This window comes from Heterocephalus glaber, unplaced genomic scaffold (assembly GCF_053883595.1).
Source record: "Heterocephalus glaber isolate CG9 unplaced genomic scaffold, H.glaber_assembly_v1.0 deba00001553, whole genome shotgun sequence".
NCBI lineage: Eukaryota > Metazoa > Chordata > Mammalia > Rodentia > Bathyergidae > Heterocephalus > Heterocephalus glaber.
The window spans coordinates 29,701,631-29,969,311 of NW_028258344.1; the positions used below are offsets into that span (position 1 = coordinate 29,701,631).

At 36.4% G+C, this 267,681-nt stretch overlaps 3 protein-coding genes, 1 long non-coding RNA gene and 1 pseudogene across 16 annotated transcripts; 3 read left to right on the forward strand and 2 right to left on the reverse strand.

Annotated features, from left to right (window-relative positions):
* Nucleotides 1-18,211: 18,211 nt before the first annotated feature.
* Nucleotides 18,212-31,126, reverse strand: LOC110348541 (uncharacterized). Its single transcript, XR_002393869.2, has 3 exons — nt 30,919-31,126; nt 24,495-24,635; nt 18,212-18,476 (listed from the first exon to the last, which is right to left on the reverse strand). It is a non-coding gene; the product is annotated as an uncharacterized LOC110348541 (long non-coding RNA).
* Nucleotides 31,127-40,675: 9,549 nt separating this feature from the next.
* Wwp1 (WW domain containing E3 ubiquitin protein ligase 1) lies at nt 40,676-147,218 on the forward strand. 7 transcript variants are annotated; one of them, XM_021255968.2, is made up of 26 exons: nt 40,984-41,121; nt 46,133-46,251; nt 66,185-66,280; nt 79,918-80,008; nt 81,958-82,096; nt 82,851-82,975; nt 89,817-89,954; nt 90,049-90,115; nt 92,332-92,516; nt 103,428-103,758; nt 111,688-111,783; nt 113,380-113,554; nt 114,691-114,745; nt 114,834-114,918; nt 115,037-115,165; nt 117,355-117,430; nt 117,531-117,602; nt 123,222-123,310; nt 126,745-126,904; nt 130,086-130,219; nt 130,328-130,468; nt 134,014-134,134; nt 136,008-136,112; nt 138,781-138,877; nt 139,293-139,365; nt 144,468-147,218. In XM_021255968.2, exons 4-26 carry the CDS (start codon nt 79,939-79,941, stop codon nt 144,565-144,567), a joined length of 2,763 nt encoding a protein of 920 aa, XP_021111627.1. In that variant the 5' UTR covers nt 40,984-41,121; nt 46,133-46,251; nt 66,185-66,280; nt 79,918-79,938; the 3' UTR covers nt 144,568-147,218. The 7 variants fall into 7 exon arrangements, with proteins under 7 accessions (XP_087046679.1, XP_021111627.1, XP_087046680.1 ...); XM_087190553.1 differs by lacking the exons at nt 40,984-41,121; nt 46,133-46,251 and adding an exon at nt 40,676-40,756; XM_087190554.1 differs by lacking the exon at nt 66,185-66,280.
* Nucleotides 147,219-151,492: 4,274 nt separating this feature from the next.
* On the reverse strand, nt 151,493-176,462 carry Rmdn1 (regulator of microtubule dynamics 1). 5 transcript variants are annotated; one of them, XM_004841969.3, is made up of 10 exons: nt 176,196-176,462; nt 172,914-173,031; nt 169,954-170,041; nt 167,643-167,802; nt 160,129-160,218; nt 157,708-157,763; nt 156,295-156,382; nt 155,041-155,071; nt 152,078-152,172; nt 151,493-151,614 (listed from the first exon to the last, which is right to left on the reverse strand). In XM_004841969.3, the coding sequence occupies exons 1-10, from the start codon at nt 176,319-176,321 to the stop codon at nt 151,576-151,578; spliced, it is 891 nt and encodes a 296-aa protein (XP_004842026.1). In that variant the 5' UTR covers nt 176,322-176,462; the 3' UTR covers nt 151,493-151,575. The 5 variants fall into 5 exon arrangements, 4 of the variants coding, with proteins under 4 accessions (XP_004842026.1, XP_004842025.1, XP_012926650.1 ...); XM_004841968.3 differs by having other exon boundaries at nt 152,078-152,211; XR_002393900.2 differs by lacking the exon at nt 155,041-155,071 and having other exon boundaries at nt 152,078-152,211.
* On the forward strand, nt 161,290-161,835 carry LOC147824183 (small ubiquitin-related modifier 2 pseudogene; annotated as a pseudogene).
* Nucleotides 176,463-187,659: 11,197 nt separating the features above from the next.
* Cpne3 (copine 3) lies at nt 187,660-242,306 on the forward strand. Of its 3 annotated transcripts, none has more exons than XM_004841966.4 (16): nt 187,660-188,252; nt 203,332-203,471; nt 203,787-203,966; nt 205,343-205,417; nt 208,023-208,094; nt 212,891-212,974; nt 216,853-216,942; nt 221,481-221,579; nt 223,409-223,495; nt 224,184-224,243; nt 224,773-224,906; nt 227,851-227,905; nt 227,985-228,036; nt 235,003-235,136; nt 236,631-236,867; nt 238,918-242,306. In XM_004841966.4, the coding sequence occupies exons 2-16, from the start codon at nt 203,340-203,342 to the stop codon at nt 239,026-239,028; spliced, it is 1,602 nt and encodes a 533-aa protein (XP_004842023.1). In that variant the 5' UTR covers nt 187,660-188,252; nt 203,332-203,339; the 3' UTR covers nt 239,029-242,306. The 3 variants fall into 3 exon arrangements, with proteins under 3 accessions (XP_004842023.1, XP_021111626.1, XP_087046683.1); XM_021255967.2 differs by having other exon boundaries at nt 241,317-242,306; XM_087190557.1 differs by lacking the exon at nt 187,660-188,252 and adding an exon at nt 192,062-192,610.
* Nucleotides 242,307-267,681: the final 25,375 nt, after the last annotated feature.

The following is a 267,681-nucleotide window of genomic DNA, read 5'->3' on the forward strand; positions in this document are numbered from 1 at the left end:
CATGATTAATAACTCTAGAGCAGACATAGATCAAAAGAAAAAAAATGAGCTGAGGAACATGATGGAATCCCAGCATAGAAAAAAAAAATGAAATCCATAAAACAGATACAAACAGATATCCAGGAGATTAAAAACTCCATTGAAAGTTTGAACATCAGAATGAGCCAATGTGAGGACAGATATCAGATATAGAAGACAGGGTTGTGATTAGTGACCAGGAAAAGAAAGATTTCTTAAAAATAGCAAGGGACCACAAGAAATCAATCCTGCAGCTGCTAGACGAGGCAAAGAAAAATAACATAAGACTGATCTGAGTCAATGAAGAAACAGGAGATAGTGCAAATGACATTAAAAAACTGTTCACAGAAGTAATGACAGAAAACTTCCTAAGCAGGGGAAAAGAATTTGACATGCAGAGAAGTGAGGCATATAGGACTCCAACTAGCCATGATCAAAAAACATCTACACATAGGCATATAGTTAAGATTCGAGAAAACCAACAGAAGAACAAAATTCTACAAGCAGTTAGAGAAAAGAAACAAATCACATACAAAGCAAAGCCCATCAGAATCACAGCAGACTTCTCAACACAAATCCTCAAGGTAAGAAGAGCCTTTAGTGATGTATTTCAAGCTCAAAAGGAAAACAACCTCCAACCTGGACTGATGCACCCTCCAAAACTATCTTTCAAAATCGATGGAGAAATAAGATATTTCACAACAAAAAACACTTAGGAACTTCATGAATACCAAACCAGCACTCCAAAAAATTTTAAACAATATCCTAGGAAAAGACAATGAGAGTCACTACCCCAGGAAGCCCAGCAGAATGAATCCATCAGGCAAGACAAGAAATTAAATGCAAAGCAGGTGAATCCAACAACAGGAAAAGGTCATGACAGGATAAGTTAATACATATCAGTTATAATTATCAATGTTAATGGTCTCAATTCACCAATCAAAAGAAATAGACTGCCGGAATGGGTCAAGAGGCAAGACCCAATGATATGCTGCATAAAAGAAACACTTAATTCAAAAAGAAATTTATAGACTGAAAGTTAAAGAGTGGAAAACAATACTCCATGCAACAGGAACCCAAAAAGAAACAGGAGTAGCTATCCTATTTGCAGATAAAATGGATTTCAAACCAACACTAATTAAGAGAAACAAAGAAGACAACTACATCCTTGGAAAAGGAACAATTGAAGAGGAAGAGATGACAATCATAAATTTATATGTACCAAGTACTAGTGCACCTAACTATATAAAAATATTAACAGACATGAAAAATCAAATAAGCACTAAAACAATAGTAGTGGGGGATCTCAGTACCCAACTGTTACAAATAGATAAATCAATTGGACAAAAAAATCAACAATAATATACTAAAACTCAAATTCTTGAACAAATGGACTTAACAGATGTCTGCAGAGTGTTCCATCCCACAAAATCAGACCACATATTCTTTTCAGCTGCACGTAGTCGTTCTCCAAAATAGACCATGTAAATGCTCATAGAACATCTTTAAGTAAGTGCAAAGGAATTAAAGTTATCCCCTGTATATCATCAGATCATATTGTGATCAAATTGGAGATAAATAGCAAAGGAAACCATAAAATCTTCATAAACACATGGAAATTGAACAAAACACTGAACAACCAATGGGTCACAGAGGAAATTAAAGAAGAAATTAGACAGTTTATACAATTAAATGACAATGACAATACAACATATTGGAATTTAAGGGACACAATGAAAGCAGTCTTGAGAAGGAAATTCATAGCAGTGAATACTCATATTAGGAAAACAGAGTGAGCTCAAATAAATAATGTAATGCTAAACCTGAAGTGTCTAGAAAAAGAAGAGCAAGACAAACCAAAGCTCATACAAGGGAGAAAATTATAAAGATCAGAGCAGAAATCAATGCAATGCAGACTGAGAGAACGATACAAGAAAATCAATGAAGCAAGGAGTTGGTTCTTTGAACGAATAAACAAAATTGACAAACTTTTAGCCAACCTTATCAAAAAAACAAATGAAAAGGCCAAACTCCATGCAATTAGGAATGACAAGTGTGAAATTACAATGGACCCAGCAGAAATCCAGAGGATCATCAATACCTACTTCCAGAACCTATACTCGAATAAGATGAAAAACCCAGAAGAAATGGACAGATTTCTAGATACATATTAATTACCAAAGTTGAATGAAGAAGACCTAAAAATTTGAAACAACCCAATATCAATCAACAAAACTGAAAATGTAATTAAAAACTTACCAATGAAGAAAACCCCAGGTCCTGATGGCTTCACTGCTGAATTCTACAAGACATTTAGAGAAGAACTATAGCTACTACTGTTTAAACTCTTCAGTGAAATTGAAAAGGAACCAATACTCCCAGTTTTATTCCTGGAAACAAGCATCACCTTGATCCCAAAAGCAGAAAAAAGACCCAGCCAAAAAAGAGAACTATAGGCCAATCTCACTAATGAACATAGACATAAAAATCCTCAATAAGATGCTAACAAACCAAATGCAGAAGATCATCAAGAAGATCATACACCCTGACCAAGTGGGAGTCATCCCAGGGATGCAGGTATGGTTCAACATATGCAAATCAATCAATGTAATGTAATATTAACAGCACCAAGGACAAAAACCATATGATCATCTCCATAGATGCAAAAAGGATTTGACAGGTTCCAACACCCATTCATGATAAAAACTCTACAGAAAATTGGAATAGTCAGTCTTTATCTCAAACTCATAAAAGACATCTATGAAAAACCATCAGCCAACATCATATTAAATGGTCAAAAACTGAAATCCTTCATGCTAAAATCAGGAACAAGACAAGGATGTCCATTATCATCACTCCTGTTCAATATAGTTTTGGAAACATTAGCCACAGCAATTAGACAAGAGAAAGAAATAAAAGGAATAAAGATAGGAAATGAAGAAGTTAAATTGTTATTATTTGCAATGACATGATACTCTTTATAGAAGACCCCAAGAACTCCACCAAAAGTCTTCTAGACTTAACCAAATTCAGTAGAGAAGCTGGATACAAGGTCAACACACAAGTATCAATAGTCTTCCTGTCCACAAACAACAGACTCACTGAGAGAGAAACTAGAGAAACAACTTTCACAATAACACCCAAGAAAATGAAATACCGAGGAATCATTCTAATGAAAGAAATCAAAGACCTCTATTCTGAAAACTATAGCACTCTGAAAAAAGAGGATATCAGAAAAATGGAAAGACATCCTTTGCTCCTGGGTGGAAGAACCAATATAGTGAAAATGGCCATACTTCCAAAACTGCTATATAGAGTCAATGTAATCCCAATTGAAATTCCAACAGCATACTTCACAGAACTTCAGAAAACAATCCAAAAATTTATTTGGAACAAGAAGAGACCTAGAATAGCAAAAGCAATTCTAGGCAACAGAGACAAGGTAGGGGGTATCACAATCCCCAACTTGAAACTATACTACAAAGCTACTGTAATAAAAACAGCATGGCACTGGCAAAGAAACAGATCCAAGGACCAGTGGAACAGACTAGAAGATGCACAAACAACTCCAGACACACTCAGCCATCTCATCTTTGACAAAGAAGCCAAACACCCTCACTGGAGGAAAAATAGCCTCCTTAATAAATGGTGCTAGGAAAATTGCATTTCAACTTGCCGAAGATTAAAACTAAACCCATAACTCTCACCATGCACTAAACTGAAATTGAAATAGATCAAAGATCTAAACATTAAAACAGAAACACTAAACAGGCTAAAAGAGAGATTAGGTAGAACACTTGAAGACATTGACGTAGGAACAGATTTCATGAACAAAACCTCAGTTGCATGTGAACCAGCACAAAGAATCAACAACTGGGATCTCATCTTATTAAAAAGCTTCTGCACAGCAAGAGAAAACACCAAGAGTGAAGAGAGGAAAAAAATTTTACCAGCTGTTCCTTGGACAAAGGTCTACTACCTAGAATCTATAAAGAACTTTAAAAAATCAGACCTCCCAAATTTAAAGACCTAATCCAAAAATAGGCATTTGAAATGAACAGTCATTTCTCAGACAAAGAAGTAGAAACAGCAAATAAACATATAAAAAAATGTTCAACATCACTGGTCATTAAAAAGATGAAAATGAGAACAACGCTGAGATTCCACTTCACTCTAGAAAGAATGGTTCCCATCAAGAAATCAACCAATAACAAATGTTGGCAGGGTTGTGGAGGAAAAGGAACCCTTCTCCACTGTTGGTGGGAGTGAAGACTTGTGCAACCACTGTGGAAATCAGTATGGAGATACCTCAAAAAACTAGGATTAGAGGTCCCATTTGACCCAGCTATTCCTCTGCTGGATATCTTCACAAAAGAATTAAAAGAATCATACCACAGAGATATGTGTACACCCATGTTTATAGTGGCACAGTTTGTAATAGCTAAAACTTGGAAACAGCCCAATTCCCCATCAACTGGAGACCAGATAATGAAGATGTGGTTTTTTTATAAAATGGAGTACTACTCAGCCATAAAGATTGAGAAACTGGAGACATTTATAGCTAATTGAATGCACATTGAGCCCATACTCTTTAAGTGAAATAAATAGGACACACATATAAATACCAGTTTCTCTAGTGTGAGAAATTGAAGTGTAAATAAGGATCAAAATATATAATAGATGTAAAATACGAAGAAATATAAAAATATATTTATGTAAAATAGGAAGAAAAGGTCCAAAGGGGAAGGGGAAGTGGGAGAGGTAGGGGGAATGAAAAAAAGGGAAAGAAATAATATGAGAAAAGGAAAACACAGAAACAAGGGTAGAAGTATTTTCAAATGTGAGACCTTTCCAAAAATTGCAATGCAGGCCTGGGACTAACTGAAGTAATAAAACACTTGTAGGGCTGGGGATGTAGCTCAGTGGTGCCATGCCTGTCTAGGAAGGACAAGGTCCTAGTTTGAGCCCCTGGACTGCAAAAAAATAAAAAAATTTTTAAAAATAAAACACTTGTTTGGCATGCATGAGACCCTGATTTTTATCCCCAGCAGGAGAAAGAAAAGAGAAGGCAGAATTTAGCTGGGAATTTAGCTCAGTGGTGCCACCACCTGCCTTGCAAGCGGAAGGTCCTAAGTTCGATCCCTGGAACCAAAAAGAAAGCAAAAAAAGGGCTGGGGATTTAATTCAGTGCCACTGTGCCTGCCTTGCAAGTGCAAGGTCCTGAGTTTGATCCCCAGTGCAGCAAAAAAAGAGAGAGAGAGAGAAGGAAGGAAAGAAAAAAAGAAAGGCAGAAATAGGGAGGGGTAGAGGGGTTGATGGGAGGGCAAGGGAATGGGAAAAAAATCAGAACCAAGATATTTCATGTAAAGGTACAAATTCCCAATGATGAATGTCATCATATTGTATACCTAAAATGTACCAATAAACTTAATGAATAATAAAAAAGTGAGCGAGAACAAGAATATTAAATAATTGTTCTTCATTAAATATTACTAATGGAAACTCATGGAGTTCTTATGGAGTGGAAGTGTCTGTATAGGCTGATAATGTTTTGGAAAAAATGTTTAATGTGAAAAAAACTATGACTGTTTATAAAAATAATACATTTGATTTGCCCAGTGTATATACAAAGAAAGTCATTGCAATGATGCAGGGTACCATAAAACAGTAAATAGAAATGTAGAAGTATTTTCAAGTGTGAAACTTTTCCAGAAGTTGCAATGCAGGCCTGGGTATGTACTTCAGTTATAAAACACTTGCTTGGCATGTATGAGACCCTGATTTTATCCCCAGCACAAGAAAGAAAATAGAAGGAAGGAAAGAAAAAAGAAAGGCAGAAAGGGGGCGGGGGAGAGAAGAAACTTCAGAGTCAGGCTTTTGCTCTTGATACTTGATTTCAGCAGTGTGGAACCTTCCAAGATCTGTACATATTGTTTCCAATGTTTGTTTAGTTCTTATTACTGACTGATAAGAACTCATGGGTGTCCCCTTATCCGGAAAATTGCCTCAGCCATACAGAAACTACACTGGAGGATAGGTGTGAAGTTCATCTACCAGTATGAATAGACATGGAATGTGATGGGTAAGGGTGACTCTGTTACTATGGAGACATTCTCCCACAACACAGAACTTAACAGTCAAGGTCAGGGGCTTGGGTGAAGATTCCAGCATGCTGCTGAGGTAGCTCCTGGAAGCTTGGAAAAGGTGATGTCCACATTAAACAGAATAAAGATGTCAAAATAAAGATGGCAAATGAGTGGAGGAAGGGATCAAAAGGCTCAGAGATGAGGCCATACAAAAATGGGTTTACTGTGTATAACAGGAAAACCTTCAAATGACTGTGTTCAAATCCAGATACTTCCAATCTCCCAAGAAGTAAATTGAGAATTCTCTCTTCTTCTCATTTTTGTCCCCAGGAGTGATATGGAATGAAGCTGGAGACAGAGGACTGGGGATGGGTGTCTCATCCCAGGAGGGCTTCCTCCTCTGAGAAACAGCTCAATTGGCTTAGTCTTCTGGCTTTCATACTATTGTATCTTTTATACAGTTCAGCACAGTTTATAGCTGTTCAACTGAAAAAGGCTACTAAAATATTCCTGTTTTTTAACTATGTATCTGTGTGATACCAAATTTTCTTCATGTATTTCAGCTGAAACAAAATACCACACAAGGGTGAATGTGGAAGTAGATAGAATTCAGCTGTCTACAATCAAATCAAACATCGAAGAGAATTGCAAAACATGTAAAGCAATTCCACTTTTTTTGGTTTGGAAAAATAGTTATTTTTCATAAATACATGCTATCTAAATTAACATATAATGGGTTTATTATTGATATTTTAAGTTAATTAATTTAAAATTAATGCATGTTTTGAAATGTCTCATTTTTAACACAGTTACAATACAGTAAATATATGTAGCTGAAACCCTATATTAACAAAAGCTCTTTGGGATTCTGAATAATCTTTAAGAGTAGAGAGAGTTCTTAAGATAAGAATTTAAGAATCACTAATTGACAGGATATTTATCAGGCTCCTATCCCTCCCATAAACAAGCTTAAAATAACAGAATCTTAGACTATATATATATAATGTATTCTATATATATATACACATAATGTATTCTATAGAGAGAGAGAATATATACACATTATGTATTCTATATATAGAGAATATATACTCTCTATATAATATATATATTATATATATTTGTGTGTGTGTGCTGCAGATTGTACCCAGGGCTTCATGAATGTTAGGCAAGCTCTGTACCACTGAGCCACACCCCAGTCCCACAAACAGAATCTCAGCAGAGGAATATAGATTCTAAGAACATAAGAAATCGCATCCCATTGTATCACCAAGCACCCTGATAGGACAGTTTCTGCCGTTAACCCTTTGCTCAGTGGCAGCTAAGCCTCTACCTACCATTCATGCTCATTCTCGAGCCAGCTCTCCTGAATGTATTTCTAATAAGTTAACTTTGCCTAAGTTAGCAGGAGTTAATTTCTCTGACTAAAATCAAATGATGCTAATGAACACAATGTTTAGTAATGTTCTGTTTTTTTAAGTCTGAGTCTAAAATCTTTCATTTAAATTCAAACTCTTATTATAAAAAATAGAGAATTTAACTGGAAACTCTAGTTTTGCTCTCCCCAGTCTATTTTAAACCAGTAATGAACTGTAAGCTCATAAAACACCACCTCCTTTTTTGATTACATGTTGACAAGCCAGTCATTAAAGGTCTATTTCGCCCTTAGCACAGAGTCAGGGTGTCTGTGGCATTTTGTCTTCAAAGTGTAACACACATACACACACAAAGTCATGGAGAATAATCTACACAACAAGCATGGGTCTTGCTGGAAATATTAGCCCCATTTTAGAAAGCATAGCAATTAAATCTCTTCCCTTAAGTCCTCAAGGGAATGCACATTAAAAGATCCCAAACCACTCAACATGATCATGACTCACAGAGAAAACATAGATGTTCAGTATCTGTACAGAAGGAAATTGAAAATAACAAATTTACTGGACAAATTTTCTGTAAGGTTTTATTTTAAAATACAATAGACAATGTGTATTGCAAGTTTAATCTTTCCTCAAAGATAAATTTTACATGTACTTTTTCTGACACTGTTATCTAGTTTCTTCTAATCTTTTTTCTAGAAGAATATGTTCCCTTGGAAGCCTTATTAATATCATTGGTAAGTGTGATTCTCAAGCTCTAGTTTTAGTAAAAGATTTATGAAATCTGAGAATCAAAACCTTAAAATACATAGAATTAACAAAAATGCAGTTAGCTTTATCCATCCTTTGTAAGACTATACTGTGTGTGAAAGGATTGCTTTTATTCTTGGGCATGACATATTTAGAAAGTGTATAGAGAAAACCAATGAAGTTGGTAGGTGAGATCAAAATCAGATACTTTACAGGGAAATTTGGATGGTTTAACCTAAAGAAATGGGAACTACTATTTATGATGATGATTGTCTTCAAGTATTTAAATGAAAGTGCTGGGCATGGTGGGTGCACACCTGTAATCTCAGCACTCTCAGAAGCTGAGGGAGGAGGTTGGCAATTCGAGCCCAGCCTGGTCAATTTAGTGACTTAGCGAGACCCTGTCTCAAAATGTAAAATTTAAAAAGAGTAGGGGATGTAGCAAAGGCCCTACATTCAATTCCTAGTACAACAACAACAGCAAAGCAAATAGAGTTATTGGACTTCATTAATCTGTCACCAATTTGTGAAAGCTACAGGCATAGTTGTTTTCTGAAAGGTTTAGAGATTTCTCCAGCACAGGGATGGGCACGCCATAGACAAGTAAGCATTCTTCTAATTCACACTGTAAGTCTTCTTGCTTATAATTTAAATAACTTCCATTCTGATTCAAAAAACTTCTGAAACTCTCGTTCTGAGCTGGTGGGAATAACTATAGGACCTGCCTCATACAAAATAATTCTGTACTAGTTAATAGTCTGTAACAGGATAACAGTTTTAAGTATGTATCTTCATTATAATTGTATAAAAATATAATAATGCTTTCCTTGGATGCTTAAGAATACCAGGAAGTTGGGCCAGGGATTTAGCTCAGTGGTTCCGGCGCCTGCCTCACAAGCGCAAGGTCCAGAGTTTGATCCCTGGCACCAAAAAAAAAAAAAAAAAAAAGAATACCAGGAAGTGTACACAGAATGGAGTATTTTAAGTTTTAAATTTAAAATGGTAGTATATGTGCTGCCGAAGCGACCACTAAATTTAAGATGATAGTACTAAAACTTTAAAAAGCCAACAGAAAATTGAGTTATCCTCTTAACTGAAATGAGGACTGAAAAAAAATTTCAAGAAAGAGAAAAAAAATTTACTTTCAATTACATTTTATTAAGAGTGTATTATATATATAGTTAGTAGGGAAGGGAAAGAGAACAGAAGGAATGGAAGGGTAAGAGAGGCAGGTTACAATTTATCAAGATATGAAAATGGAGGGCTCTTACTGTTGTGAAAGATGCCCCTCTGGGCAGATGTAGCTTTCTCTTCTGGGCAGCAAAGCAAACAGGACTGTGGACTACCTTGTGGCCTTCCTGTCCTGCACATCTTGAAAAGAAGCAGCCTGGGGACTAACGACATTTGATTTTCTTAACAAAAGAAAGCGCTTTTTAGGATAAGTTCTGTACAGTTATAAAAATATGCCTGTTACCAAACGTTATACACGATGTATTTAGGAATATGTAGATACGTGATCTCACTCCTTTAAAAAAAAGTGTATAGAAACTTCACACGGATGGTTTTACTGATGATTTATGATTATGTGCCACTTGGAGAATCCATTCCCAGACGCCTCAGTGAGGGAAGATTTCAAGGACGATTTTAAATATTATATGATTATTTTCAGACTAAAGATAGACTAAAATATATCTATGGAGACTTGATAATTAGGAACAAAGCTCAGCAGAAATTAAGGCTTCCTGATTGATAGCATAAAAACATTTTTTAAAGCTGTATGCATATAAATCCAGATAAGTTTTTATTATATATCTTCCTAAGAAGGTATGGAAAGTACCACATAGGTAAATGGGAAAAGAAAACTAATATTAAGCAAGTAGCTAAAACTGATTTTCAAACAGACAGTGCAGGATATTTTTTAAAAGAATATGGTCTAAAAATTACAATTTAAGAATTCAATCGATTAAACAGTGTGCCACTTTTGGAATAATAGTGCTGCTAGCCAAAGTGAAATGAATTGTTATGAAGGTTTCCATGGAGCAACATAAGTATCAACATGTTTCATTTTACAAATCTCAAGGCAAGAAAAGTCAATAATAAAAAAAACAAGTATTATCTTCAAGTCTATTGTTATTCACAATTGGAAAAGATCAACACTAAGTGGGGCAATTTCAGGCCCACGAATGGGTGAAGATTACAAGGGGAATTTGAAAACTTAGCCAGAGCAATTCTCCTTAATGTCTGCCACGAGAAAAATAAATCTCCGTTATTGCCCTCGCCTTGATTTAGCGCTTGAAGGATTCTGCACTGAACTGTGCAGCTTAGGAAAAAATAAAGTAGGCAGACACTTCTGATATATAATTTGAGAGAAGCAAGCCCTCTCCACTACCCCAAAAATATCTCCACAGCCAGTCTTAGATTCTGCACCCCATAATTAGATGTATATTGTCTTCCTTTTTTTTTTTTTTTTTAATTTGGAAATGACACATCATTTATTTCTCTTTCCTATTCTTCGATAATTTTCATCATCCCTGGCTGTCCTCCATGCCCTAAATACAACAAAACATAAATTTAATTACCATTTACAAGTGGTTGTCAACTTCATGTCATGTATGTTCTAGATTGCCCACAAATATTATTGGCCTAAAGGTGGAAACAAATATGATTTTCTGAATTGTTATTCAGAATATTTCAAATTTAATGCTCCAATGTAATAGCATCAGTATTTTGAAAATTTTATTGCTTTTCTCTTTATCATCTTAATTATGTCTTTTCTTTAAAGAGCTCAGCATATCTCCAGCTACATGCTGGGGGAAGGGTAGTAATTAGGACTGAAAGTAGTAGATAACTTCTGTCATGCAAACCAGGACTTTGCATTGAGACACCTGTCAAGGAAAAAGGAGATTTTTTATTGCTCTTGGCTCCAACTTAACATGTTTGGAGCCAGACTTGGCAAACAAATCATTAAGTATTTCCTCTTTTTTCCTATGACTCTATAAAAAATGTCTTTCACTGTGGTAGAAACAGGATGTGATGGAAGAAAAGTAAAAAGAAACTTCTTGTGGTCCAGGGGATGGTAAGAAGTTAAAAAGGAAATGGAGGAAGGGAAATGTGAATGGTAAGAAACTCAGGCTCTTAAGGTGGTCATTTGCTTATTTGGGATTCTGGGAAAGCTATGCTGAGTGTCTTTACCTCAAAAAAGAGATGTCTCAGGATAATTAGGAAAGTAGAGTACTGAGGAGAGAGAGAGAGACAGAGACACAGACAGAGACAGAGACTAATTTACATTCCAAAGCCTGCTTCAGAATCCATGTCACCTAGACACAGAGTTGAGAATCAGGAGCCAGCCATTGCACAAGGAGAGAGATGGTCCCTCAGCAGAAGTATTCAGAATGGATAGTGAGTGAAGGGAGATTCCCTTGGATGGGGCCAGAGGAAGCTAAATGTAGGCCAAGCCACCAAGGAAGGGTGATTAGGCCTTGACTGGACCGGGAAAACACTTTAACAGCCACTGAAATCTGTAGCCAAAACATAAGTCAATTAACCCAAGACACTAACAAATGTGCACTGGTGAACCAGGTCAAGGCCATAAGGACCTCTCTCCTACCGTATACCATAAGAATACAATAACCTGGCAGCTGGGGATGTAGTTCAGTGGTAGAGTACTTGCCTAGCATGGGGAACCCCTATATTTAATTCTCAGTGCTGGGTTGGGGGGTAAGAGAGAGGGTGGTAAGAATATTAAAAACTATACCCACCTCCCCCATTTACTTGCAGGTAAGACAGGGGTGAGGATATTTTCCTTTCTCATATTATCTACCAGGTCACAAGAACAAATCAGCTATAAACAAATTAAATAAATTAAATCTCCTCAATTTCTATATCCTGAATAATTTTGCAACTTGGCCACAAAAATACTCAGATAAATATTTAGTTCACATCATTCTGCATTTAATCTCAAAAAATAAAATAAATTCTTTCACTATAGGCAAAATTTATATATTTTGTGTGTGTGTGTGTGTGTGTGTGTGTGTATTTGTTTTTTTGGTACCTGGGATCGAACTCAGGACCTTGTGCTTTTAAGGCAGGTGTGGATGCCACTGAGCTAAATCCCCAGCCCAACTATAGGCAAAATCTTTTTTTTTGTATTAAATTCTTTTATTGGTACACTGTAGGTATACAACACAATTACATTTCTCATTGGGAATTGTACCTTTACATAATGCATCTTGGTTCTTATTTTTTCCCTGTTCCTAACCTTCCCTTCACCCCCTCCACCATTCCCTATTTACAAAGACTTTATTTCCATTTTTTCCATTTCTCAGCATTTTTCCTTTCCCTTCTTTCCTTTCCCCTGTCCCTCCCACTACCCCTACCCCTTTGGACCTTTTCTTCCTATTTTACATTATCGATTATTCATTCTAATCATTGGTACATTTTAGGTATACAATATAATGGTATTCATTATTGGAAATTTGCACCTTTACATAATCTCTCTTGGTTCTTATTTTTCACCCTTGCTCAGCCCTCCCTTCACCCCCTCCAGTCCTATTTACAAAGATTTTGTTCCTATTTTTCCATTTTCTCATATTAATCCCATTCCCTTCTATCCTTTCCCCTAGCCCTCCCACTTCCTTCCCCTTTACCCCCTTTTCTTCCTATTTCACATTACCTATTATACATTTAGTCCTTATTTACACTTTGTTTCTCACACCAGAGACACTATGCGGTATTTAGACATGTGTGTCCTATTTATTTCACTTAAGAGTATCGCCTCAGTGTGCATCCACTTAGCTATAAATGTCTCTAATTTCTCATTTTTTATGGCTGAGTAGTACTCCATTTTATAAAAAAGCCACATTTTCTTTATCCAGTCTCCAGTTGATGGGTATTTGGACTGTTTCCAAGTTTTAGCTATTACAAACTGCGCTGCTATGAACATGGGTGCACATATATCACTGTGGTATGATTCTTTTAATTCTTTGGGGAAGATCCCCAGCAGTGGAATAGCGGGGTCTGTCTTCCTTTTGAAGGGCTTTTGCATTTGGTTGTCTTCTGCAACTGGAAAATACTCTTGGGGAAAATAAATCTATCAATTAACACTTTAAGGAGAAGCAGTTACTAAATAAGGGAGTTAGAGTAAGGTGGGATAGCAGAAATAAAGGTAGGTAGAAAGGAGACAAGGAAAATCATAATTTTTTAAATTGTACTTTTAAGAAAAATTACATCTTCAGGGCACAGTTATTGACAGTTACAGTGCCTTTTCCCCTTCTAGAAACAAAAAAAGAATTCTAAGGGCCTTAAAGGTATAATAAGCCTATAAAATGAGCCAGTGCTTTTCTTGAGCTTTGCTTTTCCTTCCAGAGCTTTCTATCCTCAAGAAAACAGCACTGCTAAGAGGACCACATATCTAAATTTCAAATACACGCAAATGGTTTGTATTCTAACCTAGCTCACCATACAATGGGTGACAGACATAGAAATATGTATCTTCCTAGATCACTTATCTTGAAGACACCCCCAAAACCCCATAAAAACTCCCAACCTCAGACCATAATGTGCCTCTCTCTTGAGGGCCTATACCCTATTCTCTCTGAGTGTGAACGTCCTTAATGCAAAATCTTTTCATGCCTCTCACTAATGCATCCTGAAATTCAGCAACCCTACTACCTACTATCTACTACCTACTCTGTGGGTAGGATTAGTTGCAGTCCCCATTTCTTCTTTGGGGAACCTCCTCAGATCTCGTCCAATGACACAAAATCTGTAGCAACAGGAAAGAAGAGAGACACTAGGCAAGGTATACCTGAGACAAATTTCAAACAAATCTCAGTTGTCCCTAGGGCTTTATAAATGTATGTGCATAATACTATAATAATAAATAATGCTGAGAACATTTCATGTGGCAGTGTACCAACCTACTCACTTGGGTAACAGATTTGAAATTAACAGTCAAGAGACTCTCAGACACTCTAAAAAGCAAATCTTCCTTCATTTCTCTAGACTTGAACACAAATTAGTTCATGAGAACCCGTGTCTGCTAATTGAGGAAAAACAAATTCATCCATAGTAATTTTAGACCCTTGTGATTTCAAAAGAAATAAATACAGAATTTAATCTCAGTGCAAACTAAATTTGCCTGTGGATCTCATCTTCTTTCTAATAATGGCATGAGAAGAAGATGGGGTCCAACCAGAAGGGATGCTTTAAATAGTCTCCTGGCATGGAAGAGGGGTGTCCCATCCCAAATCCCTTCTCTAGTTGTTCAAAAGCCTCTTCAACCAAGATACAGTTCCTCTATCCTGATCTTTAGAATCTCACATTATTGTCTCAGTTATAGACTTTAATTTTCCATTTGCAAACTTAAAAGCCAGCATCATTCTTTAATTCTAGGCTGAATTCTCCATCAGTGTATTAAATCTAAAGGTAAAAATCCAGGGCAAGCAGGTAACCTGGGAAATACCAGGAGTGAAGAATGTCACTTTGGATACTGCAGAAGAATTCTTCCACTGAACACACATCTTGCTTAAACTTGTGCAGGGCTAAATGGCTGGGGAGTGGAAAAGTCTGAGACTGCTCACTGCAGAGCCTGAACTTACCTACCCCTAGTGCCACTCACAGAAACAACAAAACCATCATCCACTATTAACACCTAAGGTTTTTATCTGATTAAGTTCAATAATTGGTTAATTTCCCTCATCTACAAAGATCTAAGACAGAAAAAAAAAAAGAACGAGACAAAAAAACACCTCTGTCATGTGTTTCTCTTAAGAAAAGACCATAGGGGAATATTAACATGAGGACCAGGAAATGTACCCATCAAAATTCAATGCTGTTTGGTGTTTGTATCCATCTGAAGAGATAATTTTATACAGTTCTTTTGAATTTCTGCATCACGACCAGAACCACTGATGGTTTTTTTGTTCTTGACTATCATTTCACAGATGTTTTTTATACCAAATACCCTTGGAAGATAGAAATAGTACATTCAGCTAGAGAAAAAAGTACGCTTGTTTACTGTCAAATGCTGTAACTATAATGTCTCTCTCCAGGACAAAAGTTGGATAGGTTAGCTCTCAGAGCATTAAAAAATACTCAGGTTTTCTAAGCACAAGTGTCCTTAGCAGGGACACAAACTCACTACATATTCAGCATCTACCTAAGGAATAAGAAAAACAGTCATAAATTTGAAGCTCTTGCTATTTTTTTGTTCTATAATTAATAAAGTCCTTTGTCTCTGGTCCAGAAGTCTCATGTCCTCTGGCATATCCACAACACTAATAGACTAACTTGTGAGCTTGCAAGTAAGTAAAATCTCAGGATCTTCAGTCTTTTATAGCCACAGTTTCTTGTTCTTACGGTAATCCAGTTCTAACCATAATGTAATTCTCTTCTGGCCTATTAATTTGTACATTTATATTTGTGAAGTAAGAATGGTATTTCAGTCAACTTAGGCTAAGTTGTAGTGTGGTAATAACAACTGCAAATATTAGTGACTTTAAATGATAAAGTACTTATAAACATTAAACTGAGCTCTCCAGTAACAGCCCGGATGTGCAGTACTTCCCAATTTCTATAGTGTAAATCCTTCCACCTTGACCAATTTTAAACCATAGAGTTAAAAGGAGATGAGCATAATCAACTCTTAGAAGTCAACTCTAACTCCACTGACTTTATAGGAAAAGTTTAGTTCTTGCCTATACAAAGGTTTATTTCTTGCCAATGGTGCATCCTTTTGTAGTTCAGCTTTGAGTCTATTCCAGGTCTTCCTCATTCCAGGACATCAGATGCAAATGTAGCTCTTATCTGGGACATGCCAATTGTGTAGCAAAGGGAAAACAGTAAGGATGGAGCCACAGGATTGACCCTTTATGGTACTCTTCAGAAGTGGCAGAAGTCATTGTTACCCACATTCTAGTGGCCAAATCAGATCATTTGGCCAAACTCAAGCCCAGTGAGTTGAGAAGTGTACTCCTGGGTAGATAGACCCAGTAGGGAAAGGCTGCAAGATTTTGACTCTAATACAATCTATAACAATGAGTATCTAGTCTTACTTCTCCTTGCATCTATAGCACCCAAGACAATGGTTTGCATTTACTTAGTGTTTAGTTACTGATAAAACTGAAGAGCAAATTGGTAGAGTCCTAATAACATTAGAAAGTACATTAAAATCTTGTCGTAAGACCAGCAAACACTGTCATTTGAACTTTGTTTATTTTTTCTCCTTTATCTTCCCACATTACAAAGCCTTTTCAATGGAATGTGGTATACCTAGTGGTTAAGATCATTAGTGTGTTATTAGTCTACCTTCAGTAAAGATTTCTTGAACCCATACTTGAAGTCAATATAGTTTTAGACTTGGGAATAACTAGTAATGAATAAAGCAAAGTTCTTGCTGCCATTAAACTTAAAGTCTAACAGGAGACATAGGCAAATAAGCAATGTCATTCAATAGTAAGTTCTATGAAGAAAAATAACAAACATTTAACTAATATTTACAAACATACAAATCCACAGCAAGAGTATGAAGAAAGGCTCCTCTGTGTTATCATTGCTTTCACTAATAAATATTTATATAGCAAAAAAAATAAAGTAACACAAATTTCATGACTTATATAAGCTGTGAATTTGAAAAGAACAATTACCTAATTGTTTTTATTATTTTTATCATCAATTAAACTTTCATTAAATAAAGAATCCATAATATGTTTTAACAGGTTTTATTTGTTTACACTTGACTCTCTTTCTAGTTTCAAAAATTAAATAATCTACTTTTTTTAAGATTGCTATTTCTTTCTTTTTTTTTTTTTTTTTGGTGCTGGGGATTGAACACAGGACCTTGCACTTGCGAGGCAGGCAGTGGAACCACTGAGCTAAATCCCCAGCCCTCTATTTCATTTTTTTTATAGATTTATTTTTCTCTTTCATGCTCTGTTTTGTATTTTTAAATTTCCATCATGTTCCCAACTTGGCTTCATCCTCAGTGAACAAAAAATTTATGTGATTGCATTTAATGTGCTTATGATTTGAATATATATTTGATGAAAAAGTAATAAATATAAAAATTAAAATTAATTTTATTCATTTTTTAAAATGTTCTGTTTTAAAATATTCAGAATTATACTGAAGTTAAAGAAGAAAATTTAAACTAACTCTAATAAACACAAAAACTTTAAATCAATATTATTTATTTATTTATTTATTTACTTGGTTGTATTTGAGACATAGCCCACGCTGGCCTCAAACTTTCAATGATCCTCCTGTCTCAGCCTCCCAAGTGTTGGGATTATAAGCATGGTCCACTAGGCCCAGCCATTTATATTTTATTTTTCAAAAATTTAATTAAATATCAAGTTGTTTTCCAAAAAACTATTTGCAATTTTATATTGTATGCCTAATTACCAAAGAATTGGTAACACATTATGTTAAGAATTACTTACACTCAAATTTAAGAATAAATATAAATTGTTAACATTGCAAAATGGTCCTCAAGTCCTAGGTGCAACTACTGTGAACTTCAGGTAATTGTTGTGTACCTCCACAAGCATGAACAGGAACAGAAAAAAAAAGACAAAAAAGTAGATGCAGGGCACTAATGGGAAGCAACATTTCATTATGCAAGAATTTATTGCATTTATGGTGGGGGCAGGTGAGAAGTTAATTAGTCTTTTCTTTTAAGTGCTCCACTGCTCACATTCTTATCAATTTCTGATGTTGACAGTATCACAGTCCACATATATCCAGAGCATTTGTACACAGTTGCTTTTTATTTTGAATACATATGCAAAAAATATGAAAAGACATTTCCCTGAGGCCTGACCAATGATATCTGTCGTGGTTAGGGTGAGGCTACACTGTCCCAATGTTAAGAAACAGCTCTAAGTGACAAAGGCCTGTGTGTCCTTTAATTAAATTACTTTCTGTGTTTTTGTAATATGCTATAGTTAGAATGTTTGTTTCCTCCCTAAACATATGCCTGTCTCAAAACTCATGTTGAAATTGAATTGCCATTGTAACAATATTAAGAGATGAGACTTTTATTTTATTTTTAACTTTTTTATTTTTTGAAAAAATAAAACAAAATTTCACAACAAAATAATAAGAGACTAACAATAGTTAACACAAGAGACAAGACTTTTAAAAGATGATTAGGTCATGAAGATTCCACTTTTATGGCTGGGATTAGTGACAAGAAGGCCCTCGCCAGACGCTGGTATTTTGATATTGGACTGCACAGCCTCCAGAACTGTAAGCCAGTAAATTTCTATTCAGTTCAAGAGATATTTACAAAGTGAATACAGTTTATTAAATCATTTAAACTTAGGAGAGCATCAAAAGAATTGCCATAATAGTTTTTAGTAATACAGTCCTAGCTGGAAAAGAGGGAACTTTAAACTTTGAGAATCACAAAGGCAATTGGTTTGGTTTGTCATCCAATTCAGTCTTGTTAAGGAAAATAAATTAGTCAAAAAAAATACCAAATTCTCAACATTAAAAGGAATCACTCATATTTTTGATGGGACAATTCATTTAGCCCTTAAGACAGACATAGCATCTCAGAGAGAGAGAGAGAAAAAAGATACACTTGAAATAGCACAGCCACTTTGGAAGACATTTTGGTGGTTTCTTACAAAGCTAAAAATATTCTTTTTTTTTTTTCTCTCTTTTTTTTTGGTACCAGGGATCGAACTTGGGTCCTTGCGCTTGTGAGGCAGGCAGCAGAACCACTGAGCTAAATCCCCAGCCCACTTTAAAAATATTCTTACTATGATCCAGCAGTTGCATTTCTTCAACCCAAAGGAATTGAAAAGTTATATACATCCAAAAACTTGCACAAAGATTTTTATAGCAGCTTTATTCATAATTGCGAAAACTTGAAAGCACTCAAGATATCGTTTAGTAGGTAAGTAGATAAACTGTGATACATCCAGATAATGAAATATTTATGATTCAATGCTAGAAACAAATGAACTACCAAAGCTTAAAAAGACATGAAAGATACTTAAACACAAATTACTAAGTGAAAGAAGCCAATTTGAAAAGGCTATGTACTGTATGACTTCACTTCTATGACTGGAAAAGACAAAACTGTAGAGACACTAAAAGTATCATGGGTTAAGAAGAGAGAATGAACAAGTGCAGACAGAGAATTTCTAGGGTAGTGAAATACTCTGATATTATAATAATGGGTACGGATTATTATACATTTGTCCAAACCCACAGAACACATAATACTAATAACCACCAAGAGAAGTCAACTACTTCACATGATGATAATGAGTCACCCTAGGTTCATCATTGTAACAAATACACCTCTTTAGTGGGGCATGTGAGGCCATGCGTAGGTGGGGTCAGGGAGCATATGGGATATCTTTGCTTCTTCCTCTCAATTTTGCTGTGAATTTAAAACTTCTAAAAAAGTATTTTTTAAAAAGATACATTTCAAAAGACACCAATGCTACATACTTGAATCTGTTTTAAAATGATACCAGAAAGTTCTCCTGTGATAATGAAGAAGGTTGAATTCTATGTTCCATTGTGTTCCGTAGCATTACATGTTCTTCCTTTATTAAAGAACTTATACTGTTTCATAAATTACGATTTTTTTCTATTTCTTCCAATAAATTGTGAACCAGTTATTGAAATAAGTAACAGTAAGAACAGTTGTAATAAAGATGTGAACATTTACATTATGAACATAAGTCTCACACATCAAAATGGGAATGCTATAAAATAATCAAGATACATAAATTTGGATATTAGAGGAGATATATGGACTGAAGAACTGAATTCTGAAGAATTCTAGCATTTAGAGGAAAAATAGAGAACAAAGACAGAAGTAGTCAGTGATGTAAAAGGAAAATAGAGATAGTGTAGTATGTTTCTAGAACAGTAAGAAGAGAAAATATATTTCAAAAAGGAAAGAGCAATAGAGATGGTCAAATACTATTAAAGTTTAGGAAAACTGAGTCCACTTTTTTATGTCCAGTAAGATGAAGGCAAACATACCCACTGGATTTGGGAGAATATTTGCCACTGTTTGCCTTGATAAGAGCAGTTTTAGCAGACATGGGTATGAGAAAACGGAGGCAAAATTTACAAATAAATCTTTTGAAAAGTTTTGCTAAGGAGGAAAATAAATACAGCAGAAGTTGAAAAAAGGCATGTGAGGTCAGTATGTGTGTGTAATCTTATTTGTGTGTGTGATCACATTAGTCTTATCACTTTCTCTTCCCTATGACACAATGCCAGATACCCCCAGCTTAAAAGAGGAGAGATTTATTTTGGCTCATTGTTGCAGTCTAGGATTGGCTGACTCAAAGACAGAAATGGACATGGCAGAGGGGCAGAAGCTGCTTATGTCATGATGGCCAGAAAGCAGGGACGGGAGGGAAGAGCCAGGGAGGAATCTATACCCTTCCTGGTCTTGCCCCCAGTGAACCACCTCCTAACAGCACGTTCTGCTATGGAATCATCAGTTAATCCACCGATGAGTATAGCGCCCCCAATAATCCAATTACCTTCCAAACACATAAGGCTCTTGAGGGCCATTTTAGATCCAAACCATAACAGTATCCTAGTGAACATGATACAGTAGACAATGAGAAATTGATAAAGCACAAAAGGGAATAATGGAAGGAACAAAATCCTCAAGTAGATGAGAAGACATGAGACATCATTCACAAGAAGGGACATTGGCCTTTGCGAGGAAAGACACTTTGCTCTGACAAAGAGAAGAAAATGCAAAAGTGTCTGAAGAAATCATAAAAATGAAGATGCTTCGAATTAGTAACTTCTACTTTCTCAGTGAAATGTGAGAATGGCCATTAGTTGAGAATAAAGGGGTTGGCAGAATAGGAGTGAAATAGTCATCCACTGGAAGAGGAAAATAGTGTTATTCAAGAAGTGTTGCGGTATTTTTGGATCTCTCTTGACATGCGTGGTCATGAATTGAGGTGAGGTAAGTCAGTGCAGCTTTGTGATTTTCTTTTGCAATATCCTATTCTTCGGTTACAGGCACAGAAGACAAATAGTTTGGTTCATCTTAGGGTGGGGTTTTTCCAGGCAATTTTTAACAGAGAAAGGCTGAGTATGCTTCTTCTTAGGCGAGTCTTGAAGTGTAACCATGTTCCTGAGTGAATATGGGCAGGAACAGATGGATAGAAACAAATTCTAAGATCTATGGCTTGGAAGCCTCAAAGCATTGGAAAAATTAGGGGCATACTGAAGCAAGTATCCTGGAAGGATGGGAGATGAGGGTTGAAGTCAGATGTTTGAAATCAATATTTTGGAAAGGTGATATTTATGGTACTATCAAATGTTACAGAGACAGAAAGTGTCTGTTACCATATAAGACTATATAACAAACCACCCCAAAACTTAGTGACTTGAAAGAACACTCTTCTGTTTGTTTTTCGTTTTTGTTTCTCACATCTCTGGGTAAGCTTGATAATTTGTTGACCTGGCCTGGTATTGGCTGATCAATTCAAAATTCATGCACACTTTCTGTGGTCATCTTACAGGTCTGCTTTGAGCCAACTAGGTCAAGTTAACCTTATCTAGGAAAATCAGGCTCTGCTATACATGGTCACCTTCAGTAGGCTTGCTGTGGTACTGGCAAAGTCCAGAGAGAAAAAGAGAAGCGAGGGGAGGAGGGATAGGAGGGAGGTAGGGAAGGAGGAAGGGAGGGTCATAGCAGGAGGGAGGGAGGGAGAAAGAGAGAGAGAGACAGAGACAATATGCAAATTCTCTTGAGATCTAGAATCAGAATCTACATATCACTTCTACAATTTTGTACTGGTCAGAGCAAATCATAAATAAACCCAGACTCAAGAAGTAGGAAAAATAATTCCCTTGACTCAGATTTTAAAGGATGTAGTTATAGCAAAGAATAGGAAAACTGGAATGATCTTGTTATCAATCTATGGCAACAAAATCTTGGATAAGATCAGGTTATTCGGGACCAGGGATTTAGCTCAGTGGTTTCGCTGCCTGCTGCGCAAGCACAAGGACCCAAGTTCGATCCCCAGTACCAAAAAGAAAAAAAAAAGATCAGGTTATTGCATGGCCTAGCCATCTTCCTAGTAATATCTCTGAGAATACATTCATAAGTACCTTATGTTTGAGTAGCACTTTTGAATTTGAAAAACGTTTGTAACTATTTGATTGATCTTTACTACAACAAGGACTTAACTCCGCTGCACAGAGAAGGTCATGTAAATATTTTATATTGTGGAGGAAACAAGGTCAGACTTGTGCATAAAAAGGTTAGCCTGGAAGGTGTAGGATACTTGGAGAAGGTAAATAAAATAGGAGACCAGTTGAAAGCTGTTGAGTAGATTTGTGGATAAAAACTATGACTCTAGGTTTAAAAAAAAAACAAAAAAAAACTATGACTCTAAACTTAAGTACTAGATATAAAAAGAAGACAATAGCCAGAAATATTGAGTATGTGTAGGCAAAGTAAGGAATTAACATGGAATTCTAGGTTTCTAACTTGGGTATCTGGGTAAATGCTCAAGGTAGAGAGTTGAAAATGATGAGCAGATTTGAGACAGGAATAGGCTAATGAATCCAGTTTGGACATATGGAGTCTGAGGTTCTCAGAAGACTTAAGCAGATATTAATCATCTGTTGAAAATATGAATGTGAAACTCAGGAGAACTCTGTTTTGAATACAGCTGATAAGCCAAGACTATCTATAACTGAGGTGGTAATAGAAGTAAACATATATGGAATTAATATATCAGGAAAGAAGTATAGGAAGGAAATCAATGAGTTTATAGGGGGAAAGAAACTTAAAACAGAGCCCTGAGAAACATCAACACTGAAGGGTTAGTCTGAAAGAGAAGGGGTAAGATCTCAAAGGAGACTGAAAAGGAGAATGTAGAGGGTAACATGAGAAAAAACAAAATAGATTGATATTACAAAAATCAAAGAAAAAGGAAGATGCCAAGAGAGCTTGTCAAGAATGCAAAATATAGCTCATATATAACTATTAAGTGCCTAAGATTTCATCGCTATGAAATACATCAGCACTATGAAGTGAGTAAGAGTGGTTTCAGCAGTGTTATGAGAAGGAGCTTAGTTGGAGGGGTGGTGATTTTGTAATAACCAAGAAACTGGGTAGACGTAATGCTGCTTGACTTTGAGGGTAGGTGAGAAGAGGTAGTAAGCTTCTGACTATTTGCTGAGATATTCATCTTTGGAGTCCTGAGCCTCCAAGTGTACCTACCCAAGGCCACTATGATGTGAGGAAGCCAAGGCTATATGAAGAAACCATGCATAAGAACTTTGGTCAACAACCCCAGCTAAAATCCCAGCCAAAGCCAGCATCACTTGCCAGAAGTGCAAGCGCATTGGTCTTCCAATAGTTCCTGCCCCAGTCATCAGGTCACCCTTAAGCTTTCAAGTTTTCTTAGCTGAAGTTCTAGACAGCAGGAAACAGAGACAAGCCATTTCCCCTCAGCCTATCCTATTTTTGACCTCAGGATACATAAACACAACAAATGGTGTTTTAAGTGTCTGAATGTTGGTGCAATTTTTTACACATTCATACCAACTAAACTATCATAGAAAGAAATGATATGTCCAGAGAGAAAAGATGTATGTTCAATGATATTATAATTTTGGAGGATCTCAGATTTGCGAAATATCCTTCTCAACTCAAACTCTAATCTTTCCAAGTTTTAGTCCTGGAAAACACTCAAGTTAGATGTATCTTTTCACAAGTTTCTGAGGATTTATAAGAAGCTCTTACTATAATTTCCTGTTACCTTATTTCTGAAACCTATCCTAAATTTCATCTTCTCTCTGAAATCTGCAAAAGTGACTATTTTTGATAAATGTAATCTTTCATTCCTATGCTTTGAACACTTTAAAGAGCTTTGTTTGTTTTGATGAACATATCCCATTGTTCTAATAAATCTGAGACTCAGTCATGTTTCCTTGTATCATCATATTGATTGTCCACCTCAGACCAATGTATCAATAGATGTTCAATAAATATCTGTTGATTGACCTGACTATTAATGCAAATATTACAGCTAGATTTTTTTTTTGTACCAGGGATTGAACTCAGGACCTTGCGCTTGCCAGGCAGGGCATCACTGAGCTACATCTTTGGCCCACAACTAAATTTTTAAAGCTGATTATTTTGTTCTGCAACAATAAAGTTTACTCTAACTTCTTGTTTTCAAAGAAAAGGATTGTATATACAGTTAACATAGAAAGTATATATCCTATTAGTGTCTTCAAAACTTACTTTTGTTCATACAATGCTGGTTTTACTTTGATCATACCATCTAAAGAAATGTTGTTCAAGGATTGCAGGTGTTCAGGTTAATAAATGTGATGACAATGCATGTTGAGAAGTACTGGGCCAAGTTTGTAGTCACACGGTTTTCTAAGGAAAGGAAACAGGGAGAGGAAGTGTGAATGACTCGGTAGGAGGTAGCTCCTTAATTAGTAAACAAGAGCTTTATACATATTGAGCCATGTGGCTGCTTTTAAAAAAAACAAAGTCCGTGAGAAATTTCAGCTGTTTCTTGAAAATACGTTCACTTGCACTTCCCTAATGGAAACATGTCTTATTATCTGTGAGAATGGAGGAGTTTCTTCACGGAGAAGAAAGAGACAAAATGAGAGGGGACTGTAAAGAGCCATCTCACAAGCAGTCTGAAGAGAGGGAAAGCATTGGTGGTTGAGGGCTTGCTCAGTATACACAAATAGTATATGGACAGCCACAGAAATCATTCTTTGTATTTAGAAAATTTGCAAAATTAAAGGACAGAATTTGAGTGTGGGCAGATTGGGAGATCAGGGCCAGTTGTTTTCTGAATGTGTTTAAAATGCAGGCATTCTAATCAGGGGCTGTTAGAATCATCAGACTTGGACTGTTGTCTAGGCCCTTGGCCCATGATCCAAGTCACTGAGGTCATGGACTTTTGTTTATTTATTTGATAAATATTCACTGAAAACATAAGAGTCAGACATTGTTCAAGGTACTAAAAACACTGAAATTGGGTGGGGAGGAAGAGTGGATTAAAGTCTCTGCTCTGAAGGAATTTACATGTTTCTAGTAGGGAGACAGATGTAAGCAAATAAGTAAGATTTTTAGATGACAATAAGTCTCCTAAAGAAATTAAACCTCTGGTATAATAAAGTTTGACCTTGACATTCAGTAAAACAAAAGCCTGTGCAAGGTGGTTCCTGTGAGGTTTAATCCATCAGAGTCCCTGTAGAGATCATGGACAAATCAAAGCCTAAGTCAGAAGACTTAGACAATTCATTCATGCTGGGCAATGGCTCTGAAGACTTGACTGCCCCTGGATCTCCCTCTGGCTATAAGAGGTTCTTTACGATGCAAAAGCAGGAAAGTTGTCCAGTAACTTGGAGCTGTTCTGAAATTATAGGCCTGTTCCAGCAGATGCTTCTTGCCTGAAATAGCTTTTCTCTCCAAACATGCCGATTTATGGCCTGCTTGTTTATTTTTCTTGGTTGCCTTAATGTCATTGATATCAGATTCCATTTATCCTTGAACTTCACCGTTTTTCTCTACCACCATCCCTGGGCTATACTGCTTGCTTTCTGAGACCAGTCAAGCTTGCCTAACTCATGTCCAAGACCTAGCCCTGTCTGACTGTTGTGATTTGGATGAAACATCCTGCTGACTTGCCCCATAATGATGACAACCTGACAGAACTTAGTTTTGCCTTCCTTATGTCAAAACTAGGATTTCTGCCAATATGCCTATTCTTTAAAATGCTCTAGCAATGTCGTGTGTGTGTGTGTGTGTGTGTGTGTGTGTGTGTGTGTGTGTAGTCAATGCTGTAGGTCAAACCCAGGCCCTCAAACATGCTAAGCAAGTGCTCTACTGTGGGGAGCGGTGTCAGCCAAAAAGCTTCATTTTGATTTTACCCTCTGTTATAAATATCCAGGAGACTATGTTATGGGGAACCATGTCTTCGCTAATTCCGATGTTTACCTTTAGAGATTGCCCTGGCAACAAGATGAACCTTCTGTAACTCCATGAAACAAAGTAGCCCCTGAGGGCAAGGAGTGTCTAGAAAACTAGCAAACAAGGAAGCAGGTGTTTTTGGATAAAGGTCATGGTTAATGACCTTACTCACTGAATGTATAAAAGAGAGGTGAAAATAAACTTGCTCGCTCGGTCTTTGTGGGCCCTCCCGTCTCTCTGTTTCTTCTTTCTCAATCCTCATGTCCCCACTCAGGTCTTGTTCGACAGGTTGCGGCCGGACCGTGACACTCTACCACTTAGCTATACATCTAGTCCTCCAATGCCTTCTAAATCTATACTATCTAGAATATTCCAACTGAAGAGGTTATGCTTTGAACACTTTGTGGTAAAGGATCCTAAATAAGACAGCTAAATGCTAGGCCTATTTTATGGTTGATATCTAGATGTCCCACCAAAGCCTCAGGCACTCATAGGTGGGTTTTTTGGGAGTGACTGGATCATGAGTAAGTGATGCTGGCTAGGTCCACTGACTGGTTTAGCATAGTTCTGGATGATTGACTTACTGAAGAGGGAAGACCCACTCTGGCTGTGGGTGGCATCAAACAAAGGGCTTGTAGCCTAGATGGAATAAAAAGGGAAAGAAGAAGAAAGGCTGCTGACTCCTGCCTGTTGTGCCATGGACTGTTTCTCCTCTGCCATGCCCCTCTACCATGCTGCCCTGCCTTGGAGCCAGCTGACTATGAACTGAAACCTTTACAAACTGAATTAAAATAAACCTTTCCTCCTTTAACTTGTAGGTTTTTCTAGTGTTTTGTCTCAGCAATGATAAAGTAACTAAGACAGCTTGCTAGTCAGCAGAGGAAAAAAAAAATCCATCAATTAGTTGAAACGATGTCAAGAATCTGTTAGAAGGACAGGTGTGTAGGACTACCTGGCCAAGACCTATTAGGCCAGGGGTGTGGTCGCTCCCCCAGAATTTGAGGTCCCCTGAAATGCCAGGTAATTTCATGTTCCAAAATCATTTACATGAGGAGCTGGAAAAAGATGTTCCATTACAAAAGGTGAAAAGAGTTTATTTGAAGGACAAGTGGGACTCTCACGTAATCTAACTACAAGTACTATCATTAGGACTTAAAAATGTTGAGAAATCTTCCGGTAGTATCTCTCTCTCTCTCTCTCTCTCTCTCTCTCTCTTCTTTCAAACAGCACAATTTCCTTTCTCAGCATCTGTCTGTCAGTTCCTTCATGCAGCCAGGCATCTTTCACCAGGTTTTTAGATTCTGTGGCTGGGTAACTTCAGCTTAACATAAGCCTTTGCCCAGCTGTGGACATTTGATTCAGACTTGATCAGAAGTTACAGCCCCAGTGCCATAACTGATTACTAAGTCAAATTCCATGTCTCTTAGTTCAAATTCTTGTGACAGATAATTTGATTGGCCCTCTAAGATTTGGGATGCTTTCCCCTGGGTTTTCTGTGGCAAGCCCCTGGGGCTGGAGATTTTACCATCCTGTGTTGCAAACTCAGTAGCCACAGATGCAATCAGAGGGAAGATCTTCTTAGATGGAAAGAAAGGTAAGAAGGGAAGCAGTGGTCACCGTATAGTGAAGCTATAAAGGTCCAGTGGTAGGTGTCTACAACCCAGCTACTCTGGAGCCTGAGGCAGGAGAATTGCAAGTTCAAGACCATCCTGGTAAGAACTTGTCTTTAAAAAAAAGGCCAGTTATAAAGTTTGACTACTTTGCAACCATCCTCAACTACTAGAGTCCACTCTTTTCAGGCCAACATCTTGGTAGGTGGTTGTTGTAAAGATTCCTCCAATTTGTATAAATGTTTGAATTGCCTATTGCTAGGGCAAAATATAGTTCTAAATTTATCCATTCTTCCAAAGGGAAATCAAATTGTAGACATGATAAAGATAGGTATTTTGTAAATTATGATCTAGCAGAACTAGTCCAGCAAAGTAAGAACTTGGGAAGCACCAATGAAGAAGGATGTGATTAAAAATAGTTTATAAGGGGCTAGAAAATGACAGCAGCCTTCCTTGTACATTCATGTGCTGGCTTCTCCCCAGCATACCTTTCACTTCACCCTCTTCTTAACACAGTCTTAGTCATTCTTCAAGATCTAGATTAACCATAACCTCTAAAAAGCCTTTTCTGACAGTCTATTTCCAAAGGCAAAGGTGATCTCTTGCTTCTTTGGTCACAGACAATTTAACAGCATTTCTGTATGGGCAGGGAACTTGTTTTATTCTTTGAATTTCCCATAACACCTAACACAATATGTACATGAGGCTGAAATGATTATCTATTGATTAAAGCCCAAATAACCAAATAGATTTGCTTAATAAACTTCACTTTACACAGACATCAAAGCAATAGTCTATCAAAGCTCTAAAGGAATGCTGTACTGTTAATTTTGTACACTCAACATCACCTACATTATTTCCATGATTATTTCATCTAATTAACATATATCAAGAGAAGAATCCTTATAGCCATCTTACTACAAAGAATTCATAAGCTTTTATGCAGCATCAAAATAACAAATTATAAAAGGCAAATTCAGTAAAGAAATATTCGCTTATTCATTCAATCAAATAATATTGATAGTGTTCTCACTGTGTGATAGACACAATAAATATGTTATAGTAAAGCAGAAAAGGTAGAGAATAAAAATGTGATGTGAATATTTTATATAATGACCATGTAGTAATTCATATTGAATAGGGGCTAAAAGGAGCTGTTAAAACTTTCCCATCAAACAGTTTTGTAACATCAGTGTGCTTATAAATTATTTGTTCAATACTGTCTGTTTTCTACAGGGAATATAAGCTCCATTGGGGCCCAGACTAGTTCTGATTTGTTAGAATTGAAGCCCTGTTATGTAGCACCAATGCTAGAACATAATCACAGATCCAATAAGCATCTGTTGAATGAATAATGAACACATTGGTGTGTAAGGATTAAAGTTACATGTTTTCTAAAATCCCAAATAGGGAAAATTATAAAACAGAAAGTTAAGCTGTCCTTTACTGAAGACAATTTGAGAAAGATAAATCATTCAAGAAAAGGACTCCTTATCAGTAAATGAAAAGAAAAATGAAGATAAATTTAGATTGGATTTTGGCAAAGGCTCACAGGCTCAAGAGTTCAGCAATTTGTTCAACAAATGTGAATCAAATCCATCTGAGTGCCAGGCAGTTTGGTGAGTAGTAGGATTCAATAAAAATAAGGTAAACTTTGCCTCTGTCCACATGGACTTTCCAGAGATCCAGAAGGTACTAGAAGGTTCAAAGATTATTTCCTTTGCATATAAAACAAACCAAAAACTCTCACAAAAACTAACTGCACACATGACAAGCAAATGCCTAGCAGGATTTGATCATACTTGGGCAAATATAACTCTCAGTTCTACATTGTGTTCTATAATTTCTTGTATAATCCATGCTGTTCCACACTCTAGGTCACTGTTCGTGCTGTTAACAGTTGCTAGAACCTTTCCTCACTTAAGTCCTTTTGCTTGTCTAAATGTAGTCATCCTTGAAATTTTGACACAGTCTCCTACCTGCCACTTCACACTTCTCAACCACCATAAACTTTGTATGCATCCCCTACCACTGTGTTTAGCAAATTATACTGAAATCATGATTTGTCTCTTTTCTGAACTCCAAGTTGCTCTAGGGTAGAGGCTAATTTTCACTCATTTTGTATTTATAATGTCTGGTTCATAACAGGTGGCCAATAAATGCTTGAATGGAACTGAAGCTTCTATGTTTGCCGTTTAGAAAATTATCTCCCTAATATAAAAGCGAGGACTATGCTTGACAGCCTGTATTTTCAAAATTTCTTTAATAGGCATTTTACATTCTGAATCATGAGAAAAAGATAGCTGAAAACATTTACAAGCCTGAGTACATTCTCTTTGCTTCTCACCCATAGCTCAACTTCACAAGAGAATTATCTTTACTGTTTCCATTATCTTTACTGTTTCCCTCACAGTAAACCCATTTAATTTCTTAATATGTTTGTCATATTATAATGATTGCATAATAAGTAAATTCAGACCTTTTTTTGGCAAGTACAATACCTAAAATGCTGCTATTGTGTTAGAAGGGAACACTCTCTGGTCTTGCTACTGCTCCTGGGATAGTGAAAAAGGTATTTATGAGACAGAACATAATAAAAGGAAATATAAATATATGAGAATATCTGCCACACACAAACATTATCTCTGACATGGTCCATCACTGTAGACTGAGTGCCCTTGCTGTTTATTATTTGAGTATCTCTATCTATTATTGCAGTAGACAAACAGTTTCATTAAACATTGCCCCAGATTCAGTGCCTTAAAACAATAAATGTTTATCTAGTCTACTGCAGGTTGACAATTTCAAATGGGCAAAGCAGGGAGGGACCCCTCCTCAGCTGGACTTCTGCACATATCTGGGGCCTGATGGCGGTTGACTGATCTAGGAAGGGCCCACTTGGGATGTCTGAGAAAACTGCTCTCTTCCACAGTTTTTCTTAACCTTGTGGATCTTTATTCAGAAAATGATAACCTTTTGTTAGGAAAATTAAAATACCAATAAGTAAATCCCAAGAATACTATATTCTTCAACACAGAAACCATTAGAAATGATGATGAAATTATACTGATAGACACTGCAGGCCAAGGAGTACCTGAATGTAGTTGTGGTCTACATACCTTTCCTTTGTGATGGGTCCCCAGAGGAAACAATGGCACAAAAAGGAAAGGTAACATCTGACATCAATCTCCAAAGGCAACTACTAAAGTAATGACTAAGAGCTGTACTTGAGAAGTCAGTACTGGAGATGAAGCGGGGCACTAAAAAAATACTGGGTGCAAAGTAAGTCTGAAAAAGAAGAACAAAACAAAACAAAAGAACTGAAGAATAAATGGATAAAATAGAAAAGAAAAAGTTAAAAGTACATTTAAACCTAATCTTATTAATAATTACATTAAGTAAAATGATGTAGGTATTTCAATTAAAAGCCATGGATTGCTTAGATTAGATTGAAAAATCAAGACTCAACCACATATTGTCAACAAGATTATTCTTTAAATATAAATAAACAGATACATGAAAGATAGAGGGTGGAAAAAAAATCACACAAACAGAAATCATAAGGAAACTGAAGTGGACATGTTAACACCAGAAGAAACAGACTTTAAAACAAATAATCCTAACAGGTTAAGAGGAAAATTTTGTTAAAATAAGCAAGATATAAAAATCCTAAATGTGTATGCACCTAAAAAAGAGTTTCAAAACACATGACGCAACAATTGATAGAACAGAAAGGAGAAAAAGATGCATCCACCATTACATTAGAAATTTTAACACTCCTCTTAGTAATCTCTAAGACAAGTAGACAAAAATCTGTAAGGCTGTACAAGACCTGGACAGTATGTTTCTTCAACTGAACTTATTAGACATTTATAGAGCAATCTTCATGCTCCCCAAACACAGCAAAATATACATCATCATATATACATGAAAACCCACCAAGAATGCTAAGCGAATAATTTAAAAAGGACAGAAATAATACAGAAAATGTCCTCTGACCAAACTAGAATTAAACTAAAAAACCCTAAAAAGAAAATTCCCAAATACTTGGAAAATATGTAACACATTCCCTAATAACTTATGGCTCATAAAAGAAGTCGTAAGGAATACCAAAATATTTAGAGTTAAATAAAAATGAAAATAAAATATATCAAAATTTGATAACGCTGAACTCAAAAGGAAACTTATGCTTTGTTTTATATGTTAGAAAAGAACAAGGTCCCAAATGCATAATGTACATTTTCACCTTAAGGAGTTAGAAAAAAAAAGAGCAAATAATCCCTGAGAAGTATAAATGTGGCAGTGAATGTTAAAGATGAAAATCAGAATAAATGAAATAAAATGAACAGACAATAAAGTTAATGAAACAAAAGATGTTTTGCAAAGAGATCATACTGAGATATCTTTAATTCCATTGATCAAGTAAAAGAGGGAGAAGATGCAAACAACTTATATTAGAAATAAAAGATAGTACTGTACATCACTGTAACTCTATAAGTAATAAACAATACTATGAAGAACTTTAGAGACAAATTTCTAAAAATAGAAAAATTGGATTGTCTTTTCCACTACAGACATTAAATTCATACTTTTTCTGAAAAAGAAAACTCCTAGTGTAGATAATAAAGCCATTACAAAAAAGTTACATATCAATATCCCTAATTAACTTGGGTTCCTTAAAATCCTTTGGCTATTAGTAAGTAGAACTCAACACCATGACCAAATGTGGCTTATCCCAGGAATGCAAAGTTAGCTGGATGCTTTAAAATCATTTAACCCAACACATCAAGTCTAAAATTTAAAATAAATAAAACAAAAAGAACACATAAGATCATCTCAATAGATGCTTCTCTTCCCAGGAATTGATGCAATTTAATATTCATTCATGATTTTTAAGAAAAGCATGTGCAGAAAACTACAAATGACATTATACATAATGGTAAAATCATGGCTGCTTTCTCTAAACATGAGGGAGAAGGTAAAGACATCCTTTATCACTACTTCTGTTCAACATTACATAGAATGTTCAGTGCAACAAGGCAAGAAAAGCAAATAAAAACATGATATAGGGGGAATCAATGTAACTCCCATCATGCTAGATGTCAGATATGCCAAGTTTGTGTTCCCTGAAGTCGAAGAACAAATTCTAAGGAATAATGGAGGCTAAGAGTAAGAACATTTATTGGGGAATAAGAATAGCTCCAGAGAGACAGGACAGGTTCTGAATGGGTCGCCAACAAGCCCAAGTCATGAGGGGTGGGTACAATGTGGGTTAAAAACTATAATCAACCAATAAAATTACAAGTATAGTCCTTTAGGTAATATTGACCCAATAGAACAAGGGTATATGGATGGCATCATTAACCTTCGTCGATAATCTGTAGTCTTACTGTTAGTAGTCTTAGTCTTAGTGTTCTTAGTTTTAGTGGGAGGAGGAGGATGGCCCACACCCAATGAGATAATGGTCTATCTAAATGTCCAAAAGGGTGGTACTAATAATCTCAAACTGGTACTAATAATCTCAAGCTTCTGTTCATCTCTTAGGGAAATATGCAAATCTGGCCATTGTGACTTTAATCTTCTTCAGATGCACCCCTAGCCACAGCTTTGATGTGTTCTCATCCTCTGCATTGACTTGGAGGGCCCAGCCCTGCCTGACTTCCTACAATATTTCTGTCTGTATCAAACATGCAGAATGGAAACAAGAAATAAAGCTTGTTATTTTCAGAAATATGATTGTTTACATGGAACTCCCAAGAAGTCTATAAAATATTTTAAGAACTAAAGCTGGGGTGTGGCTCAGTGATAGAGTGCTTTTCTAGCATGCAGGAGGAGGCCCTAGGTTCAATCCCCAGCATACCAAAAGAAAAAAAAAATCATTACTAAAAGTAATAGGTTCATTAACAAGGTCTCAATGTAGGAGGCAAAAATTAAAAGTAGTAAGGAACCACTAAAAATGAAATTCAAAAATATTATTTATAATAACAAGTCACATAAAATATTCAAGGATAAATATATGCAATAGCTATACTAAAAACCACATAGAACATTGCTAAGAAAAAGTAGAAAAGACCTAAATAAACTCAGACCTAATACTATATTCATAGACTGAAAGACTGTTTCGCTTTCTTGATACTGGGGATGAAACCCAAGCTTTTACATCTTCAGCCACAAGCCCCCCTATTTTAAAATTTGTTAGTTTTAAGACAAGATCTTGCGAAGTCACTAAATTGCCCAGGTGGGACTCGAACTTGCCTCACCCTCCCGGAGCGCTGGGATTATAGGCATGCAGGACTATGCTTGGCTTAAATATTGTTAAGATGTCAATGCCTCCTAAATTGATCTATGTATTCACAATCACAATCAAGTCCCTCTGGGTGTTTTTAATAAAACAGTCAACTGACTAATTCTAATTTCACATGCAATTGAAAAAAACTTGGAAGAGTAAAAAATCATTTTGAAAAAGAACAAATTTGGAAGATTTAAACTTACTATTTTCAAGACCTGGTAAAGTTATAGTAATTAAGAAATATTTGTATGTCTTAGTCTGCTTTCTGCTGCAATAATAAATAACAACAGGGTGAGCACTTTATAATGAAATTTCATTTGGCTTATGGTTCTAGAGGCCCCAGGGTCCAAGAGCATGGTGCCAGAATCTGGTGAAAGCCTTTCTGCTTAGTATTCATGGCAGAAGGGCAAGAGAGGGTAGAAGCAAGAGAGCATGAGGTGACTGAACTCAATTTTATAATAACACACTCTTGTGATAATTAACCCAACCATGCAACAACTACATTCATGAAGGCAGAGCCCTCTGACCACTTTTTAGACCCCCCCCACAACACTATTGGACTGGTGATTGAGTTTTCAACACAGGGGATATATTCAACCCATCACATTGTATAAGGATATACATATAGTTCAGTGGAAGGAATGATCTATAACTGGACACTGAGTTTTCACCAAAGTGCTAAAATAATTCAGTAGAAGCTTTTCAACACATGGTGGTGGAACAATTGTATATCCATTTAGAAAGAAATGAACATTGACTCTTTCTTCCCACCATATGCAGAAATTAATTTAAAATGGATTATAGATCCAAATGTAAAAGCTAAAATTATAAACTTTAAGAAGAAAGCATGAAAAATCTTCACTGTTTTAAGAGTAGGTAAAATGCCTTTAGTATGTCACTAAAAGCATGAATAACGAAACAAACAGGGGCTGGTGATTTAGCGCAGTGGCACTGCACCTGCCTTGCAAGTGCAAGGTCCTGGGTTCAATCCCCTGTACCAAAAACAAAACAAAACAAACAATTGGTAACTTGAACTTCACCAAAATAAAAATGTCTACTCTTCATAATGCATTTTGAAGAAAATGAAAATGCCAGTGTATTTGTTGCTGTATAAGAAAATTTCTCTGGAACTTAGGAGCTGAAAACAATAATAGGCACCTGATGTTACTCACAGATTTTGTGGATCCAGAACATGTTAATTTCTTGGCTACCCAATGGTAGCAGAGAGCATCATACAAGACTGCAGTCATCTGAAAGCTCGACAAGGGCTGGAAGAGTTACCTCCAAGGTGCCACATGTGGCTGTGGATTATTACTCCTGGCCGTTTATCAACAGACCTCAGTGCCTTCCTATCTGGACCTTGAAAAGGACTGGCCTTCTCTAGAGCAAGCAACTCAAGATGGCAAGGTGGAAACTGACATGTCGTTTTACGATCTAGCTGCGTAGAAGCCACATATTATCACTTCTACAATTTCTTTTTAGTTACACGGGTCAGCTCTATACAGGATGGGACTGTACAAGTGGATATCAGGAGGCTGAGATCAGTGGGTTCTATCTTGGAGGCTGATTGCATAGCAGGCCACATCTGAGGGACAATACTCATAAATATCTGACAAATGACAGGTATAAAAAAATAGAATATTTACACCACAGTAATAACAGGACAAAACCTGAAATAGGCAAAAGATTTTTAACAGATATTTCATAAAAGACAATACACAAATATCTTTTCCATAAGCAATATCTTTTCTTTAATATCTTTTCCATAAGCTAGTCATCAGAGGAATAAAAACAAAACCACCTACTTCCACCAGAATGGCTAAAGTTAGAAAGGATTGACATCACCAGGTGTTGGAGAGGAAATGAAACAACTGAAACTCTCAAACTTTGCTAGCTGAGATTCACGTTGGTAAAATCTTTAACCACAATAACCCCAAACTACAAAGAAACCAAATGTCTATAGACAGGAAAAAAATTGTAGCAAGTTTATATTATGGAATATTATTTGGCAATAAAAAAGAAACAACTGCCACACACATGAATGAATATGAATGAATTTATGAAATATGCTGAGCTGAAACCAGACACAAAAGTGTACATACTGGTTGATTCTAGTTACATCCAATTCTTGAAAAATAAACTTACGTATAGTGACAGAAAGCAAATCAATAATTGCCTAGGATCATGAGTAGGTAGGAACAGGAAAGGTTGGAGGGTGCTTTTTATAGTGCTGGAAATATTCTACGGCATAATGTTGGTGATAATTACCTCGACATATTAATTTGCCAAAATTCAATGAAATATACCCTTTAAACGAGGTTATTGTTATGTATGTAAATAATAATTAGGTCATCAACTTAAAAAAAGTAACATTCTCTTTTGGTTAATTTTTTATGTCAATTTCACTGGGTGAGAGATGCCTACAGAAGTTGCAAATTACTACTACTGAGTGTGCATTTCAGGTGTTTCCAGAGAGACTCCATGTGGGTCAGTGAGTTGAGTGGGAAAGAGCTGGCCTGAATGTGGGAAGTGATCTTCCAATGAACTGTGAGATGATGGGACAGGAAAGCACAAGTGTAAAACTCTCTGTGGTTCTTCCTCCCTGAATGGGGTGTGTTTTCTCCTGCTGCTGCCCTTGAACATCACACTCCAGGTCCTTTGGCCTCTGGGACTTCTTGGCCCTTCTCTGGCTCTCTTGGAAGTTCTTGAGGTTTTGGCCCTTTTCTGAAGGCTGCACTATACGTTTTTCTTGTCCAGAGGCTTCCAGTCTCTTGGGCTGAGTTATCACATTGGCTTCTCTGGTTCTCTGGCTTGGAGAGGTTATCATGGAACTTTCAAACCTTTATGAGTGTGTCAGGCAGTTTCCTAGTAAATCCACTTTTATATGTATGTATTTTATTGATTCTGGTTCTCTGCAGAGCTCCAATACAATTGCCAAAATGAATTTGCTTCATAAGATATAATTGCTTTAAATTATTATACTCAATAACTTTTTGACATACTTGAGGAAGGTAAGCAGAAAAGAGGACCAACAAGAGAGGGCAGGCCTTCCTCATGTTGATTTCACTGCTTCAAAGGAGTCCTGAAGCAAGCAGCAGACTATGCCAAGTGGTAGTGTGGTCTATGAATTTCAGGCTTTGACCAGCAGCAGAGCTTGAGAAGAAAAAGAGGGAAGATCAAGAAGTAGGTGAAGGAAAAACCAAATAAGTAATGGATATGACCACAAATTCCACCTTTTTCACAGGCACATGTGAAAAAGAAAACTCTTAAGCTATAGGGAAAAGTAGAACAGGTTGGTGCAGTTTCTTGAGCACTAATGCCACTGTTGCTTGAGTGGAGATGGAGTCTGTCTTGTGCACTGTATGATTAACACCATCTCTAGCCTCTGCCCTCTAGATGCCACCCCCCCCACCACCACCATAAAAAAATGACTTATGACATTGTCAAATTCCCCTGGGGTGCTACATTGTCTCAGGTTGAGAACTACTGGATATGTGAATATGTTCCTTATTACTGGGTAACAAATCATCCCCAAAATTTAGTGGCATAAAACAACAAACATTTATTAGCTCACAGTTTCTATGGGTGTTCTAGTTCAAGGTCTGTGATGAGGTTGTAGTACGGATGCAGTTGCCTGAACGCTTGACTTGGGCTGAAGGATCTACTTCTGTAATGTGGCATTCATGCAGCGATTAGCAGAAGGCTCAGGTCCTTGCCAATTGTTGATGTGTGTTAGTTCCTTGCTACACAGGCTCCTCATAGGGCTGCTTTATGTGTTCTTGTCACTTGACAGCTGCTGATGATGTGGGAGAGTGGAGGGATACATGATGCCTTTTCATGACCTCGGAAGTATCAGTTCTGCCTTCTTGAGTCCAGTAGAACCACATCACTAACCATAACCCCCACTTACTGGGAAGATAATTAAGGTCCAGTTTGTGAGGGAAGGAGTAGTAACAAATTATGGGCGTATTTTAAGACCACTGTAATTAGACAAAGTTTAAAATGGGCTGAAGAATGCCATTAGTATTTTAAAAAAAATAAAAGATCATCACTCCAAAATAAACCATAAAGGATTAAATTACCTAATGAAAAAAGAATTGTTCAACAAGTAGAAAAAAATAAAAGGCAGATAAATTCTATGATCTTAGATGGAAAGGGATGTGTAGAGTAAAAACAAAAACAAAAACAACAACAAAAAAAGGAAAAGATGGATAGTTTTCCCTAGGATCAATATCTACATTATATAAAGTGCCCATTTGTGACTATTCCAGGAAGAAAATGGACAGTGCTGGACCAACAATAATATACCATATTTACTCATATGAAGATACACCCTGATCTCTTGGGCACAGTGAAGCACATTTACTTTCATACAGTGCTATGGGAAAACTGATAATAACAATTATAGCAACAGTAATCCATTGATTATGTGCCATCTTTATGAATTAGCTAACGTATTTTACTTGTAGCAAGTCATTTACTTTTTACTACAACATCATGTGGTAGCACTATACCAATTTTCCAGCTGAGGAACAATCAAATTAGGTAACTCAGCCAAATCTCATAGCTTGTAGGCAGCAGCAGGGTTGGCTTATCCATTAGGCATATTAGGCACAGTGTCTGAGGCTCACAATAGTTTTAGAGCCCACAAAACCACTTTCCTTCTTTTAAAATCAGAAGGAGGAAATATATGTTTAGGATAAAGAAAAGACGTTAATGTCTAATGTCAATATATTTGTTTCTATACCAATGTAGTTAGAAAATATGGTTTGTTATTGCTTTATGGAGAAAGAGGCTCATACAGGTAAAAATGCCTTAGGGCAACTGAAGGAATGTGGCCTGCAGTGGCAGAGCTGGTTTTTGATCTCAGGCAGAGTATTATCTAAGCCTGAGATTTTCCTGTAAGGCAAATTGCCAATGTGTTTCAAAAGGGCTGAACTTGTTCACAACTTTTGATTACGTTTAAGGATTCCTAACCTGAGACAGTAAGTAAGGAAATGGACAATGATTTATGAAAGCATATTTAAAACTGTTCATCTGAAGCCAAAGAGATGTTTTGTTCAATAATAAAAATAAATATTCAATATGAGGTGTCAGCTTAGGGGATTAGAATACTAGGAGCTTCTTTACAGTGCTGAGGTGGAAAAGGCAGTGGGCGTGAGGCACACTAGAGCAGGAAGCAGAAGGAGGAGTTGCACAAGCTCTGGGGCTGAGGAAAAGTACGAAGTTGAGGGAGGCTCTTTGTACACAGTGTTGAGTTTCTGTAAAAGGATCTGAAAGCAAAAAGGTGGGGGGAAACGTAGAGGAATAATCGTTGCTTAAGCAGAGACATGAGCGAGCACAGTCGAGGAAAGTCGAGGGCTTTTATAACAGGAGAGCCAGAGCATGTGAACATGAAAAGGGCTTCAACTATCACGTTAAATCTGTCACAAATGCTCAAAAGGCCCAGTGGATGACTTGAATCAGTGCAGTGACATTCTCCAATGTGTATTTTAGAATGATCTTTGTAGATCACGTGGGTATGCACCTGTTTCAAGTGTGAAGTCAGAGGGCAGGAACTGATGCTCTGGAGTAGAAGGGGATGTGGATTTGTGCAGTTAAGAGATACCTATTGAATCCCACACGTACTCGCGAAGTGTCGGTGCTGTTCTTGATCCACAATTCTTTCAAAAAGTTTAGAAAAGGAATTAGAAAGGAGCTTTAAGGTCAAGGGAAACTTTAGAACATAAAGTCTTAAAATATGATTATGCTGAGAAGTTATAGCCTCTAGAGGGTGAAGTTAAGGATATGCTAAGAAGGGGATCACAGGAAGGAGCAGACAGTAGAAGGTAAGCTTTGGAGAGGAGTGAAGACATCTAGCCTCTGAAAGGAGAACTAGTAAGCTTGGTGGTGGGGGTGGGTAATTCGTGGAGGTTGGGTGAGATGGTTAGTATAAAATTGTAAAAATCTATGCCTGAAGACCTTTATTATGTCTCTCAAGTCTCAAGTAGAAGATTAGGTCGTCGGGATTGTTGTGTGGTCATTACTGAGCTCTTTTTGCAGGTGTTTTTCTTCCAAAAACCATACAAATTACCGACAGAACTTTGCTAAACCAGCTGACTCCTTTGTATAGTGGAGCTAATAGACGATATCTTATGGGGCTGTTGTGTGGATTAATTGTGCTGACACAAGTACTTGCTCACTAAGCATCAGCTTTAGCATTGGGCTGATGTAGTGGCGGGGGACGAACAATTTGATTACTAATAAAAATGGACTGCAAGTCTGGTGTGACCATCTGCTAAGTGCAATTATTTACTCTTGCAATGGGTTCCAAGTCAAATACTAAACTCGGAAGCTAGGTCAAATATTTATTAACAGCTGACTCTGGCTGTACAGCGCTGGAGAAAAGAACACCAGGGCTCAGAGGCTCGTACCCGAGGTCTCGTACAGGGTTCCCCCGCGGACCGGAAAATCAAGTCAGTAAAGTGCCCAGCCAGAGTTCAGAGCAGCCTCTTCCCAAACCTCGGCGGCGGCCCCACCCCTTCCACACGTTCAGGCCCCGCCCCCCTCTCCTATTGGCTGTCCCTCTACCTCCACTCGACCACTCCGAAGACCCGGAGGAGCGGAGTTTTCCAAAGGCAGCCTCGGTGCGCTCTCGCTGCGCATGCTCGCGGGGAGCCGGATTCCGGGTCCGGAGTTGGAGGCTTTGGGCGGTCGCAGCGCAGCTCGGCGCGCGGTGTCGGGACGGCGGGCGGCCGGGAGGCGCGCGCTCGGAGCGCGGCGCCGGCGTCTTGGGCACGCGGCGCGCTCCCGCGCAGGGGAGGTGTGGGGTCGACTGGGGGTGGCGCGTGGCCGGGGTGGGGGTGGGGGGAGGGTCGGGTGTCGGCGCGCGCGGCGTGCGGGTTGCGAGTGGCTGCGGGCGGCCTTGGCTGCCGGGGCCGACGCCTGCTGCGAGATGGCGATCCTGGGGGCGGAAGGCTGAGGGCGCCCGCCGCGGGACGAGGAGGCGCCGCTGCCCAACCCCGGCGGCCGCGAGCTGGCGGCTTCGCGCCTGGTGAGGACGCGGGCGGGGGCCGGGCGGGACCCTGGCGCGACCCTGGCGCGGCGGCCGGGAACGCGGTCTGGGTCCAGGCGGGAGTTGGCGGGTGGGGTCCCGGGCTCAGGCCTGTGCTGCCGGCACCGGGGCGAAGTGTTTTTGTGCTCCGCCGCCCTCTCCGCCTGCGGTCCAGCCTCCCCAGCACCCCCTTCAGAGCTGCCCGCGCCCTGACTTTCACCTCAATTCCACCGCCCGAACCCAGGACTCCAGCCTCGCCGCGGCTTTTTCCGAGCCGGCTTCAGCACGTCGGGGCTTCCCTGACTCCGCAGCTCCCCCGCCTCCACCTTTCGTGACCTGCTGGGTCCCGGTGACCTTGCAGATTTTATTAGTAGTCTGTTATCTTCTGCTGACTTGGCCCTCTCCTTGAATTTCTTTTAAAAATTTTAATTCTGTAGTTTGCCCCATTGCTTTTAAACCTTCAGATAACCAGTTTTGTGTGCACAAGGATTGTGCAGTCCTTGCTTTACTCCATCGATTGGGAGTTGAGTTTCCCTTGCTTCAGTCATATGAAACCTTCATTAGGAAAGAGGAGTAGCTATTATAATTTAGACATTTTTACTCTTCCAGGATAAAGTATTTTTCCATGAGCTTGATTTGTTTTTCTTTTTCTATTAAGTTTTTTTTTTTTAAATCTTTTTGTGTAGGCAAATATACAAGATTTCTGTTATAAAATGCTATTGGTAATAGTGGAGAGATAACTTCTGGTTATCTCCCCACACCTTCCTTTATTTTTTTATATATGAAATACCTGTTTTATAGTTTTCTGCAGGTTTCTAAAAGAGCTCAGCTTATGTATAAATCCACTTCACCTGTCCAAGTCTTTGTGGATTATGCAAGAAAAATGCACCTTCTAAAAGAGAGACATTCTTTCATTTATGTGAACTTGCTTTCAGCTGTGAAGCAGTAGATAAAGCTGTGATTGAAAATTATAATTTTTCATAAATAGTTAATATTTTAAATATTGAAAGTGTAATGGTCAAGTGTCAACAGCTACTGAAATTGAGACTCAAGTACTGTATGTGGCATAGTTCTTAGGGACATAGCTTATTAAAATTTTCAAATAGTTCTTCCCATAAAATGTAGAACTGTGTATAAGACCTAAGACAGTATGTTTTGAAAAACAGTAATTAAGAGTTATGTTTTTTGGAAACCTGGCATGATACAGTACGTAACAGAGTTTCTTCCTTCCAAGAGATAGTAATCTTTGCTGTTTACTCCAGGATGGCTGACATTTCTTTTACTTCCCTGCACAATTAGTAAGCATCTACAGTACTGCATGACAGTGCCAGGTATTTTGGGAGTATACAAAGATGAGGATGATTAGCATTTTATGCCTTTGGGAGATAGGATTATATACAAATTCTCCATTGTCTTTTGGTATGCTGTTAAGTTTGTCTTTTGATATATTGTTGTTTCACAAACTGTGAAAATCCTCATAGAATTCAAATTCAGAGGGTGTGGAACTCATGTAGCAAGGTGGAGTTTGAGGAGTTGGTTCTTAGTGCTCCTGGCTTTGGAGCTCTTGGAATTGAAGGATGACTGACTTTTGATAGCAAGGAAAGATTAAAGCAGAGAAGAATCTAAGTGGAGTTCATACATTTAGGGATAAATAAGTAATTGGGTGGGACAAAGAAATAGTACTAGGTAAAAGATGATAAAGTAAAAATTTGGACCATTTAATACATCTGTTTTATCGATCCCTGGCACACACACACAAAAAAGTGAATACATCCGTTTTAATTCTAGGCTAATGACTTGGTTTTATGCACAGTGAGGATTCCACAGATGATTTTAGAGTTGGGAGTGAAACAATTTAAAAACTTTGTTCTAGGAGGGTTAATCTGGTAATTAATTCGCATGTAGGGCGAATTGAGTTGGGGGACCCTGGAGGTACATAGACTCCTGATAGTTGTGGTACTAATGCTAGTGGAAAGGAGAAAGGAAGTACAGTAGATGGAATTTAATGAGCACGAAGATGAAGAAAGTAAAAACCCAATTCTGATCAAGGAAGACTAGTAGTATTTTGAGTAAGATCCACGGAAGCTTTACTCCCTTAGCATGTGTGTTATTTTAATACAGCCTTTTAGAGGTTACTATCCCTAGGTGAAATTAAAATATTACTGGCTTGGAAAATTTTCATGTGCACCATGAGTATAAATTTAGGGGAATCTATGGACCACCTGAAGTTACTCCATGAACTGCATGGGCCAGTCTGTTGGGCTGGGGGGTGGCTCTCGGAATTACTGGAAACTTTAAAAAATAGAACCTTCAGATTCTTGAATTACATGGTAAGAACCCTACTGTAGAGACACGCTGTACATCTGAAAAATAATATTACATTTGTGTTGTTACAATTTGCAGAGAATTTTGAGTGATTTATGTTATTTGCTGTTATATTACAGGACACACTATTCCAAGGCTTTATATAACTTGCCCTAGGTATTAGCAAGTGGGTAAAGTTGAAATCAGGAGTTCATTGACAATGATGGGTTCTTTCTTGTATGAAGATAATGCAACTGACTTATTGTGAGTTGAATATAGTTATAACCTTTAAGTGACCTTGTCAGTTGAGGACTAGATGATCCCAGGAGTGTAGCATTCTTCATTTTTAAGTAATGGTTGTGGATACGTTATCGTGTTTCTCATGACAACTGAGAATTAGGTGGGTCTGGAGATAATCATTACTTTTTGATGAATATCATGAGGCTCAATAGATGTTTTAAGAAGCTAAATTTCCAGGGCATAGGACAAGGTTAGAACTAAAATTAGAGCTAAAATCCATGTTTGTGTACCTAGGTCAGTATTCTTTTCCCTCGAAACTTCTGATTCTATACCCACAATGAAACTTTAGTTGTAAACTGTATGTGAAGATTCTGGATGTACCTGTTTGAAGTATGGGTTAACTTTTGTACTGTGTAGATTTGAACTTGTCTGTTTCCATCTTTGTGTTAAGATGGTTGTCTTATTTCAATGGCTATTGGTAGGTAATTTTGAAATTTGTAAGTATTTTATCACAGAATAGTTAAACCTTTTGCCAAGGATAAAACAGAAGTTAGTTGATTTCTTGTTTGGAATAGTACATTGGTAAAATGTAGGTATTGGTTTCTTTTCAAAATATTTTGAATTTTAATCCTGTATTTATAAAGTGAAGTTTGATTCTCATTTGTAAAAGCCTTGTCCATGAATATTTGTATTTTTGGAGCATACACATCAGAATCTTATTTCCAAAGTATTTATCAAGTTATTTGCCATTACAAAGTCTATGTATGTGCTTTACAAAGTATATACAATGATTTTACCAATACACACCAAGCTTCACCATTAAGAAGGACATCATTAAAAATTGCCTAGTATGCACTTAAAGTTCATGTTTAAACAATTTTTTGAATGTATTATATAAAACCATATGTCAGATAGTTGCTGAGCTATAGTGGAGACTAATATTTGTTGATTCAGCCGTGACATTTGTTACACTTAGCATTCATTCATAACACATACTGGTGTGCTTACTATATGCCAGACAGTGTGTTAGGTACTAGAGTACAATTTTGAGACAACAGACACGAGACCTGTGCTCTTAAAACATGTATTTAAAAGAGTACTGACATCAAGAACACAGACTTTATCTTCTGAGGTTGTTGGAATTTGGTGGAGTATGTTTATAACTTTCCCATTCTCTGGGGAAATAAGAGGAACTAGATGAACATTTCAGTTGTCTATTCCTGTGTAACAAACAACCCTAAAGTAAATGAGTTAAAACAACCATTTTCATTCAGTTTTGCTTTTCTGGGTGGAGTTCAGTTGGGTAGTTGTTCTGTCTTTGCTGGTGAGCACTGCAAAGGCTGGTTGTATTAAGATGACAGTTCAGCTGGAGACTCCTGGACACATTCTTGTAGTCTCAGAGTCCTTTCCTTTCCATGTGGGCTTGGCAGCAGGGTTGACAGCCTTACCTGGTAGCTTAGCATTCACAAGAGTGCAAAAGCAGAAGCAACCAGCCTTTCTGAAGGCCTAGGCTTGGGGCTGGCACAGGACCACTTCTGCCTCCTTCAGTTGGGTAAAGCAAATTAGGGGTTTATTTACATATGTTCATGAATCCATTTGAGACCAGGACGTGAACCCAGGGCCTTCACACTGAGTTATATCCCCAGCCGCACCTTTTTAAGATTCTGAGACAGAGTCTCGCTAAGTTTTCCAGGCTGGGCTTGAACTTGGGGTCCTCTTGTCTCAGCTTCCCAGAGTGCTGGTGGTTTGTGCCACCAAGGCTGACTGATTACACAAGTTTTATATAAGTATTATTTATATTTACGTATTATTTATATCAAGTATTATTTATTAAGTATTATTTATTTAAATTCTCAGCTGTATTACTCAGAACCAGGTCTCCTGGAAAACTGCTTTGGAAGCTGATGGTTAGGCTGCTTACTGCTTTCTGCAAATCTAGACTGAAATCTCTGCCTGCCGGAGGGAAAGGAGGGGGGAGGCTGAATCTAAGGTGCAAATGACAGCACATTTGGCTTACTACACCAACGGAAAGAGCTTGAGCTATTTGCTTAGAAGTGAAGAGGGTTTAGAGATGGAGCCAAGAGGTAGAATGCCTGCCTAGCATGCCTGAGAGCCCGGGGCCAATGAGAGTAGGGAAGAGAAAGAAAATACGAAGAGGGAATTGTGGACCTCTGTGGTTTGACCTAGTAGCTGCCATAGTGGGGCACGAGTGGCTTTATTCTGCTTAGGGGTAGTAGGGTCCAACAAAGTGTAGGGCCAAGACTCCAGGCTGCTTAGAAGCAGTGGTAATTTACTCACTTTGGTGAATTGGGTCAGACAGTAGCACATACAGAGTGGGCTCCTGGCTACAGAGAGGGAAATACCCGTACCCTCAGTGTGAGACCTGTGAGCCCAGACTTGGCTGGTCACTCTGACATTGACCATCCCTGACCAACCTGTGCCTCACACATGTACTTTCTGTTTGCAGCATCTTGAAAAAAGTCCGGATAAATCTCTTTTTGTGGGGGAGATACCACTAAAGTGGAAAGAGTACTTTTTCCTTCTGGAATCTGGAGTGGAATGCCTTACAGAAATGTAAGGAATAAGGTAATGTTCCTCCCTTCGTGAAGCAGGTAGATGGCTTGCATGCTAGCTAGGTTTTTCTCACTTTATCACTACCTTTTTCTCACTGTCATTTTGTATTAGTCTTAGTAGTAGTTTTTTTTTTTTAATTCAAGTTAGCAACTAAGTAGTGGCATAGTTGACTCTGAAATGAAAATGAGTAGTTTTTATTACATTATGGCTTCTGAGTGGAATAGTGAATTATTTCATTTAAAGAATTATGCTAAAAAAATGGGCCTCGCTAGCCTACTGCAAATCTGCAAATTTCTGAAAAAAGTACCTTAGCTGTTGTGGGGAGAAGTTTGGTGATGAAATGTACTGAGAAACATGATTTATAGAACTAGGGAAGAGGATGGATAGAATTAAGTTGTGGTGTTTCTTGAAAGTCCTCTTCCTTGCTCTTACTTTATTTAAGTAGGGAAACCAGATTTTTTTCATAGCTGTTCAGTATACCCATAATTATGACTAAATAGTATGGGTAGAAGCAAACTGTTGAGTCCTGACTTGAAGTGGAATACTGTGACTAACATTAGTCCCAACTTGCCAAGGTGTACTCCTCTTTGTATGTGTCGCATTAAAGAGAACTACTTAATTGAAGCTGCTCTGTATAAATTAAGAGATTCTTTACCTAACAAGCAGACAAATTAGATTGCTCTCCCCTTAAAAGTTTTCAAGAATACAGGCACTCTTGTCATACGGGTTAAGAGCCATAGTTTAAAGTCAGGTAGATCTGATCTCTCAGGGCTCTTTAATAGCAGTGTTGCCCTCTGGTTCTTTAGTAAGCTGAAAAGACTAATTACTGGATTTTTATAAGGATTAATTGAAATCCTTAGAAAACAATGCATGGTGGTTGCAACATAAGTCCTTAAATTATTTTTATTTCTCTTAATTCCCAATTATTAAATCGAGAAATCAAACTGGTGGTCACTTCATAGTGAGCCACTCATGTCTCAAGGCCAGTGTAGCTTATTTTTGGTTTGATCATATCAATCCCACCTCTAAATTTAAAAAATCAGTTACTAAAAGATTAAGAATGATCCTAGGAAAGATGCTAACACAGCTGGCAGTATATCAGTGAGTGATGGTTTGGCCATGCAACTTGGGAATGAAAATTGTTAACCTTACCATCATAGATAAAATGTGGAGTAGACCAGTATTTTTCACAATGCAGTTCTCATTTCATGGTCATTTGGGTCAAACATGTCTTCCAGGGTGCATGGTGTGGCCCGTGAGAAGGGTGCTGAGGAGTCTTTGTTTTAGCAAATATTGCAGGTGGTGTTACACATATTAATTTGATAACTGTTGACAGAAACCAAATCTCTAATCTGGGCTCCTAGTGGGCTCTGTCAGAGACCATTTTTCTAACTAAAGTATTCCTTATGTACACGTGTAATGTACATACAAAGAGCTTAACATCTGAACTTTCCAGATGTTTGAAAAGGCTTGAGATAATTGCTGAGGACTTGTTGCAAAACAAACTATGGAAACTTGAAACAGGGAAATTATGGTGAAGAGTAGGCTACAGAAATGACTTTGGCTTCCTTGTTCAAGACTTTTTCCCCATTCTCTAAAAGAAGAAATTCTCTTGATTGATGACATTTCCTTTTTTTAAGAAGGAAAGACATTAAGTTGGACATTATGATTATCAGGTAGTCTACTTAAATAGAGCTTATTTATACAGAAGTGCGTCAAATTTGGAGTTTGGGCTTTTGGGCAAAAAGAAAGTTGACTCTGTTCTTATCATTGGGAAAACTCATTCTTTAGCATAAGGGCATTGACTTTGGGGAAAAAGTCACGAGGAAAGATTTAAATTTTAAATGAAAATGAAAAAACTTCAGGCTGCTGGTAATGATAGCTTGTGTCTATGTCACTTAAACTCAGTCCTGTGATGATCTGGACCCCCAAATCTGATAACATTTGGCACTGGAGGAGCAGATCATTAAAGTGGGGGCAGTTCGTGGAACAACCTAAAAAGTATAGTATGGTTGATGTAAACAACAGTTACTGCATTAGTAAGTACATTTTTTTTTTTAAACCAAACCTGTGATTCTTTATAAATTTGTGCAAAGGATTAGTTGGCATTTGAGGAGTCTGTTTGTGTTTCTTTTTACCGTCTTTGTGGGCCCGTTCTTGGGTGGGGCAGCAGACCATTTCTTTTTGTCTTACAACCTATGGATTACAATAAAGGTTGTTTATGTGTGACTACCTAGAATTGAAAAAATACATTATATTTGGGAATTTCATTTTTTCTAGATTAAAGTTTTTGGTAATTATAACTTGTTTTAAAAATTCCTTACTTTTTTTTCCACAGTATTGTGTATCAAAAGCTTAGGCCTTGAATAAGACAAAGCTAGATTTGAGTTCTGGCACTGGCTTATTGGTTGAGCTATGCTGGTCTAGTTAACCTAACGAAGGCTTGGATTTGTCCTATATAAACTGAGTGTTCGTATGTCAAATAATAATAAATTCATTTATTTAAACCTGACAGTATTCAGTAAAAATTCCCTAGATTAGGGGTTTGTTTTTTTTAGACATGGTCTCACTATGTATCTCGGGCTGGCCTTGAACCCAGTATGTAGCCCAGGCAGTTCTCCTGCCTCAGCCTTCATGTATTTTGGATCTTAATATTTTCATCTTAAAATGAAAATTTAATGAAATCTTGTACTTTGGTTTCACATTTTTAGAGTATTTGTAAATAGTAAATTCACATTGTGTCTATTACTTGCTAGATATCTAGAAATTGTATAACAAAAAATGTTGCAGCACTATGTTCCTCTCAAGTACTTAAATGTAATTTTGATCCAGTCCTTCAGGTGTGTGTTGGGGTTGCTGTGTATCATTCTATAGCATGGCTATGTAGCTGAAAGGCCTTATTCTGTCTATATTACTGTGAGTAGTAGAAAAATATTAGTATTACTGTACTTGAGAATAATTAAGAGTTTGGTTCTAGTGGTGGTGGTGATGGGGTAAGGGTTAGGAAATGAACGCTTACTGTGTATTATCTACATTCCTGATTCTAGAAACAGTTTGTTTCCTAGGGTTAATATTTATAATTCTCCCCCTTTCACACTTGAAAAAACTTCATTAATTTGGTGTTGGTGTCCTAATTTTTGAGGTAAAGAGAAGAGATTCAGATTAAATATACAAAATAGTAGAGTTGAAGTTTGGATGTAGGTCTGTCTGACTTAAAAACTTTTCTGAATTACATTCTCCCAATACACTATTCTTAAACTAGAAATTGTCATTTAGGAATTAAAGAGTTAGGAAATCTCTGTGCTTACTTAAGTGCCAGTAAATTGCAATTGTTAATGTATTCAGAAACAGGAAATTTGGGAGAATGACTGTAACTTTGGGTTGTGATAGTCTCGTGACCTTTGCAGTACAGAAGAGTACTAGTCTCGGCAGTGGGCTGGTACGCGCAGCTTGACATCAAGGAGCTTTGTGTTCTTGAGTCTTAGTCACCTCTGCTTCAGCTGCAAGTGTTCTTGACAGCTTCCTGCTGCTTCCTAAGGTGTAGCAAAGTTAGTCAGCCCTCTTTGTCTGTGGGTTCCTCATTCAAGGATTCAAGCAACCTCAGATTTATTACAAGGGATGTGGCATCTGAATTTGAGTTATCCGTTATGGATACCCAGGGATAGCTGAATATTGCCCAGCTCTTACTACATGTTAGGTTAGTTCTGAGAGTTTGGAATGCACGGTTTAATGTCCATAGTGTTATTTCTGAGGTAACATGTCAAAGGAGTAGGAAACCTATTTTCTATTGATGGTTACCAAGGCAAAGGGAAAAAAATTATCAAATGTGTAATTTTTTTGGCTTTATAATTTTTGTTATTTTCCCACTAAATATAATATTGCATATTTTAAGATATTGAGAAATAGAAAAAAAACTACCTCATCCTCAGTACTGATAACCATTTAGATATAGTTCTTTGTTGATATAACTACAGTGTAGTATCAGTTCTTTTTTTTTTGGTACCGGGGATCGAACTCAGGACCTTGCACTTGACTTGCGAGGCAGGCGCCGGAACCACTGAGCTAAATCCCTGGCCCTAGTATCAGTTCTTTAGAGACAGAAAATAAAAAAGAATCGTCTTAAGCATAGGAGAAATGAAGTTTGTCAGTGTTTAAAACATATTTAAATTATTTTGTAATTTATATTATTGAATTATATAATCAGTATAATTGAAATATTGAGGGAGGGAGTAGAGCAAGGAGAAAAATCATGATAACAGAATTCTTTCAAAGTTTTTATTTTTAAGAATGATGGCTTTTTAGGTTAAAAATTGAAATAGTTACTGCTGTATTTGATAAGTACATTTATTTTCCTGTCTTGCTAATTTTTCCTAATAAAACACAATTTTTAACTTGGTGTGTAGTTAAAATATTTCATTTTGAAGAAGTTGGTATGATATATTTACTTTTACTTTTTAAACAATTCTTTTTGATGGAGCAATACCACCATCTTGTGGCCTTCTAGTATAGTTTCCAAAGTTATTTTTCCACAACAATGAGCATAAATTAAATTGTTCTCTATATTAGACAAGGATTCCATTAATTTAGTAATTGTTAGTTTTTACCATTTATGGGGGTTGGGAGTAGAAAATAAAATGATGTGTCTAGGATTGCAGCTTTGTAAAAACGTGGGTGTTTGAGGCAAATAATGGTATAGAAATAAAAATTGTGAGGTTGGTTACACTTATGGATGATTTGTTTTGTATGAAATATGCAGTGTTTTCAGGGAAGTGATGCTAAGCTTTAAAAAAAGTAATGTTTTGTGCGCTGTTTCTCATTTAATAAGAAAATGAAGGTCCAGGGAAATTTAGATGCCCTGTCTTACTCAACTACTTAATGGGATATTTGTTTGTTTGTTTTGTCTAAAACTTTTCTAAACTGTTGACTCTTGAATGAGTATCTTCTACATGAATTTTTAGAATTTGATGGTAATTTTAAAGGCAAAAAACATTAAATGTATTGTGGTTCATTTTTTAAAATATATAAATAAGACCATTTGGTTTTAGTGTCTGATTACTTAATTGTTATTGAGTTTGGTTGACTTGAATATGTATTAAGTACTCCTTGTGTGCCAGGATTTAACAGAGACGAGGTGGACGCAATGGAGAGGATTTGTCCTGGCCCTCTTGGATTTTAAGCTAGTATTCAGTAAGAAAAATGAAGCTGTTTTAGTGACACCAAAGTCTGAAATCAAGGAGTCTGGATAAAAGTGGCTTGTAATTATTTCCTTTGGGTCAGACACTATAGATGTGCTTAAGGTACTTTTTCAAAGTCTCAGCAGTTTATTTTGGAATTTTGTTTTGATTTTGCAGGAACAGTGTATATGCACAAAAATAAGTATCTCTGAAATCTCTCTGGAGTATTTGTTTCCCTGTAAGGTACAAGTAATTAAGCTCTTAGGGGTCCTGTAGACCCCTGTAGGCTAGGTCTTGGTAACATTGTCACATTGTTTTGTATGTGGGGAAAGTTGATAACTGTGTTCTTAACAATCTTCTCAAATTTTTGAAGTCCAATTGAAGTATCATTTGGGAAGTAGCATAGTACTTTGGAAGTGTTTTCAATGTTTAGTTAGGGCTGGAGCGTATTCAAGTGCAATGAACCTTTGTCTTGTTTATACACTTTTGCCTGTTTTTGTAGTAAGTCAAATGAGCATTTTTTAAAATTGGACCTTTTTGTACTGAGCATTTGTTTTGGACTGTTGGCATGAAATCACATTGGTGAGGTGGCGTTTGACTTGGAGCTAAGAACTAGCAGGACTGAGATGGAGGAAGATATAGGTGGTTTTATAATCTTACCTATATAGAATTTTAAATACTATTTTAATTAAAATCTTTTTCTATGCTACCAGGTTTTTTTTAAACCACACCCTAATGATTTTATAGGCCTAATGTTTTATTAATTATGAGTCTTCATTTATTGCACATTTAATAAGGGCTAACCGCCTGACTAGGGGGCCGAGTTTACAATAACAAGTAGATAGTGTAAAGGGAGAATTAGAGAAATAAACATGGTCACTGTGCTATGAAGACATATAACAACTAGTTCAAAGTGGTAGAGCTGAGTTTGGGGGGTTGGTGATTAAATTAGGTGGACAAGAGTTTGGATAGCATGTAAGAAGTCAGTTCAGGGAGGGCTGGGAATGGGGAAAAAATAAGAACCAAGATGCATTATGTAAAGGTAAAATTCCCAATGAGAAATGTAATTGTGTTGTATACCTACAATGTACCAATAAAAGAATTTAACAAAAAAAAAAGAAGTCAGTTCTGCCCGAATCTGTGTGTGAGAACCACTTTGTACACCACGTAGAATCACTCCAGGTGATTAGGATGTGCAGTCAAGTTTGGAGAAAACCGGCAGTGGAAGAGAAACATATATAAATAGTGAGTTTTGGGAAGATGGTTTTTCTGGAGAATCATCTTGTTTTCTCTAGCTGAATTTTAATAGGGGTGAGAGAGTGTGTGTAAATAATGCATTTAAGTAGCAGGTAGTTTGATCAAGTAGTGGAGAAAGGCTGGAAACTTTTTCTTCCGGAACCTGTGCTTTAAACAGCTCTAATGGTGTTACGGCTTCTAAACACAAACTTAAAGTGTGGAGGAAGAGCATTCACAGGTCTCTGGGCGATTGGCGCTTCAAAGATGAGCCCAGGTTTCTCCCATCTGCGCCAAATTCCTTACCTTAGCCACCTCCCTGTTAAAACAGATAATTTTGTCTATTTTTGGTTTTTTTATGTCTCAAAGAGTGCCTCCTGCTACACTGTGGAGTTGGAGCCATTAGATAAAACCTTCATAACTTCCTTTCAAGACAGTTTTAGAGAGGGGCAGGTTTCCCTCATCACACCCATCTTTTTCTTTTTATTCCAGAATAAGAGCTGATTCATCTAAACTTGTGTTTTAGTCTCAACCAGTCTTTATTCTTGCATAAGTAATCAACCCTTCATCTATGACATGTTTCTTTCTACTTGTAACATGTTCAGATCTCTTCCATGTTCAGAAACAGTCCTCTAAACACCTTCTTTTAAACTTACAGTTTTCTTTTGTAGTCAAATTATCTAAAAAGTGTCTGCCTTTTCATTTACTTCCTAGACTACTGCCTTTTGATCCTACCACTTTATTAAACTTTCTCTTGTTAAGAACCTGCTAACTTCCATACTGTCCAGTAAACAATTCTTTTTTGTTCCCTATAAGAGGTATGATCAAAAAATATGATGACTTTAAATTTTTTAAATTATTGCAGTAAAAGACACGTTGCCATTAATCCCTCTCAAAATATTCTCACACTTGGAACACACTTATCCCATTGTTCTTGGCACTTTCTGAACCTTTTCTGGAAGTCTTTTGTGAGTGTCTTTAGTTGTACTGTCATGGCTATCTTAATGTCCTGAATCAATTCAAAACATTTACCTTTCATGATCATTTTGACTTTGAGGACAACCAGGAGTTGAGTGGTGCCAGATCCAGTATATAAGATGGACAAGGATATACAGTAATGCTTTTATGAGCCTGCCTTTTTGTTGGATGGCACTCAGCACCATTTACTATATTTTTTATCACATTTTATAAAGACAGTCATGAAAGAGGACTTCCAGAGCTGCTTCAGATAGTGGCAAGAACAATGAGATAAGTGAGTTTGAAGTGAGGGGAAATATTTTAAGGAGAATTAAAGGCAATGTGTCTTTTACTGTAATAATTTTTTAAAATTTAATTAAACATTCACCAAATATTTCAGTCACACTGGTACAGCTTTCTTAGTCCGTGGTGTAAATTCTTTCTGCCTTAATGGTTTCATCTCTTAACATTTCTTTCTCCTGAATAGACATACCTGTATATTCCCTGCTTATACTGGTCGTCTCACTTTTGAGCCCAACATGTTTTGAAAGCACTTCTTTCTTTCATGGATGCAGTTCCTGAATAGATTTTCTCCCAGCTTGTCTCAATTGTACTTGTTTCTCTTAGATGACAATTCTTCACCTCATACTGCCAAATCTTAAGATGCTTCTGTAATCAACTTTTTGTATATCTCCCTGTCAAATGAGCTTAAAACTGATGAGTTATAGTACTTGTCTGTTTCCACTACCAAATTATAAATTCACTGAGGGGAAATAACATATCTTACTGAGATTTTTTTGTATTCATAGTGTTTAATATATCTCCTGAAAGAGTTTCATTCAGAAAAATTATTAGAAGAAATGCCTAATATGGTTTGTTTATTGATCAGGGGTTTTTTTACATGATAAATTGATTCCCTTTTACTGTAAATACTAAATGAGAGGCTTAGGTCAATGTTTATTGAGTGACTGAACCGTTGTCCGATGGAGACATCAGAGCAGTAAATGGGTATGCATTGGCCAGTATTGGGTCATGGAAGAAGTGGGTAATTTCAGTACAAGTTAGGGGAGCAACAAATTGCAAGGATAGAAGAGCAGTGGAAAGTAAGCAAATAGGTTGACTATTTTTTTAAGAATTCATTTAGTCAACAGATTTTTTTTCTCTATTTGATTGGGTTTCATGCATCATTTAAAAAAAAAAAAGAGCAATCTGTTTGCTGACCAGAGAGGGGAGGGTATAAATGAGTAGGGACCAGAAGGGAAGAGAGTATCCTATGAGGTGAAAGTGGTGTTAAGTACACACCTTCAGAAAGCAGAAGGGTATCCTTTATTTTCAAAGACTTAATATAGTATTAGGACAGAATCGTGTGTAGGGTATATATTTTTACAAAAAGCTAGATTAGAAATTGTTGAAAAAAATAAAGTAGATGGGGTGAGATAAACCAAAGGGCCAAGGAATTACGTTCTGAAAGGATAACCTCAGTATTCAGAAGGATTAACTAATAAAAATCACAAAAATGTATAGGGCTGTATATATTTATATAAATACTTTGTTTAATTCCATTGTTAAATTTCATTGTTGTCCCTCACCTAATGTTATGCTTTATTTTGTTTTGGAGTCCTGGGAATTGCACCCAGGGCCTTGAAAATGAGTTACAACTCCAGCTTTTATTTCAGGACAGTGTCTTGCTGAATCACAAAATTGCACAGGGTGGACTGGAACTTGGTGATCTTTCTGCCTCAGCTCTTCGGGATGCTGGGATTATAGGCATGCACCGCTACACCTATCTCTCATATTCTTAATAACAGCATCTATATAACATTTTATAATTCAAGAACTCCCTGTCTGTGATTTTAATCTTTCTTTGAAGAGGCCGAAAACCAAAATTACAACAAACTTAATTATACATTTAATTGATGTTCATTTCACAACTCATGAATGGAGCAGCCTTCACTCAACAAAATAGAATGAGCGATCAGACTGAGCAATGCCAGAACAGTTGATTTAGTGAGAACAAGGAACCAGGAAATTTTTTTTTTTAAAAACCAATTAGCTGATGTCAGATTACTTCAGATAATTATTTGTGTAAGAGTTAAAGCTGACTCAGACTGGCATCTTCTGTTTTGAGGAAAAAGTGATCTGTTTTGTGATCCCTCTGCTTATTTTAAAGATTCAGTTTGATTATATGAGACTTAGCATGAGTGACTCCATTTTGGATTGGTCCAGTCTATTGAGGGCTAGTATAGGAAAGAGTTCAGTCCAATTTGTTTAGCAAAGCATTTGCTGCTGATAGAGATTAAATTATTTATCTAAAGCCTTACTGATTTTTATTAAGCATTTATTTTACGCTAAGGCATTTTATTTTTAGTCCTTTGTTAATATTAACTCATTTAATTGTTTAGCTCTGTAGGGTAGTTACTATAGATTATCTCTCTTCCAAAATGCTTAATACCAGAATGCTTTTTGGATTTTGGAGTTTTAAAAATTTTGAAATATTTGCATATATGTAAGGTATTTTGGGTAATGGACTCAAGTCTAAATTCAGAATTCACTTATGTTTCATATCCACCTTATGCATATAGCCCAAAGGTAATTTTATGTACAGTAATGTTACTAGTGTGCTTGTGTAGATTGCAATCTGTCACATGAGGTCAGGTGTGGAATTTTCTATTTGTATCTACATGTCTTGAATTTCAGAGTTTGAACATTTTGGACATTGAATTTTTGGATTGGGATGCTCAACCTGTATTTTAATTCCCATAGATATAAAAACAGAGGCTCTGTAGGTAAAGGAGCTTGACAGAATTCAAACATAATTAAATGGAGCCAGGTTTTGAACCCAGGCAGTCCAGCTGAGGAATTTGCCTGTAATGACTGTTTTGTTGGCTCTCAAGGAAGTTATGAAGTAGTAATTCAAATCCAAATTCAAACTAGACTCTAGTAAATGATAGTTTTCTGTTCTCAGCAGTTTGTCAGTCTCCTCCCTCCTTCCCCAAATTTACTGGGTATAATTGGACTAACCAGATTTAAAGTTTATAATAGAAAGTGATTGTTGACAGATTTAGATTTCTTATAGCTTCTAATATTAGTAGTTGTTTAGAGCTCTACATTAAGTTTGTAGTGAATGCTTTCTGTTTTTACTTGCTAGCCTCCTACTTGAAAAAGAGGAAAACCAACACTTTTTTTTTTTTTTAATTCTTTTATTGGTACATTGTAGGTATACAGCACAATTACATTTCCCATTGGGAATTGAACCTTTACATAATGCATCTTGGTTCTTATTTTTTCCCGTTCCTAACCCTCCCTTCACGCCCTCCACCCTTCCCTATTTACAAAGACTTTATTTCCATTTTTTCCATTTCTCAGCATTTCTCCTTTCCCTCCTTTCCTTTCCCCTGTCCCTCCCACTACCCCTACCCCTTTGGACCTTTTCTTCCTATTTTGCATTTTCGATTATTCATTCTAATCATTGGTACATTTTAGGTATACAATATAATGACATTCATCATTGGAAATTTGCACCTTTACATAGTCTCTCTTGGTTCTTGTTTTTCACCCTTGCCCAGCCCTCCCTTCAACCCCTCCATTCCTCCCTATTTACAAAGATTTTGTTCCTATTTTTCCATTTTCTCATATTAATCCCATTCCCTTCTGTCCTTTCCTCTAGCCCTCCCACTTCCTTCCCCTTTGCCCCTTTTCTTCCTATTTCGCATTACCTGTTATACATTTAGTCCTTATTTACACTTTCAGTTTCTCACACCAGAGAAACTATTTGGAATTTATTCATGTGTGTCCTATTTATTTCACTTAAGAGTATCGCCTCAGTGTGCATCCACTTAGCTGTAAATGTCTCTAATTTCCCATTTTTTATGGCTGAGTAGTACTCCATTTTATAAAAAAACCACATTTTCTTTATCCAGTCTCCAGTTGATGGGAATTTGGGCTGTTTCCAAGTTTTAGCTATTACAAACTGTGCAGCTATGAACATGGGTGCACATATATCACTGTGGTATGATTCTTTGAATTCTTTGGGGAAGATCCCCACCAGGGGAATAGCAGGGTCAAAAGGGACTTCCAGTCCTAGTTCTTTGAGGTATCTCCATACTGATTTCCACAGTGGTTGCACCAGTCTACACTCCCACCAGCAGTGGAGCAGGGTTCCTCTTTCCCCACAGCCCTGCCAGCATTTGTTATTGGTTGATTTCATGATAGCAGCCGTTCTTTCTGGAGTGAACTGGAATCTCAGCGTTGTTTTCATTTGCATCTCTCGAATGACCAGTCATGTTGAACATTTTTTCATGTATTTATTTGCTATTTCTACTTCTTTGTCTGAGAAATGTCTGTTCATTTCAGATGCCCATTTTTGGATTGGGTCTTTAAGTTTGGGAGGTCTGATCTTTTTAAGTTCTTTATAGTTTCAAGATAGTAGACCTTTGTCTGAGGAAGAGCAGGTGAAGATTTTTTCCCACATTGTGGGTTGTCTCTTCCCACTGCTGGTGGTTTCTCTTGCTGTGCAGAAGCCTTTTAATAAGAAGAGATCCCACTTGCTGATTGTTTGTGCTAGTTCATGGGCAACTGAGGTTTTGTTCATAAAATCTTTTCCTACACCGATGTCTTCAAGGGTTCTACCTAACCTCTGTTCCAACTGGTTCAAAGTTTCTATTTTAATATTTAGATCTTTAATCCATTTTGATTTTAGTTTAGTGCATGGTGAGAGATACAGGTCTAGTTTTAATCTTGGGCAAGTTGAAGCCCAATTTTTCCAGCACCATTTATTAAAGAGGCTATCTTTCCTCCAGTGAGGGTGTTTGGCTCCTTTGTTGAAGATGAGATGGCTGAGTGTGTCTGGCGTTGTTTCTGCATCTTCTAATCTGTTCCACTGGTCCTCAAGTCTGTTTCTTTGCCAGTACCATGCTGTTTTTATCACAGTAGCTTTGTAGTAGAGTTCCAGGTTGGGGATTGTGATACCCCCTGCCATGTCTGTGTTACCTAGAATTGCTTTTGCTATTCTGGGTCTCTTCTTGTTCCAAATGAATTTTTGGATTGTTTTCTCGAGGTCTATGAAGTATGCTGCTGGGATCTCAATTGGAATTGCATTAAATCTATATAGCAGTTTTGGAAGTATGGCCATTTTCACTATATTAATCCTTCCTACCCAGGAGCAGGGGATGTCTGTCCATTTTCTGATATCATCTTCAATCTCTCTTTTCAGAGTGCCATAGTTTTCAGAGAAGAGGTCTTTGATTTCTTTTGTTAGGTTGATTCCTAGGTATTTCAGTTTTTTGGATGCTATTGTGAAAGGAATTATTTGCCCTATTTCTCTCTCAGTGAGCCAGTCATTGGTGTAGAGGAAAGCTGTTGATATTTGTGTGTTGACCTTGTAACCAGCTACTTGACTGAATTTGGTTATTAAGTCTAGAAGACTTTTGGTGGAGTTCTTGGGGTCTTCTATATAGAGTATCATGTCATCTGCACATAATGACAGTTTGACGTCTTCATTTCCTATCTTTATTCCTTTTATTTCTTTCTCTTGTCTAATTGCTGTGGCTAATGTTTCCAGAACTATATTGACCAAGAGTGGTGATAGTGGACATCCTTGTCTTGTTCCTGATGTTAGTGTGAAGGATTTCAGTTTGTGACCATTTAGTATGATATTGGCTGTTGGTTTTTCATAGATGGCTTCTATCAGTTTGAGGTAGAGACCATCTATTCCAATTTTTTGTAGGGTTTTTATCATAAATGCATGTTGGTTATTGTCAAATGCTTTTTCTGCATCTATGGAGATAATCCTATGGTTTTTGTCCCTGGCTCTACTGATATAGTGTATTACATTGATTGATTTTTGTATATTGAACCATCCCTGCATCCCTGGGATGAATCCCACTTAATCAGGGTGTATGATCTTCTGCATTCTGTTTGCCATTATCTTATTAAGGATTTTTGCATCTATGTTCATTAGTGAGATTGGCCTATAGTTCTCTTTTTCAGTTGGGTCTTTCTCTGCTTTGGGGATCAAGGTGATGCTTGCTTCCAGGAAGGAATTTGGGAGTATTGCTTCCCTTTCAATTTCATTGAAGAGTTTAAACAGTAGTGGAAGCAGTTCCTCTCTGAATGTCTTGTAGAATTCAGGAGTGAAGCCATTAGGGTCCGGGCTTTTCTTAGTTGATAAGTTTTTAATTCAGTTTTGAATTTCATTGGTTGATATTGGGTTGTTCAGAGTTTTTAGGTCTTCTTCGTTCAACTTTGGTAATTCATATGTATCTAGGAATCTGTCCATTTCTTCTGTGTTTTCCATCTTATTGGCGTATAGGTTCTGGAAGTAGGTATTGATGATCCTCTGTATTTCTGCTGGGTCTGTGTTAGTTTCACCCTTTTCATTCCTAATTGCATGGATTTAGGCCTTTTCTTTCCTTTTTCTGACAAGGTTGGCTAAAGGTTTGTCAATTTTGTTTATTCTTTCGAAGAACCAACTCTTGGCTTCATTGATTTTTTTGTATCATTCTCTTAGTCTCCATTGCGTTGATTTCTGCTCTGATCTTTCTAATTTCCTCCCTTGTATGAGCTTTGGGGTTGTCCTGCTCTTCTTTTTCTAGAAGCTTGAGGTTCAGCATCAGGTTGTTTAATTGGGCTCGTTCCGTTTTCCTAATATGCATATTCACTGCTATGAATTTCCCTCGTAAGACTGCTTTCATTGTGTCCCATAGATTCTGATATGTTGTATTGTCATTGTCATTTAATTGAAGGAACTGTCTGATTTCTTCTTTAATTTCCTCTGTGACCCATTGGTTATTCAGAAGTGTGTTGTTCAATTTCCACATGTTTATGAAATTTTTTGAGTTTCTTTTGCTATGGATCTCCAATTTCATTGCACTATGGTCTGATAATATACAGGGGATAACTTCAGTTCCTTTGCACTTACTTAAACATGTTTTATGTGTGAGTATGTGGTCTATTTTGGAGAATGACCCTTGTGCAGCTGAGAAGAATGTGTATTCTGATTTTGTGGGGTGGAAGATTCTGTAAACATCTGTTAAGTTCGTTTGTTCAAGAGTTTGATTGAGTTCTAGTATTTCATGACTTAGTTTTTGTCTAGTTGATCTATCTATTTGTGACAGTGGGGTATTGAGGTCCCCCACTACAATTGTATTAGTGCATATATGACTTTTCATGTCCGTTATTTGTTTTATGTAGTTGGGTGCACTAGTGTTTGGTGCATAGATATTTATGATTGTCATCTCTTCCTCTTAGATTCTTCCCTTTACAAGGATGTAGTGTCCTTCTTCGTCTCTCTTAATCAGTGTTGAAAACCAACACTTCTGTCAGTTCAGAATAGAAATACCTTTGATACTTGATCTTCTGGACTGGCCTGTGCTTTGGTGTGTCATGGTTATGCCAGCCTAGCTTCTGGTCTGGTGTTAAGTCTATCAATTATTTATTACTTTTTTGGCAAAGAATTTTCATTGTGCATAGAAAAGAAGACCCTGTAAATTTTGCTGGCTCAAAGTTTATATGAAGCACATTTTTTTTGAAAGAGTGATCATTGTAACTATTTGTCATTAATTGAGGCAAGCACCCTGATAAGCAAATTATACCTGATAAGCAAATTATATTACCCAATTATGGTTTGTTTGGTTTTTTTTTTTTTTTTTACTTTTTTTGTGTCTGTGTAGTACTGGAGATTAAGTACAGTGTCTTCACACTAAGCTGTATCTCCACCTCATCCCTCTTGAAATTTTGAGACAGGATCTCACTAAGTTGCCCAGGCAAAACTCTGCCTTGGTATCCTCCTATCTCAACCTCCTCAAGTGCTAGTATCACACAGGTGCATATGATTATGTTTTGTACCCTGTAGGGATCCTTGCTGTGATGCAGGGCTAATCAGAAGGCAAGGAAGTCGGTGGAATTTAAGGAACCCCAGAATCAAGAATTAGGTTAATTAAAATTAATAGAGTGAGGAGAAAATTGAGTTAAATAGTTTGGCTTTCAGACTTGAATATCTGTAAATAAGGTGAATTTCATGTGAAGAGCAATAAGGTAAATTGCAAGAATATAATGGGCAGCAGTTACAAGGGTGTATGCTATGATAATTTGAGGAAGCACATGCATAAGGGTTCAATTCAACAAGGCTTCTGACTTCCACAGTAAGGGATATACAGTAACAATGCAAATGTTGCTTTGAGGAGGAGAATGAAATTTGTATTCATTTTGTAGCTGATAGTTTGAGTAGACTGATCTTGGAGTAGTTTTGAGAGTAGGACATTTGAATAATTGAGAAATGGTTAACATTGGCACTAAATATCTAGAGATGGATCAAGATTGAGTGCTTAGAAAATTAAAATTGTGATGTGTGTGGTGCATTTTAATGTAATAATAGTTTTACTTACATTGTGTTACACATAAATTAGAAACAGATTTTGAAAAAGAAAAATCAAAAAAAAGACCCAGATTTATGTTGCTAAAAAGAATAGGTTAAGATTAGATAGGTGAAAACAGAACCAGAAGGCTTGGAAAACATTAATATACTAACTTCTCTGATTGAAAATCAGAAATTGGGTGGAGAATAATAAAAATAACAGTTCAGTATTAATACTGACTTAAAAATCTTTTTAAAATACCTGTTCCCCATAAATACTTCTTGTGATCCTCTTCCTTAAAATACATATATAGTGCTGAAAATACAGCAAGATATATAGAAAGATGAGGTTATTAGATCTTGTAATTGAATGGACATTTTTTTAGGTTGAAATAAACACTCAAACTATAGTCAGAAGTTACAGGGCGTATTTGGGTCTCCATCTTTATTTGTATTCTGTGAGTATTCTTTACGTCACTAGAATGGTAGAGATTAGAAGTGTTATTCTTTTCATCTACTGGAAAGCTATAAATTATCAGAACAGTGACTTTCCTGTGTTTTGGGTTTAACTGGATAAATCAGTGATATTCTATAGGGAGAGGTCAGTATAGGATCAGAAAACTTAATTTTAAAAAATCTACCTCAATTTGTTCTTTATTTGGTAGGTAGTACAAGTACTCTTCAAGTCACTGGAATGGTACAGCTTAGAAATGTTCATCTTTTTCACCCAGTGGCACACTTATAAATTATCAGGGGAGGGATACATTTTTGAGTTTTGGGCTTAAGTGAATTAATCAGTATTATGTATAGAAAGAGGTCATTGTAGACAGGAAAACTTAATACAAAATCAGCTAGCTTGTATTTCAACTAGTTAAAAGTATACATTGAGAACATAGTACAGTTGGTGTGTTAATGTTTCCCAAGCCTTCTGATTATTCAAAGAAAGTCACAGTGGTTGAGAACCAATCATGGTAATAAAAGCCCTATGAAAGAGAATAGGAATGAAAAATAACATTGCTACTGCATTGGTAAAATTGGAATTGGTTTTACTTCACTTCCCTGATATAATGTATATGAAAGTTTGAAACTATGCTATGTGAAGTAGTGATAGTATTGCCCCTAGACAGAGAATTGGAAGGACTGAAGTCCCTCAGGTAAATGGACAGATTCTAAGGAGAGAGTACAGTGGTAGAGAACACAGTTTGGAGGTTGTAGGCAGAGTAGGATCCATCCAGTCCAGAATGAAGTCATCAGTGATAGTGCATGGAAATTGAGATCTTCTCACAACCAGAGTGATGAGTTGTTAGCATGGATGCAGAGGCTGTGGAGTGAGGATGATGACAGGGTAGAAAAGAACAGTTGCCTGAATGTTAGGAAGCTTATGGAAGAAGTTGGAAATACGGTCAGTCTTCAGAGGTCATCAGTGGTGATGATTTGGAGAGAAGTAACAGAAGGCTAGGAAAGACACTGGGTACTGAGAAAGCCTCTTGCTCCAGCCTCTTCTTCTCTCCCAGTGTGCAGTCCTAGTGGTATTATCTTGAGTCCTTGTGGTGAGTGGTCCCTTTAAAAATATTTTTTTTCTTTCTGAATTTGTAGGTCACACAAATGAAAACTGGCAGAATTATGCTTTATTATGATAGGATTGTACTAGAAAAATTTCTTTGAGGTACATAAAAAAGCTATCTACGCAGGTGGAGCCATTTCACTATTTGCTAAGATTATCCCATATCCTAGTTTTCCTAGAACTGAGGTTTCCCATGATAATAAGACTAAAATGTGGATGGTCCTAGACAAACCAAAATGATTTGATCACTTTCCTGTCCCTTTTAGCAATTCATGGAAATGACCAGCAATACCATTTTATACATGATCTCTTTGTACAAAGAAGTAATATTCCTGTATTGAGTAAAATTAAATTCCATATTCTGTAGTTTACATTTCAATAAAATACTTCTTTTATATTTCACGGTTGCTAACTCTTTGATATGTTCAGAAGAGGTGATTGGTTGATTCAACCATCTTTATCTTTGCTACACTTGAGTTTTAAGTTTTATGCATTTGGTACAAGAACTTTGCCCAGATTCAGGCTTTCTAGCCTTTAAGAATCCATATTCATTGGATTAACCTTCCCTGTTTTGTTACTGAGTCGTTTCCTGTGGTTAATACTATCTTCAAAACTAGACCTACAATTAAAGCAGAAACTTTGTCTTCTGCCATTTTTGTATCTTTGTCATGAAGACTAGGTAACCAGTAAGTATGTTCATTAATTGATAAAGGCATATGGATTTGTGACAGTACTTCTCTGGCTTTTCAAAGTCTTGACACTATATACAGAATGAATCAGATCTATTCTGATCAGATTTTTTTTTTTAATTTTGCTTTTGACTTAAGGTCGAAGTCTTGAGTTGAGCAGGCAATTAACATATATCTTATAAATGAGGATTTGATATGTGTAACTTAAGTGTGCTGTAGATTTTTATCTACATTTAGGACTCTTCTGTTTGCAGTTGAATGATAATGAACTTTTATATAATCTTGTTCCATTTTTAAGGGTTAGACTGGTCATGATTGACATAGATGTAACTGGCCATATCTGTGAATATAAATTATAACTTAAATTCATTTGGATGAATAGCCAGTTTGTTGGAAAGTTTGTTACAATTTAGGCTCTTTTTTTCTTTTGCTGCACCCATCTTCTAAATTCCAGAACCTGAAGTGATCCTATGGTTTTTCTGTGTGCTCATATCCTGCATACCAGAGACAGCTGGAAAATAGTCATATCATCATGTAGTTTGTTGTCCCTGTGGGTTTGTGATAAGCACAGTATTAATATTGCTTAGCAAAAGTTGGTCAGCCCCCTTCTCAGGCCTCTTAGCATTTACCCCAAAATACTACCTTCATAAACAAGCCTGTTATCTTCCATTGATTTAATTCCATTTGCATAACTGTGACTCCAAAGCCGTTCGTCTTCATAAACCTGTTTCCTCAGCCTCACTGTCTGTGATTCCTGGATGTTAGCAGAGTCCCTTTGAACTGCATGTCCAAAGTGAAATTTTCTAACCTCCCACAATTAAAAACAGTAACTAGTCTTTATTAAGTGATTACTTTCTGAAGGGAAAGGAAAAATTATGGGAAATGGAAAAAAAAGAAACAAAGTCTTTATAAATAAGGAAAGGTGGAGGGGGTGAAGGGAGGGCAGGGAATGGGGAAAAAATAAGAACCAAGATGCATCATGTTAAAGGTACAAGTTCCCAATGAGAAATGTAAATGTATTGTATACCTAAAATGTACCAATAAAAGAATTTAAGGGAAAAAAAAGTGATTACTTCCTGTTGAAGTACTAAATATTTTACCTGTTTTATATTATTTAATCCTTATTAAACATGAGATGGATGGCTTTGCTCTTCCTAGCCTACTGATACAAAAGAATAAGCCATAGAAAAGATAACTTCACACAGTTCGTAAGTGGCCGAACTGGAAATGAAATCCAAAATCTTGACTCCAGTTGGATTTTTTTTTTTTTTTTTTTTTTTTTTTTTTGGTACCAGGGCTCCAACTCCAGACCTTGTGCTTGTGAGGCAGGCAGCGGAACCACTGAGCTAAATTCCTGGCCCTAGATCTTGAAAGCTGTACAAGATTGTCTCCTTTTGCTCTTCTTTCCCCCCCTTTCCTGGTTGTGGCTCCATGATCCACCAAGATACTGAAGTGGGAATTTTTAGTTGTTCAGATTCCTTTTTCTGTATAACCCTCTGCAATGCCATAATTATCTGGTCAAAGACTTTACATATATCCTGTTACTTCCTTCATACTACCAGTGCTTTTGTTGAGGTATGTTTACCCTCTCATATCTAACCTCATAGCTGTTGAGGTTATTTTTTCCAAAATGCAGTTCTTATTTTTGAACCATACTATGCATGATTTAGTGTATCATAGAAGCTATTCTATAAGAACCTGTACAATTTAGATGTGTTCATTTTCATCTCTTTACCTTTTTGTTCCATTATCTAGCTCCACTAGTAATTCTCCAAGTGCTTCATGTTTTCTCCTTTATTCTGTTTTGAAGAATTATACTTCAAGATGCAGTTTACTCAGAGGTTGTCTTCTCTGACCCTTTCCTGGCCCCAGTGGATTGGGTTATTTGCTTTCTCTTTTGTGCCCCTGGTATACTACTTACATTTTATATCCACTTTAGTAACTAGCACACTGAAAGCTATTTATTTGTTCACAGGGTTGTCTCTTCACCAGACTATGAACTCCTTGAAAGAAAGAATCGTGTGCTACTCATCTTTATATCCCCAGTGTCTAGCACAGCTCTTGATACATAGTAAGTGATGAACATTTTTAAAATTAATAATGTACTTAACTCAGTGTGTGTTGATAGTTATTTATACCTATGTAGACCTAATAATGTGTCATAAAAAATTTGGCTGTAGAATTAACACTTTCAGGGCTCAGTTTCCTTATTTTTACTTTGCTTTTCAATTTTTTTTTTTTGGTACCAGGCATTGAACTCGAGACCTTGAGCTTTTGAGGCAGGTGGTGGAACCACTGAGCTAAATCCCCAGCTAGTTTCCTTATTTTTAAATGGACATAGTATTTACCTCCTCACTATGTTGTTATAATGCTCAAGTTAAGGAATATCTGTTTAACATGTTTAACAGTATGTTCTACTTTAAGTACCACACAACTTTGTTATTAAATGAAATGTGGGTACTAATGTATGTTGAAATTGATCCTTTTATTTGTTATGTGTCTTTCTTTTAAGGTAAGATGGTGTCATTTTTTAACGATTTTGTCATGTTTTGCAGTTAAAATTTTTAGTTACTTGTTACCAGAAGTATGTGTCCTTAACATGTTCACAACAAGGCCGTATTCTGTATGTCTCGATGCAGGGCGGCTCTGAACCACTGATGGGCCAAGCTGACAGGAACATATTAAGTCTGAGGATTAATTTATATAGCAGGGTTGGGTTCAGTTAGAACAAAGGGAAAAATCTCTTGGAACTGGGAATCAGCATACAGAGGGAGTGTGGTATAATAGAGTGAAGAAGAATCTTTTACCTGGTTGGCAGTGAGTCCTAGTCTGCATAGTTTTGTTTTGTTTTGTTTTGCATTTTTTTTGTAGTACCGGGGATTGAACTCAGGACCTTGCACATGCCAGGCAGGTGTGGCGCCACTGAGCTACATCCCCGGCCCTACATAGTGTTTTTACTTATAAAAATTCTTCTCAGATAAGTAATCTGACAACTTTCTTTTTAGACTCAGAAATTATTCTTCTGTCTTGAGCCCAGTGTGATGGCATATACCTGTAATCCCAGCACTTGGGAGGCTGAGGCAGGAGGATTGCCATGAATTCCAGGCCAGCCAGGGCTGCCTAGTGAGTTTAAGGTCAGCCTGAACTACATAGCAAGACCCTGTCTCAAAAGAACGAACAAATTATCTTTCGTCTAATTCACTAATAAAATTCTTTGATTTTTTTTTTTTTTCCATCTACATTCAAATGAGTGAATGTCTTCACCTATCTTTAGGTCTCTTAGTTTCCAGAGGAAGAAGAGTCTTTTTCTTGGACGACTAATTATTGCCATCTGTGTGGAAAGCTTTCTTTTCCATCATAGAAAAGAAATCACACTTGATGAATTAGTGATTCATACTTTTCTATATATATACTTTCTTGCCTTCCATGCATTTTTTATTAAAAAATGTATAATTTGAACATGCCAGATTATAAGTAACATTGCTGTCAGTAGCAAGCACAAATTTTTAAACCAACCATTCCAAACCACAAACTAGGTCAGTGCCAACATGATTAAAGATACACTTGTAAATGCTTCCCCAGCACTATATTTCTCTCTTTTCCCACCTGCCAAAGTAACTACCATCCTAAGTTTTGTTTTTTTATCTCTTCTTTTTTTAATGCCACAAATACAATTCTTTCGAGTTTCATAATTTTTCTGTCTGTAGAGTTTTTAAAGCTTGCACAAATAGTATTTAATTGTAGAGGAAAATCTAGTTTACAGTTTTTGTATACATTTCAAGGAAAACATTCAAACAGAAAAGAATACATAGAAACATCTTTTTTTTGAGGGGGGCTACCAGGGATCGAACTCAGAACCTTTCACTTTCTAGGTAAGCGTCAGAACCACTGAGCTAAATCCCCGGCCCCAGCAACATCTTAATATGTAAATTCAAATTTATAACTGGAAAATAATTGGAGACTTAATTTTGGACTGTGTAGATATGCTGTCTAGTGTGATGCTCCTTATACAAAGTCCAGAGATGTGGAAGAGTCCGAGGTGTGCAGAAGCATTTCTGCACACTAGTTTCTTTGTCATGTGCAGATATGTTTCCATTAGATTCATGGAATACTCCTAAAAATGACAGCTTTATCACTCAGTAGCTTTTTTGGACCATAGCAGTTCTTCAATGCATTTTATGTAACTGCATGTTTGTCATACCACTTTCTGAGGCTCAGAATCCAGTGTCCCACATTTCTGGATATCTTTTTCAATTGTGGAATCAGCATTTTCAAAGAAAATGCATACGGAAGATGAGGCCGTAGTAGCCACCAAAAGAAGCCACTTCTTTATCCTAAGTATTTAGAAAGCTTTCAGGTGACCTCAGGATAGAATGTTAAACCTTGGAGGTAGGGCTGTTTGAGAGGAAGACGTTAATGCTCAGAAGTCCCATTTGTCTTTGATTTTCCCTTTTGTTATTGTGTTTCTAAGATATATTCCCGTTGTTGCCTGCAGAGATAGTCTGTTCATTCTCACTGCTATATGATGCTGCGTTGTGTGAATTTGCTTTTTTCTAATCAGTTTTCTACCAGTGAATGTTTCAGTAGTTTCTTGTTATTATGAAGAATATTTATGCTAGAACAAAATAATAATTACTCTTTGAAGGGCATGCAAATGTGCAGCTTTACATGATAATGTCAGATTGTTTCCCAACAAGATTTCGCTAATTTAAATACCTACCAGCAGTATATTAGAGCTAGCAGCTTTTCCATATTGCTTTGCTATTATTCAGTACTTGGGTCAGTTTTCTGTCACTTTGATAAGATACCTGAGAAAAGTAATTCAGAGGAGGAAAGATTGATTTTGACTCACTATTGCAGAGGTTCCTGTTCTGGCCTTGGTGCTTTAGGCATGTGGAGAGGTAGATGCATCCTCCCAGAAGGGCCTGAGGAGGAAGAAAGCTGCTCATCTAGTGGCAGCTGTGGAGGGGGGGTGTAGTGGCAGCCTTTGCTCCGTAAGATTCCTCTTTCATCACTTTTGTTCCATCAGCCCCCTTCCCTTCAATTTCCTGTCTGTGGTGGTTAATTGACTAATTGTCAACTTGAGCAGGGAATGACCAGCTTAATTGAGTCAGCCTGGGCATGGAATACCCACTTAAGGAGGCTTGTTGGAATGGTATAAAAGGAGAATGGAAGGGAAGGATTTCAGCTGATTTCCCTTGGAAGAGGTTCGTTCCAGCTGCTTTTCTTCAGAGAGGCTTTGGCTGTTCTCTTTGGCTGAATTCTGGTCTTCACCTTTGGCAAGGTTGGCTGCTGATGTCTTTGGAGGAGCTGTGGTCTTCACCTTTGCCTTTGCCTTTGCCTTGGGTATCATCTCTTGTCTTTTGGCACGGATTCTTCAACTTCTAGCACCGGCCTTTTGGCCTGCCAGCATAGACTCTTTATCCTCCAGCACTGGCCCTTGAGCTTTCTGGTGCAGATCCTTCAGTCGTCCATTGCAGATTCCCTGGCCCACTGATAGGGATTTGCATAGGACATGGCTCCAAGCCTTTGGCTGGATTCTTAAGATCTCTAGTGTGGACAGATCTCTTTCACTTTTCTACATTTGACTCTGTGGATGGATATTGTCAGTTAAACTTGTAGGTTTCTGTGTCCTGCGTTAAATCTGTTTCTCTTGCAAATACAATGGACCCTTGACTTATGAACTCAATTTGTTTCTGAGGGCTGGTTATAACTCAAGTTGGTTAATTGCCTTCAGAGTCTCTCTGGTGCATAATTTTAGGCCACCGTTTCTTCCAGGGGCAGATCTCAGTGTCCTTAGTGAGACATTGGTCCAGGATTTCTCAACCCCACACAGGAAAGGATGTTGCAGTGTTCCTTTCAGACCTCCTTACGGGTTAAATCTGTATCTGAGACCATCTGGAAGCACAAGTGGCCAGCATTCAGGTCGTAACACAAGACATTGGTCATAAGTTAAAACTAAAATTCTGGTTGTAATCCAGGTTGTTTTGTGTGTCAGGTCAGTCATAACTCGAGGATCCACTTTACTGACTACAGCACTGTCCCACATGCCAGTCATCTCTGGAAGCACCCTCAAAGACACACCCGGAAGTGCACTTTACTGATTTTCTAGGTGTTTCTCAATCTTAGTCATCACACATCCTGACAACATTCATAGTTTTTATAGCTTTAATGAATTTGAAAACCACATCTTGTCATCTGAAGTTATATTTTTCTGATGGGCAATGATAGCCTGAATTTTTTCATATATTTATTGGTCTTATAAGTTTCCTTGTCTACAAAATTCCAGTTGTTTTTGCCCAGTTGCCTAATGTATTATCTTATTATTTGTAGGCATCCTTAAATAGTTAAATTCTAATCTTTAATCAGCTTTTTGTTTTGCAAACATCTCTCAGTTGTCTTTTGGTTTCCTTTATTTTGACTTTTATAATAATTTTAAATTTTTATTTAGTTTTTCTTGTTATGACAAACAAGTTCTCCATAAGCATGTAGTCAAAATACTTATTTTTTTCCTCTTAATTAGTGAGCTGTGTCTCTCAAGATAACCTGTCAAGTTTAGTGCTGTAATTTCTTTCATATTTACATTTTTAGTCTGTTCTGAATTGGTTTTATATGTGATGTAGGTTAGGGATCCTGTTTTTTATAATCTCTTATCTAAGAACTAGTTTCTGACTTGTTTTTGGTTATTTTTCTTTCTACTTTATTAGTTTCTCATTATTTTGGGGTTTCTCTTGTTATTCTCTTTATAATTTGCCACATTAACCTATTAAGTCATCAGTTTCCAACCTTTCTTTTCCTACTATAAGTTTTTAAGGCTGAAGATTTGTTTCTAGGTGTAGCATTTTTGGTATTCCACAAATTCCTGTATGTCTTATCATTCAGTTCTTGGCACTTTTAAATTGTCCATTATGATTTCTTCTAACCCTTGAAATAGTTGAAATGTTTTTAAATTCTATTTACATTTAAAAATTTTGTATTTTGTTATTGATTTTTAATTTCATTGTATTATGGTCAGAGACAAGGAATAACCTTATTTGAAATTCAGTAAGACTTTCATTACTACGTAGTATGTGTATTGTTTTTTGTATGTTTCTTTAAGTTTTTAAGAAAAAAGTTTATTTTCTAAATTGTTTATGAGGTTTTGTTCATTTATTAAAACTTGTTTTTGCCCACTTGACTTGTGTTGAAATTAGGATGTGTTGAAATCTCCCATAACAATGATCAGTTTGTTTGTTTTCCTTCTATACTTCCTATAGTCCTTCGAGTTTTCTCACCTCCATTATATGGTGAATTTTGTCTTGACTGGCTAAAGATTTGATTTGCTATGATGTATTTCCAGAGTAGAGAGAGACTAAGAGAAAGCACACGATATGAATGTTTTTTGGTTCATCTTCCTCCACACCATCAATTGAAAAAGCAGCATAGTTCCAATATTGAACTAGAAATTGGATTTTCTTGAGGTTTCTTTGGGTCAGGTACAGATGTGAAGTCTTAAATATTTTTTGCCGTCCCTTATTTGAGTGCCCTATGTGGATTGAACTCAGGGCCTGGCACATGCTAGGCAAACACTCTACACTGAGCTACATCCCCCAGCCTTTCCATTGGTGTTTATATCCTCCACCTCCTGGACCACTTTGAAGTTGCCACTCTCCCCTTTTGGGGCACTCACACCATGTTTATTTCTGTCTTTCTTGGCTGATTCTTCCTAAGATGATCAAACTGGAGCTACTTTTCCCCACCATTTGTGGGGGATTTCAGTGTTGTATCTGAGCGTGGGATCAAGCCAGAAGGTTTAGCACTTCACTTCACCAAAATATTTGTTTTTTTTGATGGAAAGTCCTGTACTTCGTGTCATCAAAGCATTCTCTTTTGGTAGAGAAGCCAGTACCTTTAGCTGCTGATCAAGTTTGGGAGGCTTAGGGGCTTAGCAGTTAAAGAGTGAATTTCCTGCCTTATTATTTGCTTTGTTTTGTTTTCCAGAGACTTCTCACTCACTAGTCTGATTTCTTACAGAAACGATGGAGGTCCCAGTTTGAGCCTGTCCTTGACCATTTTACTTCTGTGTTTCTTCATTTTGCCAGTTTGCTTCTGTCCCAAGGCCGTCTTTCTAGTTTGGGTTTACCTAGTTGATACTTCAGTTTCTCTTGCTCCTTCCGTAGCTGCTCTTCTTGTTCTGCACCTGACTCAGCAAGCTTTGTTCCCCAAGATAGAAGTTGCACAACTGGACTGGGAGGTCAGCAAGTCATCTTCTTTAGTAGTGGTCTGAAACTTCAAACTCAGTTTTGGTCTTTGGGAGGGACCTCTATTATCACACCTATAATCATCTTGAAACTAATTGTCTTTGGAGTTCCAGAACCAATTGTTCCTTCTGTTCTATCTGTCCATCTTAGTGGTCTGCATTTCCTCTGTGGTCATTGTTTCTGTAATACCCCATACCAAATGCTTTTCTTGGAGTCTTAACCCCTCTTGAAACCTGTGCTGCCTCACTCATTATACTAATCTATATATCTGTGGTTGCCATAATGATTATGTTTGTCTTCAAAGTTATCATCAACTCATCTATGAGGATGGATAATTATCAAAGCTGTTTGTGACAGGGTAGTCTTTCAGTCTTTTTATTGGAATCCTGATTATTGTCCCAGTGGCCAAAAGAACAATCAACTTAGCACATTACTTAGAAATTCTTCATTGAGGGCACTGAGCATAGAATCCAACTGCTCAAACTTAGCATTATCAAAGCCTTTCAGCCTCTCAGGGTTGCTGAGTTCATGTGGTACATACACTGATATACAACCCTCTAAAAAATTCCTTCGTGGGTTTTTCTGTTACACTGTAAGTCTGATTCGCTAGAAAAGCAATGTAAGGTGGCAATTTAAGATGATGACTGGTCAATATTGGGTTCCCAAGCAGCCTGTAGAGCAGTAGACAGGGTACAGAGGTCAACTGGGGGTGCCCTGTATATGCTGTTGTCATCATTTTATTAAATGGCTGCAACATCTGCTTCCGGGTCATCTGTTTTATTGCTTCAGCTGACTCGTTGGGACATGCATGCTTCTCCATTAGTGCTACCAGATGCAGGTAGGGGTCTGTTAGGGAGATGGTCTTTTCCTTCTTATCCTTTTTTTGGCTGAGGCTGCTGTTGGGAAAGAGTGAATGTATAAGTTAGGCATTTTTTTTAATGCATGCAAATTTAGAGTTTTATATCTGCTTACTGAATTGAGCCTTGTATTCTTTTCTTTGTTTTTTGTTCTTTTAAATATATTATAACTGATCTCAGCCGCTTTTTTGCTTATGTTTGCCTCTTGTATGTCCTTTCCCTGATTTTTGCTTTCATTCTGTCAGTATCTTCATTTTGTAGGTGTTTCTTATCTTATTTTTGAACTTGTTTGCGTACATGCTTTATGATTATTTTTGTATTTGAATGTCCTTACCTTGTGTTTTTTGATAGTATTGGTTATTTATCCCACCCGCCATCCTTTCTAGCTTTTTTTGGATTGTTTTCTCATTCTAGTCTCTCCTCTATATTTTGGAAATTATACTCTTTCTTTCTACTCCTTTATGATTAACTTTCAAAATCTACTGAACAGTGAAGGCAAACCTTTTAGAGAGGAGTCCCCAAACTGCAACCCAAAACCCACTTATTTATCGCAAAGTGCTAACACTGCAATTAAACCTGAATGCTGAGGTTTTAGTTTAGAAAAAGAAAAAAAAACTCATACATTAACATCTTTTGTCTTAAAAGAAAAACATAGTAACATGCATGCCATAGGTTCACCACCACTGGACTATACTATGCATACTCAGGTTCAGCCAGAGCATGTGTCTGCTGAGCAATGCAGGAATTTACATTAACTCCTATCCCCTTTATCTCTGTGCTGTCCTTCCACATTGAAATACCGTAATAAGATGTTGTTATTGTTACTTTATACAGATAATGTTTAATTTACTTGTACTCTAAGCCGTTTGTTTTTTCTTTCTTGCATCTTGTATCATCCTTCTGTGTTAATTTCATGCAATATACCCTTTAGATGTTCTAGAAGTAAAACTGCTGTTGATAAACACTCTTGGTTTATCTAGGAATGTTATGATACTTTCACATTTTGCAAAGTTCTTTTCTATTAGTACATGTTTGTAGTGCATAATGTTTACATTCCTTGTGGAGAATTGATACACTGACGTAATACATCTTAATTCCTTTTTAAAAATCCCTTTTCCTTCCATCCATCTCTTGGTCCCCTTCCCCTTTGAGAAAGATCTATCTCCCTGTGCCCATCATCTGTCTCTTATTTTGTTCTTTATTTATACTTTGGGTATAAGCTTGTCCATCTGATTTATTTCACTTAACATTATGGCCTCAAGGTGCTTTCATTTTCCTACAAATGAATTGTCTCAGTCCTTTGTAGATATTTGTTCTGTCTTCTATGCTTTTATTGTTGCTGTTGAAAATTATTTTACTCTCTTCTTTCTGGCTACCTTTAACATAATCTTTGTTTTAATGTTCTGCAGTTTCTTTATATTTATCCTGTTGCTTCTTTATAAAGAAGCTGTATTTCTTGCGATTGAGGATAAATATCTTGTAAGTTTTGAAAACTAAGTCATTTTCTCTCCTAGAATGACCTTTCTCTTTTTTAAAGTGTTTTATTTTACTATATTACAAGTGGATATTAATAAAGAAAAAAGCCATTCTATGACAAAATAATTTTTCATAACAAAAATTATTAGAGAATAACCATGGTAAATAAACTGTATAATGATCTTAAAAGAATATATTTTTATTTGCTCATCTATTTCTCAGCTCATTTCCTAGTAATACTATACCTTTTTTTCATAAAACATTTAAGTATTGCCAAAGTATCTCACATTTTGATAATTTTGAACAATTTCACAATATTCATTATTTTTTGGTCCTTACTCTCACTTTCAGTTTCTCACCCCAGAGAGAGAATGTGATATTTACATGTATGTTTGATTTATTTCACTTAAGAGTATGTTTTCAAGGTACATCCATTTACCTAGAAATGTCTCAAGTCTGTCCTTCTTTATGGCTGAATAGTATTCATTATATTAAAAAACTACATTTTTTTAACCATTCATCAGTTGATGGGCATTTGCATTGTTTCCAAGATTGAGCTATTACATACTGCTGCTATAAACATGGGTATGCATATATAACTATGGTATAATGCTTTTAATTCTTTTGGGAAGATACCCAAAAGGGAAATAGCTAGGTCAAAAGGGACCTCTAATCCTAGTTTGTTGAGGAATCTTGACACTGATTTCCACAGCGGTTACACCAGTCTACATTCCCACCAGCAGTAGAGAAGGGTTCCTTTTTCCCCACAGCCCCGGCAGCATTTGTTATTGGTTGATTTCGTGATAGCAGCCATTCTTTCTGGGGTGAGGTGGAATCTCAGCATTGTTTTAATTTGCGTCTCTCCAAAGACCAGTGATGTTAAACAATTTTTAATGTATTTATTTGCTGTTTCTACTTCTTCATCTGAGAAGTATGTATTCATCTCAGATGCCCATTTTTGGATTGGGTCTTTAAATTTGGGTGGGCTGATTTTTTTCAATTCTTTATGTGTTCTAGATATTAGTCCTTTGTCTGAGGAACTCTGGCTAAAATCTTTTCCCACTCTGTGGGTTGTCTTTTCACTCTATTGGTGACTTCTTTTGCTGTGCAAAAGCAAAAATAAGATGGGGTCCCAGTTGTTCATTATTTGTACTGTTTCCCTTGTGGCCTGGGTTTTGTTCATAAAGTCTTGGCCTACTCCTGTGTCCTCAAGCATTCTACCAATTCTCTCTGCCAGCAAATTTAGTGTTTCTGTTTTAATATTTAGATCTTTGATCTATATTGATTTTAGTTTAGTGCATGGTGAGAGACATGGGTCTAGTTTTAGTCTTCAGCATGTGGAAAGCCAGTTTTTCCAGCACCATTTATTAAAGAGCCTATCTTTCTTCCAGTGAACATATTTGGCTCCTTTGTCAAAGATATGGTGGCTGAGTGTGTTTGTGGTTCTTTCTGTGTCTTCTAGGCTGATCCACAGATCTTCAGGTCTTTTTTTTTTTTTTTTTTGCCAGTACCATGCTGTTTTTATGACAGAAGCTCTGCAGTATAATTTCAAGTCAGGAATTGTGATGCCTCCTGCCTTGCCTTTGTTGCCCATAATTGTTTTTGCTATTCTAGGTCTTTTCTGATTCCAAATGAATTTTAGGAATGATTTCTCTAGTTCTGTGAAGTATGCTAATGGTGCTTTGATTAGGATTGCATTAAATCTGTATAACAGTTTTGGAGTGTAGCCATCTTCATTCACTATGTTGGTTCTTCTACACCCGAGCAAGGGATATTTTTCCATTTTCTGATATCCTCTTTGATCTCCTTTTTCAGAGTACTTTAATTTTCAGTGTGCAGATCTTTTACTTCCTTTGTGAGATTGATTCCTAAATATTTCATTTTTTTCAATGCTATTGTGAAAGGTATTGTTTCACTAATTTCTCTGAGTTTGTTAGTTGTGTACAGGAATGCTATTGATTTTTGAGTGATGACTTTGTATCTGTGGTTATTAAATCTAGAAGTCTTTAGGTGGAATTTTTGAGGTCTTCTATGAAAAGTATCATGTCATCTGAAAATAATGATAATTTAACTTCTTCCTTTCCTATCTTTATTGCTTTTATGTCTTTCTCTTGCCTGATTGCTCTGGCTAATGTTTCTAGAACTATATTGAATAGGAATGGTGATAATGGACATCCTCGTAGAATGACCTTATTTATTTTCTGAGGTTATGATAGAAGTATGTCAGATCTCATTTTGTCTTTCAACTTTTTTAGGGGGAGGGTATTTTCTGTTTATATCAATACTATTTTCAAATTATATGTTAGAAAAATTCAGGTTTGCTGATTGTCTCTTGACTTCTGTCTAATTTTACATCTTTCAGTTATCATACTTTTTAATTTAAAAAATTCTATCTGGTAAAGTAGTTTGTGTAGATACTGTGTCCGCAGGGAAGGAGAATACAACTTCCCCCACACCTTTAGTGTAAGCTACTCATAGTGATTTCCTCCCAGGGTGGACAGAGTGGGGAAAAAAGGGAAAGAGTAATTGTATAGTAGTGGAATCTACCTCAGCTAGATGATCAAGAGCATCTTTAATGGTAATAAGTCATGTCAGTAGCATGTGCCCTTGATGTAATATGATGAGAATGGCACTTTATGTCTGTCATCTTTATCCCCAAAACTAGCAACATCAGTTAACAACAAGAAGAACATCAGACAAATCCTAGTTGAGGGACCTTTTACAAAATATCTGAATAGTACTCTTCCAAGCTATCTGACAAAAAGGAAAGCAGGCTGGGGGTGTAGCTTTGAGGTACAGTGGCTACCTACCATGTGTGAGACTCTGGGTTCTATCCCCAACACTGAAAAACTAAAGAGAAAGGGAAATCTCTGCTAAGAGAAACCTAAGGAAATGTTACATGGTGTTCTTGTTGAGATCCTGGAATAGAACAAGCTCATTAGGTAAAAACTGAGAAAATTTGAATGAGCTGTGGCTTTAGTTAATAATATATTGATATTAGTTCATTTATTATGACAAATGTATCATGCTTAGGTAAGATGTTTAAACAGAGGAGCCAGAAGGAGGAAAAGGGTTAACTCAGTTATAACTAAGTTATAATTAGAGGTAAGTTCTGATGTTTTATTCAACAGATGGTGACTACAGATATTGATAATGTGTAGTTTAGGAAAGCTAGAAGAAAAGATTTTGAATATTTTCACTACAAAGAAGTGATAAACGTTGATATAGATATGCTTACCCTGATTTGAATATTACACATTGTGTACATATATTGAAATATTACATGGTAACCCATATATATGCACAATTTTTATGTGTCAGTTGAACACAAAAACAGTAGAAATTGGGGTTGAGTATTTGAGAACTCTGTATTATCTTCCCAACTTGTCTATAAATCTAAAACTATTTCTAAATTTTAAAATATTTTTTAAAAATTATTCTTATCATTTTTTATAATTGTATTCTTGCTTGGCTGTGTTTTATTTCATGTTAAAACTAGTTTTTAAAAGTTTATATTTCACAATTAATATTTAAAGTCCCTGGAGATCAGAAACTATTTTATTTGTTTCTGCTGACTCTTATGGTGACAGTGTTTCCTTATAAATTTGATGTTTTAAGTTATAGGCTCAGATTTGGTTGCTTTTCTTCTTGGGCTGTCTCAATGGCTTAAGTTGGGGAACTTTTATGATAATATATGCAAATATGCTTCTTTTGTGTTGTTAGAGGTCACCATTCACTTGATCTCACACTTAGTGAGGGTGTCAGCTCCCTTAGCCCAGTGCTTTGTGTCCTGATCCCAGTGCTACCAACATGCAACACATATCCAAGGCAACACTCTGATTTATGTATTTACTTATTTTTGTTAACTGCTCGCCAGTTCTCCTTTATTATTTCAATTCTCTTCAAGTCTTTTGTTTGATTGGTTTTCATTTACTGTTTTTTACTTTTGAGACAGTAACAACTTGAAAAATAGTAAATTTGTTTCAATTTATCCAGGAGCTATTTGCATTAAAGGATAGTCTTTTAAAATACCTAGTAGATTAGACTGCTAGAAATTGAAAACCTTAAATTTTCATTGATTTTTTTTTTTCATATGAACATGACAGCTGATTACCTTCAGGTAGATGTAATTCTTTAGCCTGCTTCTCATCTGCAGAATGAGAGCATTGGCTTGAACAAGGTTACAGAACTGTGAATATGTGTTACCTATAGTCAGTTACTCATGTAACTTTTTTTACACAAACACAAATGTATTCAAACATAATATATGCAACTACAAATAAGTGATAAGAGCATGAGTATTGGGTTCCTGAATTTGAGGAAAGATTCTAAATGGAGCACAGAAAAGACTGCAAATAGAGGGGAAACAATAAATGCTTTTATTAATTTTTCTTCATTTTGCCAAGAACATTTTAGTAGGATAAAAACAGGTAGAATTTCAAGCCTTGAGATATTCATAATAAGGAAGAAAGGTGAAGTAGCTCTGCTTTGTGTTTTATTTAAAAAATAAAAATTGGTGCAGGGGAGTATGGAGCAGAACTTGGAAAAAAAAGTACCTGTACAAAGAAACATTCAGGATTTACTAGGGACATAACTAATATAGTAAATCTAGACTAGATAGATATTATTTTGGAAAAATTTTGATAAAGGACACTGTTGAGACAGCTAATGAAATTAGAATATGGATTAGATTATAGTCGTATACTAGTTAAATTCCTAAATCTATCGTTTTACTTTGATTATTTAAGAGAAATTTTTATTCTTAGGAAATACACACTGTAGTTTTAAAGGACAAAAGCAACATACAGTACTCGTGTGGTTCAAATAATGCATGATAAATATATTATTTATGTATTTATTTATGAATCAACATATAATCCTAGATTCCTAGATTCCTAGAACCCTGGAGTCCTGGATTCCATTTATTTGGTTCATACTGACTTAGATGTGATTTATGGCCATAGTCTTCATTAATATTTCTAACACTGAGTTTTCATTTTAAATGGAGCCTGTGAACTTGCCAACATGATGGGTTGACAGTGTGGATTTTAGTTGTTTTGAATGAACAGTTTTAGTCATCTTAAAAATTATAATCTTTTTTCTAACACATGGAAAAATTATCTCTTTTTTTATAGGTTTAAGCTGAATTTTGGAACATGGCCACTGCTTCACCAAGGTCTGATACTAGTAATAACCACAGTGGAAGGTTGCAGTTACAGGTAACTGGTAAGTGATTTTCACAATTTAATATGTTGATTCTTTTGAAACTTTTAAAAATATCTAATTTCCCAAACTTATTCGTGAGTGATGCTCTGGGCAATACTGACCTTGGACATGTTTTAAATGCACCAGATATTAGTCCCCTTCTCTTTTTCTTTACCTTCCTCTCATTTTGTTAATCAGTTTTTAAAATTAAAAAAAATAATGAAATACACAGTCCTACTTATTTTATAATACCTTGTATAGAAAATATTCCTATTCCTATTTGTAAGAGAGGAAACAGAATCAGAGGGAGTAAGTACTGTTAGTAATGGAGGCTGACGGAAATCTTAGGACTTAAAGTTGTTACGTACGCCTTTGATTAGCTAACAGTGACCTGTGTATTGATTTTTCTTTTATTTTTAAGAATGATCAGATAATGTCATCATTAAGCCCTGTTATTGTGGTTAGGCAGATTACTGCCGATAAACTGAAGTACTCTACCCTACACTCAATTATTTTTAAAATCCTAATTTATTTTTATTATTCACATATGCATTCTTATTTTTATTTCTGTTCTTAGCCTGTATCTGACTAGAAGCCAAAAATAAATATCAGAACAAGTAGGCTGCAGGTGTAAACGGTAGAGTGCTTGCCTAGCAAACCTGAGGCCCTGAATTTGGGTCCCTAACACTTAAATAGAACAAAACAAAACAGAAAGGAATAAGAACAGTGATGGTGGAAAGCAGGAAAACTGTAACAGGAAAAAGTCAAACAGAAGTTTACCTACTGTAATGTGGTAATATATTGTAGTATATCATGTACATAGGCTGAATAGCATGCATAATTAGTAGTATCTGTAATATTTTAGATTTCACATTTTTCAACCAGTAAGGGTCAGAAAGTTTGCAAGATATATAAAAAGCTTACTTGAGGTTGAAAACTGATAGTCTGTTCACAGTTACAATTTTTTAGCTGCTGTGTTTTCTACTATCTAAATTTCACTTTGTAAAAGAAAAATTTAAGGGCCAGGGATTTAGCTCAGTGGTTTAGCTGCCTGCTTTGCAAGCGCAAGGACCTGTGTTCAATTCCCGGTACCAAAAAAATAAAAATCTAAGTCGTGTAATATTTTTGTATTAGTGGTGTGAATGATCTATTCCTGTTGATTTGAAATGTCATCATTATGTAATAATATCTTCTTCACCTGTTCTCTTACATCATTGTCAGATTGTCTTATTTTCATTTTAAAGTACTTAAAAATTTGGAGAAATTGCACACTTTCATTTTATGCACATCTATGCTTTCACTATTCACTATTCTCTATTTTTTAAAATTTGAGTCTCCTTTCCTTTTTCTTTGCACCCATCAAATGCTTGCAAAATCAGAAGTTCATGTTTTAAAATTTTTAAAAAATGTATTAAATTGAATATATTAAAAATGTATTAAATTGAAGGTAATTGAAATTTTTTAGTGTTAAAATTTGCAAATCAAGAATCAAGTGATTCTCTTTAAGTCTTTTATATCTATGATTATGGTTGTCTTCATGCAGATTATATACATTTCTAAGTCTACTACTGGATGTTTTTAGAGAGATTATTGAAAATGAAATTTTTTTGTTTATGTTGTTTTTTAACTGGCTATATAGTTCAGGCTGACCTTGAACTCACCATGTAGCCCAGGTTGACCTCAAACTTGCATTGATCCTTCTTCCTCAGTTTCCAAATGCTAGGATTACAGTTGTGCACCACCATGCCTGGTTGCAAGTGAGATTTTAAAATTAATAATCCCTGCTTTTTTATGTTTTTTGATATTTACTTGGATATAACCCTATAATAGTGAACACCAAAGGAAACTCATTGAAGATACATTGATTGTTCCATAAATGTTGAAACATTTGAAAAGAATAATTGCTTTATTAGTAGGCAATACTATTTTTTGGCTACACATACTCACTAGTGATTATTATTTTTTGTTAGTTTCTAGTGCCAAACTAAAAAGAAAAAAGAACTGGTTTGGAACAGCAATATATACAGAAGTAGGTGTAGATGGAGAAATTAAAAAAACAGCAAAATCCAGTAGTTCTTCTAATCCAAAATGGGATGAACAGTTAACTGTGTAAGTATCTTGTATAAAGGATGCAACATATTAAAAAGAATGTGTGCTTCTTACATTTCATATTTTATAGGATGACTCCAAAGTAAGGATATTTTTCCAGATGAATAGGTGATTTAAAGTATGAAACATTTCTAGTCAATTTCATTTTTTAAAAGAAGCTTAATAATTTTAGCTTTTATTTTATAAACTAAATGACATCTATATAGTCATATTTTATCTGAATATCTTGGTATAGAAATAGAATTACTGATTCTTAATTTTGGCATTTCTAAAATACAGTATGAATTTCTGTATAATAAATGTATTATAACCAATGCCATCAGGTTTCTTTCCATTTATTTATTTATTTACTTATTGAGACAAGATCTCACCATGTAGTCCAGGCTTGCGGTGATCCTCCTGCTTCAGCCTCCCAAGTGCTGGGATTACAGGTGTGCACTACCACACCTGACCATCAGTTTTCTTAAATCTTTAGAAAGTTGATCAAATGGAGTATTGTCACATCTCAGTAAGACTCTTCAGTATATTACTGGTATTTTAGCTTGCCATCTACAAACATTCCTATCTACTTATTAAAGCCCTACTATATTTGAAACTAAATACTCTTTTATTCATAATTCAAAAAATTTACTACTTTGTATAATATAAACTCATTTTTGGTGTTAAAACTTGCTGAAATAAGTGGTTTAAAGGAATTATTACTCATAGTACTGATACATGTTTGTGTATTTTTGTCCCGAATTTGCCTTTACAGAAGTGTGACCCCACAGACTACATTGGAATTTAGAGTTTGGAGTCATCATACTTTAAAAGCAGATGCTTTATTAGGAAGAGCAACTATAGATTTGAAACAAGCTCTGTTAATGCACAATAGAAAATGTAAGTTGTTGTTCTTTTCTTTCTTTTAGATACTTTGTATATACCCTGAAATCCAAAAGTAAAATAATAATAATAATTTTGTACTCATAAGGGAGAACATCAGTTGTTGCTTGTAATTGCCTGTGTTTGTGGCATTATATAATACAGGTGAAATTTATTGGACTTACAAAATGATGTTATTTATCCACATGTACCCTGTTATCAGTCATCGTTAGTCATTTATTACTTATTTACCATGTACTTTAAAATTTGAAAAAAGAACGTACTCCATGTCTGCTCTACTTTACTTGACTAATAAACGATTTTAGTTAGATAAAATAAGTTCTAACTTTAAATTTTCTTTTTTTAATATGTAAGCATTCTGTGTAGCAAATAGTGAAAATATGAAAAGTCACAGAATAGTATAGAAATTATCTGTATCTATTCTTTTTTTTTTTGTATTAAATTCTTTTATTGGTACATTGTAGGTGTACAACACAATTACATTTCTCATTGGGAATTGTACCTTTATATAATGCATCTTGGTTCTTATTTTTTCCCCATTCCTAGCCCTCCCTTCACGCCCTCCACCCTTCCCTATTTACAAAGACTTTATTTCCATTTTTTCCATTTCTCAGCATTTTTTCCTTTCCCTTCTTTCCTTTCCCCTGCCCCTCCCACTACCCCTACCCCTTTGGACCTTTTCTTCCTATTTTACATTATCGATTATTCATTCTAATCATTGGTACATTTTAGGTATACAATATCATGACATTCATCATTGGAAATTTGCACCTTTACATAGTCTCTCTTGGTTTTTATTTTTCACCCTTGCCCAGCCCTCCCTTCAACCCCTCCAGTCCTCCCTATTTACAAAGATTTTGTTCCTAATTTTCCATTTTCTCATATTAATTCCATTCCCTTCTATCCTTTCCCCTAGCCCTCCCACTTCCTTCCCCTTTGCCCCTTTTCTTCCTATTTCACATTACCTGTTATACATTTACTCCTTATTTACACTTTCAGTTTCTCACACCAGAGAAACTATTCGGTATTTACACATCTGTGTCCTATTTATTTCACTTAAGAGTATCACCTCAATGTGCATCCACTTAGCTATAAATGTCTCTAATTTCTCATTTTTTATGGCTGAATAGTACTCCATTTTATAAAAAAGCCACATTTTCTTTATCCAGTCTCCAGTTGATGGGGATTTGGGCTGTTTCCAAGTTTTATCTGTCACAAACTGTGCTGCTATGAACATGAGTGCACATATATCACTGTGGTATGATTCTTTGAATTCTTTGGGGAAGATCCCCAGCAGTGGAATAGCGGGGTCAAATGGGACTTCCAGTCCTAGTTCTTTGAGGTATCTCCATACTGATTTCCACAGTGGTTGCACCAGTCTACACTCCTACCAGCAGTGGAGCAGGGTTCCTCTTTCCCCACAGCCCCGCCAGCATTTGTTATTGGTTGATTTCCTGATAGCAGCCATTCTTTCTGGAGTGAGGTGGAATCTCAGCGTTGTTTTCATTTGCATCTCTCAAATGGCCAGTGATGTTGAACATTTTTTCATGCATTTATTTGCTATTTCTACTTCTTTGTCTGAGAAATGTCTGTTCATTTCAGATGCCCATTTTTGGATTGGGTCTTTGAATTTGGGAGGTCTGATCTTTTTAAGTTCTTTATAGATTCGAGATAGTAGACCTTTGTCTGAGGAAGAGCAGGTGAAGATTTTTTCCCACATTGTGGGTTGTCTCTTCACACTGCTGGTGGTTTCTCTTGCTGTGCAGAAGCTTTTTAATAAGAGATCCCATTCGTTGATTGTTTGTGCTAGTTCATGTGCAACTGAGGTTTTGTTCATAAAATCTTTTCCTACACCGATGTCTTCAAGGGTTCTACTTAACCTCTGTTCCAACTGGTTCAGAGTTTCTATTTTAATATTTAGATCTTTAATCCATTTTGATTTTAGTTTAGTGCATGGTGAGAGATACAGGTCTAGTTTTAATCTTTGGGAAGTTGAAGCCCAGTTTGTCCAGCACCATTTATTAAAGAGGCTATCTTTCCTCCAGTGCAGGTGTTTGGCTCCTTTGTCGAAGATGAGATGGCTGAGTGTGTCTGGCGTTGTTTCTGCATCTTCTAATCTGTTCCACTGGTCCTCAAGTCTGTTTCTTTCTATTCTTTTATTCAAGAATAACCACTGTTAATTTGGTCTCTTGTTTGTAGACATACATATTTTCTTTTGTTTTTGCATCTGTTCATTTATCTTCTAAAATGTTAACAGTATTCTATAAATATGTTTCTATGATATTCAATTTTTCTAGCCTGGGAATTCTTAAGGTATTTTAGGCTACAATGTATTTGTGTACCTCCTGTCACTAAATGCAAAAAAATTGGCTATATATACATGAATTTGTAATTTTGAGGACAAGGTTCAGAGCTTTTATCAAATTCTCAAAATATGTGTTTCATTGAAGATTAAAAAATAGTTCTAGTTTGGAAATTTTAAGAACTGCATATTTCTTCACACCATTATTTAATCTCATATTATCTGAGATTGGGCAGTTTCTAACAGTTCATTGAACCTAATGCTGTTGTCCAAATGTAAATCTTTGTGTTCATCTTATTTAGATATTTTCTCACTAGCTCCAAAAAATAGGTTCGCTATGTTAAGTGCTAAAAATACTAGTGCTTAAAATAAGCTGATATTTTTTAAAGCTCTTTTTGAAAATCTACATGTAACCTAAAAGCCTGCTTTTGGTACAAAATTTGGACATAAGTACGTTCATTATTATGGTTTATACCATTAGTAAGCCACTCAGTTTTATGTAAGTTCAGATTTTTAAAAACACGTTCTCTTGAACCATTGTGAGTTTCTTTGCTATGGCATGATTATTTTTTGGGTCATTCATTTTGTCTTAATATAGAAATAGGGCATTTAAAAGGAAACAGTACCTTGCCTGGGTTGTTATTATTTAACCACACCCCTATGTTGGCTGTTTAGATTGTTTCTAATTCTGTTACATTAGACTGCACTGAACTTCTGTGTTAAAATTAATTACCCTCCATATAAAGATTTTGCCATGATGGTCATCTAGGAATGCTGCAAAAGTCAATACACTTTGAGATGAAATCCTCATTAATATGATAAGCTTACAGTTATTAAGATTTAATTGATCAGAATATGCTTGGAAGAAAAATACTTCATAAACATTTATATAGTGAGGAGGGCCTCAGAAATTGCAGTGATAGCATCTTACGAACCATGGGTACTCAGTAATTTTATTTTAATTACTGAAAGATACATTAATTTGCTGGAGCCGCCATAACAAAATACCACAGACTAGATTCCTTAGACAACTGAAGGTTATTTTCTCTTCAGGAAGCTAGAAGTCTGTGATCAGTGTGTGGGTGGGATTAGTTTCTTCTGAGGCGCCTTTTCCATGCCAGCAGCCATCTTTCCCTTTTGCCCTCACATGGTCTCTTGCCTGTGCATTTCTGTGCATGAGTCTATATCTAAATTTCCTCTCTTTGTATGGACTCCAGTCATTTTTATTAGGGCCTACTCTAATGACATTATTTTAACTTAATTACCGCTTTAGAGATCCTGTCTCCAAATAGTTACATTTTGAAGAACTGGGGGTTAAGACTTCAATGTGTGAATTTGGGATGGGGTACAGTTAAACCTTATGATAAAATCATAATGCTTTAAAAGCAAGAAACCTATGTATTAGTCCCAGTCACTTGTTTTATTGATGAAATAACTTCATTTAAGCAACTTGCTGAACAGAAGAACATAAGGAATTGCAAGACCGTGACTAGAATATAACTTTCCCATTCTTAGCTATTGACTTGATTAGAATTAATATAAAATTACTGTGGTTTTTAGATAACTTAGAGGCAGTTTAAAAATACATTTATGGGGCGGGGGATTTAGCTCAGTGGTTCTGCCGCCTACCTTGCAAGTGCAAGGTCCTGAGTTCAATCCCTGGTACCAAAAAAAAAATACATTTATGAATGATGATAAAAATTACTGATGGCCTTTGGTGTAACTTACTGATTTTGTACTTGAACTCTGGGTTTTGGCCTTCAGTTAAATAAGCTTTAAATTTGGAGTGTTTGTTTTCAAAAACTGCTAATACTAAAATAGATAACTGAAGAAAATCATGACAACCTGTGTTAGTAAAGTTACCACAAACATGCCCTATCCTCCTCCTTAAATCAGAAATCACCAGTCTAGAGGAAAAAGAATATTGATGAAAATGGTATTATATTTTTGAGATGTGCTGTATCCAGATGTTTGATAATCAGTACTTTGAATTAATAGAATGGATATATTTACATAGAAGGTTCCAGAGGAGAGATGTTCCATAGTATGTCTGTGTTCCTCACCTATTTGTAGAGACTAACTTTTTAAGAGATGAAGTGAGAAAGGAGTCTCCTGAGAGGAAAGAATGGCTGTGTGGGTTTTGTGACAATAAAAGAAGAGAAAAGTGAAAGCCAATATACTTCTTAAAGTGGAACACTGAATCTAGTATGCCCAAAAAGTTCCTGTATGGTTTTTGACAAGAGATTCAGAGTTTGTAGCATGGATAGACAGGATAAAGTCTTTGAAGGCTGATTACAATATAGATAAGGGGACTGGAACCAGAAGATATTTTTGTAGGGGCCATGATATCCTAGGGTAAGGACATGGTTTGGTCATAGTGGAGAAGGAATTTTAGGAAGTTGAGGTGCTATTTATTTATTTAGTTGGTTGGTTGATTGGTTTTTTTGAGACAGGATCTTGCTATGTAGTTCAGGCTAGCCTTGAACTCATTATGTTGACTGTCCAGTACCAAATCAAGTATGAGCTAAAAAATTCCAAAATGTACACCTAAGTACTATTTGCCATTGAATAAAATTAATACCTGAAAAGCAGAGAGAGAATGGCTGCAAGTTTCTGAACACTAATGAAAAACATGACTTCAGAACCATATTACTCCAAACAAAGTAGCAAAGAAGAAATCATGCCTGGACATATTGTTAGTGAAATGTGTAACACCAAAGACAAACATTCAGCATCAATGGAGAAAAACAAGCATTTGCAAAGACTTATAGATTAAAACTGCAGAATTAGCAGTTATAGGAGAAGATAGTGAAAAATTTCTTCAAAGAGTTGGGAGATCATTATCAATATGAAATTGCATGTTTATCAAACCTTGTTTTTGTAGGTGAGAATGCACACAATTATAGGTAAATGGAAATGAGAATTTACCAAGAGATCCACACTGAGAGACTTTAGAAGGACATTCTTTAGTCTGTTCAAATAGCTAAATGCATATTTTAGGAAAGAAAGCCAAATCTCCAAATCCCAGATACACTAAATGGCAAGAAGGCAAGATTGAAATAAAATGTTGGTTAATATAGTATAATAATCTTCAGATGCAGAATATTAAAGAAAGTTGAAATTCATCCTCTTGTGGTTTGGTTTTGTGTGTGTATGTGCTTTCGTATTTCCCCTAGTTTCTTTATTATTGTTCTTCACATGGGGTAGAAATGAGGTTTATGATGTTATAAATAGTTGGAGTATAGAGTAGGAGTTCTATAAGGTCTTCTTTTATTGTATGATTCTTAAGGATTTTTTTAGACAGTTCCTGTCCATTGATTAGTAGTTCTAGATTTTTGTCTTGTCTTTTTGTGTACTTGGATAATCAGTCAGTGTGTTTATGTTGGACATTTGGGTCAGAAGTGTAAATTGGGAAGAGGAGGTTAAGTTGCTACATACACAGGAAGCATCAAAGTCAGGGGACTTAATGATGTGAAATGTTCCATGATTTCAAAAGCTGAGAACTACTGAATATCAGATTGAATTAATTGGCTCCATTTTGAATAATAAAGTGGTCGCTGATAAGTTTTAAAATTTTGAATTATGTAAAATTGTAAATTGATGGATTATAGTTGTGTATATTTATAAAGTGATATGCTTTATAATAAAGTTAAAATAATTGAATCTGGTGAATTAACATCTGTCACCTCAAAATGATTTTTTCCAGTGAGAAGATTTGAAATTTACACTCAGTGATTTTAAAATTACAGTATATTATTTACTATATCCACCATGCGGTGCAATATATTTTGAAAGGAAAACTTAGTTCTCCTATCTAATTATATGACATCCAAATGTCATCTTCTCATTCTTCTCACTTCATTAATAACCTAATATGTATTCTGTGGGATAGAAGTTGAAGAAAAATGACATTGAATAGAAACTAGATTTTCCAGTAATGGAGAAGTATTTAGCTTTATATAATAACAAGGGGAAAACTCTTGACACAATACATAGTATTTATTGAGCACTATATGTCATATATGGTGCTAGAGTTGTCTGCCTGGTTTTCATTAAATCCTTAGGACTGTCCCTTTAGTTGAAGCCCTTGATCTCCATTGTAATGAAACATATGAGGGTTAAAGAAATTTAGATAAAGTACAGTTGTAAGTAGCACAGCTGGAATTTGTAACCAAACTGCCTGACTTTCATACAGAAATTGTGCTTCAACTACAAGGATTCTCTGTGGGACTTTGGGCTAAAGAGCATGTTAATTGTTGCAGTTATTATTTAGATATATATTCTCTGAAGCTTATACTGTGCAAAAAACAATTAAAGATATTGAAATCATAGGGTGGAGAAAAGGAGTTGCTTAAGTAGGCATGAAAGGGATCAATGTTGTAATATAGAAGGGCCTACCATGTTAAATATTTAAAGAATTTCTTCCAAGTGTAGCTGTCAAGTACTGAATTAGAGTAACTCTTGAAATATAGTTTTGATTTCTAGAGAATATTCTATATGGCAAAAGCTGTTAAATTAGGATATTCTCTTTTCTAGTGGAAAGAGTAAAAGAACAATTAAAACTTTCCTTGGAAAACAAGAACGGCATAGTGCAAACTGGTGAATTGACAGTTGTGCTTGATGGATTGGTGATTGAGCAAGAAAATCTATCAAACTGCACCTCATCTCCAACCAGTAAGCTTAAGTTTATGTGTTTTTAAGATTTTAAGAAAAAATCAACAGAAAGTATATAAAAATATAGTTTCTTTCTCTCTTTCTTATTGTTCAGTAGAAATACAGCAAAATGGTGATGCCTTACATGAAAATGGAGAGCCTTTGGCAAGGACAACTACCAGGTAAAATATTTTATTTTAGTATTTGTGGCAACATGATGTAGCATTTCCCATGTATGAGGCTTCAAAGATTAACTGTAGCTTAGCATTTGCCACAGAATTAAAAATTTTCTGTGTGTTTTTGTTGTTTCTTGAATTCTTATGAAAGTAATCTTAAAATAATGGCGGTTTTTTAGTTATACCGTAAGTTGTTAGTTGTTTAAAGTGTTCATTTTATTAGACTTTAGTGTATTCATATGTTGTCACTACTTTCTGATTTCAGAACATTCTTATTACCGCCCCCCCCCCCCCCCCAAGAAACTGTCTCCAGCAGCAGTCCCTCCTCGTTCCTTTCTTCTCTCAGCTTTGGCATTTCATAATCTACTTTTGATTTCTGTAGATTTGCATTTCCTGGCTATTTCCTGTAAACAGACTCATACAATGTGTGAACTTTGTGATTACCTCTTTCACCTAGCATAATGTTTCAGGGTTTATTGATGGTATCACATGTGTGAATGTTTCTTTATTGAATGTCTTTTTTTTTTTTTTTGGCACTGGAGATTGAACTCAGGACCTTGTACTTGTGAGGCAAGCGGCAGAACCACTGAGCTAAATCCCTGGCCCTGTTGAATGTCTTTTTAAAATTTGTATTTGCATGTCTTATCAGTACATAGTGTCAGATACTATGAAATAATCTTATTGCTGTCTAAAATAGCATTATCTGTAGATCATGAAGAGATAAATGTTCTATATATTGTGGTTTTATTTAAAAAAAAAAAATCTAGGGCCAGGGATTTAGCTCAGTGGTTCCGCCGCCTGCCTCCCAAGTGCAAGGACCCAAGTTTGATCCCCGGTACCAAAAAAAAAAAGGGAAAAAAAAAATTACCATTTTTTTTAACTCCCTGATGCTCACATTTCATGACAATTAATAGAGGCTCTATATTTCAAATATGGTGGAATTAAAACCTGAAAATATAAAAATATATTGCTGTGAAATTGATGTGAGATATTTGAAAAAACAAGATATATGACCTTTATTAATCTACAGTTATTAATAGTGTCACTGTTAAATTGCCATTAAATAATTCTTATCAAAGCATTTGAAAAGGTAAGTATACTTTCAGAATGTATATATGCCTTTAAATATATTTAGTGTCCATATTATAATTTATTTTGAGAAAATTAATGACTGAAAGGACACAACAGTTAACACTGATTAAAATGCATTAGTATGTGAAATGTGTCTTCTTTTTATATCTTTTTTTTGGTACGAGGGATCAAACTTGACCTTGCGCGTATCTGTTTTTATATTGTAAAACAAGGAATTTGAAGAGAAATAATCTCAGAGACATAGGGTGGGGACGGGGTTAATTTTTCCAGAGCTTTCTGGGATGTGGTAAGAAATTTAGAATTTTATTTCCCTCACAAGTATAGTGGATTTTAAGCAGGAAAAGGACATGACATGATTTATGTTTTTTTTAAAAATTAAGTACTTAGAGTTGGGGCCGGGCATTTAGCTCAGAGGTGCTGTTGCCTGCCTTGAAAGCACAAGGTTCTGAGTTCGATCCCCGGTACCAAAAAAAAAAAATACTCAGAGTGCTCTGTAGATACGGGGTGTCCTCTATATTTGGAAAAACTTTCTTGGTCACTTCCATGATACTGTCCAACATTTATTCACTGCCAGCAGGACTTAAAATGTCTGATTTTGTAGTTTGTTTTTATTTACTTGCAGTTAATTTATGGACTATAAATTCTTACAATTTGGGGGTATAACAGCTTTTTCTTATCATGTACTCACAATTTTAGTGACTAATACCTGATTTTAAATCAATATTTGCAGGTGTTTTCACCTTTTTGCAGTATTTGATAAAATTATAAGTTTAGAATTGGTTTTTGTAAGTTTCAAGGAAAATCATGAGCTTTTTGCAGTTGCTTTTGGAGTATTTAAAATGGATTAATAGACTTAAGTAAACTGTACAATTTGAATATTATTTTGAGAGCCTGAATTGATTGGGACTCAATATATTTGAATATCAGTATTTTTTCGTCTGCCATTATGGATACACTTAGAACTAAGAGTAGTTTAAACAGACTTAATAGAAGCAAGCATATCTTTGTTTATATTACTCTTTATACCTAGCTCTTTAATGTAAGAAAATAAAATATTTATAAAAATGTAGATGAAAAGCTGTTTAATTGTTCTTAAGTCACTGAAGTAAGACACTTTTTTCTTTTTAAAGGTTGGCCGTTGAAGGTACTAATGGAGTAGATAATCATGTACCTACAAATACTGTAGTCCAAAACACATGCCATTCGTATATAGTTAATGGAGACAGTGCACCTTCACCTCCATCTCAGGTTGCTGCCAGACCCAAAAATACACCAGCTCCAAAATCACTCTCATCTGAGCCTACCAGTGACACCAGTAAGCACGGCTACTTATGAAACATTGTCTAAATGAAAACCAAATTAAGTTTTGTGTCTGTGCCTGTACTCCTTTATTGTGCAATCTTCTATTCTGTGATAAGAGTTTTAAAGTTTCAATGGCTAAATTTTTTCTAAATTTGAAATTTTCTAGATTATGTACTTAGGAAGACATTCCAAAAATAAGTTAACTGATCACAATGAATTTCACAGTGAATAAGTGAGTGTGTATATGGTCGCTAAATTCTTTGGTTTTGTGCCACAAAATACTATTTAATTCATGAAATGAAATGAGTTTCTCTTTTTGGTATCGGGGATTGAACTCAGGACCTTGCACTTTCGAGGCACGTGGTGGAACCACTGAGATGAATCCCTGGCCCAAATGAAATGAATTTCTGAAAGAACTTTAGTGAATTCCTTGGTTTGTTAGAATTAGTAATGAATGATTCTTTTTGTTTTATTGCCTTGGTATCTGACTTGGGAGAAAAGTGAATGATGATTTGATATAGCTATCAGAAAGTTTTATTTCTGAAAAGTAAAAATTACTCTATAATAGAATGCCTAAGGATTATTGTCTTTATAATCGTGTTAACTGAAGCACAGCAAGGTCACAGCTAGGAAGTAGAAAAGGTATAATTGACATCCAGCTTTGTGACTCCCTGCCGTGTACTGTTTTCTTACTCACTTTTTTCTTTTTTTTTTTGGTACTGGGGATAGAACTCGGGTCCTTGTGCTTGCAAGGCAAGCGATGGAACCACTGAGCTAAATCCCCAGCCCTGTTCACTTTGATGTATGTGGTTTGTATATAATGTTTCAAAGGGGTAATGCTAATTTTATGTACTATTAATTGGCTTCAATGATACTTCCTCTACCTTTTCACTTCTTCTGTCTATTGTTGGAGTCATCTGACAAAACAATCCAATAGTCATCATTCCGATGACTGGTTTACAAAAGCTTCCGGAACCTACTCTGTTAGTAGCAACCACTTAACTGATGTGTTTCTGTATGATTGCCCATTCCTTACTAGGAGGATGAATTCAGGTATCTTTTTAAGGAATGAATAGTCCCTGTCCTTTTAAGATGATGGTACAAAGTGATACTCTTTTTCTTAAAGTAAGGACTTTAAAATCAGTTGTTGTTGGAGCTTTGGGGATGAGACTAGGGCAGTATATAATCTGTGTATAACATATAATTTCTTTAATGTCTGGTCTGCTGCTGTGGTTAAATGTGATTTGTTCCTCAAAGGTTCATATGTTGGAACCCCTGAGTTGCCCCCCAGTTTCCGGTCTTGAAATCTGATCTCAGCTAAGCATGGTGGTATGTGCCTATAATCCCAGTACGCAAGAGGCTAAGGCAGGAGGATCTCTGAAAGTTTGAGGCCAGCCTGGGCAACATAGTGGGCTCAAGGCCAGCCTGAACTACATGGTGAGACCCTGACTCAAAAAACAAAACAAAAAAACAAAAACAAAAGAGAAAATAAATTTAATCTCTTGCTCTTACACATGTTCCATCATTCACCATGAGACAAGGTTTTGCTGTGTAGCCCTGTCTAGCATTGGTATATATCCTAGATTCACCTCAAACTTACAATCCTCCTGCCTCAGCCTCCTGGGTGCTGGGATTACAGGCTCATGCTACCACAGCTGGTTTTTTCTTACCTTTTGTTTCTGAAGAATTATAAATATAAATTGTGCTGCTATAAGCATGAATATATAAGTATCACTGTAATATGATGTCTTTAACTCTTGGAAAGATAACCAGACAAGGAATAGCTGGGTCAAATGGAATTTCTATTTTTAGTAGTAGTAGTAAAAGTATTTTTCTGAGGACTCTCCATATTGATTTCCATAGTGGTTGTACTAGCTTACATTCTCACCAGTAGTGTGGAAGGGTTCTTTTTTCTCTGAAGCCTTGCTGGCATTTTTTTTTTTTTTTTTGGTACCAGGGATCAAACTCAGGACCTCGCGCTTTCGAGGCAGGCGGCAACATTGCTGGGCTAAATCTCCGTTATTTGATAATAGGGCTAAAGCCCTCTTATTTGATTTCTTAATGTTAGCCATTCTTGCTGGTGTAAGGTAGAATCTCAATGTTTTAATTTGCATTTCTGTAATGTCCAGAGATGTTGAACATTTTTCCATGTAGATATGGACCATTTGTACTTCTTCTTCTGAGACATGTCCATTCATTTCAGTTGCCCATTCTTACTCTACTTTATTTGAAAGAACTGTTAGAATGACAACAGCTGCTTGGTGCTGTGAGATGGGCATATCTTAAAGTCCATGAGAAGCTGTGTGTGGTGGCACACACAATCCTAACACCTGAGAGCTGGGAGCGGGAGGATCATGGGTTCAGTTCCAGCCTGGGCTGTGTGGAAAAACCTGTCACCCCACACCCACTGCCCAAAAATATCTATGAGAAATTTCTCAAAATTAAATGTGAGATTAGGGAGATGTGTCTTATAACCCAAAAGTCATAATAGCTGAAAATGAGGTTTGGGATGCATTTTATTAAAGAAGTCAAGCCAGGTCTAGTGGTGTACATATGTAGTCCCAGCTATTCAGGAGACTGAGGCATGAGGTTTGCTTAAGTTTGGGGCCAGCTTGAGCAACATGCCAAGACCCTGTTCCTTTGAAGAGAAAAAGTCAAAGGATATGTGTGGTCTTATGGCTATGGGATATGGTCTTATATTTGTGGAGAAAGAGGTGAGATATTTTGCATAAGCTTCTATCATACCTATCACATAATATTTTATTTACTTACATATGAATCTCCATAATCCTTCATGATCTATGTGCTTATGGCCCTGTTCTTTTTCTTTTCCATTTTCTTTCACTTCCTTCCCTTCTCTTTCCTTTTGAGTGTGTGTGTGTGTGTATGTGTATAAGTTTGTTCAATCATTCTTATATCCATTTGTCAACAGAAACATGTTTTGCATAAATATTGCACACTGGATGCTGCCAGGTGTCTTGGTATATGAATTATTAGTTTCTCAACCTCAGTGTTATTGACATTTTGGGTCGTTCTTTATCTTAGGGGGCTATTCTGTGCTTTGTAGAATGTTTAGGAGTATTTCAGACCAGGAGGTGCCAGGAACATCTCCTTCCACTTAGTCATGAAAAGCAGTTCTCTAGGCATTACTAAATGTCTCTGGAGGGGCAGAGTCTCCCCTACTTGAGAACCACAGATGTGTATGAACAATAAACCCTTTGATTAAAGGTAAGTATGTGGCACCTTGACAGAGTTCTGACAATATTGGATAACAAACGCATTGAATTATTGAAAGAAAGTAATTGGTCTCAGCTAGTTTTTTTATATTTGAAAGATTTTATATTTTAGAACAGTTGTCGATTTCCTGAAAAATTATACAGATAGTACAAGATTCTCATGAGCTTCTCTTAACCCATTCAGAATTTCCCATTGTCAGCATTTTGCATTACTTTGGTACAACTAACGAACCATTATTGATAAATTATTGTCCCTAGTTTTCATTAAGTCCGTCTCTTCATGTTGTACGGGTTCTGAGAAATGCCTGTTATCATGTACATACCATGATAGTATTATACTGGTAGTTTGACTGGTCCAGAATTTCCGTGCTTTATCTATTCATCTCTTCCCCTGAGGCCTTAGAAACCACTGATCTTTTTATTGTCTCCATAGTTTTGCCATTCCCAAAATGTCAGATAGTTGGAATTATAATACAATATATAGTTTTTTCAGATTGATTCTTTTTGCTTAATAGTGTGCATTTAAGATTCCTCCATGTATCTTGCGGGTTGATAACTGCTGTATGATTTTTTTGTTGTTGTTGTTGTTTCTGGGGATCGAACTCGGGTCCTTGCACTTGCGAGGCAGGCGACAGAACCACTGAGCTAAATCCCCAGCCCTAGCCCGATATCTGCTGTATGGATGAACCACACAATTTGTTTATCCATTCATTTGTTGAAACATCATGGTTGCTTCATTTCAGAACATTCCAGAATAAAGCTGCTCTACACATTTGTGTGCAGGCGTTTGTGTGGACGTGAGTTTTCACCTCATTTGGATTGAGGAGTGAATTGGTGGATTATATAAGAGTTTAGTTTTGTAAAAAAAAAACCTGCCAAGCTGTCTTCCAAGGCAACAGTATTGTTTCACATTTCCACCAGTAAGGAATGAAAGTTTCTGTGCTCTGTATTCTTACCAACATTCATGTTCTAAAGAAAGTTAAATTATTTTTTTGATTTATATTTATCTGATGATCAATGACACAAGCATTTTTAATGTATCTGTCGGCCATTTGAATGCATGTTTCAGAAATGTCTATTTAGTTCTATTATGAATATTTTATTTTTTTAATTGGTCTTTATTCAGTTTGCCAATACTCATTTTTAATTTTTTTTTTACATTTTTTTTTTCTTTTCCGGTACCAGAGATCAAACTCAGGAGCTTGCACTTGCTAGGCAAGCACGGAGCCACTGAGCTACATCCCTGGCCCCTAGTTATTTTTGTTTTCTAACAATATCAAATCTTTCACACATTGATGTTTTATATCTTTATTCATTATCTCTTAGAAATGCATTTAGTTTTCTTCAGCTAGATCTTGAATGTAATCTTGATATTGAACTTGTGTCTGGTCATTTTGCTGAAATGCTTAAGTTCCAAGTGATTGGTTCTAATGGTTTTACAATTGTTTCTTCACAGTACTCACCCCTCCCAGTAGAATTCTAAGGTTATTTATTACTATTCTTTATGTCCTTGGTTGCTACTTTGGCATGTCCAGTTGTATTTGCTGTAAGTTTTCATTATCATTAATTCCCCTAAAGTTTGTAATTTCATTTTTATTTCTTCAGCTCAGTAATTTTATTTTATTGTATTTTATTTTGTCCTCTAAGCTGGGAAAATTGCCTTTTTTTTTTTTTTTTTTTTTGATAATACTAGAGATTGAGCCCCAGGGCCTTTGTAATCAATTACATCCTCAGCCCTTTTTTTTTCTTGACTTTTCTCTTTTCTTTTTTTAATTTGAGACAGGGTCTCACTAAGTCACTAAATTTAGACTGGGCTCAAACTTTCAATCCACCTGTCTCAACCTCCCAGAGTGCTAGGGTTACAGGCAAATTATCATTTTAATGAACATATAAGAATCGGTTTTCTGACCTATAAAATGTGAATAATGCTGGTGTCTACATCAGAACATTGTATTGTGAGGAGTAAATAAGATAATCTAAAAAGTATGGAACAGGTTGCCAGACTTTTAACAAATATTTCAATAAGTTACATTTTATTTTGCTTTTAGCTTTATTGAATTATAGTCAGAATATACCCACCTGATTGTACAACGGGAAATCTGAATTCTTTTTTTTTTCCCCCATTAAGTTTATTGGTACATTTTAGGTATAAAATACAGTTACATTCATCATTGGGATCTTGTACCATTACATGAGTATCTTGGTTCTTATTTTTTTCCCCTTCCCCTGCCCTCCCTCCCTCCCCCACCCTTCCCTTTTTGCAAAGACTTTGTTTCCATTTTTTTCCTTTTCTCATATTTTTTCTTTTCCCTTTTTTCCTTTCCCCTACCCTTCCCACTTCCCCTGCTCCTATAGACCTTTTCTTCCTATTACACAATATCAATTATACATTTTTTAAATTACAATATCAAAATCTAGGGGACATTATCACAGATTTTACAGAATTTAAAAGGATATAGAATGTATATAACAAAAATCTTTTTTGAAATAAATTTGACAACTTCTAAGAAGTACCTTGGAAGACAAATTAATGAAACTGACTCTGGAGGAAATATAAAATTTGAATAGCACCTATTAAAGAAAGTATATTCCTAGCTTGAAAACCTACCTATATGACAATAGGCTCATATACATTTTAACGGATACATTATATCAAACATTTAAAGCAGAAAAACGAAGGAACACTTCTCCCCTCATTTTAGAAAATCAACACTGTACTAATCCTAAAACTGGATAAAGATAATAGAAGAAAAAAGTATGAACATAGATAGAAATTTGGTTAACAAAACAAACTATTAGAAGTCAGATCTGGCAGGATGTAGACAGTGGTTTTATTACAGGGATGGCAGTGTTGGTTCAGCATTGGAAGATCCACCTCCAAAAGTCATCATTTTAACAGAGGAAAGGAAAAAGCCATATATGATCCTGTCACTAGTTGGAGAAAAAGTATTGGATTAAATTCTAGAGCTGTTCATGGTAAAAGCTATCAGGAGACTAGAAGTAGAACAGAACCTTCTCAGCAAATTAAAGACATATACTCCATACTTCCAACAAAAACACCTTATATGAATGGAGAAGATACAATGCTTTCTTCTTAAGGTGGGGAACAAGGGAAGATATGCTTACTCTTTATCTGTCCATTAAACTTTGAAACGTAGGCCACACCAAAATAGTCTGGCAATAAAATGACACAATTAGGATAGGATTGGGAAGGTAGAAGCAAAATCTTTATATGTAGATGAAATGATCATCTACAGAGAAAATACTAAGAAATCTCTAGGAGCCCCTAGAACTTGTATTTGAATTTAGCAGGATTAGAAAACAAGGTTTATATAAAAATTCAGGTCTATGCATACTTGCTATAAATGAAGAATTGGATATTGAAATTTAAAAGTTATGTAGTAGTTCAAAGGACCTAGAAAAGTAAAATGAAAAAAAAACACTGTTGGAAGATGTTTAGTACCTAATTTTAAGACTTCTTCTAAAGCTACAGTAATCAAGGCAGTTTTGGTGTAAGAAAAGACATATATATCATTGGAATAAAATAGAAAAACTACAAATAGAACCATATATATATGGTCCACTGAGTTTTGAAAGATTATTTAACATTAACATTTTATAGAATATAAACTCAGTTCAAGAGCTGAGGAAGAGATAGTGTTTTCAGCAAATGGCACTAGAACACCTGGTATCCGTATATAAAAAATTGACCTCAACCCTTTATTTCCATACATAAAAATAACTTGAAAGGATCTATGAACCTTAATATGAAAGACTAAAACTATAAAACTTTAAGAAGAAATTATAAGAGAAAACGTTTATGAATTTACGGTAGGCAAGAACTTCCTAGGATACCAAAAACATGATGTATAAAAGAAAAAAATTGATAAATGAGATTCCATCAAAATTTAGAACTTTAAATGACATCGTTAAGAAAATGAAAAGTAGTCCTTAAACAGACCATATTTACAATGCATATCACCTATGACCAGAATTTATAAAGAAGTCTTACAGCTCATTAATAGACAACCCAATTAAAAAGTAGACACAAGAAGATAGTAAATAGCCAGTATAGCACAAGGAAAGGTGTGCAACACTAGAATCAGAAAAATACTAATCAGTACAATAACAAGATTGAGTTATATACACTCATTAGGGAAGGTGAAGTTAAAAAGTTTTAAAAGCCTTGTCATGACTTTTTGTTGGATTCTCCCCCTTTGTGTTTAATTTGTCATGCCCAATGGATTCATTCTGGTGGGCTTCCTGGGGTTGTGATTCTCATTGTCTTTTCCTAGGATATTGTCTAAAATTTTTTGGAGTGCTGGTTTGGTATTCTTGAAATTCCTAGGTGCTCTTCATCATGAAAGTATCTTACTTCTCCATCAGTTTTGAAAGATAGTTTTGCAGGGTACATCAATCTGGGTTGGAGGCTGTTTTCCTTTAGGGCTTGAAATACATCACTCCAAGCTCTTCTTGCCTTGAGGGTTTGTATTGAGAAGTCTGCTATAATTCTGATGGACTTTCCTTTGCATGTGATTTGTTTCTTTTCTCTCACTGCTTGTAGAATTTTGTTCTTCTGTTGGGTTCCTGGAATCCTAACTATTATATGCCTATGTGTAGATTTTTTTTTTTGATCAAGGCTAGTTGGAATCCTGTATGCCTCCCTTATCTTTATGTCAGGTTCTTTTCCCCTGCTTGGGAAGTTTTCTGCCATCACTTCTGTGAACAGATTTTTTTATGTGTTCTGCACTCTCTCCTGTTTCTTCATTGACTCTGATCAGTCTTATGTTATTCTTCTTTGTATCATCTAGCAGCTGCTGGATTGATTTCTTGGTGTCCCTTACAATTTTAAAGCAATTTTTCTTTTCCTGGTTACTAATTGCAATCTTATCTTCTATATCTGAAATTCTATCCTCACATTGATTCATTCTGCTGTGTAGACTTTCAATGGAGTTTTTAATCTCCTGGAAATCTGTTTGCGTCTGTTGTATGGATTCCATTTGTTTCCTATGTTGGGACTCCATCATGTTCCTCAGCTCCTCTATTTTTTTATCTGTATCCTCTCTAGATTTATTAATCCTGTCTTACACTATGGGCACAATCTCTGCTGTTATGTGAGAAATTATTTCTGATTTCATTTTTTCCAGATTCTCTTTTGTTGCCAGTTCAGGGAGTCTAGGTGGTTGAGTATCAGATTGTTCCATCTCGTTTCTCTTTGGGGTTGCTGTAGGTGATCTAGAAGTCTGTTTTTGAGGCTTGTTTACATGTCTTCTCATTTCCATGGGGTGGGGGGATGCTGCTGGCGCCTGCGCAGCTCACCTCCTCTGCCCTGAGAGTGGTGGAATGCCAGCCAGGCAGCCTCCTCCTGGGCACTGGGATTGGCTCACCTCCTCTGTCCTGGGAACAGTGGAATGGCAGCTGGGCAGCCTCTTCCTGGGCGCTGGGATTGGCTCACCTCCTCTGCCCTGGGAGTGGTGGAATGCCAGCTGGGGAGCCTCCTCCTGGGTGCTGGGGTTGGCTCACCTCCTCTGTCCTAGGAGCGGTGGAATGGCGGCCAGGGAGCCTCCTCCTGTGCACTGGGATTGACTCACCTCCTCTGCCCTGGGAGTAGTGGAATGGCAGCCGGGGAGCCTCCTCCTGGGCCCTGGGATTGGCTTACCTACTTTGCCCTGGTAGCGGTGGAATCTGAACTCTTTTGTTTTTTGTACATGTCAGCTTCTCTAAAAATGTAGTGTTTAAGTATGATTAGGAATACAATAGTGAAAAAGTTTCACCAAGCTTTTACACTCCAGCCTTAATGAAAAATGAACAGAACAAGTAAATTATTTCAGAGCAAGAGAAGAAAAAGAAATGTAATATTGAGTAAGATGTCAGGATATGTGCAGCATTACATAAGACACGCAGGGCTGCCTTTCTGAATACATGATGAGAGTGAACTGGAAATGATGAAAAAGAGCAAGTCATGAAATATTCTGAGACGATAGGAACAGTAAGTGCATATTCCTGAAGTGGGAAGAGTTTTTCTGCTCAAGGAGCAAAAAGACAACCCTCTTGAGAAGTTAGATGTAGCTGTGAACTGGCCTGTATAGAATCTTTGTCAGAGCTGTGTTAAAGACATTAGTAGTTATTCCATTTGCAATAGGACACCATTTGTATGTTGATTAAACATACCCTGATTAAGGGGAGTGAAAAGATCTGTTCAAAGGATTACGTCAGCTGCTGTTGGAATAGGTTATAGTTGAACAGGAAGGGAGGTAGGGAGCCCAATTAGGAAGCTATAGCCATAGTGCAGGCAAGATACAGAGGAGCAGGGTAGAGTGGTAAAGATAGGCAAGAGAATTGCTGAAAGCATTTGCTGTTAATGTTACATAATACATTTGGAAGAGAAATTTTGCCTGGATTGACTAGTAAAATTTTATATTTGATTTTCTTCTTCTAACAGTTTGTGTTTCATGTGCTGTGTTTTAGTATGCCCAAGAGTTTATGACTATTTCTTCTTGGACTGGATTATATCTTTCCTGAATTACGTCTTTCTTTATTTAGTGTGTTTTGTTCTTGTTGTTGTTTTTCCTAGGAACTACTATTGATAGTCCTTTCGTAGGAATTAATTTCACATCATGAAGGAATAAAAATTAAATGAAACAGTATTTGTAAGTGAATATCATGAAGAATTGAGAATTCAGCATAGAATTCTCTGCATAGTCTCTTTGTTTCTCCATGATATGTAACAGTGTTGGGTATGAGGTAGTTCTGTAAATATTTTTTTGTTGGTTTTTTTAAACCACTCCCCCAGCCATTCTCTCCTCCATGTTTGGTACAGTGCTTGATTTATTCTGTAGCTTCTCACACACCATTTGGTCCCTTTGGTAGTATACCTTTCTCACTTTCTATCATTTAAATCTTGTTCTTTCTTTTAAAAAATTACCTGAAGATTCCCTCAGTCTAATTCTGTCTCCCTCTATTGTTTTCATTAGAACTTTGATGTGAAATCTTCTATAGGTTTTGTTCAATAATCTGTTCTTTCCTTGCACTTATAATTTGACTCATTTTTATAGTGATGTATAGTTGAAATGCATCAGTTAACTTAAAATGAAAATTAAGAAAACTGGCACTGGGTTTCAGTGATGGGTTATTTCTTCAGGAACTATAGAACAAGTTCCTGCATGTTTTTGTGGTCCCCTGTGATTAACACCATTGTGTATTTCCTACTAGACAAAAATTTTTTAAAACCTTATTAGCTACCATTTATATATAAAAAGGGACACTGAAAGGGATCATTTTAAAATTTAATATTACTCAAGTGGATTCTCTCAAGAATTGAAGAAAAGCATTTGTTCTCCAAATGGCTGGCTTCTTGTTCCTGAAGTTAAGGTTATTTATATATGTGTGTAAATATAAAAGTATGTATAAATATATAATAAGCATATTATATGTTATGAATATATAATATATAAATAAGTAAATGTTATACAATTATAAATATATAAATAAAATTATATAATTTTGCCATTTATATATTTATCCCTAAAATATGAACTATGAGGAATATAATTTCTGTCCTATTTTATGTTCAGTATTTGTGCACTGTTCAGTCTGAATTAGGCTCTGAAGAAGTGTAGTTCATTGGTTGGGTAATTGGGCACTTTGTTGTTACTTCATGGGTCATCTTATTAATTTTGCCTTTTCAGTTAATGGAGAATCATCCTCATCTGCACCAACTGATAATGCTTCCGCCATGGATATTCCTGTAGCATCTGAAGAAACCACTTTAACTTCAAATTGCCCTAGTGCTACCATAGAAGATCCTCCCATTCAACAGATAGTGGCTTCCTCAGAACACAGTGAAAGTGTTCCTTCCTCCAGTGCAGAACTGGAATCTGAAGCTAGGAGCATATTAGACCCTGACTCCTCTAATTCTGGAAGTAATGCTGCTTTTGACAAAATTAGGCATCCAGATGGGTGTATGGAATCTATACGACAGCAATCTGGAAATACCAACACAGAATCTTTGCCATCAGGGTATGTTAAAAATTCTTTTTGAGCATTTGACTTCTATTTAAGTAGCAATTTTTTGATGATACATGACTATTGAATATGTATATGAAATATTTCTGTTGTTCAGAAATTGGAAACCTAAATTGGAATATGATTCTTACTGTTTATTTGTTCCAACACAAATACTTTTGGAACTAAAAGCAATTGCTCATCTAGTTGATGTACATATAATATAAAGGGAAAAGAAAAAGCTGATCTGTTAATTTATTAAGACTCTTGATTTGATTTTTACTTTTTAGCTAAAGTGACCACGGTATTCTGTGTAATAACCACAATTCTCTAGCTTCCCGTATGATCTGCTTTATAGCCCTGACACTTGAGAACAGCTGACCATTCCTTCCTCAGTTAATATTGAGTGCTGAGAATAGTAACCTAAGCCTACGATTGGCTCTAGTACAAATGTGGGTTTTTATTGCTGCTTAGTTTTTCTTAACCTTCTGTAAGTTTCCCTCTGAAATTATTTAGATCCTTGTGATTTTCTTGATAGAGTATTCTGTATGTGAATCCCTTTTGGTCATCTCTTCCATATTTACTTACCTATTTTTTGGTGCTGGTTGCCACTGATACTACTACTAATAGTTAATCATTCATTGTTTCTGCCTTTAAGAAGCTTATGTATAGGTTTAGACTTGAAAACGTCTATATTCAGTATAGTTTGAAAGTGCTGTCATGAGAGCGTAGACAAAGTACTTTAAATGCATCTTGCAGTAGTCAGAATGTTCACTCGTAGCTGTTGAAACTGCCTAGAGATCTCTAGTCTCTAATGGCCTTCATTTTCTCATCACAATAACTGTTCATACTTCCTTCTTAGTTTTGGAATGGTTTTTCTCAGTGGTCTTTACTGTCTCATCTGATCATACCTATGACCTTGTTGTGGTTTCAGCCTTTGGCTTTCTGCTGTATGTGCTTACCCGGGTAGATCTTGTATTCTGTGTCACTTCAGCAGTTAAATCTGTATATATGTCTAGGTCACACCTTTCTCTAAGCTTATTTTCAGCTCTTTATGGGGATCCTCTCTTCTATTTCCACCAGATACTTCAGACCCTATGTTATCTTCCACTTCCCCCTGAGAAATCTCTTGTCTTGTGTCTCCTATGTTTGACAATTTAGTCATTTATCCCCATTCTTCCTTGTGCTGGTTACTCTGATGCAGATGTGAAAGAACCTTATTGTCTAATGAGGGGTAAACAGTCAGTGACTATACTACAGTTCAGTTAAAGTTGTGCCAGCAGTACGTTTAGAATGCTGTGGGGAAGGAAAAAAGGAACATGCATAGAGTAGAGAAGTGGAATAACTTATGCTGTTGATGTCAAAGAATAACTCCTAAGTGGGTTTCTGAAAGAAGAGTAGAAGTTAGCAAAACAAGTAATGGAGGCTCTTCTGAGAATGAACTGCATATTGATATTTCTAGCATCCTTGAAATGAGTATACTGAACTCAGGAATTAGTATTTTGTTATTCAGCATTTTCAGAAGCAAGGAATATAATGCTGAAGAATGAACAGTCCTCTGAAGAATTTTGTATGTTTGCCAAAGGTTTAGGAGGAGTTTTTCCTGAAAAGTGATGGATAAACACTACAGAATTTTAAAGCCAGCTATGGTGGCACACACCTATAATCACAGCACGCTGGGAAGCTGAGGCTGGAGGATTGCAAGTTCAAGCCCAGCTTGGGCAATTATAATGAGACCCAGTCTCAAAAATAAAAAAGGGTTGAGGATGTGGCTCAGTGTGAAGGCCCTGGGTTTAATCTGCTGTATTGCCACCCACACAAAAAAAGCAATGACATAATCATATTTTTAGTTTATGAAGACCATACCTACAGTGATCATGGACAAATTAGGAATTAAGGAGTTAAGATAGCAGCCAGGTTGTTTTATTATGCAGAAAGCAGGCATTCTGGTTTAAAACAGTAATTACATAAGCTTAATTATGTGGAGCCAAATAAATGCTTCGGCATGCCTGTTGCCACTATTTATGATCTTTTCTGCTGGGAAAACTTACAGTAATTTCGATGAGTGTTTTTTAGATCATAAGTTGCAACCTATTAATAGGTTATGATCAGCATTTGAATATAAAGGATCAGTGAATCAGAGTTGTTTCTTTGAAAAGCTGTACAAGATTGATAAATGCTTAGCCAAGTTTACCAAAAGAAGGAAAGAAAAAACCCATATGGTTACAGTTAGAACTAAAAAAGGTAAAATCAGAAGGTACACCATTGAAATTGAGAGGATTATAAGAAACTATATCAAAAACTTATATTCCAATATCATTCTAAATGGGGAAAAACGGAAAGTATTTCCTCTGAAAACAGGAACAAGACAAGAATATTCAGTCTGACCACTCCTGTTCAATATAATACTTGGAAAGTTTAACTAGAGCAAGAAAAAGAAATAAATGGAATACATATAGGAAAGGAAGAAATCAAACTGTTTTTAGAAATGACGTGATTGTTAAATTCAGCAAAGTAGCAGAATACAAAATTAACAAACAAAAATCAGTAACATTCCTGTACACCAACAAGGAACCCACTGAAGAAATCAGGAAAGCATTCCCATTCACAATAGTTTAAAAAAAAAATTAAGCATATAGGAATTAACCTAACCAAGGAAGTGAAAGACCTCTATAACAAAAACTGCAGTATTCTGAAAAAGATAAAAGAGCACATCGGAAAATGGAAAGCCATCCACTGTTCTGGATAGGCAGAGCCAATTTTGTCACAATGGCCATGTTACCTAAAATGATACATAGATTTAATGGAGTCCAAATCAAAATACAAATAACATTCTTCATAGAACTAAAAAAAAATCCTAAAATTTATATAGAACTAGAAGAGTCCCAGAATAGCAAAAGCAATCCTGGGCAACAAATCAGGAAGCATATAATACTGGATTTCAAGATATATTACAAAGCTATGGTAGTTAAAAACAGCGTGGTACTGGCACAAAAACAGACATGCACAGCAATGAAACAGAATAGAGGATCCAGAAACATTCCTAGGCACCTTCAGCCGTCTGATCTTTGACAAAGGAACCAAAAATAAACATTGAAGAAAAGATTTCCTCTTTAACAAATGATTCTAGGAAAACTGGTTATCTACATGCAGAAGGATGAAATCTGATCCATATCTCTTAACCTAATATTAAAGATTAGATATTAAAATAGAAACAGTCTACTGGAAGATAAAATAGGTAAAACTCTTGAAGACATAGGTGTATGCAAGAACTTTATGAACAGAACCTTATTTGCTCAAGAAATACCACCAGCAATCAACAAATGGTACTATATCAAATTAAAAAGCTTCTGCACAGCAAAGAAATAACAGAGTGAAGAGACAAACACACAATGGGAAAAAAAAATTGTCAGCTACTCCTCAGAGGACTAATCTAAAATATATAAGGAACTCAAAAAATTATCCCCTTAATAGAAAATCTCCCAAAATTAGCCCCCAAATAGAAGACCCAATCAAAAAATGGGCAGTCAAAATGCAGAGATACTTTAAATGAAGAAGTACATATGGCCAGTGGGTATGTAAAAAAGTGTTTATCATCTTTGGCTATTAGAGAAATGCAAATGTAAACAAAACAAATGCTGGTGAGGTTGTAGGAAAAAAGGAATTCTTTATTGTTAGTGGAGATATAAAGTAGTGCAATCACTGTGGAAAATCAGTATGGAGATTCCTTAGAAAATTAAAAATAGAGATTCTAGGGCCGGGGATTTAGCTCAGTGGTTCTGCTGCCTGCCTTGCAACTGCAAGGACCTGAGTTCAATCCTCAGTACCAAAAAAAAAAGATTCTATTTGACCCAGCTAAACCTCTTTCCGTTATCTTCCCAAAAGAGTTAAAGACATCATGTTACAATGATGTGTCATACCAGTGTATATAATTGTACAACACATAATAGCTAAGTCTTAGAAAAAGCCCTACCTGCCCATGAACAGATGAATAGATACAGAAAATGTGGTATATACATACACAATAGAGTATCCTACAAAAAGAAGGATAAATTTAGAGTCATTTTTAGGAAAATGGATGTACTGTGAGGCTACAATGCTAAACAAAATAAACACAGGTTAAATATCACGTAGATTCTCTTATAAGAGAAACCTGAACTATAAATAATTTAAGGAGAAAAATAAAGAGAGATAGGAAACAGGGGAAGTAGACTTTGTGGAAATGGAAAGGGGGTTCTGGTTGTGAGCTATTGTTGAGAGAAGCTGTGTTTTAAAGTGTGCTACAAATCACAGATCATTAACATAAACTTTTGCCAGTTTCACTGGGGTTACACTACTGTGCAGCTTCAGATTCCAGCTTTTTAAGAAATGTCACAGGAGATGAAGCTTGAGTCTGTGGTTATAATCTTGAGGTCATGGTTCAGAGTTCTCAATAGAAATCACCCAGTTCTCCTGCAAAAATAAGCATGTCATCAAGATTCAACACCACAGTGGTATCAGTTGTATTTTTTTACTTTGATGGAATTGTGCTAGCTGTTTGTACCCAGGAACACTGAATATTGAACTCTGAATATTACAAGGGCTTATTATAGCGGCTAAGAAATGATGTGTATAGAAAAAGGCATACTTGAGAAATGGGCAGATGGTTTCATTCTCCAGTGTTCCATTTCTCACATCATTTCTTTTATGGCTGTTTCTGCCAAATAAAATGTCATGATATTTCCTCATATCTTTGTCACTAGGACTCAATACCCCACACCAAGTTGAAGTAGGAGAGGTTTATTTTGGCTCATGTTTCAGAAGCTTCTATCTTTGCATGGTCAGCAGCATGGTGGAAGGGACTGGTGGAGGAAACCTGTTCATGACATGGTTGCCAGAAAGCAAAGAGGAGGGATGAGCCAGGGAGGGAGATACTCCATTCCGGGTCATGCCTCCAGTGACCCGCCTCTTCCAGTTACAGCCCCCATAATCTAATCACCTTCCCAAAGCCCCACTTGTGAGAGCATGAAGCTCTTCGGGGGCATGTAGATAAAAATCATCACACCTCATCTAGCTTATCCACTGGATCTGACACTGTAACTTCTGGCTATTCCCCAAAGTCAAGATGATCATAAAAGGTAAACATTTTGTATTGATTTACGACAGTAAGGCAGCCATAAGAGCTCAAATAAAACTCAAAAGTATATTTCCAAAACTGCCTCACAAAGTGGCAAGAACAATTGGATAAGTGTGTTTGAAGCAGGGGAAAGGGTGGAGTATTTTGAGAGGGCTAATGGTTATGTGTCTTTCACTGTAATAAATCTTAAAAATTAAATATTGGGCCGGGGACTTAGCTCAGTGGTGTTGCTGCCTGCCTTGCAAGCACAGGGTCCCAAGTTCGATCCCCAGTACCAAAAAAAAAATCAAATATTCACCCTATTTTTAAAATCACACCCATATAGATGTTCAAGGAAATTATATGCAATCTAGAATTCTGTATCCAGCTATACTGTTGAGTCTGTACATAAAATAAATACATTATCACACCCTAAGTTTCCAAAAGTTTACTTCCCATGTCTTCTTTTTAGGAAACTAAGACTCAGTGTTTCTTCAAAACTGGGTAATGAGAGTGAAAGATCTGGGATTCAAGAAGTGGGGGGTCTGAAAGGAGAGGAGTGAAAGGAATGCCTGGACCAGTGGTGGGGGAAAGCGCTCACTGGCCTGGCAGTGGGTCTTGCACTCCCTCTATACAAAGCTCATCAGAATGCAGGAGTATCAATAATGAGATTGAACATTCCGGGAGAGTATTTATGCTGCTGGAAAAGTATCAGAAGTTTCCTTCATAAATACATAGAAAACAGCCACATGAGAGATGAGCGAGTTATTCCAGCTAGAAGCACTTTTTTAAAAAAGAAATCATGGCATATTCTGTGGCTCGGAGTCAAGGAGAGTTTACATAGATAATAGTTAAAATGCAAGGTTATATATAACTATTATCTGTATAAACTCATTTGGAACAGTTGGAAGGAGAGTGTTTGTATTGTGTTCAAGGAAGAAACCTACACCTTTATCTTTCATAGTGAGAGGTCAGTACATTATGTTTGAAACTAAGTAAGTAATAGTAAGTTAAGCGCCTTAGTGAGAAAAAGAGGTAGCCAGGCATGGTGGCGCATGCCTATAACCCCAGCACTCAGGTGGCTGAGGCAGGAGGATGGCTGCAGGTTTGAGGCCAGCTTAGGCTACATAGTAAGTTCAAGGCCAGCCAGAGAATAGACTAAAACTTTGGGAAATGTTGCCTTTGCAGAGTGGAAAATGAAAGAAACAGGAGACACTGTTTTTTGCAAACAACACCGTAGACTATGTGAGGATTTAAACTGTGGTGCAGAAAGGTTGAAACTAGGGAATATTGCTATAAAATAGCAGTAAAAATTTAAAGACTGATTATGGAAATTAATTCCAAAAAATAGCAAAAGTACCATTAAGTTCTTGAAACTTGATCAAGTTATTAGGTATTCATTTGATTTTGTTACCTAAGCTTCCATACAGATAAATAGCTCATTGATATAGAGGTATGTTAGAGCTATTTCTGAAATGCCTTTAAAATGAAATTTCATGTTTCAATTCTTCCTGTGAACTTTCTTAAATGAAACAAAGTAATGTGAACCTCGAGGTTATTTCTGGTGAAATATTTTCAAAGGATTGTCTACATTTATTTCAGTGTAGAATAGTATGAATGTTCTTATGGAGTGTTATACCACAGTGATTTTTTTAAATTGATAAATGTGATAATTTCTGTGATTCTGAGTAATTGTGAACTTTAGGGATCTTTATTGCTCTTTTTTTTTTTCTTTTTGGTACTGGGGATCGAACTCGGGTCCTTGTGCTTGTGAGGCAGGCGCCCGAACCACTGAGCTAAATCCCCGGCCCCCTTTATTGTTCTTAGTTACTACTTAAACCTTTTGTGACTTAGGTTTGTTAGATGTAGCTTAAACAAATTACTATTTTGTGCCTATGTATCATTATGTATATAGATGGGTATAACCTAATTTAGGGAATAGCTTTAATATCAGTAGCTTGTATATGACCTTAGTATATGAAGATAATCTGAGGAAAACAATTTAATAAACTAAAGCCTCTGAGAATCAGTTAAATTTAACTGGGCTTCTGTGTTTAAGTGAAAATAAAATATTTTCAACTTGTTTTACTAAAATCAAAAACAAGAAGGTTAAACTAAAAAATACCAGCTTTTTATTTATTTTTATATTTTTTCTTCAGTATATTAAGTTAGTAGAGAAGAAAAGGCAGGGATCCTAGAGAAGAAAATTAGGAGTGCGGAAAATAAAAGATGAGGAGTCTTTGACACAGAACAGGAAAAAGATAAAATTATGATGCCCATAAATTCAGAGGCCTATGAAAACCAAGAGCAGGATGGATGTGCACAATAAGAAACTGTATGCACAAAGATTAAAGAATTGTCATGAAGCAGTTGTCATGTAAAAAAATCTTTCACATGTGTATTTTTTAAAATCTAGGTGAAATGGATCTTACTTAATGACTTTTATGGCTTGGACTTGATTATATTTTTTGTTTTCTAGTAATTTGGAAATTTTTTAACTAGTAACTTAAAAATTTTAGGTATTCATCCCCTCTACTAATGAGTTAATATTTGAGTTCCTAGTACTATTGCAAAGAGGGAATAATTGTGAGATTAAAAACCACAAATATGGGCCGGGGATTTAGCTCAGTGGCTCCACTGCCTGCCTTGCAAGCCAAGGACCCAAGTTCAATCCCCGGTACCAAAAAAAAAAAACTCCACAGATAATTGGTAAAACAAATATCTTTATACCTTTATCGTGTGTGTGTGTGATCTATATATATGTATGTACCTGTGTGAAGTAAGATTTTTAATTTTCCTGATTCAGATTGTCCTAATCTATTGCTATTTATTTTGTACTTTTATTAAAGGTGGGAACAGAGAAAAGATCCTCATGGTAGAACCTATTATGTAGATCATAACACTCGAACTACCACATGGGAGAGACCACAACCTTTACCTCCAGGGTAATGTAGTATTCTTGTGTATCTTCAGTTGTGTTTTTATCACACGTGTGTGTGTCTTTGTGAAATCACACGTGATTAAAAATTTTAAGTTTATTTAATACAGCATAATATAATATAATAGGCTCTTGCGATAAAATTTAAGATAGTCCCCACCAAATTTCTGGACAGTAGTTTTAATGAAATAAACTCCATATAGTGGTTATAAATGTATGGGTTAAATGAATGACCATAACATGGTGATCCTATCTGTAATTAAAATGAACCTTATGGTTTGCTTATTGCAGTATCAGGTCCATGTTTTCTAATAAGTTCTTATTTAATACTGTAGGATCAAGGCCTGAATACTTTCTTCCATAAATGAGACATATCTCACAAAAATCTGGAAGGACAGCTACTCTTGACTTTCAGAAACATTAAAAAATATATTACAGGTATAGACAGTGTGTTTAGGGGAGGAATATTAATGGTATAATTCCATGAGCTGTCAGTTCAATAAGGGATAGTTATGAAAGAATACAAAGGTGTAAAGGAAGATCATTTTGTAAATGACCTTGAAATATAACCTAATACCATGAACTTTATTTATTATGTAGTAAAAATATTTTACCAATTTTAGGCATAAAATAATGTAAGTTAGCTTGTAGCCATCTTTGTAGATAATTTTCATAACATATAAACTATTGTAATGTCTCCAAGTTATTAAATCTTATGAAATAATAGAGGTTAGAATACTGTGGAGAAATATACATAAGTGTTATTTGACCCCATTGTATTTTTAATATGTTACAGACAGAATTTCAAATTAGTTGCTGAAAGGATTCTAAGATAGTTGTTGTAGTATAAGTTAATGCCAAAATTTTATTCAATAGATCTCAGATAATGTGGGAAAAGTGAGAAGTGAACTCAACCCTGGAGCCTGAGCAGCATTGTGGTTGATAGAGAGTTAGGGATGACCTTGTGTTCTGCTGGAGTATTGAAAGAAAGAAGCACAGGACATACTTGAAAACAAGAGGTAGTTGTTTGGCTTTCGTATAGGGCCTTTGATGGATCTCAGGAAGATGACACTGAAAAAGTAGATGTGTTTATTTTCATCCCATGCCAAATTGCTGTAGTGGGTAGAATGACATGATTCCATCTGCACTTCAGGAACATAACTTGGAGTACATACAATATCAGGAAGGTGAGTTACAAAGCAACAGAAAGAGTTGAGGTGATATTTTGAAAATGGGCAGTGGTCAAATGGCAGATTGTTCGGAACATAAGTAAGCTCTCTCAGGAAATCCTTATCAGAAAAAGAGGGAGGAAGGTAGGGTTGAAACTGAAATTGTAGAATCAGTCATCTCTTTGTAAGGCAGTCTTTAGAAGTCGTGTTAGTGATAGAATGGTAATTTAGCTAAAATACATATTTCATTTTATATGAAATATAAAAATAAATTTATAAATTATTAGAATAATAAAAATTTTTTTCAGTTCTTTTATCATGTCTTGGACTGATTTTTAAATTATTTGAGTGAAGAATTAACTGTCTTTAAGTTTCTTATGTTGAAAGAATATTGTTTAATTCATTTTTATTATTGCTTATTTTATTTGTGATAGTTGGGAAAGAAGAGTTGATGATCGTGGAAGGGTTTATTATGTGGATCATAACACCAGAACAACAACATGGCAGCGGCCTACCATGGAATCCGTTCGAAATTTTGAACAGTGGCAATCTCAACGGAACCAGCTACAGGGAGCTATGCAACAGTTCAACCAGCGATACCTCTACTCGGTAATTATAAATACACCTCAGTCCCTCACACATTTGCCATTTTCTAGAATGCATTTCAAGATTTTTTTTTTAGTTAATCTTTAATAAATGTTTCTGATATATATAAGCATTTCCAAAAATTTTCAGGTTTTGGAGAATTTCAGATTAGAAATGAATGGTCAGTGTGTATATAGCATACAAGAAATTATGTACTGTTTAGATTTTGATGCTGTGACTTAGCTGTGGGCAAAAAACCCTTTGGGAAATGAATTAGGAATTAGATATGTTTCTGCAGATAAAAATCTCCTTTAAATAACTGAGTTTTAGCTATCTCAATAGAACAGCAAATCTAGGGTCTAGGACAAATACTGCATTGGCTCAGCAGTGCCATCAAATACCCAGAATCTTTCCGCCTCTTAGCTCATCAATCCTTATCGTGCATCATGCCCATTATTTCGTGCATATAGAGCTGATGCTCTCTGGGCCTCACTTCCAGGGGCTAGAACATAAAAAAAACATAAAGGGCAATTGAGAAGGAAGACAACTTTGGTCTAGCTATCTAATTATAATGTATATGCATACATAAAAATTGTTTTTATATGTGAATATACAAAAGGTACTAAGAAAAAGATAAAAGTTTATTTCTGTAAAGATGATTCTAAAGATACTGGTTTTACTAATAGACGTTTGTTTTAAAGAGCACTATGACAGTTGTTTTATGTCAAGTAAATAAGATTCCCTCATGTAAATACCATAATTTTCTGTGTGCTTTTCATCTGTGTCATTTCACCCTATAGATTATTATGGAAGGACTTCTGGAGATTAAAAATACTGATAAAAATATATTCTTTTCTGATTTTTTTTTGGTACTGGGGATTGAACTTAGGACCTTGCGCTTTTGAGGCGGGTACAGTGCCACTGGGCTAAATCCCCAGTCCCCAAAATATATTCTAAATTATTTTAGAAAAATAATTTGATCAATTAGTTGAATGCTCTTACCTCATGACATTTGTAGAACTTGGTGTCTTAGAATTACTGTTTATATTCCTTTATCATAGATTTTTGAAGTGTGACTCTACCAAGTGCTTATCTTCTTCCTGTTTTTATATTAAAATACTGTTACTTTATTTTTTTACTCCAATGCCTTTACCAATCAGGCTTCAATGTTAGCTGCAGAAAATGACCCATATGGACCTTTGCCGCCAGGCTGGGGTAAGCTGATATTGTGTTGGTAAAAATATCTGTAAAATGTATACTTATATCAAATAGGCATTAAATGTTATACTCATTTTATTTTTAGAAAAAAGAGTGGATTCAACAGACAGGGTGTATTTTGTGAATCATAACACAAAAACAACTCAGTGGGAAGATCCAAGAACTCAAGGGTATGTATGTACACTACAGCCTTAGGTGTAAGTCATCTTCATATATCTGCAGATAGAATCAGTGAACCTTGAGTGCCTAGACAGTACTCACCTGAGATTGTAACTTTTTATGTTTTAGTTTGCAGAATGAAGAACCCTTGCCAGAAGGCTGGGAAATTAGGTATACTCGGGAAGGTGTTAGGTACTTCGTTGATCATAACACAAGAACCACAACATTCAAAGATCCTCGCAATGGGAAGTCATCTGTGTAAGAGAAAACCTAAAGTTCTCTTTAAATGCTGCTTTTTGATTCTGAAAGTAGTATCATAGTACACCTATCTTTGCTTTTATTCCAGAATGGATTTGTGCCATGTAATTCCCTAAATTATTTATATTATATACAACATATAATAACAATGGCAAACATATACATAGTAGTTACTACATGCCAAAGGTTGTTCTGAGCACTTTATATGTATTAGCTCATTTTATCTTTAAAAAATGAGATAGATACTTTATTTTCCTCTTTAGTAAGTAAGGAGACAGGTGTAGTGAATATACCTAAGCGCTGAGTCATAAGGCAAGTAATGGAGCTGGTTCGAGGCCAAGGCAGTCCATCTCTAGAATCTGCTCTTAGCTACCACGTCATACCACTGCAACAACAGGAAATGAGACACTCAGCAAAACTGAATTGCCGGGTGGATTCCTTAGTTAAGAAGTTGACAGATCTCTCTTCATCCCTACTCTTAGTTGTAATGTCTTTGTATCACTAAGAAAAGTGAAGCAGTCTCCACAAGTCTTTTGCAAATTCTCACTATCACATCTGCTACTCCAACTGGTATTTATCCTGTGTTCTTGTGTCAACTTGAGAACATATCCAGAATCCAGCTACATCTCATGACTTCCCCTGTCACCACTCTGGTCCAAGCTGTTACTGTCCTTCACGTGGAGTGGTAACAGAGTCTACTGTCTGTTTGCTTTCTCTTGACACTTTATATAGTGTTATGTGATTCTCTAGATAGCACAGAGACTGGTTTTATAAAAAAAAAAATCTAAATGTCATTCCTTAACATAAACCCCTCAGCGGTTTCCATCTCAAGCATGGTAAAAAGCAGTCTTTACAGTGGGCTCTCCAATCACATATAATCAGACCCTGTAACCTCTTCAGCTTCAGCTCATTTTCTCCTTCTTGTTCACTCTGCACTAACTTCATTGGTCACCTTGAACATTTTAAACTTCCACATCTGAGTATTAGCCCTCATTCCCTCTGCTAGGTATGTTCTTTGTCTGAATATCTGTATGAGTTATGCCCTCTTCGTCTTTATGTCTGTGCTCAAATGTTAAGTCCTCTATGAACCGTAATCTGTTAACCCTTTTCACAGTTGCAGAATTATTCTCCCCGTACCACTTACCATTTGTCCTTTTAATAAGGCCTTTTCTTTTAAAGGGAGTGATTAGACACACACCATATATAGTTACACATTTATGCTTACTGATTGTGTTTCTTGTCTGTCTCTCTCACCAGTGTATAAGTTCCAAAAAATAAGTTCTCTCCCTAGTGTATAAGTTCCATTTTTATCTGTCTCATTAACACGTAATGCTTTCACTGTCTAGAACTCCAGGTACAGGCTGTGTGTTCAGTAAATATTTGTTGGTTGAATGAATTCATTTAAATGTAGCACCACAAGGGAACATTTCTCATCTATTCTAAAATGTTCTCTATGATCGTAGAAGTTCTTTGTGCCCATATGTTAGGCTGTTATGCAGGAGGCAGGACCCTTGCCCTCTCACTTTGAGTTGAACCATATTGTAAGCTCTACATTCCTAACTGGCTCCCATCATGTCTTTTCTCTCTCTAAACATCTAAGTCATGTAACTTGAATATCACCTGTTCCTAGGAATTTGATTTTGCTTTGCTTATTATCTCAAGCAGTATGTATTTTGTTCAGATTAGTTTTAAGGTATGGTGCAATTTCAAAAAATAAATAAATAAAAAGAAGCTGGGGATTTAGCTCAGTGGTGCCGCCTGCCTGCCTGCCTGCCTCACAAGCACAAGGTCCCGAGTTCGATCTCCAATACCAAATAGGTAGATAGGTAGATAGATAGACAGACAGGACACAATTTCTTTCCATGTCTCTTTTATTTAGAGGCTCTGTCCTTGGATTTTAAGGATTATCAAATAGTCTGCAGTTAACATTTCAGTTAACTACATAACAAAGACCTAGGTAGACTAACAAAGACTGCATGCAGTCTCTCCCTCCATGTGTGTTTTGTCACTGTAACGTACTCCTCCTGGCTCAGATTTCTATTGACCCACTAAATGTACCTTTATTCTTCTCCCAGCATGTAATTTAACTTTCCTTGGCCATATATAGGACTCTGGTACACTCTGGTTTCATAGTGAATATTAAAGATTTATTTTATTATAAATTAATGTTTGTTTCTGTTTTTCTTTAGAGCTAAGGGTGGTCCACAGATTGCTTATGAGCGCAGCTTTAGGTGGAAACTTGCTCACTTCCGTTATTTGTGCCAGGTACTATAGTGGTAAATAAATCTTATCTTTATAATAATTTAGTGATATCTTTATACTATGTATATACTATGGCTTATATATGATATATTTTTATTTTTAGTCTAATGCATTACCCAGTCATGTTAAGATCAATGTGTCCCGGCAGACATTATTTGAAGATTCCTTTCAACAGGTAAGGAAGATTTTATCAAAATAAACAATACTATGCACCTCATTTCATTCTATACAGCTAAAGGTAATTAGAGTTTTAGAAATTTAAAAGAATAATAATGACTTCCACATCTTGATGGCCATTTTAATAATAGTTATATTAAACCTCCCCATGTATTGAGTGATTGTCATTTGCAAATAGTTATCTGCTCCTCACATCATCCCTTTGAGATATAGCTTCTGTAATTGTCTCTTTTTAGATAGTGGAACTGAGATGGAGAGAATCATTCACAGATTGAGATGTATCCCTATTAAAATAAAGCTTAGGCTTTTGGAGCAAGTTGATCTCTTTTAGCACTACTTCTAACAAAAAAGTTTGATAAAACTAACAAAATCACATAGTCCGTTTGACTATTCTATTAATAATCCTAATGCTCATTCCCACCTTTGTCTTTTTAAAAGCAACCTTTTCTGAGCAAAATATGTCTGCCCTTCCTTAGTCATCTACAGAAGGTTTAAAAACAATACTGTTCATTTTTTATGGTGAAGTGGAGAATTTTCTAAATATGACTTGTCTCTCCCCTCCCAAGTAGGAAAATAATGAACCAAACATCCTTGTGTACTTAGGTACATAAGGGAGTTTAATTTATTCTTTGTATAGGCCAAAATGGAATAATAACATTGAAATTCTTGTTTAATTTTACTAGCTGTTAAACTTTGGACAAGGTAGTTAATGTAGCTATTAGCAGAACTTTTCTTGGGGTGGGGATGCGTTAGTAAATTCTTAGCAAAATAAATGTTTCAAGCTTCCAAGCAGTTTATTTAACCCGTGTTTCAGGTGACTTTACTAAGTTTACATCCAAATTCATGGCAGCCTTTATTTTGCTTTATACTCTCTTGGGGAGAATCATGATATGGTTTTGAACACGTGCGATTGAACCAATAACTGCCCCTGAAGGAGCCGTATTGTTGAGCTGTGCTCTGACCTAGACCTACCAGTCTTGACTATGTTCTGACATATGTGTGATGGAAGTAATTCATTCTTACTGAAAATAAAGCCTACCCACTAGTAAGATTGATGTAAGCTGTTAAAGATTATGAAACTTTTGGAGCAGGTTTTAAGATATATTATCCTGCATACAAATGTATCATGATATAAATGATTTTAGACAAGTTCTTTCCTACTAAGAAATAGAATGTGTGCTATAAGTTCTTTTGCCTCTTAAGTTTGCTATCCAGAAAAATCTGCAAGTTACCTATTTAAAAAACTACAGTTTTTTTTTTTTATTGGTACATTTTAAGTATACAATGTAATGACATTCATCATTGGAAATTTGCACCTTTACATAATCTGTCTTGGTTCTTATTTTTCCCCATTCCACTGGCCTCCCTTCAACCCCTCCATTCTTCCCTACTTACAAAGACTTTCCATTTCTTCATTTTCTCATACTAATTCCATTCCCTTCTTTCCTTTCCCCTCCCCCTCACATTTCCCCTTCCCCTTTGTGCCTTTTCTTCCTATTTCACATTATCTATTATACCTTTCAGGCCTTATTTACACTTTCAGTTTCTCACTCTAGAGAAACTATTTGGTATTTACACATGTGTGTTCTGTTTATTGAGTTTTGAAAGATTATTTAACATTAGCATTTTATAGAATATAAACTCAATTCAAGAGCCGAGGAAGAGATAGTGTTTTCAGCATACGGCACTAGAACACCTGATATCTGTATATAAAAAATGAACCTCAACCCTTTATTTCCGTACATGAAAATAACTTGCAAGGATCTGTGAACCTGAATATGAAAGCCTAAAAGTATAAAACTTTAAGAAGAAATTGTAAGGGGAAAATATTTACAAATTCAGGGCAGGCAAGAACTACCTAGGATACAAAAGACATGATTTATAAAAGAAAAAAATTGATAAATGAGATTCCATCAAAATTTAGAACTTTAAATGACATCATTAAAATGAAAAGTAGTCCTTAAACAAACCATATTTACAATGCATATAACCTATGACCAGAATACATAAAGAATTCTTAGAGCTCATTAATAGACAACCCAATTAAAAAGTAGACATGAGAAGATGATAAATAGCCAGTACAGCACAAGGAAAACTGTGCAACTCTAGAATCAGAAAAATACTAAGCAGTACAATAACAAGATTGAATTATACACTCATTAGGGAGATGAAGTTAAAAGTTTTAAAAGCCTTGTCATGACCTTTTCTTTTTGTTGGATTCTCCCCCTTTGCATTTAATTTGTCACACCCAGTGGATTCGTTCTGCTGGGTTTCCTGGGGTTGTGATCCTCATTGTCTTTTCCTAGGGTATTGTCTAAAATTTTTTGGAGTGCCGGTTTGGTATTCATGAAGTTCCTGAGGTGCTCTTTATCATGAAAGTATCTTATTTCTCCATCAATTTTGAAAGATAGTTTTGCAGGGTACATCAGTCTGGGTTGGAGGCTGTTTTCCTCTAGGGCTTGAAATACATCACTCCAAGCTCAAGCTCTTCTTGCCTTGAGGGTTTGCGTTGAGAAGTCCGCTGTGATTCTGATGGGCTTTCCTTTGTTTGTGATTTGTTTGTTTTCTCTCACTGCTTGTAGAATTTTGTTCTTCTGTTGGATTTCTGGAATCCTAACTATTATATGCCTATGTGTAGTTTTTTTTGATCAAGGCTAGCTGGAGTCCTATATGCCTCACTTATCTGTATGTCAAGTTCTTTTCCCCTCCTTGGGAAGTTTTCTGCCATCACTTCTGTGAAGAGTTTCTTTATGTCATCTGCACTCTCTCCTCTTTCTTCATTGACTCCAATCAGTCTTATGTTATTCTTCTTTGCGTTATCTAGCAGCTGTTGGATTGATTTCTCGTGTTTCTTTACAATTTTAAAGCAATATTTCTTTTCCTTGTCACTAATTGCAATCTTTTCTTCTATATCTGAAATTCTATCCTCACATTAGTTCATTCTGCTGCACAGACTTTCAGTGGAGTTTTTAATCTCCTGGAAATCTGTTTGCATCTGTTTTATAGATTCCATTTGTTTCCTGTGTTGGGATTCCATCTTGTTCCTCAGATCCTCTATTTTTTTATCTGTGTCCTCTCTAGATTTATTAATCATGTCTTGCACCATGAGCAAAAAATATTTGCTGTTATCTGAGTAATTATTTCTGATTTCATTTTTCCCAGATCTTCTCTTGCTGCCTGTTCAGAGAGTCCAGGGGGTTGAGTATCAGATTGTTCCATCTCGTTTCCCTTTGGGGTTGCTGTAGGTGATCCAGAAGTCTGTTTTTGAGACTTGTTTACGTGTCTTCTCATTTCCACGGAGGGAAGGGGTGCTTCTGGTATCCGCGCAGCTCACCTTCTCTGCCCTAGGCACTTGGGATGGCGGTGGGGGAGCTTCCTTCCAGGTGCTGGGACCGGCTCGCCTTCTCTGCCCAAGGAGCGTGGGATGGGGGTCAGGGAGCTTCTTTCCGGGTTCTGGGACAGGCTCACCTTCTCTGCCCCAGGAGCTTGGGATGGCTCAGCATTTCTGTTTTAAGATTTAGATGGTTAATCCATTTTGATTTTAGTTTATTGCATGGTGATAGATATAGGTCTAATTTTAATCTTTGGCAAGTTGAAACCCAATTTTTCCAGCACCATTTATTAAAGAGGCTGTCTTTCCTTTAGTAAGGGTGTTTGGCTCCTTTGTCAAAGATGAGGTGGCTGAGTTTGGATGGAGTTGTTTTCTGCATTTTCTAATCTGTTGCACTGGTCCTCCGATCTGTTTTTTTGCCAGCACCGTGCTGTTTTTAATCACAGTAGCTTTGTAGTATAGTTTCAAGTTGGGGGTTGTGATATTCGCTGCCATGTCTCTGTTGCCTAGAATTGATTTTGCTATTCTAGGTCTCTTCTGGTTCCTAATGAATTTTTGGATTGTTTTCTCAAGGTCTGAAGTATGCTGCTGGGATTTCAATTGGGATTGCATTGAATCTATATAGCAGTTTTGGAAGTATGACCATTTTCACTGTGTTGATCCTTCCTACCCAGGAGCAAGGGATGTCTTTCCATTTTCTGATATCATCATCAGTCTCTCATTTCAGAGTGCCATAGTTTTCAGAGAAGAGGTCTTTGATTTGTTAGGTTGATTCCTAGGTATTTCAATTTTTTGGATGTTATTGTGAAAGGAATTGTTTGCCCTATTTCTCTTTGAGTGAGTCTGTTGTTTGTGTAGAGGAAAACTATTGATTTTTGTGTGTTGACCTTTTATCCAACTACTTTACTGAATTTGGTTAAGTCTAAAAGACTTTTGGTGGAGTTCTTGGGGTCTTCTATATAGAGTATCATGTCATCTGCAAATAATGACAATTTGACGTCTTCATTTCCTATCTTTATTCCTTTTACTTCTTTCTCTTGTCTAATTGCCATGGCTAATGTTTCCAAAACTATATTGAACAGGAGTGGTGATAGTGGACATCTTTGTCTTGTTCCTGATTTTAGTGTGAAGGATTTCCTTTTGTGACCATTTAGTATGATACTGGCTGTTGGTTTTTCATAGATGGCTTTTATCAGATTGAGGTAGAGACTGTTTATTCCTATTTTTCCTGTGATTTTTATCATAAATGTGTGTTTGATTTTTATCAGATGCTTTTTCTGCATCTATTGAGATGATCATGTAGTTTTTGTCCTTGACTCTATTGATATGTTGTATTACATGGATTGATTTGTGTATGTTGAACCAACCCTGCATCCCTGGGTTGAATCCCACTTGATCAGGGTGTATGATCATCTTGATGATCTTCTGCATTCTGCTTGCCAGTATCTTATTAAGGATTTTTGAATCTGTGTTCATTAGTGAGATTGACCTATATATAGTTCTCCTTTTCAGTTGGGTCTTTCTCTGCTTTGGGGATCAAGGGGTTGCTTCCTTCCAGGAATGAATTTGGGAGTATTGCTTCCCTTTCAATTTCATTAAAGAGTTTAAACAGTAGTGGCAGTAGTTCCTCTCTAAATGTCTTGTAGAATTCTGCAGTGAAGCCATCAGGGCCTGGGCTTTTCTTAGGTGATAAGTTTTTAATTACGTTTTCAATTTCAGTGATTGATAATGGGTTGTTTAGAATTTTTAGGTCTTCTTCATTCAACTTTGGTAATTCATATGAATCTAGGAACTGTCCATTTCTTCTGTGTTTTCCATCTTATTGGAGTATAGGTTCTTGAAGTAGGTATTGATGATCCTCTGAATTTCTGCTGGGTCCATTGTAATTTCATCCTTTTCGTTCCTAATTGCATGGATTTGGGCCTTTTCTTTCCTTTTTTCTGATAAGGTTGTCTAAGGGTTTGTCAATTTTGTTTATTCTTTCAAGGAACCAACTCTTTGCTTCATTGATTTTTTATATTATTGTCTTAGTCTCCATTGCATTGATTTCTGCTCTGATCTTTATAATTTCCTCCCTCGTATGAGCTTTGGGTTTGTCCTGCTCTTCTTTTTCTTTTCTTTCTTCTTTTTTCTAGTCAGTGGAACAGAGAAATGGATTTCTTGAGTTAAAGACACTATGAGATAAGAAAATGTATAATTTTTAAAATATAGATTAAATTTAAATTAAATTGTTTTGGAAATAACGTGCGGTGTGTGTTTAAATATTCATGTTTTTGTTTTAATCAGATTATGGCATTAAAACCCTATGACTTGAGGAGACGATTATATGTAATATTTAGAGGAGAAGAAGGACTTGATTATGGTGGCCTAGCAAGGTAAAATTAACATATATTTACTTTGAAATAAATATATCTCTAAGTATGTGGTGGATGTAGTCTTGAAAAGATATGTGAATATATTGGATTTTTTTTCAATAGTATTCCAGAAGTATTTTTACACTTGATCTTAGCCAAAAGGCTGAGAAGCGGTCTGGAAGTATTTTTAAACCTAAATTTAAAATAGTTTCACAATTGTCAAGGTAACCATTATTAGTTACCTTGGTTATCCTTCTGTACATTTTCTTTTCATATGTAGAAATTATAATTTATATATTGTATAAATTATTAACACAATTGTACAATGCATAATTTATGAGAATTTGATTTTGGGGCTAGGTTTATAAATCAGTGTTGAATGCTTGCTTAGTATGCATGAAACCCTAGGTTTGATCCTGAGAGAGAGAAAAAAAACAATTAATTTTAAGAGAGAATTTTAAGAGAGATTTAAGATTTTAAGAGAGAATGCTCTTTTTTTTTAAATGTCTACACAGTATTCTGTACGTGGAGATATCATAATGAATGGGTAAGAATAAGGTTATTTGTTAGGATTTGCTATTGTAACATTGTATGTTCATTTATATTTGTTTTTAATCTAATCTACATTTCTTCTGAGAATAAAATTTTCCACATTCACTGAATATACTGTTAACCGTGGACATTTTTGAAGCAATGAGTGGAAAATCCTTGTAACTTAATTTTTTCCCTTAATTGCTTTGCATAAACCAAAATTGACAGTGAATTTTCTTTTTTTGTTTGTTTTTGTTTTGTTTCGTTTTTGGCTATGAATTCAACTCCTGTTTGTTTGTTTGTTTGTTTGTTTTTGAGACATCTCACTGTGTTATTCAGGTTGACTCTGAGCTCAATATGTACCCCAGGCTAGTCTTGAATTTGCAGTCCTCCTGTTTTAACCTCCCCCTGGCTGGAATTACAGGAATGCACCACCTCACCAGCTTCCCCTTTTTGAACTCACATTTTATAGATGTACAGAATTACAATATCTGTTTTAACAGACAAAGAAAGGTACTAGATCAGGCACAACTGGTGGGAGAAGACACATGATAATGCAGGTGGGATTATTAAGATTTTGTTTATAAACCTATTTCTTCATCTAAAACATTACTAAGCTTTTTCAGTAAATAAATAGTACCTACCACAATATATGTTCATATCACACCTACTATGGATTTTTCTCAGTTCAGAAATGTTTAGACTTCTAAAAGAAAGGTAAATTTTAATAAAATAAAATTTAAAAACAAGGAAAGGTAAATTGTAGAAGTGAAGAACTATGCTGTCATGATTCTGTTGTATGACTTTGTAATATTCACATTCTTGTTTGAACCCTTATTTGCCTAAACTGTTTGGATCTAGTTTTATATTTTGACATTTGTAGTGTGTATAGCAAGTTCCTGTGTACCATGAGTTTCTTGTTCCTAAATTCTTTATTTGATTCATGTGTTGGTAGGCTAGACTTATCATCAAATGGTTTATTCCAGAGTACATAGGAATGATACATTCCTACAGTCTTTGCATGTTTGAAAATGTCTTCTGGTGCATTTGTATAAAAACAACAACCTCACTAAATGTAAATTTCTTGCAAAGCACTTTTTTCCCAGTACTCTGTGGATGTTGCTTCATTGTTTTCTATCCTTGAATGTCAGTACTGTCAGCTTCTTGTAGGTAACTTTTCTCTAGGTACCCACACAGTTCTTTTCCTTGAAGTTCATTAATTTCATTATTGATTGTTTTATATCTTTTTAAGGAACATATTAAGATCTTTCTTAATTTCAGGGAAGTTTTCTATTGTATCTTTGAATATTTTTTTCTATTCCATTTGTTCCATTTTTTCTTCAGGAACATCAGTCATGGGTATGTGGAATCTCCTCTGTCAGTCTTACATGTCTGTCACCTTTAATCATTTTTATCTTTGTGCTTTTCATTTATTTGAATTTTTCTCTAGCCCGTCCTCATGTCACTGTTTACAGTACTACTCTATGTTTTGCTGCTTCTAATGTGATTTTCTTCATTAGTGGTTTTACTGTTTTCATTTCTTCTCTAGGCCCTGTTAGCTCATCTGTTGTGTCAACCTCTTGTGTGTCTTCATTTTATTTGAAAGTTTGGAGAAGAATATGTTGAAAGTTAACTCTCCTATCTCTTGCTAGTTAGGAGTTTTTCCTTCTTTTCTGCTAGCAGTAGGGCAAAGGCTAGGTGACATGACCATCCTTTTGAATGCATTCAGTTTCTCTGGGCTGCTATTTGCTAAATGTGATCTGAAGCAACAAGAAATTTTATTCCTCATTTTTGTGTATGTATCTAAACACCTTCTGGCTATGCCTGCTCAATCCTCTTCCCTGGCCAGTGTGTCTTTAACCTCATTACAGAGGGAAGCACTTAGTTCACCTGTGTTGAGTCTTCTATGATTTAGTGTTTATATTGCTTAATTGGTTATGTTTAGGGACTTCCTTGCATTCCATTCAGGCAGTTTCAGGGATTATGTTTCATAAGCTCTAGAAGAAAGCCCATACAGGGCAGATAAACATGCATAAAAGTGGCCCATTGTGAAAATTTTTTTAATTACTTGATAATAAAATAAATCACATTATTCTGCATAAGAATCAAGACTTCTGGCCGGGAGCCTTTAATATCCGCTCTCAGGAGGTTGATACAAATTTCTGATTTTTCTTTAAAAACCCTAGACCCACATTTCCAGCTTCTCACTTGTATCAGTTGGCTGAATCCCTTTTACGATAGTATACACTCTATTTTGTTACAGTGCCCACAACTACCCAGGTGGCTTAAGGACTAGGATAATGTACCTAGAAATTCCTCCTTAAAGCCAGTGACTTTAGTAGGGCAGTTAGGAGGAATTGGGGGTTGTGGCTAAGCAGAGAATGCTAACTAAGCCCCATGTACTCATTGACCTCTATGAGCATTTGAGTTTGGAATTATGCTTATCTAGTTGTATTTTATCTAAAATGAGACAAAACATTAGAGGTTGCTTATCACATTTAAAGATTTCACCTAATTTTAGTTTCATTTTTAATGCATTCATGATAAAATCTGTTCTGTAGCAGCAGTGTTGTGTACGTCAGCATCAGGAAATGTATATTAAAATCTGTTGTGGAGGCTGGGGTTACAGCTCAGGGTTAGAGCGCTTGCCTAGCCTGTGTGAGGTTCTGGGCTCCATCCCTAGCACCACCACAAACAAAGCAAAACACAAATGAAATTATTTTTTATAGATCCTAGAATTCCTGTGAGAGTTAAGAATAAAAAGAAATACATTAGATATGGCTTTTGTCATTGAGGAGGAACTGGGAAGTGAAACTGTAAAGGTTATTGAGCACAGGTATATAAAAGGGGATATTTAAGACTTGTTTTAAAATGTACGTACATATATGAATGCTGAAAAATAATCCTGACTTATTTTCTTATAGAGAATGGTTTTTCTTGCTTTCACATGAAGTTTTGAACCCAATGTATTGCTTATTTGAGTATGCGGGCAAAAACAACTATTGTCTACAGATTAATCCAGCATCAACTATTAATCCAGACCATCTTTCATACTTCTGTTTTATTGGTCGCTTTATTGCAATGGTGAGTTCTAAACCGTCAGTTATTTTATTTAAACTTTGTGTATGTCAAAGTATTTTGTGAAGATTTGCAAAAAAAAAAGAGAGATAAACATTCTATTCGTTATTCACAAATTTTGTTAACAAAGAAGTTTACCTAGGAAGAAAAGAGTATTATGTAAAATACTTTATTTTTTGAGTACCTTATGAAATCAAGAAAGATTATTTATGTAACAACTTAATCTTTACAAGTCTTTTTGTAAAAGTAAAGCTGCATTATAGTATGAGCACTTTTCTTTATAAAATGAAAATCAGTTACCTAATAAGTGTAGTTGATTGATGATTTAGGAATTGAAGCCCTCGTAGAGTTATTTTCCTTAGAGACCTATGTGTATTTATTTGCACTGTCTTATCAATTCATTCAGCCAATATTAACTGAGCACCTGCTATAATGCAGAGTACTACTCTAGGCTCTGGAGATGAAAAAAAGATGTAGTCACTACTCTTAGGAAGCTAAATTCTACAGGAGAGAGAAAAGTAGTAAGTATATGCTGAGGGAAAAGGTGCTATTCTTTCATATAGTGTGGTTAAAGGAGACTTCTGATATGTGATACATGAATGGAGACTGGATCATGCAGATACCTTTGAGAACATTTTAGGTATAGGGAATAGCAAGACAAGGGCTTCTAGGGGGAAGTGCATTCCTGATTGAGAAAGAGACCACTGTGGCTGGAGCAGGGTGTATGAGAGACAATGTTAGTAGAAGATGAGGTTGAAAAATACTCTGTGGTACTTTTACATACAGGTTTTGAGCAGTGTGTTGAGTGACTTGAAGTAAGTAACATGATCTGACTTAAATTTTATTAAACACCCTTTGTTGCTATATACAAGAGATGCTGTAAGTGGGGGCAGAAGAAGGGTAGAAACAGGAAGATCATTTGGTAGCAATCAAGGTGAAAGATGATGCAGCTTGGATTTGTGTAGTACAGCAAAGGTTAGAACTAAATGGATCATCTGCTAATACAAACTGTGAGAGAAAATGTGGCACCAGAATTTATGGTCTGTGTGTCTGGTTTCAGTTGCCATTCATTGAAATGATCAGGATCATAACAAGAGCAAATTTGGGAGATGGGGGAAATCAAGAATTTGGATTTGGGTTGCTGTGTTTGGGATGCCTGTAAAGATCCATGTAGTGGGGTAGAATAAATAGGAAACTAGATATTTAAGTTTGGCATTAAGGGGATATCTAGGTTAGTAAAAGGCATTCAAGAGTTCTGGGCATGTAGAGAACATTAAAAGGCTGTGTTTGTGATTGTTTAGAATTAAGTGTGCACAGAGAAAGAGATTCAAGGATATTTATAAATTGGGGAGATGAGAAGGAAACAGCAAAAGAGCTGAAATAGGAAAATCAAATATAAGACTGGTTTCTAGAAGAGAAGGGAAGAAGGGAGTGTATTTCAAAAGGAAGCCATGACTAACCCTATCATATCTCAGGAATAGGATGAGCATGGTACTTACTTGATTGCCAAGAGGAGGCCTGGAAATTACTTCATTTGATAAGGGGAAAGATACTCATGAATGGTAGCATGGAAAGATTGACACCAGGGAAATCAAGAAAGAATGGAAGAAGTGGAGACAGCAAATATAAATAAATCTTTCAGAAAAGTTTGTCATAAAGGATAATAGACAATTAGTATATAGAAATGGATATGGAGTCAGGAATAGGAAGAGAATGCCATGTTTGGTGGCATGCGCTTGTAATCCAGTTACTGAGAAGGCTGAGGCAGGAGGTTACAGGTTCAAGGCCAACTTAATGAGACCCAGTCTCAAAATAAAGTCAAAAGGGCTAGTAATGTAATGTAGCTCAGTGGTAGAGCACTTGCCTAGAGTACATGAAGCCCTAGATTTAATTACCACCACGACCAAAACAAAAGAAGGTGAGAGGAATTGTATTTTTGATAGTGATGATCAAGTAAGAGGGTAAAGAAAAATAACTTTTTTGTTGGTATTAGGGATTGAACCTAGGTAGGGTCTTTGAGCTATATCCTGGCACTTTAATTGTTTATTCATTCATTTATTTATATTTTTATTTTGAGACAGAGCCTTCTTAAATTGCCCAGACTGCTCAAACCTGCAAGCCTCCTGCTTTAGCCTCCCATTGTGCTGAGATTACAGGCATGTGCCACCATGCTAAGCTTGAATGTAAAGAATTTGATGAGGAATAAAAAAGAATTTGATGAAGTTGGTAATACCAGGAATATGGGAACAGTGACCTTGAGGAGGGTGAGGAAGAGATTTATTAGAGTACGTAGAGGTAATAGAAAGTTTATTCATAATAAGCATGTGTAGTCTCAGGTGCTAGTAGTGAGAAGATTTAGTAGAACACACAAAAGTTCTCTTCTGATTGCTATTTCCTCTATGAAACAGAAGTGTGATCATCAGCTCAGAGTGAGGAGTGGGGAAAAGGAGGTATTTGAGGAAAGAGGAGTAGAGACTGGGAGAGATTACCAGGCAACACTAAGCTACCACTTTAGGGTGTTGGTCATGAAACACTTAGATGGTAAATGCATTTCTAGCTTGTTCTACTGCTTAGGTGTAGGCATTGAATAAACTGAGAATTGAGTTTAGCTAGACTTGAGATTTTGCCAGAAATACAGTGGGGGAGACAGAGTTTGAAGATATCAAAGAGTAATTTTGGTGATTGATGAGAGAATCTAAACTGAGTAAAGGGGAGAATAACTTTGTGAGGGGGCTGAGAGATGATAGAGATTCCTGGGAGCCTGGAGCTTCTTCCTGTGTTGGCTGTAATGAATAGGATAAATGCCACAATCATCCTGAAAATCTTGTAGCCATTATAAAAATGAAGAAATGGGAGAGAGCTCTTTTCAGGTGTATCCAAGTTTTCTGCATCCAGGTGGGTTTATTTATAAAACATATTAGAACGAGGGGTGTGGTTGGTAATAAAGCCCTTTACTTCCTATTTGTAGTTTCTAGTAGTACATTATAGAGCTAGATGTTCGTCTGTGAAATAGATTTTCTTTAAACTGTTTGCATACTTAGCATTTCATACGTTTTCATTTCAATGATTAATGCCATTTACTTACTAATTTTCTTTGTCTATAAAGGCTGAGGATTTCCTTGTTATCATTGTACTCTAAATAAGTTATTATTTTGTAAATTTTAAATAAAATTATTTTTCCTGGCAGGCACTATTTCATGGAAAGTTTATTGATACTGGCTTCTCTTTACCATTCTACAAGCGCATGCTAAGTAAAAAACTTACTATTAAGGATTTGGAATCCATTGATACTGAATTTTATAACTCCCTTATCTGGATAAGGTTTGAAGATTTATTTTTCAATAATGCATTTTCTTGAAACTCATTTATATATCTTTTGTTATGTGTGTGTATTTATTTATTTATTTATTCATTCATTTTTTAACCCAGAGATAACAACATTGAAGAATGTGGCTTAGAGATGTATTTCTCTGTTGACATGGAGATTTTGGGTAAGGTTACTTCACATGACCTGAAGTTGGGAGGTTCTAACATCCTGGTGACTGAGGAGAATAAAGATGAATATATTGGGTAAGGTTATATACTTATTACACAACATAGCTAAATACTCTGTGCCCTTAATTTTTTCCTGTACAGTAGTACCAGTATTCTTGAAATAACAAAATGTACAACAGCCTTTACTTTTCCATTGCCGTTGAAGCATGCTGCTTTTGCCCAGACCACAGATACATGAAGATGACCCTGAAAAAGGCCTCTGCTAAAACTATGTAGCCCCTTCATTTTTTGTTAAAAGTCTGAGGCTCTGTTAGGTAGAACCAAAATCAAGTCTGAAACCCAAGCTTTTGCTGTCAATCTAAGGCTCATTTGTATTTGCTGCCACTTTCCCACTTTTAACTTATGCTTTTAATAGTGCTCATCACACCTTCTGTTTTGAAACCCTCTATTGTATTGAATTCTATGATCCTATACCATCTTGATTTTCCTCGTTTTCTCTTCTAGTTCTCTAAATCTCCATTTCTTCAATGTGGTGTTTTCCCAAGACTCTTGGTTCAGCCTGCTTCTATAAATACTCTGCTACCATAATTTCAGTTTTCTATTAAAGTAACATCTAAATGTGGCAGAGTACCCCCTTAAGCGTGAATCCATACTTCCTCTCAGTAGCAAGATATTCCTTATCCTTTTGTAAAAGATTGTCAAAAAATAAAGTTTCTGGGTCAGAGGACTGTGTTGCCTTTCCACAAAGTTATAGCCATCCTGTTTTTCTTCTTAATTTGTAAATTGCTATGGGGATTAAACTTTTACATCTTTAGTGTCTCTGTTTACTTTCTAATCCAGCTTCTTAGTATGGCATTCAAGGCCTCTTACACAAGAGTTTTTGCTAAATAGTTATCTCTGGATGACAGAAATTACAACTGATTTTCTTCTTTCTATATCTTTCTACTTTCTGAGGCATTTTAGTTTTGCTTTGTTATGGAATAAGCATTTTTATTGCTCTTACTGGAAAAGATGAAAGCTGTTTGCATTATGCCCAGCATTCCAGAGTCAAGGAGCATAAAATAGCAGCCACAGGCACCTGCAGCAGGGAGAAGGTCCATTTGTTCTTTAATATGAAAAGGCAGAGAATCCCAGGTGATTGGGACTACCAATGGGCGAGAAATGGGGGGCACGCCCAACAGCACCCCCACCCTCACCCCACCTTGTCTTTCAAAAGGCCAGTCCACAGATGACAGGTGACCAGAGGACCTAACTGCAACCTGACCGGCCACCAACCAGGGTTGTTACCACAACCCTGCAAGACTTGGGGGTTGGGTCACTGAGTAGTGGCCCAGCCCAACCCAGATGGTCCCTAAACATTCCAGTATTCTTCAAGAACAAAGAAGCAAGTCACATAATGCTTTGTTTTTGTTTTCTGTTTTAAAAACCCTAAATGCAACCAACAATCCTTAGGCAGTGCCTTGCCCCCAGTCACCTTGGGCAGGGCCAGGTGGGCAGGTGGGGCCCCCAGCAACCCCCCACCCCACCTTCAGGGACTCGTGCATATAGAATATGGGTATTGCATAGTAGTTCACTGCTGAGAACGGGGTAGGCACTGCCTCCCCAGCCCCAGGTTGGGTGGGGTTACCCAGAGGACCCTCCCTGGCCATTCTTAGGTGCCCCACTGGAGGCTTAGGTAGCTTCAGCTGGTATCCTGAAAGAAGGTCCTGCTTTCTGTATTCCTTAAGCCTTTAGCTTTCTATAAAGTCCAGCAGTAATCATTAAATAGAACAACCCGAGCATTTTTTTAAATGCTTAAATGGTTTCAGATAACAAAATCAGTTTAAATAAAATTTCAACATATGAGATTTATAGTATTTGCTAACTACTCTATTTTAAAATCTTTATCTGTATAGCACCTACTCTTAAGAGTTGATAATTTAATCCTGAATACAATTTTTGGAGGATTTTGTTTGTCTCAATAAGTTTATTTTTTAATCTTGTTCTTGAAAATTATGTGCCTAGTACTCTCTTTTTAGTAGTGAATCGCTATTTTTAGTCACCAACTAGGACCTCAGCAAACCTGAGAGTAAGTGAATGGTAGAGATCTGTACATAGTATTGTTGGAATCCAAAGTGGGAAAAGAGCTATTGATTTTCTGGGATGAGCCTGGAAAGCTCTTCAATGAACATGATGTGTATAAGTTAGGTCTTAAAAGATACATAAGAGCTCTCCTGATGGAGTGTTTCTGGGGAGGTGGAAAACAGCAAGAAGGAAGGAATTGAGGGGACAGAGGGATTAATTTATCTTGGGCAGCTACAATCCTGTAGGAATGTTATAAGGTGAGAAATAGCTAGTTTGGAGCATAAAATAGCCAAATTAATTTAATTTCTCCTTAATTTAAGGAAATAGTTATTCTACAAGACATGAGTTTTTGCTCAAAATTACAGCTATAAACCAACATGAAATGATCAGAATTGTTTTCAAAAAAATAATTCTGATACCTCTGTGGAGGGTGAATTGGGAGTGAGAGTTGGGAAATGGATTGACCGGAGACCAGCAGACTAATGAGGGTGTTGTTTCAGAAATGTAGTGGTGAAGTGTATTATAGGCTTGAAATAGGGCTGATGTAGTCACAATAAAAATGAAGGGATTACAGGAATAGGATTATACAAATTTCAGTGATTGCTGGTTTATATGGATTGAGAGAAAGAATAGTAAATTGAAAGATTTGATGATTGAAGTTTACTTTTTCAATCTTATCAGGTGGTATTTGTTATTTCTTGAGGGAATGTGGTTCTCACCCCTATCCTTTTAGCTCCTCATACAGATCTTGTGTTGGTAACAGATTTTCTTCCTTATTTGTTCGTTTTTGATTGTTTTGAGATGAAGTCTTGGTATGTACCATGCAGGCTGGCTTCAAATTCAAGTCCTCCGGCCTCAACTGCCCGATCTTCTTTGTTTTTTTCTCTTTTGGCTAGGAAATCTTCATATTGTTCAGCAAATCAGTATGTAAAGGGCCTATTATCCAGCTTCAGGTCTTCTCAAATGATAAGCCTGTCCAAAGCCCAGAGCCTACAGACAGATCATCATTACATGTTACTGAGAGTCCCTTGAGGCAGGCAGTCTTCTCCAGTCTTCTTGCAAACACGTGGTGGAAAAAGAGCCGCCCCCCCCCCTTTTTTTTGTACCAGATATCGGACTCAGGACCTTGCGCTTGCAAGGCAGGCAGTGGAACCCCTGAGCTAAATCCCCAGCCTGGCAAAAGAGCCTTTTAAATGATGAGCCATGCCTTTCCTGAGGCAGCACACACTATTTGAAGTGGTCTTCATATACCAAAAAATGATGTGTGGTGGAATTTGGCTTTCTTACTGATAAATGAAGAATCTCTTACATTTATTTTTTTAAATCCTTTTTAATAGCTACTGATGTGTTAGGACAGATTTCCTTATGGAGAGGCATGTTAACTCCAAAATTACATATGTATACACATAATATACATATCTCTTTTATATGTGTGTGTGTGTGTGTGTGTGTGTGTGTGGTATGTTTAGAAAAAAAAATTTAGAAGTTTTTAGTAGTTTTAGTCCTTTAACTTCACTTACAAATGACCTATTTTAAAATAGCATTTTTCTTTTCAGTTTAATGACAGAATGGCGTTTTTCTCGAGGAGTACAAGAACAGACCAAAGCTTTCCTTGATGGTTTTAATGAAGTTGTTCCACTTCAGTGGCTACAGTACTTTGATGAAAAAGAATTGGAGGTTAGGCTCTTTCATTTTGCTATTGTGGGGAATATTAATGGAAGGTGAGCTGTTTTGTGCTTTTATACAACATGTCAACACATTTTAAAATCATGTAGCACAGACAAAACAAAAATAGAACACAAAAACAAAACAAAATTCATGTAGCACAAAACTGCATCCACTTAATTTGCTTAATGCTTAGGTGACATTAATCATAGCAAGAGGGAGAGTGATAATTTGGGAAATTTCTGAAATCTAGCTTCAGTAATGAGTTACTTCAAAGACTAGATTTTCAAAAAATGAGTTCTTAGTGGTCTTAACTGTATTTAGGCTTAGAAGCATATCAAGAATTCTTTTGGTTATGTATGATAAAATCCCTGTAAAATTCATCATCTTAACTATTTTCAATTATGTAGTTCAGTAATATTAAGTAAAATTACATTATCGTGCATCCAATGTATAGAACTTTTTCATCTTGTAAAATGGAATCTCTATACCCATTAAACAATACCTGATATCTTCTCAGCCTCTGGCAAAACCACTCTCCCACTTTGATCATAGCATAATAAAGAGACAAAGAAAAACTTGTAATGGACAAAGACACACTTCAAAAAAGAATATACACAGGCAGGTGTAGTGATGCATGCTTGTAGTCCCAGCTACACCAGAGGCTGAGACAGGAAGATACTTGAGCCTAGGAGTTTGAGGTGTTTCCTCATAGTGAGACCCTGTCTCAAGACAATGAACCATATATTCAATGTAAATCAATATAGCAACATAACAATGACTTTTGTTTCTAAATTCACTTCAGTATTCCTAGGTTATCAGCAATATAAATGACTATAATGAATAAGATACTAAAGTAAGGTTGGATTAGTTAAAAAAAGAAAGTGAACACATGGAGTGTGATGGTCATTAGTCATTGAGGAAATAAAAACTAAAACTAAATGAAATACCATTTTGAGATAGCATTGGCAGTTTCTTAGAATATTAAATGTACAGCTACTTTATATCCTAGCAGTTGCACCTGTAGGTGTTTACTCGGTTGAAATGAAATATTCACGCAAATACCTGTACATCAGTGTTCATTGCAATATTATTTATCAAAGCCAAAAACTGAAAGCATTGTAAGTGTCCATCAGTAAGTGAATAAACAAATTATTATATATTCATAGCAGTGGAATCCTACTCAGTGATGTGAAACTATGATTGGTATCCACAACAACATAGATGAATTTCAGAAACATGTAAGTGTGGAGGGAGGGGAACCAGAAAAAAATGTGTGTATGCTACAGACAGAATCATGCATATGTGCACATACCTGCCAGTCTTAAAAAGACATTTATAAATGGAGAAGCCCTTGATCACCTAAAGGTATTGATGGTTTGCCTACAAAAGGAACATAGAAATATCACATACTTTATTGTACTTAAAATAATTTTTATCCCATATTTGACAAGATGGGCTTGTTTGAAAATTTCACAAATAGAATATTCCCAAATTAGCTGGATAAATAACAGGAAGTTAGTATATATTTCATTATATATATTATTAGCATAGATTTACCAAAAAATGCACTTAAAATTTATTTAAGTTTATATACCAATTCAGGATATGTATATATTATAAAGTATATGCTCTTTTCAGTAGATTTTCTTGAAAAATACTGTTTTCAGTTTGTGTTCAATGAACATGGTAAAATAGAAGAATCCTTTGTGCTGTGTTCCCACAAATTTTGTTGCATTTGCTTACTGTGATCATTATTTGCCACGTACATAGCTGCTCACATAATTAGGCCATGTTACTAACTGTGTCCCAGAACATTTCACTCATATAGTTGTACTGTTTGCCAAATTTTCAGTGTTGCCTGATAACGATGCTTGTTTCCCAGGTTATGCTGTGTGGCATGCAGGAGGTTGACTTAGCAGATTGGCAAAGAAACACTGTTTATCGACATTATACAAGAAACAGCAAACAAATAATTTGGTTTTGGCAGGTACTTGGTTTATCTTTTTGAAACATAATATTCAAGGAAAATGTTTTCCAATGAAATATCCTTCTTTATTTTATTTATTTTTTATTATTATTATTTTTTTTTGGTACCGGGGATCGAACTCGGGTCCTTGTGCTTGCGAGGCAGGTGGCAGAACCACTGAGCTAAATCCCTGGCCCTGAAATATCCTTTTTAAAAAGTTTTTTTTCTTAAATGAAGATGCTTTTGAACTTAGTTTTTAATCTTCCAATTCTAAATCTGAAGTAAGTAGTTTGAACACTTGTTAAAGGTATTTTCTTTTATTTCATTGTCTTTCTAAATGAAGGAATGAATAACAGAATCTTATTTAAGCATTAAGTTAATGGTAGCAGTTATAGGGATAGCTTTTTTCTCTAGCAGTATCAGAATGTTTCAGTAGGGCATGGTGGTGCACACCTATAATCCCAGCACTCAGGAAGGCTGAGGCAGAAGGATTATAAGCTTGGAGCCCAGTCTGCACAACTTAGTGAGACCCTTTCTCAAAATAAAAGTTTAAAAATAAAATAATAAAAAGGGGATAGGGATATGGTTCAGTATGAAGACTCTAGGCTTAATCCTCAGTACCAATTAAAAAGAAAAACTGTAGTCCTGGAATAGTCTTCAGTTCTTCACATATTCTAATGGAGATTCATTTGACCAACTTATGATTAGATTTTTGGTTTACTTCTGCGTAACTTTTTCTTTCACCTGAAAAGCTAGGGTTTTATATTACTACAGTGATACCTTGGTTGTCAAGCATGTCCACGCTCAAACTTTCCACTACTTGAACAGCAAAGTTTGAAAAAATCTGCTTGGTTTTCGTAACTTTGCAAGATAGTCAAACTGAAAATCCAACTTGAAAAAAACTGTACGGGCCGAGAGTGAGTCAAGTGTTATGTCTCGTCGCTGGGCATACAAGGATGATGTTGCAGTCTAAGCACCACTCTTGTACAGACTCCACGTAGTGCTTGTGTTTATGCTTTGAAATATCCATCATTGTGCTCTGTGTGTGTGTGCTTTATTTGCATAAAATATCATAACCATGGCTCCAAACAAAGTAAGTGATAGCACCAGTAAAGCTAAGAGGAAAACTGAGATTCATGATAGAGTTAAAGAAAAAAAGTCATTGTGAAATTTGTTAAAGTACTGGAAAAATGAATTTATAATTGTAATCTTGGGGCCTCAGAACCAGTTATTTGGTTTTCCCTTATTTCTTATGGGAAAAATATGTTCAGTTCTCACACTTGGCAGTGTTTGGAACACAAATTTGAAACTAATTGAGTTCAGCAACCGAAGTATCACTGTAATAAATATTTTCCAAAAGCTACATCTTTTCATAGGATACTGTGCTTAGTTTATTGCATAATATTTTAAGTGTGGACACTCCTAGAAATCTTTAAATACACTGTGCTTCAAAACATGTAAAATGGCACATACCAAGAAAATAATGCAACATTGTTGGTACACTGAGAGAAACTTGAGATAATCTAAATGTCTGCCAGGATAGTATTACTACAAAATTCTTTTTTGGTACCAGGGATCAAACTGGGTACCTTGCACTTGCGAGGCAGGCGCTGGAACCGCTGAGCTAAATCCCCAGCCCTATAAAATTCTTTGTAATGAAAGTATATACTGGTGTATGAATATACCATTTCTGAAAAAGCAAGAAAGAGGAAAAAAAAAGAAAAAGTGGCAGCAGTTGTAGAAAAGAGCTGAGCAATGGGAGGCCAAGCTAGGAAAGCTGCTTCTCATTATTTACCCTTTTACTACCTTTTGAATTCTGAGATAGACAAGTAGATAGATATCCATTTTTCAAGCCTAAAATACCTTGGAAAATATTCAGTGAGAAAAAAATACTACTAACTATGGAGACTCGCAACGAGGAAGTGTTCATTGACTCAAGGAAGCGTAACAATGATTTAGAGGTCAACCAGATTTGAGCTCATATGTTCTGCCACTTAACAACAGCTTGAAGAGGACATACTGCATTGTTTAAACTACAGTACAGTGGTATGTCAGTTCATAAACACTTTTTGTAAACAATTTGGTTTTCCCTTATTTCTTATTTCTTATTCATTTGGCAAAATTTTGTTTTTGTTTGCAAACTCTGCATTGGGTGACAAAAACAACCACGTCCATCTTTCCCACACAAATACAAATATGGCCATTTTTTCTAAAATTGTGGAACAAATTAAGTTTGTGAACCAAGGTACTACTGTATGTGGGCTTCCATTTTCTTACATGTACAATGGCAATGCTGATGATCATACCTATGTCATAGAATTGTTATGAGATCTAAATAAAGGAGAAGCATATGGCACAATGCTTTTCAGAGGCCCTCAGAAGGTGATAGCTTTTATAGGTGACTTCTATCCTGCTCACCAGTACTGCTATGACCTTACACAAGTGACTTGATCTGGGTAAGCCTCCCTTTTATTTCCTTTTGATACGATGGATGTAGTAACAACAGTGGCCCATCTAAGTGTGTACTATGGTATTTAGTTACCATAGTGCCTAACCCGAAGAAATGATAAATGCTACTTGTCACACATCTTTTGAACTTTGTGTGTTAAATATTACTTTTTTCAACTATTTTAATTATAAATAAAAATTTAGCATTTTATATTAAAGTACATTTGGTTTTATTACACAGTTTGTGAAAGAGACAGACAATGAAGTGAGAATGCGACTATTGCAGTTTGTCACTGGAACCTGCCGCTTACCTCTGGGAGGATTTGCTGAGCTCATGGGTAAATGCAGTCTCACTGCAGCTTGTGGATAATTTTATGATAACAACCTTTAGACCTACGGTAGACTTGACCCAGAGGATTATAATTCTGAGCTCTATATAAGGCTTCTACTGTAAAAAACAATAATGGTTAATATCAAAGGCATGTGGGAGGCAAACCTGAGTTTCTTCATAGTCTAGAGGGCAGGGCTTTGCTCCCTAGGTGATTGTAAAGAAAGCCAGCTTCTGTGGAACTGTAGTTTTCTTGCCATGGATGTCCTTCTTAATTGCTAGGTCTCTACAGCACTAAGCAGCTTCTCTGTTGTGAAATTCTTTATTTTGTATCATTCATATGATTTTGTGACACTTTCTGTTATTTAGCTGTCAAAACCATAAAGTTTAAAGGATCTGATAAATATTTTATTTTCTTGGTTTAGGAAGTAATGGGCCTCAAAAATTTTGTATTGAAAAAGTTGGGAAAGATACCTGGTTACCAAGAAGCCATACATGGTAAGTTTTAAAATCCTAAGAAGGAAAATAAGAGCTAGAGAGAATTTTTTGTTTTTAAAAAATATATAATAAGATTTAGTATAACTGCTCATTCAATAAGGTAGTCAGAATTTAAAGTTTGAGAACAGACCAATTAATATTCTATAAATACTTTAGGATGAATTCTTACTGGTTAATAGAAACATTTAAAACCTATATTAATTGTTTCAGTAAATAATGAGAGTACCTACTGTGATAAAATAAGACCAAATTGCCCTTCACCTTTTATGAACTTTGCATTCTGTTGTAAGGGACCTAGACTAACAAGTAGCTGGAGACAGAGTGCTATATAATAGAGAACAACGGGAGAACGGGGTGGTCAGGGAGATTTCTTGGAACAGATTATGTTTGAGTTTAATAGATAGCATGTTGTGGGAAGAACATTTTTTTGAACAGAGCTGAAGTAAGCAAAAACACTGAAGGAATTTTTCAAGGAAATGAAAGATGATTGATATTATTGGAACTTGTGAATTGGGGAGATGAATTTGGAAATATAGGTAGGGAATAAATTAATGTAGAGTCTTATTGCCTATTGTAAAGAATTAGGATTTCACTCTAAGGAAAATTAGAAACCTTTGAACAGTTTTAAGTAGCAAGTAATGGGATCCAAGAAAATCATTTTGGCAACAACCTAGAGAGAGAATTGGGTGAATGCAGATTAGCTGTGGAAATGTTGTATTACCTAGACAGGAGGTAATAGCTTAGAGACATGTGGTTCTTTCAGAAAGGCAAACTATTTTCATCCTAAGCCATTATTTGGCTTTTTATTATTTTTATATTTGTATTTGGGGCACAAAAGCAACAGTGGGTAAACCTTGATACTGCCTTTGCAGAAATCAGGGCAGTGGCACCAAGTTGCTGCCCTGTACTTACAGGTAAAAGCAAAAAGCAAAACAACAATAAAAAAGGTTCATTGAAGATCATTCTTTATGAAGCAGTAAAAATTGTTTATTAAATCTTGATGCTTGAGAATACATCTTTCTAACTTGAAAGAATAACAAGCCATTCACTTGAGTATATGACATTTTCTTGTAATGAAGTAAACCTGTCACTGCAAGGAAAACAGTTGAAATTTGTTGACAATGATAAAAGTTAAGGTTTCAAGCAAAAATGATAATTTTGGAAAATTTTTATGTGCCACCCTGAGCTTGACAACTTCCCAAAGACTTTACTGATATTAGTGATGTTATTGATAAATGTGATTTTTTCTTTATTATATAATTAAATGTATCCACATCAAGAAATGTAACTTGGTGAACCAATGTTTTCAGTGATCAGTGATTGATTTTACAAACTCATGCATGAGTAAAAGATGGACTCAGAGTACAAAAGAGATCATTGGATTTATAAAAAATAACTATTGTTTGATGATTTCAGAACCTATGTTGTGTATAACTTAGTCAAATTTAATATAGTGTCAAAGAATAATATCCAGTTATTTATAAAATAACTAGAGTACATCCCCATTTTTTTAACTACTTATCTGGGAGATAAGATTTTTATATCCAAACAATACAGTGGCCACACATATGCAGAATGTCTGTTAAGTCAGGTATTTAAGAAGATTTGCAAAACTATAAAACAATATCATGCCACTATCTTTTGGAAATAGACATTTTTCATGTTGTTTAGTTCATAATGAATGAATTTTTTTTTAAGAGTGAAATATGGATACTCATAACCAAAACCATATGAGAACTTCTGGCTTAAAGTAGCAGATCCAAAGGAGAGGAAGAGATTATTGAGATAGGAAGAGGGTTAAAGATTATAGATTTTAGGGGCCAGAGATTTAGCTCAGTGGTTCCGTTGCCTGCCTTGCAAGCACAAAGTCCCAAGTTTGATCCCCGGTACCAAAAAAAAAGATTATAGATTTTGTAAAAGGAAAATAATTACTAATTGTTGGTTTCTATATTCTCAAAATATAAGGTGAAATCACTGGCTAATAGTGAAGAAAGGGAAAAACTGAAGAAAAAAGAAATTGAGAGACTTCAGGAAATAGACAAGTATTTATTAGAGAAAAATGCTGGACAGTTTTGGATTGTTCACTTGGATTTGTTAGTTCATTTAAAATGATAACAGTGTACTAAATTGCATGATTTTCCCTCCAGGAATTTTCAGATGTTAAGGTGCAAAGAATAAGAAAACAGAAGGTCCATTCATTCAGGATTTGAGTTTTGTTTATTTAATTCAAAAGAAAAGAGAGACACAAGTTATAAAACTGTTTGCAAAGTAGTGATTATAATGATAAACTATGATCTTGAAAGTAATCATAGTGATGGTCCATGAATGAAGAAAAATGTAAAGACAGGAAAAAGCTGAGGGGCTGCATAGGATGGTAAAAGAGAAATAAGTTAATTGGCTGACACATTCATTGAAGTAATCTAAAAGACAGATGGTCAGAGAACAAGATTTTTAAATTGGAAATTTCCTTATTTCAAAAAAGATTTTTGTAATATGCTTTCTATATCCTTTTAAATTCTATAAAATCTGTGGTAATGTCTCCTAGATCTTAATATTGTAATTTAAAAAATGTATAACTGATGTTGTGTAACAGGAAGAAAAGGTCTAAAAGAGCAGGGGAATTGGGAGGGGTAGGGGAAGGGAAAGAAGGGAAAGGAAAAAATATAAGAAGAGGAAAAAAAATGGAAACAAGGTCTTTGCAAATAGGGAAGGGTGGAGGGGGTGAAGGGAGGGCAAGGGAAGGGGAAAAAAATAAGAACCAGGAGACTCATGGAATGGTACAAGATCCCAATGATGAATGTAACTATTTTATACCGAAAATGTACCAATAAACTTAATGGGGAAAAATAAATAAATAAATAAATAGGAAATTTCCTTTATTGGTGGTGGCAAAGTTCAGGTTATGACCCTGGGGAACTAGGTGGCCCTGACATTGGATGTCATCCATGTGAAAGAGAGGACTATGAACCAGTGAAGAAGAGCATGACCAAGAGATCAGCAGATGATAGAAAAAGGCAGAGGACCTACATAACTGGTCATCGAATTCCTCAGGGAAGTTTTATTGCTTGGGTATAGAAGAAATGACATTTCAGACCAGCTAGACTTCAGTTATGGCATAAGTTTTTGAGATTTTAGGAGACTGCAAATCATGAAACACAGTTTCATAACAACGGACTGGAAAAAATGTAGGAAGGAAGACAAAGGTTGTGATAATTTAATACATAATCACTATTGGGTGAACATTTGGGTAAAAATAGATGATCCAGAAAGACTTAGATTTTTAAGTACCTAAGCTAACAGTGATGAAGTGATCTGTGATGAAATTAGCCTTGATAATTACCAGGATCAGAGGGTAGAGATCTGGTGCCATCTATAATGCTTTACTTAGGGAAGCAGTAGCTTTAAACTTTCCTCAAATTGTATACATTTGACAAGCCAATAGCATACTCTTCCCTTAGACTACATGTAAAATAATAGTCTCTTTCCTGTTTATAGATAAGAAAGTGGAAGAAGTGGGGCAGGAATGTAGCTCAGTGGTACCATGCCTACCTTGCAAGCACAAGGTCATGAGTTTAATCCCGGTACCAAAAAAAAAAAGTAGAAGTCGCAAATTTTATTTTATATATTTCACAGACACATCAGACTCAAAGCCAAAGGTAAAACGTAAAGTACTTTGATATTCACATAGTAAAGAATAAAAAATAGTGGATTTTGGTATATCTCTGCTTTTTATAAAACAGAACAAAACATAATGTCTACTATATTAGAGATCTATTTTTTGTATTTTCAAGCGAATCCACTTACGTTTTTCAGCTCAACACTACTAAATATTTACTACATATAGGATGTATCCGTGTTAGTAAGACAGATTAATAAGCTTTTGTGAATTTTACAGTTTAATAGCTCTTATAGATTTTAGAATTTAATAGGAGAAACTAGTCAGTTACACAGTAAATGCTAAAATAGAAATAAAGACATATGGATAGAACTATTGTCTATGTAAGATGCTCAAGATGAATTTCTTGGAGGAAGTTGTAGCATCTTGGCTGATTCTTGAGTACCTAAGACTTTCATAGGGAGAAGAGGATATTCCTGGCCGCAAAGAGGCACTGGAGCATGGTCATTAAAAAAAGAAAAATGTATGTTATGCCTAGAGAGCATGAAGTAAATCGGCAAAGGCTGTACAGCTCTACTCAAGATCACTGGCTTCCTTCCATCACCCCATCCCTCCACAGGCCTAGCAGCAGAGGGTTTTGAAGAGTGGCATAAACTGGTATGATTTTTTAGCCAAGCACATCCGGCAGTGATATAGGGCTAGAAAGGATGTGGAAAAGCAAAAATGAATAAATAAATACAATAGATCCAAGGTGATGAGGCAAGAAATTTTCTAATTGTCCACATAAGAGATGATGGGGAAGTAGGCAGTACTGCACTTTTTAAAAAATTAAGTATTATCCTCCTTTTGCAAACTGAAAAAAAAAGTACCTTTTTATTTTAAGCATTTTCATTTCTTTTGTTTTGCATTATATAGTCTCAGAAGTGTCGAAAAAGTGTCATTTTAGAAGAGGTTAGAATCTCACATGGTAAAATATGTATGAGCTTGCTCGCAGCCTCCACTCCAAACTTAAGTTCCACAAGGAAAGGGACTTTGGTTTTTCATCACTTTCACCCTGGCACTCTATCTTGAATTTCAAAGATTCTCAATAAATAGTGAATGAATGAAAGAAATGGACTCTTAAGAAAAATGAGTAGGATTCATGACACATGCGTTGGGAATAGTAAAAAATAATTAATGACTTTTTAAAATTTCAGAATTTGTATTCATATTGCTACAATTATTTATAATTGCATTTTCTCCAGGAAAATTTAAAATATTTTTTCATATAGGTCTTAAATTTTAGATTTCTCTAAGAAATTTGGATACATTAATATACTATAATAAATTTTGTTAAAATACTTGAGGCAAAGTTTTTACATACCTAGCATACTAGCGTACTTCTAGCCATTCAGCTTTTCAATGTACTTTAAAGAATACTGTATTAGAAATCTTTTCAGAGTTTATTTTATTGAAAACATCTGATTTTGTTTTTGTTTTTATTCAGTTTTAATCGCTTGGATCTACCACCATATAAGAGTTATGAACAACTAAAGGAAAAACTTCTTTTTGCAATAGAAGAGACAGAGGGATTTGGACAAGAATGAATGTGGCTTCTGGTCTTGGAGGAGCACTTGGATTTAAATACCCCAGCCAAGAAAAATTGCGCAGATAGTGTATATAAGCTGTTCATTCTGTACAGTGAATTGTCTGAACCTCTCAAAAGCATAAACATTTTCCGTTCTTCCACAGAAATATGCAAAACAGTTCATTTTCTACTTTATTTATTATTCCCTTGAAATGACTGGGAAAAAGATCATCCTTAAATTTTGAAGCAAGAGACTTTATTAAAAATAAGTATGTATCTATATAAGCATATATGATAGTGGCTCTAGTTTTATAGAGCTCCAGGTGTATTAAATATGACAGCTGTTCATTCACAAAGATCTGAATTTGCTTTACCTTGTCTCTATGATCCAGGGGAAATGTGCAAATTGCTCCATGTTCTTCTCCCTTATGTAACATCTCCAGAGGGTGTTTAGTTGCGTGCCTATTTAGGAAGGTATTAAGGGCTTAGGGCAAATCTTGAGTGTATTAAAACAATGCTGCTGGATTTTCTGAAGACAGGTACTTGAACCTGTCATTTTGTTTTAAATAAATCCAATAGTGAAAAATTTCCCTCTTTGCTAAATCAGTGATACAGTAAAAGTAATGAGTGAAACTAACTTACATGGAAGTCACATACTCGATCTAATAACATTTACTTTGTTATGGAGGTTGGAAAGAATTCATTGAGCAGTGTAGAGGTTTGTTTACATGTTACTTTGGGATGATAGTTATTTGTGAAATTAAAAAGAATTGACTACTCCTGTTTTTAAAATCTGTGATTCTTTAAATTTTATTAATAGCAAATTGATGTAGTTTGATACTTAGGAACATATAAAAAGGTAATGCGAAATTTGCCACTTTTGTTCCTCTTCAAAGTTTTGGTTTTATAAAAGCAAATAGAGTGAATGAAACGAGATGGATTGAAAAGTTACATAAACATTTGAACATTCATTAGAAGACTAATGATTTTCTATTAGTGTTTGAATGTCTTCATTCTTTTTAAATTCATGAAAATTCTGTATCTGAAAAAGCATTACCCCCCCCTTTTACATAGATCATTTTATTTTTATCCTAACAATACTTTGTATTTCATTATAAGGGCATTTATTGAGCTACAAAGATGTATATAACAAATTAAAATCTTATATGAATGATATTAATTCTGCTTTTAGCAAACTGGGCTTCCTAATACAAAAATTTTAATTTTCAATTTTAATCACGCTTTCAAATATGCACTGTAAATTTCATTTAAAAAATTTTTATAACCATGGAACTGACTTCTTAGAATGTTATCTGTAAATATTCCACTGTTAAGTGCATGTGGAAAATACTAGTATACAATCTAACTTCCATAAACACTAGTTTGCCAAAATTTTATTTTTCTACATATTGAACTGTGTTCTGAATTTTTACTCAAAATCCATAGTAAATATGTAATAAAGGCAGTGACACACTTAATGGATTAGATTCTTTTCCCAAATCCTAAGTACAAACATTCTGGCTTTTTTTTTATGTGTATGTCAGGTTATACAATAGGCTGACCATTGTTCAGGAGGATTGCTTAAAGTGTTCAGTAACAGGCACACTCACAGTACCACTGGCATATGAATTTTGTTATGACAGAAGTAACCATTCAGGGGAGGTGTGAGAGAATGTAAGTCAGCAGATCTGACAGAGATGGCTTTCAGGTAGGGTTTCAGGGTGCTGGTCCCTCTAGCAAGAAATTACCATGCACCAGGTTAAAGCTTCTCAGAGCCCACAAGACTAAACCAGCTTACCAAGGAAGACTTAATTTTGGAGACGCCATCTCATCGCCACATTTCATACCCTACTGTAGATTATCTACTCCCTGGCAGTCAGAACAGGTAGAGAAATGTGAGTGCCACTTTTTTCTTCCTCCTTCTTATAATTGAACTGAGCTGGAACAGCCAGAAAGGAATTAGAAGTACAAGGCTCACTGTGCCTGGACATAGCTCATGACTGAGCAGGAGATGAGAGGATGCTCAGACAGGTTCACGTTGCTGCTTCACTTTAATTTAGACACCTCACCAGCATCAGTGGGAGAGGGTCACATTTTCATCACTCACGTCAGTTGTCTGTCTTCCAGAGAAAGAACCTATCAGTACTTGGTGTTTTTTCTGTACTTCTTAAACAGTTAAAAGTAAAAATGTTAACTGCTGACATCACTTACCCAACCTGTGTCATATTACCCTGAAAACTGTATGGGACAGTATGTGTCGACAGGGAACTTCACGCCTGTTAAAAATGACCCTCACTGAGAAGTTGCAACTGGACAGAGAAAACTCCAGATATGTATAGGAAGCTCTAACTGGGTTTCTGAGAGGGTGAAAACCTGGAACTGCCTGTCCCTTCTGAGGACTTGTCACTTGGGGATACGATGGTTCATAGTTGTGTGGATGCTGTGCTACACGAGACTGCTGTTAAAAAGTCGTCTTCTGAAGGAGGCCCAGTGTTGCTCTGCTGGCCACTTGTAGTTCTTACCCAGCTGCTTTCTGAGTAAACCACTGCCAAGCTAAAGCCTGCTGTAGGCCTGCTGAGTCCTAATGTTTGAATCCAGAACAATGTGGTAGACATTGCAGAATATCTTTTGTTGAAACATGTATGAGAAAATAAAAGTTCTCCAACACTCCCCACTTTTCTTAATCTGTTAAATTTAGGAGCCAAGTTTGAAGTCAAATGGGGGTTTGGTCCAAATCCAAAAGTTACATCTCCTAAATTCTAGAATTTCCCTTTCCAGTCTCAACCACAAAGAATGCAATCTGATGTTGACTGCTTTAAAAGTACTAATACTTAAGTCTTTTACATAGTCCCTTAACCTTAACTCCATGAGATTGTGCTTGTTTTTAGCAATGCTTATTTTATAAATGAGTACAGTCTGAAAAGTCATTTTTTAAATGTCCATAACTAGTCCATAGTCCATGATTAAGTTGGTAAATTCTACCAAATGATCTGGGCATAGTGGTGCATGTCTATAATCCCAGCATTCTGGAGGCTGAGGCAGGAGGATCACTGAGAATTTAAGGCCAGCTTAGGCTACATAGTGAGCTGAAGCCTGAACTACATAGACCCTGTCTCAGTTTATAGGTTTTTATAGGATTATGGCCATTTTTCAAATTGCTTCTTTTCACATCCTCAAAGAATATCTGTAAGGAGAGCTAATGATCCATCACCTATGTTTGTAATATGTTTAGAAGACAGAGTACTACAAATTCTTTGTACAAGTGTGTAGGGAAAAGAGCCTCTCAAACCAGCAGTGAGCTCTGGACTACACAGAACAGACTCGAGTGGGGAGTGCACAGGAAGGAGCTTGTACGGGCTCCAAAGGCTCATTCTCAGCAATGTCTCATACTCATGTCAAAAGGAAAGCTTAGAATCTGCGAAGAAACATCTCTTAGGAGAAAGGGAAGACAGGCTCTAAACAGGACCCAGCAACCATATTTCTAAGCATACAGTACAGGGCCCAATACCCTATTTTTTTATAAAATATGTGAGGATACCAAAGTTTTATTTAATAATTGTATTAACACTGTATGTGGGGCCCAGAGCAATTACCCTTCCCCAGTTGTGGCTCACACAAGCCATATAATGTGCTCACAGCAGCCTGCCCCCCCCCCCCAATAGTGAGTATTGAATGCAGGGCCTGGAACATGCTGAGTGCTCTACCACTTTACATTTTAGAAAAGGTTTTGCTAAATTGCCTAGGCTAGACTTTTAACTAGAAATCCTCTTGCCTCAGCTGGGATTACAAGTCATGTGTCCATATCCAAACTGGACAACTAAATGCCATTCAATGGTTAAATAGTGTATTCAAATAATGAAATACTTGTGAACACTAAAACTGTTGATAGAACTTAGGTGAGCCTAAAGTGAATTATGCTGAGTGAAAAAAACTATAGCATGCCTCTCTCTAGAGAATGAGATCAATGGCTGATAGAGGCAGGGATGATGGGAGGAGGGGGAAGTATATGGGTGCAATTATGAGCTATAGATCTTCAAGGCAATGGAACAGGCTTGTCGACTGATGTCAGAAAAATCTATGCATGATAAAATTGCTCAGAACAAAAACACAAGTGAGCATTTAAGTGGGAAAAATCTAAGGCCTGGGTCAGTTACCAGTTGGGTAGTATTCTCTAGTATTTAAGGTATTACCACAGCACTCTTTTTGGCAATTTCTTGTGATGCTATAATTATTTCAAAATAAAGTTCATTGAAGTATCTGAAAATAGACCTCCCCATGCACAAAATGCTTTATTACTGAAAGATAACTCATTTCACAGAAATAACTTACCAGATAGTCTGTGTGGATGTGCGTGCATGGTGGGATTGAACTCAGTGAGTTGTGCGTGCAAAGTACACACTAAACATTTAGTTACATCTGTGGGACTGCATAACTCTGTAATCATAAAACCTCCTAGCCCCAACTGTGATTGAATGTGAGTTAATGGATAAAGATGCTTGTTAGTTCTGGGACACTAGATAAAATCTGTAACAGAACTAAAGTCCCAAAGTAAACTACTCAAACTCCTTGTTTGCCTGGAACTGATGTTCCGGACACCACAATCTATAGAATAATCTGCAAATGTCTGCGGACCATCAGTACGTGACGTGACGGTCGACCACTAACCTTTGTCCCTTTTCTCGTAAATCTACATGTTAACTTCCTCCTCAACCCCTATAAGAACAGCCTCAGACTCTGAGCCAGTTGCCTCTCTAAGCTACTTTGCTTTGGGAGTGCCGTCTGGCCAGACTAATAAAGGTCTGTTTTACTTTACAACTTGTCCGGTGTGTTCCCTCCCGGGTGTTCGCTGCAGTCAGCTCCTCGGAGCGTTTGGTAAGGCCCTCGGTCTTACACATCCTCAGCCCAAGATTAATCTTGACTCAACCTAAACCCCTAGCTTCCTCTGATTTAATTCCCTGATATTGCAGGTAACAAGATAAAACAAAAAAAATTACACTCCTAGTAAAGTTCAGTTATTCTAGAGCAAACTGAAAATGAGGAAAGGTGCTAGGGGTATAGATAGCTCTGGTACAGTGCTTACTTAGCAGGTGCGAGGTTGTGTTTCCCGTGTTGAGAATTTAAAAAAAAAAAAGTAAATTGGCTAATATGCTAATATAAATGAGTAAATTACAGACATGTAAAAATCTCAAATGAGAAATTCCATAACTCGGAACTGGACAAACATGAAGATGTGAAATGGCTGCTGAAAAAAGTGAAGACAAATACCTCAGAAATGAAAAAGAATTATAAAGAGTCTACAGAAGAATACATACAACCAAAAGTAAAATGACGAATACGGAAAACCAATGAAAAGAGACAGCAAATTGAAACAAAGTGATGAATGTAAAAATCAGGTAAAATTGTGACATACAAAGAATTAACTGGAGTGTCTGAAAACAGGATAGAACAGTGGTTCTCAAAAGTATGGTTAGGCCAATCTGGAATGAGGGACAACCACTACGACAACTGGACTGGTCTCTCCAAAAAATATGGTGAGCAGAAAAAGATGGAGGAACTCTTCTAGATTAAAAACAACTAAGCAGAAAATCAAATGCAATGCATGATCTGTGGTCCTGGTTCAAAAAAGTGTAGGAGGGCTGGGGATTTAGCTGAGTGGTTCTGGCGCCTGCCTCAGAAGCACAAGGTCCCAAGTTCGATCCCCAGTACCAAAAAAAAAAAAAAAGGTAGGATATTTTAGGGCATTTGAGGAAATTTGAATATGGCTTGATAGTAGATGCTATTAATCAGTAATGTTATAGTGATAATGGATTCATATTTTTTTGGAAGACATCAGGATAGAGGACACATGATGAAATACATGTGCAATTCAAAAGTTTAAAAATAAATATGGTTATACACAAAATATACCAAATGATTAACAATTGTTCAATCTCAGAGATGGGTATACAACTCACTATTTCATTTTTCATGTTTGAAGATTTACATGATAGAAATAGGATTAACAGTTTATTGTAACAGTACAGTTCTTAAATCCTTTGGGGGAAAAATGCACCCACATGGCTAGGGATGTAGCACAGTAGCAGAGTTCTTGGCTAGCATGCACAAGGCCCTGGGTTCAATCCCAAGCACTACAAAATAAAGGAAGAAACACTGACCTATACTTAGTCTCAGATTTATGTAAGTGGCATTCAAGAGAATCCTTTTTACAAGGCTTAAGATTCTGCAATGGTTGCACCTTAGGCTCAAGTAGCACTGACCTGCTTATTTAAATTATCTTAATTTCCATTTCATTCTTAAATTGTTTCTTTCATCTCGATAGAGAATACAATTTGGACTGTTCGGTGACAAATTCAGTGCACCACATTTAAAAGGAAGCCACTCCCACTTTCTAGCCCTCTCCTGATTTGAGGTCTCTCTTCGTGCAGGATGGCTCCACGACACATCATTCCTACTGTACTTTATACCGAGAACCCCTCAACACCCTAATCACCTTTCACTGCACATTCTCTACAAGATCTCAACTTTGTATCAAATCCAACTTGAAAATCCACTCCCACAAGCTTCGTGTTTCTTCCACAAAGCTTTCCTTTTTTGCGGGGGCGGCGGGGCGGCGGGGCGGGGGGGGGGGGGGGTTACCGGGGATTGAATTCGGGATCTTGTGCTTGGGAGGCAAGCGGTGGCACCACTGAGCTAAATCCCTAGCCCATTGATACCCTCTCATCCTGATGTGATCAGTACTTAGAAATTTCATTCCATTTTGCATTGGTGATCCAAATACAAAATAATCTTTCTGCTTGAGTCATGGGAATTTTTACAGGCACCACCCTTAGGACAATATGGCAGTTATTTCTTTTACCTTCTTCTTTGTGAAGAAACCAAGAATTTTGTATATTTAGTTTAATGGTTACAACGTTAAAAGAACTGAGAAAAAAGCCACATAACAGTCTGGTTAATGTATTATATTTGTAATTGCATGAAAAGGCAGTTTGTTGGGTTATTTTCTTCTCTGAAAAGTTTTCAGTTCTTGTCACAAACCTGTAAGCAACTGAGCAGCTTCTGTCTGTATCTAAAATAGAAAAAGAGTTTATGAGTAAACAGTATGGCTTAGAGATTAACTTGTGAAATGTACACTTATAAAGCGGATTATAGTTTTTAGACGTTTCCAAAAACCAATACAGGAGAATACAATTGTAAGAATAACATTTTTTGGATGAGATTCAGAGAACTCTTCAACTTTAGTATATGAGCCTTGACTTTTATGTTTTAGAAATCATATGTGATGTGCTATATATAGCAAACAGGAGTAATTCTGTATTGCAGCAAGCAACCTAATATTTATTTGGTGGTGATAACTAAACATTTCCTATGCAGAAATAAATGTGAATATATCAACATTTGAAATGAACACTACTTACTGTGTTTCCAGCAATACTTGCATTTAGACAATTACACTTTTAAAAGTTCTTAATTCACCTTTAATAGTGCCTCAATGAAAACCTGCCTGTCTTACTGCACTGGAGATGTTTTACCTGTTTATCTTCTTCTGTATGTGCTGGATAGTCCTTGGCTTTCATTAGCCATAAAGCAGCAAGCTTTTTGTTGTTTAGCTTCAAATATGTCTTTCCTAAAAGAAGCAAGTTTTTACTGTAGAAGTTTGGATCCACTGTACATAAAAAGGAAAAACAAATTTAGCTCAAGAGAAACAGTATTGCCAATATTTTTACAAGTTTAGCTAAATTCTAATAAAATTCTATGGTTAATAAGTGATTAGGCTTACTAGAATTCTGTTCAACTGTTCCTATCTCAAATGTCTGTAAAATAATTAGCACTGAATATCTACTCCACATTAGGCACTATCTTTCACACATTTTTCATCTCAATTTTATAAAGTAGGTATCTCTATTGAGAAGCTAAGGCTTCTGATTGAATATAAGCTACAAAAGAACATCAATTTTCTTTTGAAATCCCTGTTACTGTATCCCAAATCCTTAGAACAGTGGCTAGAACATAACAGATACTCAGTGTATTGGCTGAGAGAGTAAATGAAATCATGACAGTATATAAATTTGATCAGCATTTGCTGAATGATACTAAGAGAATGAAACAAAGTTTCTGCTCTTTTTGGAACTTATAATGAAAAGGAGAGAAATATGAACACAACTAAATGTTACACATGAATGAAGAAATGGTTTACCAGAAGTACAAACTTCAAAGTGCTACAAGAAGCCAAATAAAAGTTAGATCATAACTGGGGCTCACTTGGAGGATGAATAAAAAATTTTTTTCCAGTGTTCGGACTGAGCCTGACCCTCTTGAACGAAAGACAAGGATCTAGCAGTGGGATACATCCCAGCCTTTTAAAAAGAATTTTGAGACAGGGCCAGGTGTGGTGGTGCACACCTGTAATCACAGCATTTGAAAGGCTCAGGCAGGAAGATCATGAGTGCAAGGCGCTGACAGGTTTTGGCTGTGTTTCTCAGGTTAGTCTCAAATTTGGACTCCTGACTCAGCCCTCAATCTCCCTAGTGGCTGGGAATATGGGCACGTACCACAATGCCTCACTAGGATGAACAAGATTTTAACAGAATAACGTGAACACTCTTGGCAGAAGGAAAAAAGCATGAACAAAAGCCTATGGATGTAAGTAGCTGACAATGGTCACCAGAGCCTAGGAAGGGGAAAAGGACAGATTGGATATGGGGGTACCAAAATGGATGGGAGGAATATGACCTACAGCACAGTAGGGTGACTGTAGTTTATACCAAGTTTTTAATATATTTTGTAAACAAGAGAGTTCAGAGCTTTCCCAATATGGAGATAGTGATAAACCAGATTTGATCATTATTGTATACATGTACAGAATTATCACACTGTTCTCCATAAATACATACAAGTATGTGTCCACTGAAAGAAAATTTTTCCAACCCTATGAATGAAAGCATGGAGGTATGTTCTCACTAACTTCATTAACTATTCACACAATTACCACCTAAAAGACCTGAAACCCTCTATATTCAGGGCACACTTTCTGGGGTTGGAGGTATGGCTCAGTGGTATGACCATGCTGAATTACCATGTGCGAGGTAGGCCCTGTGTTCAAACTGCAACACCAAAAAGAAAACAAGCCAGGCATGGTGGTGCACGCCTGTAACCCCAGCACTCTGGGAGAGAGGGGTGAAAAGATCGCAAGTTCAGGCCCACCCGGGACTCAAAATTACAAAATACAATGGAAAAAGGTTGGGATGTAAGTCAGTTCAAGCCTCATTACTTCAAAAAAAGAAACATTCTTTTTTTCTGGACACAAGTATGACTAGCTTCATTTCCTTCTAATTCAGAACTGTTTAACTCTGATTTAAATATATTTGTGTGATGACATATTGAATTACTTAGGTTTCCTTAGGGTTAAGTATATTGACTGATTCATTCATGTTTAGTCAGTCATCCTGCAAATTTGCCAAGCATTATGTGAGGGAATGAGGATACGACTGTGAGCCAGAAACAAAATCCCCATCTTCCTAGAATCTGTAGCCTTAGACATATAAATGCATGTTTATAGTTTGGGGCACTAAGAGCCACGAGGAGCTTCTGAACCAGATCTGAGCCACAAGGGAAGGGTGCCTGGAGAAAATGACGGAAGGAGGGTGGCTGAAGTTACCAAGGGTTATTTTAACTCCATGAAGCAGGGCCATATTCTCCTCAGATCCGACCCTTCAGTCTGTAAGGTCCAATTTTTACTTTGTAATTATACTTTAAAATCCCTCTGAGAAAATTTCATTCCTACAGTCATATAGATGATAAAATGTGTGATCATATAAATGTGTGATCAGAAAAAGGTATCAAAGGCAGCAATTAACCAAATTTATGAATTAGAGATTAAACATTCAAACATAAATCTTCAGAAAACTTTCTTTTAAAAAAATAAAATACTAGTTATAAAAGCATTTGAATAGGTCCATATATGTAAGATCTCTAATAAACACTAAGTCTTCTGAATTACACGAAAATTAGATTTTAGAGAAATTATCTGTAGTGGTTTTATGGTGTATTTGGTAACAAATATTTATATCCCTTACTTTCCAGATTAGTATTATTAGTATTAAAATGGGCAAGTTTTTAGGATGGGCTGATGATAGTTCTATAGGGCTATTTTTTTCAAAAACAAGAAAAACATTAAACACTTTATCACACAAGACAATATTCTACAACACACCAAAAACCAGACTGGTTTAAAACCAGTTTTCACTGAGGTGCCTCTAATTCACAATAATTTCAAATAATCTCAAAAAGAAGACTGAATTACATTAAATTAAGGATGATTTCAGAATTGTGTATCTCATTTCAGTAGGGGCCTATTCCGGTGATCTTTACTAAATAAAAAATTTAAAATTGTTTTATAAAATTTAAAATGTGTAAGAGACTTATTTTTTTAAATCCTATATATTCAGCATTTATACAATTTTAAGTATATTAATATGTGAAATTAAAAAGTTACCTTGTTCTGCTCTGTGAAAGTAGCCCAAGGCCTATTACAAATACAAAGAGCACAAACAATATGAAAAGAATTAAAGTTGATGTGATATTTCTTTAAAAAGCATTTTCTGAATGATCTATTCCTATATTAAATGTAATATAAGTATATCATCTTAATCAATTTTTCAACAATGAGATTAACACAGCCAAGTGTAACACTTTTAAATCATCAAAGAACAGAAATACAGTGGAATATGTGTACTAGTTGTGGTGATAATTTTGTTGCTATTTAAAACATGTACTCTAATTACATATTCTTTTTTTCTCTCCAGTACTAGTAATTGAATCTTTGCACTACATCCCCAGCCTTTTTTACTTGTTATTTGTAGGACAGGATCTCCCTAAATTGCTAAGCTACTCAGGCTGACCTTGAACCTGAGATTCACCTGCCTCAGCTTCCTCCAATGTGGAGATTACAGGGATGTACCACCATACCTGGCTATACCTCTAAATATTCTTTATATCACATTCTACATTAGAATTGTTTTTTTCCCCAAGGGGAAAACAAAACAAATTCCTTGTTATGATACAAATATTGGGAGAACTTTTTCAACTGCCTATTTAATTATACTGTATGATTCTGTGATTAAGTAAACTCAAGATGTTTACCCAGGGGACTGGGAGTGTTGCTCAGTGGTAAAGCTCATGCTTATTTAGCATGCACAAGACCCTGGGTTCAATCCTTAGAACCAAAAAAAAAAAAAAAGTTTACCTAGAAAATCCTTTCAATTTTTATTTTTAACAGAAAAAGCAAAACAACCTTGAATCCGTAAGAAAATATGAGCCTTTCATAGTCATTCTTTATAAAAAGTTATAATTAGTTTTTATCAATTCAAACATGTACTTCATTTTCCTAAATGACTTTTATTATGTACAATAACCTTAAAACACGCTGTGTAACAGTTGTTATTTCTTGTTCTACCTTATGACTTTTATATGGTATAGATTTTAAACAGAAAATGAAGTTAAGATTTCAGCCATTAGCTATTTTAGCTGACAGTGTAACAATTATCAGCCACTCACCTAAAGGAAAAATTAAAAAGCACTCACCAGTCATGGAAAATAAGTATTAAGTCTTTGTGATATGATAGTTGAATTGGCTCATTAAAAACTTGCTCAAGTCCCTCACTGAATCAGAGCTCCATATGTGTGGACATTATAGAATGGTGCTGTAGTTAAGAAATCAGTACTAACTTAACAAAGGACATCATACTACCTCCTCATAGGTGGAACTAGGAGGAGTTGCAAACAGCACTTTAGCAATTCTTCTTTGATACCAAGGCATTTCAGCAAAAGTATAGCACCTGTAGAGAAATAAAACAGCATTACACATTCATTACCATCTTTTTTTTGCTTAAGGAAGCTAAACATCTTAATAGATATTATAAAAGGAGTCTTCTATTGTACCTTTGAACAATTTGTATTTTATTTGCATGTTATCCAGTACTTAATATTCACACTGAATTATCTACAGCTTGACATGATCCATTAGCTGTGTTATTTCATGACTGAATATAAATAGAACAGTACAAGCAGCGATATTACATCGTCCATCACTAAGTGCTGGGCTAAATGATCAACTCTCTCATCTATTCCTTATAACAACTAAATGACTCAGGACCACTACTGTCTATTTTTTACATAAGGAAAACTCAAGAGAAGTTTAAAAAATTTTACCCAAGAAAAATGACAAAGTTAAACAAGATATACATGAATAACAACCACTAACAATTTGAGTCCATTTCTAAAGGAGTGAAGCAAATGATTTACCTCAAAAAATCTTTGCAATTTTCTGATAAAAGGAGAAAAGTTTGAGATCTTTGATTACAGTCTGAATTCCTTGAGGCAGAGAATGTATCTAATGTTTGCTAATTATGTGACTGTCCCTCAATTATCATTAATCCTTGCCAGTTAAATATGTTCTTTATCCTGAAAAATATTTACTTCTCTTTTAGAAGCTTGATACAGGACTGTTTACACTAGTATACCTTTGGATAATAAATATTTAGTTCTACAGACTATACCCAAAGGAAGCAGTGGCCAACCAGTTATCTCAAGACTCTTAAGACAGTAAATATGTAACTCGTTGGTATACACTAATATCAGAAAAACAATGATCCATCAGTGGGTGCAAGATCAAACTGAGAATCAAAAGAAGAGCTGGGATGTAGCTCAGTTAAAGGGCGTGTCTAGCATGTGAGCCCCCTGGGTTTAACTCTTAGCACAGCAAAAAAAAAGACAAGATTATACTGTTCCTCAGATTATCTGAGACAGTATTTAACAAACTTCGAACGTGAAAAGATTCTCTTGAGTCTTATTGTTAGAGTAATCTGTTTTGGTGAAGGAGGATATTCTTTCCCAAAACAGGAAATTTAAAGGCCTACAAGTTTGAAGTTCTTTTTACTATAAGTGTATGTTTCTAAATGACTTGAATAACAATGTTTAACATGATCACAAATTTAGTATCTTCTAACAAGACACATATAAGTGCTAGTTAATGAAAGGATTTAACACTCTGAACTCCCTTGAGTGTTTTATTTTACATCTTGCTTTCACGTATACTACATTATACATACTATTAAGTAAGATCATACTAAATAGCACTGAAATTTTAAAGAAATTTTCTTACCAAATACCCATAAGGTGAATTGAGGTGGCATCTTTAGGGTTCAATTCAATTGCTTTCTATCAAGAAATGAGAAAATCAATCGTATTCATTTTCTAAGCACCAGTATGTACTTTACTGTTTGCTAAAGAAGTCATGATTTTCTAAACAACCGCAACCCTGCAATTTATTTCTTCTATAACTGTCAATACCAACTTTCTTCCTCCTGATTCTTTACTAATGACCTCTACTGAGGTTACTATTTTATAAGGTTCAGAAACTGATAGTAGGATCTATTAAGTTAAAGGAAAATAAATCCTTTTTTGGCAAATCCTAAATGAATACTGAATGAAAAGCATTCTTTCCTAAAAGAATTGGAAGTATTTAATTTTGAAAAATCTCTTCTATATGTAGACTTTGCTCAATTTCGCTACCTGTACTTACCAACAGAAAAATAATATTTATTCTTAGGACATAACAGAATAACTTTGTACAATATTAACAATAATAAGTTGATAAATCTCCCTAATTTGTTTACTATGTCAGTTAGAATAATTTAAAAGAGTAGGCCTTTTTTTTTTTTTTGGTACCAGGGATCAAACTTGGATCCTTGCGCTTGTGCAGCAGGAGGAGAAACCACTGAGCTAAATCCCCAGCCCTAGAATAATTTAAAAGAAATTATTCCTCAGCCAGCCTGGGCAATTTAGCCTGACCCTGTCTCAAAATAATAAAAAGGACTAGGGGTTGTAGCTCAGTGCTAAGAATGTTTGCCTAGCATGTGCAAGACCCTGGGTGCAATCTACAAAAAAAGAAAGAAATCGCATCTTTTATTCACTATTTTATTAAAAATCACTAAGGAAATCTCACAGATTAATGTTCATCCTAATGAAAAGGAAGGCTTTTTTTTTAAGTTAAATTTCCCAGTTTATGCTTTTCTGTAAGCCCATATTTTCACTTTTAGTTTGGTAATATGTGAGATACACAATTTCAAATATTTTTAACAGCTAAGAGCATGGATTCTGAAACCAGACTGCCCAAGTTCAAATCACAACTCACTGTGATTTGTCCTCTAACTTGCTGACTTTAATGAGTTCTATATTCTTGCTGTGCTTGAGGTTTTTTAAACAAACAGACTGGTGAAGTAGCTCAGTGGTAGATTATTTGTCCACCATGTATATTTTTTTGTCCTGAGTCACAGAGTAATTACGTAATTTAGCTATGCTACTAAGGAAATTATTTTCCTGAACCTAAGACACCAAAAACAGTATATCATACCATTATTTTATGTGCCATTAAAAAAGAAAAAACACTGCTGCCAATTATACTATAAGGTACTACTGATTACATACTGCAGTCTGAATTCAAAGATCTGAAAATATGGAACATGCAATGATTACACTGTAAAACACAGATAATTAGCTGTATACATTATTATTGATGCCGGAATAAGAAGTCAAGGCCCTGACTCCCAGTCCACTGCTGCTTTTCACTCGTAGCTGCATAAACTGGGAACTGAGACTGTGACCATAAAGTCTCAAGGTCACAGGACAGCACCTTCAGTAGTCCCTGTCTGTGCTTCCACTGCCAGTACTCCTTTGTATTTTTGAGATGAACTACAATAACAAGAGAAATAGATATACTCAGGTTTTCGTGTTCATTTTTTTTAGGACTGACTAGTGTGCATGTGTTATGAAAAAATAACAGACTCCGACAGAATTTTTGGCAGCTAAAGAAGAATCTGCTCTAAGTGAGTAAATTTTAGAGTGGAATATTAAAACACACAATACACAGAAAACACAATCTTAACTAAAATTATCACTACTCTACTGGTATGTCAATTGGGTTAGATGTTTCATTAGATCATGTTGGTATTCTGGACCTTTTATGACTAGTCCCCTTCCACAGAAACTGGGCTTGGCTATCACTTGACTGTCAACAGAATGTTACAAAGTGTGCTGCAAACAGGTTTGATAAAAGTTTACGCAGTGGAACTTTCCCCTCAGAACTCTCACTCTTGAAAGCTAGCTACTGTGCAATAAAAAAGCTTCGGTTAGACCATGATAACAAGACAAGTGGGCAGAAATACTAGTAGATGAGAGAACATTCAAGTCACAAATGGGGGCCTGGATAATGCAGCCATCTACATGACCTTAGCTATACCAAGCAGGGCAGAAGCTCCACAGGACTCAGCAAAACTAAAAGAAGTAACACACTGCTTTAGATTGTTTTCCAAGAGATAAGGTCTGGCTATGTTTGCCCAGACTGATCCAGAAATCCTAGGTTCAAGGGATCCTCATGCCTAAGGTTCCCGAGGAACTGGAACTACAGGCCCAGGCTACCATGCCCAGCTTTAGGCCATTAAGTCTCAGGTGACTTGGGAACTGAAACCTATTCAGAAAGGTAACTGATTTTTTAAATTCATAAACTTGAACAATTCATCAGTACCTCAAAATGCTCCTTGATAATGTAGGCATTTGCAATTTTAACCTTGATGCCCTCGTAATCTCCAACATCACTAATGCAGATTGCATACCACTGCAAGCAGAGAGAAAAAGGTGTGAGAATAATACTCTTAATAACTGATTTAATGCAAAGAAAAATCAAACAATTATTTATTCCTCAACTGTCATTCTCATTTAACGAAAGTTATTGAGCATAAAAACAATGCTAAATGGGGCCAGGGATTTAGCTCAGTGGTTTTGCCGCCTGCTGCGCAAGCGCAAAGACCCGAGTTCGATCCCTGGCACCAAAAAAAAAAACAATGCTAAATGTAGAATATACAAAGAAAAGTGGACATGGCTCACTTAGAACTCAGGGACATGACATTTTTGTAGATAACTACACTACAGCACAGAAAGTAGTGAATTTAAGAAAACTGCCACCACAATGAGACAATAACAGATCATGTTTATAGTCAGAGTATAAATTTAGGAAATCTTGTAAATGCATATCTTTCTATTTCCTCATCTTCTTTTCAGTGATCAGCCTCTTTTCCAGCACTGTTCTAGTGGGAACAGCAACAACTGTCAATTGTGACATTGTCCTCAAAGCTACAGGCAGAAAGTAGATCCAAAATGAAACAACTTGTAAGAACTGAGTCTAAAATATCCAAGCTTGCCGAGTGTGGTGGCGCATGCCTGTAATCCCAGCACTTGGAAGGCTGAAGCAGGAGGATTGCTGTGAGTTTGAGGCCAGCCTGAGCTATATAGTCAGTTCAAGAGCAGCCTGAACTACATAGGGAGTCCCTGTCTCTAAAACAAACAAACAAATAAAAAAATCCAAGCTTCATAAACCCAAGTGCTGTGGAAAAATTACAAAACTTATGTTAAGGCAGAAAAAAAGAAAGTGAGCACAGATTTGTAAATAATACCATAGACGAGAGATAATGAAGCCTCAGAGCAATCAAGCCGGTTTCTCCTGAGCCCCAAGAGAACCCTGCCTTTGGGTTCTGTGAAATACAACAATTTCTTTTAATCCTCTCATTCCCTTTTTGTTTGAGCTAATTAAGATCTTAACATACCTTCTATTTAAATGTATTTTCCACTAATTTTTTTATATCCTGATATGTTTATTAGAATTTTTTAAAAGTATACTTTAAGGCACGCACCCTCTCCCTTGGCCACCGCTGCCACCTCCTTCTGCCGCTCCTGGAGCTGCTTGTGTGCTTGTTTGGTGCGGACCTGGTACCTCTTTTGTGAAGTGGCAGCTGAGAAGACTCAGGTGCTCGCTATGGCCCACGAAAAGCCCAAGGAAGTAGTCAAGACTGAGAACAACCATCATATTAATTTGAAGGTGGTGGGGCAGGATGGTTCTGTGGTGCAGTTAAAGATTAAGAGGCATACACCACTTAGTAAACTAATGAAAGCCTATTGTGAACGACAGGGTTTGTCAATGAGGCAGATCAGATTCCGATTTGGACAGCCAATCAATGAAACAGACACACCTGCACAGCTGGAAATGGAGAACGAAGATACAATTGATGTGTTCCAGCAGCAGACAAGAGGTGTCTACTAAAAAGGGAACCTGCAACAACTCTACTCCAGAACTCTGTTCTTACAGACCAAGAATACATTATCAATTAGAAAACTGCAATTTGGTTCCACCACATCCTGACTACTATAGTACAGTTTTCTGTATTCTTTCATTTACCCCTTCCCCACTCCTTTATTGTACATAAAGTATCTGGTGTATGTGCACAAGCATACTGCATTTTTTTTTAAATAAATGGTCAACAATATGTTTTGACTGACATCAGATGGAAATGGGATGGGGAGATACTGGTTCTGTGAAAATAATTCCCTCTCTCCATTAGTGGCATGCTCATCAGCTCTTATCTTTATATTCCAGTAAGTTATTTTGCCCTCACTGTTTTAACAGAAAAGACAACAACACAAAAATCCTTGCATACCTTGTTTGATTGGAGAATTTTAATGTTTTTCATTTATCATTGTAAAACCAAGGACAATTTTATAACTTTTTTGTATGTAGCTGTTACATGTAGGATAATCTGTCTTTATGTAGGAGTAAATTACTCTTTAAAAGAAAAAGAATCCTAGATAGTTTTCCCTTTAAGTCAAGTGTCTTGTTTAAATAAACTTGTTTACAATGAAAAAAAAAAGTATACTTTAAAACACATACACACTTTTTTTGACTATGCTCATAAGTCTTCACTGACAATTTCCCAGTTACCCAAATCCAATATAAGATGCACACAGGGCTTCAAAATTGGAGCTCTAACCTCCCCCATATCGGTACGCTAGATAAAATTCATCTCTTACATGGTATGTATGTAGTTTGGTGGTACAGTACTTGCCTAGTATGAAAAGCATGGCAAGTGTTTGTAAGGATATACAGAAATCAGAATCCTCAAATGCTTCTAGTGGCAATGTAAAATAGCGCAACTGCTCTGGGAACAGTTTCAGTTCCTCAATAAGAATTACATAGAATTATCATATGAACCACCAATTCTACTCCCTGATATATACTCAAAAGAACTGAAAACAGATATTGAAATTCATAGCTACACTATTAACAACAGCCAAACATAGAGGTAAACGTAATATCCATCAACTAATGAAAGGATAAATAAAATATAGTATATCCACACAATGGACTTTTATTCCCTCATTTAAAAAAGGAATTTAGTACTAAACATATAGGTGGACCTCAAAAACAATGTTAACTTAAAGGTGATAGACATGAATGATCACATATTGTATGATTCCACTTACGTATATGAAATATCCAGAATGGGTAAAATTATAGGCACAGAAAGCAGATTAGTGGTTGTAAACAGCTGGTACTAAGAGGGAATGATCTGTGACTGTTTCATGGCAATAGGGTTTTTTTGTGAGAGATGATAAAAATGGTTTGGAATTAGATGTGCTAGTTACACAACACTGTAAATATCCTAATTGCTACTGGATTGCACAATTTAAAATGGTTAATTTTATGGTATGTAAATTTAAGCTCAATTTTAAAAAACTGAAAACAAGAATTTACCTAAAAACTTGAATAGAATTATTTATAGTGGCATATTTTCAGTAGCCAAAAGATGGAAACAACCTAATGCCCATCAGCTGACGAACACATTTTTAAAACTATACATCCATACAACAGAACCTTATTTAGCCATAAAAAGAATGAAGCACTGTCACTTGCTTAACAAGGATAAATCTTAAAAATACTACATCATGCGAAAGAAGCCAGATACAAAAGGCCACATATAAGGCAAATTCATAAAGACAAAAAGTAGGTTAGTGCTTGCCATGGAACAGGAGGTGGGGAGAGTCAAGGCTATCTGGCAATAAATGTTCTGGTATTAGATGCCGATAATGGTTGTACACTACTGAATATACTAAAACATTGAATTTTATACTTTAAAATAGTAAATTTTATGAAATAGGAGGTATATCTCAGTAAAAAAATCCTATAAAATTAATGAAAATAAAAATGAAAGCAAGACCTATGACCTGCCTACAAGGAGTATACGTTAAAGAGACATAAGTTTGTAGTCCTAGCTACTCAGGAGGCTATGCAACATAGTGAAATCTTGTCTCAAAATAGTGAAATCTTAGGGCCGGGATTTAGCTCAGTGGTTTCGCCGCCTGCTGCGCAAGTGCAAGGACCCAAGTTCGATCCCCAGTACCAAAAAATAAAAAATAAATAAATAAATAAAATAAAAGTGAAATCTTGTCTCAAAACACAATAACAAAAAAAGAAACACAAAAAACAATAACAAAAGAAAAACACACATAAAAAAAGGACATAAAGTATATACCATGCCAACATTAATCAAAAGAGGCAAGAATGGCTACATTAATTTCAAAGACTGTAAAACTGAGAATATTTGTAGAGATGAAGAGGATTACTTTATAATGACAAAGAAGTAAATTTATACACCGTGACCAAGTAGGATTCATCCCAGGGATACAAGGATGGTTCAGTATATGCAAATCAATAAATGTAATACACCATAACAACAGAGCCAAGGACAAAAATCACATGATTAGCTCAGCAGAAAAAGCATTTGAGGGCTGGGGATTTAGCTCAGTGGTTCCAGTGCCTGCCTTGCCAAGTGCGAGGTCCCAAGTTCAATCCCCGGTACCAAAAAAACAAAACAAAACTAAAAGCATTTGACAAAGTGCAACACCTATTCATGATAAAAACCCTATAGAAAATTGTAATAGATGGTCCTCAATCTGATAAAAGCCATTATGACAAACCAACAGCCAACATAATACTAAACAGTAAAATACTGAAACTTTTCACTCTAAAATCAAGAACAAGACAAGGATGTCCACTATCACTACTCTTATTCAATATAGATCTGGAAACATTAGCTGGAGCAAATAGATAAGAGAAAGAAATAAAAGAAATAAAGATAGGAAAGGAAGAAGTTAAATTATCATTATTTGCTGATGACATTGGACCCTACATAGAAGACCCCCAAAACCTCCAACAAAAAACTTCTAGATTTAATAACAAAATTCAATAGCACAGCTGGACATAAACTCAACATTTAAAAACAACAGCATTTCTGTACACAAATAACAAACTCACCAAGAAAGAAATTAGGGAAACCACATCTTTCACAATAGCATCCAACAAAATGAAATACTTAGAAATCAACCTAATGAAAGAAGTAAAACACTTTTACATTGAAAACTACAGTACTCTAAAGAAGGAGATCAAAGAAGATACCAGAAAATGGAAAGATATCCCTTGTTCTTGGTTAGGCAGTATCAATATAGTGAAAATGGCCATATTTCCAAAATTGTTACACATATTTAATGCAATCACACTAAAAATACCAATATCATACCTCACAGAATTAGAGAAAACAATCCTAAAATTCATTTGGAACCAGAAGAGACCCAGAACAAAAAAAAGCAGTTCTGAGCAACAAAGGCAAGGCAGGGGGCATCACAATCCTGGACTTAAAATTACACTACAAAGCTACTGTGATAAAAACAGCATGGTACTGGCAAAAATAAAACAGACCCAAGGATCAATGGATCAGAATAAAGATGCAGAAACAACTCTAAATACACTCAGATACCTTATCTCTCACAAACACCTTCAATGGAAGAAAGCCTCTTCAATAAATGTTGCTGGGAAAACTGGCTTTCCACATATCAAAGATGAAACACCTGTATCTTTCACCATGCACTAAACTAAAATTCAAATGGATCAACGATTTAAATATTAAAACAGAAACAATCTGCTGGAAGATAGAACAGGTAAAACTCTTAAAGATGTAAGTGTAGGCAAAAACTTTATGAACAAAACCCTGATTGCATGGGAAATATTACAAAGAATCAACAACTGGGACTGCATCATGTTAAAGTTTTTGCACAGCAAAAGAAACCACCAACAGAGTGAAGAGACAACCTACAGTGTGGGGAAAAATTTTTACCAGCTGTTCCTCAGACAGAGGACTATTATCTAGAATATCTAAAGAACTTAAAAAAAATCAGACCCCTCCCCCAAAATTTGAAGACCCAATCCAAAACCGGGCATATGAAATGAAGATGCTTCTCAGAAGAAGAAATACAAACAGCAAATAAATATATGAAAAAATGTTCACTATCACTGGTCATTCAAGAAATGCAAATTAAAACAACACTGAAAATCCATCTCACTCCAGTAAGAATGGCTATTAACAAGAAATCAACCAATAACAAATGCTGGTGTGGGTCGGGGATTTAGCTCAGTGGTTTCGGCGCCTGCCTAGCAAGCGCAAGGTCCCAACTTTGATCCCTGGTACCAAAAAAAACCAAAACAAAAAACAAAAAAACAACAAATGCTGGTGAGGGTGTGGGGAAAAAAGGAAGCTTTTCCAGTGTTGGTGGGAGTGTGATACAATTGATACAACCACTATGGAAATCAGTATGGAGACTGTTCAAAAAACTAAAACTACAGGTTCCATTTGACCTAGCTATTCCCCTTCTAGTTATCCTCCCAAAAGAGTTAAAAGCATCACATAACAGCGATACTCCCACACCCATGTTTACAGCAGCACAATTTGTAATAGCTAAATCTTGGAAATAACCCATAAGCCCATCAACGGATGAGCGGATAAAGACAATGTGGTTTTTATACACAATGAAGTACCACTCTGCCATAAAGAAGGATAAACTTGAGACATTTTTAGGTAAATGGATGCACTTTGAGAACATAATTTTAAGTGAAATAAATCAAACACATATTTAAATATTGCATTGTTTATCTCGTGTGAGAAACCCAAAGGGTAAATAAGGACCCAACTGGAGGACAGATATTGAGAAGTAGGAAGAAAATGTTCAAATAGGAAAGGAAACGAGGGAGAGGGGAGGGGAAAGGGACAGAAGGAAATAGGGTTTAAAAAATTAAAAAGAATGGAAGGAAAACAAGAGAAAACAGTTTGATAAATGGAGAAGGGAAGAAGGATGAAGGAAAAAGAGGGGAATAAAAAAAAGAATTAAGACATATTACATACAGGTATAAATTTCTTATGATGAATGTGATCATTACGTATGTCAAAAATGTATCAATAAAATTAGTTTAAAAACATGCTAAAAACTGAACAGAATTGCAAAGAAAAAATAAAATCTACAATTATTCCTAGAAATTTCAATACCCTACAGAAAATTTACAGAAAATCAGTAAAAATTTGGAGGATTCAAACACTATCAACCTATGTGATCTAAGTGACATTTATAACACATTCCCAACAACAGCTGAATACACATTCTTTTCACACACAAAAAGAACTTTTACAACGATGGACCATGGTTTCTAACCACAAAACATGTCTCAATAAATTTAAAGGAATTTGTACCTGCTTTATCTTTTAAATCCACTAGCAGTAGTTCTAATGCAGTAGGGGAAGGTAGAGTACTAACTCCTACAGGGAACACTGGAAATGTGTGGAGATGCAATCTGGCTGCCACCATGACTGAGAGGCTCTACTGAGGACAATCTAACATGTCCTCATCCAAAACACTATAATGTCCCCCATCTTCCCACACTATCTACTGAAAACAGTGTCCTAAACCAATCAGGACTTCCAGAATCTAGCTGAGATACATGTGCAAAAAAGCACAGTGCATTGCAACTGCCCAGCTGCTATATTCCTACCCTGACATAAAACAGAAATATAATATATCAAAAAAAGAGAAAATATTTGTCAAAGGCTTATACTAGAAATAATGATATAGGTAGTTCATGAACTCTCACTTTTGTTTTAAAATAAGCATCCACAAAAATAATTTATCAAAATTCCCAGAGTGCTGGCATTATAGGCATGCACCACCATGCCCAGCTAAAACTACTTTTTGAAGATAATGTTATAAATGTAAGTGTCTTTCCTACTTCTTTAAAATATAACAATTTCCTTTGCTATGAAAACTAGAATAGTCTAGTATAGACCAGTGTTCCTTTCCACACGTGACGACAGCTGACTGTAACCACCTCACCTTATGGGCAGCGAAGCTCGACTCATCTCTTTGCAGTGCTCTTTTTGCGTACTCAAGGGCTTCGTACACAAGCAGCTTCTTCTCCTCTTCTGAAGTCCTGCTAAGCTGTGCCCTATCACGCAACGCCCGCGCCAAACGCCACAGTAACTGTGCATCTTCACTAATTTGAAATAAAACATAGAGCCACCATTTACACTCACATTTAGAAACTGTTAATGGTCACACCACTAATGAATGGTCTTTCAGCTTGTTTAGGACTCAAAAAGCAACAGTATCAAAAGCCATTATTAATGCTAAATTTATTATTTTCTTTCATAAAAAACTTTATTTCCTAAAACTTCCTAAAAACATTCAATATTTTTCATAAATATTAGCTTTTCTATAATACCTAAAATACTGACTTTCTTAGAAAATACCTACATTTAAATTCTCTAAAGATTAGCCCTATAAAACTCACCATGACTCCAGGCTTGACCTTAATAAAACTGTGTTTCACACTACTCACTAGCCAACTGAGACAGAAGCATAACACACACAAACTTTATAACAGGGTCATACTCTAAAAACAAAACTACCAAATCCCTAACCTCAAATACAGCATTTGGTATATTAGGTATTTGTTAATAGATGAGTGATTGAATATCATCTCAAAATAAATCCTATGTTTGAATGGCATAACATAATGCATGGCTTATTTCAAGTAAGAGTAATGGACTACTTGAAGAACGACTTAGTGATATAAAACAAGAAATGGTTACTAAATCAGTAACAACTGACAAAAATATTTTAACAAACCAGCTTCTGATTATTTTTTATTAAATGTCCATGTCTGCCAGGCATGGTGGCTCATGCCTGTAATCCCAGAACTTAGGAGGCTGAGGCAGGAAAAGCACCATGAGTTCAAGGCCAACCTGGGTTATGTAGTGTGTTCAAGGTCACCCTAAACTACAGAGTGAGACACTGTCTCAAAATCCAAAAAAGAAGAAAACTAAAGTTCATCTTTAAGCCTATTTTTTTTAACAATAAGTAGTAGTCACATAAAATTTTAAAACTAACCCATAGTGGCTGGTACATGCCTGTGATACTAGCACTCAGAAGGCTGAGGAAAGAGGACCACCAGCCTGGGATACATAGTAAGTTCAAGGGAAGTTAGGAATAGTATATTTATTATTCAGTAAATATAAGCTAGCTATCTTAGAGCATACTTTCCAAGTTATCACTAAAATGAAAATGCCAAAACAGCCACCTCAGGCTCCTGAAGGTGGAATGGAGAAGAAAAGGTTGATCCTATAGATACTTAAGGAGTAAAACTGATGGATCTTGGGGAGAAAGCTGGTTTGGGGAATCAAAGAAAGATAGGTGAACATGACTTAGAATTTAGATTAGTAACCTGGATTAGTAAATTATACGGAAATTCCGTTTTGTCTTACTTGACTTACAAGGTTAAGCCTTCCTCTATCTCTAACCCCCAAAGAAATGAGCACACCTGACGCTCTACACTAAACAGGTAGTCTAGTAGGAAAAATTTTAAAAGGAAGCATTCTTCGTTTTTCTGAAAAACTTTACCTCTAAATAGTTATCTTTCAATGGTGACATACAATTATCCCAAATTCTGATGAATTCATTTAAATCACATATGAACCAATAAGGAATCACTTTAGAGAGAGAAGAAAATACACAAAAAAAGAGAGAAATACACAATACACAAAATGTGAACAAAATATATGGTGAATGTTACAGTAAAAGACACTTTGTCATTAACTCCTCTTAAACTACTCCCCCTCACTCATCCCTTCATTCCTGCCACTTTAAGAAACAGTTCTGGAATTTCTCTTTCCTGTCTTTACAAGAAACAATAAAAAATACAGTGACTGCTGCTGCAGAGTGCCATCCAACAGAAAGGCAGGCTTGGAGACATGACGGTCTGTCCTTATCTATTTCATTCATGGGGTCTGGCACTGTGTGACTTCTGGCTCTTCACCAAAATCAAACGGAACGTGAAAGAAATATTTTGAATGCAAGACATCAAATCAGTGAAGACATTGAGGCAGACATGACAGCACAACTAAAGCCTCAAAAGAGGACTTCCAGAAAGTGGCAAGAATGAAAAATAAGTATGTTTAAAGTCAGGGGCAGTATTTTGAGAGGGATTAATGGCAATATGTCTTTTATTGTAATAAATTTTTTTCAATTTATATATTCACTGTATTTTTTAATCACACCTTTTAGACAGATGAGGCAAATATATATTCCAAAGCAAAATGGAAAATGTGAAGGAAATCTAAGGCTGGGCCTATCACACACTGCCTACCTTTCCTTGTACTGAGTTAGCAACTCATAAAGTTTTTCTGTTTCTCCACTTTCATACAGGTAGTCTGCTTGTTCAAGGATCTCTTCAACTTTTAAAATTATAAAAGAAAAAAAGATATAAGTAGGTCTTTCCAAGTCAGATGGCAATAATTTTAGGAAATATAAACACTTTTGTATTAAAGCTAGCAAAATCAGATATAGAACTACCCACGAGAAAAGATAAAAAGTTCTGAAGAATCTAGATGAAGTATGGTAGAAATAAATATGAAATTATTACAATAAATGATTTACTGAAACCATGGAAAATAAAATTTGGATAATTCACTCTGACAGTATATGTAGATTTTTTTTAAAAATGAAAAAAAAAATTTCATGTGGAAGAATTTATGGCACACATACCTCTGTAATCTTTTTGTTGCTACTGTATCATCCACTGTAGAAAAGGATCAAACTTTTCCACTTGTAGCACTGAATATTATTAATTTGCATAGACTGAACCACACAGTTCTACTAAATTCTCTTATAACCTAATTTACACATATAGACATTGTTAGGGAAAAAATAATCAAATCTGTTATCAGAAACTAAAATGAAGTTAAATACTTACCACCTTGGCACCGTGTTCCAACCAATTTTTATAGCTACTTTATATGTGACCATAAAATAAATAAATAAACCTTATTGATGATGTAATGTTGTAAAAGACTGCCTACTTAATGATCAAACAGTAAATTTGAATTTTAGCAAATTTCAACTATTACTGTAATGATTTGGATCTTACGGTCTTAAAATAGGAAATTACCTTGGATTATCCAGCATGGCCCAATATAATTACAAGGGTAATTAAAAGTGGAAGAGGGAGGCAGAAGAATCAGAGAGGGAGATTTGATAATAAAAACAAAATCAGAATGAGATTATTGGCCTTGAACATGAAGGAAGGAATGGGTAGAACTTGTAAAAGCTGAAAAGGGAAGACGATTCTCCCCTAGGGCCTCTGGAAAACAACACAACCCTTTCCAACATCTTGATTTTAACCCAGTAAGAACCATTTTGGACTTCTGAACTACAGAAAGAGTAGATTAAAAAATCTGCATTTAATCACTGAGTTTGTTACAGCAATGACAAAAAACAAACTAAAAAAACTGATTTAACAGTATTAAATATACTGGCCTGGCATATTTGAAAGTGTACATAGCAAGTATAAGTAGCAGTTGGCAGTTACTTTCATTCACTGATTATTCTCCAACTCCCTGAAAAGTGATAACTACATTTAACAGGAATTCTACATTTCATCATCCATGTAATCTTTAAAACTTATGGATGGGCCAGGGATTTAGCTCAGTGGTTTCACCGCCTGCTGCACAAGCGCAAGGACCCAAGTTCGATCCCCGGTACCAAAAAATAAATAAATAAATAAAACTTATAGAAATTTAGTGAATAAGTTAAATATTTTTGTACGCATTCTTCTATGACCTCTCAAATCACTTAGCTCCAATTTCTTTATTTACAGTATATTAAATAAGTTGTACTATCCAGGCTTTAAAATACAAAGTATGTAATATAGTATATTTATATATCATATAATTTAGAATTTTTTTTGTATATGAAGATAACAAGGAGGACTTGTTTCATTTATTTTAAGTAAAATTAAACTTTATCATCTCCAAACATATCCTGTAATTTAACAGAATAAAGCATTTCTGGGGGCTGGGGATTTAGCTCAGTGGTTCTGCCACCTGCCTCGCAAGCACAAGGTCCCAAGTTCGATCCCCGATACCAAAAAAAAAAAAAAAAAAAAAGAATAAAGCATTTCTCAAGATAAATTAAAACAAACGTTTAAATTTAGAGTTAAAAGACCTAATTCCAAAGTGAATATCATTTTCTAAAAAACAAAACAAAACAAAAAAAACCCAACAAATTTGGAGTCTGCATTATTCTAATATAGAATTATTTTTGTGTGCATATTTATTTTTATGCTGCAGAGGAAGTTCATTTCTGTGCAGCATATAAGTGAACCTAGATATAAACCAGTCAAAATGAGAAGAATTAGCATATGTTTCACAAGAAGAAGAATAATTTCTATCTACAATAAACATAATTGTATATATTTTTTGGAGCAAATGGAAACCACAAAGCAAGTACTGTTACATCAGAGGTACTAAAAACACCTTGATGCACAAAAGTTCTCAATTATGTTTAAAAAAAAAGGTAACTAGTCATTTGTAGGTAACGTTCTCAAATTATTCTTCCATAAGAACTTTAAAAGAACATCTTTTCAAAATCAAATGTTTTTCCCCAATTGCCTTCTCCTTTATGATTAAAAAATGAAGACAATGAAAAACACAAGGGATTAATCCATAAATTAAAACTTCCACTGAAATTCTGGCTCTTTCTACAATACTAGTTATTTAATTTTTAAAAATTTGGTAAATCTTAATGTATGTTTACTTATCATTATTATCCCAAATGAAAGTATGATGGAATTTTTCTACTTTTCAACCAGTTATCTGATATTTGGTACCAAACTCCATTTTGTCTATAAATAAAATACTATCTCAAAGTAGAAGGGCCTTTTCTTAACTATATCAAGAAAAGTACAGCACCTTGGAATAAGAAAAGTACATAAAAGAATCACTAGAAAGCAGAGGTTTGCAAACTTTTGCCATAAAGGTCCAAAAATTCATGCTTTGTAGGTCATACATTGTCTCCGTGATTTATTCTTTCCCAGCATCCCGCCAACATTAAAAGTGCAAAAAAAATTAGCTCAAGGGTTGAACAAAAAATATAAAGTATTAATATAGTACCACTGAAGGAGATCTAGCTTCTAGAAAAAAATTAAATATACATATAGGCTGGAGTAAAGAGGAGCAAAAAATAAACTGTACGATAACAATGCCAGTTTCATTATCTATTCAAAAATAAAAGTTAACTAAGTCTTCCAGGTGTTTAGTTTACACTTACCTTTGGCTGTGGCATGAACTACAGCAGCCTGAGAAATGACTTGGTAAGTTTCAAAACCCACATAAGACAAGGCTGAGAACAAAAGGCCTCTTTTGAAAGTTCCTGGATTTCCTATCACCTATGGAAAATAATATGGTCAGTTATCAAATTTGGAAAATTTGAAGAGATTACTACTCCAAGCAAAAATTATACCACTTTCTCCCACCTTTGAAGCTACTAATCATAAAAATACTGGAATTTCAAAAATTATTCCATCAAATTCATCAATAAAATTATTTCAAACCTTATAGGAAGACTGTATTTCAGAAAAAGACCCCACCTAGAAGTGGTAGCTCATCTAACAACATGATAAATATCAATTTTATCAATAGACGAGACAAAGAAGTACTTCAGCAAATGGAATAATTACTACACACAAAACATGTTCATGACTTTAAGTGAAGACATCTTCAAAGCCATCCATGGACTTGTTTTTAAATGAACAAATGTGAATGAGATCATATTCAAATAGATGTGGAAATTAATTTTTTATAATCATGGCCAGATTCTTGAGCCCAATGATATCACTCCAGCAGCAATTCTTCCCCTTTCCCCACGTTTCTCTTTAACATAGCTCGTGTTTCCTTTTAGTCCCATCACATAAAAAACAAGCTCTCTTTGTTGAAAAACAAGCTGTATTTCCTTCTTAACCAAAAACTTCCTCTTGATTTCACATGTCCTATGGTCTCATTTCTTAATTTTCAGCAAAACTCTTTTAAAAAGTTGTACTGTTTCTTCCTCTCTTCTTCCCATTCTCTCTCGAACCCACACAAGTAACTCTTTGAGCCTCATAACTTCATAGACAGTATTCTAGTTAATGACACCAAGGATGCTGCTACAGGTTGAGTATCTCTTATCCAAAATGCTTTGGACTAAAAGGGTTTCAGATGTTTGACTGTGGAATATTTGCACAATGAGATACCTTGTGGATTGGACCTAAGGCTGAGCATGAAATACATTTATGTTTCATGTATACTTTACACATACAGCCTGCAGGTAATTTTATACAGTATTTTTAGGGTGCCTGTGTTTTGACTGTGACCTGTCACATGAGGTCAGGCTTAGAATTTTCCACTTACAGTGCTCAGTAAGTTTCAGATTCTAAGGTACTCTGGATTTCAAATTTTCAGATTAAGGATGCTCACTACTCATACTATATTTCCTGTTGTCAATTTTGAATTCTCATCTTATTTGACCTACCAAAAGCATCTGACAGCTGATTACTTTTTCCTTAAAAACCATAAGTGGATGTTTAATTTTTTAAAACAGCTTTATTAAGATATAATTTACGTACAATAAACTGCACATGAATGGCATCCAGTTTAATATATGAAAATAAACATATCCATCTACCCGAAGGTTTTCTCTGTCAGTGTTCCAGTGTAAGTGGCATGGCAAAATTGAACTTTGAAAGTTAGGATTTTTTTCTCTTAGAGCTAAGTGGCTTCTCCAAACTTCCTCCTGTCAAGGGCAAAACTAACACTCCCTTCTCCTAAACCCAAATACAAAGTCAGAATATGCAAGATGCAGGAAGTCAGGGACTACTTTCTTTCCCACAGGAAAGGGAGAAATCAAGTTGAAGATGCTGGAAATCAATACAACTAGGCTGGAGAGGTATACTGTCTCTTTCTACTCCCCTCCTGTCTTCTACAAGACACTTGCACATCTGCACAGAGTGAGATAGTGACCTGAGGCAAATGAGGCCCCTTCATCTCCTCGGAGCTAGCTTTTAGTAAATTCTTTCTCCTTTTCAACAAAGTCACCTTTGACTTGGTCACTGGCATAGAGAGGAACTTTAAGTGACCAGCAACACCAATACTTAACTATATTCTGTTACTTTTAAAACCCTTCAGTTCACTTTTGAAATAACAACTGTCCTGGATTTCCTCCTGCCTCAATGACTGTTCCTCTCTTGTTAGCTCCTCATCTCCAATCCGTGGCCCCCATCTGTCCTGAGCTTAAGTCTCCTTCTTTTCTATTTGTGGTCTCATTTCATTCATGGTCTTAAATACTAGCAACAAGCCCAAAGCACAGCATCTATATCCTGGATATCTCCTCTAAACTTCAGAATCATATCCAACGTTTATCTTTACATGAATTCTATTAGGCATCTCAAAACAACTGGTCCTGGTCGTGGTGGCTGATGCCTGTAATCCCAGCATGCAGGAGCCTGAGGTAGGACTGCCTGGGCTACAAACAAAGTGAGTTCAAAGCCAGTCTGAACTACACAGCGAGACACTGTCTCAAAAAAAAAAAAAAGACTCAAGACTCTGTGATACTTCCAAAATACTAGTAATTTGCAAAAATGTGCACGTATGCTGGATTTATCATATCCCTTCCAAGAGGAGTTCAGCTAGACGAACCAAGCTAAATCATACCTGGATTCCTGACCAAGAGAAACCACAAGATAATAAATGTCTTGTTTTAAATGGGCAGTTTAAAGGGATTTTAGAGTTTAAAATAATGAAACAGTTCAAAGCACAGCATATGCCATGAATGCCATTCCTACCCCCAAGCCCTTTTCAAGAAACAGTAGTCCACGACCAGTCTAACAGAAATGTCAGATCTGAGACTGCAATCCAGTATCCTGGACACTCTTCCTTAACACTGAGATAAAACAAGCAACTCAGAAATAATTACAAAAATAATGGATGTTGGGAACTGGGAAGAAAGTGTTCAAATGGGAAGGGGAAGAAGGGAGGAGGGTGGGAGAAGGAAAGGAGGGACAAGAAAAAAAGTGAAAATAGAAAAAATGAGGGGAAAAAAGCTTTTGTACATAGGAAAGGGAAGGGGCTTGAAGGGGGGGGGGATGGGATAAAATTTATTTTAAAAAAAGAAATATACAAAAGCAAACAGCACATCTGTTCCTGAGTCAGAAATTTCAGTCACACCAACTTAAAAAGTCTGGCAGACTAAGGTAACAGGCTCAAGAGCTGTAATCAGATATTGGTGAAAGTGAGATTTCATAGAGGACAAAGGTCCTTCTCCTTCCTTTTCTCCATACTTTCACACCCGAAGGGCAGGCAGGAGGCTGCTCCTCCGGGGAGACGTACACACTCCTTCTCTAAACCAAGCTCTCCAGTCCCTCGCATCCCTGGGAGTGCTCCAGACATCCCTGGCCCGGAGACCCTCGCAGGGTTCACACTGCCATCTGCAGCTGGCGCGGGCTGCAAAACCCGGGGAGCGGGAGGTCGGCCTAATCCACTCGCCAGGGAGGGAGCGCAGCCAGGACGGCGAGGTTACCTCGGAGCAGCGGAATGACCGGAGCCCGCACTGCCCACGGCCGCCCGGAGTCCTCAGGGGGAATCGAGGCCCCGGAGCCCCATGTCCCAAGCAAAGAAAGCGCCACAGTCGCGAGGCCAGCGCCATGACCTCCACTCGTACGCCTGTCCCTAAAGGCCCGCAGGGTGCAAGGGAGCGAGACGGAGTGAAAAACAAAGGGTCCCCCTACACAGGAGAACCTAGTCTTTCTGGTTCCTGGCCAGTGCTTCTCCCGCCTCCACAGCTTCCGGGGAGGGGAAATACCGGATTGGGGAGCCTTCCGGGACCTTCTGCGCCTGCGCCTAGTGGCGAGGCGCCCAGTGGCTGGCCACCCAGTGGCTGGCCGAAGTGAGAGAGAGTGGGACTTACTGGCTGCTGGCTGCTTTTGGTCCCAGTTCGCTGGGCATCTTTCATTGGCTACAGAGTAGATTACTAGAAGAGAACTGAAGGACATATGTATAAAGGAAAAAGAAAGTGATTTGTTTTCTATAATTTTCCTATGTCTTCTAAAACGGGGTGAATCTAGGCTTTAGAGGGGAGTCCTCTTTTGGAAATAAATGCTTGGAAAAATTAAATTGCCCCGCATAAGAGAAAGGAAGAGATTGAGAATTTGGAGATTTAAAAAGGGAGAGAAACTAGAGAAGAGGAACAAACGTAGGCAACGTAGGAAATACTAACTGGTCTTAGTTTAAAAAGACTAGGGAGAAGAGGGCACCTAACTAGGGGCTTGTGCTGGGCTAAGGATACAGCTCAGTGGTAGAGTGCTTCCCCGGCATGTGCAAGGCTCTGGCTAACATAGCCAGGAGAAAAGCTATGGGTAGGTCGTTTGTATGATTTGGGGTGTGTAGTTCTTGGAGTGAATGACAAGACTTTTGAGTCTTCAGAGCTTATGTAAGTGAAAACACACGCAGCAAAATAAAGAACCTACTTACTACATGGATTCCATGAAAGACTTTTATGGGCAATGAGGGAAAGTAGTGATAGTTTAAAAAACTTATGTTGTCGGCCGGGGATTTAGCTCAGTGGTTCTGCCGCCTGCTGCCTGCCTCGTAAGCGCAAAGACCCAAAGACCCGATCCCCAGTACAAAAAAAAAAAAAAAAAAAAAAAAAAATGATGCTGCATTATACATTCTACTTTTAGTACTACAGAGGGACTTAGTACACTTTAATTTCATTTTATCTTTCATTTATCTTCCCAACTACCTTGTGAAGTAACTGATGTACCAAGTTTGCCAACAAAAAAACTGTAGTCAAAAGATTTTGTTAACTAAACCAAGGACACATAGATTTTTCTTTTGAGAAAGGATCTCGGTCTATAATTCAGGCTGCTCTTGAAATCACTATATAGCCCAGGCTGGCCTCGAACTCTCAGCAATCCTCCTGGTTCAGCCTTCCAAGTGCTAGGATTACAGGTGTGCCCCACCATGCCCAGCTTAGATTTTTCTTAGAAAACTGGAAAGCATACCTTCTGAATCCAAGTACAGCATTCTTTCTACTTATGATAGCTGCTTCCACCTCATCAGTGATATCCCTGCTTTTTATTTTCTTTTGATTGTCTCTTTGCTTTTCTCTCCAGTACTGGGGGTTAAACCCAGGGCCTTTGCACTAAGTTAAAATCCCTTGCCCTTTTTATCTTATTTAAAATTTTAAAATTTTGAAATAGAGTCTTATTAAGTTGTCCAGGCAGAACTCTAACTTTTTATCCTCCTGCCTCATCCTCCCAAATGCTGGGATTACAGGTGTTTCACCACATCTGGCTGTTTTGTTTCTGAAGTATACTTTTGAAAATGTATAGCTCTCCTTCCCAACTTCTTCTGAACTTTAGCCTTTTTCCTTCACTCATTCTAGGGAACTTTCAATTAAAATTTCATTTTTAAAAACATTTTAAATCTTTAGAAAAGTCATAAGAACTATAAACTTTTCACTGAGATTCAGCCATTATTAATTTTCTCAAGTTTGCTTTATCTTTCTTTATATTTCATATACTGTGCATATTATGTTTCTATTATTTTTTTTTCAGAAGGATAGGCAGAGTTTATTGTTAAGCAGATATAGAAAAAAGTATACCTTCAAGCAAGAAGGTGGGCAGAGCCAAGTAGACATTTGGTTGTTGAACATTTTGAGTACAGATTACAAGAATGATGACTTCACTCTCAGAAACAAAGACATTCTCTTAGTCTCAGTATAATTATTAAATTCAAGAAATTGAAGTTGACAAAATTTCATGTACAAATTTTATAGATGACCTATGTCATCCTTTATACCAATTATTTCCCAATCTGAGATCAAATGTGGATTATATGTGCATTTAATTGTCATGTTTCTTTAAAACTGTAACAGTTCCTCAGTCTTTGTCTTATCTCACATCAATATTTTTTTTTCTTTTTACTCCCCCCCCCATTAACTTTATTGGTACATTTTAGGTATAAAATACAGTTACATTCATCATTGGGATCTTGTACCATTCCATGAGTCTCTTGGTTCTTATTTTTTTTCCCCTTCCCTTGCCCTCCCTTCACCCCCTCCACCCTTCCCTATTTGCAAAGACTTTGTTTCCATTTTTTTTCCTCTTCTTATATTTTTTCCTTTCCCTTTTTTCTCTTCCCCTACCCCTCCCAACTCCCCTGCTCTTTTAGACCTTTTCTTCCTGTTACACAACATCAGTTATAAATTTTTTAAATTACAATATTTAGATCTAGGAGACATTACCACAGATATTACAGAATTTAAAAGGATATAGAAAGCATATTACAAAAATCTGTTTTGAAATAAATTTGACAACTTCTAAGAAGTACCTTGGAAGACAAATTAATGAAATTAACTCTGGAGGAAATATAAAATTTGTATAGCACCTATTAAAGAAAGTATATTCCTAGCTTGAAAACCTACCTATATGACAACAGCAGGCTCATAAACATTTTAACTGATAAATTATATCAAACAATTAAAGCAGAAAAAAGAAGGAACACTTCTCCCCTCATTTTAGGAACTCAATATTGTGCTAATCCTAAAACTGGATAAAGATAATAGAAGAAAAAAGTATGAACATAGATAGAAATTTGTTTAACAAAACAAACTCTTAGAAATCAGATCTGGCAGTATGTAGAAAGTGGTTTTGTTATAGGGATGACAGTGTTGATTCAGCATTGGAAGATCCACCCCCAAAAGTCATCATTTTAATAGAGGAAAGGAAAAAGCCATATGATCCTGTCACTAGTTGGAGAAAAAGTATTGGACTAAATTCTATAGCTGTTCATGGTAAAAGCTATCAGGAGACTAGAAGTAGAACAGAACCTTCTCAACAGATTAAAGACATGTACTCCATATTTCCAGTGAGAATGCCTTATATGAATGGAGAAGATACAATGCTTTCTCCTTAAGGTGGGGAACAAGGGCAGATATGCTTACCCTTTATCTGTCTATTGAACTTTGAAACCTAGTCCCCACCAAAATAGTCTGGCAATAAAATGACACAACTAGGATAGGATTGGCATGGCAGAAGCAAAATCTTTGCATGTAGATGAAATGATCATCTACAGGAAAAATACTAAGAAATCTCTAGGAGCCCCTAGAACTTGTACTTGAATTTATCAGGATTAGAAAACACAAGGTATATATAAAAATTCAGGTCTGTGTATACTTGCTATAAATGAAGAATTGGATATTGAAATTTAAAAGTTATGTAGGAGTACAAAGGACCTAGAAAAGTTAAAAACAAAATCAAAACAGTGTTGGAAGACATTTAGTGCCTAATTTTAAGACTTCTTCTAAAGCTACAGTAATCAAGGCAGTGTTGGTGTAAGGAAAGACATATAGATCATTTGAATAAAACAGAGAATCTAGAAATAGAACCACACATATAGGGTCCACTGAGTTTTGAAAGATTATTTAACATTAGCATTTTATAGACTATAAACTCAGTTCAAGAGCTGAGGAAGAGATAGTGGTTTGCAGCAAACAGCACTAGAACACCTGGTATCCATATATAAAAAATGAACCTCAACCCTTTTTTTCCATACATGCAAATAACTTGAAGGGATCTATGAACCTAAATAAGAAAGCCTAAAAGTATGAAACTTTAAGAAGAAATTATAAGGGAAAATATTTATGAATTCAGGGTAGGCAAGAACTACCTAGGATACAAAAGACATGATTTATAAAAGAAAAAAATTGATAAATGAGATTCCATCAAAATTTAGAACTTTAAATGACATCGTTAAGAAAATGAAAAGTAGTCCTTAAACAGACCATGTTTACAATGCATATAACCTATGATCAGAATATATAAAGAACTCTTACAGCCCATTAATAGACAACCCAATTAAAAAGTAGACATAAGAAGATGATAAATATCCAGTATAGCACAAGGAATGGTGTGCAACTCTAGAATCAGAAAAATACTAATCAGTACAATAATAAGATTGAATTATACACTCATTAGGGAGATGAAGTTAAAAGTTTTAAAAGCCTTGTCATGACTTTTTCTTTTTGTTGGATTCTCTCCCTTTGCATTTAATTTGTCATGCCCAATGGTTTCATTCTGCTGGGTTTCTTGGGGTTGTGATCCTCATTGTCTTTTCCTAGGGTATTGTCTAAAATTTTTTGTAGTGCCGATTTGGTGTTCATGAAGTTTCTGAGGTGCTCTTTCTCATGAAAGTATCTTATTTCTCCATCAATTTTGAAAGATAGTTTTGCAGGGTACATCAATCTGGGTTGGAGGCTGTTTTCCTTTAGGGCTTGAAATACATCACTCCAAGCTCTTCTTGCCTTGAGGGTTTGCATTCAGAAGTCTGCTGTGATTCTGATGGACTTTCCTTTGTATGTGATTTGTTTGTTTTCTCTCACTGCTTGTAGAATTTTGTTCTTCTGTTGGATTTCTGGAATCCTAACTATTATATGCCTATGTGTAGATTTTTTTGATTAAGGATAGCTGGAGTCCTATATGCCTCATTTATCTGTATGTCAAGTTCTTTTCCCCTCCTTGGGAAGTTTTCTGCCATCACTTCTGTGAAGAGTTTTTTTATGTCATCTGCAGTCTCTCCTCTTTCTTCATTGACTCCAATCGGTCTTATGTTATTCTTCTTTGCATCGTCTAGCAGCTGCTGGATTGATTTCTCATGATCCCTTACAATTTTAAAGCAATTTTTCTTTTCCTCCTCACTAATTGCAATCTTATCTTCTATATGTGAAATTCTATCCTCAAATTGGTTCATTCTGCTGCACAGACTTTCAATGGAGTTTTTAATCTCTTGGAAATCTGTTTGTATCTGTTTTATGGATTCCATTTGTTTCCTATGTTAGGATTCCATCATGTTCCTCAGATCCTCTAGTTTTTTATCTGTGTCCTCTCTAGATTTATTAATCATGTCTTGCACCATGAACAAAATCTTTGCTGTTATGTGAGTAATTATTTCTGATTTCATTTTTCCCAGATCCTCTTTTGTTGCCAGTTCAGAGAGTCCAGGTGGTTGAGTATCAGATTGTTCCATCTCATTTCCCTTTGGGGTTGCTGTAGGTGATCCAGAAGTCTGTTTTTGAGACTTGTTTACGTGTCTTCTCATTTCCATGGGGGGGTGCTTCTGGTGCCCACGCGACTTACCTTCTCTGCCCTAGGAGCTTGGGATGGCGGCAGGGGAGCTTCCTTCTGGGTGCTGGGACCAGCTGAGCTTCTCTGCCCTCACATCAATATTTTTAAAATGCAGTCTCCTCAGTTTGCAGCAGAATTTCTCAATTTTGGCAGCACTGACATTTGGAGCTGGATAATTCTTTTTTTGTGGGAGGATAACCTGTGCTTTTGTCCTGAGGTGTAGAATTACCAGATTTAGCTAAAATAAATACAGGACCTCCTGAAAATTTTTAATTTCAGATAAACAACAATTTTGTGTTTGTGCGGTACCAGAGGTTGAACCCAGGGACTTCCACATGCTAGGCAGATAATCTACCACTGAGCTACATCCTCAACCCCCACAAATGATTTTCAGAATAATATATTCCATGGAACATACTTATATTGAAAATTGATTTGTTGTTTCTTTGAAATTGAAATGTAGCTGGACATCTTATATTTTGTCTGGCAACCCTTCTCGGCTTGCTGTAGTAGACAATAATTAGTTTTCAGCCTTCCTCAATTTGAGTTTGGCTGGTTATTTCTGCATGATTTTTTTTATGATTCAATTTAGGCCATGCTTTCTTGGCAGGAACATTAAGTAACGTACTTCTGCATGGCTCCACATAATAAGGCTTCTGATGTGATTTTGCCTTATAATTGGGAAATAAGATTTTTGGTTTTGGGGCCAGGGATTTAGCTCAGTAGTTCTGCTGCCTGCCTTGAAAGTGGAAGGACCCGAGTTTGATCCTTGGTACCAAAAAAAAAAAGATTTTTGTTTTTTTGGTACCAGGGATTGAACTCAGGTCCTTGTGCTTGCGAGGCAGGCGATGGAACCACTGGGCTAAATCCCCAGCCCAGTTTTGGTTTTTGTTATAGGGCTTAAACCTATGGCCTTGCACATGCTAAGCACACATTCTACACTAAGACACAAACCCTGAAATTAGAGTTTGTTTGTTTATTTGTTTCTTTTGAGACAGCCTCATCATATAACCCAAGCTGCCCTCCAACTGGAAATCCTAATTACTAGGATTACAGGCATTCACTAACATATCTGGTAAAATGGGAACTTTTTAAAAAACTAAGTGGAAGACTCGGTATATTTCAATGGGCTTACCTTGCATATGTGAAGCCCTACGTTTTTTCCCCAGTGCCTCAAGGAAAGGAGATAGATTAGAACATGTTACTGCCCTGCTTTAAATCCTTTATGACACGGTGTCCTGTACTTTGCTCACAAAGTCTACACTGTTACCTTGTCCCTGTCTCCATAACCTTATTTCTAGTATATGCATATTCTCTTCTCTCTTTTTCTCTCTCTGTGTCTTTGTCTCTGTCTCTCCTCTCCTCTCCCACAGTAGATTTCAGCGATGCTATCATTTATTTCTTCCATTGAGACTCAGCCTTCCCTACATATTTTCTTTATCAGGAATCCTTTGAATTCCACTACCTGATACCCCTCCCATTCCTTACCTGACTAAAGTCTGTTTAATCTCAGTTTATCTAATGTCTACTCTCAGTTAAAATGCCACTACCTCAGAGAAACTTCTCTTGATTTCTCCAAATATACTTTTATTTCCTTTATGCCAAGCACATTTTATGGTTTGATTTTCATTTTTGTGATTGTTAATCTATAGTATATTTTGGTGGTACAGTTGATAAAAATGTGTAATTCATTATACTGTAAAATGAATGACCATGTCTGACTTTTTACTTATAACAAAGCCTTGGAAAATTTCTCCATGTGTTCATAAATATATATTGCATATGGTTTATCTGTAATTTCTGCTAGATGCAGTGAACAAAACAATTCTTAGAGGAATAGTATATGCTCTAGTTGAGGAAACATAGTAAACAAGATAAATAATAAACTATGTGTTAGATGGTGATAAATGCTAATAAGGAAAATTAAAATAGAAAGGAACATGGAGTGCAGTTCTGTGGAGGCATTACAATTTTATTTTACTTTTTTGTTTGTTTGTTTGTTTGTTTGTTTGCCATGCTGGAGATTCAACCCAGGGCCTCATGCGTTCTAGGCAAGTACTTTAGCAGTAATCTGCACCCCTAGCCCTGGCATTGCAATTTTAAATATGATGATGATGGTCAGAAAAGATTTCACTCAGGAGGACATTTGATTAAAGACTTAAAGAAAAAGTGAGCCATGAACATATTCAGAAGCCAAGCATTTCATGTAAGGAAAAAGGAAAGGGCATAGGGAAGCCTGCTGTGGAAAGATGGTGAACAGTAAGTCTACCATAGATGGAACAGAGTAAGCAAGGAGACTACTTAAAGTTAGGGAGGAAATGGAAGCCAGGTAGTGCAGGGCCTGGTAAGCAATTGTAAGAACTTTGATTTTCTCCATGTGATTATGACATGATCGAATTTACATTTTAACTGGACCCTTTGACTGCTTTTGAGAATAAATGGAAGGATGTAGACACATATGGGCTCTCTCATGTGGCTAGCAAGGTGTGCGGTCAGTGGGAAACCTCAGCTCAAGCCTCTCCACAAGGCTTCTGAACAGGGTGCTTAAGATGGCTGCAGCCCTAGCTAATACCCAACACCAGGAGAGATGATGAGTCACATCCACCTAGCTAAGCCACTTCTCAATTTTTGAACCTCTATGGATAGCTTCTATTGGTATCTGAGATAGTAAATCACTCTTCCTGTTTTAAGCCACTAAACTTGATGTAATGTGTTGTAGAACATTTGCTAACTAATCAGTATGTAAATGTAGGATAGACACTTGGAATTTAGAGTTTCAGAAGGAAGATGTAGAAGTTTGGTAGCCTTAAGAATATAGATGAAATCACCAATAAATATATGAAAATAATGTTCAAGATCTCTGGCCATTCAGAAATGCAAATAAAAACAACACTGAGAATCCATCATGCCCCAGAAAGAATGGCTACCATCAAGAAATCAACCAGTAACAAATGCTGAAGAGGCTGCAGGGGAAAAGGAACATTTCTACATCATTGATGGGAGTGTAAACTAGTACAACTATTATGGAAATCAGTATGGAGATTCCTTTAAAAACTAAAAATAGAAATCCTATTTGACACAGTTATTCCCCTTCTAGGTATCTTCCTGAAAGAGTTAAAGACATCATATTACAGTGATACATACATACCCATGTTTATAACAGCACAGTTCATAATAGCTAAATCTTGGAAGCAGCCTATATGTCCATCAACAGATGAATGGACAAGGAAAATGTGGTATATTCCCTCGGGCCGAGCTTGAAGATGGCCCTTCTTCTCTTCCCTACTCCCTTTCTCCTTGATAGAGTAGAGTCAGTCTGTTTGACTAAGATTGTAGATCCTGGGTGGCACAGCCCAGGAGACAGTTACATTCTGTATCCTTGTTCCTTTTCTGTGCATGCCCGGATCTTGAGACAAGCACGTTCAGCTTAGGCCATGTGGGCCACATGGCACTAGTTACCCTGTCTTCCTACACTATAAGTAAAGAGCACACTGGTTGCCAGGTGACCAGTAGCTCATCAGGCTATGGTCCCACCTGGTCCCAGCTATCAAGAATAATCTTGATTTCTTTTTTGTCTTTTCTTCATCTCCCACTGCTCTCCCTGGCTTTGGAAACTATGCTGTGCAGGTTGAGGCAGTATACATACAATAGTGTACTACTCTGCAAGAAAGAAAGATAAATTTGAGTCATTTGTAGGAAAATGGATGCACCTTGAGACTATAATGGTAAATGAAATAAATCAGATATGCAAGCTTAAATACAACATGATTTCTCTTATATGAGAAACCTAAAATATAAATAGAGAGCAAAATAAAAAATAATAGGAAACAAGAAGCTAGATCCTTTGCAAATGGAGAAATGGAGGGCAAGGGGAGGGGACTTTAGGGGAAGGGGATAAAAAAAGAATTGAGATGTGTTATGGACATGTACCAACTTCTTCCTAAGAATGTAATCATTTTGTACTGCAAACATATACTAATAAAAAAACTGAATAAAAAAGAATATAGATGAAATCAAAACTCTGAAACTCAGTGAGGTAATAAAAGACATGAATGAAGATAGAAAAAAAAAGTTGAGTCCAAGGACTAAGCCCTGGGGCACTCCAGTGTTTAAAAACTGTAATACGAGAAACAAAAATCAAAGGGGTGAAGAAGGAACAGCCCATAAGTTATAACATGTAGGTATTTTGTGAGTATCTCCTTCAATTTAGCATGCATTTAATTTCTACCAGGTATTAAATCTCATACTTATTTTTTATCTGTAGAGCTCTGAAGCTGGTTAATGCACGTTGAATTAGTAGGCAAATAGATGAGAACAAACATTGAATGGGATTTAGGCCACTTGGGAGAATGAATAAGCATAATGAATAGCTACGCTTTATGTATGCAAGTGATACATTGCTTTTTTAGATATTACAAGTAAAAAACCATCCCCTGTCTCTTTTCCCTGCTTTAGCAGAGATAAAAGTTTTGAAGGTTAGGTATGGATACTATGTGTTCTGGAAAGTTTGAACTTGCAATTAAGTCAGTGGTACCTAAGGAGTTTCATTTAAATATAAAACCAGAATTTAAAAGATAAACAGCAGGGTGTGTGTTTATGTGTGTTTGTGTATGTGAGTGGGTGTGTGGTATTGAACCCAGAGCCTTCACCTAGAGCTACGTCCCAGCTCTTTTTATGTTATTTTGACGCAAGGTCTTGCTAAATTGCCTAGGCTAGGCTCCAATTTGCAATCCTCTGCTTCAGCCTCCCGGATAACAGACATATACCATCATGCCTGGCAAAACCAGCAATCTTGGAAGTGGGGAGGGAGGGGAAGAGAAGGGTATGAAAGAAGAATTAAGATGAATTATGCGCATGTACCAACTCCCCATGATGAATGTAATCATTATGTACTGCAAACACAACCTAATAAAAACTTTTTAAAAATTGAAAACAAAACCAGCAGTCTATAGTAATCAATCAATCCATCAGTCAGTCAAACACTTCTCCCACTTCTCCACTCTACTCTGGCCCCGTAGGCTGGGTTTCTGTGCTCCCAATTTGGTACTCTTTTGCCTGTTACCTTTCCTCTGTCCCTGACCTTTATTTTTCAAGTCTCAGATCAAGTAACACCATCTTCAAGAGAAAGGTCTTCCTTGGTGTCCTCCAATGTAAGTATTCATTATCCTCAAGTCCTTTATCAAAACACCTGGCCTTACTTTCGGCATGGCACCAGCTGTCATCTGACGTCTCTTTTGTCTTTAATAACTTATGTTCCTTCTCTAGGACAGAAGCTCCTACCTGTCTTGCTCATTGATTTACCATAAATCTAGGACAATGCATCACACATTGTGTGTTTGTTGAATGAATGAATCCTTACTTGCACTGATATGATTTCTAAAATGCTTAGTTTACACTTTTTGGATTACGAGTGAAGTTTTTACTTAGGAATGTTTGAATTTCTTCATTTGTTTCATTTTCTGTCTCTTCTACAATTTAAAAAATTATCCTTTGCTCATTTTTCTATTAGGTACTTCTTGCTACCCCCATCAATTTAAGTGAACTTAAGGCACTAACTCTGATAGTTTATGGAAAATATTATTTCCAATGTGTTTGCCTATAGATTTTGTTTCTATTTTCTTGGGTAGAAATTCTAATTTTCAAGCAGTCAAGTGTAGTAATATACTCCACTGTGGATTGTTTGGATGAATAGCAGGATGGGCTAGTGCTGCGCTCTACGTGTGCGTGTGTGTTCGGTGGTACTGGGACTGAACCTGGCTTTCTTAATTTTTTTTTTTTTGAGACAGAGTCTCCCTAAGTTATCCAGTTACGATTCTCCTGCCTCAGCCTCCGTGTGCTGAGATTACAGGCACGCGCCACTACGCCCAGTTGAGGTTGTAGTTAGTAGAAATTCTGCCTTTAGCAAAACAGGTCAATTAGCTAACGAATCTCCCGTTACCCAATCGTAGCTTTCTCATTTTTAAAATGGGGATAAAGGCACTAAATGCGTCACAAAAATATTGTGAGGTTTAAATGAAATTAAGGCTGTAAAAAGATCCCGGGGACGCACACTGAAAACGCTCTAAAGTATGGTAAATAGCGAGTATTTTATTATATCCATGCTGGGATTTTCTCGGTTCCGTGGTGGTATAGATAGATGTCCTCAAATATTTTAATTCTTTTAGCCTTTAGGAATTTATTTTAATGAGGCAAACAACTTAATTTTAATGCCGAAAGTCAGTTTTGGGTTTTCGGTAAGCGAGTTCCCCGGTGCAATTTTAAACGCCAACCTGCAAAGCACCAAGAAGAGCAGCCTGAGAGGGGGACGTGGCCCGGGAAGGAGTGGGCGGAGCGCAACAGGCCCCGCCCCTCCCCTGCAGCCCCCGGTTCCTGTAAACCACCGCTGCCCCGCCAGCTGGAGGACGCAGTCGGCCTGGCCGTCGCCCTCAGGACTCCATCCAGAAGACAGGCGTGTGAGTGCTTGGGACCGGTTTGGCTTCTTGGGGAGGAGGGTGGCCCTGCTGGGAGATCTGGGCCCCAGGCTCCTCTTGCCGGGGCCCTCCTGGGCCGGCTGGACGAGCGCCCTGGGCCGGGGTTGGCGGGGCGCGCTGGGGGCTCGGGAGCCGCCGACTGCGGGGTCGCGGCCTGACCGGGCTGGGCTGGGCGGCGGGCTCGGGGCTCAGGTCTGGGCCGCGAGTGCCGCCAGGGCCTGGAGCTCGCGCACCTGGGCGGGCTGTGCACCGAGTCGGCCTCCGGGGGACGGGCAGGGGGCTGTGGCCCAGAGGAAGGTGGCCGGCCGGAAATCACCGCCTAGGAGAGAGGGACGGGTCCCTACACCACACTCTTGGTGAAAGGAAAGCCCGGTGAACGGGATGTGCTGCATATTGCATAGGTGGAAGCTACAGGTGACGTGGAGAAGGTTACTGATTTCGGAATAAAGCGAGGACACCGCTGGGAGCGGTGCTAGCAGCTGCTGTTAACTTTCAGTTTAGAAATTCTGTCTGGTGCTTTGGCCTCAATGCACAAGAGGCACAGAGAAAGTGCAATTGCGTTTATTTTGCAGTGCCTGAAACTTGACCGAGCAAACTGACCATTAACGTTGCTCTTGAGGCTCTTAATGGCTGTCTACAACTTTTGCTTCTCCTTAGTGTATTTTAGTGGCTGCTTCTATAATGGAAAATGAGTTGGAGGGAAGAGCGAGGTTAAATATAGCCATTACTGATTACAGTGTTCCACTACTGTGCTACCCAAGTTTTATATGTGTAAGCTCATTTAATTATGCTCACAACCGGGGCCTGAGGCCGTAGGCTTAGTCCTAGAGTGCTTGCATAAATTCTGGCTATAGGTTCTGAGTTCGAGACCCAGCAAAGGAAAAAAAAAAGATAATAGTGCTCACAACTATAAACTTAAGTGGTATTGTTACTCTGTCTCACACTCCGTGAAATTCAGACCGAATAACTTACCAAATCATACATGTGAGTGTGATAAGTGGTAGTATTGGGATTGAAGTTATGACCTGTAATATTTTAGAGCAGAAACTTTATGGCTTAATATAAAAGAACATTATTTTGGGGGATAAGACGTATCTAGGTTTCAAATCTATGGTTTCAGGTTTGTTAGCTATCTGACCTTGGCAGTACTTAACCTTTAGGGTCTCTTTCTACATTTGTTAGATAGAGATAATACCAAGTATGTCACAGAGTTACAGAGTTGCTATAAGGGTTAAATAAAATCATATTCGTAAAACATTTAGCAAAGTGCCTGACACATACATCCTGCTGTTGTCATTAATTGGGGTTAGCAAACTCCAGCCCTTACTGCTACCTCCTAGAGCCAAACAAAACCTGGACAGGTCTAGAACATAGGCCAGAGGGAAATAACAAATGATAAGAAAAGAATAGGGAACTGAGATCGAATGACATATGTGACGGCGGTGGATGTCTCAGGCATTAATCTGTGGTCCTCAGGGCCACTTTTTACCTTTGTGAAAAAATTTAAAAAGGCATGGCTGATGAATCGGGAAAATGCATCTCACTCTGGGCTGAAAAATTCCACAGCAGAAATTGTCCAGGATTGGACTATGCTGAGGCTCTCTGACTATGAGGTGGAATTGAATTTCAGATCTTTATGGATTAAAAGGCACTTGGCACAAACCCCACAATGAAATGTTCAGTTCTCTCTCAAGATTTCTCTCCCATCTATCCCGGGAAGAAGAGGCGGCTCTAAGATGGGGAAAACAGAAGGATTCTTTGCCTCTAAGGGTACCTTAATGACAGGACACCTCTCCTAATTCTATAACTCAACACTTTAAAGACAATGGTTGTCATTTCTACATAAATTCAAGGCAATCTAATAATTGTACATCTTTTTTTCCCCCCATTTAGTTTATTGGTACATTTCAGGTATATAATACAGTTACATTCATCATTGGGATCTTGTACCTTTACATGATGAATAGTTACATATCTTAAAATATGTTTTGAGCTGGGGCTGGAGCTCAGTGGTACAGTACATGCATGAGGGAAGCATGTGGCTTCAATGCCCAGCACTGCAAAATAAATAAATAAAACAAGATTTTATTAAGACTTTTTATAATGCCATTTCTACTGCCCTGAAATCTGCTTAGACACCCAGTTTATACTGGGTCCTGATAGCACTTCCTGTGAATTTTTGGTATAGTTTTATACTTTGCCCTCTTTTTTTTTGTTTCAGTCTTTCTAGTACTTATAGTTTCCCTAAACTTTCTCTCATCATTAATTTATTATGTTAGAAAGTATGCTTGTTAGCAAAATTAAGAAAGTTAATGTTGGATGTTGAAAGCAATTTTAGATCATTGTAACCTTCAGAGATTTATAATGAACCATCACTGCCCATCAAAGCATGATATTTTGGGTGGATCTTTCAGTAAGCATCAATGCCACTTCCATTAGTGTACACAGTAAGCTTGGGGAGTCTAAAATAGGGCATTCCTATCATGTATCTTCTATTACTTTTACCTTACAATCTGGCTTCCTTCCTGCCGGTGTTTTTCCTTTATGTTATTATGAGGTCAATATCTAAAAAAATTAGGTAGGATATTGGGTTAAAAAATTGCTAAAGATTGGCCGGGAAGGTTTAAATTACCACTTATCATAGATTTATTTACCAACATTATTTAAGTTTCTGATAGTGGTAATAAAAAGGAGTTATTATGTATATACGCTTTGATAAGATTCAGATAACTTCCTGTAGGCCATCTATACTGGTTTAAATTTATTTGTAGAAAGGTTAGGGGGTAATATTGGGATTCTTTTGGAGAGGGTCTTCATTCTTTTTACATATAACAACTTAACAGAATGCAATAATAACTTTAAAAAGACATTAAAGTTGATCAATGCAATGGTCAAATTCACCAATTTGCATTAGGTAAATACAATTTCCCCATGCAAAATGAAAGGAAATATCGTGCAATCACTTTAGTAAATCATTTGTAATGTCCTCTTACCAAATGGATATATGATATCTAGTTCCTGTGAAATTTACCAAATTTTCATTGTGGTTACTACGTTGTGTCATCAGGCTCACCCAGTATTTGAAGCTTCTAGTTTACTATGCCTTTAGACTTTCAGGTGATAATACATATAAATTAGATATCTTGCAAATGTAAAGAGAAACTTGTTGGTCTACATTTCCGTCTGTTTAGGGATCAAAATTTCTTTCACTCTTAAAAAGAGTAAAAATCGAAACTACAAGTATCTCCTGATAGTGTTGTTAAAAGTTTATAAAATACCTAAAATTGCACCCCATCTTCAATATTGCTTGCTCCCTTTTCCTGCTTTTTCTCTTTAATGCTACCACCTGACATAGTACCTATTGTTTTTAAAATCTCTATTAGTGTCTATCTATAGTGTAACTTCTTAAGGTCAGGGAGGTTTGTCTATTTTATTCATTGTTGGTTCCCTATCACCTTAGAATAGTCCCTGAGACATAGTTGGTAGTTCATATGTATTTGTTGAATGAGTGTTGCATGAAATATTGAGCTGTTCATGATTAGAAACTATAAAAAGAGTTTCCCAGAAAGTTAAAACTAGTTGAAATGTGTGTGTTAAGCAACCATGACACCACTATTCTTGAAATCAGAAAATATGTAAACATTTCAACATTCTTAATACAGTATACAAACTCTTATTATTTATTATTATTTAACTATTTATTTATTTTGGTTCTAGAGATGCTAAGCCTGAACTCTACCAGTGAGCCATATTGCCAGTTTTATAAACTTTTATTTTTAAACTTTGAGAATAAAGTAGTTGTTGCAGCCTTAAACTGATGCAGTTTTCATATTATTGTTCACCATGAACTAGAGAGGAGCACATAGTGACAAAACATGAAATGCCCATCTTGCCCAGTTAAATATTATACATGCCCAGCTAAGAAGAGAAGAGAGGGAACGAAGCTTTGGAAAACATGCATTTAGTTTTAGGGTGTGGTGGATACTAGGTATTATGGCTTCTATCTAGATGTCCCCTCAAAGCTTCATGTTCTCATAGATGGGGGTTTTAGGAGGTGGCTGGATCATGGATATGTGAAACTGGATTATGGATGTGATAATTGGATTAGTCCACTGATTGGTTTAGCATAGTTCTGGTTGTGGATGATGGGGAAAATCCACCCTGGGTATGGGTGGCACCAACCAATAGGCTTGTAACCTGAATGGAATAAAAAGGGAAAGGAAGGGTCGCTGTTTGTTGTCTCCTGCCTGCCATGCCATGAACTATTTCTCTGCCATGCTTCTATATCATGCCACTCTGCCTTGGAACCAGCTAACTATGGACTGAAACCTCTACAAACTGTGAGCTAAAATAAATCTTTCCTCTTTTAACTTGTGGGTATGAATATTTTGTCCCCAAAATGAGACAGTAACTAAGACACTAGGGCAAGTGAAAAGTTTTGATGGCTTTTTCAACATCTAGAAGATTGCAGAAGGTAGAGAGTTCTTAAAGTGCTGTTCATGAAGGGCCTTAGGTCCCGGCAGATTGAGGTGCCTTAATAAATTCTCTAGACAGCCTGCTGCACAGCTGGCCAGTAGCTTTACTGAGATCTTACGATTTTAAAACTTTTCAACTGAGCATCCTGAGGTTTTTAGTTATGGGAAGCAACTCTGATTTTCATTGAGGAGGAAAAGTTTATTCATTTTGTAATGATGTTCTTCATAGCCAACTTTGCCACAATGCTTATTTCTAAAGTGAGACAATACTGAGATGTTGTCACTGCTTCTGACTTTTTTTTTTGTTACTGGAGATTGAACTCAGGACCTTGCGCTTGCAAGGCAGGTGGTAGCACCATTGAGCTAAATCTTGGCCCTGCTTCTGACTTTTAATACCTCACTCCATGAACCTATAATGAACTGTTCCTTTGATAGGCTTGAAAATCTAATCAATGCTATTTCTAAAATGTGTATATATACATTAACCAAAGGATTAGAAAAAGAGTATAACCTGAAATACATATGAAGTCGACTCTGTAGCCTGCAGTGAATCAGGGAATAGAATAATATGTCTTCAGGATTTTTCTAGAGAAATTAAGGAAGGAGCCTTGGTTGATCGATCACTTTGCAGCCTTAAGGACAAGGTGAAATTGTATATTATCCTTATCTTACTTTTAAAGTAAGAATGACCTAGGCTCAACACTTTTGTACTAACTCCTACTTTCCCCAATTCTTTGTGTCCAAAAACCAGCAAGAGTATCACTATTTAGATTTTACTCATAGTAATTCAACAATCTGGAAACTATTTTCGTGGTGTTGCTGGGGATTGAACCCAGGCCCTTGCTCATTCTAAGCACACGCTCTGCTACTAAGCTACATCCCAGCTCCTGGCAACATTTTTAAAAAATGATTTCCAGAATTTGATTTCTTTTGTTGCCATGATAAATACTGAGCTTGTGTGTTATTAATTTGTCTCTCATTGTTGAGACAAAATACCCAACACCCAAAGTTAAAGGGGAAAGGTTTATTTAGCTCACAGTTTGTAGAGGTTTCAGTCCATAATCAGTTGGCTCCAAGGCAGGTGGCACATGGCAGAGGGGCATCACAGACAAGAAGCAGTCTGTGGTGCCCACACTGTAACAGAAGCAACAGGGGAATTTAACAGCATCATTTTTTTTGGCCTTTTATCTTATCCAGACTACTTCGGGTGGGTAACACTCACACCCTTAATCCTAGTGCCCTTGAGCTCAGCATTGCACTATGAATCAGTCACACACTCTGGATTCAGCCACCTCTGAAAAGCCCCACCTACAACTGCATGAGACTATGGGGGACATCTAGACACACCGTAACAGTTTAATGTAGATTTTTTGGATTCCTTGTTATGCTGCATCTCCCTAATAGACTGGACCCTAAGTGTTGTTTTTTGAAGAGATTTATTTTTTCAAGTCATCTGAGAATTTAATCAAAATTTGAAGCAAAGGTATCTATCTAGTGGGAAAGTATCTAGATTTTTTTTTTCATATAGAGCTTTTTTTGTTAGTGGGAGATGGAGGCTGTGTTTGGAAAACTTTCTCCTTTTCCTTGTTTTCATCCTTTGGTTCTTATATATATCCTGAAAAGTAACCCTATTAATTTTAGTACCACTTCCTAAGCAAGTTTTATGTTTTCTGTAGTAAAATTAGTCTCATAGCACATTAACTGGAAAAACATTAACTGGTACATGGCTTTAATCCCAGCACTTGGGAAGTGAGACAGAGAGAGAGAGAGAAGGGAGAAAAGAAAACTGGAAGAGACCTTAGGAGTTCTTACCTAAAGGCTTTGACTCAATGCTTAGATTTAACAATGAAAAAAAGCCAAGGTCTGGAGAGTTGCAGTGCTTGCCCACTGGCCCACCATTGTGGTGGGTCTGACACAGAACCAGGGCACTCCTGATTCTTCCTGTTTGTCCTTTTTTTTTTTAAATATTGAAAGCAAACATGTTTCCAGGAGTTGTGGTGTGTGTAAGCCTGTAATCCCAACTACTTGGGTGGCTGAAGCAGGAGAATTCCAAGTTTGAGGTGCCAGCCTGGGGGCAATTTAGCAAGACCCTGTCTCCAAGTTAAAAAAAAAAACAAGCCGAAAAGATATGGCAATGTAGCTCAGCATAAAGGCCCTGGGTTCAATTCAGAGTACCACAAAAACAAACAAAAGCTACGTGTGTGTGTGTGTGTGTGTGTGTGTGTATGTATGGCTGGGGGATACAGTTCACTTGTAGAGTGTTTGCCCAGAGTATATGAGGCCTAGTTCAATTCTTAGTACAACACACGCACACACACACACACACACACACGCATACACACACACAAAATATATCCTTTTCTCTGTTTTTGTGCTTGACCTGATTTTTCCTTTCCCATGCTTAATATCTTGTGGCAGGGATTAAGAAAACAAAACAAAAACCTGTGGGCATACTTTCTTACTAAATACAGATTGACTTAATGTACGATTTTTCCTCTTAGAGTCTATTTACATTTTTGTTTTGGTGTGGTGGATTGAACTCAGGACCACATGCTTAGCTCTCTCACTGAGTTGCACCCTCAGCTGGGGTATTCAGTGCAGTCTGTCCGAGAGAGTAAATGTTGCTGCTCTAAGTTGTACCTGCATGGCAGACCTGTGTGGGTGGAGACACCCTGCAAGATAAAATGCTCTCTGAGCGGGATAGCTGGTGGGCTATGTTGAAGAGTAACTGCTGTTGATAGAAATATAAGCCATCTCAATTCTTCCATTCCTTTGGCAAACTGTTGTTATTCTGGTTCCATTTGTTTAAGAGATATTAGTAATTATAGCCTAAGTATTACCTTATAATTTTTAAGATGCTGCTTCATTGTTAATTTCTGTCAGGTTAAAAATTACATTCGATACACTGACAAGTCATAAGGAAACCAATTAGAACATATTGCTATTTAACTAAGTAAATATTAATTAGAGACTTATTAATTAGAGATCGAAAGTATTTTAGTATGGGGGGAAAAATCTGGGTGCTAACATCTTTTTGAGAAAGTCATTTTTTTCTTAAACATTATGTTTTGTTTTGAAAATTAACAATGTGAAATTATTAAGATGTGCCAGGGAAATCAGTTGAGATATTTGCATGCTTAACATTATAGTCATAGCAATGGTATATGGATAATAATCCTTATTCTGCCCAACTGACACAACTTTTGTAAGATTCAGAGATATTAGTTGAAAGAGCTTTGAAAATTCTGGAAAAAATAAAAACTATTCAGATTATGGAATTATAACTGTCCTTTTCCCCTTTCCTCTCAAACCCCCTCCTTAAGTTTGAGGGTTAAAAAAAAAATCCATTGTTCAGTGACAACATGAGTGCAAGTTCTTTTATAGGAGAATACAGTTTTAATCCTCAGTATAAGAACTTTCCTGTAGGAGTCTTCTTCAGCTGTGTGGGTATTTTGATTGCTGTCTCTCTCGCTGGACCTCCTAACTTTGTTTTTATGTACATATATTTTAGTTCATGTGCTGCCGAAGTGCGCACTCTATTTACCTATAGATAAAGACATATTTGTTTTGCTTTTATCCTCTCCTCTGTTGTGTTTAGAACATGTAGAAAGTGTCCAGTAAACCCTTGTTGAGTGAAGGATCTCCTCAGTATGATTAGCTATTTATTGCTTTATCATCTTGCCACTGTGCTCAGGATAATAATGGCTACACAGTAACCTTTTTTGTTTTCCTCTTTTTTTGGTACTGGGATCCAACTCAGGACCTTGTGCTTGTGAGGCAGGTGCGGTGCCTCTGAGCTAAATCCCTGACCCCACAGTAACCTTTTAATGTATACTTATCAGTTTGACCTGGACCTTCAAATATGGTAGCAGTTCTTAGATTTTTGGTGATAAGATACTACCTTTCCACATTTTTTTTTTTTTGAAGGGGATAACTTTTATTGTTCTGAGCAATAAAATCTGAGAAACACTGCTTGGAATGTTAACCACTAATATTGCTGGGCCCTTTGCCAGCTGCCCTAAGGCCACCATCGCTCACAGTCAGCAGTGGTCATGTTGGGTTCACTATGGAACAGCAGTTAGTGAATCATGGTTTTAGAACCAGAAGTAAAACCAATGAAGTTGTTTGTTTGTTTGTTTTCTTTTGTGGGTGGTGTTGAGACCCGGTTTTGCTGTGTAGCTCAGGCTGGCCTCAAACTTGTCATCTTTCTTTCTATCTGGGCCTCCAAGTGCTAGGTCATAGGGTTGTGCCACCACACCTGACTTGAAATTTTTAACAACGTAAACCAATTTTATTTATATTTATATTTTTTTGGTACCGGGGATTGAACTCAGGTCCTTGCGCTTGCAAGGCAGGCGGCTGAACCACTGAACTAAATCCCCAGTGTAAATCAATTTTAAATAGAAATTCTTCAGACCAAGAGATTTCTGAAATAAAGGACTTATTGAGCGACAGTAGGTGCTAGCCAGATAGAAGGGACTGGTCCTGGGTGATGGGGGTGTAGCTCAGTAGTAGAGCACTCTATGCATGAGGCCCGGAGTTTGAGCTCCAGCAGCAGCAGCAACAACCAAAATGACTGGTGCTGGGGCAGCTTCCTGGAGCCACCAGCAGCTAGGCTAGGTAGCAGTTGAAAAAAATGTCTGCTGGATCTAAAAAGCTATAATATTTTAAAATGAAAATTTTAAGCAAAGGAAGCATAAACGACTTACATTGAACCTACATTGGCTATAGATAAAGAGGCTAGAGACAGAATTGGCAAAGTTTTGGGATAGGAGAGCTGTCTATAAGAGAAGTAGGAGTTGGAGTTGTAAACCAAAAGCATTGTCTTAGTGATCATGCTCCTGGGATTTTGAGACAAGGTTTCAACTTACCTGAAGGAATGTGCAGCAGTTTGTTATTGGTTTGGCCCCAGGTTCTTAGCTGATTAGTGTCTCTTATCTCTTCCTCCACCCTTGGGCTTTATAAATTTAGGACATCTCAGAATTTTTCCTTCATCACTAATTTCCTCATTTTGTAACTGAAGACTGATGGATGTTTCCTAAAAGCATTGGTAGACAGGCACCCACTTCTTCCTCTCAGTTGTTTTAGTACAGATGAGTCACTAACCCTGGCCCATGCTCCCTTCATGCACCTACATGGAATAGTAGCTCAGGCAAACAAACCCTTCTGAAAAGATTTAGGAAAATTTCTGTAGTCAGGGCTGACCACTTTGGCAAATTAATGTTGTGTAAATTCCAGAGATTCTTTTATTATTTATTCCAAGAAGTTCTTCATGAACAAGGATGAAAAAGATGCTTTATGTCTTACTGTTTAAAAATAAGCCACTTGTACTGAGACAATGAATGAAAACTATTTGAGAAGTTAGTAAAATAGTTGCTACTGGTCATAGTATGTCTAATAGATGCTGAGTATGCTACAAACACACTTGTCAGGTGTTTTTAAATTCCCATTTTATAGATGGGGAAATTGAGGTTCAGACTGATAATTTGGCAAAGGTGATTCATTCGAGTAAGTGGTGGGAAAGGATTTTGTACCATGAACATTGACTTCAAAGTTATTGCTCTTCCTACTAACAACTGTGTATGACTAACGCTTTAGGAAGACTTGAAGAAGCAGTGGAACTTGGTCATTGTCTCAGCTAACAGTAAATAGAAATGATGAACCACATGACAGTATTGGGGGGAGGATCAGTGTCATACAGAATTCAGAGGATATCAGCATCAGCTTTCCTGATGAACTGTCATTTGGAGTGAATGGTGAAGGACTATGAGAGGTAGATGTAGCTACCAGGTAGGCTAGAGACAGATGTGGGCCAAGCCAAGAATTCCAGACTTTGCTTATAGTACTATAGTAGGCCTTCGTGGCCAGTAGTGAGAAATCAGTAGTGAAAAAATGATGCCTCGACTGGCAGGAGGGGGACGCCTAGTAGGGGATTATTACAGTAGGCAGGTGCAAGACATGGAAGACCTGAAGTAGGGTTTTGACTATGGATATAGGGAAGGGTCTGTACCTCCATGTTAGAGAGAAATTTGGGGTTACAGCAGGCAGAATCTCCATGACAGCCTTACTGAATAAATCTAAGAGTAGCTTTAAGGTGAGATGAGAAAAGAGAAAGCGGATAAGACTTCAGGATACTCAGCCAGAGCATGTAAGTGACTATTTAATTTTACATATCAGACTCTAATTTAACTATTAGGTCTTAATTTTTAAGTTTATAAAATCAGTGTTGTAATGTTGATTCAGAAAGTTAGAGTGACTGGGAGAATGCTTGATATGGTTAGTTTTTCTAAGGGTTATTCCCTTTTCAGGAGAGTGCTTTGAACCAGACAGTTTTCCAGTATAGTAGGGAAGCTGTTGTCTAATCCTAGTGACTACTTCTGTTTTTGCCTCTACTATCCTGTCGTTGGGGAGTGAAATACATAGGCTTATTCTTTAGTTGCTCACATATTCTTCTGCCTGTTCCTTATCATAGGCAAATCATACTTAAGGGTGTAAAACATTTATTTTCTCTCATCCTAATTTATAGATGAGGTATCTTATTGCTCTTTTATTATTATTATTGTCATTATTATTTGCAGTGCTGGGGATTGAACCCAGGGCCTTGCCTATAATAGGCAAGTGTTCTTCCACTGATCTACCCCCTATTGCTCTTTTCAAACATTATGGTTTATGAACTGGGTAATTGATAGAAAGGAAGGAGCAAGGAGCAAAGGAAGGAATGTTGCCATTAAGGTTCCAGATCTGACTGTTTATGTGATTTCTTCCATTTGCCATTCCGCCATAATTGGCTTCTCAGTGAAAGGTAGGGTACAGCCAGGGGAATGCTGCCAGCAGAGGGGATTTGCTTCCTGGCAACAGTGCAGTAATGTAGCTGTCAGCAATTTGCTCAATAATCTGCTGTGCCTGGCATGCTATTTTTGTAGCTTTTGTTTAAGCATTTTTAGGGAAAGAAATGATGCTCTGCTGATATGTTGTCCCTCTTTAATGTGGGACTGATTTTGGATGTAAATATCTGCTTTCTCTGTTGAGTTCTCCCCATCCTTAGAAATGTACAGACTTTTAGGTTGGTTAGTACAGAATTCTCTCCTTATGGTTCTTGGGGAGTTTTTAACACTCTGCTCATTCGGTGTCTACTACTGACATGTTACTTGCAAGACTCTAAAGTACCTTATGCAAAAGAATAAAATTCTACAACTATTATTTATTCCATAGACTATATTAGGAAGGAAAAACAAGATGGCTGGCACATGCTAGATTGAAAAATTTCCTTGTAATATCTCCATTTTTCTGATGAGGAAACCTCAGCTCAGGTAGCTGAAGTCACATATATGTCATTTCACAGCTCACACCAGATGCAGGATTCACCTCAGGTATACATTACTCCATATTTGATCTCGTTCTATACTAGTGAGTGCAGCAAGAATTTGAAGAAGCAACATGATGGACTGGAATAACCAGGAAAATCATCATGGAATGTTGTAATAAAAATGTGAAACAAGGGGTAGGTAAGAGAGGATTAAAACCTGGTGACAAGTAGCACTGAAATTATAGTAATAAATTTGAAGTTCTTAGACACCATTTAAGTATATTAACTCATTCAGTTTGCACAACTCTTTGAGATGGGGACAGTCATTTTCCTTCCATAGATGAGAAAAGTAGAAGTAGGAGCAAACAGATGAAAATTCAAATGGTCTCATTCTAGAGCCTGTGATAGGGGGAACTGAGTAGGAAGGAGCAAATCAGGGAGAGGGATACTCCAGAGATGAATAGGTGTAAAGAAGGGAAAAGCTAAAATTGTATATAGAGGCAGGGGTGAGGGATGTAGATTTGGGGATACTGCTCTTTATGCTAACTAGATGCCGGAAGCCTTGAGAGCAATAAGGTCAGAGGAGAGATAACTGGGGACAAGGACCACAAGTTAACAGCCTTAAGTGATGCTCACAGCTTCTAGAATGAGAGCAGGAAGAGAGAAGAACTAGGAAAAGACAGAGAAGAGAATAAGGACAAAAAGATTGCAGATGAGGGCTCAGTGTCAGTGTGTCAGAGATTCATGGATGTGGATATTTTCCAACTGGGCTGTCTTCTTGTGGTTGTGGTTTTTCTGCTTCCTTAACAATTCTTGCTTCTTGTTATGTTTTTAGTACTTTTAGTTTTTAAATAATAAATCAAGATGAAAAGGAGTCACTATTATATTAACACTATTAATACAGACGTTCTCTGCTGCTTATGTATGTCTAGAAAGAAAACACTAATCTTCTGAATTGTATGGTATGAAGACTGCTCATTTTAGTATTGAATTCTGTATTTGTTTATGGCTTGTTAAAGAGATCTTTTTGCAGTCATGCTACAGCACTGTGACATGTAAAACATTGTAGAATTAGAAAATATTTGACAAGTGACATTTTATATAACCCATTTTGTTCCATCACCTCCAGTTTATAATCTTGCAGTAGAACCTTGTACCCACTCACCTACTCCTTGAGGCTGGCTCTCAGGATACTCTAAACTTGCCCCCTGAGCTTGTCCAGCTTTGAGTTCCTCTACATAACTCACCTTTGTGACATGTAATGAGATGTCTTCACTGTGCCTTCTAATGTCTCTTATCTTTCTTGGCTCTGTGCTGTCTCCCACGTCCCATGTTCAAATTGAGTCCTTCAGAGCCCAAGCAGTACAAGTCTCACCTGCACTGTTAATTCTCCTCTGACTGCTTCATTGCCTTCTCCTTGCCTTAGTGTCTTTTGCACAAAAGGGGCTGGCTGATTAAAATAGAGAGAGTGGCTATGGTGTGCAGGAGATAATGTTTGATGTTTCTCTAGGAAGATAGTCCTTTTCTCGGCCAGGCCTGTTCTACTTCCTTGGGGCCCTGCCTTGTCTTCGGGAGGAAGTGAACAAGATGCTTGTTCCTCGTTCCACATGGGGCCCTACCTCATCCAAAAAAAGAGGCGAGTTAGGCCTGACTGTAGTGATCTACAGCACAGTGCTCCCAGCACCTATGTATTTTACCACTTAACACTTTCTTCCCCTTGTGATGCTGGAAATCAAACCCATGGCCCCAGGCATGCTAGGAAAGAACTCTACCTCTGAGCTACATCCCAAGCCCTCTCCTCCTTTCAGAAAAACCTTTTATTTTGAGATAAAATCTTACTGCATTGCTCAGACTGGTCTGGAATCTATAGTCCTCCTGCCTCACCCTCCTGAGTAGCTGGATTTAGAGGCATGTACCACCACTCCAGCTGTGATTTAGAAACCTAACTGCTAGTACTGTATTGATTTTTAACATACATTGGGAATTGGTACTTTTTTTGAATCTGTAGAGTTTTCATTAAGACATGAGTTTTTTTTTTTTAAAAACAGTGTCAAAGGATTCTTTAAATGTCAATTTTTATTTTTTCATACTTGCTTGGGCATTTTATATAGCTCAGAACTGCTACTGCCATATTTACTTGTAACAGGATGATGAATGGATTTATTCCTCTTATCCTGGGATTTCAGATAAGTCTCAAAGTGGAGGGCAAAGAGCTTTGAATTCCTCACATTCTAGGATGTTTACCAGCAGTGCTAGGGGAGTAGGTACTGTTGTACCTCCAAAATGTGTTCTATCACCATGAATTCCCACTTGACTCTTGAGTGTAGACAGCTGGCTAAGTGGACATCCAGCTGGGCAGTGCATGCCTGATTCCTTTTCTTGGTGACACTTGCAGTCTCTTTCATTCCCTGTGTCGGGGGAGGAAAACAGCTCACCTTAAATATTGTATCCTTTCTCAAGGTTGGCCTCCATCATGAGCTCTGCCTTATTCCTGGGCCTTTTCATATATTGATTAGAGGTTGGGAATGAGAGGGGTCTGTGAAAGTTAGATGAACTCTGATATTTCTTAGCAAGACACTGGAGAAGGTGGGCCATATGAATTTGTTGGATGTTGTTTGTAGAGCATTAGGTTTGTCATCTTCATCCTCACATTAGAATCATCCAAGGAGCTGGTGCCCAAGGTGCACCCTAAGCTAGATGAATTAAATTTCTTTATGTGGGACTGTGGCATCAGTAGTTTTGAAAGCTCCCACAGACGATTCCAACAAAGCAGCCCAGACTGAGAATCATTTCTGCAGAGCAGGGAACGGGAATGGAAGGATGGGACCACAGGAGTCATTTCTTCCCCCAAGTTTGGGTCTTAGCCAGAATTATTTGAAAATAGAAAATATCCCACTCATTGTCTTGTTAAATGAACAAATAAAAATAAAATTAAATGGTAGTTTAATCTGTTTTTTACAATGTTAAAGTGAATACTCAATATTAGATTTTTTTCTGAACAGTAAACTGTACAGTAAGGTGAAAAGATTAGTATATATTAGTTGACATTGTAAAAGCTATATTTTACTGCTGTATAGTAAATTAATTTTATCTCAGCAGAGTAATAAATCAGTATAACTGGGATGAGCTAATAGATACCGCAAACCTATCTCATTGTAGCACATTTACTCTGAGCCTTTTCCAGCAATGTCTTAAGAAATTAGCAGTTTTTATTAGGAAAGAGTGTGGTTCTTAACACCACCATTTCATTTCCTTTCTGGTCTCCTTGGTTTCCTAACAGCTCAAGAGATGGCTGCGCAATGTGTCACAAAGGTGGAGCTGAATATTTCCTGTAACAATCTTTTGGATCTTGATGCAACATCAAAGTCGGACCCTCTATGTGTGCTATTTTTGAACACAAGTGGTCAACAGTGGTATGAGGTAATATTATATACTTTAGGTGAAAAGCGGTTTGATTTGCTCTTTTGACAAGGTGAAGAGTTCATTTAAAATGTTAAAAATAATAACACTGTCTCTTCTATTAATGTAGTTATTTTGGATAAGTTTGTCCTTGACCATGGAATTCTTCATATACATACAGAAACTTTCTTTAGTTTTCATGTCATATTTAATGTATTTATTTTAATATATATATTTTTTATTTTAATTTATATTTATTACATAAAGTTAAAATCCAGTGCATCTTTGATCTGAAGAAACTTTTTTTTTTTAATTTGTTTTTGGGGATGGATATAGGTTGAACGCACTGAAAGGATTAAAAATTGCTTGAATCCCAAATTTTCCAAGACATTTATTATTGATTACTACTTTGAAGTGGTTCAGAAATTGAAATTCGGAATTTATGACATTGACAACAAGACTGTTGAGCTGAGCGATGATGACTTCTTAGGAGAATGTGAATGTACCCTCGGACAAGTGAGTATAAATAGCCATTATATTCTATTTTGTATAAATTAAACTACCGAATTGGTGTTTTTGATAAGTGTTCTTTAGTTTAATTTTTAAAGTTGTAAAGCATTAATCACTTTAAAGACTGAGTTTATGTATTAGTATGGGTGGCTTGAACATTATAAAATTTATCCTGTTTTTCTAAGGGCAAGGATATGTGTTTCTGGCAAAGCCTGTTCATTCTTTTGAGTTAGGGATGCTTTCTTTGGCCTCTCAATACCTCTGTTCTTGTAGAGTTCCGTATGATTCTATTATGTTTAAGTCATTAGTCCTATTGAAGTAATAGTAATGTCTCTGATGCTCTAACTACCATGACTGATACCCCAATCCCCTCACAACACCCTGTTACCTAACCTGCTCTTCCCCTACCTTAGCTATGTCACTTTAAACCTCACTTACCCCATAAACCTACTCTGACTCCCAGGCTAGTTCGGAGCTATGTTTTTGAGCTCACTTTGGCACTATCTACTGCATGTCATCATTTTTATTGTAATGGCCATGTTATCTGCCTTCTCAGTTAATGATAAACTTGGTCAGGGGAAAGGTGTGTCTGGTGGCTCATGATTTTACACCTAGCTTATCAGGAGGGATCATAGCCATTATATAACTTGAGAAAGGCATCAGAAGGGAAGAGTCATTTTTTTTCATAGAGTGACATTTATCATTCACATTTGTCTTTTATTAGTTTATTTTTCAGTTTAATTTCAGCTTGTTTGAAGAGCATGGTGTTTTCTATGTCTCAAAGGACAATATAGAATTGATCAGTTTTGTAAAACTTTCACAACTGGTATTAAAGAGAAAATTGAAGGAGTTTTTAGAAAAACATAACAGTGTAGCTGAAATTCTAATAAATTTGAGAGATGTATCAGTTTGGAAGTACCAAGATACACTGTATTACTTTGAAAAACATGATATTTTATGAAAGTAAAATATCAAACTTGTGTGTCATTTGAAAAATTGAATCTCATTTATTGAGTCTTTTGATGCCCATCGTTTACCTAGAGGGATTGTGGCTCTGATTTTGTGTATGAGAATATGGCCCTCTTTTTTCATTACAAGAGAGAAGTTAAACTTTGAAATACAGTGATTAGTAAAGAAACCAGTGGTCAGGGAGATTGTATCTTCAAGAGTAGGATTTTTGGAAGTATTTTCCAGTTAGTTTTAAATGTGTAGGTACATTTTCAATGTTTTATGTTATCTATATCTTTAAGAAATAGACTTAACGGTTGTATTTCTAATGTGTTTAAGCGAACTTTATACTCATTTTTTGGGGAAACTATTCATTTTGCAAACTTACATGTTTAAGTGAAATAGTTTTTTGTATTACTTTCCAATTTTAACAGATTGTTTCCAGTAAGAAGCTAACTCGACCACTGGTGCTCAAAAATGGCAAACCTGCTGGGAAAGGGAACATTATGGTAAAAATATTTGTCTTTTGCCTTGAAAGATTTAGCATAATTGGATGTACTAAAAGTGCACATATCAGACAGATGCTTTACACTATGCTTTATCATTTGATCTTCCATCCACCTTTGCCTTACAGTGGTCACAAGTGGAAATGTCTTATTTCAGTTTTTTAAGTTGTCCATAGAGGTCAGATGTACCTCTGTGTAATACTTGCCCCTCTTGCATGAAAATATTCCCAAGTTAGAGAGAACCTGCTTCATAATCTGAATAGATCATTTTAGCTGTCTACAAAGGACACATTCCCCTCAACATGACAAAAACTTTCCATAATGGATTTTATTCCAAATGGATATTATATTATAACATTACCATTGAATCTATAATCTTTACCATCATTTTCCATTCTTGTGTTCTGCTATTCATTCTCCTACCCAGATTTTCCATTGCTGGTTACTGGCCCTGAGCAAATGAACATGTACTTTATCATATTTAAGATTTCCAATTATATAATGACACACTTTGAATACTTTATCCTTGAAAGTTTCTGTTCAGGTAGCTATTCCTTAGAGCAATTCTAACTATACCAGTCTCTGAGAATGGAATCCTGGCTTCTTGAGAGAGAGCCATGTGTAAGAGTTATTGCAGTTATCAAAAACATTTATCTGAGCAGTTGTTTGGCTCTAGGTTAGATTCCTAAAGGCATAAGAATGTTTCACTATGGGGAGAGTTGACTTTTATGGGCTAGAGAGTATTATCAGTAGTTAGCATACTTGCTTTGGGGCATAATAACCTCTAACTTGTTTTCAAGCAGAATAATTCAGCTACATTGAATGAAAACCACTGATCTGATATTTCAGTTTATAGAGTTCTCTAGGTGTGATTTGTTCAAGCTTCTAAGTGTATGGAGAGCGTTAGCTAGTTTTGTTCAGAGGGCATTCTTCAATCTTCCAGGGCTTCCTAGGCAAGAGGAGAAGATCCAGTATGGGCAACAATATTTAAAAAGGAAATTGCATAATGCAGACTTGATATCTTTTGGGAAAATATTCATTTACACAAACAGAAGTAATGATAAATCTTTTTTTTTTGACTATATAAAAATTTTAATATTTTATTTGGCAAAAATTGTTATACACAATGAAAAGACAAAATGAAAAAAAATTTCTAACTTATATTGTAGAGGAATAATATTTATGAAGTATTATTAAAGTCAATACGAATATTATAAATAATAAAGCTATGAAGAGAAAATTTTGAGAATATAAATAGCCAAAATATCTAGGAAAAGAAGTTCTAGCTTATTAATAACCTAGGAATGTACAGTAAAATTCCATTTCTCACCTGCTAGATTAGGAAAGCTGTTTACAATCACAAAAACTAATGTTGAAGGGATAAGGTTAAATAAGTTGAGCAGAAGCATCTGAAAGAGCAATTTATTATCAGATATCAAAGAACACTAAAATGATAAGTATGTGCACACACAAATGGCTCAGCAATTGCATATAGGCAGTTGTCCTACAGAAATACTAGCCAAGTGTGCAAAAATACACAAGGATGCTCACTGAAGTATATACACAATAACAAATTATCACAAATATTAGTGGTGGAGGGAATAGAATAATTATATTCAAACTGAAAAATCATACAGCCACTGGAGTGAGGGAGAATTCAATATATTTGCACAGAAAAAGGTTAAGGACACACAATCACTCTCCCCTTTCCTCTCCCCTCTTCCTCCTCCTTTCCCTCATACACATACATACACTCTAGACAGAGATCCACTGACTCTGGGTGTTTACTTCTGGGGAATAGGATTGGTGGAGGGGAGGAGGAGAGAGAAAGGAAATTTCGCATTTCACTGCATTTGCCTCTGACTGTTACTAACAAAATTTTCTTCAGTAATTAAAATAATTATGATAAAAATGTAAGCAGAAACTAAAAGTGATGAAAATTTAAAAAATTCAACTAAAAGGTTTTACCAAAACAGCAGCACATCTTTTTTTAAAATCTCAATTGTGGTTTATGTAAAATTTCTGATATTGTAAGTTCTTGTTGAGATTGTTCAGCTTTGTGTACAACATTTTCATATCAAAATGAAATACTATTCTAACAAAAACTTCCATAGTACAATAATACTTTACAAAACTGGATATTATTTCAGGATGAAATTCTTTTCTTCTCTTCTCTGTTCTTTTCTTTTTCTTTCCTCCCTCCCTCCCTCCCTCCCTTCCTTTTTTATCAGTACATATTTGCAGTACATACTGTTTACATTCCTTTTGTGGTGTTGATGCATGCACTTTGAGACCATAATATTAAGTGAAATCAATCAGACACACAAGCTTAAAAATCACATGGTTTCTCTTATATGAGAAACCTAAATTGTAAAGAAAGAACAAAATAAAAGATCATAGAAAGTGGAGAGAGAGAGAGATCTTTCTCAAATGGGAAGGGGATCAAGTGATAAATCTTTCTTAGTGGTACCATTTTCTTATTAAACATTTTAGAGTTCATTTATGTAAGTATAGAGTTTATACACTATTAGATTAAAAAATACTTAGTTTATGAATATGTCAGAATTCCTAAAACATATTTGTTTTCATTTACCTTAACTACTCATAGATTTCAGCAGAAGAAATAAAGGATAATAGAGTTGTCTTGTTTGAAATGGAAGCCAGAAAACTGGATAATAAGGTAAGTGGATTATATTTGACTCACACTGGCTCTTTTTTGAGAGAATAATGATGAAACTAACACGAACTGCATCTGAGAATCATGCAGCACTTCATTTGCTTCTAAGTTTTGCCTCTTTCCCTACCTCTCTCTTTCTCTCGCTCTTTTTTTCTTTGCTACTGGGGATCGAACTTGGGACTTTGCGCTTGCGAGGCAGGCACCGGAACCACTGAGCTAAATCCCTGGCCTTCCCTACCTCTCTTTAACTAGACACCATTCCTTCACCTCTTTCATGTAGATGTAGTCAAAGAATTTGTATAGATTAAAAGAAAAGTTGAATACAAGCATCAGTGTTACTGTGAAAGAGAGTAGTAGGGTCACCTTTTTTTTGGTACTGGGGATCGAACTCAGGACCTTGCGCTTGTGAGGCAGGCACCAGAACCACTGAGCTAAATCCCTGGCCCGGGTCACCCTTAGGAAAGAAGTAAAATTCCATGCTTCACTAATTGCAAGTCAGTTGTCCTCTTTGCATTCAAAGGTCCAGATTATATTTTTTATGTAGGATGAGTATCAGTACACAATAACACAGCAGTCTAATAAACAACATGGGTTGTAGTAACTCTTTGAGTGAATTTTGTTTTTAATTCTATAATCTAGCCACTATTTTTAATTGTTTACATTAACCTTACAGTTTTGCTTGAAAACAGACTAGTTACTAGGAACTTATTTTATTGGAAAAATTTACACATAAACAAAAATAGGATAGTATTTTTTAAAATGTTCCATGTCTCCATCACCCATCTTCAGCTCTTTTAACTCTGGTCAATTTTGTTTCATCTCTGTCCCTATCTGCTCTTTCTTTTCCCAGACACCGTATTATTTCACTCATGAATGTTGTGGTGTATCTCTAAAGACCTTTTTAAAAATATAATTTTAAAGTCTCTTTCAATCTTTTTAATCTATAAATTTCTCCCTCCTTTTTACTTCTTTTCTTCTCCCCTTCTTGTACCCTTCCCTCCTTTCCTTTCTTCCCTTTCTTCTTTCATCCTTCCCTCTCTTCCTTCTTTCTTTACTTCTTCCCTCTTTTTCTTCTTTCATCCATCCATCCATCCATCTTTGGAATTTATTCAATAAGAAGCATATTCCTTTGTCCTACAGAAGTTTGCACATTCTACATATTGCTAATTAAAACCTGGTGGTGTCACTTAGCATGTTTCTCTTTCTCCACCTCTATTTCCTGATTTCTGTAAGCTGGTAACTGAATGTGGAAGCATAATCTGATACTGTTTTGAATTGTTAGCAAGTGGTTGTGTGTAATTCTTTTTTTTTTCAGTACCGGGGATCAAATTTGGGACCTTGTGCTTGCAAAGCAGGTGGTGGCACCACTGAGCTAAATCCCTGGCCCGGTCATGGGTAATTCTATCAAGGGGCTTCCTTATATGGAGTTGTGTGTTTTGGGAATGTTAGTGATCATTGATTATAACTACCTGGATATATTTTATTAAGGACCTGGAAGTGTAGTATTTTCACTCAATCATTGCTTCATTTCTTAGCAAGAATGCTTCTATAGAAGCTTCACCCCGTTAGGTATTTATTTTAAGATATGGTATATACAAGAAAGGCAAATTGAAGTGTTTATTTTTTAATCTGCATATTTACAGTTTTTCACAGTAAGTTGGTTCCCTAGCATCTTCTAAATATGCTAATTAAGTTTTGTTTATCTTGGTCTTTTTTAGAAGTGTTATATCCTTATGAATTTGAATTTATTAACTGTAATAGGCACATTCTTATTGGTGTCCAAATTATCCCAACCTTGGCCTGAGGGTGCCTCTTTTTTGTTTTTAACTGGAGGTTGAACCCAGAGAGCACCAAGCTGCAGCCTCAGCCACTCGTATTTTTTTAAATTAAATTTTGAGGCAAGGTCTCACTAAGTTGCCCAGGCTGGCCTTGTACTTGCTATTTTCTCTTGCCCCAGCCTCCTGAGTAGCTGGGATTACAGGTATGCCCCACCTGTCCAGGTGTGTCCCGCACCTGGGTCCTGTCGGTGCCCTTTAAATTTGTTTCTGAGACCATTTTTCACAATCCAAGGAGTCTTTAATTTTCTTGTTCTGTGTCATGACAATATGTTTCAGATTTATTTTACTTAATTTTTGACCCAGACTGGCAGATTTAAAAGACTCTTTCTTCATTTTAGTGGAATTGGTGTTTGGAGGCTGCAGTCTGGTGCTAGGAGTGCTCCATGGTTTGTTGGTTACTATCACTCATGGTTCTAGGGCTTTTCACTGCACAGGTACATGGAAAGGCTTTTGTTTGTTTTTTTTTTTAAAGAAGACCCAAATAAAAAATTTACACATATATTTCCAAAACAAATATAGAATTACAGGAATATACTCCATTTATTTTATATTTGTGCTTCTTTTATGCTGAAAATCTATATCTTGGTTTCAAAATCTATCAACATGTTTTGTCTTTCACAAAATTTAAACATCTGTTTTGTGTTACATCTAATAATTTCAGAATCAAAATATCCATATTGTAGTTAACAATATTTTTACTGAGAATACTCTGAGCTCTCTTTGAAGGTCTCCTAGTCTCTAAGACATGTATATTATACTTGAGTTATATAGTCAAATTCTTGTTTTAAAGAAATAATTCACGTCTTTGTGGTTATGCTGTCACAGTGACACATAGTTTCATTTTGCACTTGATAATTAGGGATTGCTTTTTTTTCCCTTCCCCTCTGGTGGTACTCAAGATTGAACCAGGGCTTTCCCACTGCACTACCTCTCCAGCCATTTTTTCATTTTTTATTTTGAAACAGGGTCTTACTAAGTTGCTAAGTGGCTCAAAGTGGGCTCAACTTGTAATCCCCCTGCCTCAGACTCTGAGACTGCTGAGATCACAAGTCTATGCCACCATGCCTAGCTTAGGGATTGCTTTTTATAAATCTCTTTGGTTTAAAATCATGTAAAGATTTACATGGCACCAAAGCCAAATTTACGGAAGTTGTAGCAGAGAAATTTGGCTTCTCTTCTTGTTTGTCCTACCCTGTTTTCTGTTTCCTCCCTGTAGTTAATTTTTTAAAAATTTATATTTTATGACTTAATCCTCCAGTGTCATAAAAATCAAAGAATTTTTGTATGTACACACATGCATGTAAATATGCATACACATGTATGTATATGTATTTATGTGTGTATATATGTATATGTATATACACATATAGATAATATTTACATGTTGTGTTTGTATTTATTCCCCTCCACTAGCCCATAGATAAATGTAGCATACTAGACCCATGCTTCTTCCACCTTGTTTTTTCCACTTACCATATCCTGGAGGTATAAGTCAGGAACTTTTAGCTCTTGTTTTAGTGCTAATACTGACAACTTAATAAACTTTCTAATAAGGGCTGTTTTTTGACCTTCAAAACGATAATGAACATATTCTGCTTTTTCCATAGGATTATTTTTAAGATAAGTCACACACAGCATGTTAATGTATTTTTAAAAAGTTAACTTATCTATGTAGGATTCTGTTATTAGTTTTGGAAAATGGGAGGCACAAAGAGGCTCATTTACTTTTAAGATTCTTCCTAGAGATGGGTTAAGGTTTTTCATAGGCTTTGTTTTTATGTATTTGACTAGATCACATATGCTATTTGCTTGACATTAAACTTTGTGCACAAAAAGGAAATAATATTATCTTAAGTAGAGGTTAATTCAAGATGAAAATAAAGCTTCAGGGGTATATCTGGATAATTACTGAGGAATTAATAGTAAGTAGCTGGGGATTTAGCTCAGTGGCTTTGCGCCTGCTTCGAAAGCACCGTGGTCCTGAGTTCGATCCCCAGTACCAAAAAAAAAATCAAAAATAGTAAGTAATATGTGTTAAGGAGTGTATATTTTTCAAAATGAAGATTAAAATAAGAAAATTAAATTATCCATGATCTCTCCATCTCTCCACTTGTGTTAAAACTATATGAGTGGTTTGTACATAATTCCAGAATTTTATCTGCATGTGTGTGGATGTTGAGAATGGAAATAAGGTTACTTTTGTGTGCTCACTCTTCTTGAGGATTGAAATTTAACATGAGTGCTGTGGTGAATTACAGAAGAAATAGAAGATGTAGTTTGTGTCCTTGAAGTATTTCTGTTTTGCACTTTGAATATCTACTTCTGTTCTCTTGTGTCTATAAAATAAAGGTCTGGTATGGATGAAAGGATACTGGGCACAGAGGGTAAGATACAAAGTCAAGACCCAGATCCATCAGTTAATTGGTTAGCTGAGCTGGGGAAAGTCATTTAACACTTCTGCACAGAAACTGTCTTGTCATTTATAGAGTTAGTATGGCTAATGTTTGAGATACCATTTATAGAACAGTACTTAGTACTATGTGAATGAAAATGTTAATGCTGAAAATAAGCCAAAAATATATTTTATGGTTCATTTGATCAGTATGTTTTAAAAATATCAATATTTTGAGCATTTTGAATATTTGTCACAAATGCTTTATAATTCTTCCTAGTAGACTTTAGCAGTTTATAAGTTAATGAGAAAGGTGATGGGATTTGGGATTTGTATTTACAACCAGTATATCTGTACCATGGAGTTTGACTCAGATGGTTATTAACTTTTATAAAATGTGACCATGCATGTTTTCTGAGGAGAATGAATGCTGTTTATGTGTTTGTGTGTTAAGGCTGAGGCTACAGTGGTAGAGCACTTGCCTAGTATGCAGGAGGCCAGGAGTTCAATCATCAATCCCACCAAAAAACCTCAAAACATAACCAAATGCCTGCTTGTTTTAAATGTAGGATCTGTTTGGAAAGTCAGACCCATATCTGGAGTTTCATAAGCAGACATCTGATGGAAACTGGCTAATGGTTCATCGAACAGAGGTAAATATCCGAAATGAAAAGTAAAGTTTTCGTTGGAATTATAGTAACATGAATTTTAAAAAGTTATATATTGATAAAAATATTAATTTGAGTTTAGATTTTTAGACAGATACAAAGTCACTACATTCCATGTTTACTTTTTAATCTTTTAAAAAGATTAATATAATCTTTTTATTATAATGAAGATGTACTGCAATGCTTCTTTTTATTTGTATAACAAACCCTAAATGTGTTCCTGTGTACCCCTCATCTAGGTTCAACAGCTGGTCAGACTGGTGCACACTTGTGTTCATCCCCCCATCTCTCTCTCTCACACACACACACACACACACACACACACACACACACTATGCACACATGTATTTCCTTTTGCAAAACCATCTTAAATGAAGGCTGCAGACTTAATGACTCTTTCTTTTAAATGCTACAGCAGGCATTTTTCAAGAATAAGGGGAATCTATGCCATTGTGTGTGAGAAAAGTAACATTAATTTAGTAATGCCATTCAATGTAACATTCATATTCTGATTTCTTCAGATGTTCCATACATGTTTTATATATATATTTTTGCTTTCTTTTGTCCAAGATTGAGTAAAAGCTTATGTTTTACATTTGGCTCTTATGTTCTTAACACAGGACTCTATTATTTGCCTCTCATTGAATTTCTTGAATAATTAAGACCAGGATGTCCAACATGTAGATTCTTCTTTTTCCTTCCAAAAAGATCCAGATGAAACAAATCTGTCAGGAGCACTTTGTATGCTCCTTCCTTTGCATCCCTGGGGGCTCCTTATGTCAGGCTGCCCAATATTGATGATGCCAGGCATGGCTACTTGGTTAAGTGGTGCCCATGAGATCTTGCCACAATAAGTCCCATTTTTTGCCTAATTAATAAGTTATTTGTGGTGTGATGTTTTGAGACTGCATTCATTACCTATTCTCTTTATCGAGTGGTTTTTACATTCATTGATCATATATACTTGAATCAGTGATATCAAGGACTATAAAAAATGATTTTTTTCTGAATTTGTATCCCTTTTACTTACATTAGCAGGAATTCCTTTTTCATCTCTTCACTTTTTCTGTTTTAGTATGATTATAAACTCATGAGTTGTTATAATTCATTAATGCCATTATTTTTGCTATTCAAATTAATCCAGATATGTCCAAGGAGAGCTCCTTCAAATGGCTCCTGAGTTCTTTAATTTAACCCCTTTAAGTCTTTAAGTGTTCTCTTCACTGGAGATCCCTGAAACCTGGAAATCTCTGCAGTAGGCTCCAGACTCCTGCTCAGTGTATGACACAAACCTCGGGGGAAAAAAAAAAACAAACCTAAAAGTCAGAACTAAGAGAGACAGAAAGTGAGGAGCCAGAACTGCCAATGCTATTTTAGCAAAAGGCGCTGGTCGTTCCAGGCCACTGATTTTTTTTTTCCCATTTAGTTTATTGGTACATTTTAGGTATACTATACAATTACATTCATCATTGGGATTTTGTACCTTTACATGATGTATCTTGGTTCTTATTTTTTCCCCATTCCCATGCCCTCCCTTCACCCCTCCACCCTTCCCTATTTACAAAGACTTTGTTTCCATGTTTTTCCTTTTCTCATATTTTTCTTTTCCCTTCTTGCCTTTCCCCTTCCCATCCCACTTCCCCTACTCCTTTAAACATTTTCTTCCTATTTCACAATATCAGTTATACATTTTGATTCTTATTTACACTTTTAGTTTTTCACACCAGAGAAACCATTTGGTATTTACACCTGTGAATCTTACTTATTTCACTTAAGAGTATGGCCTCAATGTGCATCCAATTAGCTATAAATGTCTAGTTTCTCATTCTTTATGGCTGAGTAGTACTCCATTTCAAAAAACCCCACATCTTCTTTATCCAGTCTCCAGTTGATGGGCAATTGGGCTGTTTCCAAGTTTTAGCTATTATAAACTGTGCCACTGTAAACATGGGTACGCATATATCACTGTGGTATGATTCTTTTAATTCTTTTGGGAAGATACCCAGTGGAGGAATAGCTGGGTCAAATTGGACATACAATCCTAGTTGTTTGAGGTATCTCTATATTGATTTACACAGTGGTTGCACTAGTCAGCACTCCCACCAACAATGAAGAAAGGTTCCTTTCTCCCCACAACCCCGCCAACACTTGTTATTGGTTGATTTCATGACAGCAGCCATTCTTTCTGAGGTGAGGTGGAATCTCAGTGTTGTTTTCATCTGCATCTCTCAAATGACCAGTGGTGTTAAACATTTTTTCATATGTTTATTTGCTGGTTTTACTTCTTTGTCTGAGAAATGTCTGTTCATTTCAGATGCCCATTTTTGAACTGGGTGTTTATATTTAGGGGGTCTGATTTTTTTGAGTTCTTCATGTATTCTAGATAGTAGACCTTTGTCTGAGGAACAGCTGGTAAACATTTTTTCTCACATTGTAGGTTGTCTCTTAGCTCTGTTGGTGGTTTCTCTTGCAGTGCAGAAGCTTTTTAATAAGATGAGATCCCAGTTGTTGATTCTTTGGGCTGGTTCTTTGTGCTACAGAGGATTTGTTCATAAAGTCCTTTCCTATACCAATGTCTTCAAGAGTTCTACCTAACTTGTCTTCCAGCAAGTTTAGTGTTTGTTTTAATATTTAGATCTGTAATCCACTTCGATTTTAGTTTAATGCATGGTAAGAGATAGGGGTCTAGTTTTAATCTTTGGCAAGTTGAAATCCAGTTTTTCCAACACCATTTATTAAAGAGGCTGTCTTTCCTCCAGTGAGGATGGTTGGCTCCTTTGTCAAAGATGAGATAGCTGAGTATGCCTGGAGTTGTTTCTGCATCTTATAATCTATTCCACTGATCCTCGGGTCTGTTCTTTTGCCAGTACCATGCTGTTTTTATCACAGTGGCTTTGTAGTACAGTTTCAAGTTGGGAATTGTGATACCCCCTGCCATCACTCTGATGCCTAGAATTGCTTTTGCTATTCTAGGTCTCTTCTGGTTCCAGATGAACTTTTGGATTGTTTTCTCTAGTTCTGTGAAATATGCTATTGGGATTTCAATTGGGATTGCATTGAATCTGTATAGCAGTTTTGGAAGTATGGCCATTTTCACTATATTGATTCTTCCTACCCAGGAATAGGGGATGTCTTTCCATTTTCTTTGTTTGTTTTTGTTTTTGTTTTTTTGGTACCAGGGATTGAACTCGAGACCTTGAGCTTGCAAGGCAGGCGGCTGAACCACTGAGCTAAATCCCTGGCCAAGGAATCTTTTTTTTTTTTTTTTTGGTACCGGGGATTGAACTCGGGTCCTTGCGCTTTCGAGGCAGGTGCCAGAACCACTGAGCTAAATCCCCAGCCCTATTCCATTTTCTTATATCCTCTTCCATCTCTTTTTTCATAGCTAAGCCACTGATTTTTATTGGTCATCAATTGGGGTAAAGGGGTTTGTGCAAGGATGGGACTGTGGTTACTATGGAAGCTAATGGAGACACATTTTGCAAAGGAAAAAGACAAAGTATTATTGAATTAGAAACAATAGACAAAATATATGGTTGTAATTAGAACATTGTTCTTTTAATTAAAGTTTTAATTGCGGGAACAGAATTTGAGTGCTAGTTACTCCAACCTCAACATGTAGGCTTCTGCCAGACTCACTTTTATAAACAAGCCAGTTGTGGGGTTAATTTTTTGCAGCCTGTACTGCTTACAGCCTGCTTTGCATAATCAATATTGCAGTCTCCCATACTCTTCCTTTAAAGTAGAGTATGTTCTTATTTGACCTACAGCCTTAGAAAGGTAAGAAAAATGTTAAAAATATTAGAAAAATGTTAATGAACTGGATGTTGTTCTAATGGATCCTTGAATCTTCATCTTTATAGGTTATTAAAAACAACTTGAATCCTGTTTGGAAGCCTTTTAAAATCTCTCTTAACTCCCTGTGCTATGGAGATATGGACAAAACCATTAAGGTAATTTGAAATTATATGTAGATGCTCCTCGACCAAAAATGGGATTACATCGTGATAAATTCAATTTAAATTGAAGATATTCTAAGTTAATCTGGCGTGTAGCTCATGGTAAAATGTGTGTTTGCATGTGTGAAGGCTTGAGGTTAATCTCCAGCAACAAGAAAAGTCCATGAGTTAAAAATGTATTTAATATACCTAACCATGCTAACATCACAGTTAGCAACACAGTACACTGTATTATATCAGCTGTTTTCCTTGGTGTGATTGACTGGGATCTGCTGTTTGCAGCTTTTACCCAGGATTTGGAGAGAATCTTACTGCATATCTCTAGTCTAGGAAATGATACAAATTCGAAACTGAAAGTTTGCATTCCACTGAATGCATGATACTTTTGTACCATACAACAGGGATTGTCTGTATATAATACACATAAATACAGACACATTCATCTGTTTTACAAAATTAATAAGATAGCATTTTTACAAATAAATAACAGATACCTATACACTTGAGTATTGTGTGTGTGAGAATACTAAAACAAAAATGTTTTCTGATTAGTAAAATTATGTGTTTGAAGAAGTGGGTGTGTTCGATTGATATATTGACCTAATGTTTCATCAAACAGTTTATTTTCTATTTTTTATTCTAGAAATAAAATTTACAATTTATATTTTTTATAAGATTCCTTTGTTTTGTGAATAGGCACTATTAACTATATTTTTTGCTTTTTAGTGTACTCTTTCCAGATAAAAACATGTATGTAACTAAGAACCCAGAAATTTCTTCTAGCACTGTGGAAGAGAAAGTAATAGCATTGCTGTCTTTTTTTGTTGTTGTTGTTGGTACCAGGGATCGAACTCAGGTCCTTGCGCTGCAAGGCAGGCGCTGGAACCACTGAGCTAAATCCCCAGCCCAGCATTGCTGTCTTTTATTTTCAGAAAACAAATTATAAAAATTCATTGAAGACTTTAGTTAGCTTTAGTTTTAGAATGTCAGGGAAGTGGAATGGGATCAGAGATGTCTCAGAGGCTTTTCAAAAAATAGTTTTATGCTTAAGTGTTTAAACAAAACGAACACATGCACACACACACACACACACACACACACACACACACACATGAATGACTTTATCTGGAGTCATTATCATTACATGATTCTAGATAGAAGCTTTCTTTTTCTATATTGTAGTTAAAATAGTGAAAGCAAGAAAGGTAAGGTTGTAAAATAAGAGTAAGACATGGAGCCTGACATAGTTTAAGTTTTGACTTAGCCCCTTAACCAGGTAAGGGATGTTGGGCAGGTCAGCTAACTTCTTCACTTATATTGTAGAGGTTATAATTTCTACCTTTCAAGAAAGTTAAGGTAAAATAAAGAAAGTGAAAATTTATAAATTGTAAAACATAGTAGAGATGGCATTCATATTGAAAACTGCTTATTTTCTGAGGTGCATAAGAAATTATTTCCAGTTGGTAGGAAACTTGAAAAAGCAATGTTAAATATGATTTTTATGGTTTTTCAGACAGCACTAAAATTCTAGGTACAATATAAATAGTAGAAAAGTAGCTATAAAAATTGCTTTTTATTAGATGAAATCTAGAACTTTAACTTCTCCCATTAAAAATTGTAAAACTCATTAGATCCGAGAAGGCAGGTAAGTTGGGGGAAAAAATTTGTAGACCATAACTAACAGTTTATAATAATATGTTAACACCAAAACAATGTTTCTAAAACTTTTTTGCTCACAGTGGCATGCTTACAGAACTATTTTATTGTAGTAAGTAAAGTGATTTTTCTGAGCTTTCTTTGATAAATATCTTCCATTCTTAACAGTTTCTAAGTTTGCCATATCATCACTCACTTTATTTCTCTAGCCCTGTATTTCTTTGCAGTATCAGATAGTCATATATTTGTGATGCACTTACTGTCTGGAAATTACTTAGAAGCAGAGTAAAGAATTATAGAGCAGAGAATAGTGTCAGACTCTTAAGTAGTTTCCTTGCTGTAATGTGCTATCACTCTAGCATGTATTATTTTCATAAGATGAAGTGAATAAAAGGAATAATCGTGCATGCTGCTCCTTTGCCTAAAATGGGAATGCCATAGTGAATGTAACTTTGTGTGGTCTGTGCATTATTTTGCATATATACATATGTATGTATTATATATGTATATATGCATGCATTTAAATTTCTCAAGTTCTGCTAATGCTTGGTTTAAAGAGCCAGTAGTACTGATGTTTGAATTCTTGAGAAGAATTAAATAACAATTCATTTTGCCTCAGCAGGGGTGGTAGTGCACACCTGTAATCTCAGCTACTTTGTAGGCTGAAGCAGGAAGATTGCTAGTTTGAGTTCAGCCTGGGCAATTTAGTGAGACCTTGTGTCAGAAAGAGAAAAAAAAGAAAAAGAATAAGAAAGCTAAGGGTACAGCTCACTGGTAGTGTGCTTGCCTAGTCTTCAAGAGGCCCTAGGTTCAATCCCTAATACCATGTACACAAAAAAAATTAGGTCTGCCTTCCAGGGGGAAAAATGGAGCTCTTTCCATCTATTTATTATAGTGAGTAATTAGAACTTCTAATTTCAATTTTAAAAATATTTCTTGAAGTTTAAGTCTAAATAAACATGGCCACAGTTTTAGTCCTTCAATAAGGTTTGTTTAAATAAAGTCTTGACCTTATTAAAGCTTAATCTTGCTTAGATATAAACTGGTATTTACTGAATGGAAATCTAAAATGTCAGGTTCTGTATTGTATAATTGGAAAATATCTGCTAAAAATTGATCTTATTAAAATTTTAAGACAATTTTCTATTTCATTGAGATTTTACTTCCTCTAGAAAAAATCATTAGAACTATTGATTTTTCTTTTCCACTGACAAGTTAAAGAGTTGGATAAAGCAATTTTGATTTTAAAATTTGATTTTGAATATGTAGGGCAAGAGTCAAACTGTCAGACTTAGTGACCAAAGTGCTTACAAAGCTTTTCTTTAAATAAATAAAATCCTTTACTGCTGCACACAATTGCAATTTTAGAACTTGCCTGTTTTGACTGACTGATTTTTAGTGATTCTGAAGAATAATGAGACTCTAAGGAATGAAAGATAATTCATTATCTAGAACTGAGAATAAAAACAATCACTTTGTCAAGTGAACAAACAAAAATCTGGAGCATTTTAGCTTGATGATTAAAATAACTTGTGTTAGGTGAACGTGATAACCACTACACTACGGAAACCACCTAAAATAACTTGTGAAGAGTAGTAGTTAGATGGAGCTCTCTTGGCTGAGGGCAAATGGAAGTTGCTTCTCAGTTGCAAGCTTTTACTTTGAAGCACAGGCAATAGAAGCTTTCAAGTATCCTTAGCACACACAGCCTTACTTTACCTGTGTTAATTACCACACAAGTCATAGGATCATCGAAGAATTTTTATTTAATTCCTCCAAGTCTTAGTTCTGCAAAATGAGAATAATTATAGTAGCAGGATTTCGACTCTGTGTACCTTACAAAACTATTTAGAGGCTGTGCATGGAGCACATAATAAATGTTCACAGAAATGAAGTAATCTGTTTTGAAATTATGAAGTACTGTCAAAATATTGGTTTGAATATTCACCATCATTATGGTCAGTTTTCAGCTCCTTTGAACACCACTGCTTTCTAATAGTTCATATCACTTTATTTTTCCCACTGGAAATACTATTTACTTTATAGCTACATCTGTCAGCGTGACACCAAACTATCTGTAAATCAAATATTCTCACCTTTCTTTTCTCTGCTTTCAGAGAGAGAGCATTGAACAAGAGCCTAATCTGGGACTCATCCTGTCTTATATGGGAATGGAATAAATATGGTTATAGATACTTGCTCTGTGGACTAAATTCTTTTCCTTTTCTTTGTAAAAATCTGTGATCCTCAGAATGATACAAATCTGACCTCATCATAGCTAACTCTTCGTACAAACCTAGCCTCTCCCAATTGCAGTCTATGAAATACACTTTCCATAATTCTAAATTATCTAAGACTTAAGTATATCCATTTTAACTGCCTGAGATATTGACTTCCTTTCTTTCTCCAGATAATGGTTTCTAGTCACTGTGCAGTGATAACAAAGTAATGAAGTAGATGAGAAAGTAGGTATAATTCCATTTTACCTTTTATTACTCCTTATAGGAGTTATGATAGAGGAGCTGAAAACTACTTAATGTGGAATTTAAGCAGCATTTGTATTTAGTTATTGGCTGTGCTCCATCAAAGAGGCCCTATCCAATGATAGCTGGGCTTTGAAAGTGTTTCTTGCTTCTTTAGGAAGTTCTCACTTTGCCAGGTAAGAGCTGCATATTAAACATTTTACTTACTTTAATTAAAAAGTTACTTTTTTTTTTGGTACCGGGGATTGAACTCAGGACCTTGCACTTGCAAGGCAGGCGCCGGAACCACTGAGTTAAATCCCCCAAAAAGTTACTTTTTGATAGGTCATTTATTGTAGCTAATATGTTTTAATAAAATTATATTGACTTTTATTTATTTATATTTAATTCCAGGTAGAGTGTTATGATTATGACAGTGATGGGTCACATGATCTCATTGGAACATTTCAAACTACCATGACAAAACTGAAAGAAGCCTCCAGAAACTCACCTGTAAGTTTTATCTTTGTGTTTGTGTGTAGGACTTAGTTTAGCTGTGTTTATTATTTTTTCCTTTGGCATAGCAAAGAGTTTACCACATTTTTACTCATGATGCTCTAAAATCTGTAGGTTTTGTTTAGTAATAAGGCAATCCAAAATTCATATTTGGGATATTAGTTTTGTTGAGCAGAACACCATGTGATGGCTCCCAGTGTCAATGAGGACTCCAACTACATGGAGGGAATTGTGTCGTTATGATATCAGTCACTAGGTTGTTTAAATGCTTTTGCCCACTCTTATCTTGGCAAGGAAAACAATGCAGTCCAGCACTGGATGAAAAAACACCTTACTCACATAGAGAGGGGAGAGCAAGATCAGTGTCATTAGCAGGTGCCTGTACCCCGTAGCCAGCAGGTTCTCTTTGACAGCCTAAGCAGGGCAGTTGGCTGACGTGCACTCATCTTGTGCTTTAGTGGTAGGACTCCACCAGTCTTCTGCTGAGTCTGAAATACTGAAAGCTGAGATTGGGGCTGAGGGCACTGACACTGATGCATAAGTTCAAGCAGAACAACAGTGGAGTACTCATTGAGTCTGAAACTGGGCAAGGTATGTCCACATAGATAATAATCCTAGGATAGACTGTGAAGACTCTTCTTCCTTGGTAAGGAACCATGCGAGGATCAGGATCAAGGTCAATCCTTATGTGGTCAAGTGAATGTCAAAAGACTATGTGCACAGGACTGCTTTTCTCACCAAGTGTGTATGTAGAAGTTTGATTTCCTTTTGCTAAAGATGGCATGTCTGGTTTGATTGAAAGTCCTTAGTTTTAAGGCTTTTGGAATTTCACTTGTCACAATAATTAATATCTACAATGCGGGACAAACACCTGGCATTGAATTGTGTCCATTTATGCTACTTGGCCATGGGCTTTTATAATCTGCCCTCTGACTCTTCTCTCTCACTTGTCCTTACCCAAGGAAGGACTAAAGCTTAGTTCGTAGTACCTCAAATATTGTAATACTGAGCTACTGTCTAATGGCATGAATTTTGTTAAGTACACTTGGCCTTAGCCTCCTGCCTCAGCCTCCTAGAGTGCTGGGATTACAGGTGTGGGCCACCATGCTTGGCTCTAGCAAAGATTTAAAAAGCAGAACCAGTGAGAAATGGTGAAAGTCTGAATGCTTGAAAGTTAAGCAAGCTCAGCGGATGTGGTGGTGCACACCTGTAATTCAAGCACTTGGCAGGATGATCACAGAGAGTTCGAGGCCAGCCTGGGATACATAAAGAGTTCAAGACCAGCCTGAACTTCATAGCAAGACCCTGTCTCAAAAAACCAAAAAGCCCAAAATAGCAAGAACTACAACAAAAAAGCATATTAGAAATTTTACTCCTTCTCCTTTAAACATGTATTCCCAGTGGAAGGGGATAACCTGCTGTTTATTTTACCACAGAGTTGGGCTTCAAATATTTGTTTTATGATGTTTTTCCTTTATTTTTAAATCATATATTTTTGTTCTTTGTGTTGCTAATAGCTAGGAGTAATATTTTACTTCTTTTATTATAAAGAAGAAAGGTTATTATTTGGAGCATTTCAAGAATTGTAGTGGCAAAAATGAACTCTTTTAAAAGCTGTGCAATTTTAGGAGTGCCTTGATTGTTGGAAATTTAACCAATAAATATTTCACATACTTAATGAATTATTTAATTTTCAGAGGTGTTTCAGAGGTGTATTTTGCAACAGACCTCTATCAGTAAGTGGGTCGATTCCAAGGAGAAAATGTTGTTCATTGACATTTCTGATATTGCTACTAAAAATTAGTATTCGTCTTTTCTTCCTACAGATTGAATATGAATGCATAAATGAAAAAAAGAAGCAAAAGAAAAAAAGCTATAAGAATTCAGGAGTTATCAGTGTGAAACACTGTGAGGTCAGTTGGCGTGGGCCAATTACAATGTAATGTTACATTTCAAGTTCTCCTGTCATTATGGTTCATATCAAACAAGATTTTAGGAAACTAAAAATCGCATGAGCATTGGCTTACCTTTAGGGCCTAGAAAAGTGTGAGAAATTTTAAAGAAATCTTTCAAGTAACTTTTCTTCCAAGGTGACAACTTTTTAGCAAAGGAGGGGGACTATTAAAGTTTTTCCATTATCTTAGGAAAGGAGAGATTCATGATATTTTTCCAGCCTATTGTTGGAAGTGGCCTGGCCCAGTGCTTCTCTCCTGGGTATAATTTCAAAATGAGATGTTATGAATTGAGGGAAAAAGTCAAAACTTCTTAGAGTAAAAAAGTGTTTATTTTTTAAAAAATCTTGATGAAGACTGTAAAAATATCAGACTCATTCCTAATCTTATAAAACATAAAGTGAGTATGTTTTGTCTTTGGCCATTAGTGTTCTAATCTTAACATGACTCTAATTATCCTACAGTAAAATCTTATAGATTTGTGACAGGATCAGGAAGGAGTGTCTTATATCAAGCATAGGTATGATTTCTACATATTTATATTATGTGCTATTCAGATTACAAACTCTTTAAAAGTGTGCAAAAGTGTTCTTTGGTTTCTCTTGTAAAGTAAGAGAGTTAATTTTGACAGTATGTTGTTCATTTTTAGATTACAGTGGAATGCACATTCCTTGACTACATCATGGGAGGATGTCAGCTGAATTTTACTGTAAGTCACTGAATTTTCCAACATATGCTGTAAAATGTTGCTCTTTTCCCTCTGTTTTGTACTATTTATAAACTGACTTTGTTATGAAATTTATACAGTGCATTTAATATGAACTCCTCTGAGACTTTGGACCAGTTATTTAGGTTCACTATGGACATTTTGGCTTTGTTGATGAGAAATCTGTCCCTCTTGAGGGAAGGCAGATATGCACCAACCAGTAGTTATCTTGCAGTAATTTAAGGAATAGAAAGCACTAACCCAACAAACTTACAAAGAACAACCTGTAAGTCTGAGTCATGAGTATGATTCATGATTTAAGACAGCCAGAAAAACAAGAACAGCAGTTTGTTCCATGTTGAGGCTTTAACTCTTTAGTCAGCTGTGGAGATACTGGTAGGCATTTGTTATGAAATAGCAGTAGCAGGCTCTGGAGTGAATGTTTGTATCTCATCTGCTGAAGTTTTCTTGGACCTCAAGCATGAGTGGCCATGCCTTCTCCTTAGTAAGGGCTGCCATTGTTATTTGGCAGGTGGGAGTGGATTTCACTGGCTCCAATGGTGACCCCAGGTCTCCGGACTCCCTTCATTACATCAGCCCCAACGGTGTTAATGAGTATCTGACGGCCATCTGGTCTGTGGGGCAGGTTATTCAAGATTATGATGCGTAAGTATGACTGTAGAAACACTGAAATATTCGTTTTCTTAATTCCCCAGAAAAGGCACTTTCTGTTTTATTACCGTGTACTCTGATACAGGTGGTAGGATTAGGGTGCTTAGGGAAGGAGTTTTCTCCCTAAAATTTCTATTGTGTTACTTTTTCTGTTTTTTTCTTGTAACATTCCTAGTGTTTACCTTTGATCTCTCATCTCTTGGTGTGATTAGTTATAATGTCCTATATGTAGCTTTCTTTATTTTTGGTACCGGGGATCAAACTCAGGACCTTGTGCTTGCAAGGCGGGCGGCAGAACCACTGAGCTAAATCCGCAGCTCAATATATAGCTTTCATGTTTAGTAGCTGACTAAAGTCAGCAAGACTTGTTATTTCTTTGATGGGGTTTCTTTGGGGTTTCATCATTTGGGATAAGTTGTATGTGATTGAGTCCAGATCACACATTTTGCAAGCAGTAGTAAAAACTATTACTTAATATATCTGTTTTCTTGATAGTCATCAAGTTATTTTTAGTTCTTTTTTTGAGATGGGTCTCCCTATGAAGTTCAGGATGTAGCTGAACTCACTATGTACCCTAGGCTGGCCTTGAATGCACAGCAATCCTCCTGCCTCAGCCTCCTGAGTGCTGGAATTACAGGTGTACACCACTGCATCTAGCCAAATTATTTTTTCTAATGATGACTTCTAACAAATGCTAACAGGTAACTTAAACTAATTGTAATTGCTTCAGAATGCTCTGAAAAAACATTAGAAAGTAGCAAGAGTTCAGAAAGGTGTTCACATTCAACGTAAGATTTTTTAAAAAATCAGTTTCTCCCTAACCAGCAATAACCAATTAAAAAAGTGAATTAAGTAAAACATTTAAGATATTTAGTGAAGGAAGCAACAAAATTGTATTAAAGAACAAAGAAGGAAACTTGTTTAAATGGAAAGATATATCATACTTTCTAAATAGGCAGATGTTGTAATAATCCAAATTAACCAAGATGACAATAGAACCTTGAGAAAATCATCCTTAAAATTCTGTAGAAGGAAAAAGAAATCAGAATAGCCAAGACATATTTTAGAAAAAGAACAACAAAAAGCAAGAAAGAAAGGAGGTGGAGAAAGGAGGGAAAACTGAGTTTTGGGAGGAGATTACACCTGTAATCTCAGCACTCGGGCTTATGCAAGAGGATCACAAATTTTAGCTCAGTTTGGGCTACATGGTGAGATTCTATCTCAAAAAATAAAAAGGAAGGAGACAACAAAGCAATCGAGCAAGTAAGAAATACAAAAAGAAGTTAAGGGGATTTTTCTCTACTTGTTACTAAAACTTATTTTAAAGTTAGATTAGAACTAGTACCTGGGCAGTGGCACCAGGCAGACAGGCTAGAAGTAGACCCACAAGTACCTACATACATGTGAAGTTTATATACAGAAGTTAGCATTTTAGAAAGGGGAAGGGATTATAACAGCCGTCCAACTGGACAAGAATTGAATTTCATTTCCTGACCCATACTTGTCAATGTTAGGCTGCCATTCTGTATAAATTATAGATCAAACTGCTGAAATGGACACCTGAAAACAAAGCAGCTTTGATAAAGTAGAGGAAAGTAGTTCAGAACTGTTAGAGCAGCTTTGCCTTTCTCAATCACAGCTTTCATCCCTGGGTCCAAGTCACCTTCTCTAGCTAGTAGGAAAAGCAGAAAAGGGCCTGGGAATGATGTGCATTTCTTTTTAGAGGCATGATTCAGAAGCAGCTGACTTATACACATATGACAATGTCACAGTGCAACACAGTAATTGATACAACTAATGTGGTTAGTAAATATGATTTTTAAAAAGGAAGCAACTGACCTCTCCTTGGCTAGAATCTACCACCTGACCACATCCAGTCTAGAGAAGCTAGGAGGTATGCTCTGTAGCTCCGGTGTTCTGTGACTGAAGGAGGGGGTAATCCACTGCAAAACGCTTTCCAGATGAATGAGAAATTTAATTAACAAAAGCAAACCTTGAAAGTTCTAGGAGAAAATGTATATGAATTGTTTATAATCTTGCAGTATCTTAAGTAAGACAGCAAAGGCAGAAATTATGAAAGATTTTTATGTGTTCATATCCACTACTATTAAAAACTATGAAAGCAAAGATATTCTAAACTAAGTTAAAGACAAAATACAAATAAAGGGAAATATTTCTATCCTGTCATAGGTTGTATCTTCAATGGAATAAGAAACATTAAGAATTAAAATGCAAAGAATATCCCAGGTAGAGAATTAGTGTGTTTGTGAGTGTTTTATAGTGGCAGAACCTTGGTTGTCTTACTAGTGTGGATAGGGGGCCCAGCCATACCGTAGACTCAGCAGCCATTCACATGATGTTACATATGCAGCTCCAAGTCCCTATCCCTAAACCCTTGGAGGCAAATATTCACACATTTTGCTACAGAAACCTGAGAATTTTATGGTATTTGGCATTTGTACCCTATTGCTCTGGTCAAATGGATGAACATTCATATTAAGTGTCCTAAATGAATGTTACAGATAACTTTATTAGTTGAGGTCAGGTTACCAAATGAATTTGCTATAGGCAAATGAAAAAACTTGTGGTTTTAGGGCTTTATGGATTTATTTATACATTCATTTGGTGAAATTATGTGTAAGATTTAAGTAGAAAAGAGTAGGTCATAAAACATGAATATAAATTTCATTTTTATAGGATATGTAGAGTTTTTTCTCCTTCAATGCACCGAAAAATATTTAGGGAGGTGTCAGGTGTAAGCATTGGTTCTCTCTGATAGTTACAGGCAATCTTTGTTTTGTCTTTATACCTTTCTAAGATTTAAAAAGAAAAAATAAAAATGAGCTCATACTGATTTTTATTGTCAGTAAAGATAAAGCTCTTGTTTTGAAAAAACAAATCAAAACAGTATTTCACTTTTTTCAATTTTTCTTTGTAGTGATAAATTGTTTCCAGCTTTTGGTTTTGGAGCTCAGATACCTCCTCAGTGGCAGGTAAGATGAAATCATATTTTAAAGCTTTACTTTCTAGAAAAGCAAAAGTCTCATCAGCCCTTCTTTTGTCTTTTTACAGGTATCTCATGAATTTCCAATGAACTTTAATCCATCTAATCCCTACTGTAATGGTAAGTGAACAAATAAATATGAAAACTTGAACTGAAAGCCTCATTAGTCTTTCTTCTTTTTTTTTCTTTTTCTTTTAAAACTATTCTATTCCATCTCTAGATTTCCATTGATGTCATATTCAATTTCCTGTTTTATAAAGCAGAAAAATTGCACCAGGTTGGTGGTTAGGGTGGTAATGATAATTATGAGACAAATCAATATTACGATATGAAATTTGTAGGCTAAACTCTTCTACCTTAAGAGGTTTAATAGAACAACAAATTGACAGTCTTAGGAGATCAATAAAAATCATCACGTTGAAATTATTGAAATAAATTTTCAATAAAATGAGTAATTCAGTATTAGAAGACTTTTTCCAGAATAGGAGTCACTCTCTATAAAGAAAAAGAATCAACCCAAAGTGGAAACAAATTGAAGAGCAAAATAAAAAAAATAGATAATAGGAAACAGGGAGATAGATCTTTTTCAAAAGGGAAAAGGAACAAGAGATGGAGGCAGGGGGAAGGAGCTAAAAAAAGAATTAAGATGTGTTAGGTATATATACCAACTCCCTATGAGGCATGTAATCATTATGTACTATATACATGCACTAAAAATAAAGACGTAAATTAAGTTCAAATAAAACAAATAAACCTGCAATAATGTTTTAAACTACGATTTGGGATTATAAGTCAAATTATTGTAAGAGCCTCCAATTTTGTACTATCACTTTAAATTGTAATTTAATTTAACAGCAGAATGTATTGATATAGAAAAAATATAATTAAAAATTTAAATCTAGTCTTCATGCAAACATCTGTCAGAGGAATAAATCTATAAAATATTTTTAAAAGAATTTTATAAATTTTTTTAAAAACAAAAGAAAAGGTGTCTCACGTCTAGTTACTTGTTTGTTGCTCATACCATATTATGTCAGTAGATAGAGTGGGTAAATTAACAAAGATTTGAGCACTTACAACAGATTTCTTCCATGCAGAAAGCAGGAGGCAGGCATTTGTCTTCTTTCATTTCATTTTTTTCTTTGTACCTCAAATGTGCAAATGCTCCTCCTTTTTATCACATTGAACCATCAACTACAGTGTCAAATCTCCCACTAAGTGAGCTTGGAGGAAGAGAGGTAGGCACGGGATCAAAATCATCATTTAAAGTTCTAGACAATAAGCTAACTTTCTGCAAAGGATCCTTTTAACAATTATAAAATGTATAGCTCTCTAATAGAAGAAGTTGTTTGTTTCCTTTTTTTATAATGCAATATTCATAGTATGGAAGAACCTGAACCAACTTGTTGGAGGCAGTTTGCCTGAGGGTTTTCTCCTTTGTCCTGTGATGCTTTTTACTAATTCACTGTTCCTTTTAGGCACTTTTGATGGCTGGTTGTGACCTTTTTTAACCCTACTTCTTTGAAACTGGGACTATTGTTTTTAAGAAATATGCTTCATGCTTAAGATGAAATTAGAGTAGTTTGTGAAATACAGGTGACTTGTGTGACAGTTTATATTAGAAGTTCATTTCCTCTTTGAGTAATACAAACTCATCTGTGCACTGTTCACCAAATAATACAACTTTTTTACTTTTGGTTTATGGTCTGGAAAAAGAATCAATTTGGTTTTAGGTAAAAGATATTATATGGGGAAAAAATCCAGCAAGGCAAGGATGTTAAAACTTCCTTTTTAAAATTATTCATTGAACTTAGTTGCCTAGTAGAAATAATGTCTCACACCTGTTCTTAATGCAAAGGAAGGATTTTTGGCACAATTCAGTTTTAGTTGTGGAATTGAAAGCTCTTGATATTTGTGAAGAAATTAAAATAATTGTTTAGATTGAAAAGCAAGCAGAGATGATAGAAATGGAAAAAAATCAGTTTTACTATAGTTACTGGCTCAATCAATTTTTCTATAGGATATGGTTTTGTAGTGGGGGATCCTGATTCTAGCCAATGTTAATATTATTTTTGTTACTACTGGACTGACTCCTAGTTATAGCATCACCTTATACATGATCATCTCTTATCTTCTCAAAGGTTGTTCATAAGACCACTTCTTTCTAAGTTCAACATGACACAGAAGAGCTCTTTTCTGTGTGTGGTACTGGGGCTTGAGCTTGGAGCCTTCACACTAAGCTACATCCCCAGTCCTTTTTTTATATTTTATTTTGACACAGGGTCTTGCTAAGTCCCTGAGTTGCCCAGGCTGAGCTCAAATTTACAATCCTGCCTCAGCCTCCTGGCATGCTGGGATTACAGGTGTGCACCACTGTGCCTGGCTTGGAATTTTTACAGTGTAATAGGAGACAGTTAGGCTTGTATAGCTTTTAAACCAAATATGGTTCTTTTCCTTGTTGATCTATTCTCCAGGACAATTTTGAAACAAGAGACTGTTTTGGTTTACATTAGAAGTTTGTTTTTGTGGCAAATTTTCATGATGCTCTCAGGGAGTAGTGTGGGGAATCCTGTAGGGTTTCTAGTATCCTACTGCATCCTAAACTCTGTTATCCAGGGCATATTCAGTAGGTATATACATAGGTACAAGTCCCATCAGCAGTGCTTTTTACCAAGAATGGCAGTCAATGTTCACTAGGTTTTGTTAGTATAATACTTGTAATAAAAGCTCTCTAAATCTCAATGGCTTGTAATGACAACAGTTTATTCTTGCTTACTTTACATGTGGCTAGATTGCAGCTCTGCTCCTTGTTTCTTAGTCTGGGACTTGGGTGAAGGAATGGCCTTCTCTGGGATGAGCTATGTCCATGCCAGAGGGAAAGAGTAATAGAGCTGGAGAGAACAGGAAGTAGTTCTTGAAACATCTGCATAGACATGGGTGTCATGTCCTCTCACATGCACTGGCCAAAGCTAGTCTGATGGCCCTGTCCAGCTTTCTTTTATATAGCACTCCAGCAGGTCCAGAGGCAGAACTTCATAAATAAATGCAATAAATAACTAACAGGTGAATATTTGAAACTAATACATCACTGTGCCTAGTCATTAAGTTATTGAATAAACATTTGCATCAAGTAGTAACTAGAATTAATATTGGTTTTTATAACCATGCGGTATTTTTTTTTCCCATTAAGTTTATTGGTACATTTTAGGTTTAAAATACAGTTACATTCATCATTGAGATCTTGTACCATTACATGAGTATCTTGGTTCTTATTTTTTTTCCCCTTCCTCTGCCCTCCCTTCACCCCCTCAACCCTTCCCTATTTGCAAAGACTCTGTTTCCATTTTTTTCCTTTTCTCATATTTCTTCTTTTCCCTTTTTTCCTTTCCCATACCCCTCCCACTTCCCCTGCTCCTTTAGACCTTTTCTTCCTATTACACAATATCAATTATACATTTTTAGAATTACAGTATCAAGACCTAGGAGACATTACCACAGATTTTACAGAATTTAAAAGGATATAGAAAGCATATTACAAAAATCTTTTTTGAAATAAATTTGATAACTTCTAAGAAGTACCTTGGAAGACAAATTAATGAAACTAACTCTGGAGGAAATATAAAATTTGAATAGCACCTATTAAAGAAAGTATATTCCTAGCTTGAAAACCTACCTATGTGACAACAGCAGGCTCATAAACATTTTAACTGATAAATTACATCAAACAATTAAAGCAGAAAAAAGAAGGAACACTTCTCCCCTCATTTTAGGAACTCAACATTGTGCTAATCCTAAAACTGGATAAAGATAATAGAAGAAAAAAGTATGAACATAGATAGAAATTTGTTTAACAAAACAATTAGAAGTCAGTTCTGGCAGTATGTAGAAAGTGGTTTTATTATAGGGATGGCAGTGTTGGTTCAGCATTGGAAGATCCACCCCCAAAAGTCATCATTTTAACAGAGGAAAGGAAAAAGCCATATGATCCTGTCACTAGTTGGAGAAAAAGTATTGGATTAAATTCTATAGCTGTTCATGGTAAAAGCTATCAGGAGACTAGAAGTAGAACAGAACGATCTCAACAGATCAAAGACATGTACTCCATACTTCCAGCAAAAATGCCTTATATGAATGGAGAAGATACAATGCTTTCTCCTTAAGGTGGAGAACAAGGGCAGATATGCTTACTCTTTATCTGTCCATTAAAGTTTGAAACCTAGTCCCCACCAAAATAGTCTGGCAATAAAATGACACAACTAGGATAGGGTTGGCACGGCAGAAGCAAAATCTTTATATGTAGATGAAATGATCATCTACAGAGAAAATACTAAGAAATCTCTAGGAGTCCCTAGAACTAGTATTTGAATTTAGCAGGATTAGAAAACACAAGGTAAATATAAAAATTCAGGTCTGTGTATACTTGCTATAAATGAAGAATTGGATATTGAAATTTAAAAGTTATGTAGGAGTACAAAGGACCCAGAAAAGCCAAAAACAAAAACAAAAACAGTGTTGGAAGACATTTAGTACCTAATTTTAAGACTTCTTCTAAAGCTACAGTAATCAAGGCAGTGTTGGTGTAAGGAAAGACATATAGATCATTTGAATAAAACAGAGACTCTAGAAATAAAACTACACATATATGGTCCATTGAGTTTTGAAAGATTATTTAACATTAGCATTTTATAGAATATAAACTCAATTCAAGAGCCAAGGAAGAGATAGTGTCTTCAGCAAATGGCACTAGAAGACCTGGTATCTGTATATAAAAAATTATCCTTAACCCTTTATTTCCATACATAAAAATAACTTGAAAGGATCTATGAACCTAAGTATGAAAGACTAAAACTATAGAACTTTAAGAAGAAATTATAAGGGAAAATGTTTATGAATTTACGGTAGACAAGAACTACCTAGGATACAAAAAACATGATGTATAAAAGAAAAAAATTGATAAATGAGATTCCATCAAAATTTAGAACTTTAAATGACATCGTTAAGAAAATGAAAAGTAGTCCTTAAACAGACCATATTTACAATGCATATAACCTATGACCAGAATATATAAAGAACTCTTACAGCTCATTAATAGACAACCCACTTAAAAAGTAGACACAAGAAGATGGTAAATAGCCAGTATAGCACAAGGAAAGGTGTGCAACACTAGAATCAGAAAAATACTAATCAGTACAATAACAAGATTGAGATATCCACTCATTAGGGAGATGAAGTTAAAAATTTTAAAAGCCTTGTCATGACTTTTTCTTTTTGTTGGATTCTCCCCCCTCTGTGTTTAATTTGTCACGCCCAATGGATTCATTTTGGTGGGCTTCCTCGGGTTGTGATCCTCATTGTCTTTTCCTAGGATGTTGTCTAAAATTTTTTGGAGTGCTGGTTTGGTATTCATGAAGTCCCTAAGGTGCTCTTTATCATGAAAGTATCTTATTTCTTCATCAATTTTGAAAGATAGTTTTGCAGGGTACATCAGTCTGGGTTGGAGGCTGTTTTCCTTTAGGGCTTCAAATGTGTCTCTCCAAGCTTTTCTTCCCTTGAGGGTTTGCACTGAGAAGTCTGCTTTGATTCTGATGGGCTTTCCTTTCTGTGTGATTTGTTTCTTTTCTTTCACTTCTTGTAGAATTTTGTTCTGTTGGGTTTCCGGAATCTTAACAATTATATGCCTGTTTGTAGATTTTTTTTGATCAAGACTAGCTGGAGTCCTACATGCCTCACTTATCTGTATGTCAAGTTCTTTTCCCCTCCTTGGGAAGTTTTCTGCCATCACTTCTGTGAACAGTTTTTTTATGTCATCTGCAGTGTCTCCTGTTTCTTCATTGACTCTGATCATTCTTATGTTATTCTTCTTTGCATCATCTAGCAGCTGCTAGATTGATTTCTTGTGGTTCCTTACAATTTTAAAGCAATTTTTCTTTTCCTGGTCACTAATTGCAATCTTATCTTCTATATCTGAAATTCTGTCCTCACATTGGTTCATTCTGCTGTGTAGACTTTCAATGGAGTTTTTAATCTCCTGGAAATCTGTATCTGTTTTATGGATTCCATTTGTTTCTTCTGTTGGGATTCCATCATGTTCCTCAGCTCATCTATTTTTTTTATCTGTGTCCTTTCTAAATTTATTAATCATGTCTTGTACTATGGGCACAATCTCTGCTGTTATGTGAAAAATTATTTCTGATTTCATTTTTTCCAGATTCTCTTTTGTTGCCATTTCAGGGAGTCCAGGTGGTTGAGTATCAGAGTGTTCCACCTCATTTCCCTTTGGGGTTGCTGTAGGTGATCTGGAAGTCTGTTTTTGAGGCTTGTTTGTGTGTCTTCTCATTTCGATGGGGTGGCAGTGGGGGGTGGGGGTGGGGGGGCTGCTGCTGGCGCCCACATGGCTCACCTCCTCAGCCCTAGGAGCGGTAAAATGGCAGCCGGGGAGCCTCCTCCTGGGTGCTGGGATTGGCTCACCTCCTCTGCCCTGGGAGCAGTGGAATGGTGGCCTGGGGCCCTCCTTCTGGGAGTGGGGATTGGCTCACCTCTTCTGCCCTGGGAACTGTGGAATGGCAGCTGGGCTCTATGTGGTATTTTTTATAGAACCTTTGGCCTTATTCACAAATGACTTCATTTTATCAGTAGTTTTTTCTTCTTGCTTATCATTAGTTGTAAGATGCAGCACATTTTCATGGTTCTCTTTCCATCAGTTGCATTCAGAGACACATCAAAATTAACAGTATAACAATCTTGTAGACTAAAGAATATATTTTATTTTGTGATGCTGTGGATTGAAACTAGGACTTTACACATGCTGGTTAAGCACTCTGCCAGTGAGCCATATGCCTGCCTTAAACTAATAAATATTTGACTGAGATGAAAAATACATGATTTCTTCTGGGGAGGGCAGAGTTTATAGGTTTTTGCAATGAAACATTGCTATAGAGCTTTTTAATGTATAGCTTAGAGGAACTCCTGAGTGTAAAACTAGACTACTTAAGGTACTATCTGTTGATATATAAGTAATTTGGCCAGTATTGTGAGTTAACAAGTTGTGCTTGGGTTTTTTTTTAAATACTGTTTTCTTTGCTGTAGGAGTCCAAGGCATTGTAGAGGCATACCGGGCCTGTCTCCCTCAGATAAAGCTCTATGGACCAACTAACTTTTCTCCAATCATAAATCATGTGGCCAGGTTTGCAGCTGCAGCCACACAACAGCAGACAGCTTCTGTAAGTGCTCTGTGGGCAAGGGTGGGAAGAATATGGATTGGTGGTGCTCTTGGTGCCATATTTCACAATACAAAGTCAAGAGCAAGAAGCGATGATACAGTCATTATTGATTTTGGAGTACTATCTGTTGTCGTTAAATTACTAAACATTAAAAATAAGACAATAATAAAACTAGGCTGGGGATTTAGCTTAGTGGTTCCGCTGCCTACCTCACAAGCGCCAGGTCCCGAGTTTGATTCCCGGTACCAAAAACAAACAAAAAAACCCCAGTGATTGCATCGATGAATTTCTTTTTGTGACAAAATACCTGAAATAATTAGCATAAAGAAGGAAAGATCTGTTTTGGATGACAGTTTCAGAGGGTTCAGTCCAAGGTCACTTGATTCTGTTACTTTGGGCCTTTGGTGAGGCAGGGCATCATGGCAGGTAGTGTGGGAGAGCAGAGCAAAGAGAAGAGAGAAGCAAAGCAAGAGAGGGTGGTGGAGGGAGAGAGTGGCCTGAGACATGGTGTACCTTTCAGGGATACTCCCCCAGTGACCTCCTTCTTGTAATTAGGTCCTACCTCCTAAAGTTTCTACCATCTCTCATAGCACACCAGCTGGGAACTAAGGCTTCAACACATGAGCCTTTGAGGGCTGTTCCTCAAATCATTCCAGACTGCTATTTGTTGTTGAGGCAGGATCACTTACTGTACTAAAGAGGTTTGAGTTAGCTAACCATTACCAATTGAACCTGAATACCAAATCTCTTAGCCCTGTGCACTCAGAAGTAGAAAGGTGAATCTGCCTCATACAGTTGAGTTAAGTAAGATTATTCATAAAAAGTGTGTAGTGCATAGCTCAGAGTAATCACTTACTGCATGTTAACTACTACTCTAAATCTTAGTCCATTCTAAACTTAGATGGCCCAAAAGATGAAGTCACAACTTTATATAACAATTGATTACTTTCTAAAAATTTTATTAGAGATGACAAAATTGAAAGGAAGATTTATGGCCTTAAACCATGTCCCTTTTAAAAAAAATTGTACATTTTAGTTTGTTAAACAGTTGTATTGGTTCCATATTTAGTTGATCTATATATTTTAGTTTGTTAAACAGTTCTCTTGCTTCCATATTTAGTTGATCTTTTGAAAATGAAGTTGCCACTTAATGCTTACTTTGACATATTTAATGTTTCAATTAAATGAAAGTGTTTATTCTTGTGCTTACTGAAAGGTTAATCTTTGACATTTAGATGTCTTGCTTCCATGTATTTTGCCAACTCTTATTTTGTGGTGTGCTGCACTTTTAATCAACCTGCAGTTTTTGTAAGAGTCAATTTCCTTGTCGCCAGAGAATTATAAAATATTTTATGCAGATGGTATCCTGGGGAGACGGGGAAGGAAAACGAGCAAGAAAGAGACTGAGGGATTCATCAAGCTAGAGATGTCATTAATCACTGCTTTTTAGCTTCACCTGCTCAGTGGACATACTTTCTTTCTTTTTTTTTTCAGCAATATTTTGTGCTCTTGATCATTACTGATGGTGTGATCACAGACCTTGATGAAACCAGACAAGCTATCATTAATGCTGCCAAGCTGCCCATGTCCATCATCATTGTTGGAGTTGGAGGAGCTGACTTTGGTGCCATGGAGTTTCTGGATGGTGATGGGGGAAGTCTCCGCTCCCTAAACGGCGAGGTGGCCATCAGAGATATTGTCCAGTTTGTGCCTTTCAGACAGTTCCAGAATGTGAGTATCACTCTTCCCTATTCAGACTCAGAACTTTGCCAGTCTACAACCAAGCAGTTGAGTAAGTGTGCAGGGTTAGGAGACATATGACTGTCATCTCTTTCACATATGAAAGCTCTCATTGGATTTGGCATTGTTTCATCTTCTTGTGTGTTTCTTGTAGTCTGTGTGATAAATTATTAAATTGATATTGTTGTGAATATCTTAAGATACATTTTATCTTTACCTTTGTAACAACAGAAAAGCACTCTATACAAGAATATGCTGAATTCAGCAAGCTGGATGTTGGTTGAATAAAAATGTCTTAGAAGACTTTTACCCAGTTGACTTCTATTGTAACACATTGTAGAAGCATAGTACAGAATCACAGCCAGGATATTTACATAGGTATAATCAAGTTACATCACCATGGGGAATCACCAAGGATCCCCTGGGTTGCCCTTTTATTTCTAGATCCATTTCCCTTCTATGTCTCTCTGCCCCTCCTTAATCTATGGAAATCACAAATCTATTCTCCATTTCTTGTCATTTCAACATAAATGGAATCACACAGTATGTGACCTTTTAGAATGGGCAGTTTTCTTTTCAAAAAAGCTGTGTAGGCTAGCTCTGTCATTTAGTCCATTTAGTCTTTCTATAAGTCAGTGTTTGTGTTAAAAGTTCTACATCTGTGCTTCAACACTTTCCATTTTTTTCACATTGAATTCTTATATAGAAAGCTTTGTTAATTCTTATAACTACATAGAATGCCACATTTTATAAATGATATATAAGCCCTTGTAATATTATAAACTAATTTTTTTTGGGGGGGTACCGGGGATCGAACTCAGGACCTTGCACTTGTGAGGCAGGGGTGGTGCCACTGAGCTAAATCCCCGGCCCTATAAACTAATTTTTAAGGCTAGTCTTGGGAAAAGAACATGTAAAAATATGATTTATAATGTTATATGAAATTTAATATGATGTGTGGAAATTATAGAAGTCACATAAAGCCTTAATAGATTCTGCATATTACTCTTCCCAAGTAACCTTCATGAAAGGCTATCAGTTTCTATAATCTTACTGAAAGCTATTTTAAGTCTGTTTACATGTATTCCCCTTTGTTGCTGAGTAAATTTCATGTTGATGTGTCACAGGGCACTTAACCATGCACCTATGAAAGGACCTATGGGCTTTTTCCAGCTTTTTAAAAAAAAAATTATATACAAAGCTGGTATAGACATGCTTTTTGTTTTTAAGAACTGAGTTTTTATTCCTCAGGGATAAATGGAGTTGGTAGGTCCTATGGTAGTTGCATATTTATTTATTAAAGCAACAGTCAAACTTTACCAAAGTGGTCATACCAGTTTATGTTCCCATTAGCAATGGGAGGAAAAGTGAGATGTGTGAGATTATAAAGTGGTAGTGTTGAGGATCTTAGTGATGATGAAACAGTTCTGTATCTTGATTGTTGGGGTACTTATACACATCTGCCCAGATTATGGAATTGCATATGGCTGCATACACACACACACATGCATGAGACACATGTGCATGTGACATACATAAGCACTCACATCACACGTGGGGCTTGTATGTAAATCTAGTGAATCTGAATAAGGACTGGGAATTGTACCATGCCAGTTTCCTGGTTTTATAATTATGCTATAGTTGTATAAGATGTTACCTTTGGGAGAAACTGGGGAAGGGTATGTAGGACTTCTATTTTTGCAACTTGCTGTGAGTTCATAATTATTTTAAAATAGGAAATTTAAGAAGTTAATACCAAGTGAATAAAAGACTCACATTTAAAAGTGAAAGAACAACAACAAATCATCAAATGTTAAAAGGCTTGCTCAAGAGGACTTGACACATATGAGGAGGGATAATAATAGCAGTCATAAGTAACATTGATTACTTAGCTTATTCCATATTCGTTGACTGTTCTGAGATACAAGCCTAGGCACTGAATTATGCCTTGATTACAGCTGTTGAGGTATTCCTAATCTTTTATCAAAAAGCCAGTAAATCTTCATTGCTAACAGTCACTTTGATTTTTGTTTTCCTGAAGGCTCCAAAAGAAGCACTTGCTCAGTGTGTCTTGGCGGAGATTCCCCAGCAGGTGGTGGGCTACTTCAACACGTACAAACTCCTTCCTCCCAGGAACCCAGCCACGAAATAAAAGGAGTTGTTACCACTTCAATAGAATTCTTACACTGCCAGGAAACAATGCCATCTCTTACATAAAATCATGTATCTGTCATTTTTTTGTACATTTCACCCCCTGCGTTTATGATGTAAACCTGGTTCTTTATGGCTTTTATCTGTTTAAAGCATTTTTCTTTAGGAGAACAGTGCCAAGTCCATCTCTGCCAGTCAATCCGGTGATTGATAGTAATTTACAGTAATTGCAATGAGGTTGTTTGGATTAGAACCTAATGTGGAGAAAACTGATTTTTGTTTGCTTTTTTATGATGAAAATACCAGGTAAAATGTTTGTCAGAAAGAATGAAAAATTCTTGAGATGAAGTATTTTGCAGGTTGCTATAATCTGTATGTAGTAAATGTTTTACAAGCTTATGTCCACACTATTGATTGAGAAAGCTTCTTAAGTTAGTATTGAATTTTCTCCTATATCTCTATATTCAATCCTTTTCCTTGAAGTAAAGACTACCTTTACTTGGCACCTGATTGTTTGTGTAGTTTAGATGCTGCACAGTTACAAAGCATCTTGCGCTCACATGGGATTTGTTGAAAAGGAAATTACTCAGTTTTTAAAATACATAATCACCAAGTAAAAAGAATCTCATGTAAGTATGCCCTGCTTATTTGCCTTTCTAGATTTTTTATTTTTTTGTGGAATACTGTAAACATGGTCAGAATTGACCTTTCTTTTCACTGACTGAATGTGATATTCAGGATTCTGTGGATGCACAGATTGTAGGTGCATAGGTTGTCTCAGATTCTACCTTATTAGTTTTATTTGAATTGAGGTTTGTTCGCTGAAATGCTTAGGATTGTTTTGTTCAGGGATGCTATGAGGACCAAACATATAAGGTGAAAATTCATAATTCCATTTTCTCTAATAAATAACTTGACTTTTTTGTTCATCTGTTTTCGTACCGGGGATCGAACTCAGGACCTGGCGCTTGTGAGGCAGGCGGCAGAACCACTGACCTAAATCCCTGGCCCGACTTATTTTTTTTTAAACAGTAGTTTTTATGCTTTCCCTGCTAAGGTTCCATATATTGATTTGTACCAATTTAGATATTTTCTCTTTTTCAAAAAAATAACATTTTTGTCTGATTTTTAAACTCATCCTACTGTTTATCTATTAATCAAAGGCTCTTTTTACATTTTAGTAATGTGCTGTTTCCTATACTATTAAGTATAAAACCTGGTGTGACTTAAAAACAACAACAACAAAACTTAGAGTGGACTTAATATGCTTCTTTAATTTTTTAATTTTATTTTCTGAGGATTGAACCCAGAACCTCACTCTTACCACTGAGTTAGATCCCCAGCCCTTTAAAAATTTTATTTTGATACAGAATCTCACAAAGTTGCCCAGACAGGGCTTGAACCTGTGGTCTTCATGCCTCAGGCTCTTGAGTAGCTGGGATTGCAGCCATGTGCCACTATGTCTGGCTTTAATCTGCTTTTTTAAAAGAGATTAATTTCGTTGCCTGGGATTGTATGCTAGTGGTAAGAACACTTTCCTGGTATGCACGAGGCCTTTGTTTCAGTCTCCAACACTATCCCCCTTCCAAAAACAGTAGGATTTATTTTTCTGACTTTACCCTTTAGGATGTATTACTTACATTTTCAAAATAGGTTTAGGACATTTGACCAAGGACCTGTGTGTTAAGTACTGTGAATATCCATACCAGTTAGCCGATTATTATTGGTAATGGCACGTTTTAAGTTATGTGTTCATCACATATTCTTGAGCGGATGTGCATAACACCATGCCCGCACGCCTCAGTGTTAGTTAATACCTACAACACAGCCCATGCCTCTTGTTCTGTGACATCTGAAAGAAGTAAGGTATTGGCCACAAATAGCTTTGGCTTCCCAGAAACAGCTCATTGCAAAAGTCTGGCTCAGAGGGTACCTACTTGCTGTCCTAGTTGCTTAGCCCAGGCGAGCAGTTGCTTCCTTCCCACTTGGCCAGCTGGCCTCTGGCTCGGTGTTCAACCTGACAGTGCATACTAACCTAACCATCTGCCACTCTAGCACCTCTGTTGAATGGCTCATTAGTTGACGTCATTGTAACATTATCAGTAGAGAAGAATAAACTGATCATTCTTCCTAGTTTGGGGCTTTCATTGTCTCAGATGGCATAATTCCAGTTCCCTGTACATGCCTAGAAGCAGCACAGCTATGTTGCTGTGGTTCTCAGAATTGTCTTTTTTAAACGCAGAATGCCTGAATAAATGACTTTTGCTTGTTCTCTGTGTGGTAAAACAGGTGGAAGCGGAGGAGGCAGGTCACACTGGGGCTCCTCAGACTGTCATACCATCTCCTCAGCAACACTGGAGTCACCTGGGAACTGCTAGTCATGAGTGTTCATTGTGATCTTTGGACAAATACAAGTCACCATGGTCAATTTGATTTGATCTTCATAATTTTATATTTTGATTTCACCAGAATTGTTCCCTTTGAAAAATGTTTTTTCTTTATTCATTCTTGATCAGGTTCACTAGTACATGTGTTATTGGCAAGTACTATGAATCCAGCAAATTAAGGTATTGGTGCCTTCCTGCAGTTTGAAAGAAAAACATTTATAATTTCAAAATTACCTTTTGATGAAATTCTTAGTTTTAACACTTGCCCTCATCACATGCTGCTTTAATACTGATTTATTAAAGTCATCCACTTCCCTCTTGTGCCACCATTCATTCCAGTACCCTTCAATTTTGAAATGCATTTAAAGAACAACCAAATTGATTTTCACACGTCATATAATCAGATATATTACAAACGTATATTAAGGTGACGGTGTCCTGGGTTTCTCACACATGAACATACTGAGAAAATAGCATACCCACTAGCCTTGTTACTTCATCTTGTGGTTAGAGTTGAAATTGTAAAACCATTAAAAATTTAGAGTCTGATCAGGGATTTACAAGTGTTCCCTTTGGTTAGTTTTTAGCAGTCTTTCCATAGTAAATTCAGGGCCCCCTTGCTGCTTATGCTACATTTTGACACCCTTTACCTTTTTCATTTTGTATTTTCTAAAAAGCCATCTTCATTTAGTTGCTTCTAGTATCTTTTTTTTTTTTTAATGGAAGTGACATACATGAGGTAAGCCGGAAGTTTGGTGGAAATTGTGAGAGATTATATTGTGTTTTTATGTTTGTCATAATGATAGTACATGTAAAACTTACTCATATATGAATTGATGTTATATATATCTTCCATGTGAATTCCCTTGGATAAAGTTATTTCTTGATGTGACGTAGTAGTGTCTTTTCATTTTTATTTTCTACCTATCAAAACAATAGGAAAGTTAGAAATAACTTATATCTTAGTCCATTTTATGACATTATAACAAAATACCACACTGGGTAATTTATAAATAAAAGAGGCTGAAAATTCAGTGACATGAACCCCGCACATTGTGAGGTCCTCTGTGTTATGAGGTATGATTGAAATATACAACGAATGTTTAAATTTTTAAAAATTATTGTAGTTAAGACACATTGCCATTAATCCTCTTTTCAAAATATTCCCTATTGCTTCAAACACACTTATCCCATTGTTCTTGCCACTTTCTGAAGTGCCTTAATGAGATGTGAACAAAAATAGGGTGAATGTTGTTGCCAAGTGCCAGCCAGCGGAAAGGCAGGCTCGTAAAAACAGCGTGTCCACATCAACTGTTCACCACATCTGTCACACATGCCTTCTGGCTCTTCAGCCTAAAGTCAAAATGACCATGAAATGTGTTTTGAATTGATTCAGGATATCAGGGCAGTCAGGACAGTGCCACTAAGGGCATGCAAGAAAGATGACTTCCCAAACTGCTTCAAAAAGTGATAGCAGCGATGGACTAAGTGTATTCAAAGTGAAGAGTATTAATGGCAATACGTAATCATTTTTTTTAAAAAACACTAGGCGTTCACCATATATTTTGATCACACTGTGTGTGTCCTGACATGGTAGAAGAGCAAGTGAGTAACTCACTCCTGAATAGCAGCATTAATTCCTTTAGGAGGGCAGAACCCTCATGTACCAATCAACTCTTAATGTTCACATCTCTTAATGCTGTTATAATGGCATATAAATTTCAGCATGAATTTTGGAGGGGACACTGCATAGTATAAAATGAATATAGTATTTAGGTAGCCTGTGTATCATATTTCACTAAATTACACATCTTGGGGGAATCTAGTGATATTTGTTTAAACGATCTTGAATGGGTTCAGGGTACTTTTCTAGGGGCCTTAGTGGTAGGGCATTTACATTTTATCAGTCATGTTAAGCATGACAGGATGTCCGTTTTAACTTTTAAAAAAAATGTTTAATTGCTTCTCTTATGTTCCAGTTATAGAGCAGGGCTTTGGAGGTATTCCAAAAGGCAGCCACAGTTGCTACTTTCATTCAAACAGTGCTCTAGTAAGGGAGAGAAAACATTAAAGCATTAGAGAGATATTGAGCTCAGTGTGGAACAGTATAGTAGAGAGACCTAGCCCACCAAGGAGGCAAAAGGCTCTTCCCTGAGGATAAACTCTGTAAGCTAACACCTAAAAGTTAGCTGCTGAAGAGGGTTAGAATCACAAAGGTATCAGGTAAACAGCAGGTATGGAGTTGAATGTTTTAGGAAGGGGAAAAAGTTTGAATTTGCTGGAATATGCAGTGTCAAAGGGAAAGTAAAAGAGGTAGAATAGTTGGTTGGGTCTGCATCTTGGGTTGGGGTGGGGGGACCCCAGGGGCAGGTAAGGGAGTTCAGAATTTGGGTAAGGGTAATGGGATACTAAATGGGTTTCAAGAAAAAATTGTGTGATCGTATTTGTGATTTTGAAAAACTGGAGCAGGGATGGGGGGCTTGTATATTACAGTAGTCAGATGGACCCACAGCCCATAGGGGCGCTGTTGCCAATCTTTTTTTTTTTTTTTTGTATTCTTTTATTGGTACATTGTAGGTATACAACACAATTACATTTCTCATTGGGAATTGTACCTTTATATAATGCATCTTGGTTCTTAATATTTCCCCATTCCTAGCCCTCCCTTCACGCCCTTCACCCTTCCCTATTTACAAAGACTTTATTTCCATTTTTTCCATTTCTCAGAATTTTTCCTTTCCCTTCTTTCCTTTCCCCTGCCCCTCCCACTACCCCTACCCCTTTGGACCTTTTCTTCCTATTTTACATTATCAATGATTCATTCTAATAATTGGTACATTTTAGGTATACAACATAATGACATTCATCATTGGAAATTTGCACCTTTACATAGTCTCTCTTGGTTCTCCTTTTTCACCCTTGCCCAGCCCTCCCTTCAATCCCTCCATTCCTCCCTATTTACAAAGATTTTGTTCCTATTTTTCCATTTTCTCATATTAATCCCATTCCCTTCTATCCTTTCCCCTAGCCCTCCCACTTCCTTCCCCTTTGCCCCTTTTCTTCCTATTTCACATTACCTATTATACATTTAGTCCTTATTTACACTTTCAGTTTCTCACACCAGAGAAACTATTCAGTATTTACACATGTGTGTCCTATTTATTTCACTTAAGAGTATTGCCTCAATGTGCATCCACTTAGCTATAAATGTCTCTAATTTCTCATTTTTATGGCTGAGTAGTACTCCATTCTATTAAAAAAACCACATTTTCTTTATCCAGTCTCCAGTTGATGGGCATTTGGGCTGTTTCCAAGTTTTAGCTATTACAAACTGCGCTGCTATGAACATGGGTGCACATATATCACTGTGGTATGATTCTTTTAATTCTTTGGGGAAGATCCCCAGCAGTGGAATAGCAGGGTCAAATGGGACTTCCAGTCCTAGTTCTTTGAGGTATCTCCATACTGATTTCCACAGTGGTTGCACCAGTCTACACTCCCACCAGCAGTGGAGCAGGGTTCCTCTTTCCCCACAGCCCTGTCAGCATTTGTTATTGGTTGATTTCATGATAGCAGCCATTCTTTCTGGAGTGAAGTGGAATCTCAGCATTGTTTTCATTTGCATCTCTCAAATGACCAGTGATGTAGAACATTTTTTCATGTATTTATTTGCTATTTCTACTTCTTTGTCTGAGAAATGTCTGTTCATTTCAGATGCCCATTTTTGGATTGGGTCTTTAAATTTGGGAGATCTGATCTTTTTAAGTTCTTTATAGATTCGAGATAGTAGACCTTTGTCTGAGGAAGAGCAGGTGAAGATTTTTTCCCACATTGTGGGTTGTCTCTTCACACTGCTGATGGTTTCTCTTGCTGTGCAGAGCTTTTTAATAAGAAGAGATCCCATTTGTTGATTGTGCTAGTTCACGGGCAACTGAGGTTTTGTTCATAAAATCTTTTCCTACACCAATGTCTTCAAGGGTTCTACCTAACCTCTGTTCCAACTGGTTCAGAGTTTCTATTTTAATATTTAGATCTTTAATCCATTTTGATTTTAGTTTAGTGCATGGTGAGAGATGTAGGTCTAGTTTTAATCTTTGGCAAGTTGAAGCCCAATTTGTCCAGCACCATTTATTAAAGAGGCTGTCTTTCCTCCAGTGAGGGTGTTTGGCTCCTTTGTCGAAGATGAGATGGCTGAGTGTGTCTGGCATTGTTTCTGCATCTCCTAATCTGTTCCACTAGTCCTCAGGTCTGTTTCTTTGCCAGTACCATGCTGTTTTTATCACAGTAGCTTTGTAGTAGAGTTTCAGGTTGGGGATTGTGATACCCCCTGCCATGTCTCTGTTACTTAGAATTGCTTTTGCTATTCTGGGTCTCTTCTTATTCCAAATGAATTTTTGGATTGTTTTCTCGAGGTCTATGAAGTATGCTGCTGGGATCTCAATTGGAATTGCATTAAATCTATATAGCAGTTTTGGAAGTATGGCCATTTTCATTATATTAATCCTTCCTACCCATGAGCAGGGGATGTCTGTCCATTTTCTGATATTATCTTCAATGTCTCTTTTCAGAGTGCTATAGTTTTCAGAGAAGAGGTCTTTGATTTCTTTTGGTAGGGTGATTCCTAGGGATTTCAGCTCTTTGGATGCTCTTGTGAAAGGAATTATTTGCGCTATTTCTCTCTCAGTGAGTCTGTCATTTGTGTAGAGGAAAACTATTGATTTTTGTGTGTTGACCTTGTAACCAGCTACTTGACTGAATTTGGTTATTAAGTCTAGAAGACTTTTGGTGGAGTTCTTGGGGTCTTCTATATAGAGTATCATGTCATCTGCAAATAATGACAATTTGACTTCCTCATTACCTATCTTTATTCCTTTTATTTCTTTCTCTTGTCTAATTGCCATGGCTAATGTTTCCAGAACTATATTGACCAAGAGTGGTGATAGTGGACATCCTTGTCTTGTTCCTGATGTTAGTGTGAAGGATTTCAGTTTGTGACCATTTAGTATGATATTGGCTGTTGGCTTTTCATAGATGGCTTCTATCAGTTTGAGGTAGAGACCATCTATTCCAATTTTTTGTAGGGTTTTTATCATAAATGCATGTTGGATTTTGTCAAATGCTTTTTCTGCATCTATGGAGATAATCCTATGGTTTTTGTCCTTGGCTCTATTGATATAGTGTATTACATTAATTGATTTTCGTATATTGAACCATCCCTGCATCCCTGGGATGAATCCCACTTGATCAGGGAGTATGATCTTCTTGATGATCTTCTGCATTCTGTTTGCCAGTATCTTATTAAGGATTTTTGCATCTATGTTCATTAGTGAGATTGGCCTATAGTTCTCCATTTCAGTTGGGTCGTTCTCTGCTTTGGGGATCAAGGTGATCCTTTCTTCCAGGAATGAATTTGGGAGTATTGCTTCCCTTTCAATTTCATTGAAGAGTTTAAACAGTAGTAGCAGCAGTTCCTCTCTAAATGTCTTGTAGAATTCAGCAGTGAAGCCATCAGGGCCTGGGCTTTTCTTAGTTGATAAGTTTTTAATTACATTTTCAATTTCATTGGTTGATATTGGGTTGTTCAGAAATTTTAGGTCTTCTTTGTTCAACTTTGGTAATTCATATGTATCTAGGAATCTGTCCATTTCTTCTGTGTTTTCCATCTTATTGGTGTATAGGCTCTGGAAGTAGGTATTGATGATCCTCTGGATTTCTGCTGGGTCTGTTGTCATTTCACCCTTTTCATTCCTAATTGCATGGATTTGGGCCTTTTCTTTCCTTTTTCTGATAAGGTTGGCTAAGGCTTTGTCAATTTTGTTGATTCTTTCAAAGAACCAAGTCCTGGCTTCATTGATTTTTTTGTATCGTTCTCTTAGTCTCCATTGCATTGATTTCTCCTCTGATCTTTATAATTTCCTCCCTTGTATGAGCTCTGGGGTTGTCCCGCTCTTCTTTTTCTAGAAGCTTGAGGTTCAGCATCAGGTTGTTTAATTGGGGTTGTTCTGTTTTCCTAATATGCATATTCACTGCTATAAATTTCCCTCGTAAGACAGCTTTCATTGTGTCTCATAGATTCCAATATGTTGTATTGTCAATGTCATTTAATTGAAGGAACTGTCTGATTTCTTCTTTAATTTCCTCTGTGACCTATTGGTTATTCAGAAGTGTGTTGTTCAATTTCCACATGTTTATGAAATTTTTTGAGTGTCTTTTGCTATGGATCTCCAATTTCATTGCACTATGGTCTGATAATATACAGGGGATAACTTCAATTCCTTTGCACTTACTTAAACATGTTCTATGTGTGAGTATGTGGTCTATTTTTGAGAATGACCCATGTGTAGCTGAGAAGAATGTGTATTCTGATTTTGTGGGGTGTAAGACTCTATAAACATCTGTTAAGTTCATTTGTTCAAGAGTTTGATTGAGTTCTAGTATTTCATTACTTATTTTTAGTCTAGTTGATCTATCTACTTGTGACAGTGGGGTGTTGAGGTCCCCCACTACAATTGTATTAGTGCATATATAACTTTTCATGTCCGTTAGTATTTGTTTTATATAGTTTGGTGCACTAGTGTTTGGTGCATAGATATTTATGATTGTCATCTCTTCTTCTTGGATTGTTCCCTTTACAAGGATGTAGTGTCCTTCTTCATCTCTCTTAATCAGTGTTGGTTTGAAATCTACTTGATCTGCAAAGAGGATAGCTACTCCTGCTTTTTTTCAGGTTCCCCTCGCATGGAGTATTGTTTTCTACCCTTTTACTTTCAGTCTATGAGTTTCCTTTTGAATTAAGTGTGTTTCTTGTATGCAACATATTGTTGGATTTTGCTTCTTGACCCATTCTGCCAGTCTATTTCTTTTGATTGGTGAATTGAGACCATTAACATTGATGGTTATAACTGAAACGTATTGACTTGTCTTTGCCATGAGTTTTTCTTTTTGTTGCGTTCTCCCCCTTTACATTTAATTTCTTGTCATGCCAGATGGGTTCATTGTGCTTTGCGTCCTGGGGTTGTGATCCTCAATGTCTGTTCCTAGGATATTGTGTAAAATTCTTTGGAGTGCTGGTTTGGTATTCACGAAGTTCCTAAGGTGCTCTTTGTCATGAAAGTATCTTATTTCTCCATCAGTTTTGAAAGATAGTTTTGCAGGGTACATCAATCTGGGTTGGAGGCTGTTTTCTTTTAGGGCTTGGAATATGTCATTCCAAGCTCTTCTTGCCTTGATGGTTTGTGTTGAGAAGTCTGTTGTGATTCTGATGGGCTTTCCTTTGTATGTGATTTGTTTCTTTTCTCTGACTGCTTGGAGAACTTTGTTCTTCTGTTGTGTTTCTGGAATCTTAACAATTATATGCCTATGTGTAGATTTTTTTTTGATCAAGACTATTTGGAGTCCTCTATGCCTCACTTATCTGTATGTCAAGCTCTTTTCCCCTGCTTGGGAAGTTTTCTGCCATTATTTCTGTGAAGAGATTTTTTATGTCATCTGCATTCTCTCCTGTTTCTTCATTGACTCCAATCAGTCTTATGTTATTCTTCTTTGCATCATCTAGCAGCTGCTGGATTGATTTCTCATGTTCCCTTATAATTTTGAAGCAATTTTTCTTTTCCTGGTCACTAATTGCAATCTTATCTTCTGTATCTGAAATTCTGTCCTCACATTGGCTCATTGTGCTGTGTAGACTTTCAATGGAGTTTTTCATCTCCTGGAAATCTATTTGCATGTGTTTTATGGATTCCATTTGTTTCTTCTGTTGGGATTCCATCATGTTCCTCAGCTCCTCTCTAGATTTATTAATCATGTCTTGCACTAGGGGGACAATTTCTCCTGTTATCTGAGAAATTTCTGATTTCATTTTATCCAGATCCCCTTTTGTTGCCAGTTCAGTGGGTCCAGGTGGTTGAGTATCAGAGTGTTCCATCTCATTTCCCTTTGGGGTTGCTGTAGGTGATCTGGATGTCTGGTTTTGAGACTTATTTCCGTGTTTTCTCATTTCGACTGGGCCAGGGGGCTGTTAGTGTCTGCACGGATTACCTCCTCTCAGCTGGGTGAGGTGGGACAGGGTCCAGGAGCAGCGGTAGGGATGGTGACCCAAAAGCCCTTTCCTGTAGGCTGGGAGCAGCGGAGGGATGGTGGCCAGGAAACCCCTTCCTCTGGACCAGGAGCAGTGGGATGGTGGCTCAGAAGCCCCTACCTCTGGGCCGGGAGCGGTGGGAGGGATGGTGGCTGGGCAGCCCCTTCCTCTGGGCCAGGAGCAGTGGGACAGAAGGTGGCCCAAAAGCCCTTTCCTCTGGGCTGGGAGTAGCGGGAGGGATGGTGACCGGGAAGCCCCTTCCTCTGGACTAGGAGCAGTGGGACGAGGGCTCGGAAGCCCCCACCTCTGGGCTGGGAACCCCCCACCTCTGGGCCGGGAACAGTGGGACTCAGTACCTTGTTCTGGTGGTCTGGTGTCCTCTGCGTCTTTGTAGTGTGGAATCAGGTGGCTGCCTGTCTGCAGAGGGGTGATTCGGTGTCTTCCGCGCAACTCAGGACCTCGGTAGGGCATGGGCAGACCTGCCTGTCTGCAGTGGGGCGATTAGGCGTCTTTCGCGCGAGCAGCTGTTGCCAAATTTGAGTCTGTTCCAGTGGCTTTGTTTTGGTGAAGCCCGGATTGGGGAGCTGGTGATGGTCACCTTCAGGTGTCTGATCACAAACTTGCTAAGGAGGTGATTCTTGGTCTATTTCCACATTCATTGCTTTTCATTCCACGAACCTGCCTCCATATCAGATCATCTGTTATACCCATATCTCATCAGTCCTTCATGGTTCAGAGGCTGGCTCACACTTAGTAATAACACAGATTTCTGGGTTTGCCAAACCCTTGCTGATGGCAAGATCATCACCCTTGTCAGCAGCCATCACTACACTTGTCCAAATTCTTCAGAAAAATAGTCTGTTGCAGTGTCCTTAGAGAATCACAGCTATTTGGCTCAGCTATTGATTCTTTTCTCCCCCAAAAGAAATGATCAATGAGACATTATTATAAGCAGAATTTTGACTCCACAGCTTTGAAAGGGTAAGCTATATCTTTAGTCTTTTCATCAGCAGACTCACAAAGCACCAGGATTTATAGCAGTACCAGGTCTTATAGAACTGGACTCGGAGGAATTTCAGGAGTTGGGAGCTATAGTGTTCTCAGGGAGAAGACTAAGTAGAAAATAATTTGTCTTTTTCAGCTACCTCTTCCATCATGTAATAACTATTTACTTGTTTCTTGCACAAATATTTATTGAGTAGCTTACTCCTGTTAATCAACAAGGAGGATTTTAAAAAGTAAGAAATTCTGGCTTCAAAGCTTATGATCTAACATGGAAAAGGAGACAGTATAGGATGCTAAAACAGCACAGAAATGAGCAAAGTGTGGGGCTCTTTATAGGCAGAGTAAGACTGTCTCCTGTGGGGCTCCAGACACCTCCAGGGGCCCCTGATGCTGCCTCTGGAAGGACAGTACTTTCTCCCCTCCCTGTAGCACTCATCCTATGAGCACCTTGTTGTCCTATGAGCACCAGGGCTCTTCCTACCAGTCTTTACAAGAGCAAAGATCCAAGCCCTGGCTCCCTCACTCTAACCCTGTACAGTTCCTCTCCCTGTACTATTTATGTTCTGACCCCAATATCCCACTTCCCTTTCTTGCACCACATCCTTCTACTCTGCCCCTGGGAACTGGGTCATTTGTTAGTTATATCAGTGTGTTCTCTCTGCAATCCCTCCACTTTTTAATTTTATTCTAACTAAAACCAGCTTGCTTGAAGAATATGCTTCCTATGCACCCTGGTCAAGTGAAAGTTATTTCTTCCTTCTGATCTTCCACCACTGGGCTCACCTTGGGTCCCCTCTACTTTGAGGTAAATTTCTCCTCCTCTCTCCAACTTTGAATTTCATTCACTGGATCGCTGCCTGTCCTTTTTAACAGCAATTTTATTCTCCACTTTACCTCAGCTCTCAATCCAGAGGTCATACCCTATGCCTTATTATTAACAAACTCCTCCCTATAATCTCAAGGTCAAGTACAGTATTCCATTTTCTAATAACACTTTGTTTCCCATTCTCCCTCTAGTGCCACAACTCTAACTGTTATCTCTTGGTGCCTTCAATCCACTTATCTTACCAGCTTCTCAGTGTTTCTTACAGTAGGGCTCCTTCTGCTCCTTTTCTGAACTTATTTCCTACTAGCCATTGTCATGGCCATTCTTCCCCAGCCTCATGGGCTTTCTTGCTCTTACTAGAATGTGCCTGGTGTAGCCCTGGCTCAGCACCTTTGCATCAGCTGCTGCCTCTTCTGAAAACTTCTTGAGTCACTTGACTGCCTTGCTTTCTCATCTCCTGCAGGTCTGTATCCAAGCATCATCCTGAGAGGCCTTTGTGATCACCTTACTAAAACTGAACCTCTTTCCTAGTACTTTCAAACCCTCATTTTTGTTTTGTTTAGATTTTACTTATTTATTGCTCTCTAACTCACTGGAATGTGAGTTCTAAGCAACTTGGGATTCTTTTGTTGTTGTTCATTGCTTTATCCCTAGAACCTAGAAGAGGCCTTGGCATTTAGTAGTAGGCAAACCCTAAACAGATACTTAAAGAATGAAGGAATGAATGCATAAAACATTAAATTTTTTTTTTAATTTTTTCATTAATTTTATTGGTACATTTTAGGTATACAATATGCTGACATTCATTATTGGGAATTTGTACCTTTACATAATATGTCTTGGTTCTTATTTTTTTCCCCCATTCCCTGCCCTCCCTTCAAGCCTTCCACACCTCCCTATTTACAAAGAATTTGTTTCCATTTTTTCTTTTCTCATATTAATTCCATTCCCTTCTTTCCTTTCCTCTAGCCCTCCCACTTCCCCTTCCCCTTTGCCCCTTTTCTTCCTATTTCACAGTACCTATTATACATTTTAGTCCTTATTTACACTTTCAGTACCTCACACTAGAGAAACTATTCAGCATTTACACCTGTGTCCTGTTTATTTCGCTTAAGAGTGCCACCTCAATGTGCATCCATTTAGCTATAAATGTCTCTAATTTCTCATTCTTTATGGCTGAGTAGTACTGCATTTTATACAAAAACCACATTTTCTTTATCCAGGTTCCAGGTGATGGGCCATTGGGCTGCTTCCAAGTTTTAGCTATTACAAATTGTGCTGCTATGAACATGGGTGCACGTATATAACTGTGGTATGATTCTTTTAATTCTTCTGGGAAGATACCCAGTAGGGGAATAGCTGGGTCAAATGGGACTTCCAGTCCTAGTTCTTTGAGGTCTCTCCCTACTGATTTCCACAGTGGTTGCACCAGTCTACACTCCCACCACCAGTGGAGTAGGGTTCCACTTTCCCCACAGCCCCACCAGCATTTGTTATTGGTTAATTTCATGATAGCAGCCATTCTTTCTGAAGTGAGGTGGAATCTTAGCCTTGTTTTCATTTGCATCTCTTGAATGACCAGTGGTGTTGAAGATTTCTTCATATGTTTATTTGCTATTTCTACTTCTTTAAGAAATGTCTGTTCATTTCAGATGCCCATTTTTTGGATTGGGTCTTTAAATTTGGGAGGTCTGATTTTTTTTAAGTTCTTCATAGATTCTAGATAGTAGACCTCTGAGGAATAGCAGGTGAAAATTTTTTCCCACTTTGTGAGTTGTCTCTTTACACTGCTGATGTTTTCTCTTGCTGTGCAGAAGCTTTTTAATAAGAAGAGATCCCACTTGTTGATTGTTTGTGCTAGTTCACGGGCAACTGAGGTTTTGTTCATAAAATCTTTTCTCACACCAAAGTCTTCAAGAGTTCTACCTAACCTCTGTTCCAGCTGGTTCAGTGTTTCTATTTTAACATTTAGATCTTTAATCCATTTCGATTTTAGTTTATTGCATGGTGAGAGATACAGGTCTAGTTTAAATCTTTGGCAAGTTGAAGCCCAATTTTTCCAGCACCATTTATTAAAGAGGCTATCTTTCCTCCAGGGAGGGTGTTTGGCTCCTTTATTAAAGATGAGGTGACTGAGTATGTCTGGAGTTGTTTCTCTAACTTCTAATCTGTTGCACTGCTCCTCAGGTCTATTGTTTGCCAGTATGATGCTGTTTTTATCACAGTAGCTTTGTAGTATAGTTTCAAGTTGGGGGTTGTGATATCCCCTACCATGTCTCTGTTGCCCGGAATTGCTTTTGCTATTCTGGGTCTCTTCTTGTTCCAAATGAATTTTTGGATTGTTTTCTCAAGGTCCGTGAAGTATGCTGCTGGGATTTCAATTGGGATTGCATTGAAACTATATAGTAGTTTTGAAAGTATGGCCATTTTCACTATGTTGATCCATCCCACCCAGGAGCCAGGGATGTCTTTCCATTTTCTGATATCATCTTTAATCTCCCTTGTCAGAGTGCTATATTTTTCAGAAAAGAGGTTTTTGATTTTTTTTTTGTTAGGTTGATTCCTAGGTATTTCAGTTTTTTGGATGCTATTGTGAAAGGAATTGTTTGCCCTATTTCTCTGTCAGTGAGTCTCTTGTCCATGTAGAGGAAAGCTTTTGATTTTTGTGTGTTGATCTTGTATCCAGCTACTCTACTGAATTTGGTTATTAAGTCTAGAAGACTTTTGGTGGAGTTCTTGGGGTCTTCTATATAGAGTATCATGTCATCTGCAAATAATGACAATTTGACTTCTTCTTTTCCTATCTTTATAACTTTTATTTCTTCCTCTTGTCTAATTGCCATGGCAAATGTTTCTAAAACTATAATGAACAGGAATGGTGATAGTGGACATCCTTGTTTTGTTCCTGATTTTAAAGTGAAGGATTTCAGATTTTGACCATTTAGTATGATACTGGCTGTTGGTTTTTCATAGATGGCTTTTATCAGTTTGAGGTAGAGACCGTCTATTCCAGTTTTTTGTAGGGCTTTTATCACGAATCCATGTTGGATTTTGTCGAATGCTTTTTCTGCATCAATTGAGATGATCATATGGTTTTTGTCCTTGGCTCTATTGATATAATGTGTTACTTTTATTGATTTGCATATGTTGAACCATCCCTGCATCCCTGGGATGAATCCCACTTGATCAGGGTGTATGATCTTGATGATCTGCATTCTATTTGCCAGTGTCTTATTAAGGATTTTTGCATCTATATTCATTAATGAGATTTGGTTGTGTCTTTCTCTGCTTTGGGGATCAAGGTGATGCTTGTTTCCAGGAATGAATTTGGGAGTATTGCTTCCCTTTCAATTTCATTGAAGAGTTTAAACAGGAGTGGCAGTAGTTCCTCTCTAAATGTCTTGTAGAATTCAGCAGTGAAGCCATCAGGGCCTGGGCTTTTCTTAGTTGGTAAATTTTTAATTACATTTTCAATTTCATAGATTGATACTGGGTCATTTAGAATTTTTAGGTCTTCTTTGTTCAATTTTGGTAATTCATATGTATCTAGGAACTGTTCATTTCTTCTGTGTTTTCCATCTTATTGGCGTATAGGTTCTGGAAGTGGGTATTGATGATCCTCTGGATTTCTGCTGGGTCTGTTGTAATTTCACCCTTTTCATTCCTAATTGCATGAATTTGGGCCTTTTCTTTCCTTTTTCCGATAACGTTGGCTAAGGGCTTGTCAGTTTTGTTTATTCTTTTGAAGAACCAACTCTTTGCTTCATTGATTTTTTGTATTATTCTTTTAGTCTCCATTGCATTGATTTCTCCTCTGATCTTTATAATTTCCTTCCTTGTATGAGTTTTGGATTTGTCCTGCTCTTCTTTTTCTAGAAGCTTGAGGTTCAGCATCAGGTTGTTTAATTGGGCTCGCTCTATTTTCCTAATATGCATATTCACTGCTATGAATTTCCCTTATAAGACTACTTTCATTGTGTCCTGTAGTTTCTGAAATGTTGTACTGTCATTGTCATTTAATTGTAGGAACTGTCTGATTTCTTCTTTAATTTCCTCTATGACCCATTGGTTATTCAGAAGTGTGTTGTTCAATTTCCATGAGTTTATGAAATTCTTGCAGTTTCTTTTGCTATTGATCTCCAATTTCATTGCACTATGTTCTGATAATATACAGGGGATAACTTCAATTCCTTTGCACTTACTTAAACGTGTTGTATGAGTGAATATGTGGTTTATTTTGGAGAGCACTTGTGTGCAGCTGAAAAGAATGTGTATTCTGATTTTGTTGGGTGGAACACTCTGTAAATGTCTGTTAAGTTCATCTGTTCAAGAGTTTGATTGAGTTCTAGTATTTCATTACTTATTTTTAGTCTAGTTGATCTATCTATTTGTGACAGTGGGGTATTGAGGTCCCCCACTATTATTGTATTAGTGCATGTATGACTTTTCATGTCCATTAGTATTTGTTTTATATAGTTGGGCACACTAGTGTTTGGTGCATAGATATTTATGATTGTCATCTCTTCTTCTTGATTGTTCCCTTTACAAGGATGTAGTGCCCTTCTTTGTCTGTTAATCAGTGTTGGTTTGAAATCCACTTGATCTGCAAAGAGGATAGCTACTCCTGCTTTTTTTCGGGTTCCTGTCGCATGGAGTATTGTTTTCCACCTTTCAACTTTCAGTCTATGAATTTCCTTTTGAATTAAGTGTGTTTCTTGTATGCAGTATGTTGTTGGATCTTGCTTCTTGACCCATTCTGCCAGTCTATTTGTTTTGATTGATGAATTGAGACCATTTACATTGATGGTTATAACTGATACATATTAACTTATCTTTTCCATGACTTTTTCTTTTTGTTGGATTCTCCCCTTTTACATTTAATTTCTTATTATGCCCAATGGATTCATTCTGCTATGCTTCCTGGGATCATGATCCTCACTGTCTTTTCCTAGAATATTGTCTAAAATTTTTTGGAGTGCTTGTTTGGTATTCATGAAGTTCCTAAGGTTCTCTGTCATGAAAATACCTTATTTCTCTTATCAATCTTGAAAGATAGTTTTGCAGGGTACATCAATCTAGGTTGGAGGCTGTTTTCCTTTATAGCTTGGAATATATCACTCCAAGCTGTTCTTGCCTTGAGGGTTTGCGTTGAGAAGTCTGCTGTGATTCTTTTTTTTTTTTTTGCATTTAAAATTTAAGTTAAATTTTTTTTAATACATATGTAAAAAACTAATTGTAGAGAGTCTGCTGTGATTCTGATGGGCTTTCCTTTGTGTGTGATTTGTTTCTTTTCTCTAACTGCTGGTAGAACTTTGTTCTTCTCTTGGGTTTCTGGAATCTTAATAATTACATGCCTATGTGTAGATTTTTTTTGATCAAGGCTAGTTGGAGTCCTATATGCCTCACTTGTCTGTATGTCAAGTTCCTTTCCCCTGCTTGGGAAGTTTTCTGCCATCACTTCTGTGAACAGTTTTTTAATGTCATCTGCGCTCTCTCTTGTTTCTTCGTTGACTCCAATCAGTCTTATGTTATTCTTCTTTGCATTGTCTAGCAGTTGCTCAATTGATTTTTTACAAATTTAAATTTTAAATTTACAATTTTAAAGCAATTTTTCTTTTCCTCCTCACTAATTGCAATCTTATCTTCTATATCTGAAATTCTGTCCTCACATTGGCTCATTGTGCTGTGTAGACTTTCAGTGGAGTTTTTAATCTCCTGGAAATCTGTTTGCCTCTGTTGTATGGATTCCATTTGTTTCGTATGTTGAGATTCTATCATGTTCCTCAGCTCCTCTCTATATTCATTAATCATGTCTTGCACTATGATTACAATTTGTGCTGTCATCTATGTAATTATTTCTGATTTCATTTTTTCCAGATCCTCTTTTGTTGCCAATTCAGGAAGTCCAGGTGGTTGAATATCAGATTGTTCCATCTTGTTTCCCTTTGGGGTTGCTGTAGGTGATCTGGAAATCTGGTTTTGAGACTTGTTTACATATCTTTTCATTTTGATGGGTGTGTGTGTATGTGTGTGTGTGGGGGGGTGTGTGTGCTGTTGGTGCCTGTGTGGCTCACCTCCTCTGCACTGGGAGTAGTGGTTCGGCAACCTGGAATCCTCCTCTGTGCTGGGAGCAGTGGTACAGTGGCCTGGAAGCCTCCTCTGCACTGAGAGCAGTGCTATGGCAGTCAGGAAGCCTCTTCTGCCTATCATTCTATAAGCACTTGATCATCTTTTCCCAATCAGAAGGTGCAGATGTCTTCAAAAATACTTTCTGGAGTCGCTTGGACGATTACTGCACACCTCCACCCACACAAGCAGAGCACCTTGGCATTGCTGACAAAATACCAAACATTTTAAATATTGATAATGTATCTCACATTCTGTATAGTTTTGAAAAATTTCTTCCTATTTCACGATATTTATTATTTTTCTTGGTCCTTAGTTTCGCTTTCAGTTTCTCACACCAGAGAGAGTGATATTAACACATGTTTGTTTGATTTATTTCACTAAGGTGCATTCATTTACCTAGAAATATCTTAAGTTTATCTTCTTTATGGCTGAATAGTACTCCATTATAAAAAGCCACATCTTTTTTATCCATTCCTCAGTTGATGAGCATTTGGGTTATTTCCAAGATTTAGCTATTACAGTATTATTACAAAATGAGGGCTGAGGGTGTAGCTTGGTGGTGCCATGCCTGCCTGGTAAGCACAAGGTCCTGAATTTGATACTTGGTAACAGAAAAAAAATCAGAAAAGGAAATGAGCTTAGAGATAGATTAGCAAATGAAACTATATTCTTTTAAGATCATGATGCACAATGTATTTACCATGGTTATTCTCTAATAATTTTTGTTATGAAAAATTATTTTTTCATAGAATGACTTTTATATTTTCTTTATTAATATCTACTTGTAATGCATTAAAATAAAAAAATTTTAAAAATGAGTGAAGTAAGTATGTGGTAATGCATAAATAAGGAAGTTAATTTATGTGAGAAGATATTGAAGCTTAGAGTGAGAAATTTTCTGTTAATTGCAAAGAACATTCGAGGCAGTGGGAAGGTCTGTGATTGCTTCACGGATGTTTTCACGTTTCACGTGGACTTCTAAGGCTGCATAGGGTATTATAATGTAGAGAAGGCACCAGAGGCTTTCAGGCAGAAATAATGTTTTCAATGGTGTAAAGTAGGCAAGTAGAGTGGATTATTGAACACCATTAGTAGAGTGAGATTGCTGTGTGTTTGTAATAACCTTTTGGTTTGTAAACTGAACCTCTTTACTCACTTTTGCAAATGTGATATCTAATCTTATTCTAGTGATCTGTGGTTAGTCTCTTTCTGAAGCACGAGCTAAATCTGAATCTCTCTTCTCAGATTAAGAATATGCATATGGCCTACATGGCAAATTTGATCATTATCCCCATGAAATCTGTTATTTTATGAAAAAATAAAACAAAATTTCATAATAAAATAATGAGAGAATAACAATAGTTACTAGTTAATTGTTATCCTTATCTTCAAAATAGTTACTCACAGTATAATAAATACATAAACCAAAAAGATTCTTATAAAAACCCCAAACAGATAACACAAAATTTTATTTTCAACTAAGATAAACTAGTAGTATGAATAAAACATATTATCATGTATATAAAATATTTTTGAAATAATGCAATATATAATTTGAGGAAATATTTGAACTTCTTCCTACTTCTATTTATCCCTCTTAAAAGATATGATTGTTTGTTTGGAAAAGTACTCCTTTCTTGGAAGATGGTACTTTTATGAAGTTAGTCCATGATCTTCAAGTTTGAAATGCACTGTGGTATCTTGGGACCCTGGACTCTGCCATACTTTAATGTATCTTGCTTTGTAGAATCTACAATTCTAGTTTAAACAACAGAGTCTGATTTATTTAAAGTTAATTGCAAGAAACTGCACCAGAAACTTCGTTAATAACCCATAACCTGTTCTGTGTGCTGAATTATGTACTACTTAGGGTTCCCAGCACAGAGTTCTCATTAATTTGAGCAGAATCAGCATGTGCCATGACAAGATGACTAGAGGTGCAAAAGGACCGTACGAAGGGCTGTGACCTTTTAGGTATGTCTCCTTTTCCTCATCTAAGCAAGTTATTATCTAGAAATGTCAGGTTGTGTTGCTTAATGATGCACATTTATTTGACCTTTGCACTATCAGTTCTATTTACAAAAGTTATAGTAGAAAAAAATTATGGACAGTCATAAAACTCAAAGTGGAAAACATCAAATTTTACTACAGTGCTATGGATTAGGTACTTAAAATAATAATTTTGTTGGTCTGATTAGATATATTAAATTCTAGAGCAGCATAATGGTTAATATCTTCTAAAGATTCAATATATTCCTCATGGGAGAGTAAAAGGATAATTGCAAATAGAGAACAGACCTAAATTATAGAAAGTATGGGTTCTTATTGGTGTTCAGCATAGCAAGGTTTCACCTGCTACATAACTGAAATAAAACAATCTGTTGTATATTATTTTAGAGCTATTTAACATTAGTGTCAAGCCAAATGGTCTGTAGACTATAGAGAAAGGGCCAAGTTTCTTCTTCCTTTGGGTATACTTACAGCTTTTGGCCATTCTAACACAACATTTGGTGAAGTTGTATATTTTAAAAATGATTCCTAAGTTCAAACTTCTTTCTCTTTTAGATGAAAGGGTTTGTTCATTTTTTTGACATGGTCTGTGTGATAGATTGCCAGATTTAGCAAGCAAAAATATAGAACATCAAATTAAATTTGAATGTCAGATAAACAAAGAATACCTTTTATATAGGCTTGTTCCAAATAATGGCAAAGGGCATATGTATAGCCCAAATTGTTCATTAATTGGGGAACCTGTATGTTATTGACAGCTTTATCTGGGTGACAGATTGCCATCTCTGGACCCACCCTCTTTGCTGTGAATTTGTAGTCTTTCTATTAAGGAATAGATTTTATTTCTGCACCCCTTGAATCTGGCCTGGTCTTGTGACAGATTTTGCCTAGGAGAATGTGGTAGAAGTAATGATGCACCGGTTCTGAGCCTAGAATTCCAGAGCTTTGTTCACTTCTGTTTTCCTTGTCTCTTTGAACTCTGTGTAGCCTCCATGCCTGGACAAGGCTTTTGGAAACCACATGGATTAGTGAAACAAACCATCTCATCCAAGACTGTCCAAGTCCAGCCAGCCCCAGTCAGTCCAGCAGCTGACTAAAGAGCATGAGTTAGCCTGATAGGACCAGGACATTAGCTTATTTTGGCCCAAATTGGCAGCATTGAGAAGCATGTCAATAGGAGATTGCTATTTCAAGTCACCGAGTTGTAGTTAACCAAAGCAAATTAATAAAATCTAACTATGTGAAGCAGAGTCGAGCTCCTCTTTCCCTTGGTGCTGGGGATTTAACCTAGGACCTTAGCACATGATAGGTAAGCACTCTACCATTGAGCTACAACCCAGCTCTGAGCTAAGACTATAGAATCATGTATAGGTTGTTTTATGTTTAGAGGCCCATGGATGAAAGTAATATAAGAAGTAATTTTTGTACTCAATTTTTCACAAGTAACATTTGAAGATGACTTCATTTAATCAGAGGAAATTGATTATTGAAATAAATATTTGTGCCCATAGGAAAAAATTTAGTTCTATAAAGAGATGTTGTTTTGCATCTTTAAACATTTAACATAGATTCTTTGCCAAGTGACTCTTTGTTCACTTCTCCTTCCTCTGCAGGTCTTACTAGGATGCATCCTTTTAAACTAGCTCATTCTGGAGAGTATTTTTGGTGATTGGTTTTTGAGATCAGAGATGAGTGGGATTGGGAGAAGAAATTTCATGCATTTATACATCATCTACTAGATAGTCAACAGACTGCTTCTTGTTTAGTCAAGTGATGAACACAGACTGTAGGGAGTCCAGAAGAAAGAGATATATAAGTGAGCAGTAGTAGAGGAAGAAAGAAAAAGTACTAGGAAAAAACTCAATTGTTATCTGTGGGGATCCCTAGATGCTTGGATTTTGACTTGAAGATAAGAGTGGTGGGATTTATGACATAATGTTTGATGTGCTAAACTCTAGTACTCCCCCCATCCCCAGTCAGTTTCTGCAGTGAAGATTTTCTGATGACCTAACTGGTCGTCATCCTGCCCATTATATGGCTAAAGGGATATAAGATGCCCCCTTCCCCCTGCCCCAGCTGGGAACTTGAAATACAAATATCTAACATAAGTTTTAATGGTTCGGACCTAAGACAGAGTGGAGTTACACTCATATGAATTACAGCATCAGTGAGCTGGCTCATGGGATATCATTTGGGCCCCCAGTGCTTGCTTGGGCTCTTAAAAAGTCCCATGTGACCATGAGCAAGCTTTGTGGAGTGTGGTAAGCCCTTTCCAACATCTTCATATGGAAACCTTTGCACTCACAGTGACCTGGAACATGTTAATGATTACTCTATCTCATTTTCCTCATGTAGAAAATGGTAGAGACGATAACAATAATGACTATCTCATAGGGCTATTATGAAGAGCAAATGGGTTCATAGAGATCCAGTACTTAGAATGGTACTGGCACATAGTACATGTGTATTAGTCATCTTTTTTTCCCACTGTAACAAATACCTGAGATAAGGGATGGGGATTTAGCTCAGTGGCACTGCACCTACCTTGTAAGCACAAGGTCCTGAGTTCAATCCCTGGTACCAGAAAAAACAAACAAAACAAACAAACATACAAACAAAAAAACCTCAGAACAAATACCTGAGATAATGAACTTATAAAGAGAAAAGAGTTCTTTTTGCTCACAGTTTTGGAGGTTTCAGCCCATGATCGATTGGCCCTGTTGCTTTTGGGGCTATTGTAGGGCAGCACATCATGGTGAGGGTACAGAGAAGAGCAAAGCCATACATTTCATGCCTGAGAAGTAAAAGAACAAGGAATGGCCAGGGTTCCACAGTCCTGTTTGAAGTTACACTGTCAATAACCTAAAGACTCCAAAACCCCACTTCATTTTTTGGTATTGGGCATCAAATTTAGGGCCTCATGCATGCTAAGCAAGTGCTCTACCACTGAGCTGCACCCAGTGCCACAGGCCCCACTTCTTGAAGACTCCACCTAATAACTACATTTTGGGGACCAAACATAGAACACATGAACCTTTAATATTTACGTTGCTATATAAATGCTATTATTAGTTTGAGTTTATCTGAAACCTTATCATGGGGGACTAACTTTTGCTTCTGTTTCTTTTCAATGTGTGTATGAAAATTTCTTCCTGTTCTTTTATTTACTAAGAAAAATATCATGTTTAAAAATAGTTGCTTCTTAATTGTTCATATTAATAGGTCACCTTGTAGTGGGCCATATATACTTGCAAAAAAACTGTTTATCTGCAATTCGGCATTCAAACTTTTAATGGGAGGAACTCATACACCCTAGTTAGTGTGTGTTCAGAAGTTAGTAGCTGACATGCAGGTAGTAGCATAACTGTTTTGCCTTCTTAAAGATGTTTGGCTTAAGCTAAATCTAGGTTAGCTTGCATTCCCTGGAGAACATACTGTTTAGGAAAGAAAATCAGGGAGTGAGAGGGTGGGGGCAGTGCTCCTTCAGGGAAGGAAGTCAGTGCTAACCCACACCATGCTTGGAAGTTAGTCTGCATTGGGAATCTAGACAGCCTGCCCTTGGGAAGAGTGGGAATGAGGTCAAATGGCTCTTTGGCATCAAAGTGTTTGGAAGACACTGTTGGTAGCATTGAGACTTGATATTGAGGCTAGAATGTTGGAAGATGAAAGAAGCATGCCATATTGAGGGGATCTAGGTGAGGAAGAGAAAACCTAAGTGAACTACTCCTGGGAATTTATAAATCCTTAGCTGAGGAGTCAAAAATAATTGTGTGTGTGTATTTGTGATTTGCCTTTAATTTTAAGCAGTAAAGTTTTAAAAAGAACTATTTTAGTTGACTTAATAATTGTATGTTTATGAGGTACAGTGATAATTTAAAAAGTGTGTATAAAATGTAATGATAAAATCAGAGTAATTAACACTTCCCGCTTCTTCAGTGTTTATGTATCATGTGTCAGGAAGCTTCAAACTCCTCTCTTCTAGATTTTAATAAAACATATATAAATCATTGTGAACTGTAGTCACCATACTGTGCTGTGGATCACTAGAACTTATTCCTCCATTCTAAATGGATTTTGGAATCCACTTTCTCCCTCTCTCTCCCATCTCCATCACACTTTCTGTGCTGTAGTGACCACCATTTTACTCTCTACTATGAAATCAACCTACATTTTTAAAAATCAGACATTTTTGAAATTCATAGGGAAAAATATGTCCCCATGAATATTTTAGCATATTCTTAAATTTTGACATTATTTTCTGTAAATTAATATTATCTAGAGTGGGTTCTGGGCTTGAAGTCTATTGGGAAACAGTAAGTATAATATTCTGGGGTTTTATGAAAAATAATGAGACTGTTAAGATCTGTTGAGAAATGTGGCCAACATCTACGGAGGTCATGAATTCAGATTTCAACTCCTGTGCCTCACTGTAGTCAAGTTGTAGAGAACTTTCTGTTTGTGATGTTCTTAACTAATGAAATGATAAATCTGAAGCTGGAATTCAAAGCACCTGCCATTTTATGCCTCTGTGACCTCTCTTCTCATTCACTGCCTCTTGAAATCCCATGATGGACTTCCCATCCACCACCCTCTCCACTTCCTCCTTCTCCAACCAACAGCTTTTTCCCACCATAGTTTATGAAATTAACTGTATCTGTCTGCTAGAGCTGCCCTATTAAAATGCCACAGACTGGTGGGTTCAACAAAAGAAAATTTTCTCACAGTTCTGGAGAACCAAATCAAATTTAGTGATTAGGCTGACTTTATGGGGAAATTTGATTCCATTCTCATCCAATTCAGTTTGCAACCAGAATCACGAAAAAAAAAAAGTTCATGAACCAATGTACCACTCCTATCTATCTATCTATCTATCTATCTATCTATCTATCTATCTATCGTCCACCAAAAAATATATACACACTTTAAGAAAAGAAAAATAATATGATGCTTTTTCAACAGATGATGTCACTCATGTATGAGGGACCCAAGAGGATGTCATATATCACAGAAAACCCACTACACTGCTGGTCCTTAGAGAAGAAATTGAAAAAGCATGTGCAGCAATCTCAATGACTAGGGTTACCCAAGCAGCAGTTTGCCATACTAATAAATGTCTAGAGGCTAATGGCCAGTGCTTTGAGCACCTCTTGTAATTATAGAGACCAAAGATAACTTGTATTAGTCTCATGATGTCTCAATAAATTTAGTATTAAAATATTTATACAAATTTTTCTTTTCCTGAAATGTGTATATTTTTGTTTTGTTTTGTTTTGGCTTGGTTTGTGTTTTCTTTGTGCTGTGGATCAAACCCAGGGCTTCATGCATGATGCTAGGTTAAGTGTTCTACCATTGCCTGGTATGTATATACTTTTGTGTATGTTCAATTTGGAACCTGTAAAAACTTCATTAATCAGAAAAAGAAAACACCTAATACCAAGAAACTTTGTTTCCTAAAAGCATAGATTGTCAGAAATTTTGCTCTTTAAAATCTTATCAGCAGGACTGAAACATTCCACATTTGCATGGAGAGTCCGAATCATTTTGACACAGAAAAGCAGCCAGGTGACAACTTCAGATAAAGGTTTTTTGGATGCATCATTTGGTTTATCATAATGTAGTAGTTTCCAAGGAAACAGGATCCTGAGATAGTTTCTTGGCCCTGATCTAGTATTAACTCCTTCACATATAGTCTCACTTTAATTTGAGCCTGTTAAAACATCACTTTCTTTACACTTTATCCAACTTCTACCCTTCCCAATATGTGTCTCGTAACACCATGTCCTTCCCTGTGTATGGTGGGACACTCATTTTTCCTTTGGAGAATGTTCTACCTTGTTGCAGCAAGTTAGTAAACTTGGCTGCTATTGGTCTACAGTTTTATGCCCAATTTTTTTTCCAGTACTGGGAATTGAATCTAGGACCTCACCCATGCTAGGCAAGCACCTTACCCACTAGGTTACTTCCCCAACCCGTTTTTTTTTTTTTTTTACTAGTTGCTCAGGTTGGCCTTGAACTTTCATTCCTTTTACCTCAGCCTCCCAAGTAGCAGGGTTACAGGCATGCACTACCATGCCTGGTTTCCTGATGCTCTTTATCATATGAGCTTTATAAAAACATATGTGCATGGTATTATGGAAGATCTCTTTTTCCTTTTAAAAAATCCACCCAGTATTTAGACAATATCTGTTCAAGTCACTGTATGTCAATCTAATTCATTGCTTCTAACTTCTGGATAGGCCTTCACCTTACAAACACGTGTACACTCCCACACAGCATATTGTTTTATCTGTTTTCCTAGAGGTAGATAACCAGAGTTGCATCCATTCCTTTGTTCTACAACTAATGATGTCTGTCCTCATTCATTTCCTCTGAAGCCTCTTGGAGGATTTTCTGGGATGTAAACTCTGAAGTAATACTGCTTTGTACTAAGGGATATTGCCAGGATTTTCCTAAATATTGCCAGAGGAATAGTTCCAATTCAAATATTTTCTAGAATTTTCTGCTTTATAGTGTTCTTCAATTTGATGAGTATAAAGTAGTATTCTATTCAAGATAATTCCTTGAAATAGAAAATCATAGATTACTTTTAGAGGCAGTTGGGGGAGAGAAAATGTGACTGATTTGGAAGCACAGGAAAGAGGTAAGTGACAGAGTAGAGACCACCTTGTAGAGTAGACAGAGCCAGAGGAAGAAGGGCAGGAGATAGTTCCAGAGAAAGCAAGGAAACAAATTTGAATGGAGGGCATGACTGGAGTAGTGCTAGTTAAATTTGTATAAGTAAGATTTAGTTGGTAAGAGTAGTAGTAGGTCTCCATTTTGTGTCAACTTGACAAGTCCAATGGGTGCCAAGATGGGAGGTAAGACATCATATCTGGATGTGTCAGCAAGGATGCTTCTGGATGAGATAAACATTTGAATTTGTATACTGAATAAAACAGATGCTTTCCCAAGGTGGGTGGGCATCATCTAATTTTTCGAGGGCCTGAGTAGAACACAAAGATGGAGGGAGGAAGAATTCACTCTCTCCGTCTGCCAGTTTGAGGTAGGACATTATTAGTCTTCTAATTTAGACTCAAACTTATGCTCTTTTGGTCCACAGGTCTTTGAATTCAGACTGGAACTATATACTACTAGCTTTCTTGGGTCTCTGTGTTGCAGACTAAAGATCATGGGACTTTTTGGCCTTCATAATTTGTATGAGCCAATTTCCAATAAATCTCTTTATCTATATTGCATGTAATATAAAATATATCACAAATATTGTGCTATTAATATAAATTATTAAAATATACAAATCTCATCTATAATAAATTTATTTATATATAATAAATCTCATATATACAAATATTTACTATAAGAAATTGGCTCATGCAATTATAAACAACAAGGAGTCCCTCAGGCTTCCCTGTACAGGCTGGGGACCCAGGAAAGCCAGTTGTAGCTTCAGTCTGAATCCCAAGGCCTCTCAGTTTTTTATCTCTGCAGAACCCTGACAGAACAGTCCCTGGCATGGAGGTAGTATGGTCAAAAGGGATGTTTTAGAAAGTCCAAATTTTCCTATGGCACAAAGATTGAGAAGTTAGACCAGTTATTAGAACAGATTATAGGGGAAAAATGAATCTTTATTTGGACTGAAAAGAAAATATGTTCAAGTATTAGGATTGGGGTTGAAAAAGGATAATTAGAAAGATTAGAAGAAGGATTTGGTGACACCATATAAACTATGAGAAAGCTCTTGATTCTTAGACTTTATTCTCATGGATTGGAATAAACTGATGTTGTCTGAAACAGGATAGTTTGTGGAGAAATAAGCTACAGAGGAAGAACATAAATCACAATGGTGTCATATTTTAATTTGCGTTTGAAAAAGTTACAGGGTATGGGGTATTCACAAGTTCAAGATTCTTTTTTCCCCATTATTATACTCTTCCTGAGCTTTCTAATCATTCTTTCTACACGCAAACTTCCATTTACTGTTCAGAAATTTGTCTGTATTCCCTTAAATCCTGAAAAACAACCAATTTTTTTTTTTGTACCAGGGATTGAACTCAGGACCTTGTGTTTGCCAGGCAGTTGCTATGCCACTGAGCAAAATTCCAGGCCCCCAGCCAATTTTTTTCTTTTTTTTTTTTTTGTACCGGGGATGGAACTTGGGTCCTTGCGCTTGTGCATATTTTGTGATACTCAAATACTGTATTAGAAATGGCAATACTACCAAAT

Excerpts from the sequence above, each read along its gene's own strand:
- Wwp1 (XM_087190553.1), top strand. The coding sequence starts at position 79,939 with ATGGCCACTGCTTCACCAAGGTCTGATACTAGTAATAACCACAGTGGA. Across the intron at positions 82,976-89,816 it reads GTTAATGCACAATAGAAAAT|TGGAAAGAGTAAAAGAACAA; the intron begins GTAAGTTGTTGT and ends TCTCTTTTCTAG. Across the intron at positions 103,759-111,687 it reads ACAGAATCTTTGCCATCAGG|GTGGGAACAGAGAAAAGATC; the intron begins GTATGTTAAAAA and ends CTTTTATTAAAG.
- Rmdn1 (XM_004841968.3), bottom strand. The coding sequence starts at position 176,321 with ATGGCGCTGGCCTCGCGACTGTGGCGCTTTCTTTGCTTGGGACATGGG. Across the intron at positions 167,803-169,953 it reads CTAACTCAGTACAAGGAAAG|TGAAGATGCACAGTTACTGT; the intron begins GTAGGCAGTGTG and ends ATTTCAAATTAG. Across the intron at positions 152,212-155,040 it reads CTTTCACAGAGCAGAACAAG|TGGATCCAAACTTCTACAGT; the intron begins GTAACTTTTTAA and ends TTTTATGTACAG.
- Cpne3 (XM_004841966.4), top strand. The coding sequence starts at position 203,340 with ATGGCTGCGCAATGTGTCACAAAGGTGGAGCTGAATATTTCCTGTAAC. Across the intron at positions 203,967-205,342 it reads GTGAATGTACCCTCGGACAA|ATTGTTTCCAGTAAGAAGCT; the intron begins GTGAGTATAAAT and ends CAATTTTAACAG. Across the intron at positions 224,244-224,772 it reads GATGTCAGCTGAATTTTACT|GTGGGAGTGGATTTCACTGG; the intron begins GTAAGTCACTGA and ends GTTATTTGGCAG.